Source organism: Oncorhynchus mykiss, chromosome 8, assembly GCF_013265735.2.
Source record: "Oncorhynchus mykiss isolate Arlee chromosome 8, USDA_OmykA_1.1, whole genome shotgun sequence".
NCBI classification, from domain to species: Eukaryota; Metazoa; Chordata; class Actinopteri; order Salmoniformes; family Salmonidae; genus Oncorhynchus; species Oncorhynchus mykiss.
Window position 1 is genome coordinate 57,183,922 of NC_048572.1, and position 201,993 is coordinate 57,385,914.

At 44.0% G+C, this 201,993-nt stretch overlaps 3 protein-coding genes across 12 annotated transcripts; 1 reads left to right on the top strand and 2 right to left on the bottom strand.

Moving 5' to 3' along the window:
• Positions 1–40,136: 40,136 nt before the first annotated feature.
• chd7 (chromodomain helicase DNA binding protein 7) lies at positions 40,137–121,655 on the bottom strand. Of its 3 annotated transcripts, none has more exons than XM_036985767.1 (38): positions 121,513–121,655; positions 101,491–103,497; positions 83,944–84,416; positions 77,697–77,841; positions 76,756–76,884; positions 76,526–76,591; positions 75,425–75,480; positions 74,996–75,110; positions 74,678–74,761; positions 74,323–74,460; positions 74,040–74,161; positions 71,362–71,605; positions 70,243–70,419; positions 69,677–69,919; positions 69,315–69,501; positions 68,917–69,127; positions 68,439–68,634; positions 67,908–68,075; positions 67,494–67,673; positions 67,054–67,164; positions 64,963–65,171; positions 63,239–63,438; positions 62,443–62,605; positions 59,973–60,062; positions 59,215–59,318; positions 57,480–57,609; positions 57,033–57,151; positions 56,390–56,738; positions 55,843–56,051; positions 54,786–55,679; positions 54,278–54,429; positions 50,714–50,947; positions 47,563–47,730; positions 46,221–46,466; positions 43,578–43,793; positions 43,135–43,278; positions 42,885–42,989; positions 40,137–42,718 (listed from the first exon to the last, which is right to left on the bottom strand). In XM_036985767.1, the coding sequence occupies exons 2-38, from the start codon at positions 103,318–103,320 to the stop codon at positions 41,693–41,695; spliced, it is 9,633 nt and encodes a 3,210-aa protein (XP_036841662.1). In that variant the 5' UTR covers positions 103,321–103,497; positions 121,513–121,655; the 3' UTR covers positions 40,137–41,692. The 3 variants fall into 3 exon arrangements, with proteins under 3 accessions (XP_036841662.1, XP_036841663.1, XP_036841661.1); XM_036985768.1 differs by having other exon boundaries at positions 46,233–46,466; positions 121,376–121,643; XM_036985766.1 differs by having other exon boundaries at positions 121,376–121,643.
• Positions 121,656–123,493: 1,838 nt separating this feature from the next.
• Positions 123,494–141,403, bottom strand: LOC110530212 (ras-related protein Rab-2A). The gene is made up of 8 exons (XM_021613096.2): positions 141,114–141,403; positions 134,454–134,525; positions 133,840–133,907; positions 130,131–130,213; positions 129,581–129,673; positions 129,025–129,136; positions 126,497–126,565; positions 123,494–125,306 (listed from the first exon to the last, which is right to left on the bottom strand). The coding sequence occupies exons 1-8, from the start codon at positions 141,157–141,159 to the stop codon at positions 125,211–125,213; spliced, it is 639 nt and encodes a 212-aa protein (XP_021468771.1). The 5' UTR covers positions 141,160–141,403; the 3' UTR covers positions 123,494–125,210.
• Positions 141,404–155,663: 14,260 nt separating this feature from the next.
• car8 (carbonic anhydrase-related protein) lies at positions 155,664–177,892 on the top strand. Of its 8 annotated transcripts, none has more exons than XR_005052755.1 (11): positions 155,664–156,116; positions 156,331–156,351; positions 161,147–161,338; positions 161,634–161,758; positions 164,596–164,691; positions 166,223–166,285; positions 166,765–166,813; positions 166,911–167,023; positions 171,592–171,772; positions 175,557–176,041; positions 176,920–177,892. XR_005052755.1 is itself a non-coding variant. In XM_036984511.1 (10 exons), the coding sequence occupies exons 1-9, from the start codon at positions 156,044–156,046 to the stop codon at positions 171,724–171,726; spliced, it is 867 nt and encodes a 288-aa protein (XP_036840406.1). In that variant the 5' UTR covers positions 155,664–156,043; the 3' UTR covers positions 171,727–171,772; positions 175,557–177,892.
• Positions 177,893–201,993: the final 24,101 nt, after the last annotated feature.

The following is a 201,993-nucleotide window of genomic DNA, read 5'->3' on the forward strand; positions in this document are numbered from 1 at the left end:
ATTGCGACCTGTACGCTCTCGTTGGCTGGCCCTCGCTTCATACTCGTCGCCAAACCCACTGGCTCCATGTCATCTACAAGACCCTGCTAGGTAAAGTCCCCCCTTATCTCAGCTCGCTGGTCACCATAGCATCACCCACCTGTAGCACGCGCTCCAGCAGGTATATCTCTCTGGTCACCCCCAAAACCAATTCTTTCTTTGGCCGCCTCTCCTTCCAGTTCTCTGCTGCCAATGACTGGAACGAACTACAAAAATCTCTGAAACTGGAAACACTTATCTCCCTCACTAGCTTTAAGCACCAACTGTCAGAGCAGCTCACAGATTACTGCACCTGTACATAGCCCACCTATAATTTAGCCCAAACAACTACCTCTTTCCCTACTGTATTTATTTTATTTATTTATTTATTTTGCTCCTTTGCAACCCATATATTTCTACTTTGCACATTCTTCCACTGCAAATCTACCATTCCAGTGTTTTACTTGCTCTATTGTATTTACTTTGCCACCATGGCATTTTATTTGCCTTTACCTCCCTTATCTCACCTCATTTGCTCACATCGTACAGTGGGGCAAAAAAGTATTTAGTCAGCCACCAATTGTGCAAGTTCTCCAACTTAAAAAGATGAGAGAGGCCTGTCATTTTCATCATAGGTACACTTCAACTATGACAGACAAAATGGGAAAAAAAAATCCAGAAAATCACATTGTAGGATTTTTAATTAATTAATTTGCAAATTATGGTGGAAAATAAGTATTTGGTCAATAACAAAAGTTTATCTCAATACTTTGTTATATACCCTTTGTTGGCAATGACAGAGGTCAAACATTTTCTGTAATTCTTCACAAGGTTTTCACACACTGTTGCTGGTATTTTGGCCCATTCCTCCATGCAGATCTCCTCTAGAGCAGTGATGTTTTGGGGCTGTTGCTGGGCAACACAGACTTTCAACTCCCTCCAAAGATTTTCTATGGGGTTGAGATCTGGAGACTGGCTAGGCCACTCCAGGACCTTGAAATGCTTCTTACGAAGCCACTCCTTCGTTGCCCGGGCGGTGTGTTTGGGATCATTGTCATGCTGAAAGACCCAGCCACGTTTCATCTTCAATGCCCTTGCTGATGGAAGGAGGTTTTCACTCAAAATCTCACGATACATGGCCCCATTCATTCTTTCCTTTACACGGATCAGTCGTCCTGGTCCCTTTGCAGAAAAACAGCCCCAAAGCATGATGTTTCCACCCCCATGCTTCACAGTAGGTATGGTGTTCTTTGGATGCAACTCAGCATTCTTTGTCCTCCAAACACGACGAGTTGAGTTTTTACCAAAAACTTATATTTTGGTTTCATCAGACCATATGACATTCTCCCAATCTTCTTCTGGATCATCCAAATGCTCTCTAGCAAACTTCAGACGGGCCTGGACATGTACTGGCTTAAGCAGGGGGACACGTCTGGCACTGCAGGATTTGAGTCCCTGGCGGCGTAGTGTGTTACTGATGGTAGGCTTTGTTACTTTGGTCCCAGCTCTCTGCAGGTCATTCACACTTTTTGCTCACCGTTCTTGTGATCATTTTGACCCCACGGGGTGAGATCTTGCGTGGAGCCCCAGATCAAGGGAGATTATCAGTGGTCTTGTATGTCTTCCATTTCCTAATAATTGCTCCCACAGTTGATTTCTTCAAACCAAGCTGCTTACCTATTGCAGATTCAGTCTTCCCAGCCTGGTGCAGGTCTACAAGTTTGTTTCTGGTGTCCTTTGACAGCTCTTTGGTCTTGGCCATAGTGGAGTTTGGAGTGTGACTGTTTGAGGTTGAGGACAGGTGTCTTTTAAACTGATAACAAGTTCAAACAGGTGCCATTAATACAGGTAACGAGTGGAGGACAGAGGAGCCTCTTAAAGAAGAAGTTACAGATCTGTAAGAGCCAGAAATCTAGCTTGTTTGTAGGTGACCAAATACTTATTTTCCACCATAATTTGCAAATAAATTCAGTAAAAATCCTACAATGTGATTTTCTGGATTTTTTTTGTCTCATTTTGTCTGTCATAGTTGAAGTGTACCTGTGATGAAAATTACAGGCTTCTCTCATCTTTTTAAGTGGGAGAACTTGCACAATTGGTGGCTGACTAAATACGTTTTTGCCCCACTGTATATAGACTTGTTTATACTGTATTATTGACTGTATGTTTGTTTTACTCCATGTGTAACTCTGTGTCGTTGTATGTGTCGAACTGCTTTGCTTTATCTTGGCCAGGTCGCAATTGTAAATGAGAACTTGCCTACCTGGTTAAATAAAGGTGAAATCAAATAAATAAAAACTCTGAGTGCCCTCACCTTCTCCCTGTAGGCTGTCTCGTCGTTGTTGGTAATCAAGCCCACTACTGTTGTGTCGTTTGCAAACTTAATGGTTGAGTTACCACGCAGTCGTTGGCCACGCAGTCGTTGGTGAACAGGGAGTACAGTTGGGGGCTGTGCACGCACCAGTGTGGGGCCCCAGTGTTCAGCGAGGTAGAGATGCTGTTTCTTACGTTCACCACCTGGGGGCAGCCCGTCAGAAAATTCCAGTAATCAATTGCACAGGACGGGGTTGAGGCCCAGGGCCTCCAGCTTGACGATGAGCTTGGAGGGTACAATGGTGTTGAATGCTGAGCTGTAGTCAATGAACAGCATTCTTACATAGGTATTCCTCTTGTCCAGATGGGATAGGGCAGTGTGCAGTGTGATGGCGATTGCATCGTCTGTGGACCTGTTTGGGCGGTATGCAAACTGAAGTGGGTCTAGGGTTGCTGGAAGGTGGAAATGATATGATCCTTGACTAGTCTCTTAAAGCACTTCAGGATGACAGAAGTGAGTGTGTTCATTTAGTTCAGTTATCTTTGCCTTCCTGGGTACAGGAACCATGGAGGCCATCGTGAAGCATGTGGGGACAGCAGACTGGGATAGGGAATGATTGAATATGTCTGTAAACACACCAGCCTGCTGGTCTGCGCATGCTCTGAGGACGCGGCTAGGTATTCCGTCTGGGCCAGCAGGCCTGTGAGGGTTAACACGTTTAAATGTTTTACTCACGTCGGCCACGGAGAAGAAGAGGGGCGCCTCAGTTCTTGTTAGCGGCTCGCGGTGGTGGCACTATATTATCCTCAAAGCGGGCAAAGAAGGTGTTTAGTTTGTCTGGAAGCGTGACGTCGTTGTCCGTGATGTGGCTGGTTTTCTTTTTGTAGTTCGTGATTTCGGCAGGGTAGCCTAGTGGTTAGAGCGTTGGACTAGTAACCGGAAGGTTGCGAGTTCAAACCCCCGAGCTGACAAGGTACAAATCTGTCGTTCTGCCCTTGAACAGGCAGTTAACCCACTGTTCCCAGGCCGTCATTGAAAATAAGAATTTGTTCTTAACTGACTTGCCTGGTTAAATAAAGGTAAAATAAAAAAAATAAAAATAAAAATTTCCTGTAGACCCTGCCACATACGTGTCATGTCTGAGCCGTTGAATTGGGCCTCCACTTTGTCCCTGTACCGGCATTTCGCTTGTCTGATTGCCTTAAGGAGGGAATAACTACACTGTTTATATTCAGCCAAATTCCCAGACCTTTTTCCATGGTTAAATGCTTTCAGTTTTACGCGAATGCCGCCATCCATCCACGGTTTCTGTTTAGGGTAGTTTTTTAGTATTATTATTATTTTTTTCTCCCTTTTTCTCCCCAATTTCATGGTATCCAATTGTTGTAGTAGCTACTATCTTGTCTCATCGCTACAACTCCCGTACGGGCTCGGGAGAGACGAAGGTTGAAAGTCATGCGTCCTCCGATACACAACCCAACCAGCCGCACTGCTTCTTAACACAGCGCGCATCCAACCCGGAAGCCAGCCACACTAATGTGTCGGAGGCTACACCGTGCACCTGGCAACCTTGGTTAGCGTGCACTGCGCCCGGCCCGCCACAGGAGTCGCTGGTGCGCGATGAGACAAGGACATCCCCACTGACCAAGCCCTCCCTAACCCGAACGACGCTAGGCCAATTGTGCGTCGCCCCACGGACCTCCCGGTCGTGGCCGGTTACGACAGAGCCTGGGCGCAAACCCAGGGACTCTGATGGCACAGCTGGCGCTGCAGTACAGCGCCCTTAACCACTGTGCCACCCGGGAGGCCAGGGTAGGTTTTAATAGTCACAGTTGGTCCAACATCTCCAATGCACTTCCTTATAAATTCACTCACCGAGTCAACGTATAGGTTGATGTTATTCTCTGAAGCTGACCGGAACATATCCCAGTCCGCGTGATCAAAACAATCTTGAAGCGTGGATTTCGATGAGTCAGACCAGCGTTGAATAGTTCTAGTCACTGGTACATCCTGTTTGAGTTTCTGCCTATAAGACGGTAGGAGCAAGATGGCGTCGTGGTTGGATTTGCCTGAAAGGAGGGCTTTGTATGCATCGCAGAAGTTAGAGTAGCAGTGGTCGAGTGTATTACCCCTGCGAAAAGTGCAATCAATATGCTGATAGAATTTAGGTAGCCTTGTTCTCAAATTTGCTTTGTTAAAATCCCCAGCTACAATAAATGCAGCCTCAGGATATAAGGTTTCCAGTTTACATAGAGTCCAGTGAATGTCCTTTAGGGCCATCTTGGTGTGTGCTTGTGGGGAATGTACACAGCTGTGAAGATAACTGACGAGAATTCTCTTGGAGGGTAATATGGCCGGCATTTCATTGTGAGGAATTCTAGGTTGGGTGAGCAGAAGGACTTGAGTTGCTGTATGTTGTTATGATTACACCATGAGTCGTTAATCATGAAGCATACACCCCCGCCCTTCCTCTTCCCAGAGAGGTGTTAATGCAACCGCTGTGTCAGATTTCAAAAAAACTTTACAAAAAAAAGCACACCATGTAATAATCTGAGTACGGCGCTCAGACACAAAAACAAGCCATACAGATACCCACCATGTTGTGGAGTCAACAGAAGTCAGAAATAGCATTATATATATTCTCTTACCTTTGATGATCTTCATCAGAATGCACTCCCAGGAATCCCAGTTCCACAATAAATGTTTGTTATGTTCGCTAAAGTCCATCATTTATGTCCAAATACCTCCTTTTTGTTAGTGCGTTTAGTTCACAAATACAAACTCACGAGGCGTGGGAAAGTCCAGGCGAAAGTTCAGACCAAGTCCAAAAAGTTATATTACAGGTCGTAGAAACATGTCAAACGATGTATAGAATCAATCTTTAGGATGTTTTTTGTTTAAATATTTTATTTTTGCATTTTCCAATTAAGAACATTCAAAACAAAAGTGAAAAGATATTAGACAACGATAGGACAAAGTGACAGTAACAGACGAGCATAACAAAAATAAATATTAATAATAATTATATAAACAAACATACAATAAGAAAATAAAAAAAGAAAAAATAACGAGACATTGGATCACCTGCCGTAGGCTACATATTATACATTACGTGTGAAACATTATGTGATGATTATATATAGATTCAATCAATGAGATGTGGGGGGAGATTCTCCATATAGTCAATAAAAGGTTGCCAAATTCTGTAAAATGTCTTTAACTTATTCCTCAAGCAGTAAGTGATTTTCTCCAAAGGGATACAACTATTAACTTCCGATAGCCACATTGCAACTGGCAGGGAGGAATCCAATTTCCATTTCAAGGCAATACATTTCTTGGCGATCGCTAGCAATATTTCTGTTAGCTTTATAGGATGGCTTTGCCTAAGATTGGTGTTAGTAAAGTTACCCAGTAGACAGACCTCCGGGTCTAAAGGGAATGCAACCCCGTGAATTGAGGATATGGTATCGCATACCCCCTGCCAGAAACCGTGTAGTTTTGAACACTGCCAAGTGGAATGGAGGAATGTTCCTTCATCTGAGCCACATCTAAAACATAGGGAGGAGATATCTGGGTTGAACCTGTGCAGTCTAGATGGGGTGATATAGAGCTGATGGAGGAAATTAAACTGGATCAGTCTGTATCTAGAGTTCAATGTGGATGTAACACCATCCCTGCATAGGTCACGCCATAGATCCTCATCAAGATCAATACCCATATCTTTTTCCCATCTAAGTCGGGGTTTATCTAGCCCAGGCAGTGTTAGTCCTGACATAAGAGCATCGTATACACGGGAAATGGTCTTGAACAGTGGTTGGTCTGCGTGGCAGAGTTGTTCAATATGTGACATCTTAGGTAGGTTCCATTGTCCCTTGAGAGTCACCCTAATAATGTTTCGTAGTTGTAGGTAGCTAAAGAAGTCCCTGTTAGGCAAGTGGTTTCAGCTGATCAAAAGACATAAGAACTCCCTCCTCGTAACAATGTTCCAGAAGAATGATCTCCTTATCAGACCATGGTCTAAAGTTACTATTCTGGAAAAACATAGGGATCAATCTATTGTTCCATAAAGGGGTTTTAGGGGAAAGGAATCCCCCTCCTCCGAACAGCTCATGCAGTTTGCACCATGCCAGGACAGAATGTAAGATTAAAGGGTTGTCTGTGATGGTTCTAATATAGATTTACTGTCCCATTTGTAAAACAATTCTGCCCCAGTGTCATCATTTTCCTCAAGCTTTTCAATGTTCAACCATGAGGGAGAGGGACCATTGTCAAACCTCTGAGCCAGAAACCTAGACTGTGCAGCCCAGTAGTACATTCTAAAATTGGGGAGGTTTAAGCCCCCTTGACTGTAATCAAGGGTCAGTTCATCCAGGCCAACCCTAGGGGTTTTGCCGTGCCAGATAAACCGTCTGGTCAGCTTGTCGAGAGAGGAAGAAAATGCTGCGGGAACAGGGACAGGGAGAGATTGAAACAGATATAGAAATCTGGGCAGGACATTCATTTTAATTACATTGATTCTACCCAGTAGAGTGAGAGGTAAGTCCATCCATTTACAAAGGTCAACCTCCACCTTTTGCAACAAACTGGCCAGATTGAGTTTATAGAGGTTGTTCAGATTACCATCCACCATTATGCCCAAATATGTGAAGCCCATAGGCGACCATCTAAAAGGAAACTTGTGCTTGATGGTATGTATGATGGTCAAAGACAGACAACGGTAAGATTTAGCTTTTATCAAAATTGAGCTTATATCCAGAGAAAGAACTATAACACTTTAGTAGGATCTGCAAGTGAGAGATGGAGTGTTCTGGGTTTGTTAGAAATAAGATAAGGTCGTCCGCAAAGAGTGATAATTTATGGGTATGGGGGCCCACCTCAAAGCCATGTATGTCGGGGCACGTTCTAACAGTCTCAGATGGCGAGGGCAAAGAGGTGGGGGCTAATTGGGCAACCTTGTCTGTTCCCCCTATAAAGAGGGAAAGAGGAGGAAGTAATCCCATTGGTAGCAATCCTAGCTTTAGGAGATTTGTAGAGTGATTTTATCAAATTTACAAATACGGTACCTAAACCGAACTTTTCCAAGACGCGAAAGAGGTATGGCCATTCAACCCTATCAAAGGCCTTTTCAGCGTCGAGGGAGACTGCGACACTAGGTATTTTGTTTTTGTTAGCAAGGTGAATTATATCAAAGAACCTTCTGAGATTATTGGAGGACAATCTATTAATTATGAAGCCAGTCTGATCTGGGTTGACCAACAGGGGAAGACGACTCCAGTCTCTTAGATGACATCTTGGTGACCAGTTTACAATCTGTGTTAAGGAGAGAGATTGGTCTATAGGAGGCGCACTTTAGCGGGTTTTTCCCTTTCTTGTGGATTACAGTAATCACTGCTTGAGAGAAGGACTCTGGAAAGCAGTTGTCTTCTCTGGCTTTTTTAAGTACCTCCATAAGGTAGGGGACCAACAGCTCCCTAAATTCTATAGAACTCTGGAGGGAAGCCATCCTCCCCAGGAGATGTATTAAAAGGTAAGGATTTAATGGCCTCCAACAATTCAGGAACTGAGAAGTGTTCACTCAGGCGCTCGCTGTCTTCCCCTGACAGGCATGGGAGGTTGAGAGAGGAGAGAAAGGAGTCGATCTCTGATAGATCATCGCTTGATTGGGAAGTGTAGAGGTCTTCATAGTATTTCTTAAAAGTATTATTAATTTCAGTAGGGTCGAAAGATATCTCATTAGTAAGAGTTTCTATGGCATTAATTGTCCTCTTACTTTCCTCTGCTTTCAGTTGCCATGCCAATACTTTGTGAGCTTTCTCTCCAAGCTTGTAATAACACTGTTTTGATTTAGTGATGGCCCTCTCCGCTTGATATGTGTTCAGAATATTATATTTAAGTTTTTTATTTACCAAAAGCCTGTATAGATCTTTAGTCGGGCCTCTTTGGTAGGTTTTCTCTAGCTTGGAGATTTCAGATTCAAGGGCACTCAGTTCCGCGCCGTATTTTTTCTTCAGCCCTTTAGTATAGGGAATAATCTGTCCCCTTAGATAGGCCTTCAATGTGTCCCAAATAATGAAACTGTCAGGAGCAGAGGGTTTGTTTGTCAAAGTAAAAATATTGATCTGCTCTTTGATGAATGCACAAAATTCAGGTTGCTTTAGGAGTGTAGAATTTAGTCTCCATCTATATGCTCCATTTACCTTGGTAGGAATGGAGATTGATAATACCAGAGGAGAATGGTCACTAAGCAATCTGGGGAGATACTCGACATCTAACACTCTATGAAACAGTTGTGTCGAAAGTAAAAAGTTATCTATGCGTGTGTGTGCCTTGTGTGGGTGTGAATAAAAAGAGTAGTCCCTATCCTGTGGGTGCAACTGTCTCCAGATTTCTAGTAAATTGAGATCTTTCGTGAATGACATGGTGAGCTTGCCGGCTTTGGTAAGAAGTGAGGGTTTATCAGAAGACCTATCAAGAACTGTATCTAAGCAAAAAAAGTTATCTCCTCCAACCAGTAGCCATCCTGGTGGTGCTTGAGCGACCTGAAGGAAGACATTCTGAATAAACATATGGTCATCGAAGTTAGGAGCATAAATATTCAACAGGGTCCAAGACTCTGAAAACATATGCCCCTGCACCAAAACAAACCTGCCAGAGGGATCAGAGATGGTGTTGTTGATGCAGAATTGGATGTGTCTACTGCAGTTCCTCTTGCTTTGGAGTTAAAAGAGGATGCAAAAACTTGTCCTACCCATTCCCTCTTCAATTTCTTGTGTTCACTGACTGTAAGATGTGTTTCTTGTAAAAAGACAATGTCAGACTTTAACTTCTTAAGGTATGTTTAGACTCTTTTCCTTTTAATCGGGCTGTTAAGACCTTTTACGTTGAATGTGACATATTTTAGTGGATTAAGCATAGGTTGGGTTTCAAATATGTAACTGAATAGAAATCTTTCATATGCAGAAAATTAGGAAGTGTTTCAACTTTGGTTTGAGCACAAAAGTGACCTGTGTGTCTCTTTAGGAAGGAAACAATAAACATAGGAAAAAGGAAGAAAAAAATAATAAAAATCCCACCCACCCCAATTGTCAGACTAAAACAACAACCCCAACAATCAAACATGAATACACTTGTAGAGATGCGTTGCTGCTCGCTTTCCATCTTGCTCTTACTAGCTAAAACTTGGCTTAAACTAAAACCTGTGAGCTCTCTAAATTGAAAACAAACGTTGTGAATAGATATTTATGGCTGAATATTTACTGCCCACGGTAAGGGATGCTTGAGTCTCTTTTCGAAAGATTAACATAAATGAGGGGGAAAGCAGTGGGCCTGAGCCCACTTATTGCTTCGCCCAGTAGATATGGACTAAACCAAAATATGCTCTCCTGTAAATGTAATAGAACTCACCCCGGGAAGATACGGTTAGTTGAAAATGTACAAATCAATTATAGTGACCGGGAGATACCAGCAGTTCAATCCGGATAAGAGAAAACAAACTAAAGGCATTTTATCCCCCAGAGAGACCGTCCTGGCTCAGACATTGCTCAGTTCTTTGAGAAAAGTGTGCACTTCTCCCGGTGTGTTGAAGAGATGGCTTCGGCCTTTGTACTGAACTTTCATCCGCGCAGGGTGGATGAGGTAGCCGGTGATGTTCTTCTCCTTCAGTGCTTTGGCGGCAGGTCTGAACTGCTTGCGACGTCTGGCGAGATCCGCGCTCATATCTGGGAAAAGGCTGACCCTCTTTCCATCGATGGTGATGTCCCCTTTGGCTCTTGCGAGTTGCAGTATCTTCTCTCTGTCTTGGAAACGGAGGAACTTGATCAGGACGGCTCGTGGGGGCTCATCTGGCCGGGGTTTCGGCGCTGATGTTCTGTGGGCGCGTTTGATTTCCAGCGGCTTGGTGAAGTTGATTATGCCTAGGACCTCCGGGATCCATTGAGTGAAGAAACGGACCGGGTCACGGCCCTCGCTGTCCTCTTTCAATCCCACCACACGGATATTACTACGTCTACTCTGGTTCTTCATCTGATCTACCTTGTTTTTGAGGTGGCCATTGTCCTTTTGCAGTTGTATCAATACCTGGTCATGTCTAGCGATGGTATCTTCTACTGTGCTAATGCGCAACTCTGCCTCAGTCGTTCTCAAAAGGAGATCATTCATGGAGGATTTCAGGTCGTCAATGGAAGAATGGAGTTCAGCCAATTTCTTATAAATTTTCAGAGAAAGACCTCTATTACCATCCTGAATTTCCCGGAGGAGAGTAGCCAGCATGTCGGCAGGCTCGCAAGAGGCTGCTGAGAGCAACAGTCTGGAACTGTCGTCTGAGTTATGAGGGCTAATGCTAATCTTGCTAGCTGTAGCGTTATCGTTATCTTGGGAATCAACAACGTTTTCGTCGTCCTTCTTGCTTCTCGGTCGGAGGTCCATGGCTCTTTGGGAAGGTAAGTACTTGACAGTTTAACAGCCGATGTTAGAATATTGTTTCAACGTTGTTATTTAGGTAAAAATAGAATAACTTTGAAGAGCTCGGTTTGTCAACGTCTGCTCAGCTCCGCAGCATCACGTGCTTCTCCTTTAGGATGTTTTTAACATAAATCTTCAATAATGTCTCAACCGGAGAATTCCTTTGTCTTTAGAAAGGAAAAGGAACGCAGCTACCTCTCACGGGCACGCGTGAGACTGAGCTCATGGCACTCTGCCAGACCTCTTACTCAATCAGCTCTTATTCTCTTCTCCTTCACAGTAGAAGCCTGAAACAAGGTTCTAAAGACTGTTGACATCTAGTGGAAGCCTTGGGAAGTGCAATATGACCCCATTTACACTGTATATTAGAAAGGCAATGAGTTGAAAAACTACAAACCTCAGATTTCCCACTTTCTGGTTGGATTTTTCTCAGGTTTTCTCCTGCCATATGAGTTCTGTTATACTCACAGACATAATTCAAACAGTTTTAGAAACTTCCGAGTGTTTCCTATCCAATACTACTAATAATATGCATATATTACCTTCTGGGCCTGAGTAGCTGGAAGTTTACTCTGGGCACGCTTTTCATCCGAATGTGAAAATGCTGCCCCCTATCCCAAACAGGTTAATTTGCACCCTGTAACTGAATCTGTCAACAACAAAAAATATCCTCATGGTTAGGGAGGGATTTAAGTCTTCAAGAAAGGGTGCTTTTATCCAAAGCTGAGGGGCTATCTCGTGCATCCTATCTTTTTTTCATCTATTGACATTCCCAAATCCACTTGCTGTAACTTAGATAGGGTTTTGTACAACTTCATATGGAAAGGCAAGCCACATAAGATAAAAAGAGATGTCATCACCAACAGGGTTTGTGATGGCGGTCTAAATGTCTTAGACTTCACTCTCTTTAATCAGATATCAAAGGTCAACTGGATTAAAAGGTACATAAAAAATCTTCATAGTTTCTGGAATATTATACCTCATTTTGTTTTTCAGAAGTTTGAAGGGCTTAACTTTTTACTACAATGTCCATATATTGTGGGTAAACTTCCTGTGAAGCTGGAGGCTTTTCACAAGTAGGCTTTAATGTGCTGGGCTTTGTTGTATAAACACAACTTTTCACCTCATAAATGTTTTATATGGAACAATGGGTCAATATCACAAAGAAACAAGATGTTATTTAACCATAAATGGTTCTCGATAAACATTGTCCTTCTCAGCCAATTAGTTAATATTAGTGGGAATCTATTTACACTGAGATCATTTATGGAAAGATACAACTTAGAGGTTTCAAGCAAAGAATATGACACTGTTATTAAAGTTATACCTAGTGGAATAAAAACTTTACTTCAGAATAATGCAAATTTTGGAATATCTCCGATTGTAAGTGATATCCAGGTGAATGGCATTGGTCTACAAGATACGAAATTCAACAATCGATTATTAAGGGATATTTTCTACAGGAAGTCTATTCCCTCTGCAATATTTTGTTGGGCTTCATTGTTTGATGTAACTGGCACCATGCTTGTCTCACTCCACACAAATGTATTGTGACCAATAAAGTAAAGGAGATCTCCTTTATGATTATTCTGTCACGCCCTGACCTTAGAAAGCCTTTTTATTTCTCTATTTGGTTAGGTCGGGGTGTGATTAGGGTGGGCATTCTAGTTTTCTATTTCTTTGTTGGCCGGGTATGGTTCCCAATCAGAGGCAGCTGTCTATCGTTGTCTCTGATTGGGAATCATACTTAGGCAGCCTTTTTCCCACCCGTGTTTGTGGGTAATTATTTATTTTCTGTGAGTGTTTGTGTGCGCCACGGTTGCGTCACGTTCTGATTCTGTTTTACTTGGGTTTTTTTTGTGAAAGGTTTCGATTAAAGATGTGGAATTACATGCACGCTGCGCCTGGGCTCATTTATGATAGGGAGTTTGAAGATACCTGATGTTACCAGTGAATGCAGTTTTTGTGAACTAGAAACTGAATCTATTGAACACTTATTCTGTCATTGTTTATATAGTGAAGTGTTCTGGACTAATGTAAAACTATATCTTGGCCTCATTGCATACAACCATTGAAATTTCTAAGTTTGAAACATTATTTTACTACACTGATTCCACAACTGATTGTGAGTATGTCATAAATCTATTTTATTAGGAAAAATGTTAATACACAAATCAAAATTTATGAAGAAAAAGACCCCTTTTCTTAATTTTATCTGATTTGGAAAAATATTTTGTCTTTAAAACAAAATGTCCAAAAAATGTATTCACTATATGTTTGTATTTGAATTGATATAATGTGGTTTCGTTTTATTTTTGTAAAAAAATAATCTAATTTCTTTGTGGAATCCCTCTGGCTGTTATGTTAATGTTTTGCATGTTACTGTAAATAAAAATGGAAAAAAAGAACAAATCTGACCACTTCCGTGTTGAGCGAGTCACTGGTACTTCCTGCTTTAGTTTTTGCTTGTAAGCAGGAATCAGGAGGATATAATTATGGTCAGATTTTCCAAATGGAGGGTAGGGAAGAGTTTTGTATGCATCTCTGTGTGTGGCGTAAAGGTGGTCTAGAGTTTTTTTCCTCTGGTTGCACATGTGACATGCTGGTAAACCTGATTTAAGTTTACCTGCATTAAAGTCCCCGGTCACTAGGAGCACCGCTTCTGGGTGAGCATTTTCTTCTTTGCTTATGGCCTCATAGAGTTGGTTGAGTGCGGTCTTACGAAAAATATAGATAGTGTGGTCTACAGCTTATCATAAGGTACTCTACCTCAGGCGAGCAATACCTTGAGACTTCTTTCATTTTAGAAATCGCGCAACAGCTGTTATTGACAAAAAGACACACACCCCCACCCCTCGTCTTACAAGGCGTAGCATCTCTGTTCTGCCGGTGTATGGAAAATCCAGCCAGCTCTATATTATCCGTGTCGTCGTTCACCCACGACTCGGTGAAACATAAGATATTATAGATATTTTTTTTTACCCCTTTTTTCTCCCCAATTTCGTGGTATCCAATTGGTAGTAGTTACAGTCTTGTCTCATCGCTGCAACTCCTGTACGGACTCGGGAGAGGCGAAGGTCGAGAGCCATGCGTCCTCCAAAACACAACCCAACCTAGCCGCACTACTTCTTGACACAATGCACATCCAACCCGGAAGCCAGCCACACCAATGTGTCGGAGGAAACACCGTAAACCTGGCGAGCTTGTCAGCGTGTACTGCGCCCAACACAGGAGTTGCTAGTGCGCAATGAGACAAGGATATCCCTGCCGGCCAAACCCTCCCTAACCCGGACTAATTGTGCGCTGCCCCATGGGCCTCCCGTTCGCAGCCAGGATCTCTATACCAGGCGGTGTCAGAACAAGGCCCTAAAAATTGTCAAAGACTAGCACCCTAGTCATAGACCGTTCTCCCTGCTACCGCACGGCAAGTAGTAACGAAGTGCTAAGTCTAGGTCCAAGAGGCTCCTAAATAGCTTCTACCCCTAAACCATAAGACTCCTGAACAGCTAATCAAAAGTCTACCCAGACTATTAGCATTCTCCCCCCCTCATCTCTGGAACGCTGCTGCTACTCTCTGTTATTATCTATGCATAGTCAGTTTAATAACTCTACCTACATTTACATATTACCTCAATTACCTTGACACCGGTGCCCCTGCACATTGACATTGACACCGGTGCACCCTGTATATAGCCCCGCTATTGTTATTTACTGCTGCTCTTGTATTTGTTATTCTTATCTCTTACTTTTTTTTTGGTATTTTCTTAAAACTGCATTGTTGATTAAGGGCTTGTAAGTAAGCATTTCACTGTAAGGTCTACACTTGTTGTATTCGGTGAATGTGACAAATACAATTTGATTTGAATAATGAGACCTCTGACAATTTTTATCAAAAGTTAAATCATCATGATCTACTTTTTCCTTTTACAGTCCCTACTACAATTCTGACATTTACATAGGCAGCTCAATTTGGATCTTTTGCCCAATTATTGGCAAAATATCTGTTCTGATTGGCTAAAATGCAAATAAGTGGCAAACGATCAGAATTGGGCTGCCTGTGTGAACGTACCCTATTGATCGAATAACATAGCATTATAAAGTATGGTACTCAGGTTCAAATGGGCAGAGACCTCCAAGTTGGATTGTGTGTAGGGTGGGACTCGCTGGTTGCATTTACACAGGCAGACCAATTATGATATTCTTTCTACTAATTGGTCTTTTGACCAATCGCATCAAATTGTTTCACATCAGATCTTTTTCAAAGCTGATCTGATTGGTCAAATGACCAATTAGTGAAAAATATATATCAGAATTGAGCTGCCTGTGGAAACACATGGCCTTTGCCCCCTATATTGTTTGTTTTACCATGATTCTTTTGAACTACCATGACTATAATGTTTTTCAACTGTAAATTGTAATTCAAAAAATTTGTTTTGTGATAAATCAATTACTGGTAGTTTACTAATGAATCTGAATATTAACCCCACATCATATACTTCCAAGTTATTCCATAAAATAAAACGAGGCTACTTACTAACCTACTCTCAAAATTATAGCCATTATAGTCTGTTCAGTGCGACGTGTTAATTCCCTCCTCATGGATACTAGGCCAGTAATGAATGTATAATTATGCCATTACCCTACCTCGTCACAGAGATAGTGGTTAATCAGGTTTTAATTGATTATTTGCTCTTAATTACCGCAGCCCCTTAATTACTCTGGAAATATGTTTTGCGTCTGATTCACACTGAAATAAGTAAAAAGCAAAGGCCAGATCTTTAATTTAGCATTTTTTGTCCGATTCATTTGAAGTGGTAAAATATCTTGCCTATGCTTCCCCACGTTGTTCCTCGTTCCACCACCAGATGGCAGTGCTATCCAAGACCTAGGCGCGTTCATTAGGACGCAACGTTTTGGAATGTTCAGAACTTCAGATAGAAATGTTCCTCTGACATGTACAATAAGGAATCACATCGTCTCTATTGATGGAATTTCCTGTCTGCAAAGTTCGACAACGTGGCCTTGAAATCCTCAACCGGATACATTTTAGTCCATTATTTGGTGCACGTGCTTCACTGTGGTGCAAATTATATTTGCAGTCCAAAAATTCAGGCAGGCCTAAAGCTTAGATAATAGCCTAACATTGATATCCTAACATTGATTATAGGTAATTATTCATGGTTATTGTGTGGTTTTTATTGTTCTTTTTAGAGTTAATTTTGAGCAAGTTCATTTAGAATAATTTAATTGTTGCATACCCCTTAGATCTACAGCATTTGTAATGGATTAATATCCACCGGTCAATTTAGTATTTTATGGGCTCTAGATATAAATCATAATTATGTCCAGACCCCATCAGATACAACACTGCAATACATAATAACAGAACTGTAATATTAAATATTCCAGGCGGCCTCAACTGAGTGGTTTTCTATGGCCTGTCAGCACGATCCATAATGGTGCTTAGTATCACATGACCTGGGGACAAAACCTGTTGTCGGAGCCAGAAGAGTACCCAGTGATGAGAACCCTGGCTGTGGCCAGGGATAATTGTCTTAACCATTGGGAAGTGTGCAGGTGCTTTTTGTAAAATGGCAGTGTGTACAGTCTAGTCTGGAGCAGGAGGATGAGATAACATGTAACCAACCATACCTTACAGTAGGCCTACTGTAAATGTATCATCTCATGATAAACTAAACATACTATCTGATGTAGATCAACAGCTTTGCTCAAGTCCCCCATAATTGCACATATAGATCACCCCGGGCAACACACATGAACTATGCAACACTTTAGGGAAAGCCAGGGAGTTTGGATCATGTAGTCTACTCCTTCCTCACCATCAGAGATCCCACCCCATTATCCTTTGTGCATGATTACTGACCACGACACATCTGGATGAAGGAGACGATCAGGTCGAAACCCCTCCCCTTAGACACCATTTCTGAAAAGATTGAATGGTTGGAAACAATATGGTGGAAAAACAGTTCACTAAGCTATCTGGAGATATAACCATGTTTCTTACACCCATCGGATCCTTTCAGATCCATGTGTCCAGGGGAAGGGGTAAGAGGTTGATTTGGGAGTGATAAGGTATCCCCCCTCACAATCACAAATAAAATAGTAGAGTCCTTTGGAGTGGAGAAAATAGATCCACGTATCTTTTAAATTAAAAGAGAGACGGAAAGGAACTGCCCTAAAAGATTGGTGGAAAATACTCTCTGGAGAATTAAGAGAGAGAAACAAGTCTTTATGAGGAAAGGAGAGGACCGGACACAACTATTTGATGCAACGACAGAAGGAAAGACAGACCATTTTTTATGGAGATGAAAAGAGGGCAGTAGGCCTATAGCACGAGAGGGGAGGAGGAGAAAATGAGAAGAAAAAGAAGACACTTTTCCAGCAGAGAGGAGAGCAACGTCTTCAAAGCGGACCGCATAGATGGGATCGTAACAGTCTGTCCAGTTGCATTCTGTCCCTGTGATATCACGTCTCCACCCCTTCATTACTCACTGGCTCACTAGCAGGGGGGAGAGGTGGGGGTTGAGAGAGGGGGAAGGGTTGTTGTGTGGGAGGGAGGCTCGGGCAGGGGGGCTCTTTTGTGTTATGCAGTGGTGCAGTTAATCTAAAGGCCTGTGATGGACGTCTTTCCTCCATCCCTCCTCCCTTGGAGTCCTGGGTGGTTGGGGGAGGGGATGGATGGCGTGAGGAGGGGGTAGGGTAGGAGATGGAGAGGGAGTAAGAGGGGGAGGGGGATAGGTTATTAGTCAGCACGGCGAAAAGGAGAGCAGCAGGAGATATTCTACTTGTTTTCCTACTTCTCTCTCAATTCAATCCAATGGGCTTTATTGTCATGCGAAAATGAGTGGAATAGGTAACAAACAAAAGTGAAATAAACAATCAAAAATGAACAGTAAACATTACACTCACAGAAGTTTCAAAAGAATAGAGACATTTCAAATGTTATATTATGGCTATGTACAGTGTTAAAACAACGTGCAAATAGTTTGTATTTCCAATGGTGTTTGTGCTTCGTTGGTTGCCCTTTTCTTGTGGCAACAGGTCACAAATCTTGCTACTGTGACAGCACACTGGTATTTCAACTAAAGGATATGGGAGTTTATCAAAATTGGATTTGTTTTTGAATTCTCTCTCTCACTCTCTCTCTCACACACACAGACAGGTTATATTCTTCTATCCTCGTAGGACCTAAAATTAATTTCCATTCAAAATCCTATTTTCCCTCACCCTTACCATAACCCTTACCATAACCATAACCTAACTCCTAATCCTAACCACTGACCCCTTACCCCAACCCTAAACCGAACCCTTAAACTTAAAATAGTCTTTGTCCTCATGGGGACATGGGAATAGACCCCACAGGGGAGAATTTTCCTTGTTTTACTATCCTTCTGGGGATTTTAGGTCCCCACAAGGATAGAAGAACCAACCCCGCCCCTACACACACAGACACAAACACACACATACTTATGTGTGCTCTCCAGCCCACTCAACTTTGCTGGCACTCACACATTCACCCTCTCCCCTTTCCTCCTCCTAATGACAGTGTGAGTGTGAGAGGAGTCTCAGTGTGAGGGCCCTAGCTGCTCTCTCCCTCAGGCCCTAGCTCTTTGTAGTATAATGTCGTGGCAGTTCTAAGCAGGGGGCTGGGCTTGTAAATATGTATGCTAAACAATCAGTAGCACCATCTCCTTAGCAACAATCTAAGATGGGGACTGGAGGGGTGGGGGTTGGAGTGATAAACTCACATCAATGCCCCAGTGTGTATGTGTTGTGTGTGTGTGTGTGTGTGTGTGTGGAGGGGGGGGGGGGGGGGGGGGGGGGGTCATTGTGTAGGTGTTTGTGTGTGTGTAGGCTATGTGTGTCACTACCAGAATGTGTTTGTGCATGTCTGTGCAGGCTTGCATGTTCTGCACAGCAGCGTTGTTGATGATATTATGGATGTAATCATTTTTCCCCTTACAGGAATAGTGTGCAACAGCACTAGTGGAAAGTTTTTCAGTGCACTACATTTGTCTGGGTGAACATTTGACTGCGACGGGATAAGCCAGTCATGTGGATTAATCCCTAGAAATCATCAAATTAGTACTGCATTATGAGTAAGGCACATACTGGATCCATTAGGTCAAACATAGTCCAACTTCACAAATTCAAATGCACGGAAACACATTTATCCCATAATACAAGCATGAACTCAAACAGAAAGTACCCAATACGGAAGTGGTTCGATGAAGCAGATGCTAAACTACAGCACTGTTTAGCTAGCACAGACTAGATTATTTTCCTGGATTCATCCGATGGCATTGAGGAGTTTACCAATTCAGTCACCAGCTTCAATTATAAGTGCATCAATGACGTCATCCCACAGTGACCAATACCACATATCCCAACCAGAAGCCATGGAATACAGGCAACATCCGCATTGAGCTAAAGGCTAGAGCTGCCGCTTTTAAAGACCGGGACACTAATCCGGACGTTTATAAGAAATCCCGCTATGCCCTCCAATGACCCATCAAACAGGCAAAGCATCAATACAGGACCAAGATTGAGTCCTACTATACCAGCTCTGACGCCCGTCGGATGTGGCAGGGCATGCAAACTATCACGGATTACAAAGGGAAACTCAGCCGCGAGCTGTCCAGTGATGCGAGCCTACCAGATGAGCTAAATACCTTCTATGCTCACTTCGAGGCTAGCAACACTGAACCATGCATGAGAGCACCAGCTGTTCCGGATGACTGTGAGATCACACTCTGCGTACCCAATGTGAGTAAGACCTTTAAATAGGTTAACATTCACAAGAACGCAGGGCGTGTGCTGATCAGCTGGCAAGTGTCTTCACTGACATTTTCAACCTCTCCCTGACCCAGTCTGTAATATCTACATGTTTCAAGCAGACCACCAAAGTCTGTGTGCCCAAGAACGCCAAGATAAACTTGTCTAAATGACTATCGCCACATAGCACTCACATCTGTAGCCATGAAATGCTTTGAAAGACTGGTCATGGCTCACATCAACACCATCATCCCAGACACCCTGGATCCACTCCAATTCTCATACCACCGCAACAGATCCACAGATGACGCAATCTCTATTGCACTCTACACTGCCCTTTCCCACCTGGACAAAAGGAACAACCTACGTGAGAATGCTGTTCATTGACTACAGCGCAGCTTGCAACACCATAGTGCCCTCTAAACTCATCACTAAGCTAAGGACCCTGGGATTAAACACCTGCCTCTGCAACCGGATTCTTGACTTCCTGACAGGCTGCTCCCAGGTGGTGAGAGTGGGCAACAACACATTGCCACAGTGTGGGGGCCCCTCAGGGGTGTGTGCTTAGTCCCCTCCTGTACTCCCTGTTCACCCATGACTGCATGGCTGTGCACGACTTCAACGCCATCATTAAGTTTGCAGACGACGCAACAGTGGTAGACCTGATCAGCGATGACAATGAGTGGTTTAGAGACCTGGCAGTGTTGTGCCAGGACAACAACCTGTCCCTCAACGTCAGCAAGATAAAGAAGCTGATCGTGGAATACAGAAAACGGAGGGCAGAGCACGTCCCTATCCACTTCGATGGGGCTGTTTTGGAGCAGGTTGAGAGCTTCAAGTTCTCGGTGTCCACATCACTAAGCAATTATCATAGTCCACTCACACCAATACAGTTGTGAAGAAGGCATGACAACGCCTCTTCTGAAAAGATTTGGCATGGGCCTCAGATCCTCAAAAAGTTATACAGCTGGACCATTGAAAGCATCTTGACCGGCTGCATCACCGCTTGGTATGGCAACTGCTTGGCATATCTACCTATCTGCATTGACTCTTTACCTCTACCTCTACCTCAATTCGGCACTGGTACCCCGTGTATATACAGTGCATTTGGAAAGTATTCAGACCCCTTGACTTTTTCCAGATTTTGTAACGTTTCAGCCTTATTCTAAAATGTATTAAATCGGTTTTTCCCTCATCAATCTACACACCATACCCCATAATGACAAAGCAAAAACCGTTTTTTAGGAATTTTTGCACAAAACAGAAATATCACATTTACATAGGTATTCAGACTCTTTACTCAGAACTTTGTTGAATCATCTTTGTCAGTAAGAACAGCCTCGAGTCTTCTCGACAACTTTGAAAATAACAACTATATTGCCATTTTGTACCCTTCCCCAGATCTGATGCTACAAGCTTGGCACACCTGTATTTGGGGAGTTTCTCTCATTCTTCTCTGCAGATCCTCTCAAGCTCTGTCAGGTTGGATGATGAGCGTTGCGGCACATTTATTTTCAGGTCTCGTCAGAGATGTTCGATCGGATTCAAGTCCAGGCTCTGGCTGGACCACTCAAGGACATTCAGAGACTTGTCCTGAAGCTACTCCTGCGTTGTCTTGGCTTTGTGCTTAGGGTCATTGTCCTGTTGGAAGGTGAACCTTCACCTGAGTTGGAGGTCCTGAGCACTCTGGAGCAGATTTGTATCAAGGACCTCTCAGTACTTTTCTCGGTTCATCTTTCCCTAGATCTTGACTTGTCTCCCAGTCCCTGCCGCTGAAAAACAAGTGGAGGAACTCTGGAGCTCTGTCAGAGTGACCATTGGGTTCTTGGTCACCTCCCTAACCAAGGCCCTTCCTCCCCGATTGGTTAGTTTGGTCGGGCTGTCAGCTCTAAGAAGAGCTGGTTCCAAACTTCTTCCATTTAAGAATGATGGAGGCCAATGTGTTCTTGGGGACCTTCAATGCTGCAGATTTTTTTTGTACCCTTCCCCAGATCTGTGCCTCGACACAATCCTGTCTCGGAGCTCTACGGACAATTTATTAAAAACCTGTTTTCGCTTTGTCATTATGGGGTATTTTGATGAGGGAAAAAATATTTTAATCCTTTTTAGAATAAGGCTGTGACGTAACATAATGTGGAAAAAGTCACGGGGTCTGAATGCACTGTAGCCAAGTTATAGTTAGTTACTCATTGTGTATTTATTCCTCTTATAATTTTTCAATTTTCAATGATTTTTCTAGTTTCTCCTCTGCGTTGTTGGAAAGGTCTTATAAGTAAGCATTTCACTGTTAGTCTACACCTGTTGTTTACGAAGCACGTGACAAATTCAAATTGTTTTGATTTATTCTATTGCTATTTAACAACACATTCTTTAGACACGCACATACGCAATCGCATATGCATAAACACACACAGAGAGAGAGAGAGAGGGAGGAATGGAGGAAGAGGACTCAATTAAGCCACAAAACAGGCAGGGGAGTGGGAACATCGGTCAACTCACAGCGGAGATCCATCTATCCCCATCTCTTCCCAATCGATACTCAGTGTCATGATGAGATAATTTATGGGGCCACAATCATTATAAAATATTATGGGTCAGAGAGGGATGTGATAAAACACTGTAGCAGTTGCCTGAAGACGGATGCCTCTAAAAACCTCCGCTCCTATTTCAGCGCTGCCACTCCTTTCATTTAACACCCGGGTCCCTAAATCCGAGCGATAGATATCGCCACGGTAAAGTATGTGTAATGAGTGCTCGATTTGACTGTGAAATACAGGTTGTCCAGATTAGGCCTTCACATTGAATTACTGCATATCCCAGTGGACTCTCACAGATGTGGGATGCTGAAATGTTTGAATTTATTGTGTATTGGTCATTTTTGAGAGATTGGAGTGTTTACATTGACTTGAGCCGATTGTGAAACGATTATCTTCAAATCAAATTTTATTTGTCACATGCACCAAATACAACAGTGAAATGCGTACTAACAAGCCTGTAACCAACAATGCAGTTTTAAGAAAATACAACAACAAAAAAGTAAGAGATAAGACTAACAAATAATTAAAGATCAGCAGTAAATAACAATAGTGAGGCTATATATAGGGGGGTACCGGTACAGAGTCAATGTGCGGGGGCAACGGTTTCGAGGTAATTGAGGTAATATGTGCATGTAGGTAGAGTTATTAAAGTGACTATGCATAGATAATAACAGAGAGTAGCAGTAGTGTAGAAGAGGGGGGGGGGGGGGGGGGGGGGCAATGCAAATAGACTGGGTAGCCATTTGATTAGATGTTCAGGAGTCTTATGGTTTGGGGGTAGAAGCTGTTTAGAAGCCTCTTAGACCTAGACTTGGCACTCCGGTACCGCTTGCCGTGTGGTAGCAGAGAGAACAGTCTATGACTAGGGTGCTGGAGTCTTTGACCATTTTTAGGGCCCTCCTCTGACACCGCCTGTCACGTTCTGACCTTAGTTCCTTTGTGATGTCTTTGTTTTAGTATGGTCAGGGCGTGAGTTGGGTGGGCAGTCTATGTTCTTTTTTCTATGATTTGGTATTTCTGTGTTTGGCCTGGTATGGTTCTCAATCAGAAGCAGCTGTCAATCGTTGTCCCTGATTGAGAACCATACTTAGGAAGCCTGTTTTTCACCCTTGAGTTGTGGGTGATTATTTTCTGTGTCTGGTGTTCCACACGGAACTGTTTCGGTTTTTGTTATTTCACGTTGTTATTTTGTATTTTTCAGTGTTCTATTAAAAGAATCATGAACACGTACGACGCTGCGCATTGGTCCTCCGATCCTTCCTACTACTCCTCGTCAGAGGAGGAAGAAGACCGTTACACCGCCTGGTATAGAGATCCTGGATGGCAGGAAGCTTGGCCCCGGTGATGTACTAGGCCGTACTCACTACTCTCTGTAGTGCCTTGCGGTTGGAGGTCGAGCAGTTGCCATACCACGCAGTGATGCAACCCGTAAAGGATGCTCTCGATGGTGCAGCTATAAAACCTTTTTGAGGATCTGAGGACCCGTGCCAAATCTTTTCAGTCTCCTGAGGGGGAACAGGTTTTGTTGTGCACTCTTCATGACTGTCTTGGTGTGCTTGACCATGTTAGTTTGTTGGTGATGTGGACGCCTTGGAACTTGAAGCTCTCAACCTGCTCCACTACAGCCCCGTCGATGAGAATGGGGGCGTGCTCGGTCCTCCTTTTCCTGTAGTCCACAATCATCTCCTTTTTCTTGGTCACGTTGAGGGAGAAGTTATTGTCCTTGAACCACACGGTCAGGTCTCTGACCTCCTATAGGCTGTCTCGTTGTTGTCGATGATCAGGCCTACCACTGTTGTGTCATCAGCAAACTTGATGATTCTGTTGGAGTCGTGCCTGGCCGTGCAGTCATGAGTGAACAGGTAGTACAGGAGGGGACTGAGCACGCACCCCTGAGGGGCCCCCGTGATGAGGATCAACGTGGCGGATGTGTTGTTGCCGACACTTACCACCTGGGGGCGGCCCGTCAGGAAGTCCAGGATCCAGTTGCAGAGGGAGGTGTTTAGTTCCAGGGTCCTTAGCTTAGTGATAAGCTTTGAAGGCACTACGGTGTTGAACGCTGAGCTGTAGTCAATGAATAGCATTCTCACATACAGTTGAAGTCAGAAGTTGACATACACTTAGGTTGGAGTCATTAAAACTAGTTTTCAACCACTCCACAAATTTCTTGTTAACAAAGTATAGTTTTGGCCAGTCTACTTTATGCATGACACAAGTAATTTTTCCAACAGATTATTTCACTTATATGTCACTGTATCACAATTCCAGTGGGTCAGAAGTTTACATACACTAAGTTGACTGTGCCTTTAACCAGCTTGGGAAATTCCAGAAAACTATGTCTTTAGAATCGTCTGATAGGCGATCGTCTGACATCATTTGAGTCAATTGGTCAATTGGAGGTGTACCAAGGCCTACCTTCAAACAGTGCCTCATTGCTTGACATCATGGGAAAATCTAAAAATCAGCCAAGACCTCAGAAAGACCTCAGAAAAAAATTGTAGACCTCTGCAAGTCTGGTTCATCCTTGGGATGGTACCACGTTCATCTGTACAAACAATAGTACACAAGTATAAACACCATGAGACCACGCAGCCGTCATACCATTCAGGAAGGAGAAGCGTTCTGTCTCCTAGAGATGAACGTACTTTGGTGCGAAAAGTGCAAATCAATCCCAGAACAACAGCAAAGGACCTTGTGAAGATGCTGCAGGAAACAGGTACAAAAGCATCTATATCCACAGTAAAACAAGTCCTATATCGACATAACCTGAAAGGCCGCTCAGCAAGGAAGAAGCCACTGCTCCAAAACAGCCATAAAAAAGCCAGACTACGGTTTGAAACTGCACATGGGGACAAAGATTGTACTTTGAAGAAATGTCCTCTGGTCTGATGAAACAAAAATAGAACTGTTTAGCCATAATGACCATCGTTATGATTGGAGGAAAAAGAGGAGGCTTGCAAGCCGAAGAACACCATCCACACAGTGAAGCACGGGGGTGGCAGCATCATGTTGTGGGGGTGCTTTGCTGCAGGAGGGACTGGTGCACTTCACAAAATAGATGGACTCATGAGGAAGGAAAATGATGTGGATATATTAAAGAAACATCTCAAGACATCAGTTAGGAACAAGGAGAGCAAGGAGGCCTACAAACCTGACTCAGTCACACCAGCTCTGTCAAGAGGAATGGGCCAAAATTCACCCAACTTATTGTGGGAAGCTTGTGGAAGGCTACCTGAAACGTTTGACCCAAGTTAAACAATTTAAAGGCAATGCTACCAAATACTAATTGAGTGTATGTAAACTTCTGACCCACTGGGAATGTGATGAAAGAAATAAAAGCTGAAATAAATAATTATCTCTACTATTATTCGGACATTTCACATTCTTAAAATAAAGTGGTGATCCTAACTGACCTACGACAGGGAAGTTTTACTAGGATTAAATGTCAGGAATTGTGAAGAACTGAGTTTAAATGTTTTTGGCTAAGGTGTATTTAATCTTCCGACTTAAGTAAGTTATAAGTTATTTAGCTCGTCTGGTAGGCTCGTGTCAGTGGACAGCTCTCGGCTGTGCTTCCCTTTGTAGTCTGTAAGTGTTTGCAAGCTCTGCCACATCCGACGAGTGTCGTATCTGGTGTAGAAGGACTTGATTTTGGTCCTGTATTGACGCTTTGCCTGTAAGATGGTTCATCAGAGGGCATAAGGGGATTTCTTATAAGCTTCCGGGTTTGAGTCCTGCTCCTTGAAAGTGGCAGCTCTACCCTTTAGCTCAGTGCGAATGTTGCCTGTAATCCATGGCTTCTGATTTGGGTATGTACAAGCAGTCACTGTGGGGACGACATCCTCAATGCATTGATAAAGCCAGTGACTGATGTGGTGTACTCCTCAATGCCATCGGAAGAATCCCGGAACATATTCCAGTCTGTTTTAGCAAAGCAATCCTGTAGTTTAGCATTTGCTTCACCTGACCACTTTTTTATAGACCGTCACTGGTGCTTCCTGCTTTAATTTTTGCTTGTAAGCAGGAATCAATCAAATTCTGTTTCCAGGTTTCATGGGTGAATCAAAAGCATCTAAACGTTGTTATGATGAGAGAATCATTCTTAAGAATGTGTGCAACTAAATTTAACTCAGTACATGTATTCAAACACTTTCTCACCTCATGGGAAGAATGTAATTTATTGACTTTCTCTATAAATACAGTTTACAGTTTTGATTGATTTGGACCCTGAGTCTCTATTGGGCCTTCAAGCTATAGGGAATCCCTACTTTTAAATACAGTTTATTTCTCCGATTTCACAGCCGTATATCTCCCAGGGCCCTAAGGCTAATAGGGGTTAATTTCTATGAAAAATACTGTTTCTCACTCTGGCCCTCACATTATAGAGATGTTTTAACTGAGAAATACATTATCTCTTGGGCCTTGGAGCTACAGGGAAGCTTTGCTGTGAAATACGGTTTCTTTCTGATTTCACAGCTACAGGAGAGAGGGACACTTTCTCTAAAACATCACATCAATCTAGGGAACCAAGACATTAAGAGGGGTTCATTTCCCTGAGATAGGCTGTTTTCTCACTCTGGCCCTAAAACTACAGGCATGCTGAATTTCACTGCTATAAATTCCCTCAGGGACTGTGTAGTGAAAGGCCCCTGGTTGTTTTTTCTCTGTGTTTTCACAGTTACAGGGGCTACTAAACTTCACAGTAAAATCTGGTGTCACTGTGAAGGCTTGAAGCGACAGTACTGGAGGACTACTTACTGTGTGTCTCTCTCTCTTTCAATTCAATTAAATTTAAAGGGCTTTATTGGCATGGGAAACATAGGTATACATTGCCAAAGGAAGTGAAATAGATAATAAACAAAAGTGAAATTAACAATAAAAAGTGAACAGTAAACATTACACTCACTAAAGTTCCAAAGGAATAGAGAAATTTCAAATGTCATATCATGGCTATATACAGTGCCGTGCAAAAGTATTCATCCCCCTTGGCGTTTTTCCTGTTGTTGCATTACAACCTGTAATTTAAATTTATTTTTATTTGGATTTTATGTAATGGACTTCCCCAAAATATTCCAAGTTGGTGAAGTGAAATATAAAAATAACTTGTTTCAAAAAATTCAAAAAATAAATAAATGGAAAAGTGGTGCGTGCATATGTTTTCACCCCCTTTGCTATGAAACCCCTAAATAAGATCTGGGGCCTTCAGAAGTCACATAATTAGTTAGATTTCAAACAGGTGTACTTCATTTAAGTGTCACATGATCTCAGTATACAGTTGAAGTCGGAAGTTTACATACACCTTAGCCAAATACATTTAAACTCAGTTTTTCACAATTCCTGACATTTAATCCACGTAACAATTCCCTGTCATAGGTCAGTTAGGATCATCACTTTATTTTAAGAATGTGAAATGTCAGAATATTAGAAGAGAGAATGATTTATTTCAGCTTTTACCTCTTTCATCACATTCCCAGTGGGTCAGAAGTTTACGTACACTCAATTAGTATTTGGTAGCATTGCCTTTAAATTGTTTAACTTGAGTCAAATGTTTCGGGTAGCCTTCCACAAGCTTCCCACAATAAGTTGGGTGAATGTTGGGCCATTCCTCCTGACAGAGCTGATGTGACTGAGTCTGGTTTGTAGGCCTCCTTGCTCACACACACTTTTTCAGTTCTGCCCACAAATCTTCTATAGGATTGAGGTCAGGACTTTGTGATGGCCACTCCAATACCTTGCCTTTGTTGTCCTTAAGCCATTTTGCCAAAACTTTGGAAGTATGCTTCAGGTCCTTGTCCATTTGGGATGCTTCAATATATCCACATCATTTTCCTCCTTATGATGCCATCTATTTTGTGAAGTGCACCAGTCCCTCCTGCAGCAAAGCACGCCCACAACATGATTCTGCCACCCCCGTGCTTCACGGTTGGGATGGTGTCCTTCGGCTTGTAAGCCTCCCCCCTTTTCCTCCAAACATAACGATGGTCATTATGGCCAAACAGTTCTATTTTTGTTTCATCAGACCAGAGGACATTTCTCCAAAGTACAATTTTTGTCCCCATGTGCAGTTTCAAACCATAGTCTGGCTTTTTTATGGTGGTTTTGGAGCAGTGGCTTCTTCCTTGCTGAGCGGCCTTTCAGGTTATGTCGATATAGGACATGTTTTACTGTGGATATAGATACTTTTGTACCCGTTTCCTCCAGCATCTTCTCAAGGTTCTTTGCTGTTGTTCTGGGATTGATTTGCACTTTTCCCCCCAAAGTACTTTCATCTCTAGGAGACAGAATGCGTGACATCATAATTTTCTGGAATTTTACAAGCTGTTTAAAGGCACAGTTAACTTAGTGTATGTAAACTTCTGACCCACTGGAATTGTGATACAGTGAACTATAAGTGAAATAATCTGTCTGTAAACAATTGTTGGAAGAATTACTTGTGTAATGCACATAGTAGATTTCCTAACCTACTTGACAAAACTATACTTTGTTAACAAGACATTTGTGGAGTGGTTGAAAAACAAGTTTTAATGACTCCAACCTAAGTGTATGTAAACTTCTGACTTCAAGTGTATATACATACACCTGTTCTGAAAGGCCCCAGAGTCTGCAACACCACTAAGCAAGGGGCACCACCAAGCAAGCAGCACCATGAAGACCAAGGAGATCTCCAAACAGGTCAGGTACAAAGCTGTGTAAAGTACAGATCAGGGTTGGGTTATAAGAAAATATCCAAAAATGTGAACATCCCAGGGAGCACCATTAAAGCCATTATTAAAAAAGGAAAAGAATATGGCACCACAACAAACCTACCAAGTGAGGGCCCCCACCAAAACTCACAGACAAGGCAAGGAGGGCATTAATCAGAGGCAACAAAGAGACCAAAGATAACCCTAAAGGAGCTGCAAAGCTCAACAGCGGAGATTGGAGCATCTGTCCATAGGACCACTTTAAGCCGTACACTCCACAGAGCTGGGCTTTACGGAAGAGTGGCCAGAGAAAAGCCATTGCTTCAAGAAAAAAATAGGCAAACAGGTTTGGTGCTCACCAAAATGCATATGGGAGAAAACATATTTAAGAATGTACTCTGGTCAGATGAGACTTAAATTGAGCTTTTTGGCCATCTAGGAAAACGGTAAGTCTGGCACAAACCCAACACCTTTCATCACCCAGAGAACATCATCCCAACAGTGAAGCATGGTGGTGGCAGCATCATGCTGTGGGGTTGTTTTTCATCGGCATGTACTCAGGAACTGGTCAGAATCGAAGGAATGATGGATGGTACTAAACACAAGGAAATTCTTGAGGGAAACCTGTTTGTCTTCTAGAGATTTGAGACTGGGACAGAGGTTCACCTTCCAGCATGACAATGACCCTAAGCATACTGCTAAAGCAACACTCGAGTGGTTTAAGGGGAAATAATACAATTTCTTGGAATGTCCTAGTCAAAGCCCAGACCTCAATCCAATTGAGAATCTGTGGTATGACTTAAAGATTATTGTACACCAGTGGAACCTATCCAACTTGAAGGAGCTGGAGCAGTTTTGCCTTGAAGAATGGGCAAAAATCCCAGTGGCAAGATGTGCCAAGCTTATAGAGACATTCCCCAAGAGACTTGCAGCTGTAATTGCTGCAAAAGGTGGCTCTACAATGTATTGACGTTGGGGGGTGAATAGTTATGCACGCTCAAGTTTTCTGTTTTTTTGTCTTATTTCTTGTTTGTTTAACAATAAAAAATATTTTGAGTCTTCAAAGTGGTAGGCATGTTGTGTAAATCAAATGATACAAATCCCCCAAAAATCTATTTTAATTCCAGGTTGTAAGGCAAAAAAATAGGAAAAATGCCAAGTGGAGTGAATACTTTCGCAAGCCACTGTACATTGTTGTAACAATGTGCAAATATTTAAAGTACAACAGGGAAAATAAATGATCATAAATATGGGTTGTATTTACAATGGTGTTTGTTCTTCACTGGTTGCCGTTTTCTTGTAACAACAGATCACATATCTTGCTGCTGTGATGTCACACTGGTATTTCACCCAATACATATGGAGAAACTTCCATATGTCTCTCTCTCTCTCTCTCTAGGACAGATGAGCAAACACCCATCAACGTGACCAGGATGAGTCGCCACCTTAGGCCGGATTCTAATGACAGTGTGGTGTCGTGGCATATCTTAAACCATAGCTTCGATTAGACAGCAGTAGTAAATTGTGTTGTTGTCGGGGATTGTATCATATCCCGAAGTGGGTTTGTACCCCTTGTGTATGATACTTTACCTTAACCTTCCCATAATGCTAGCTACATGAATGACACAGGAGAAGTCAAAGAGGGGTTTTCTATTGTGGTGTGAATACAGTATAGGAAAATATATACAGAGCATTCGGAAAGTATTCAGACCCCTTCACTTTTTCCAGATGTTGTTATTTTACAGCCTCATTCATAACGACAAAGCGTTATTTACATAACTATTCAGACCCTTTGCAATGAGACTCGAAACTGAGCTCAGGTGCATCCTGTTTCCATTGATCATCCTTGAGATGTTTCTACAACTTGATTGGAGTCCGCCTGTGGTATATTCAATTGATTGGACATGATTTGGAAAGGAATACACCTGTCTATATAAGGTCCCACAGTTCACAGTGCATGTCAGAGCAAAAACGAGGTCGAAGAAATTGTCTGTAGAGCTCTGAGACAGGATTGTTTCGAGGCTCTGGGGAAGGGTACCAAAAACATGTCTGCAAGATTGAAGGTCCCCTGGAAGACCACCAAGACACTTCCTAGAGCTGGTCGCCCGGCCAAACTGAGAAATCGGGGGAGAAGGGCCTTGGTCAGGGAGGTGACCAAGAACCCGATGGTCACTCTGACAGAGCTCCAGAGTTCCTCTGTGGAAATGGGAGAAACTTCCAGAAGGACAACCATCTCTGTAGCACTCCACCAATCAGGCCTTTATGGTAGAGTGGTCAGACAGAAGCCACTCCTCAGTAAAAGGCACATGACATCATGCTTGGAGTTTGCCAAAAGGCACCGAAAGGACTAAGACAATGAGAAACAAGATTCTCTGGTCTGATGAAACCAAGATTGAACTCTTTGGCCTGAATGCCAAGCGTCACGTCTGGGGGAAACCTGGCACTATCCCTACAGTGAAGCATGGGGGTGGCAGCATCATGCTGTGGGAATGTTTTTCAGCAGCAAGGACTGGGAAACTAGTCAAGATCGAGGGAAACATGAATGGAGCAAAGTACAGAGAGATCCTTGATGAGAACCTGCTCCAGAGTGCTCAGGACCTCAGACTGGGGCGAAGGTTCACCTTCCAACAGGACAACGACCCTAAGCACACAACCAAGACAATGCAGGAACGGCTTCGGGACAAGTCTCTGAATGTCCTTGAGTGGCCCAGCCAGAGCCTGGACTTGAACCCGATCTAACATCTCTGGAGACCTGAAAATAGCTGTACAGCAACACTCCCCATCCAACCTGAGAAACTCCCCAAATACAGGTTTTCCAAGCTTGTAGCATCCCCAAGAAGACTCAAGGTTGTAATCGCTGCCAAAGGTGCTTCAACCAAGTACTGAGTAAAGGGTCTGAATACTTAAGTAAATGTGATATTTCAATTGTTTATTGTTTAAAAAAAACGTGTTTTTGCTTTGTGATTAAGGGGTTTGTTTGTAAATTGGTGAGGGGGAAAAAACTATGTAATCCATTTTAGAATAAGGCTGTAAAATAAAAACATGTGGGAAAAGTCAAGAGGTCTGAATACTTTCTGAATGCACTGTAATGGTGGCTGTTGCGCTGTTGCTATCTCAGCAGGACCCATATAGAGCAGCCAGGTCCTGGTGGTGATGGTTGGTTCTCTGAGTGAGAGAGTGTGTGTATTATTGTTAATGTGTAAGTGTAGGGGGGGTCTTATGTGTGTGAGTGTTTAACTGCACACAAGTGGTGTGTGTGTTTGCACATCAGTGGGTTTATGAATGTATGTGTGTGGTGTGAGTTTAAATTAGTCTATGTGTGTGTCTCACTGCGTCTGAGTGTTAGTCCCAGAGTGTGTGTGTGTGTGTGTGTGTGTGTGTGTGTGTGTGTGTGTGTGTGTGTGTGTGTGTGTGTGTGTGTGTGTGTGTGTGTGTGTGTGTGTGTGTGTGTGTGTGTGTGCAGTGACAGGAGCAGGGCTCTCTCTGTGACACTCATCATGCAGCCCGCGATTGATGCTCTGCCTCTCGCCCTCAATGTCACGCTCCACACATCCGTCTCCCGGGGAACTGGGTGGTGTGAGAGCATGTGACACTTTTAAATCCCCTCAGGTGGAGAGAAGGACATCTGCCCCCCCTCCATTCCCCTCCTCTTTTCTCTCCTTCCCCCCTACCAACCGGTGTCTCCAGCACAGGTTACCGCGATCAATCACGCTGCCGTGACGGTCAGGCTCTGGGTCGTCACGGCGACCGCAGATGGCTCTTTATCTGCAAGGAGCAGAGCCCCCGCCACCATGGAGACCAAAGCAGGAAGTGACACATCCAGTGGGCTGAATGAGGGTTCATCCGGCAGGTCTGCACTGTCAACAAACAGCCGTCTGGACTGATTGGGACTGCAGCCTGCAGCAGTGTCTGGTGAGAGGTGGGCCTCTGGGCAGCTCTAGGCCTCGAATAGCTATTTAGCCTGCCAAAAGACTGGACTGAACAGATCAGTGTTGGGTAGTAGTGAACTACATGTATTTTAACTAGTACTTTAACTACATTTTGAAATAGCTTGGTGCTAGTTAAACTCAATTCAAATATTGGTAGTGTTTTCAGTAGTTAATTACTTGTTTGCCAAGTAGCGATGTAGCTAACTACTGGAATTAATGGAACACACTACTTTTTTGCTAAAATTAAGTATGGGTGAAGTAGGCAATAATTTATTTTTCACCATCCGACCTGCCTAATTCTCACTGCCTTTTTCTCACCCATTCTGACTCCAGAGTGATCTGTACTTGCAATTTTCCACAAAGTAGTTTTGATGTAGTGAATTACTTTTTCAAAGTAACTTTAGTTTAGTAAACTATATATTTTTTAAGTGTAGCATAACTTCTTCCAGTGTGAAGTAATTGGTAGCTTGGTAAACTATATATTCAGAGTAGCTTCCCCAACAGTGGCAGATCTAGTCCTGGGGTATCTATTTTATTTTGTCTAGATGGGCTGGCTGAATCTAGTCCTGGAATGTCTACAGGTCTATCAGGCAGAAAGGTATATACAGTGTCTTCATGAAGTACATTTTGTTGTGTTACAGGTTGAATTTAAAATGGATAAAAATTACATTGTGTGCCACTGATCTACATACAATTCCATACAATGTAAAAGTGGAATAATTGTTTTAGAAATGTTTACAAATTAATACAAACCAAAAAGTTGAAATTTCTTGAGTCTAAGTATTCAACCCTTTTGTTATGACAAGCCTAAATACGTTCAGGAGTAAAAATGTGCTTAGTAAGTCACATAAGTTGTATGGACTCACTCTGTGTGCAATAATAGTGTTTAAAATGATTTTTAAATGACTACCTCATCTCTGTACCCCACACATACAATTAACTGTAAGGTTCCTCAGTCGAGCAGTGCATTTCAAGCACAGATTCAACCACAAAGACCAGGGAGGTTTTCCAATGGTTTGCAAAGGGAGGCATCTGGGTAAAAATTAAAGAAGCAGACATTGAATATCCCTTTGAGCGTGGTGCAGTTATTAATAACATTTTGGATGGTGTATCAATTCACCTAGTCACTAGAAAAATACAGGTGCCCTTCCTCTCAGTTGTGGGAGAGGAAGGAAACCACTCAGGGATTTCACCATGAGGTCAATGGTGATTTTAAAGCAGTTACAGAGTTTCATTAAGCACACCTTCCTAATATTGAGTTGCACCCTCCCCTTTTCCTTCAGAACAGCCTCAATTCATCGGTGCAAGTACTCTACAAGGTGTCAAAAGTGTTCCACAGGGATGCTGGCCCATGTTGACTCCAATGCTTCCCACAGTTGTGTCAAGCTGGCTGGAGGTCCTTTGGGTGTTGGACCATTCTTGATACACACGGGAAATTGTTGAGCATGAAGAAGTTCTTGACACAAACCGGTGTGCCTACTACCATACCCTGTTCAAAGGCATTTAATTTTTTTCTCTTGCCCATTCACCCTCTGACTGGCGCACACACACAATCCATGTCTCAATTGTTTCAATGCTTGAAAATCCTACTTTATTTAATTTTTTACCTCGTTTTCTCCACAATTTCGTGATATCCAATTGGTAGTTACAGTCTTGTCCCATCACTGCAATGATGGAACAACTCCAAAACACAATCCTGCCAAGCCCCACTTCTTCTTGACACACTGCTCACTAAACCTGGAAGCCAGCCGCACAATTGTGTCGGAGGAAACACCATACAGCTTGCAACCAAAGTCAGCTTGCAGGCGCCCGGCCCGCCACAAGGAAATTTCTTGAGTCTAACTATTCAACCCTTTTGTTATGACAAGCCTAAATATGTTCAGGAGTAAAGGGTGATGGGACAAGGAAATCCTGGCCAACCAAACCCTCTCCTAACATGGGCGACGCTGGGCCAATTGTGCGTCGCCTCATGGGTCTCCCTGTCCGGCTGTGCAGTGCAGTGCCTTAGACCACTGCACCACTCGGGAGGCTAAAAAGCCTACTTTAACCTGTCTTCTCCCCTTCATCTACACTGATCGAAGTGAATTTAACAAGAGACATCAATAAGGGATCATAGCTTTCACCTGGAGTCACCTGGTCAGTCTGTCATGGAAAGAGCAAGTATTATTTTTATACTGAGTATAGTTACTCCACAATACTAACATAAAGGACAGAGTGAAAAGAAGGAATTCTGCACAGAATAAAAAATATTCCAAAACATGCATCATGTTTGCAATAAGGCACTAAAGTAATACTGCATAAAATGTGACAAAAAAAACAACCTTTTGTCCTGCATGAAAAGCGTTATGTTTGGGGCAAATCCAACACATCACTGAGTACCACTCTTCATACACTGCTCAAAAAAATTAAGGGAACACTAAAATAACACATCCTAGATCTGAATGAATGAAATATTCTTATTAAATACTTTTTTCTTTACATAGTTGAATGCGCTGACAACAAAATCACACAAAAATTATCAATGGAAATCAAATTTATCAACCCATGGAGGTCTGGATTTGGAGTCACACTCAAAATCAAAGTGGAAAACCACACTACAGGCTGATCCAACTTTGATGTAATGTCCTTAAAACAAGTCAAAATTAGGCTCAGTAGTGTGTGTGGCTTCCATGTGCCTGTATGACCTCCCTACAACGCCTGGGCATGCTCCTGATGAGGTGGAGGATGGTCTCCTGAGGGATCTCCTCCCAGGCCTGGACTAAAGCATCCGCCAACTCCTGGACAGTCTGTGGTGGCGTTGTTGGATGGAGCGAGACATGATGTCCCAATTGTGCTCAATTGGATTCAGGTCTGGGGAACGGGCGGGCCAGTCCATAGCATCAATGCCTTCCTCTTGCAGGAACTGCTGACACACTCCAGCCACATGAGGCCTAGCATTGCCTTGCAGTAGGAGGAACCCAGGGCCAACCACACCAGCATATGGTCTCACAAGGGGCCTGTGGATCTCATCTCGGTACCTAATGGCAGTCAGGCTACCTCTGGCGAGCACATGGAGGGCTGTGCGGCCCCCCAAAGAAATGCCACCCCACACCATGACTGACCCACCGCCAAACCGGTTATGCTGGAGGATGTTGCAGGCAGCAGAACGTTCTCCACGGCGTCTCCAGACTGTCACATCTGTCACATGTGCTCAGTGTGAACCTGCTTTCATCTGTGAAGAGCACAGGGCGCCAGTGGCGAATTTGCCAATCTTGGTGTTCTCTGGCAAATGCCAAACGTCCTGCACGGTGTTGGGCTGTAAGCACAACCCCCACCTGTGGATGTCGGACCCTCATACCACCCTCATGGAGTCTGTTTCTGACCGTTTGAGCAGACACATGCACATTTGTGGCCTGCTGGAGGTAATTTTGCAGGGCTCTGGCAGTGCTCCTCCTTGCACAAAGGCGGAGGTAGCGGTCCTGCTGCTGGGTTGTTGCCCTCCTACGGCCTCCTCCACGTCTCCTGATGTACTGGCCTGTCTCCTGGTAGCGCCTCCATGCTCTGGACACTACGCTGACAGACACAGCTAACCTTCTTGCCACATCTCGCATTGATGTGCCATCCTGGATGAGCTGCACTACCTGAGCCACTTGCGTGGGTTGTAGACTCCATCTCATGCTACCACTAGAGTGAAAGCACCGCCAGCATTCAAAAGTGACCAAAACATCAGCCAGGAAGCATAGGAACTGAGAAGTGGTCTGTGGTCCCCACCTGCAGAACCACTCCTTTATTGGGGGTGTCTTGCTAAATGCCTGTAATTTCCACCTGTTGTCTATTCCATTTGCACAACAGCATGTGAAATGTATTGTCAATCAGTGTTGCTTCCTAAGTGGACAGTTTGATTTCACTGAAGTGTGATTGACTTGGAGTTACATTGTGTTGTTTAAGTGTTCCCTTTATTTTTTTGAGCAGTGTATTTTCAAGCATAGTGGTGGCTGCATCATGTTATGGGTAAGCACAGGCTAAGCACAGGCTAAGCACAGGCTAAGCACAGGCAAAATCCTAGAGGAAAAACTTGGTTCGGTCTGCTTTCCAACAGACACTGGGAGACAAATTCACCTCTTAGCAGGGCAATTACCTAACACACAAGGCCAAATATACGCTGGAGTTGCTTACCAAGAAGACATTGAATGTTCCTGAGTTGCTTACTTAAAGTTTTACTTAAATCGTCTTGAAAATCTATGGTAAGTCTTAAAAATGGCTGTCTAGCAATGATCAACCAACTTGACAGAGCTAGACATTTTTGTTGTTGTTGAATAATGGGCACATATTGTATAATCCAGGTGTGCAAAGCTCTTAAAGACTTACCAGAAATTCACTACCAAATGTGATTCTAACATGTTGATTCAGGGGTTTGAATACTTATCTAATCAAGATATAGTGTTTTGTTTTCCATTAGAATTTTAACAAATTGTTCTTCCATTTTGACATTACAGAGTATTTGGTGTAGATTGTTTACAAAACAATGACTATTAAAATCAAGTTGAATCCCACCTTGCAGCACAACAAAATGTGGAAAAAGTCAAGGGGTGTAAATACTCTGTGAAGGCACTGTTATACTGGTATCTTACCTAGGCTAGGGACAAGGCTAATGCCCTAGTACATTCTCCAGTCATTTGAAATAGTCTGAAAAACATGCAGACCGATGGAAAGGTGCAGATGTAGGCCCTCATGGTATCCAGACGTGTAGCAGTCAGACCTGTTGAGGCGACTGACGATATCGCCTCTTTAAGGATGCAAGCATACCCAAATGAACTCACAATTAGGATTAGTCTCAGACCAGCAAGCCACCCTTCAAATCAAATCAAAGTTGGTTTGTCGCATAGAGAGATTGGCAATGTTAAACTGACCCTGTATTTAGCTTACTTACTTCGTGTTCTTATTTTTATTTATTGTGTTTTTGTTCTACCTTGTTATTTTTAGTACTACATTGATATTGATGACTGCATTGTTGTGTTTAGAGTTTGCAAGAAAAGCACTGCACTTGTACACGTGACATTAAAACTTAAAATACCTGAAATAAGGCACGTGCAGCGAATTGCTTGAATCTTGCTCCAGCATTGCAGTAAACGTCTAACAGTATAGACATTTCAGAACGAGCAATATTGGAAAGTTTGGGGTCACTTAGAAATGTCCTTGTTTTTTAAAGAAATGTACCTTTTTTGTCCATTAAAATAACATCAAATTGATCCGAAATACAGTGTAGACTTTGTTAATGTTGCAAATGACTATTGTAGCTGGAAACGGCTGATTTTTAATGAAATATCTACATAGGCGTACAGAGGCCCATTATCAGCAACCATCACTCCTGTGTCCCAATGGCATGTTGTGTTAGCTAATCCAAGTTTAACATTTTAAACGGCTAATTGATCATTAGAAAGCCCTTTTGCAACTGTTGTGATTAAAGAAGCAATAAATCTGGCCGCCTTTAGACTAGTTGAGTATCTGGAGCATCAGCATTTGATTACAGGCTCAAAATGGCCAGAAACAAAGAACTTTCTTCTGAAACTCATCAGTCTATTCTTGTTCTGAGAAATGAAGGCTATTCCATGCGAGAAATTGTCAAGAAACTGAAGATCTCGTACAACGCTGTGTACTACACAGAACAGCAAAAACTGTCTCTAACCAGAACAGAAAGAGTGGGAAGCCCCGATGCACAACTGAGCAAGAGGACAAGTCCATTAGTGTCTAGTTTGAGAAACAGACACCTCACAAATCTCAACAGTGAAGAGGTGACTCCGGGATGCTGGCCTTCTAAGCAGTGTTCCTCTGTCCAGTGTCGGTGTTCTTTTGCCCATCTTAATCTTTTATTTTTATTGGCCAATCTGAGATTTGGATTTGTTCTTAACTGACTTGCGTAGTTAAATTAAAAAAATGGAGGGTAATATTGAATGATATGAGAAGTATTGTATGCTGTTATGATTGTTTTTATCTCAATATCAAATAATTTCCAGGTAACAATTAGGTACCTTACTGTAATAGTTTTCCATAAAAAAGGACAAAAGTAACAAAAATAGCTTTTTAGCAAAATACTATTTCTCTCTGGGAGTGGTCTGAGTGGGTAGGGTAAGGGCACCAAAGCGATGGAGGGGCTAATGGGAAGGATATGTTTTCTTAAAACTAGCTGTTATTATTATTGGAACTCTTAGTTATTGGTCTATTAACATATCGCTTGGTGATGTCACCAGGCAAGCCAAAACTCCATACATCCGAAACCTGTTGAGGTCCTGTGTAGTTTGTATGTTCAACCAGCAACTATCAGGAAATAACCCTGATCACACTTTTTCACCCTTCTACAGTGTTAGTTTCATCAGCTGTGCAATATATTAAATACAGAGGAAACTTAATTTTGACTGCACTGGGCTAAAATGAAATAACAGATTTGATTTTACAACACTACCTGCACTAATTAATCTGTCATTATTTCTCAATATCTTTATATAAAAACATCTAAGTACTGAATAATTACACATTTTTTCCTGGTCAAGTGTCCCTGTCTAACACTGAATGCTTCCCCGACACAATACATGCTGGGAAATCACGGGAGACCTATGGATTTCACGACCCACTTCATCGAGAGCGCACGATTATGAGAGACGTCTATCAGGGGAAAACCAGTCACCCATCCATCCGCTTGAGTAAACACACAGGGTCTCCAACTCCCCACCATACAGGCTGCTCTCCGCCACACACACACAGCTAGTCTTCCACAGCCACACACACACAGTCTGCCCCTCCTGTCAGTTTGGGTCACATCAGCAGGTCCATTGGGAGAGCTGCCATTTATGACTGCCCGAGTTAGCAGACTGACAGCCCCCAGTCTCTGGAAGCGCTGTAGTGTCTCCCACTAGCCCTACCCCTCCTCTCTCCTGTGCCTCCACCCCACTGGCCCTAGACCCCACCAGCCAACATATGCTTCCAATGGCCCAGTTGGTTGGGGCAGTGTTTTGTGCACAAATCATAGATTTGATTCCTGCATGAGCCACACATACGGAATAAATAGGTTGAAAGCATCATCGGAACGACCATTTTATATAAGGCATGAGTTCGAACACTCCAGTAAGAATCCAAGTTGGTTACCCTTAGGACTCTCAATGACTGGTCAAATTCTCAAATGGCCTAACCACATCCGTTGGCTTCTTCACGGCCATAAAGATACACCTAATTAGGGTTGTATCAGATTGCTTTCACCTATAAATACCTTTCTGATCACAGTCAGAGGTGAGCTGGCATGCAGCCAAGATAGACATCTCAGCAGGGGCCCCTCTTCTTCCCTCCTGTAGGGTAGGTTGATGGTGTGATTGCTCTAGTGTTCAGCCAAATTATGCTTATTGCGCAATGAAATATTTCTAAAATGTGATTAATTGTAGTGGATTTTATTGAATTGTTAGTAGATATCACATTTGGCAAAAATATGTCCATCTGCACTTAAAAAGCCTTTATTTTCCTATTCTGGGGGTAATAACTTCACCACCATGAATCAACCAAGGTCATTTAACACTCAAAATAGACATGTACATTTAACATCCACTTAAAAAAAAACACAAAAAAAACTGGTCAACAAGCACTCCGGGTTTGGTTTCCTAGGCGAATATCATGATTCACTTTTATTAAAAGCATCATAACTACAGTTCATCATACATGATGTAAAAAAGAAAAAAAAAAAGAAAAAAAAAGACAAAAAAGAAAACATTTACAACTTATGTCTGTAAACTTCAAGGCTAGTTAGAATTGAGGTAATGCATTTCAGCTTGGTGGCTAAAAGTAACAAAAAGCCCATTCAATAGTTCTAATAAAGGTACCTGATTATTTTACTCTTACACCAGTGCATCAACAGGGATAGTGTGAGACAAATTGATTGCAGTACTTTTTCATGTCATCGTTTATATGCGATTTAGTTTCTCTTTTTCACCGACACTTGTGGTTGTGTTTTAATGGGAGAGCGATGTTTGAGACATTCAAAAGCTGCCTTAGGTTATTGCTGTCTCCTTCCGCATTGTGGAAGAGAGGTCTCTCCCCTGCTTGGCTTTGTCAGTGTGTCAGACTAAAAACAGTCAGGAGAGTCAGGGCCATCAGTGTGTGAGACTGGAAAACAGTTTCTATAACGAGTGTGACTTGGAAGAGTCAGACAATATGGGTGTTAGTAGTAGTAGTACTAGGCGGCAGAAAACTGGAACTGGGAAGAGTTTGACTGAGAAGGGTAACGGGGTCGTTTCATAGACTGGGAGAGGAACGGTGGGTGAGGGTAAGACCGTCCGATTGAGACGGGGAAGAGTCAGAGATTGGATTGTTAGTGTGTAAGATTACAGGAAGAAACAGTCAGGGGTGTGTAGACTTGTGTGGGAGATCATCAGTGTGAGAGACTGGGAACAGTCAGATTATTAGGCCATCTGATATGTGAGGACTTCATCCTGCTCTTCAAGGCAGAACAGTAAAACAGCAAAAAAAACAAGATCCTTTTCATCAGCAGCATATAGACGCTTAATGCCGTTAAATTGTACGCCAATGGAGAGTTACGAGATGCTACTTAATTTCACAATATCAAGAGAGTAAAAAAAAATCAAAAAAATACAGAAACAGAAAAGCAGCATAGCACTATTGGAACGATTCATTCCTATAATAATATTTCGGAGGAAATGTTCCATCTCATCTAGTATGCACTGTTCAGAGAGCACAAAGACCAAAAATAACACCCTTTTGACATCTGCAAAACTCTAGTTCAGTTTGCTTTTTCCCTGACTACGCTATTAACGCTACAGTGAGAGCCTTTTAGTTACGTATACTCTCCCTGATTTTCATTTTTACCTGTAAAAGAAACAAAGACAAATAAAACTAATTTGGATATCAAGTTGGTGTGTAAACGTGTCATGAGAGCACTGGGGGGGGGGGGGGGGTGTGTTAAAGGCCAGTTTAGTTTCAGTCACTCTTCTCAGGGGCATCCTCTCCTTCCTCCTCATCCTCGGCCGCTACGTCTTGCGGCGAGTCAGCTTCCTCAGCCAATGCGGAGGCCTCGTCTTCTAGGGCAGACGACTCGGCCGTCTTCTCCAGGCTCTCTGCTGAGTCACTGTCGTCGGCTGTCTCTGGGTCTGCGGTAGATGCGGCAGGGCGGTCCGGGGCGGGGCCAGCCTGGCTGGGCTCCTTCTCCTGGCCCTGCGCTCCAGAAGCAGCCCCCATGGCTCCAGCCATGGCGCTCTGCAGGTCAGCCAGGGTGGTGGGGGGAAAGCCAGGCATAGTGAGACCTCCCAGGCCAGGGGGCAGGAACATGTAGGGGGAAAAGAGCCCAGGGGCCATGGTGGACAGCAGGAAGGGGTTGAAGGCAAGGGAGCTGGCCGACATTCCGGAGGCGGCCATTGCGGCAGCGGCTGCGTTCAGAGCCGCGGCGTCCCTGTTAGCCTCACTCGACTCCGCCTCCAACCCAGTGTCCTTCTCCTTGTCCTCATCCCCCTCTTCTCCGCCCTCCCCGTCGTCTCTCTTTGACGTCTCGTCCGAATCGCCCTCGTCATTGGTGCCGTTGGAGGCTGTAGCGGGCGTGGCTGCAGCCGAGGCAGCTGCAGCGGCCAGGTTATTTCCGAACAGGCCTCCCAGGCCAAACATGTTTGGCAGGCCGCCCATACCAGCCATACCTGGCAGCATGAGAGGCAGCATGGCTGAGGCGTGTTTAGAGTCAGACCCCCCCATGCCGGGGAAGCCCATGAGCTGTAGCTGAAGACTCTGGAAGCTCTGTAGGCCCTGCAAGCTGGTGAGGTCCATGCCTCCAAACAGGCCATTCATCAGCAGAGGGTTTAGGCCCCCGGATGATGCAGCCTGGGCCTGAGCTGCCGCAGCAGCCGCCGTCGCTTTGGCGATCTCCGATTTGGGGCGTCTCCCCCGACGACGGACGCCCTCCTCGCGAACCACGGGCCCAGTCAGGAGACGGTCAAACATGGCCTCAGGGAGGAAGCCCTGTGGAATAGGGGAAGAGACCGTGGTTAGTTAATCAAACGGCAATTTTGCAATTCGGCATTCATTTCTCCTCAAACATCAGTTTCCAACTGATAAGGTTAAAATCTAAAACAAGTGCTGATTGGAATCATTTGAGGGCTAACCGGGAGAATGACAAGAGACTCACCGATTGCTTGACAATGTCGGTCCAGTCAGGAGCGATGGCAAACTCTGGGTTCTCCAGGAGCCATCGGGGCAGTTCCTTCATGGGCGGCGCCATGGCTCCACCCATCTGGAAAAAAAAGAGGAACAAATTGTTTGACAAGATAGCAATACCTTCAGTTTTGCTATGAAAGGCCAAATTGAAACTGTTGCCAAATGGCGACCAATGCATTTGTGACAAAGCTAATTTGTACTGTACTGAAAAGAACCCCTACCTTTCTGCCGTTTCTCCGGTTGACCACGGGAACCCTCTCTTCTCCGGTGAGAGTGTTGATGTCGATCTTGTTGGGGTTGCGGCAGCGGTGCCGCTTCTGCTTGGGTTTGGGGAACTGGGAGGAGAGGAGCAATTCCTCACTCTTCTACAGAGAGACAGACAGTAGTGTGGACAGGGATTAGGAATCACGACAGGACCAGACATGAAATTCTTGAATACTTCATGATAGACACTATAACCGTTACGAATTAGAATAGCTAAATGTTATATTCTGTAACCATATTTTAAATCACTGAAGGGGATGGTGTAAGATCTGATTTAGGAAAGGGAACAGGGGTTTGAAGGTAGGGGATATGCTCATATTCCACACTGATGGGATAGTTCTACTGTATAGGGACATCTGGTAAACAACTAGACTGTATTCCAGTTTATTGAAGTACATACTGGTGTGTATGCAGTAGGCATGTCCATTGTGTACGTGGGGTGCTGTCTGAGCCAGTCCCTCAGGTCCTTGTCAGAGGGGGTACCAGGGTCCCCGTCCTCCATAGCGCTGACAGAGGGGACGCGGGCGGAGGCGCTGGGACTGGGAATGTTGTGGCGGTAGGAGCGCGGGGGCATCTGCACCCCCTCCACTGACGCTTTGGTCCCCTCGGAATCCTCCTATAGAGGGGGACGGGGGATGGGGGGTGAAGACCGGGAAAGGTTAACTCAACATTCATTACCATGTAAAGTTGAGCTATTCAAATTGTATCTAAAATGTTTGATTTTGTATGAAATTTGATCAAAGTCCTGTCAAACTTGTATTTAAATGTACGTTAGTCTAATTGAGATATCCCAGTCAAACTCGTGTTCATTTGACAATTTCTAAAACTGAATTCAGACTTTTTCCTGTTGAACCTGTTTTCTATCAGGTTCTTAATAACCATTTATTAAAAAAGGTCCAATGCTGTCCGAAACATGATTTCCTGTGTTTTATATACATTTTCGCACTAAGGTTGGAATGATACTGTAATTGTTGAAAATTATGATAATGCCCTTTAAGTGTAAGACAACGTTTCCCAAACGTGGTCCTGGGGACCACAAAGGGTGCACATTTTGGTTTTTGTTCTAGCACTACACAACAGATTCAAAAGAATCAAAGCTTGATGATTAGTCGAGTCAGCTGTGTAGTTCTAAAAAAAAGGGGGGATCCCGAGAACAGAGTTTGGGAAGCTCAGTAAGAGCTGCTTGAGTGGAGCTGAAGGGAGGGACTAAAAATAAAATCACTAACGTAAAATATACTGTGTCCGTAAAATGTATATAGGTTCAGAACGTTTGTGAAACGCAACAGTTGAAAAATATGGCAAATAGAAATCAAAACTGGATGGTCTTCAGATAGATGGGAGGGGTTGAGGGTAACTGAAGGTGGGACTAAAAACAAACAAAAAGATGACCATTGTAAAATGTATATAAGCTGGAAGTAGAAGCCTCAGTGTTGCTGTCCATTAGTTTACTGCAATTAACACATATGGAATCATGCATTAACCAAAAACATGTTAAACATATTTGAGATTCCTCTAAGTAAACCACCCTTTGACTTGATGACAGCTTTGCATACTCTTGGCATTCTCTCAACCAGCTTCATGAGGTCGTCATCTGGAACGCATTTCAATTAACAGGTGTGCCTTGTTAAAAGTTGATTTGTGGAATTTTTCCTTCTTAATGCCTTTGGAGACAATCAGTTGTGTTGTGACAAGGTACGGGTGGTATACAGACGATAACCCTATTTGGTAAAATACCAATTCCATAGTATGGCAAGAACAGCTCAAACAAGGAAAGAGAAACAGTCCATTACTTTAAGACATGGTCAGCCAATCAGGAAAATATCAAGAACGATGAAAGTTTCTTCAAGTGCAGTCTCAAAAACCATCAAGTGCTATGATGAAACTGGCTCGCATGAGTACCGCCACAGGAAAGGAAGCCCCAGAGTAAACTGAGGAAATCAGCAATTAACTGCACTTCAGATAACTGCTTCACAGAGTTCAAGTAACAGACATTTCAACATCAAATTGGTCAAATTGCTGCAAAGAAACGACTAAAGGACACCAATAAGAAGACTTGCTTGGGCCAAGAAACACAAGCAATGGACATTAGACCGGTGGACATCTGTAATTTGGTCTGATGAGTCCAAATTTGAGATTATTGGTTCCAAACTCAGTGTCTTTGAGACAGTAGTTGAACAGGTGATCGCCGCATGTGTGGTTCCGACCGTTAAGCATGGAGGAGGTGGTGTGATGGTACTTTACTGGTGACACTTATTTAGAATTCAAGGCACACTTAACCAGCAAGGCTACCACAGCATTCTGCAGCAATATGCCATCTTATCTGGTTTTCACTTAGTGGGACTATAATTTGTTTTTCAACAGGACAATGAACCAACACAATGCCAGGCTGTGTAAGAGCTATTTGACCAAGAAGGAGAGTGATGGAGTGCTGCATCAGATGACCTGGCCTCCACAATCACCCGACCTCAAGCCAATTGAGATGGTTTGGGATGATTTGGACTGCAAAGTGAAGGAAAAGCAGCCAACAAGTGCTCAGCATATGTGGGAACTCCTTCAAGACTGTTGGAAAAGCATTCCAGGTGAAGCTGGTTGAGAGAATGCCAAGAGTGTGAAAAGCTGTCAAGGCAAAGGGTGACTACTTTGAAGAATCTCAAATATAAAATACAACCAAACACTTTTTTGGTTACTACATGATTCCATGTGTTATTTCATAGTTTTGACATCTTCACTATTATTCTACAATGTAGAAAATAGTCAAAATAAAGAAAAACCCTTGAATGAGTACTGCATATATACATACACATCTCAATTTTTTTTTAAATAACAGTTCAAAACCGCTCTGCCAATAAGAGCTAGTTTTCAGTTCCCCCTTCCAACTCAGAACTCTCTCAGACAGTCCTAGCAAAATTGCTCTTTGCTAAGAAGCGGTTTGTTTCTTTTTGACCATTTTAATTTAACACAATCACAGAACCCATTTGATATTGCAATTTAAAAAACGCTGCATGGACCTTTAATAAATTAATAAAATGTGACTGTTAGTGACCATGCTGTGTACCGTGGCTCCTCTCTTGTTGTTGATAAACAGCAGCTCTAGCCCCTCCACATTTTTCCTGCGGCCTCGTCTCCTCCGGGTGGGCAGGTCAGCATCGGCCAATGAGCCATTGGCCCTATGTCTGGAAGGCGTGGCCGCCTGTAGCAGCTCCATCTGAGCCTTGAGGGTAGCAGAAGGCACCATGCTGCTACTGGAGTAGCCCGCCAGGGACGACGCTGCCTTGTGGTGATGCATGCCCTGGAGCAGAATAAGTCCCAATGATAAGCAATATGGAAACTTAAAGTCAATGTATAGACTAAAATGCAATGCCTGTAACAAAGAGGTTCATTTACATGGCAACTAATATGACCATAGTGCTTTACATACTTGATTCCTTTATATAAATAGATGTGATAAATATTAAAATGCTTTATTTCAGTGGGATCAATTTTACTTATACATATCAGGGAGCGGGGTATCCTACGAAGCAAGCTAGATCTGCTCAGGGTTCTCTAAAGCGAACCAGCTTCAGTTCCCTTCACATTCCAGCTCAAGCTTCATCCGTACTACAATGGTGGGTATTGCTTGTCCGCCTGCCGATAATTCGAGCAGTCTCGTAACTGTGACGCATTTAGATTTGTCAATCATAATCAAGGAAAAGTTCTCTTGCAGTATGATGAGAAATATGCTTTTAGAAGTGAGGTCTTTATTTTATTACGTATCATTAACACCCCTAACACCCTAATCCTAATTATCATTAACACGCTTATCAATGAATGAGCAACCCCCACCACCCACTGCTATCAATAAAATGATTTTACCGAAATAACACTTGTCATATAAAAGTCACTGTCCCTGTAAAATACCAAATGCCTTTTGTCATTACTAAATAATGTGATAAATACTTTTTGATTTTTTTACAATACCAACAAAACATTTGATAATAAATAAAATAAAAAAAAAATCAGTCTTCTTCCTCAAATGAAGAGGATGGCACAATCTTTGTGAGAGGGAGGGAATCCGTATTTAATTGGTCCTCAACTCACTGCTCAGACACTTCATTCAGGATAAATGAGTTAGTCATGAGTTACCCAGCCCTGGAATAGGTTAGTTCTGTAGGATTCATTGCCATAGAGATTTACCTGACTGAAAGGTGAGCCACATACATTGGTACGACTGGTTATCCTGAGTTGAACTCAAGAGTTGACCAGGGTTACCTAGCTAACTCGTCAAACCTGATCCGTAGGACACCACTCTGACCAAAAAGTGTAATTCAAAAAAATACAATGCAGTTGTAAAAAGTGATAGATATTTCTAAATTTAGAATTAATTCATAAAATTCTAAAGACCCTACCTTGGTGAGGTCCATGGCCTGGCTCTGGGACTCAGGTTGGTGAGACTCTCTGAGCTGAGCCACCATATCCATCAGGTTCCTTCGTTTGGCGGCGCGCTCCGCCTCAATCTCCACCTTCCTCCGCCTGCGACGACGCTGCTTTGGCAACGACATGCTCAGAGCATCCTCCTTTACAGAGTGAGAGGGAAATATAGGGTTGAGAATTCAAGGTTTTACTGCTATCCTACAAAGCGTCACATGGGTTTGCACCTTCCCATCTCTCCGATTTGGTTCTGCCGTACATACCTACACGTACGGTCACAAAACGCAGGCCTCCTAATTGTCCCTTGAATTTCTAAGCAAACAGCAGGAGACAGGGCTTTCTCCTATAGCGCTCCATTTTTATGGAATGGTCTGCCTATCCATGTGAGAGACGCAGACTCGGTCTCAACCTTTAAGTCTTTATTGAAGACTCATCTCTTCAGTAGGTCCTATGATTGAGTGTAGTCTGGCCCAGGGGTGACAAGGTGAAAGACAAGGCACTGGAGCGACGAACCGCCCTTGATGTCTCTACCTGACCGGCTTCCCCTCCACTGGGATTCTCTGCTTCAGACCCTATTACAGGGGCTGAGTCACTGGCTTACTAGTGCTCTTCCATGCCGTCCTTAGGAGGGGAGCGACACTTGAGTGGGTTGAGTTAGACGTGATCTTCCTGTCCGGTTTTGCGCCCCCTCGGGCTTGTGTGGAGGAGATATGTGGTTTATACTCAGCCTTGTCTCAGTGTAGTAAATGGGTAGTCTGTTGATATCCCTCTAGTGGTGTAGGGGCTGTGCTTTGGAAAAGTGGGTGGGGTTATATCTTGCCTGGTTGGCCCCGTCTCAGTCACCAGTAGCTATGCTGCATTAGTCTATGTGCCCGGCGGGAGGGCTAGTGTCAGTTTTATATCTGATGTAATTCTCCTGTCTTATCTGGTGTCCTGTGTTAATTTAAGTAGGGTCCCTCTAATTCTCTCTACCCCCTCCTGGAGAACCTGAGTCCTAAGATCATGCCTCCAGACCACCTTGTCTGATGACTCTTTGCTGTCCCCAGTCCACTTGGTCGTGCTGCTGCAACATTTTCAACTGTTCTGCCTGCGGCTAGGACCTGACCTGTTCACCGGCTATGAAAAGTCAACTGACATTTACTCCTGAGGTACTGACCTGTTGCACCCTCTACAACCACTGATTATTATTTGACCCCGCGGGTCATCTATGAACATCTTGAAGAACAACCTGGCCTTAATGGCCATGTACTCTTATAAATCTCCACCTGGCACAGCCAGAAGAGGACTGGCCACCCCTTGGAACCTGGTTCCTCCAGGTTCCTTCCTAGGGAGTTATTCCTAGCCACTGTGCTTCTACATCTGCATTGCTTGCTGTTTGGGGTTTTAGGCTGGGTTTCTGTTTAGCACTTTACATCTTCTGATGTAAAAAGGGCTTTATAAATACACTGCTCAAAAAAACAAATGGAACACTTAAACACAATGTAACTCCAAGTCAATCACACTTCTGTGAAATCAAACTGTCCACTTAGGAAGCAACACTGATTGACAATACATTTCACATGCTGTTGTGCTAATGGAATAGACAACAGGTGGAAATTATAGGCAATTAGCAAGACACCCCCAATAAAGGAGTGGTTCTGCAGGTGGTGACCACTTCTCAGTTCCTATGCTTCCTGGCTGATGATTTGGTCACTTTTGAATGCCGGCGGTGCTTTCACTCTAGTGGTAGCATGAGACGGAGTCTACAACCCACACAAGTGGCTCAGGTAGTGCAGCTCATCCAGGATGGCACATAAATGCGAGCTGTGGCAAGACGGTTTGCTGCGTCTGTCACCGTAGTGTCCAGAGCATGGAGGCACTACCAGGAGACAGGCCAGTACATCAGGAGACGTGGAGGAGGCCGTAGGAGGTTAACAACCCAGCAGCAGGACCGCTACCTCCACCTTTGTGCAAGGAGGAGCACTGCCAGAGCCCTGCAAAATTACCTCCAGCAGGCCACAAATGTGCATGTGTCTGCTCAAACGGTCAGAAACAGACTCCATGAGGGTGGTATGAGGGTCCGACATCCACAGGTGGGGGTTGTGCTTACAGCCCAACACCGTGCAGGACGTTTGGCATTAGCCAGAGAACACCAAGATTGGCAAATTCGCCACTGGCGCCCTGTGCTCTTCACAGATGAAAGCAGGTTCACACTGAGCACATGTGACAGATGTGACAGTCTGGAGACGCCGTGGAGAACGTTCTGCTGCCTGCAACATCCTCCAGCATAACCGGTTTGGCGGTGGGTCAGTCATGGTGTGGGGTGGCATGTCTTTGGGGGGCCGCACAGCCCTCCATGTGCTCGCCAGAGGTAGCCTGACTGCCATTAGGTAAATATATGAGATCCTCAGACCCCTTGTGAGACCATATGCTGGTGTGGTTGGCCCTGGGTTCCTCCTACTGCAAGACAATGCTAGACCTCATGTGGCTGGAGTGTGTTAGCAGTTCCTGCAAGAGGAAGGCATTGATGCTATGGACTGGCCCGCCCGTTCCCCAGACCCGAATCCAATTGAGCACATCTGGGACGTCATGTCTCGCTCCATCCACCAACGCCACGTTGCACCACAGACTGTCCAGGAGTTGGCGGCTGCTTTAGTCCAGGCCTGGGAGGAGATCCCTCAGGAGACCATCCGCCACCTCATCAGGAGCATGCCCAGGCGTTGTAGGGAGTGTGACTCCAAATCCAGACCTCCATGGGTTGATAAATTTGATTTCCATTGACAATATGTGATTTTGTTGTCAGCACATTCAACTATGTAAAGATAAAAGTATTTAATAAGAATATTTCATTCATTCATTCAGATCTAGGATGTGTTATTTTAGTTCCCTTTATTTTTTTGAGCAGTGTACATTAGATTGAAAATCAATGTAGAAAATTGGGACACCGGTTTGAAAGTAAAATTAAGTTATTGAAGTAAACTATGTAGTAATAAGGGAATATTCATTTTCAGACCTCACCCTATATATCTGTATGAATACATTTCATTTTCCAAGACCAATCATCTGAGATGCATGTTATGTTAACCAGTATGTACAAACTAAATCTGTTGAGTGGGCGTTTTTAAATAATAATTTTTTTTTACTACTTACGTTAACCTGTGGCGAGAGGGTGAGGTCCTCGCTGCCGCTGAAGCTCGTCTGAGCAGCCGCCACCATTGACAGCTCGGCCAGGCCCCGCCTCTGCAGGGGGCTTTCTGACGCCACGGGGCCAGGGTATCCAGGCAACAGGCCCGGGATGTCGAAGAACTGACGACGGTTGGCGGGCCACTTGCCCTTGATGACCGCCTCGCAGATGTTGTCCATGCGGTTGATCATTACGCGATCCTGGAAAGTAAAAATGGCGCACAGAGGAATGGGTTAATACAACTAGAGAAGTACTTTGATGATAGAGTGGGGTCCAACTTGAACAGGGCTTATCACTCCAGTTGTTCTTCATTTTATTTCTTTACATAAACTGATGTGTTATTTCTTTAATACTGAACTGTTCAAGTACCTTATGTTTATAGTGTGTGCCTAGCAAAAGTATTCATCCCCCTCTGCGTTTTTCATATTTTGTTGCAACCTGTAATTTAAATGTATTTTCATGTAATGGACACACAAAATAGTCCAATTTGGTGAAGTGAAAAAAAAAAATTGTTTAAAAATATAAAATAAAAAAACAGAAAAGTGGTGCGTGCATATGTATTCACCCCCTTTGCTATGAAGCCCCTAAATAAGATATGGTGCAATCAATTACCTTCAGAAGTCCCATAATTTGTTAAATATAGTCCACATGTGCAATCTAAGTTTCACATGATCCGTCACATGATCTGAGTATGTATATATATACACACACACGTTCTGAAAGGCCCCAGAGTCTGCAACACCACTAAGCGAGGGGCACCACCAAGCAAGTGGCACCATGAAGACCAAGGAGCTCTCCAAACAGGTCAGGGACAAAGTTGTGGAGAAGTACAGATCAGAGTTGGGTCATAGAAAAATATCTGAAACTGAACATCCCACAGAGCACTATTAAATCCATTATTAAAAAAAATTGAAAGAATATGGCACCACAACAAACCTGTCAAAGGAGGGCCACCCACCAAAACTCACAGACCAGGCAAGGAGGGCAGTAATCAGAGAGGCACCAAAGATAACCCTGAAAGAGCTGCAAAACTCCACAGAGGAGATAGGAGTATCTGTCCATAGGACCACTAAGCCGTACACTCCACAGAGCTGGGCTTTATGGAAGAGTGGTCAGAAAAAAGCTGTCTGGCACACAGCCAACACCTCACATCACCCCAAGAACACCATCCACACAGTGAAGTATGGTGGTGGCAGCATCATGCTGTGGGGATAATTTTCATCAGCAGGGACTGGGAAACTACAGGAATGATGGATAGTGCTAAATACTTGGAAATTCTTGAAGGGTTAAACTATTTTAGTCTTCCAGAGAATTGAGACAGGGACAGAGGTTCACCTTTCAGCAAGGCAATGCATACTGCTAAAGCAACACTTGAGTGGTTTAAGGTGAAACATTTAAATGTCTTGGAATGGCCTAGTCAAAGCCCAGACCTCAATCCAATTGAGAATCTGTGGTATGACTTAAAGATTATTGTACACCAGCAGAACCTATCCAACTTGAAAGAGCTGGAGCAGTTTTGCCCTGAAGAATGGGCAAAAATACCAGTAGCAAGATGTGCCAACATACCCCAAGAGACTTACAGCTGTAATTTCTGCATTTCTTATGTTTCACAATAAAAATATTTTGCATCTTCAAAGTGGTAGGCATGTTGTGTAAATCAAATGATAGAACCCCCCCAAAATCCATTTTAATTCCAGGGCGTAAGGCAATAAAATAGGAAAAATGCCAAGTGGAGTGAATACTCGCACAAACCACTGTATAGTGTGTGCCTATTATGGGGTATTGTGTGTCGATTGCGGAGAAAAAATATTTATTTAATCCATTTTAGAATAAGGCTGTAACGTAACAAAATGTGGAAAAAGTCAAGGGGTCAGAATGAATACTTTCCAAATGCACTCTACCTTTCGTAATATTTCCCTTAAAGTTATTTGCCTACCTAATCTATTGTTGCTTCATTCTTACCTCATTTTCAACATTTGAATGAATTAAGTTTTGTTGTCCTTATCTTCATAATTCTAATATTATCCTTGAATTATATATGACTAGATTCAGAAGGCTTTCACTTCTCTTCGCGAAGATTGAATGTTACGGGTCTGAATAATTGCAACAACAAAAAAGTCAAGCAAGCTATTCTAGATGAGCTTTTCCTGGGATTCCAAGAGCTAAGGATTGTTTTTTTAAGTAGATGCCAGTGGCGCACAGGTGCTTGCGTGTTGCGCAAGAATCAGAAGATTTTTATGCATAACCCAACATTAATTAGCTAAGGCTAATACGGCATTGAATTTATTACCTGAAAGAGGTTGGCTATGACATCTAGATTGATATATAGCCCTACATATACATAGCACAAATTTCTATTTTGGATGCAATTTGAATGGAGTCAAAGCAACAATATTTGAGTGATAAACTGTTTTAACTCTTAAAATAAAATAAAAATTGTAATCTTTACAATTAAAAAACAAGCCAGATGGAGATGGGTAACTTCGACGCACATTCAGTCTTTATATCACTGTGGCAAAAAAAGTTACCATGAGATGAAAGGTCTACATGCATTTTGAACTGCCGCTCCATACTGAGATGAGTCATCATGCAGAGATGCCAGATTTGGACAACACAATTTAACAGTTCCAATTAATGCCATGCTGTTCATATAAATAATTTATTACAATTTACCAGTTTCACAGTTATTTATACCAGTGAAAGGGAGTGGTAACTGGGTTCTTGGTAACCGGGTTCTTGGTAACCGGGTTCTTGTCATTCAACCCTAATCAGGTGTGACCGCTAAATTAAGTTATGACGCCGAAATGGAGTCAAGTCAAGACACTGGTGAGGATGACGAGCACACAGATGAGATTCCCCGAGACTGTTTGACAGTTTGTGCAGAAATTCTTTGGTTGAGCAAACCCAGTTTCATCAGCTGTCAGGGTGGCTTGTCTCAGACGATCCCGCAAGTGAAGAAGCCGGATGTGGAAGTCCTGGGCTGGCATGGTTACACGTGGTCTTGGGTTGAGAGGCCAGGTGTACGTACTGCCAAATTCTCTAAAATGACGTTGGAGGCAGCTTATGGTAGAGAAAGGAACATTAATTTCTCTGGCAACAGTGCTGGTTGAGATTCCTGCAGCCAGCAGGCCAATTACACACTCCCTCTTAACTTCCGACATCTGTGACAGTGTGTTTAGTTACAAAACTGCACATTTTATAGTGGCCTTTTGTCCCCAGAACAAGGTGCACCTGTGTATTGGTCATGCTTTTTGATATGCTACACCTGTCAGGTGGATGGATTATCTTAGCAAAGGAGAAAATGCTCACTAACAGGAATGTAAACAAATTTGTGCACAACTTTTTAGAGGAATAAGCTTTTTGTGAGTATAGAACATTTCTGGGATATTTTATTTCAGCTCGTGAAACATGGGACCAACACTTTACATGTTGCATTTATATAATTATTTGTTCAGTATATATATATATTTCACCACTAAATGAATATGAGCATGTATCTGTGAATTAATGTACATCTTTGTTCTACAAACCTTTGGCCAGAAAGAGAAGGAGAAGGTTCTCTGGATGGCTGAGGGTTCTCCATCCTCGGGGCAGAACCCATCACGGGTCTCGTCTCTGGCCGTGGTGCTCAGTGAGGCATTGCTCTCCTCGTCAAAGTTCTTCTGCTCAGAGGTGGCACCAACTGAAAAATGACGACAACGCTTGGTCAATTGCAGCCACAAGAGAATCTAGAAATGGCTTCATGTAGTGCTTTCTCAAAATTAGCAACAGCAGTATACGAGAAGGGTCATACAGTGAATCTTCAATTCAACATGAAGCAGCAAGCTTAAATAGACTACATACAGACATATGGTAGTTTCTAAATGCCAGCTAAAGCATTTACTGTGTTGGGGCTGGCTTCAACAGAGTAGTTATGAGTCATGCACTTGCATGGCCCAACGGTCTATAGTATAGACCTCTACACAGACCCACGGTTGAAAGTTTGCATGAATTCACACCCTAAAATTGAATTTATCCTGGGTTGGGAGTAAGACATACCTTCAGCTTGAGACGACTTCTCAGACTTGTCGTCTTCCTCCATCTTCTCCTCATCCTCCTCTTCGAGGCCTTTCTCAGCCACTGGATTGGGAGATTTGGGAGACTTGGCTGGACTCCCTTCTTTCTCCTTCTTGGTTTCCTGTTCTTCCGATGCTTTGGAAGACTCCGGTTTTTCCTGAAATTCTGGATTCTTGTCCTGGTCCCCGACGTCCTCATTGGGAGTGTCTTCTTTCTCAGGTCCGGCCTCCTTGGAAGACTCTCCGTCAGAATCACCGTTGACCTCCATTTTCTCCTCCTTCAGTTCTTGGTCTTCCTCGTCTTTTAGGTCATTTCCCTCCTCCTTAGCCTTCTCGTCCTTCAACTCCTTCTTGGGAGACGCAGCCTTCTCTTCCTTCTCTCCCTCCATCTCGTCTTCCTTGCCTTCCTGCTCGTCTGGTTTATCAGCTTTAGTACATGGAAGGTCGTTGTCACCTTCCTCTTTCACCTCCTTGCTTTCCACATCCTCTTTGACATGAGAGGGTTTCTCAGCAGCAGCCTGCTCAGAGGCAGTAGAGGGAGCTCCATCGCGGGGCGGCTGAGGCGCCCCAGCCGATCCCCCCTTGGTGAACTTCCTGTGGGCCTCAAGGAAGCCCAAGGCTGGGTCGTTGAGGATGTGGTAGTCGGTACGGCTCACGCCGTGCTTGGAGGCGCCCAGGAGGAGGTCGCGGTCGTGCCTGCCGCAGTCCCACCACTCCGGCAGGTCAGAGCTGGGCTGGCAGAGGCGCAAGCGCTCGCCCAGCAGGGGGTGGGGCAACACCTGCTCGCGGATGCGGCGCAGCAGCTCGATGCGGTAAAGGGTGCGTGATGCCCGTTCCTCCGTGATGGGGTCAATGATCAGGGTGGGGTCTGGGAGCTCTGCCAGAGAGACAGAGGGAGGGGGGGTGAGGAGAGAGGAAAATAGTTGTTAATCTAGTCAGTCTTTCAGGGGGATGATCCTTTGCTTTAGCTTAAGTAAATGTAGGTATGGCTGAAGTTGTGTTCAAGAGCTCTCTGTAATTAAATGTGTGAGGGAATTTACCTGTGTCGGTCTTGACCTGCATGCGACACACCCGTTTGCACATGGCCACGAAGGAGAAGTAGTATTTCTCTAGGCTCTCGTCAGTCTTCTTGTCCAGACGGGCGAAGGCCCTGAACTGGGTCCAGTCAAAGCGCTGACGGGCCGTGTCATAGATCACGCCAAACGTGGACACCACGCGGTAAAAGTCGGCTTCCTCACGCCTGGTCCACCTGACGACGAGACACGGAAGGGTTAATCCAACAACCAATGGGATGGAAAGCAATGTATGAGTAGTGTATTGATTAGGAGACTGGAGCATTATGGGTACTGTAGTACATACATCATGTTACAAGTAGCGCTTCTCAAACAAGCACCAAACAATAATACAGGAAGTTGATAGATCTTCAAGAAACTCTTGACTGTACTGCCTTCCATACAGCCGGGTAAGAAACTGAAACGTTTAATATATACATATTGTTTATGGTGTATAATATATCCTAAGAAATCTGAATGGAAGTGTGCCTCGAAAACATCTAATCAACCAATCAAACTATTAACGTTTCTATACCTTTGACGCCTCTCTTTGAAGAAGGCCCCTCCTTCCGCCAGGAGAGCCGTCGCCTCGGGAATGAATGCTCCGCCCTTGGCCATATAAGGACTGCCCTCTGCCATGAAGGCTCCGCCCTCATGCACGTAGGCCCCTCCACCATCTGTGACCATGGAGAGTAGCTGTTCTCGGGGCCGGCGGCGGCGGCGGCCGTCGGGCCGGGCCATGGCCTCCTGGCGGAGCTGCTCACGTTTGTGCGTCCGCTGGTAGGCAGTGATGAGGCGGCGGAGTCTAGCGGTGAGGGCCGAAGCTGCCGGCCAGTACAGACGACCCGCCCCTCTGCTGCCTGCTCCATTCTCACCTGGTTTAGCTGTGAGGGGGAGGAGAAAAGGGTGGAATATTATGACTAGGACAAATAAATGTGACTGCATACTGTTGAGATGGTTCTGAAAAGCAACTTTGGTTTCTTTGGGTGCGTACATTGGTGGTTTGATATAAAAATAAATATATACATATTTTGAACTAAGGATTGATGGATGGTGAATCATCGTCAGACAGATTGCTAGTAAATAATACACTGTCAAGCTTTTTATTGAATTTATCCCAAAATTGTGGTCAACATAGTGCTACATCATGTGAAAGCAGAGATGGCCGCTCCACTTACATTCACCACTCTCAACGTCCATAGCTTCCTCTTTGTCATCAAGGGGAGAGTTAGTGAAGTCATCCATCTCATCTTTAAAGGGCATGCGGAGAGGCTTGTACTCTGGGTCCTCATCCTCTCTGTACACACAAAGAACCAGGGATGGAGGGATGAAGAGAGAAGAGAAATGAGTTTTAAACTTAAACAGAATCAAACAAAGGAGCAAGGGAAAAAGTGGTAGACAGCCAGGAAGAGAATATTGAGGGAAATTGGAGATGGGAGGTCAGGGAGTGAAAGGAAGATAGAGTGGAGAGAGGGAGACCAAGACAGGTCGAAAAACAAACAAATAGGAGGGAGAGACAGGAAGGAAGATGAGTTGGAGGGTGACGGGGACAGGAGGTTGATAAGAAAAAGAGGAGGAGGAAGAGGGGAAAAGAGGTGGTGGTGAATTTTGGCTGAGTGTCTTACCCCTCCGGACCATCTGCCATCATGTCCGCCCCCCTCTGCTCTGCAGCGATGGCCTTGGCGTCAGGCATGCCCACCCGCTCCAAGAAACACAGTGCAGGGTCGGCGCGCACCGAGTTATACTTCTCATAGCCTGGGATGGAGAGAGGGAGCGAGAGAGCACGATTGAGAAAGAAGGAGAGAGAGGTTGAATTACAGAGTTCTACTTTCCACATCCGGTGAAGAGAGAGGGAGCGGGTGAGAGATGATTTCATTGTGACTGGGAAACGACACGCACCAGGCCTAGAACATAGCAGACGTTGACTGACAATTTACAGTGGAAATACATATACACCTAGGCATTAATCATGATACACAGTAGCATCAATCCTGAAAGACTGAACAAAAAGCAAGAGAAGCAAAATTAAGTTTAAAACAAAAACCATCATTAAGTTCAGAATCACATCCTAAAAACGAACTGCCATCCGTATATAGAGATGAAAAAAACAAAAACAGAAGGACAGACCCCAGGGTCCAGATGCAGACAGGGGGCAGTGCCTGTTGGAGCGTGTGTGAGCGAGCGTCTGACTGTGTGTGTGTGTGTGTGTGTTAATGTGTATAAGAAAATCTGTGTGTCTAAGTGTGTGTGTGCCTATTTCAGAATGTGTGTGTATTTGCCCAAGTGTGTGTAGCAGAGAGAGAAAAGTGCCCGTTGGAGCTTTCCAAGCAGAACAGATTAGAGCCTGCAGATCCCACTGAGCACGGCGGGTGGGAGGAGGGGGAGACAGAGGGGGGCGGGGGGGAAGAGGCACAGGCTGGAGCCCCCTCAACCGTGCCAGTTTGCAGACCAGACTATCCCCCCTTCTCCTCCACCCCTCAGCCCCCCCCTCCTCCACTCCCCAAAGCCCCCACCAGAACATCACATTTCAATTAGGATTTATGCGGTGACACATTGTTCCTAACCGCTGTTGCGCCCCGAGCCAAGCGCTAATCATGAGGGGGTTTATAGGCCATCACTCTTCCTTCTCACAGCCCTGGAGAGTGTGTGTGCCTGTACAGTGTGTGTACGGTGTGTGTACCAGACATGTGTGAGGGTTTGGTGTGTGTGCGCATGCGGGTGTATGTGCGTGTGTGTGTGACAGAGGCAGAGAGTAGCTTCCTCCCCTGGCCTCCCAAGTGAATGAGGATTATGATAAACTATAGGCTAGCTCTATTGTTTCCATGTGTGTTTGAGAGAGCACCCGTGTGTGAGTGTGCGCGCGCGCGTCAGGGCTGAGGCAAAGCTCGGATCCATAATTGAATCAGAGAGGGTGGCAATTATGGAGAATAATGACAATTATCCCAAATTAATATGAATATTTATCACCATCAATACAATTGACACTTAAAATCGTTACAATTCTGGCTTGTTATCTTGTTTTGCACTGTAACACAAAAAAGGTGGTTAAATCTAAACCAGCTAGCCCATAGCTAAAAGAGAACTAACCTCATGATAAAGTGCATCAACCAACTGTGGTTGATAGAACACTGGATAACCAGGGACTAGATGGAAGCTGCAACAAGTCTGTGCTCACACACACACACCTACCTACACAGCCCATCTTCTCGGGCTGCTGGACATAGCCATCAATCAATCTCCTGACGTCTCACTGAGCCAGCTGTGCTCCGCGGTCGCTATGGGAACACCAATCAAGCCGAAGCAGCCAGAACTCGGGCGGTGTGCGTATGTGTGTGCGAGTACCGGACGGGTGGGGCTTACCGTGTTTGAAGACGCCGATGAGGAGCGATTTGTCCGACTCGCTGTCCCACCAATCGGCAGGGACCTCGGCGTGGAAAGGCTGAGGGATCCAGATATCCATTTCACTGTGGGCCCAGACCAAGGGGAGAGGAAGAGAGAACGAGGGGAAAATGAATTAACAGGGTCTAAAAATCGGCGCGTGTCTGTATTAGGCCCCATCTCCAGGCATCTGGGAGGAAATATGGTCATTAGCCACGCTGCTGGAACATCTCCACTGTGGCTCAAATGGAACCGTATTTCCTACATCGTGCCTCGACCAGAGCCAAAAGTAGGGCACTATATAGGAAATAGGGTGCCGTTTAGAAAGCAGCCCTCATCACTAAGGAGACCTAGGCAGAGCAGGCCTAACCTTATCACCACTAGCAGCCTGCCCTGATGCCTGCAACGCTATCACCACTAGCAGCCTGCCTGGCCTAATCCAATACAGACACACACACAGGCAAGCTGGCACTTATACACAGGCACACACATACACAATAACTGGCACATATATGCGCACACACACACAATAACAGCATTGTAGCTATTCAGCGAAGAGCCTCAGACGCCATTGACATGTTGTGCACGTTTTCGGCATTATATATGCATGCACATCTGGGTGATGGGGTGAAACGAGGGGAGAGGGAGGGAGTGTGAAGATAAAGCAGGCAGGGGCTTGGGAGTGTTGGAGTGAGAGATAAAGGGATGGAGGGAGGAGACGGAAGGGAGTGGATGCCAACCTTGAGTCTGTTCCCTCTAGGATCCGGTCGGCTTGGTCACCGATGACTTCCTGTCGCAGATAGTAGAGCATACGGACCCTCAGGAGAACTCTGTGTGTGGGGGGAGACAGAAATAGGAAAGAAAGAAAAGGGAAGAGAGGGGGAGGGTAATAAAAGTGAAACTCTGGTCCCGTGCGCCAGCAGCAGTAGCTGGCTAGAGCGGCTAGCTGCGGCGGCGGATCTTTGGCACTGGCCGTTACCCATCCATCACGCTGCCAGGCCTGATTAGCCACACCGCGCGCCAGCCCCTGCGCCTGACAGATGGCACCACATAATCGCCCCTGTGTGTGCCGCCTTTCACCCGCTTCCAACAGGTCTGCCTGGCACCTGGCCTGGCGCGGCGCCAGCCTCAACCCCAAAAAACCTGGCCGCCACAAAATCTCCCCGACAACAACAGAGTAGAAAGAAGAGTTGCGGCCAAGGAAGGAGGGGGGAAAGTAAATAGGACACTGGCTAGAACTAAACAAAAGGAGTGTGTGTGTTGTGTGCGGGGCTAGTTGGAGTGGAGCTATGGAACTCATGTGAAATAGGATTACCGAGGACTAATGGGTGTTCGATTTTTGGGAATTATAAAGAAACCACCAACTATCAACGGTGTGTTGGCCTGCTTATCTATGACAATATGGTGGTGTGTGAGTAGGGGTTGTGTCTCCGTTAGGGGTTAAAGGTCAGAGGTTAGGGTAGACCAGTGTGTTCGAGACCACGTAAAGTGAGACCGGTTAAGAACACATTTTTATTTACAATGACTGCCTACCCCGGCCAAACCGGACGACGCTGGGCCAATTGTGTGCCGCCCTATGGAACTCCCAATCATAGCCAGATGTGATACAGCCTGGAATCGAACCAGGGACTGTAGCGACGCCTCTTGCACTGAGATGCAGCGTCTTAGTCCGCGGAGCCACAGAAATTGAGAATGGTGAAAAATGCATGCCGAGGGAAAATAGTCACTCTACAAGTTGTTACTAACCCAAACACAGTAGGGAACAATGACGGCCTTCAGAGAATTTGTAAAATAATAAAATGTTCTGATTTTCTCTCTTCAGTTGTTGTTGGAAAGGAAAGCGTGAACACTGAAGATGAGAAAAAGATCCAATAATGATTTTTCTTTGGTGGTTTTTGGGGAGATAAATCTAGCTGGCTAAACTCTATTAGGGAATCGTTTTGGAGTGACAGTGGACATTCAACCAATCACATGTTGATTTTTAATGGGTTGGACGTTTAACCAAAACTTACGGAAACGACTTCCTTCAAAGGCCAACAGGTAGACAATAGCGAGCAGTAGTTTTCCCACAATCTAGCTAGCTTTCGTTGTAGACTAGTTTGCAGCAGGTGCTATTGAAGAGGATGGTAATTTGTTGGTGAGTGGAACTGTGTTTTTATTTATTGCAGCTCGCAGCCATTTCTTTGAAAATAACTTCAGCGTGAAACGTTGTTGCATCTAAACTTAAGTTCACCGGTCACTTTGTGTGCTGTTTGTGAAAAAGACATTTGCAACGGGAAGTAATAGTTAACGCTTAATGGTTGTGTTTTTGTATTCTTATGATTGGGACCTACTGGCGTATTATGTCACTGAATGTGCGCCATGTCCTTTAACATCATGCTGTGTGTGACTGCTGTCTATCGGCCCTATGTGTTTAACATAAACTGCACTCTCCTACATAGTGCGCTCTGGTATTACAGTCGCTGTCCATCCGGCATCACGAGCTTGTCTCGCACATCCTTTGACGTGTCACTGTTCTTGCTTTTGGTGATGTGTGATCGTGATGGCGTAAGGCTGTTTAAGCAGTGTGGTTGTGGGTAGCATTATCCGTGTGGGTGCTATCTGTGTGAGTGGCAGCCAGAAGCTTGACTCAGTTCTGTTTTATTTAGTTGGGTGCATTAAGTGATGGTATGATTTTTGAGTTCAGTACATGTTGGAAGTTGCCACGTTTCACCACTGAGCAAACATGTCTATAATAGATATTAAGACTGTTACAATTCCCCCCCTCCCCATCACTAATAGTGAGCACGCAACTTGCAAATAATTCCCCTAACTCTTCCCTACTAGTGAATCAAGGAAATTCTGACGAGCGCAACAAGGTTTGAGGATATTTGTCAATGAAAGTAAAGAAGAGTAATGTTACGAGTCAAGTAGGAGGCCCAGGTTTTAATAGGTGATAAGATCGTTTAATGAAAGGTGGGTATATATATTTCACCTGGCGAAGCAGTTTAAGGCGCTGACTAAATGGAAGCTGATAACTACTGAGTTTCTTACGCCACTAGGAAGAAATGACGAGTCCTCACTGTCCGACACAGTCAAAATGTATCAGACAAACATGGGGTCTCGAGACCGGACTCGAGCACAACGACACTGAGCTTGATCAATGGCTAATTTGTTCCTTTGGTGTTTGAAAAACGACAGCGTTGAGGTTAGGATTTAGGGGTGACTTACTTATTACAGTGGTGTTTGAGGTGTCTTTTGTAGCTGTCCTCCTGCAGTAGCAGGTCAGGGTTACAGCTGGCCAGCCACTCTGCCCTGGGGAGCTGGGGAGGGGCAGGTGGGGCTGGTTTCCCTTTCTTGCCCTTACGACCCCGTGGTACTGGAGTAGACAGACCTGCAGGAGATAGGGGGGGGGGAATCACAACAAGTGTCAAAAACATTACAATTTAGGGTAATAGATTAATTAGTTCTCATTGAGATCCCTTTATAAAGAGACCTGGGTTTGACAAGTCTAGTACCAGCAAGGATTTTATCAATTATGACAATTATTTATTTGAAATGGCCATCTGCAAACTAATGGATAACATTGAAATAGCAAGGAATTGGGCTAACTCTACGGTTCGTGTAACCAAATCAGATTCCAGTTTGCTTATGCGGGAAACCAATGAGGATCAAGGTCAAATAAGTTATGTAAAGTCAGACTGAACCAGTTTGAGCCGGTTCTAGTCCAGCGCTAAACCAGACAGAGCATAAGGTTAAAGCAAGGTCATGTCAGGAGTTGTTGTGGAGGGAATAAGTGGGGGAGGGGTTGAGTGAGCGAGCGAGGGACGTTGGTGGTGGTACTGTGAAAAATCCTATGGAATTCAACGTATGTTTATTCACTACTCCTACTGGGGGCTATTGGGCAGGTCTTAAAGAGCAGCTGGTGAGGTTGCTACTGTGAGACAGTGGAAAGGTGGTGGTGTGTTTGTTACGTTTTTGGTTAAGCTACGGTAATGCTGCAGTAAGGGTGTGTAGGGATACGTACCGGAATGGTTAGTGAGCGTGCGGCTCTGTCCGTCCTCGGTGGGCGTGATGAGGTCCCAGATGAAGCTCTTGATGTTCTCGTCGCCACGGTAGTGCAGCAGGCAGTAGGCCAGCAGGGCGCGGCAGATGGTCTCCACATCTTGCTCCCGCAGGGGCCGCTTGAAACGCCCGTGGGACAGGATGTCTCCCCAGCGACCCCACCTAGCAGGGAGGGGGAGATCATCACAGGGAGAGGGGGAGAAAAAGGGAGGGGAGAGACGGAGGGATAGAAAGTGATAACGGGAGAGGGGGGGAAAGAAAAAAGGAGAGCGGGAAAGAGAAAACAAGATGAAGGAAATTATAAGAAAAGAAGAATAGACGAACGAAGCAAGGAGAGAGAGAGGAGAAAGAGATGAGAATGATTTAGTCAGTGTCTCAAGTATTATCATTTATCCCGATGACTCACATTTACAATCTGGAGCTGGAAGGTTTTTTATTTCCATATTCCTCCCCCCACCCAAACTACTACAGTAAAGTTGAGGGGCGGGTATGAATGGGGCGGTGTTATGTCTGGCTCTCTGCCTTTCAACCAGGTTCCAATGTCACACCACGATCTGATTCCGTGACCCCGTTCGCTCATGACCGCACATGCAACCGACAGCACATCTCATTACCGCGGGTGACCCAGAGTAGATTTCTACTTGTGACAACCGAGCGAAGACTCTTGTCTCGCCCTAAAACGTTTCTACATGGCAGTGAGATAACCCCACTGACACCCAGACGATAGGAGTGCGTTTGTGGGTCGAGGGAGGCTGGGGCTGGTCTATGGAGGGAGAGAGGGAGGGAGTCAATGGCAGCAGCGTCAGTTGAAATGAGTCCTCTCAGACGTGATGGCTCTAATTTGCCCTACAGCCCTGGGGTCTAGACAGTACAGTTGACTCGGTCGCATGTGAAAAACAAACCCCACTGCTGGTCAGACATGGTGAGTGCATGCAGCCAGCCGTGATCTCTCCCTGCGGAGGGCAGCCGGGCACAGCGACTAATGAGTGTGTGTGTTTATACGTAAGTGCTGGGCCATTGTGTGTGATGTAGGTGCTGGTTGGTTGGTTCACTGTGTGGTTGTGTGTTGGGTCATTATAGGAGTGCACGCAAGATCGATCTGGGCTCGTGTGTGTGTGTGTAAGTATACAGGCATGTTTAATGGCCCCTTGCGTGTGGGAGCCTCAGATGGCTAAGTGTTAAATTACTCTACATGGGAGTGTGCAAGCAATAGCGCTCCGTGGGCATCATTTCCCCCCAGACCACCGCAGCATGACCAGACCAGTCGCTTGTGACTGGTGTTTAGGCAAGCACACATCCTCAACCTCCTGAGCCTACAAAGGAGGGAAAGGAAAGATGAGATCGGTACCCTGGAAGCCAGACAAGATATGACATCTCTCAGGAATCAGGTGGACTTCCTGACCGAGAAGATGTAGAGGTGAAAGGATTGGATGAGTGATAATCAAGGGCTGTGGTAATATCCCTCTGGTGTGTTTGATTAATTTCTTACATCCATCTAACAGTCTGTAGTGTCTAGCTGTAGATATTGACCACTATGGTGAAAATCTTTCACCGAATTCCCCCCAGAAAAAAAAACGATTACATTTTTTCAGATCTATCAGGGTTAGCCTTCCAAAGGGACTTGGGGCTTGGAGAACAGTCATCCCTTCCCTAACAAATGTCTAAGTCTTTCAGATGTCCACTCACCCATAAACCAGGAGGTTCTTCTCCACCCTAAAGCACTCGCTGCGGGGGTACCCTTGGGCTCGGTCCTGTGGCCGCCTGGGTTTAGTCAAGGGCTTCTCGTTCTCGCCGTCACTCTCCAGCTCGGAGAACTCTGCCAACTCGTCCTCCTTCATTGAGCTGTAGTGGCGTGTCTGCTTCCGTACCCTCGGCGTATCAATCACCAGGGTGTTCTAAGAAAATTGTTATTTAAATCACACAAAATTAAATTCTGTCAAACCCCCCCCAACCACATTTCCCTCCCTGTTAAAACGCTCAAAACAGGTAACATGGTATTATTGACCTTATTACCAGTTTCCCTGCGGATAGAGATCGATAAATTAGGTACAGTACACGTCAAAGGTTTGGACACCTACTCATTCAAGGGGTTTTCCTTATTCTTACTATGATAACAGAAGACATCAAAACTATGAAACACATGGAATCATGTATTATCCCCCATTTTTTTTTATTTTTATCAAAATATATTTGAGATTCTTCAAAGTAGCCACTCTTTGCCTTGACAGCTTTGCACAATCTTGGCATTCTCTCAACCAGCTTCACCTGGAATGCTTATCCAACAGTCTTGAAGGAGTTTCCACATATGCTGAGCACTTGTTAGCCAAGCGGGCTGTCGTGCCTTTTACTGAGGAGTGGCTTCCGTCTGGACACACTACCATAAAGGCCTGATTGGTGGAGTGCTGCAGAGATGGTTGTCCGACTGGAAGGTTCTCCCATCTCCACAGAGGAACTCTGTCAAAGTGACCATCGGGTTCTTGGTCAGGGAGGTGACCAAGGCCCATCTCCCCCGATTCCCCAGTTTGGCCGAGGGGCCAGCTCTAGAAAGAGTCTTGGTGGTTCCAAATTTCTTTATTTGAGAATAATGGAGGCCACTGTGTCTTGGGGACATTTTTTGTTTCCCCGCCGCAGATTTGTGCCTCGACACAATCCTGTCTCGGAGCTCTACAGACAATTCCTTCGACCTCATGGCTTGGATTTTGCTCTGACATAATTGGATTTTGCTCTGACATGCCCGGTCAACTATGGGACATTATATACAGGTGTGCACCTTTCCAAATAATGTTCAATTAATTGAATTTACCACAGGTGGACTCTAATCAATCATCTCACGGATGATACATGGAAATGGGATGCACCTGAGCTCCATTTTGAGTCTCATAGCAACGCATCTGAATACTTAAGTAAATAAGGTATGTTTGACATTTTTTATAAATTTGCAACAATTTCTAAAAACCTGTTTTCGCTTTGTCATTATGGGGTATTGCGTGTAGATTGATGAGGATTTTTATTTATTTAATTCATTCAAGAACAAGGCTGTAATGTAACATTTGGAGTCAAGGGGTCTGAATAGTTTCCGAAAGCATTGTATACACACACACACATATATAAAAACTCATCCAGGGTGACTTGCAGAGATGACACGTCTGTTTATGCGGCTGGATTAAGTGCTATACTCTAGGGCCCTTGAAAGGGAGGAAAGAGCAAGAGCGGTGTGGGGTAGAGGCGACGAGGAGAGGAAAAGGACTTGCTCTCTAGACTGACTAAGTGATGTCTCTGTTCCCCTCCGGCAGCAGCATAAGCTGCTTACTGCCTCTGGGTCCACCGAAGAGGGGAATGCGGGGTAATTAAGGAATAGAAAGAGATTCCCACAGCCACCGTTTTAAATGAGCTTGACTTAGCCCAGTTATGACTGGGGTGCCACGCATGGCTAGCCTGGGGGTAATAAGCCATATTAATTAACGCTTTAGATTAGTGTATGTATGAGGGAGATAATACTATTGAGCGCCGATACTTTAGCATGTGGTGTCTAAAGGGAGGGGAAACGCTGGTGTGACCACCCCGGGCTGGGTTTCTCCCATTCCCATAGTAAATACTGCAACTGAGAATTCAGCACCAGAAGCCAAACTGTCAACACAAATCGGTAGCCTCACTGTCCTCAAGTAGCCAGTTACTGTACAGTCCTTGAGACTGAAATACTGACCAAGCCAAGTCTCTGCCCTCCTAGGTCACCCCTGTCACACTACATTTCCCACAATTCAATTTCCTGAGGCTCACCCGTCCATTGATAGCATCCATGTCGAGCTCCGCCTTCTTGGCCCACTTCTGCCAGAAGTCTGGGTCCTCCAGGGAAATGTCCGTCCTGTTCCCAGCGGCCACGAAGCTCGCCTGGGGAGAAAGGGAGAAGGAGAAACGGTACCAACAGCGAATCTCCTGAATGCGTTTTCTCCACCTTCTTTTAATCAAATGACACTTTTGATCTCAAAGAAGTGCTGCTGGGTTAGCTCCCACTGACACTGCACAGCTTGGTTCTGAACGAGCCTGGCTCTCTAGTGTTAATGACCATAGAAATAGAATTAATAGAATGGGGCGACGGTCCACCCAGGCCCATAGACTTGAAAAGGTAAATCTGTTCTAGTAATTCAATTCCTATGGTAATGACTACTGGATTGAATGAGGGAGCTAAGAATACATAGGAAACAGCGTATTGAAGCTACCTTGGCGAAGGTGGACCCCTTGCCCTCGGACTCAATGGTGATGGTCTGGGTTCGTCTCTGGAGGATCTGGTCAATGTCTTCCTCGCAAAACTTCGAGCCCTCGTCCTCCTCGTCCATCAGAGCTCCGTAAGCTCCTTTGCGGAGGAGGTCCTCCACTTCCTTCTTAGACAGCTGCTGCACCTGAGGTGGTAGAGTACATTTGAGGGTTTAGATCACGGAGCTCGGCACATCAGAAGTTTACCTTTATTAAGGTAATGAAGTACGGTTGAGAAGACCATCTTTCAAAAAAGACAGATGAGCAACCTTCACAGGTGACCAACCTTCTATTGCTGCATATATAATTTAGACTATAACAAGATGTCCTCAAGCCTGGTCTTGCTATTTGACGGTGTGAGAACTGTGTGAGTGTCGTACCCCGTTGGCTGCGTTCTCTCGGCCACTCATGGATTGCAGCACAGCCTTGTCAAGGCCCAGCTTGAGGCTGGCCTTGTCAAACATCTCCCTCTCATAGGAGTTCCTAGTGATCAGTCTGTAGATCTTCACTGCCTTGCTCTGGCCAATCCTGTGGCATCTGGCTTGGGCCTGAGAGAGAGGAAAAGAGAAAGAGGTATGGAGAGAAAAAAAAACCCACACGCTTAGATTCCAAAAAGCATAGATCAACTGATAATAAACGAAGTCATGGAGCTGTGTACCAGTGTGATAACATCTTGTCTGCCCTGTTTTGGAATGTTCACTCTTGTCTGTGCCCTGTGTTTTGTTTAATTTGCAAACCTGTGTACTGCATTTTGACTAGTGTCTGTCTACTGTATTTAACAGCACTGTATTGACCTGTGCAGTTATTTGAGTTGTGACCACAGTATTCTCAAAGATAAAAAAAAAAAATTGCATCTTCAACTATCAAACTTAGTAGTGAGACTATTTCCAAGTCCAGCCCAGTCTTCATACCTGTAAGTCATTCTGGGGGTTCCAGTCCGAGTCAAAGATGATGCAGGTGTCTGCAGCAGTCAGGTTGATGCCCAGGCCCCCGGCCCGGGTACACAGCAGGAAGACAAAGCGGTCGGAGTCCGGTCGAGAGAAGCGGTCGATCGCAGCCTGCCGGAGGTTACCCCTCACGCGGCCATCGATACGCTCGTACGGGTACCTAGTCGGATGGAGACGGTCATGGTGAGCGTCAACACAGTCATACTAAAACAACCCACGTTTCTGACTGTCATCGATGTGCTCCTACAGACTACTAGTAGTGTGTGTATCTATATACACACACAGCATGAATTATGATGTTCAAATGCATCAACTATTCGAAGATAAAACACGGCCAACATTTAAAAAAATAAAAGCGGGCTGCATCTGGCACATGGGCAACCAGTTTCAGACCCCTGGGTTAGGGGACTGAAGAGAACATCTAAAACAGTCAGATTCGCACCGTTTCTGGATGAGGTAGTCCTCCAAGATGTCCAGGCAGCGCACCATCTGGGAGAAGACGAGGACCCTGTGTCCCCCGGCCTTCAGCTTGGGCAGCAGCTTGTCGATCAGCACCAGCTTGCCCGCCGCCTGGATCATGGCCTGCAGGTGGAACTGGGCCATCTCGGCGTGGTGGTTCTCGCGGAAGTCCTCCAGGATCTTCTCCTCTGCACCTAGAACATAAGAGGCATCAGAATCATTCAAAGCAGCATGACTAAACCCAGTCAGTTCACAAACAAACCCAAGCCAAGTAGGTGGGGCACAGGACACCAAATTAACATCCAGAGGGTCCAAAATATACACATTCTAAGCCAAACGATTTTAGAATGAGTGTGATCTGCGTTAGTGTGTGTTCAGTACCATTGATGAGGTAGGGGTGGTTGCAGCACTTCCTCAGCTCCATCATGGTGTTGAGCAGGTTGGGGACCTGAGCCCCTCCGCCTCCCCATGCACCACCACCACCTCCCGGTCCCCCTTTAGACAGAAAGGAGAAGTTCTTCTCCAGAATGGCCCGGTAGTACTTCTTCTGGATGTTGGTCAGCTCCACCTGAGAACAGGGGATAGGAACGAAATCAGTCAGCAAGACCTCATAATACGGCAGTAGTAATCTAACAGAGAAGGTAAGATGGCTTGCACGTTGAAAGAATTGACGTTAAGATAATTCCATTCAAGTACAAGGAAATCTCACTATTTGACCATGAAAAACGCACTCAAACACACACCTCGATGATGGTCTCCTCCTTGGGGGCCAGGTTCTTCTCCACATCCTCCTTGAGACGTCGCAGCATCATGGGCTTCAGGATGGCCTGCAGCTTCTGGACCTGCTCCTCAGTCTTGAGGTCGCCAAACTCCTGCATGAAGGTGTTCTCTGAGGGGAAGCGTTCAGGCTCCAGGAAGTTGAGCAGACTGAAGAGCTCCTCCACAGTGTTCTGCAAGGGCGTTCCGGTCAGCAGCACCTTGTGCTCCTTCCCAGGGGGAGAGGGGGGAGTATTTAGTCATTACTGTACTTAGTTCCTTCCAGTAGTTTTTTTAATATATATATATATATATATATATATATATATATATATTTTTTTTTTTTTATTACTCCTGTGATAGGAGAGGAGGAAAGCGGAAACATATTGTCCCATTAATATCCATGAAATATTAGCATTTCATCAATAAATTGCTTATTTTCCAACAGGTCCAATGGCAAGTAGTCTTTGTATCCACATGTGGTTGTATTGTGCATTTTTTTTTTTGTCAAATCATACATCTCAACTAGACATTTCTCTCCGTTTCAACTCACCATGTCCATCATCTTGAGTCCCTCGAGCAGTTTGCAGTTCCTGTTTTTGAGGCGGTGAGCTTCGTCGATGACCACACAGCGCCACGGGACGCTGCGCAGCTCCGGGCAGTCCGTCAGGATCATCTCAAACGTGGTGATGACTGCATGAAATTTGTACGCTCCCTTTATCACACGACCCTGAGGACGGAGGGAGAAGAGAGCGAGGGAGAGGAAGGAGTGTTATGGTGAACATTAGATTTTCCTGCCCACGCGACTCAATCAGGGAAAACTCAGGACCCTGGTTATAGGATTACATGGTCTGCCGAGGTACTGGTGGTCTGGAGGTACTGGTGGTCTGTGGCGGTACTGCAGATGGTCCGCAAATTTTATTATGATTTAATCTTTTTTTTGTTGACAAAAATAAAAAGTTGGGAGTATTAAAGGTATTGTAATTAATTTTACATTACTTTTCACAATGCTAATTGTAATAGTAATAATAATAATAATAATAATAATAATAATAATAATAATAATAATAATAGGCCTTTAATCTGTTACATTTACAGATAAAATTGACTCAATTTGGCCGGCAAGATATTTTGGTACAAATTCCATAACTCTGAACTTTCGACGGTGATGTGGTGTTCACCGGACCAGAAAAGACGGTGAACCGCTGGGTTAACACATTTAAAATAGTTATTGGAGTAGATTACGGTCACATTTCGGTCACTGTAGTCTTTATTCGGTCTGGTAAGGTCAGTGTGGCTCTCTGGTTAATGAGGTCAAGTACCTGACCGTCTATCTAAAAGTACTTACTGTGGGATTATTCTTAGATTAGGGTGAAGAACCTAGTGTACCGTACTATAGTCTCACTTAGGCCTAAGCGTGTTGTGAGGTCATGTTTGTTATGCAATGCTAAAGTTGTGATAGAATAAGGTCATGTTGCGCTTGGGATTATCGTTACATTAAGGTCTCGTTACCTGTGCGTCTGGCCTTAATGGTCATGTTACGGTCAGGTTAAATTACGGTATGGTCACGCATATGCGCCGCAGGAGTTCATCTCGTAGGCCTGGATGGTCTTATAGTTGTGGTGTGGTTAGGTCATGGTTAAAGTACGGCAACGTTACGGTCAAGACGTACCTGCGCGTCACGGTAGTTCATCTCATAGGCCTGGATGGTCTTGCGGCTGGCCTGGCTGCCATGGTAGACGATGACGTTGAGTTCGGTCCAGGTGCGGAACTCCCTTTCCCAGTTTGGAATGGTGGAGAGGGGGGCGATGACCAGGAAGGGCCCGTGGATCCCCTTCAGGTAGATCTCATAGAGGAATGTGATGGACTGGATGGTCTTGCCCAGGCCCATTTCATCTGCTAGGATGCAGTTCCGTCTGGGAGGGGGAGAAACATTATGAACATGATGAAAGGGAGTCCTCAGTGACTACTAGCGGTAGCGAGTCCTCAGTGACTACTAGCGGTAGCGAGTCCTCAGTGGCTACTAGCGGTAGCGAGTCCTCAGTGACTACTAGCGGTAGCGAGTCCTCAGTGACTACTAGCGGTAGCGAGTCCTCAGTGACTACTAGCGGTAGCGAGTCCTCAGTGACTACTAGCGGTAGCGAGTCCTCAGTGACTACTAGCGGTAGCGAGTCCTCAGTGACTACTAGCGGTAGCGAGTCCTCAGTGACTACTAGCGGTAGCGAGTCCTCAGTGACTACTAGCGGTAGCGAGTCCTCAGTGACTACTAGCGGTAGCGAGTCCTCAGTGACTACTAGCGGTAGCGAGTTATCTAAATGTGCAGTTAAGAGGAAAGAAAGGAGAGAAAACAATGCAATAAATGAGATGTAACCGGGATAGCGTCTCAGCGAGTCCTCAGTGACTATTAGCGGTAGCGAGTCCTCAGTGACTATTAGCGGTAGCGAGTTCTCAGTGACTATTAGCGGTAGCGAGTTATCTAAATGTGCAGTTAAGAGGAAAGAAAGGAGAGAAAACAATGCAATAAATGAGATGTAACCGGGATAGCGTCTCAAATGCCACGCTATTGACTATATAGTGCCCTGCCTTTGGCCAAGTAGTCCCACTATATGGGCAATAGTGTGTCCTTCACTCTGTTCACTCCATTAGTGAGTGAGTAATCTAATGAACAGTTAAGCTAACCCGGTTAGGGCAGATCAATGACATTCAAATTAAGGAGTGAGTGTGTGTGGAAGCTTTTCTATAGTGTTATACTGATATATTGGGGTAGGCAGGCTACACTGGTGACGGGTTTGTGTGTGTGTGGTGAAGGGGTGTCAGTGTGTGCGTGCATTAGTGTGTCCTGTGCAGCAGCGGTAGATCACACATTAATGATTAGTGTGAGAAAAGCACAGCTTGGGTACACACATGTCCCTATAACACATGGGTTGGAGGACACCCTATGGGGAATGGATGTGTTGATTGTATTCACGCATGTTCGGTGACATGTTTAAGTATTATCCATGCGAATGTGTTGGATAAACATAGCATCTACACTACATGACCAAAAGTATGTGGACACCTATTCATCGAAAATCTCATTCCAATATGGAGTTGGTCCCCCCTTTGCTGCTATAACAGCCTTCACTCTTCTGGGAAGGCTTTCCACTAGATGTTGGAACATTGCTGTGGGGACTTGCTTCCATTCAGCCACAAGAGCATTAGTGAGGTCGGGCACTGATGTTGAGCACTGATGTTGAGCGATAAGGCCCTTGCACGCAGTCAGCATTTTAATTCATCCCAAAGGCATTTGATGGGGTTGAGGTCAGGGGTCTGTGCAGGCCAGTCAAGTTCTTCCACACCGATCTTGACAAACTATTTTTGTATGGACCTTGCTTTGTGCACGGGGGCATTGTCATGCTGAAACAGGAAAGGGCCTTCCCCAAACTGTTGCCACAAAGTTGGAAGCATAGAATTGTCTAGAAAGTCATTAAATGCTGTAGTGTATGTAGAACTGCAACTAAGGGGCCTAGCCTGAACCATGAAAAACAGCCCCAGACCATTATACCTCCTCCACCAAACTTTCCAGCTGGCACTATGCATTGCGGCAGGTAGTGTTCACCTGGCATCCACCAAACCCAGATTCATCCGTCGAATTGCCAGATGGGGAAGCGTGATTCATCATTCCAGAGAATGCGTGTCTGGTGCTCCTGAATCCAATGGCAGTGAGCTTTACACCACTCCAGCTGACGTTTGGCATTGCGCATGGTGATCTTAGGCTTGTGTGAGGCTGCTGAGCCATGGAAACTCTGTAGCGAGACTTGCAACCAAGGACAGACAATTTTTACGCTCTACGCGCTTCAGCACTCGCCAGTTCCGTTCTGTGAGCTTATGTGGCCTACCACTTCACGGCTGAGCCGATGTTGCTCCTAGATGTTTCCACTTCACAATAACATCACTTACAGTTGACTGGGGCAGCTCTAGCAGGGCAGAAATTTGACGAACTGCATTGTTGTAAAAGTGGCATCCTATGACGATGCCACATTGAAAGTCACTGAGCTCTTCAGTAAGGTAATTCTATTGCCAATGTTTATCTATGGAGATTGCATGGCTGTGTCTTCGATTTTATACACCTGTGAGCAACGGGTGTGGGTGAAATAGCAAAATCCACTAATTTGAAGGGATGTCCACATACTCAATTACATACAAAGTATTTGTTATTGAGTACCTGTGAGGTTTTTTAAAATCACATTTTAGACTCGATATCATGTATATTATACTACTGTTATATAATAAACGTTGTATAATAGGCGGTCATACAGATACATCATACAGCTTAGCACACACAGACAGCGTTATAGTACTTCTCCTTACGTATTGTACCAGTTGAAGAGCAGCCAGTTCACTCCCTCCAGCTGGTATTCCCTGAGTGCGTTGTCGTTTTTATAATCCCTGGAACTCTCGGATTTCTGCCAGCCGTCAGTGGGAGGTCGCTCCTGTTTCAAATAAAAGCCTGCCGTTAGTGGTTTCCGTGCGACTGCAGGAGCGTGGCCTTGCTGGCTCTGAGTTAAAGGGCCGGGACCATAAAAAAATGTAAGAAAAAGGTAGCAGGAGAGTCTGTAGAGTGGAAGTGTGTGTGGAGATTTTTAATACTCACCACGCGCTTTGTCTCGGGCTGGCGGGCCGAGACGGCCTCGTACTCCTCGATCTTGGCCAGGTCGATGTCGGCCTTCAGCTCCCACGTGCTGTCCTCATAGGGCAGGGAGCACCACTTCACCAGGTACAGGTTAACAGGCTGGGGAAAGAGGATAGTTAGAGAGAGGGTTAGTGTGTCTTTCTGTGACTCCAACATGAAAGGAAAGGGCAACCAACGTTTGGTCTGAACTTAAAAGGAACGTTCAGCCAATGAACTTCAAAACAAGGATAAGTCAAGGACATAACCAAACCTATCCAACTTTGGAGGCCATTTAAAGGCCATAGAGAAAGGTAGAAAAGAAAGAGAAGGAACAAACCTCGCCGTTCTCATCTGTGCTCTCCGACTCGTCCAGGACCCGGTCCACCTCAACATAGTCCGGGTTGAAAGGCTCATCATCCATCTGCAGGAGGGAGGGAATGAGAGAAGGTCAGCTTCTGACCATTATGATGGCAGATGAAGATGGCAGGAAGAGTGAAGCGCAGAGAAAGTCTAACATTCACCCAACCAAATAACCATATGTTATTGAATCCTCTGAAGTTGAAAGTAGGAGGAAAGAAACCGATTGTACAACGCGTGTTAAAACGGACACAAAATGGCAGCCAAACAGTGGGGAAGATAACGGTGCGGGACTGACCTCTGTTACGAAGGTGGCGAGGGCCTGCTTGGCCCTGAACCGCTTGACCTTCTGGTGGATCCTTTTGTCCTTCTCCAGCTCCTCCAGGTCTGCCCAGCGACAGTGCAGGTAGGAGCTACACAGAGAGGGAGAAATACAGTTACACACACGCCATAAACCATGACACAAACACCATAACAGACATGCCATGATATACACACCATATACCAGACACACACACTACCAAAAATTAGCTAATCTAGAGAATTAGAGCATTATATTATAATCTTAATCCAAACGGTAGTCCTGTGGTTTACAGAGCGTGTATTAGATATGTTTTATTACGATGCCATTTATCCTCCATTTCCTCCCCCAAAAGCTTGAAGTAATCAAATGACACGGTGAACTAAGGCCCCTGTATCGTAGTGTGTCGGTACTTTGGTCACTCACAAACTCTTGAACTTCACATAGAATTCTTCTACTTCCATTTCCTCTCCCGATTCCACCTGTGAAAAAACAACCCAGACGTAAATATCTGTGTCAGCGGTTGTGGATTACAGTTGGGAGATAGGAATGTGACTTTTGGGTTAAGATGCAAAGTTTGTCCTTGAGCGTAATTCGCTTTAGTAAAGTCTAACAATTGTATCTCGGTACAGAGTTCTCTGTACTGTAGTGGAGAAGAGAACTGACAATAGCCCACCACCCCCATTAAAGACCAACCATCTCTACTGTGTGGTGCTGAGGATGACTCATGAATCACTTCTATGCACACACAGCCACACTACACGCACACGGTTCCATTCACAGAGAGCTGACCCGAGGCCTGGCTTCCTGCCAAAACCACAGCGCTACGACAGACGCCAAACTAGCATTTCCTCAGGCAGAGTGTGTGCGTGCTTGCAAGGTGGGGGGGTAACCCATTCGCAGCTGCCTTACTTCGAGTCCCAGCCGCCAGCCAGCCTGCACGAGTGTTCGTATTGTTTTTGGCAGAGGTGAACTAAGCTTTGTTTTGGAGCAGCTTTTGAAATGGAATGAAGAAACACACACCCCGAAGACAGACAGACACACACAACTCCCTCACACACACACACCCTGTCTGGAGTGTAATGTACCACATAAAACCAGCCGGTCTTGGGGGAACACAAAGCGCTAGACAGCCTTATACTTCAATTCCCTACACTGCCACTACTGCAGGAGTACAGCGTAGCCCCTTCACTGCCAACAAGGGATACAGTCACAATGGAAGTATCTAGACTTTAATGCAAAAGAGACTCAAGGCTCATGTCAACTCCAGGGTTGCGAACGTCTGGTCTAATCAAATTACTAGTCCAACCCACAAGTCCAGAGACCCAAGTCCACACAACTCTAACCGGCTTCATTCCACACCCCCGCTAGACTGGTCTATGAAGCGGCTGTCTAGGAGGGAGGATGAGCGCGAGTATAATCTGTTTAGAGCTGGTCGAGCAGCGGTTGTTAAGATGACGCCTGTGCAGGGGTGCCGGTACCCATTTTCTCTCCAGAGACGCAGCTGTGAGTGCGCACGAGCCTCACCTCTTTCTTCCCCATGCGCATGGCCATGATCTTCTCCACCACAGGCCCCTCCGTCTCCACCACCTCCTACAGTCACACAGATGGAACAACGTTAGCAGGCCTAAGTAATGGAGGGCAGGGAGCACAAATCTATCCGCAGACGAAACAGAGAGATGATCTGACACACTTTGGCTCTCAGTCTGACATACACACGCCAGAGCACCTCGCTCTGCCTCTCCGTTGGTGCTGACCTGCTGTTCAGAGTTGTTGGAGGGGGACTTGGGAGCCGGGGAGTCTCCATCATGGTCTTCATCCGAGATCCTGAATTCCAGTTCCTCGGTGTAGCGCTTTCTCTTCACCTGACGACTGGAGCGACGCTTCTATAGAGATGGGAGAGGTCAGAGAGAAGGACGAGGGAGAGAGGAAGGTGATAAGTGAACAATTGTACTTTACAGTACTGCGCTAGCCCGACAATCCCAAAAACAGAATAACCATAATAGAAACGAGATTGACAAAATAAAACCAGGGTGGAAATTGTAGCTTCAACAATCCGCAAGCCCGGTCGAACCGAGGTACCCAGCCACACTGTAGCGCAGGGCAGGCCCTCTCTTCTGCGCTCCTAACGGGCTAAATCGTGCCGGCTGCAATCATGGTATTACATCTGTCAGGCCGTGCCTACTGTTTAAGAGTGGTGGAAATTGGACAATGCCTCAGTGTCAGACAGCTGGTCACCTGGATGTATGGGTTGGTGAAGTCCTTTGCAGCTAACAGCTCCCATTTGCCTGGCTCAGAGCAGGGTAGTGTGTTTATGTTTGAGTGAGCATCTCACATTAAGATATTTTTTATTGTATTCACTCCTGAAAAACACCGGGACCAGATGAAGTTAATAATTTAACACCAGGGCCTGTGGCTGAACGCCCGGTAGATCAGGGCCCATCTAGGATATAGGGTCCCACTTGGGATGCATACATAAGACTTAATCTGGCCCCTTTTGTTCAGCCATCATCCATACGGCTGTATTATTAAATCCATATTAAGACCAGAATGAAGTCAATAAATTAGCATGGGGGTTATTTGGTAGCTTCTAACAGGGTTGACATTGTTGGAAAGTGTGCGTTTGTCTGTCTGTACTGTACCACTGATGTTACTCTGTATGAACAACTGACGTTACTGTGTGTGTGTGTGTGTGTACCTGGACACCGTCGTCATCCTCCTCATCAGAGGGAGGTGGGGGTGACTTCTCCACATCGGAGTTGACCGACACTGACGGTTCTCTCTTCCTCTTGGTCTCCTTCACACTGCTGCCACTGCCCTCTGCTGCCTCCACCTTCTTAGTGCTGGAGGAAGAAGGGATGAAGAGGGATGAGGAGAAGGATGAAAGAGAGCGACAGGAGAGGAAGGGGGGATAATGAGAAGAATTAAATGAAGAGATGAGTGAGAGGAGATGGATAATAAAGACAAAGATGAGTGAGTCTGAACCCCATCTCCTGTCACCACCACTGTGTATTGCACATAAAAAGACATTGCCGCCAGCTTTCGGTCATCTGGGTCTCTGATAGTCTAAAGTCAACAATGGCAAAAGTATAATTACCTTCACAACATGAGGGACAACCTCTTATCATAATCTGCTCCCAATATCAAGGCTGTTACCATAGCATAAGAACCTTAGGATACCATTTTCATGACCGTTGGAACAATCAACAAATCACCCTGTACACAACAAGGAGAACTCAGCAGATGAACCGGTGGTTTCAAAGTTGATGTTCGATACACAAGAAGATGGCTGTCATCTGGGATTTCTAGTAAGTAACCATCTTGGAGAGGCCATGTTTTGAATTAACAGTTTGAGGTCCTTTCCTCGAGGCTGGAGGACAGAGGGTTAAAACATGAAAGAGAAGAGGGGGAGAGAAGGGAGGGAGGGAGAGAAGGGGTGTTGTCTCCTCTCTTTCCACTGTGTGTACTACACACACACACACACAGAGCTCCGCGGCTGCCACAGATTACACAAAGCCCAGGGGGTGGGCAGTCAACCCCCCTCTTGCCTTTCTCTCCCTCCCTCCCCTCTAGGGCCCCCCTCTCCTTTCATTTGCACGCCAAGAGCAATCACATCACCCTGGTAACCGGCGGTCACATGACCCGCACCTGTTCCTTTGGCTGGACGCCACCGGCTGGAGCCATCTGCTCTACTCAGTCAGTCTCCCTCTCTCTTCTCCTTTTCTTCTTTCCCTCGATCACGCCTCTCCTCTAAAGCTTCTCCTTGCTTTCTCTTCCCCTCCCCGGCCTCTCCATCTCCTACCTTGGCCTCCCCGGCCTCTCCTCCTCCGTGGCCTCCCCTCCACCGTGGCCTCCCCTCCACCGTGGCCTCCCCTCCACCGTGGCCTCCCCTCCCTTGCTTCTCCCCCTTTCTCTCATCTTGTTTAGAAGGGTAATTGTTTAGAAGGGTAATTATACTGAGACTCCAATTTTTCTATTTAAAATGTAAGCCAAACAAAACCATTTGATTTCAAAGTTGAACAAACCATCCAACTCTATGACGAAATACAACTTAAGAATTTACACAGAAAATGTAGCAAGAACACATTTACTTGACCGGCGCAGATGCAAAATTTGTTAACAGAATGCTGTCATTCTGTTACCAAATTTTGCATCTGCACTGTTCAAGTAAATGTGTTCCTGTGTAAATTGTTTAAGTAGTCCTTGTGCATAGAGTTTTATGCTTCGTTAAACTACATTTTAAAAGTGAAAAATCTGTGTCATACGTACATAACTGTTGAATTGCCCATAAGCTTCCCCATCTCTTTCCCCCTCCCAATCGTCCACAAATTTACTCTATTTTCCCTCTGTCCATTCTCCACTCATTCTTCTGGGCCAGCTCCTCCGAAGTCCATCATTTACCCTCAGACGCCATCTTCCTTTCTCATTCTACCGGGCCATCTTAGTGACCAGTTTCATCATCCCTTCTTTCAATCTCTCTTTTCCCCTTCCCTCTCTTCTCCCTTTGGTCGGCCTTTCAATCTCTTCTCCTGCTTCCGTCTTTCTACCCCTCCATCAAGTCTCCAGTCCTTCCCTCACCACTCATCGTCTCATTCACTCAATTTTCACGACCATCTCCCCATCTCCTTCACTCCCCCCCCCCCCCCCCCCCCCCCATCAGTCTCCTACTCCATCTCATCCTCCAGTCACAAGGTATTGTGGGCAGGGTTCAAGGAAGGGCTCTGGGGCTATGTGTGTATGCACCCAGGGGAGGAGGGAGGTAGTGAGGCAGAAACACAGAGGGCTAACACCGCTAACCAACGCTGTTATAGATACAGCACAAGGGCAACAAAACATGACGTTTCATAAGATGGCGTGTGTAGTACCAAAATACCAGTCTGCCATGATGGTGTTGTAACTGCATTAACAAGCAGGATTTGTTCCAACTGCACCACTGAAATGAATCTGGTCTCTGGGGTGTACTGAATGGCATTTAGGCATGTGGTCCTCCAGCAGTGGTGTGTGTGTGACTTTGCTCAGTGTGTGTGCGTGTGATGGTCCATGCTGACAGCGAGGAGACGGGAGGAGGAGAGGGAATAGAGTGAGGAGAAGGTCGGAGGAGGGAGGGAGGGAGAGTTATAGGACACCTGCCGTTCGCTGGTGAGATGAGTCATACACAGCTGGACCCCCTGACACTTTCTCCCCGGGCCCACACACACACACAGCTTTAGCATACTTGCAAAGGCCAATGAATGCACACAGGAGTACCCACACACGCACACGGCTTCAGCAGAGCGCCGGCAATAACTCTATGGAGACATTAATAAGGGAAGGTTCTCAGTCATGTGACTGGCTTGGAAGGGGAGGTGCCTCGATGCAGAGCGAGTAGGCAGCAGATTAAGATAAATGGTCCTGTGTGTTGAGAGAGTGAGGAAGGCCCTTCTGTCCTTTCAGTATGAAGGAGACGTTGTGGTATCACACGTTTCGAGGGTTAACACAGTCTGTTTGTATTAAGGGAGAGCCACAAACACGCTCAATGTGATGTGCTGCACGTGTGCTTCCCTCTTCCTGACGGCTGTGTGTACAGCAAACAAATCTGCCAGCACACACATCCCATGTTGCACACACACGGGTGTGGCAGCGAGAGGAGCAACGACGCAGGAGAGGGTGTAGCTATTAATAGCGCCGCTCTCTCCCAGGATGACCGAGCACAGAAACACAAGGTCAAAAGACAGCCTTCTGCCTGCCAGCCACTGGCTCACTCTCTCCTGAAGCCCCTCACTCCATCCATGTCAGTGATGATGGCTAGGGAAGCAGGGGACAGAAAATGAGCACATGGACTCGAGCCAAACTGAGTATCTCTACACAGTGCAAAAGGAGAGGTCTGCTCAGTTTCAGCTGTACCCATGACTTATTCAGATATGGCTTTCGCCTATCCTATCATGAAAGGTACTTAACCTAACCAGTGTATCAAAACACATAGGATTTTTAGGGTGTTTATCAAAAAGTGCAACTAAAGGTTGAGAAAGCCACTTTAGACCAGAGAAATTCAGACATGGAGGTTCCCTCTGTGTGCTCAGAGAGCAACCCTCTGTGGACAGATGAAATGGCCATTGGCCAAGACCAAGTTAGACAGTGTCGGTCTGGGCAGACAGATCTAGGATCAGTTCTATTGCTCCCACCTCATGGTTGAGGCCAGGGTTGGGGTGGAGGAGGTCTGATCTCTGATCTGGACAGAGTAGAAAACTTCTGCCTGAAGACTGGGAGAATGTTTAGTCCACCATTACAGGGTGGAGGTTGAGTGAATGAGCTGCCACCATTATCATGCTAAATTAACCCATTGGCCAAGCCATCACAAAATGGAGGAAGGTTATGAAGAATGGTGCTCTCACAATACCAGACTGACTGATACAAGGTTTAGTACCAAGATACTCAATAATAAAATGATAACACCAAAACCATACCACAGCAAAAAAAACTAATGAGTATTGGCTAAAGTTACTGAATAACCACTGGGCTTTATTTTATTTATTTTTAACAATGTTGATAACTAGTATAACAAAAATAACAAAATAACATTTCTATTCTATTTTCAATTTATTTAAAAAAATTAAACACCATATTAAATAAGAAACTTACCATACCATATGAGAATAATTGTACAATTACATCTAAAGTGTTTTAAAATGTAATTTGATATATCGCGGGGTTAATTTGCTCATCTATGACCATAATATTAGGTCAAATGACATTCATTACACTTAAGATTAAATGATTTAGCTGTCACAAATAATGTTATGTATTAAATGAACAGTTTAATTCCAAAACGACAAACACTTAAGTTAATTTCTGAAGCATCTATATTGTTGTAGTCTAGACGTCACACAAATACAATGGACTTTACACGGCACACTACGATTCCCAGAGTGTATTTCAACTCCCAGGGTGCAATGCCCCACCCAGTGCAGTTGGCTGTCTAATGGTAGAAAGCCCAGACAAACACGAAGTCGGACTAACGTTAACTATGACAGCAATATATGTAAGGTGTGAGTGCATTTCACATGACTTTTGGGATGTAATCATATTGTAATTTTTTTGTCGTTTTGCAACTAAACCTCCCTTGCACTGCACTGCTTTTAACACCTTTCGCAGTTGTTTCGGGAGGCTTGCCCTCATCGGTTGTGTAAGCAAAGTATTCCCATAGTTCACTTTTGGAGCCAGTTTTGTCAACAAGCTGCGGGTGTGGAGGTATGTTCGTTAGAAGCCAATGCTGTCGGCATTTGCCCTCTCCTCTCGTTTGCTTCTCAAAAGTGGCTTGCACTGTGTCGGCTGCATATGCAAGTAGCCTGGCTAGCTTGCTACTAGCGCCGTGAGAAGATCAACAAATTACTAGACATATGGCTTGACAGGATTGAGTCTATGACGTGAGACATTTGAAAGAAGTACCTTTGAAAGAACAAATTCTAGTACCAACCTGTTTTTCATGTTCTAGTATCGAAAACATCTGTACATTTAGGTATACCGTGCAACACTAGTGGAGAAGGGAGTTGGCCCCAATTGATTGGAGCTCATTTAGCTCCCAGAGACAAAAGCCTTTTTGCAGGGCTTCCTTCCGGTGCTGGAGTCAGGCTTGGTGGCTAAATGAGGCCGCATGGCCTTGATTACCATTAGCGGCCATTTTACGCCACAAGATTACCTCCTCCCCCTCTAGGAGCACACACACACAAACAGAAACACTCACTTCCCTCTACCACACAGCCAGACATGAATCTTTTTTCCTTCCCCCAACCGCTCGCTTCCTCTCACACACACACACACACACACACACCTCCCCCTCTGCTGACCCCTGCTCCGGTGCTGGGCCGCAGATGCGGGGGCTGACTGGCGGCTCTAGCCCCTCCCTCTTCCTCTGGATGAAAGGGGCCAAGCGGCAGGAGGAGTGACAGTACTGCGGAGTAGGGGAAGAGAGGGGGATAAGGGCAGCGGGATAGAGGAAGGAGGGGTGGGGGGGCTCTGCTGACACATTCCTCAGGCAGCTCATGTTACTACCTCCACAATGAAAAGGCCAGATCGCTCACTGGCTCTGCCCACCTGCTTTGCATTTCCACCCAAGGAGGCAGAGAGCGAGAGGAAAGAGAGAGAGAGAGGAGGTAGACCGAGACACGGGGTCTTTAGCATGCTAAGGGTTCCTGAAGCCGTGTGATAGACAGAGAGAAGAGAGAGGGAGAGAGAAGCCAACAGCGTCTGAGACATGGTGTTGAGATGGACAGACCAGGTAACATGAAGGAACTCCTCCATCCATCTCCAGCCCTAGTTGAATCACTCAGGTTCACGCAATTTCTACCTCATAGGTTAAGTTGACTGGAGATTTTGTTAGGTCATGACTGAATGCTAAAGGCCAACCAACATGTTCCCACTAAAGCATGAGGATGGAAGGTTCCCATCGCTGTGTAAGCCAACGCTCCAAAGCTCTCAGCTTGGTTTGGCAGCAACTTGGTGTGCTACTACTGCTGCCGCTAACGTCAATAGATGGCTGCTTCACAATTCACAATGTACACTCACAAACCCATGGACACTCCACCACACCAGCGGCATAGCTAGTTCACCGAGTCGAATGATCACATAACCAACCAGTGCCCCTTCCCGACATGTGCCAAGACACCGGACGTCACTCCTCGTCCACCTGGGTGTTCACAAAGGGTCGTGACCAGTGTTTCCCACTGACTGGTCACGTGATTGAAGAGCAAGGTTTATCCAACTAAGTACTAAAAGCATAAATACTGACCTGAACACAGACTGAAATCAGCAAGGCGTTCAATAACAGTAGTTAGAGAGCAGCTTATGTAGAGGTATGTGCCTTGCATAGATGTAGCCTATCATCTAAATGTAGTGCTGCTATTAATAGTTAAGCCTCTACTAGAGTGATGTAGCCTACATTCAGATCAGGTAATGCAGATGTAACCTACCTGTGCTTCTTGGGCATCTTGGCCTTAGGGGTGGTGCTCCTGGCCTTCTTCTCCTTGGGCTCTTTGGGGGTCTTGGGCATTTTCGGAGTCTTGGGTGGCTTGGGTTCTTTAGGCTCCTTGTCCTTTGGTTTCTTCTTGGTCTTCTTATCCGCCGCCGGCGATTCCTCCAGGGCGCCTGTCAGAGGGTCAACCTCAGCCCCGCAGCTGCCCCCGACGTCCGGCTTCCTCTCCTCGTCACCTTCCTCCATAACTCCTTTCTTCTTCTTCTTCTTCTTCTGCTTCTTCTCCCCCTCGCCACCCTTCTCCCCCTCTCCACCCTTCTCAATCACGTTGGCTTTCTTCTTCTTCTTCTTTTTTGGCTTCTGCTCTGTGTCCGTGGGCTGCTGGTCACGGTAGGCTGGCTGGAGGTTCGCCCCAGAGGCGGATGTCCTGTCGGAAGCTGTCGTCACGGATGATGGATCTGAAGGGGAATGCTGCCAGGAGAAGAGACGGAATAAGATCAGTAAATATTTTCAGCAGCAGCGGAAAACAAAAATGCTGATCACATAACGACTCTTTAGGGTTGAAACAGTTTTTGTAAAAGACGTGAACAAAAAGATGTCTTCCACAAGTTGCCCCAACCATTACACCTGCCGTTCCCCACCGTAGTCATTACCTCTATCCCAGTACGGCTATTGCTAGCTTAATACTTTTCTTAAAGCTTCTACCCCCAAGCCATAAGACTTCTAAATAGTTAGCCCAACAGCTAGCTACCTCTTTGTATACTAACATATGCTGCTGCTACTATTTATTATCTATCCTCTTGATCCCCACTAGTGCTGAGCGATTAGCTTTTTGAGGTTGGTTCAGTTAGATTATTTGGGTTGAATGCATTAACAGAATAAAACATGAATAAAAGTCCCATGATGCTAGTGACTGCTTACCAATTATTATTTCACATGACTTTAATAAAATATTCCAGTTGTGTATATTACATTTGTTTTATTTGATGACTATTATTTCATGCCAAGACAACTCATCGAGCTGCTGCCTATGTGGCCTGACACTACTTTCTAGTTCTTCAAAGGCAGGCAGGCATACTTTGACAGTTTAATACAAATTGATCGCAATACCCTCATGATCATGCATTCTTCTCTCTTCCGTAGGAGGCGTAAAATAAAAACAGACCGGACAAGTAGATGCGCAATGGATTATGGTCATTGTAGTTAATTACCACATTGAATGCACTAAACTAGGTAGAAAATTGGCTTGTTGGAAACTACGTCCCACAGTTCAGGCGGGATGTGATGCATCTCAAAAGAAATTGTGCAATGTGCACATTGAGATCACAGAAAGAAAAAAAAAGATATACTGAACAAAAATATAAATGCAACAATTTCAAGGATTTGACTGAGTTAGTTCATTTAAGGAAGCAGTCATTTGAAATAAGTTCATTAGGCCCTAATCAATGGATTTCACGACTGGGTATACAGATATACATCTGTTGGTCACCGATACTTAAAAAGGTAGTGCGACATCTGCATATAAGGCTGTTGATTGTGGACTGTTGAATGCTATCCCACCCATATTCAATGGCGGTGCGAAGTTGCTGGATATTGGCAAGAACTGGAACCCGCTGTCGTACATGTTGATCCAGAGCATACCAAACATGCACAATGGGTGACATTTCTGGTGAGTATGAAGGCTATGAAAACAATTGGGACAATTTCAGCTTCCTGGAACTGTACAGATCCATGCGACATGGGGCTAAGCATTATGCTGAAACATGAGGTGATGGCGACGGATGAATGGCATGACAATGGGCCTCAGGATCCCGTCACGGTATCTAAGTGCATTCAAATTGCCATTGATAAAACGCAATTGCGCTTGTTCATAGTTTATGCCTGCCCATACCATAACCGCACCATGGGGCCCTCGGTTCACAACGTTGACATCAGCAAATCGCTCGTCCACACGAGACCATACAAGTGGTCTGCGGGTGTGAGGCCGGTTGGACATACTGCCAAATTCCCTAAAATGACTTGAGGCGGCTTATGGTACATTCAATTCTCTGGCAACAGCTCTGGTGGACATTCCTGTAGTCAGAATGCCAATTGCACGCTCCCTCAAAACTTGAGACATCTGTGGCATTGTGTTGTATGACAAAACTGCACATGTTAGTGGCCTTTTATTGTCCACAGCACAAGGTGCACAAGGTGTATAATGATCATGCTGTTTAATCAGCTTCTTGATATAGGTGGATGGATTATCTTGGCAAAGGAGAAATGCTCATTAACAGGGATGTGAACAAATTTGTCCACAACATTTGAAAGAAACAAGCTATTTGTGCTTATGGAACATTTCTGGGAACTTTTTTCCAGCAACATTTTACATGTTGCGTTTATGCCTTTGTTCAGTGTAATTGAACCGACGTTGACCAATTAGTTTAATTCCGGCTAAATCGCTCAGCACTAACCCCCACTATATGTACACATCTATTTCAATTACCTCAAACCCCAGCACATCGACTCCGTACTGGTACCCTGTGTATGTATATAGCCTAGTTATCGTTACTCATTGTGTAAATTATTCCTTGTCTTATTTTCCAATTTTTACCCCTCTGCATTTTGGGAAGGGCCCGTAATAAAGAGTCGCACTGTTAGTTTACACCCGTTGCTTACGAACCATGTGACAAATACAAATTGTATTTATTCTTTAGTTCAGCATGGAGACAAATCAACTAAATCTAAATCTATAGGTCTATAGAGAAAGAGCACATCTACAACAACCTTAGAGACAATATATGCAATTTATCCAGGCTGTTGGCTCTAATCTGAATTCTATTGCTAAAGAGTCTGGGGCTAGGTCTAATCTAGCCTTTATTCCTAAAGAGAGAGGGACTTGGTAATTCTAGTCTAGCCTCTATTCCTGTAGAGACAGAAGTAGCTCTCCTCTCCCCTGCTCTCTATCCCCAGTAGAACTGGGCTGACAGGAAACACGTTGGCAGCTGTTTGGGGCTTCCAGCTGCCCGCAGTCCCAGTAGCAGATGGGGCGAAGGCATTATGACACGAATAAATTATATCCATACTTCAAAAAAATGGGGGGGGGGTGCATTTATGGACATAAGCAAATTTACTGCAATATGCCACAGCTCTTGCCGAAGGAGTCTTCGAAAACATCCCCCTTGTCTGAGCTGGTTGGAGTGTGCGCAAGTATTTTCACTAAAGAGAGTAGAGAAAGAAAGGAAATTCAGACGAATGAAAGATGAGGTCCCGTTTGTACCGTGCTCGTTTTATCTGGGAGGCCTGCAGATCGCTCAGAGACCAAATAAAAAAAAAACTTTAGGAAACCACAACTGCGGCTGTCAAATGCAAATTTCCTGTAAACAAGCGAAGAGACAGATTGGGTGCATGGTGCATGCCAAACATCACCAAGGTCACAGAGAATGCGTTTATGCCCATCCCCAAACAGAGGTGTGCAGAAGACAGGCTGGCCATAGAAATAGAGAGAGGCGAGAGAGGGCTTGGACTGCTGCTTTAATGGATAAACGTCTCCTCTTGCCCAGCTTCCTCGATAATCAATCACATGAATGACAATGGGCCTGGTGCACGCACACACTCACTGCATTGCTAATGTGACAGCAGCAGTGCAGAATACGATACGGACGGTATTGGGTTTCATCTCTCGGAGGGGAAGAGTGATGTGCCGGTTATTCTGGCAGCCAAAGTGCTCTCTCTCTGAGCTAAATACTCCCTGAAGGAGCAGAGCAGAGGGCGGCCACTGCTGCCGAGTGGCTGTGGTCCTTCACCACAACACCTCCAGGGTGAACGACGCCATCGCGATGCTACAAATATGGTCCTTAATTTTTCAGTATTCCTTGAAGGAAGCATAAAATATGGACAACAATGGCATTAGAAACAGTCAACTGTATTGTCACAGGTGATGGAGAACCACCATCTGGGGTTTGTCAATTCCTTGCAACTAGCAGACCACTGCTCACAGGCTACGGTTAGAAACCCCTGGGACCACCTGTCTTTCAGCCCTGTGCAAATCAGTGTTAGGGTCAGTTTAATTTCAATCCAGAATATTTCTTTACCATGTCGGTTGTTCAATTCTGATGCCAATTTGACACTTAAAACAGGCCTGTGGCCTAAGGGTGTAAAATACCCTAGATGTCAATCAACCAATGTTTTTTGTGGTTTTGAGAAAGGGTGGGAAGGAGGTAGCTTGAGTCTTTGAGTTCAAGCACTTGAGGGACAGGGCTGGATATCCTAAAATGGGCCTTACCATCACTGGGGGATAAGTTGGTGATCCAACAGCCCCAAAGAATAAGGCCTTTGACTAAGTTACTTTATTATTATTTTTTTTACAGTTTGTTGATGCCAACCAAAAATAACATCCACTGTGTTAGCCAGGAGGTAACCAGGTGCAGAATTCCTACAACAGCTGAAATTGAAAAGGCAGAATGACTCCAAGGACACCTTTTCTTATTCAAAAGTACTCTTGAATTCGTCTTTCAGTCTATCCCCTTGAAAACAAAACAGACTAGAGGGAGCTGAAGTGAAGTGATAAACGTGCCAGCTCCAGCAGTCATGGGAGAAGCCCACATTTGTAAACATTAACTCTGTCAAACAGGTCCAGTTAGCTAGCATCTGCTAATTAAATCTATGGGCTTTTTAAACTCGTCCATTCTCCAAATGGGATCATAATGGACGAAATGCTACTGAAGAATGGAATCCATACTTGTAGCCTTCAACTCGTGCAGGTGAAGCTTATGGCCTTCCTAATGCACTTTTATAACAAAATAAATATATCTGGCACCGCCAAAATGCAAAGCAATATTTTCCAACTCTGTAGGTACAAGGCAGGCAGATACATTCATAATATTCCAGGTAGCTTGGTAATCCAATGTTTCCCACATAATTTCTTTGGCAGAAGGGAAAATGATGAATCAGAGTCGTCTCCACAGACTTTGCTCTGCTGCCTCCTTGACTGATGAAAAAGGCATGGTGTCGTTCGGTTGGAAAAGTTGATGCCGCCTGCTCTGGATGTCGCTAGGAGCGGGAGACACAGAACACCGATACCGTCAGACCAAGCAGCAATAGTTTCCTCAGGCCTATAGTGATATTTACGTGGGTGACTCTTTAGAGCATGATTGGTTCTGCTTGCTATATAGAAGAAAGTTCATGGAGCCAGTATCCATCAGCTCAGCAACCGTGGCCGACTTAAAGAATAGATAACCCGCGTGGACTAGACATGGATTGGGCCGATATACGATTAAATCAAAATAGTGAAATTTGACAGTGACATGACTATCAATTTGAACTTTACAAATCCAAACTGCAGTTTTAGCAGTTAAGCTGTATCAATATGTTTAAAATTACTTAAATTAATCAACTAATACCCTGACTACACCGCTCGCAACGTTGCGAGCGTCGCAAAATAAATGTAGGAATACATGTTATTCAATTATTGTACCCACACTGCTGGCGCGCCCCAACGAGCATCTGCGTCGCAAAGGGCTAAATTAGAAGTTATTCCTATTTCTGACGCAGATAACGCTGCAAGTCCTGCCTCTCCCATCTCCTCGTTGGTTTACAGAAGCAGGTACCATCTCCTCATTGGTTATACCCAAATGGATGATTGAAAGCCTAACTTTTGCCAGTTGTTGTGGCAATACTATGAAAGTGTAGATGCCAATCACCATATAAGTTCAAAGATGAAAAAAAGGAGTCGGTTGACAATTTTATTTGTGGATTAATTGTCGGAGTAGAGGACCTTGTGCATCGCAGGTCAAAAAACAACTCAATGTTATATCCCAGGACAAATTAGCTAAAAACAGCAAGCTAGCTAAATAGGACAAATTAGCTAGCAAGTGCAAGCTAACTAGCTAAATTGCCATACGTGTTTAATGCTTTGACCTGTCCCCAAATTAATGGCATTGGTTCAGTTTGTTTTGATATTTTAAAATAAAAACTTATGCACGATAGCGCAGCCGGTTTGGGTTCCATATAAGCCTTATTTTTTCAACATACTAAGATTATTTCATGAGAATGCAACTATTTTAAATTAGGACAGCAACTTTACAGTCTGGAATTACCTAGTTATTAACAGTACAAAATAATTATCAGATTGAGGACTCCCCAAATATTTCCCACCCCTACTAGTGACCCATAAAAGGGTTCTACACTAACTTTTTCCCACTGGTGCTTTGAGTTGAACAGGAAGAAAACAGCACAACAATCCCAACCCCTTATTACTCCACCCACCAAGGCATCATACAAAGATATCACAGAAAAGTAAAAACAAAAAAATTTAAAATGGAGAAGAAAAAAACCTGTATCACAATACGGCCACTAGATCAGACATGACTTTTGTAGGGCGCCCAAGCAAAGTGCACCAAACCTTTTCTAGAGGCAGAGATGACATCACCTCCTTAACCCACTGCACAAAGGAAGTTGGCATTTCAGATTACCAGAAAAAGACGACAAGGCAGAGAGCTAGCAGTGAGGCAACTGCTGTTGCATTTGCCTGATGCGTGGTAACATTCTGATCTAGGGGAAGTACTCCAAAATTAGTTGAACAGGTTGGGGTTAATAGTTACACATACAGCAGCAGTCAAAAGTTTGGACACCTATTTTTTTATTTTTTTTATTTTTATTTTTTACCTTTATTTAACCAGGTAGGCTAGTTGAGAACAAGTTCTCATTTGCAACTGCGACCTGGCCAAGATAAGGCATAGCAGTGTGAACAGACAACACAGAGTTACACATGGAGTAAACAATTAACAAGTCAATAACACAGTAGAAAAAAGGGGAGTCTATATATACATTGTGTGCAAAAGGCATGAGAAGGTAGGCAAATAATTACAATTATGCAGATTAACACTGGAGTGATAAATGATCAGATGGTTATGTACAGGTAGAGATATTGGTGTGCAAAAGAGCAGAAAAATAAAAATAAATAAATAAAAACAGTATGGGGATGAGGTAGGTGAAAATGGGTGGGCTATTTACCAATAGACTATGTACAGCTGCAGCGATCGGTTAGCTGCTCAGATAGCAGATGTTTGAAGTTGGTGAGGGAGATAAAAGTCTCCAACTTCAGCGATTTTTGCAATTCGTTCCAGTCACAGGCAGCAGAGAACTGGAACGAAAGGCGGCCAAATGAGGTGTTGGCTTTAGGGATGATCAGTGAGATACACCTGCTGGAGCGCGTGCTACGGATGGGTGTTGCCATCGTAACCAGTGAACTGAGATAAGGTGGAGCTTTACCTAGCATGGACTTGTAGATGACCTGGAGCCAGTGGGTCTGGCGACGAATATGTAGCGAGGGCCAGCCGACTAGAGCATACAAGTCGCAGTGGTGGGTGGTATAAGGTGCTTTAGTGACAAAACGGATGGCACTGTGATAAACTGCATCCAGTTTGCTGAGTAGAGTGTTGGAAGCAATTTTGTAGATGACGTCGCCGAAGTCGAGGATCGGTAGGATAGTCAGTTTTACTAGGGTAAGTTTGGCGGCGTGAGTGAAGGAGGCTTTGTTGCGGAATAGAAAGCCGACTCTTGATTTGATTTTCGATTGGAGATGTTTGATATGGGTCTGGAAGGAGAGTTTAGAGTCTAGCCAGACACCTAGGTACTTATAGATGTCCACATATTCAAGGTCGGAACCATCCAGGGTGGTGATGCTGGTCAGGCGTGCGGGTGCAGGCAGCGAACGGTTGAAAAGCATGCATTTGGTTTTACTAGCGTTTAAGAGCAGTTGGAGGCCACGGAAGGAGTGCTGTATGGCATTGAAGCTCGTTTGGAGGTTAGATAGCACAGTGTCCAAGGACGGGCCGGAAGTATATAGAATGGTGTCGTCTGCGTAGAGGTGGATCAGGGAATCGCCCGCAGCATGAGAAACATCATTGATATATACAGAGAAAAGAGTCGGCCCGAGAATTGAACCCTGTGGCACCCCCATAGAGACTGCCAGAGGACCGGACAGCATGCCCTCCGATTTGACACACTGAACTCTGTCTGCAAAGTAATTGGTGAACCAGGCAAGGCAGTCATCCGAAAAACCGAGGCTACTGAGTCTGCCGATAAGAATACGGTGATTGACAGAGTCGAAAGCCTTGGCAAGGTCTATGAAGACGGCTGCACAGTACTGTCTTTTATCGATGGCGGTTATGATATCGTTTAGTACCTTGAGCGTGGCTGAGGTACACCCGTGACCGGCTCGGAAACCAGATTGCACAGCGGAGAAGGTACGGTGGGATTCAAGATGGTCAGTGACCTGTTTGTTGACTTGGCTTTCGAAGACCTTAGATAGGCAGGGCAGGATGGATATAGGTCTAACAGTTTGGGTCCAGGGTGTCGCCCCCTTTGAAGAGGGGGATGACTGCGGCAGCTTTCCAATCCTTGGGGATCTCAGACGATATGAAAGAGAGGTTGAACAGGCTGGTAATAGGGGTTGCGACAATGGCGGCGGATAGTTTCAGGAATAGAGGGTCCAGATTGTCCAGCCCAGCTGATTTGTACGGGTCCAGGTTTTGCAGCTCTTTCAGGACATCTGCTATCTGGATTTGGGTAAAGGAGAACCTGGAGAGGCTTGGGCGAGTAGCTGCGGGGGGGGGGGGGGGGGGGGGGAGCTGTTGTCCGAGGTTGGAGTAGCCAGGCGGAAGGCATGGCCAGCCGTTGAGAAATGCTTGTTGAAGTTTTCGATAATCATGGATTTATCGGTGGTGACCATGTTACCTAGTCTCAGTGCAGTGGGCAGCTGGGAGGAGGTGCTCTTGTTCTCCATGGACTTCACAGTGTCCCAGAACTTTTTGGAGTTGGAGCTACAGGATGCAAACTTCTGCCTGAAGAAGTTGGCTTTAGCTTTCCTGACTGACTGTGTGTATTGGTTCCTGACTTCCCTGAACAGTTGCATATCGCGGGGACTATTCGATGTTAGCGCAGTCCGCCACAGGATGTTTTTGTGCTGGTCGAGGGCAGTGAACCAGGGGCTATATCTGTTCTTAGTTCTGCATTTTTTGAACGGAGCATGCTTATCTAAAATGGTGAGGAAGTTACTTTTAAAGAAAGACCAGGCATCCTCAACTGACGGGATGAGGTCAATGTCCTTCCAGGATACCCGGGCCAGGTCGATTAGAAAGGCCTGCTCACAGAAGTGTTTTAGGGAGCGTTTGACAGTGATGAGGGGTGGTCGTTTGACTGCGGCTCCGTAGCGGATACAGGCAATGAGGCAGTGATCGCTGAGATCCTGGTTGTAGACAGCGGAGGTGTATTTGGAGGGCCAGTTGGTCAGGATGACGTCAATGAGGGTGCCCTTGTTTACAGAGTTAGGGTTGTACCTGGTGGGTTCCTTGATGATTTGAGTGAGATTGAGGGCATCTAGCTTAGATTGTAGGACTGCCGGGGTGTTAAGCATATCCCAGTTTAGGTCACCTAACAGAACAAACTCTGAAGCTAGATGGGGGGCGATCAATTCACAAATGGTGTCCAGGGCACAGCTGGGAGCTGAGGGGGGTCGGTAGCAGGCGGCAACAGTGAGAGACTTATTTCTGGAGAGAGTAATTTTCAAAATTAGTAGTTCGAACTGTTTGGGTATGGACCTGGAGAGTATGACATTACTTTGCAGGCTATCTCTGCAGTAGACTGCAACTCCTCCCCCTTTGGCAGTTCTATCTTGACGGAAGATGTTATAGTTGGGTATGGAAATCTCAGAATTTTTGGTGGCCTTCCTGAGCCAGGATTCAGACACGGCAAGGACATCAGGGTTAGCAGAGTGTGCTAGAGCAGTGAGTAAGACACACTTAGGGAGGAGGCTTCTGATGTTGACATGCATGAAACCAAGGCTTTTTCGATCACAGAAGTCAACAAATGAGGGTGCCTGGGGACATGCAGGGCCTGGGTTTACCTCCACATCACCCGCGGAACAGAGAAGGAGTAGTATGAGGGTGCGGCTGAAGGCTATCAAAACTGGTCGCCTAGGGCGTTGGGGACAGAGAATAAGAGGAGCAGGTTTCTGGGCATGGTAGAATATATTCAGGGCATAATGCGCAGACAGGGGTATGGTGGGGTGCGGGTACAGCGGAGGTAAGCCCAGGCACTGGGTGATGATGAGAGAGGTTGTATCTCTGGACATGCTGGTTGTAATGGGTGAGGTCACCGCATGTGTGGGGGGTGGGACAAAGGAGGTATCAGGGGTATAAAGAGTGGAACTAGGGGCTCCATTGTAAACTAAAACAATGATAACTAACCTGCACAACAGTATACAAGGCATATTGAAATTTGAGAGAGACATACAGCAAGGCATACAGTAATCACAGGTGTTGAATTGGGAGAGCTAGCTAAAACAGTAGGTGAGACAACAACAGCTAATCAGCTAGCACAACAACAGCAGGTAGAATGGCGATTGATTAGGCAGAGAGGGTCGGATTAACTACACACAGAGCCTAAGTGCGGCTGGGGCCGACAGATAAAACATAAACAAGCAGAATGGATTACCGTGAATTAATGGACAGTCCAGCATGCATCAGCTATGTAGCCAAGTGATCAGTGTCCAAGGGGCAGCGGTGGATGGGGCAGGGAAGCTGGACTGGCGAGTGTTATCCAGGTTAGAAAACTAACAATGACTAAATAGCTTGTAGCCAGTTAGCTGGTTAGCTTCTGAAGGTTCTTGAGTGTGTTCTAAAAATGTAAAGATAATAGCGGTTCCGTATCACATTGGGTGAGGCAGGTTACCGGAAGGTATAAACAAATTAAAAATCGAAAAGGGATAGAAAGTAAATATGGGTTCAGTGAGTGTTTGGGACGCGGCGATTCAGATGGTTAGCAGGCCTGTGCTAACAAGCTAACAGTTAGTAGACGATGCTAAACACGGTAGCAGTTAGCGGACCGGGCTAAACAAGCTAGCAGTTAGCAGGCCGAATTTGCAAGCAAGGAGATAGCAAGGGCTAGAGAGTTAGCCTTTGGGGACGTCGCGATGGGGGGAGTCTGTTTATTCCTCTTCATGCGGTGACATCAATGGACCGGTCGTGGGTCTGGATATTGTAGCCCAGGAGCTCAAAATGTTCCGTTTGCGATGGGAATCCGGGGGTGAAAAATAAAAATAAAATAATAGATAGGTCCGTTATGCTCTGGTTAGAGTCGCGTTGTTCGAACTGGCGAGAGCTTTCCGAGCTAAAGGTTAGCTGATGACCGGTTAGCTGACCGGTTAGCTGAAGACCGCTAGCAATGTTTTGCTGAAGCTGGTAGTTAGTTGGCTAGTTGGCTAGCTTCAGTTGAGGGGTTCCAGATCCGAAGTAAATATAAATACTTTAGGAAAAAAAGCTACGTTGGGTGAGGCGGGTTGCAGGAGAGTATTTAGAAGAAGTTGAGGTTCAGCAAAAAGTTTTAAAGATATGTGAAGAAAAAAAAACGAAAACGAAACGAAAACAAACGATATATACAAGGGACACGACAACACGTCCTACTGCTACGCCATCTTGGATCGCTCCTACACAAGGGTTTCTCCTTATTTTTACTATATTGTAGAATAGTGAAGACATCAAAACCATGAAATAACCCATGGAATAACCAAAAAAGGGTTCAACAAATCAAAATATATTTTATATTTGAGATTCGAAGTAGCCACCCTTGGCCTTGATGGAAGCTATGCACATTCTTGGCATTCTCTCAACCAGCTTTATGAGGAATACTTTTCCAACAGTCTTGAAGTTCCCACATATGCTGAGCACTGGTTGGCTGCTTTTCCTTCACTCTGCGGTCCAAATCATTCCAAACCATCTTAACTCACTCTCCTATGGCGGTCCTCATGAGAGCCAGTTTCATCATAGCACTTGATGGTTTTTGCGACTGTACTTGAAGTTCTTGAAATTTTCCGTATTGACTGACCTTCATGTCTTAAAGTAACGGACTGTCGTTTCTCTTTGCTTATTTGAGCTGTTCTTGCCATAATATGGACTTGTGGTTTAACAAATAGGGCTACCTTCGGTATACCACCACTACCTTTTCACAACTGAATGCCTCAAAAACGAAGGAAAGAAATTCCACAAATGAATGCACACCTGTTAATTGAAATGCATTCCAGGTGACTACCTCATTAAGCTGGTTGAGAGAATGCCAAGAGTGTGCAAACCTGTCATCAAGGCAAAGGGTGGCTATTTGAAGAATCTAATATAAAATATATATTTTTAATTGTTTAACCTTTTTGGGATAGGGGGCAGCATTTTCACATTTGGATGAATAGCATGCCCAGAGTGAACTGCCTCCTACTCTGTCCCAGATGCTAATATATGCATATTATTATTAGTATTGGATAGAAAACACTGAAGTTTCTAAAACTGTTTGAATAATGTCTGTGCGTATAACAGAACTCATGTGGCAGGCGAAAATCTGAGAAAATCCAACCAGGAAGTGGGAAATCTGAGGTTTGCGGTCTTTCCAATTCAGCCCCCATTGAAGATACAGGGTGATATTAGTTATGTTTCACTTCCCAAGGCTTCCACTAGATGTCAACAGTATTTAGAACCTGTTTTGAAGATTCTACTCTAAAGGAGGGGCTCATAAGAGCTCTTTGAGTGAGTGGTCTGGCGCTCTCACGTGAAAGGTTGCTACTTTCCACTTCATTTGTACAGACAAAGGAATTGTCTGGTTGGAACATTAATGAAGTTATGTTAAATACATCCTAAAGATTGATTCCATACTTAGGTTGGCATGTTTCTACGGGCTGTAACGGAACTTTTTGAACGTTTTGTCCGACGTTCGGCGCGACCTGGGCGTGCTTTTGGATTTGTTTACCAAATGCCCTAACAAAAGAAGATATTTGGACATAACTGATGGACATTATCGAACAAATCAAACATTTATGGTGGAACTGGGATTCCTGGGAGTGCATTCTGATGAAGATCAAAGGTAAGTGAACATTTTAAATGTTATTTCTGAGTAATGTTGACTACCCAATATGGCGGGTATCTTTTGGGCTGCTTTGTTGTCTAAAGGCTGTACTCAGATTATCGCACGGTTTGATTTGTTCGATATCTCAGTAAAGTTTTTTTGAAATCTGACACAGCGGTTGCATTAACTTCTTATGGCTGGGGGGCAGTATTGAGTAGCTTGGATGAATAAGGTGCCTAAAGTAAACGGCCTGATCCTCAGTCTCAGTTGCTAATATATGCATTTTATTATTGGATAGAAAACACTAAAGTTTCTAAAACTGTTTGAATGATTTGAGTATAACAGAACTCATATGGCAGGCAAAATCCTGAGTTGAAATCAAAACAGGAAGTCAGAAATCTGAGCTTTGTGTGTATTCACCAGAGTCCCCAATGAAATCCCTTTGAGGTATTAATGATGTTGCACAATATAAATTATAATGAGACTTCTATGGTGTTGTGGGAGTGCATGATAGCAGAATCAGTCAGGTGTCTGGCAGTCAGCCATTTTCTGATCATGCTTATTCCTCATGGTAGTCACTTACGTTCCATTGCTCACGAAGACAAGGAGTACTCTGGTTGGAACTTTATTGAAGCTATAGGTTTAAAAACATCCTAACAATTTTTTTCTGTAATCAGTTTGAAATGTTTCTTCGACCGGTAATATAACTTTTTGTCCAATATAACGCTGACCAGAGAATGAGAGTTTGGATATGTATACCAAACGCGCTAACATAAATAAGACATTTTCGAACAAAAAGCTTGCCACCCATGTCTTGCTCCCATGGAGATTTTGTATTTGCCCAGGAAGGCAGATAAATGTTCTGTATTATGTCCTATAATCTGGAAATTGTGCCCTTCAGATACATGTTAAGATCTGAGCACCTCTCAACTGGACAATTAGAGGGCTCAAGTGGAAATGAAGGGAAATTATTTTTAGCAAAGTAGAAAGTAGTGGGAACATTATGGTCAACCCTCAGAATATCAAATGAGACAAATGTGTTATCAACAAATAGGTCACTAATAAACACCAGACCATTCCTATGCCAGAACTGAAAAACGGTGTCAATCTGCGATGAACAGACAATTAGAACATAAAATGGGGAGAAGCAAATTGCATGTTTTAGGCTAAAGTGATTTCGGAATTGGGACGAGATTTTAAGGGAGTTCTTGACAAAATAATTTAAAATATGGGGTGCCGAGGTTCATTGGCATTGGGGAGCACAGCAACAAGACAGGAGAAGTTGGAAGGCTTGACTATCTCCATGGTAGCCCAAGTTGGACCATCCTTGTTTTCAAATGTAGAAACCCAACAAACATTTAGACAGTGCATTCAGAAAATATTCAGACGCCTTGACTGTTTCCATATTTTGTAATGTTACAGCCTCATTCTAAAATGTATTAAATTGCTTTTCCACACATCTACATACAATTCCACATAATGACAAAGCAAAAAGAGGTTTAGAAATATTTGCTAATATACATAGAAAACTGAAATCTCACACTTACATAAGTATTTCAGACCCTTTACTCAATGCGTTGTTGAAGCAACTTTGGCAGTGATTACATCCTTGAATCTTCTTGGGTATGACGCTACAAGCTTGGCATACCTGTATTTGAAGAGTTTCTTCCATTCTTCTCTGCAGGTCCTCTCAAGTTCTGTTGGCTGGGGAGCTTCGCTGCACAGCTATTTTCAGGTCTCTTCAGAGATGTTCGATCGGTTTCAAGTCCGGGCTCTGGCTTGGCCACACAAGGACATTCAGAGACATCCCGAAGCCACTCCTACGTTGTCCTGTTCTGCCTGCGGCTATGGAACCCTGACCTGTTCGCCGGACGTGCTACCTGTCCCAGACCTGCTGTTTTCAACTCTCTAGAAACAGCAAGAGCAGTAGAGATGCTCTTAATGATCGGCTATGAAAAGCCAACTGACATTTACTCCCGAGGTGCTGACTTGCTGCACCCTCGAGAACTACTGTGATTATTATTATTATTTGACCATGCTGGTCATTTATGAACATTTGAACATCTTGGCCATGTTCTGTTATAATCTCCACCCGGCACAGCCAGAAGAGGACAGGAACCAGGCTATGAGGGATGGCCTCTAGGTTTCTCCCTAGGTTTTGAGATTTTCCTAGCCACCGTGCTTCTACACCTGCATTGCTTGCTGTTTGGGGTTTTGGGCTGGGTTTCTATAAGAAGGGCTATATAAATGCATTTGATTTGTTGGAAGGTGAACCTTCACCACATCCTGAGGTCCTGAGCGCTCTGGAGTAGGTTTTTAATCTAGGATCTCTGTACTTTGCAACATTCATCTTTCCCTTGATTCTGACGAGTCCCCCAGTCCCTGCCTCTGAAAAACATTCTGACAGCATGATGCCACCACGCTTCGCCTTAGGGATGGTGCCAGGTTCCCTCCAGACATGACGCTTGGCATTCAGGCCAAAGAGTTCAAACTTGGTTTTATCAGACCAGAGAATCTTGATTATCGCCACTACCATAAAGGCCTGATTGGTGGAGTGCTGCAGATGAAGGTTGTCCTTCTAGAAGTTTCTCCAATCTCGACAGAGGAACTCTGGAGCTCTGTTAGAGTAACCATCGGGTTCTTGGTCACCTCCCTGACCAAGGCCCTTCTCCCCCGATTGCTCAGTTTGGCCAGGCGGATGGGGTCTAGGAAGAGTCTTGGTGGTTCCAAATCATGTCCAATCAATTGAATTTACCACAGGTGGAGTCCAATAAAGTTGTAGAAACATCTCAAGGATGATAAATGGAAAGAGGATGCACCCGAGCTCAATTTCAAGTCTCACAGAAAAGGGTCTGAATACTTAAGTCTTTTTTATTTTTATTATTAGCCAAAATGACCAAAAAACAATTATCGTTGTGTCATTATGGGGTAGTGTGTAGTGTGAAGATCCATTTAATAATAAGACTAACGTAAGACAGAGGCGGAAAGGGTCTGAATACTTTCTGAATTAACTGTATACGAGTAGGCTAATTAGGCTATATCATTTTGACAATTTAATTACATTTACTTTAGGGGAACCTTAGCTTATGACGCATCGCCTTTGTCTGTAGCGCACTTGTGATTGAGTTTAAAACAAAATGGTCACTGGATTGCTTCTTTAAAAAAGTTTGTTTTTATTTTAAATTGCATTTCCATCCACACAAAGACTGTCAGCAATGCTAACGAATGCCTAACAGCTACACAAAGTGGTAGACCTACAGGACCATATGCGCACTTCAGAAAGTTGGTTTATGTTTGGTCAATTGCACATCACTGTTTGAATAAATCATAATTTAAAAAATCATGAAGGTACAAAAATATATTTAAAAAACAATGACCAATTAAAAATGTGTGTCGCACTGCCAAGTCAAACGGCCGCAAACACGACTGTTCTGGTCGCGATATCGGACCCTGCATAACCATATTACAGCAGCCAGGGCAGACACGGCTGGGAGCTAAAGGAGCGGGCTGACTGTCAGGAACCCTATTACCATATTAGAGAGTAGTGATGCAGAGTTGAGAGCTGAAGCGCCAGACACTGCTACCACGAACGGGGGGGGGGGGGAATCAGATCCACCACAGGAACAATAACGCCATCATGGTCTTGACGTCCTCGGGCGCATTTCCCTCAGCCAGCCTAACATAACGGGGTTACGTTCTTGTAGCCAGGGACTGAAGCAATGCTATGAGGCTTAACTGTGTGCCTAACATCTAGGTCATTCGCATTGGGCAAATTAACTCTGACATCTTAAATGTCAACCACAAAACTCCCTAATAGGAGTCCCCGGTACCAGGGGGATGGGGCCACTGCTGGTAAAGGGGAAGAGGAGGAGTGGAGAGTGGTGATGGTGTGAATGAGGAAGAGGACTAATAGAGATGCTAAGTGTTGGATGTGTGTGCTGCCACAGGGCGGCCATTGTATGTGAATGGGTTAGCAGGGAAAGAGGCTTTGAGCACAAAACAAGCTAATGGAAGCCAGGACACACACACAGCAAACTATTGAGAGCTGGTAACCTCCACTCCCCACTGGCTCCCCCCTATCCTCCCCTGCCCCCCTTTCCCCTCTTCTCTCTCTCCCGACAGGGCACATCCTGCTGTACACCATTAACTCACGCATGAGTCCTTCGAGACAGACAAGGCAAACACACACAGAGAGCAGAGAGAGAAAAGAGCGAGACATGGAAAACAACAGGATAGGGTGCAGGGATAGAGGGGGAAAGAGTAAAAGATAGAGGGGCAGACAACGAGAGAGAGAATTAAACAAACAAGAGAGGGAAGTGAGGATGGAATAGAGAGCAGAGCTGGCGGAAAGAGAGCAGACGGGGAGGAGAGAGATGCTTAGAGAGCAGGAAGGGAGTATTCCCCCTCAGAGAGAGGGGGTGGGGATGGGAGGGGGTTAGGAGATTAGTACTGTGGCGCCTGGGTCTTGGGGAGGGCCAGGATATGCAGTGGAGAGGAAACAAACCGCTGTAAAAATCCATTTCCCACACACACCTCAAAACTCCCATTCAACCTCCACCCAGAGCACCACTGAGTTTTTAAATGTCACAGACACCCCCCCCCCCCCCCCCCCCCCCCACACACACACACAAAAATACCCCACACACATGAAAACAAACCCACATCAAAGGGAACTCACCTGAATGTGAGGCACTTTCTGGGGGGTTGGAGGCGACTGGTGTGGCGGTGGCGCCCAGGGTGGCTGGTTGGGTGGAGAGTTCTGGTGGTGGGGGCCGGCCAGGTGCGTCTGGGCCTGCGACGGGGGCAAAGCAGCCTGGGCGGGGTGCACCTGCTGCAGCTGCTGGAAGGCTATGGGAGGAGGCTGCAGCTGCTGCCCAGGTCTGGGAGCCTGTTGCTGGAGAGGGAGCAGCCGCTGATCCTGGGGTCCGGTAGGCTCACCGTGGGCCATGGGACCTGGAGGTCTCACCTGGCCGAGTGGGACTCGCTGGTTAGGGGGCATGCCGGGGTAGAGCTGCTGGCCCGGGGGCATGTGGGGGTGCTGCTGCGGGTGGGAAGGGTGCTGAGTGTGGTGTTGCAGGTGGGGGTGTGGCTGCTGAGCACCCATGGGAGTGGGGTTTCTCTGAGGGGGGGCCATGGGGTTAGGGGGCTGGAGTGGGACTCCTGGGTAGCCCCCTACCTCTGGAGCCAGGCCGGCACTCGGGGGGCGGCCCTGTTGAGGCGGAGGTGTGCCCCCAGGGGTTCCCATGCCCCTCATTGGGGACATGGAGGGGGGAGAGCCGTAGGATCCCTGAGGTGGTGTGGGGAGGTGGGGCTGCTGTTGGGGGGTGGCCTGGGCCTGAGAGGGGTGCATGGGCTGGGAAGGGTGCATGGGCTGTCCAGTGATTTGGTTGGGGTGGACAGGCTGCTGGTGTACCTGGGGGCCCGTGTAGCGCTGTGGGGGTCCACCTACGTTGGGGTAGCGCTGGACCTGGGCTGGCCCCATGGCGTTACTGTTGTTGCTGGTGCTGCTGAGGCTCATGACGGGACTCATCCCTGCACTGCCGGCTAATCCCTGATTAAGGTTGCCGTACTGGGAGTAGGGGGGGTATTGCCCTGAGCTGGTTACAGCACCAGGGGGGGCTGCCTGGCCGTGCATGTTGAACCCCATGTTCTGGTGGGGCCTCCCGGCCAGGACCTGCTGCTGGCGAGAGGGGCTGTGGGGGAAGCGAGGGGTGTGGGAGGCCATGGGTTCCTGGCTGGGCCGGTGGAGGAACTGCTGGGCAGGCGGTTGCGGGTGCTGCTGTGGAGGCTGCTGTTGTTGGGCTGGGTGGCGCATGGGGGGACCTGTCATACTAGGGTTCTGCTGGAGCCCCACATGGCCCATGTAGTGGCTGGGCTCCTGGCCCATACCTTGGGGAAAGTGGTTGATCCTAGGGGGCGTCTGGGTCTGACCAGAGTGGCCCTGCATGGTCGCATAGTCGGCTCGGCCCATGTAGGGACCCATCTGGTGGCCGTGGCCCTGGGGCCCTGAGGGGCCGTGTTGTTGGTGGGAGGGGGCCTGGGTGGCGGCCTGTTGCTGCTGGAATGGAGGCAGTCCCTGCCCGGGGCCAGCCTGGGGGCCCCACACGGCTCCTCCATCAGGGAATGGCTGGCCGCGCCCGTCACCCTGCGTCCCGGAATAGACGTGGTGCCCCCCTCCAGGTTGTTGGGGATTGTTGTGGTAGCGCGAATGTGGGGACGCCATGCCGTTGACGGCGGGCCCGTTGCCCAACATCCGGCCCTGCTGCTGCTCGTAGCCCGCGAAGGGGTCGTATGGGTGGCCCATCTTTGGCTGTCCGGGAACGGCCTGCGAGGGGTGGTGGAGGGAGTTGGAGGAGAGCGAACCGTAGCCCTGGTGCTCGTGGGACATCTGCTGCCCCATGGGGTTGGGCTGGCCCTGGGGGAAGCCACAGTCCCCCAGGCCCTCCAGCCCGTCCGAGAACAGGTTGGCGTCGTCCCCGAACAGGCTCAACATCCCTGGGTCAGCCATGGCTGCTGGGGACCTGGCGGCTGGGGGGAGCGGAGCTCCAGGGAATCTGCGCTCACACAGAGGTGGATGTCCTCAAAGCCGCTAATCCGCTAACTAATCTGCAGCATGTCACTCCATATTTCCCTAATTCTCTCAGAGAATGAGAACGCAGTGTCAGGCAAAGCCAGGTTATGGGACCTGGAGGGAGGGAGAGAGGAGAGCGGTAGGAAGAGGACAGAAGGGGAAGAGAGAGATAGGAACATTAGAATCAGATATATCAGGTCAATTGTGCAACGCCACTCCTGTTCTTTAACCTCCTAACTGAAATAGATTTCTTAAGTGGCACATGTTTAGCAGTTTAATCAGTTGTAAACCCCCCCCCCCCCACCCTTTCATCCCCATCCCCCACCTCTGCTTCCATTTACTTTCAAACAAAAGATTTTCTTCCAACACACACACCAAGCCTAAACTCATTCATTCTTTAGAATGGGTTGTTGGTTGGAAAAGAACAAAGGCCTGGGCAGAAGCAGGGGTGTTTAAACAGCAGCAGCTGCCAGATCAGCCCAGCAGATGTGAGAATACAAGGAGGGGAGCCACCTGCTCAAGCGTGTGTGTGTTTTGTTGGGCAGAGGAGAGAGAGGGGCAAAGTGTGAGTGTGTAAGAGTGAGTGCATACATGTATATTTTGTGTGTGTTTCTGGGTGCATCGCGAGTGAGTGGGGCTGCACAAATAAATAAAAAATGTTTAATACAAATCGCAATACTGACATGTGCAACATCCATACCGCCAGAAGCAGCGACATTTTGAAATTCCACAGCCGGCTCACGCCTTTTCTAAACTTTAGATTTATTGCTCAAGTTGACGGAGTTCTCGCTCAAAACTGCCCAATCCCATACACACAAGACCCGCCCCCGTCACTCCAGCAGGCAGTTCCTGGTGCTCGAGCTGCACTCTGCATGCACTGACTAAACAGTGAGCAGTCAACTGATTTTGAAACAATAACTCAGTTTTACACTTTGCTTCTTTATATAAATCCACGTTTCTATTTTATACTATTTGTTTGTGTAACTTTCTCTCTGCAAAACTCTAGTTGGTTGGTCTTAGCAAGCTGCAAATGTGCCTAGAAAACATGTTAGACCCTGAAGGTAATCACTAGCTAGCTGGCTAGCTAAATCCACTTATCTTGCTGGCAAACCTTTGCTCTTATACAGGCTGGTGCCAGTGATGAAATACATCAGCACTGCTTGTGCAGCTTGTTCTTAAATGAGAGGGGGAAAGGCAAGATAAATTTACATCTTTGAATGTACCCATCTATTTAATCCCAATTAGGGTCCCCTGGGAAACACTGAAAAACAATTTGGTTCCCTACTCCGTCACAACCATCTCCCTTACTTACATTGTCATGCCAAACAAAACTGTATTCCCACTGTATTCTAACCACAAAACTAGAATGATCATTCTAATTTTATGGTTCCAAAAGTTTAGCCAAGTATAAAATAGCAATATTTTGTAGTTATTATTATTCATTTTTTTAAACGCAATTAGATTTTACGCCTAATCATGCGTGTCCTCAACCTGCGCGTTCGCTGAGCTCTAATCAGATGAGCTGGCGGTATTATGAAGGTGTGAGATAAACCAGGCTGAAAGGAGAGCTAGCAAAGGGATTCGGTGTCCAACTCAACACGTGACGTGTGTTTATGTGTGGGCATGTGTGGGTTAGGCTTGAGGCGGAGTAGGGCCCTATGAAAGCAGCGTTACGGAGTCCAGACATTAAAACGGAATTCAACAATATTACATTTATTGATTTTAGTAGGAAATAAAGTGAATCTATTGGACTTATTAGAAAAAGCATTAATTTACCCAAGTAAATCACAAGAAAATTAGCCAGTGATTCGTATTTTCATGCAACTTTCTAAAAGTTTGTGATGATGGTAATAACCTTCTTCTGGTAGAGATGGAAAAGGCTTTCCCGAAAACCTCACTTAAATGTTAACGCCAAAGTAGCCTATGCCTACCTGGCAGAATGGCATCATGATTTGCGTCAATCCAGTGGGCATTTGTTTTGCAAACTCTGCAATCACATGAGCGTTACAGCAACACCGCTTAACCAAACAATGGCTCTTCCTGGTGTGCACTTGCATTATATTTCCCAGACCTCTGAAATAGTCTCCTGATGTGGTTTTAAAAATGTTGTGGACTTTAAAAAATAAATAAATAGAACATTCAAGGTTAATGTGATTTTGAGCCTTAAGAAAAAAAGTGGAAAACCGACCACTGGAAAAATTAAACAGAACTAAATCAGGCAAAAAAATTGGGTCCTAGTGTAAGCTTGAGTATGTGAAGAGGATCGTGTGTGTGTGTGTGTGTGTGTGTGTGTGAGACAGTACTTATTATGTAGCTTGGGTGCACGAGTGGGGAGGAGGAATGTGTCCCCGAAACTTCAACACTTCACTTCCCCCACTAGAGAATCCCCTCCTCCTCCCTCTGCCCCACCCCCAACTTTCCTCTTTCTTTCAAGCCTCTCCACATGGTTGCTAGCATCAGCCCCACGCACTACTACCACTGACCTTTCTAGTCAATGAGCAGAGGGGAAGCAATTTCCTGCTAAACAGCAACTCTTCAAAAAGGCTACATTAGCATACTGGTAAGCCTTCGCAAAGCAATTCAGAAACTGAATTTCCCCTTCTCAAACTCAAAAAGGAAAGACATCGCAAAGGGAAGGAAGAGAATGATACTCGCAAGTTGCAACACAACAAACTTGCTTTAGCAACAACCGCAAAGGGAATTCAAATAAAAACTTGCTGGGCGACTCACTAGATGAAGAAAGAACAAACTGTAACAGATCTCTAAGACAAACCACAACACAGCGGGGAGTGTTGACACAGAGAGAGCGCGTGCACACGCGAGAGAGAGAGAGAGAAAGAGTGAGTGACGAAACATGATTGAGTAGGAAGCGTGCGTAATGTCACATCCGTAGTTAGCCACCAATGTGGCGGAGAGTGGAGTGGCGTGACATGCCTGGAGCTGTCAGACTTCCTGTTTATTGTGGTGAATAGACTCACACTCCACGGCCGCCATGTAGGCCTATGCAGTAACAAAGATATAGTAACAGATATTAGGGCTGTGACGGTCATGGAATTTTGGATAACGATAATTGAGCAGACAAAATTACAGCAGGCACCATAATAACTGTTAGAATAGCAAAACTTTATTTTTTATTACGCATCGTTTCTCGTCTCCTGACTACACGTGCTGCCACAGTAGTAGAATGAATCAAACGGGAGTCCCATTTCAAGTCAATGATGGCATATTGCGAGTGTACCATAAGAGTAAAGCAGGAAGTAACATTTTCTAAAACGTGCTGTGATATACTGATTCAACTCAACTGACGTTACAAAAAACACATTACAGTGAATGAGCTATATCAGTTAACATAACCTGAATGACAAGTCTACATTACCATAGACATTGCTTCACAATACCAGGCAGCCATTGCGGGTGTCCTAAGCATGTGACAAATGGACAATGTTTCTTTATTACGCCATTTTGTTATTGGTTCTCTGTTAAAACGATAAAATGCACAAAATTCCATGTGAATTCACAATTCAGCTGCCAGCAACTGTTAGGTTGTCACATTGCGTCCCTTTCAGATGGTCAAGCATTGCACCTGTACTACCATTACTGTACCTCAATTCCACCTCGCAAAGTTTGCATTTCTTTCTCATTTAACTTCTCATAGTAATGCCATAAAGGACTTTGTGGCTGTTGCTTGTCTTGCTCTGCCATTTTTCCAACTGGTGGAGAGAAGACTCCAAAATAATTGATTACTCGACTCACATTTCTGGAGTCTCTAGAAATCAACTCCTAAGATTCAGTATTTTTGGAACGGAGGAGACTGATCAGTTGCCATACTTCCGAGAACACAAACACTTGCATCTTTCATAGACGAGGGACGGAGAAAGAGGGGAGAAGCACAGTATAGGCAGGCCGGCCAACTAGGCAGACAGAGTCGGAACCATGAACAAGGCCCATTTAACCTGTTTGGGGTAGGGGGCAGGATGAAAAGTGCGCCCAAAGTAAACTGCCTGCTACTCAGGCCCAGAAGATAGGATATGCATTTAATTTGGATAGAAAACTCTAAAGTTTCTAAAACTGTTAAAATGTATGTCTGAGTATAACAGAACTTATTTGGCAGGCGAAACACCGAGGACAAACCATCCAGGATTTTTATTTTTTTAGGTGACCATGTTTTCAATTGGTTTTCCATGGGAATCTAGATTTCTGAGGCATCTGGTTGCAGTTCCTAGGGCTTCCACTAGATGTAAACAGTCTTTAGGAATTGGTTGATGTTTTTCTTTTGAGTAATGAAGTATGCCTATTCAGAACTAGGATCGAGTGTAGTGTACTGTTGTGTTTGGGGCGCGACCTAGCGCTTGCGCCACTTTCATTTTATCCGCTATTGAACACAGTTTCTTCCTTCAGTTATTCCGTCTGAAATTTTATCGATAATTTACGTTATAAAATACCTAAAGTTGTATTAGGAAAGTTGTTTGAAATGTTTGGACCAAGATTGCAGGTAACTTATTAGATAATGTTTCGTCATGTTGGGCGAGTTGGAACCGTTGTTTTTCTGAATCAAACGCGCCAGTTAAATGGACATTCTGGAGATTTAATGACAGAAATAATCGAACAAAAGGAGCATTTGTGATGTTTATGGGACATATTGGAGTGCCAACAGAAGATCTTCAAAGTCATGAATTATATCGTTATTTCTGAGTTTTGTGTCGCGCCTGGCGGGTTGAAATATGATTGTCATGTGTTTGATGGGGCGTTGTCCTCAGATAATAGCATGGTTTGCTTTCGCAGTAAAGCCTTTTTGAAATCTGACACTGTGGCTGGATTAACAAGAAGTTAAGCTTTAATTTGGTGTATCGCACTTGTGATTGTATGAAAGTAAAAATAAAAGAATTGTGCTCTGCAATTTCACTGGATGTTCTCGAAACGTTCCGCTAGCGGAACCCCCAGCCGTAACAGGCTAACAGCAATCAAGAGATGTATATCACAATGAAATGCTGTATCTTGCAATGGTTCACAACATCAGTAAAGCAGGGCCTATCCTCAATGAATTGGCTACGATATTCTACACACAACAGACTGAACACACACCCGCATCATTAGCCAAAAGAAAGAGCAGGCGAGGCAGTGTGAGGGACAGCAAGGAGGGGGGGGGGGGGGGGGGGGCAAGTAGTAAGAAATGTGCACATAGGTCTGGGTAATCTGTATCTCGCAAGGTCTTGTATGCCTCGCAGATTCACCAAAATAGCCTAAAGTTAAGACATTTTTATTTAAATAATAGGAGAGGAATAGGCTAGGTTACAACACAGAAAATAATCTGTTTTGTGATAACTGCACTGTGATCTAAGCTGATATATATTTACGGTTATTTTCCAGTCTTCATGCATAACCGTCAGTTATAAGGTACTTGAGCCAGCCCTATGAGCTAAAATACAACAGACTAGTAATCTTACAACATTTGAATTATAGGCTACACATAGTTTTATCTTAAATCTACGCAAGTGATTGAACATTGCTTCTAAACCGTCATATAGGCCTACAGCAGACTACGACATATTACACCAGTCTTCATCTACAGAGTCAACTACAATTATACTCCCACCATCATGCTCTTTAACTTGCCCTGTGTTGTTTATTTCAGCCACACAGTAGAAGCACAGTGAACATGAAGCAGTAGGTAAATGGCCATAGCAATCAACTACACTCACAAATTCATTTAAAAAGTCACTTCGGCCCGCGAGGGAAACACTCAAAAACGAGAGAAAGAGGACGTTCTTCAAAATAAAATGATTGGGAAACTATTCCGTGCTTTGGCCTACATTTCACCAGATTGAGCCTTGTTATGGTTTAAACGTCCCAGAATGAGAGCTGAGGGCTCCAGTGTGGCGGGCCTGTGGGCCCTGTGTCGCCGTGACAGCACTAGCCACTTTTATCACCTCACAGCTACGGCTAAGAGCAGGAAGAGGAGTTGCCCTGCTTCCTCTCCTCCTGGCCCATAAATCACCTCTCCTCCCATTAAGCAGCTCAGCTCCTCCAGCACAGAGAGAGCTCCCACAGCCTCCCTATGACATTGCACCGTGGGGGAGGAGATGACAGTGTGTGTGCATGGGGAGGAGTGTGTGCGCCCATGTGCAGGGTGGTGAGAAGGGTTGGTGCGTGAGTGTGTAGGGAAGTAGGATAGTGGGGGGAGCGAGGTGCGCAGCGGGGCCATGCCAAAAGCTGCAAATTTGAATCCCTATGATCAGATTTGGCGTCTAAGCCGGAGGGCTGACCGTTCACCTAATTCCCTCTAGAGTGACAGATGTGGCTCGGTGCCAGGACCTTCTCTACGTCTCTCCCTTCCTCTCGCTCTCTCTGGTAGGAGGGATACGCCCAGGTGTGTGCGTGTCAGAGGGAGGGGCTTAGGTGTGTTAGTGAGCGGGAGAGAGAACAAGCTATAGGAAGAGTAGAAGACGGAGCAAGCGAGAGGTGGAGTGGGAGAGAGTTCAATCCGCAACTGGGTGCCGACCAATGTGTGTTTGGTGACGTGCGAGTGTGCAGTCAGGCATGCCCTGATGCAGGAGAGACGACGAGTTACCTGCCCGTACAAACACAGAGCCAGACCACCACAGCCATCCTTCAATATCAGACCTGCACATTCCCACCACCACTTGCTCTCTCTTGGGGTTAGACTACGTGTTGTCGACTCATCACTAGGGATGTGAAGAAAAAATGTCTTACCGTTAAAACACTTTTTTGCGGTTCTGTTAAACGATAAGAAAAATGCATAGATTTCCACATGAATTCACAATGCAGCTGCGCTAATGCCAGTGACAATTTGGGCCTCACAGTGTGTCCCTTTCAGATGGTTAACATGCAGACTAGACCGGGCACGTGCCTGCATGTTGATTTTGTCCATCCATACCAGACCAGCACACATTGGTTGAAATATCAAAACAATATTAAATTTGGGGGGGAGAGATATATACATTTTAATTGACATTAAGCTAGCTTGCTTTTGCTAGCTAATTTGTCCTGGGATATAAACATTGGGTTGTTTTACCTGAAATGCCAAATGTTATTTTCTCTGAATCTTTGTAGAATTTTGACCCATTTTGAGTCACAAAATCAGGTGTACTCTAATCCAACAATTAATACACAGATAAAAGGGGAAACCAAGTTAGTTTCTAGTAATCTCTCCTCCATAGAAAAATAGTAAAAATAAAGAAAAGCCCTGGAATGAGTAGGTGTCCAAACTTTTGATTGGTACTCATTTTTGGTTTTGCACATTCACAAGCAAATCTGAACGAGACACATTGTGCAAATGTACAAAGTTAAAACGCATGCTTGTCTGAAGGCAGAACAGTACAGGCTTTGGAGCAGCATGTGTACACGCTGTGTCTGTGTGGAGTCGAGTCGGTAGGGCAACGGTCTGCATGCATTGCGCGGAGAAGATGGGGAAGGAGCAGACGGGTCAAGAACTGAGAGGAGAAAAAACACAAGGAAATCAAAAGATCGCAATGGCAGCTGTACAGAAAACTCATCCAAAAGGGCTATGACTTTTGAAAACAAAGCAGGAAAAATAAAAAACCTCAACGAAGACCTAAAATGCTTCTTATTGTAATTTCTGCTCAGCTTCAGACGAATTCTGTGCTTCAGTTGCACTTCACTTGGAGGACAATTGACAAACAGGCATTCTGTCAGCAGTCAACACTCGGACTGGTGTGTACCTACTTTCTCCTCGGAGTAGCCAGTCCACTTTTCTCCAGTATGATGCAAGATTAACTTCAAGCAAAACATAAGGAAATGTAGCCAGTTACATTCTTTCTATGAAAAACATTACAAATGATGTCCATGCATCGTTATGCAAAAATACCTTGCTTTTTCATTGTAAGCTCTTTTACTTGTGTGGCTGCCAGACAAATAGCGTTGCACTTCTGTTGTCATCTGATGAAAATGAATCCATTTTCTGCACTAATGTATTGTCTGTGAATGGAAACTATTGTTGCATGTCCCTGATTACTACTGAAAAAAATATAATACTTGACTTTCAATAAACTGCACACCCCTTCTCAATACACATCTGGAATCACCTGCTCCCGCTTTGTCCTATTGTTCTAATTACAAACACAACTGGTTCAACTTTTTGGGGGATCTACAGTAAGCCTCAATGTAAAATAATGTGACAGGTGAAATGAAGAATGCAATCTGCTTTATCTTCTAACATATTTGACTGCTGTTATTTACTTAAGTAGCTACAAATACATTTTTTTAACTAGTTACCGGTACCCGTATACGGTATACCACCCAAGCCTTCAACAAAACACTTGCATCTTTCATAGCGAGCTAGTGAGAAACGAAAGGGATGGGCACAGTATAGGCGGTTGGCCACAAAGACATAAGCCTAGTGCACGGTTCTATCGGCAATCAAAAGCATTCACTCGCAATGGAATGATGTATCTCGCAATATTTTGGGCTTGCGAGGTCTCGCAAATTCAGTAATCATCAACGAATAGGCTAAGATAGAGATGAGCAAGATGCAACACTTTGCTCTCACACAGTGCAAGTGCACAAGTTCACTTCACGCTGTCCACAGCGTGGTGGTAGCCAGGGCACCAAAACAGTGGAGAATTTTTGCCTCGAGCTTCACTCTTAGGGTCTTCACAGTTAAACTTTTTTGTAAAAATAGCCTCGGCTACACATATACTTTAATGTAAACTTGTCGCAAATCGACCGCACACACTTGCCCGACAGTTGCTAGCCTCTAAACAAGGCAGTGTAAACAGAAGGGTCTCATTTAACCACACAAAGAAAAGTATGAAAAAGATAGAATTGAGTACCTTGAAATAGTAACCTCCTGTTACATTCTGAAAATATTGCCATACTTTTAAATCTCAAGGCAGGTTTTTTGCTTGACTGCACTGAGCACCAATTTTCTTTTACCTCATAATGACTTCGTTGATATAGATCAAACTAAGCCTGTTTTTTTCTAAGTTAAGCGCTCTAAGGCTACCGCATTAAAGTTATCTAGCTATGGTTCAACTAAAGATTCGAATTTGGCTATAGCCAGCACATATTTGATGCAGAAATTAAATTTTGTTAGCTAGCTAGTTAGCTTGCTAACGTTAAATAACTGTGTAGCCTATATTATAATAATGACACTGATAACATTACTGTACTTTTACATTTGTATATCATTAATGATATGCTAACGTTACTTGATCATGAAGCATGTTCGTTAACTAGCTGGAGTTAACTGTGTATTGTCAGCTCATTTAATTTGTACAGACGAAAAAATAAACTAATTGACTGCACATGGTTGTGGATTGTTGCATTATTGAAGAGTGTAATATGGTTTGGTTGCATTACTCCATATTGTAAGGTTGTAAGGAAGAAAGGCTGCTCAGATTGTTAAATCATTTGTGCTTACTTGCTAGTGTCTACTGTGATATTTAAGGTCAATTTGAGCGGTGGAAAAATAATTTAGTGTTACCCGCCGCAACGAAAGGTAAGGCAATGACGTAATGTGAATTGAAAAGTAGAAATCTTTGGCCACTCTGCTCCTCAGACGCCATCTCTCGTAGTGGGAATAGGGAGGAAATTGACCCACTATGCAGTTTACTTTGCACCTACTTCCTATGGCTGAGTCAATATTTAAATTACACTATTTTCCCAGGCCTTTATATCCTATCTTCTAGTAATGCTATAACACAGAAAAATGTATTGTGATAAATGAATCGCCATGCAGTTTATGGAAAAATAATTAGTTACCTTTTTATAAGATCCCAATTTCGTTTAATTGCTCACATCCATTCTCAGGCCTACTTTTTTTTTTTTTTACACTGCTAGTCGACAGCTCTGTGTCAGTAACTACCATTATACGCGAAACTAGTTACAAAATGGACTGTAGCAAGCTTAAAATGCAACAGAATAGAGGGACTAGTTATTTCTCCCTCTACTCTCTTGATGGTTGGAAATGACACTTTTTTTCAGGAAATCCCCAAAACGTAAACAGGAGGCATTTCCTGTGGGCCACATACTAGGCCTGGTTGGGAGGCCATGTCACATACAACAACAATACAATTTTTACTTTATCACCAACAGTCAATGCATCATAATAATTGCCTTTCATTAGAAATACTAATCAGAACATGGCCTGGCACGTGGATGGTAGGCAGACCGTGTGGGGGAGGGAAGTTGTAAAGTTGATTGCGTGACCATAGGTCTTTCATAAGAGGTACTCTACTGTTCTGGTTTGAAGGCTGGCTCTCCCAACTGCTCTGCTGCTATTGACAAGAGCACCAGAGTGAAACACACAGACAAGCTTATAGGGGGAGGACTTCAATTCAAATCAGAAAAAACAAAACACCACAAGTATCAATCTGCACCGTGTCATGGTTGGAAACTTCCTGAATTGTTTGTTTCATATGCAAAAGGTCTGATTAAAGTCGTCACAGATTTGTGAAGACAGAAGTTTCCAAAAATGATCTTGTCCACGCCGTTCAACCAAGCCAAAATAATTTCTTGAGAGTGCTCCGATAGTTTCTTTCGACACGGGAGCAAATTTCTGCCACTCAATTTCACAAGACTACAGAAGCACGGGAATACTTCACAAACATCCTAAATTAATAATGGCGTATGTTCTTTATCTTTAATGATAACACAAATTAGGTCAAATGTGAGAGTAGTTAGCAAGCTTAACTAAGAGAATAGTTTCACTTCAGGGTGTCTGAACTAGTTGTTAGAGGGGCTGTGTCCTCAAGAAATCACCATGCTACAAGAAGAAGGCCTGGTTTGTTGTTTGTTGGCTACTGGCTGGACCTCTGCTTGGCTAGACGTATGCTTATCGAATGACACTAAGTCATTTTCACTCGACATGTTGAAAAGAACAAAAACAATTTGAAGACAAGTGTAACCTCACAGATCAGTTAGAAGACAAATTACTTCTGAAGTGTCCTAACCAAACTGTAAACATTTCTAGATGAATTGTCGTAATCAACCGTCTGCGCTTTTCTTTGTAGATTCAAAGCAGAGTGAAGTTCAATTGAATAAACACTGCCAGTCTAACCACACTTACTCAAAAACCAAAAGTTATGGTCACAGAGGTCTTATAATATGAATAAAAGGCCCTAAAGAGCTCTTAATTTCTGGGTCCCACTAATCCAAGGCTATGTGATTCAGCAGTGGCCTTAAGAGCCTTGTGGATTGCCATGGTATGGTAAAACCACCTGTGGTGTCTCCCTCCCTGAACCCCAGAGTACAGGCAGTGCATCAGGTCCCAGCAAGGGGCTAGCTCTCCAGAGGCACACCACCAGCATTCCTTTTATCTACCCCACCCCCTCCCAGGGCCCCCTCCTTACCTAACCCACTGCAAACTCCCTCCCACCACCTACCCCACAAGAGGCTTGCGCCTGAGCATAATTTATACCTCTGCTCCACTGGGGGAGAGGGGGGGAGCATGCTGATGTGCAGATGGGGAAGAGGGTATGGGATGTGTCTGTTGTGGGTAGCTAACTGCACAAAGAGTGTTTGAATGTGACTGGATGTGAGCAGTGGGGCGATCGAGTAGGGAGGCAGGGGGGGGCTGAGGGGCAGGCAATATGCTTGGGCTGGGATTTGAGTGAGGGGGCAGGAGGGGCTACGGGAATCTGGTTGTTTTACGCACGGCTGCCTTGTTAATGGACTTTATTTTTTCTTTACAGTAGGGAGGGGGAAACAGGAAGGAGTTCTGTTTATGCAATCTGCTCTCTGCTTTAAATACGTGGGCTTAATATCTCCCCCCCAAAAAATGTCACTGTCCAAATCAGGGGCCTTTTGTGGTCAAACATGGGGCAAAGGAGGAGTAAGAGCGGTTGTATGCGTGTACACGTGAAAGGTAGAAACAGTCGGCATGGGGAATAGAAGAGGCTGTCAGTGATATATTCAGCAGAACTTTGACCTTGACTCCAAGGAAACAGCACCACAACGCCTTCCTCTTTGGCACTCCTCGTCTGACTGGCTACCCAACAGCTGAGGTACCTGCTGCAGGGTCAGCCGGGGTAAAAGCCCCTTTGTGTCAGCCTGTTGCAGGCCTGGGGCAGGAGGGGGAGAAAGAGGAGTTTTAACTTCCTGTCAAGGATGTCTGGCCCAGGAGAATAAAAACATATAAAGATGGGGAAGAGAAAAGTAAGGTTGGGCGGAATGCAGGTTCATATACAGTCATAACTTGACGTCAAAAAGTAACTTCTGCAGATGATATCCTTCTCCTTCCCGTGGTGTTGGAAGAGGCTGTACTGGGAGGAGGATGCATCAACACCCTGGAAAGATGGTGGTGCACTCCCTCATAACACTGAGTGATAAATAGCTGTACTTTAGCTGAGTTTTGTTTGCAAACCTAGGATCATGTGCAATTACAGGTTATTTGTATCTAAAAAATAGGCCAGATCATACTAAATTTGTTCCAATAAAAATGTTACAGTTATGTTGAGATGACATTTGAGCAATTAACTGGTGCCACAAATAACATGTGCAATGCTAGTCTTAATATGGTACATTTGACAGTTTACAAGACAAACAGTTAAAAAACCCAGAACCTCCATTTATCCCTCCGTTTTCCAAGAATCAATTGCAGGAATCCCGGGGCCTCCCAGAGGAGCTAAATCATTTCCCATGCTGAAAAGTATTCAGACAGTCAGCGGCTGGGTGGGAGGTGGTGGTCTAGACTTACCTATGCGCAGGAGAAAGCTGGAAGGCCGGAGCCTCCAGCCAGGGTTACTGGTTTTAAGACACTCCCTCGGGGAAGATGATTTCTGTCAGTGTCTGTCCTGATGCACTTCTGACTGAACGAAGGCCTACACATTGTTCCCAACACCCTGATCAACAGTCAGGTATTTTCATAATGTAAAATGGTTACGGTTGGGATCAGGGTTCAAGGTAAACTGACCCCAGATCTTCTGGTTAAGGGCGTGAGGGACAGGAAGAGGATTACCCTGGGTCAGGATGGGAGGGGGGCGGGGGACTGTGTGCCTCACTTCCTCTTCCACTGCTACTCTGTGTACACTGTAGAGGCTGCATTCACTTCCCACTCCAGTGGTGGGACTCAATTGTCATGAACTGTGCATCCTTTTCTGCTGCTGCACTGATATCACTGGACAGGTGAAAGCGATCCCTTGTTGGTCTTTGCTTCCGTATTGCTTTCACCCATCATTTCAAATTGATGAAGGAAGGACCTACTTAGACTAAGTCTATAAAAGGTCTGTAAATCTCCTCTAGGCTATATTGAGATTCATTATCTCTCAGATCTTAACACTTAACCACTATACTGAATCTCGGCTGTGACTGTGCCGTTGTTTGAATGAGAGGATAGTATTGTTGCCTGGCTACCCAAGCGCCTTGCTCTCCACAATTGGTCTGGATCCGAGTCCCTTCGACAATTTCTAGAACACAAATGCATTCTAACCATTCTGATTGGTCCCAGAGCCAGAACACAGGTGGGTAAAGCTGCGTTTGGAAAATGGGTCATTGGCTTTGATACTCTGGTTAAAGATTGTCCAATCACGTATGACTTTGTTTTGTACAACACCCCTAATTTTAACATCGCCACACAGATGACAACGATGGCAGTCTCTGACTGAAGTATGTTGTGAACAGAGCAGCGGAAGAATTCCAGTTGATTAGTCAGGCAAATAGCACTGAGGGAAATGGCAATTCAATGAATGAATGGGATAGACAGAGGGGAAAAAAGACTCTACTTCAGCCATAATAACTAGATGGAGCGACTGCTGTATGAAAATGAGCCATCTAGAAATACATGGTTGACAAAGCTTCCTCGCATGAGCCATACGATGATTAGAGTGAATAACAATGCATCTTATCAGCTGTGGCCAATCTATAATATGTTCTGTTTAGAAGAAAGGAACTGTGACACACAAACAAGGCTTAGGGGCTGGCTAGTCTACACTTCAGATAGAAGCAGCATCTCATATTCCCTTCAAGAAGAGTGGTCCATAAGGCCCGGACTATGGGAGGTAGAAAGGTAGTGCAAGAGAGGGGGGGACAGCGGGGGCTGCTTTTACAGGCACAACGGGCCACCACAACACTTCTGCAAACCCCGGACCTGGAGAGGAGTGGCAGAGAGGAGCAGAGCGGCGGGGCATGACAGAACTATGCTCAACTTCTTCCACAGAGGAGCAACTGCCGCCACATAACTTAACAAAATGGCAGCCATAACAATAAGTGGTCAGATCAGATCCACACAGACAGTGCCCATTGTATTCATACAAGGGCTCAGTTGGGATTGAGAGTACCTCTGACACTGGGGATCAGATGAGAATGCCGAGACATGATTAGGACTGCAGTTCCAGGTCAAGGTGTTAGCCAAATAGGAGCAAGGCAGGAAAGAAAGATGGGACTACACAGCAGGTGTGTTTCTGACACACATTACTGTAACTCAATACATCCTGGTTTGAAGTTTGAATTCGAATGAAACTACATTAGGTCTACATTTTGAGATTTGTGTGCCACTCAAACTGCTGTGGCATCAGACTGATTTAGTGGATATGGAGGAGAATGAAGTACCTTTCCCTTTACACATGGGCTTATATATGAAATGATAACCATTTATTCCCCTACAAATCTGCCAAAATATCGTTATTGACTCCTTTCAAGTGAGAACTTTTCTAAGGATAGTGTGCCAGCTAACTGCCTCTTCAAACGGTGCCTCTGAGCAACTTAAATTGTCATAACAGTACTTTACCAATTAAGTCCCGGTAGTAGTTTGAATAATATATAATAACATATGCCAGGGATCATCAACTAGATTTAGCAGTGGGTCCTTTTTTTCTTGACCGGATGGTCGGAAAATAATTACAAATAATTTGTTGACAGCAAACTAACCGCAAGAAGCTCAAACAGATATATTTGACTAAAACAATTTCTAACCTTGATTATATTTGTATAAGTTCACATGTGAATATATTATGCACTGGAAAACTTGGGAACAGATTTCCAAAATTAAAATACCTTGGAGCTGATTTTGGTGTTTACAGTCCAACAATGAAATTTAAAAACAACCGTGTTTTTTGGGGGCTCAGAAAACTTTGGCCCACGTGCCACCAGCTGAGGAACCCTGATCTATGCCATTTAACAAACGTTTATACAAAGTGAATTACAGTGCATACATCGATTCCCAGGTGGTTCTGGGAATCGAACCTACTAAACTGGCTTTACCAGCACCATGCTCTACCAACTGAGCAACAAAGTGACCACTGTGCAACTGAAACCAGAAGTTAATGTAACAGTATTGCTTCCATCCCTCTCCTTGTCCCCACCTGGGCTCGAACCAGTTACCCTCTGAACACAACTGCCTCCCATTAAGCATTGTTACCCATACCTCCACGGCCCTTGATTGAAAACGCAAACAGTGCGCATCGCTAATTAGCTAGCCTTTTCACACCGGTTACATAAAGACGCCTTGGACGGGCCACAGCTTCCCAGCGTGCATTGCTCTACTCATCAAAGTGGGTTGACGGAAACTAAGTTAATTTTTACAGCAGAAAAAAAAAAAATAGGTCACTGTACACAAGGCCACCCCAGTGTTCATTGTCAATGGGGCAACAGTCTTAAATGGTCAAAATGACTACATTGAATTTGTCTTTTTCTCAACTATCTCCCACCTTACATTTTAAGTTTAGTTTCTCAGGGCTGGTCTTTAGGGATCCACAGTGTATGCTGGTTAGGGTCCTGTAGTTACATATGCGGCTAAGATCGGTGACTGGGTTTTGCATCTTAAAATAACAAAAACATGATTGGGATTTAAGAGCATTGTTTATACGCAATGCACGACACTTCTAGGCTTCAAATCTGATCTTGAATACTTCTGGTCAAACCACAGGTTCCAGACAAAAGATAGAGATGAACCTGCATAATATCATTCAAATGTTCTCACAGGGAGAAGAGATACCTTTCGAAGTACACTTGTGGCAGGATGGAGCAGAAATTCCAAGTTCATCATCCTACGAATGAGCTTGAACTAATACATGGCCCTGAAAGAAAATTAACCATCTTGTTATCGGTATACATTTAAAATAAATGTTTAGAGCTAATAAACTGCTTTATGATAAAGATTTGTCAAAAACAGTTAACTAGTAGTGGGGTATAAAGAACTCCATAGCACTGGTGCCACTGCCAAAAACTTTTGTTCAACAGAACCCCACCGCACTACACCCGGCCCCTTCATAAAGTCAACGCAAGTCACAAGTCCGTCGGAAAGCAGTACCTCAACAACCACAAGAAAATGCAGACTATGGGAGAAGCTACAATACCGAATAACATCTGTCCCGCCCGCCATACCCGGGGCCTCTTATCTGTTGGCGGAGTGGGCCGACATACATTAGAAGCTGCCATCTTAGGTTAGAGACTCCGCAAAAGGTGGGGGTAGTACTTCGGTGATATTTCACGGGATTCTCGATTATCAATTAACGTAGCTTGTTCGTTCAACAAACCATCGTTATTTACTATGCGAATAGTTTTCGTTAAATATCTATTCGTTCTTGTTCTATTATAAAGGGTTGAAAGTAGACACTGGCAACACGCATTATGCGAACTCTGACTGATTACAACATAATGGAGAGGGAGAGCAACACGGTCGGGAAAATGTTGGAAAATAATGCCAGCTTGTATTTAGAAATTCAGCCACCCACAATAGAGCAGCAGGTGTTTTAAAATCGAAAAACGCTGGATGAACAGAGGGTAACAAGTTAAGAAAGTTATCCATAATACTGTAGCTACACATCTCTTGATAAACAAGCCCTCTTATCAAACTTTAAAACGCGGAAACGCATGAAACAAACTGCAACCGGTTTACTTGCTGTTGAACAAAGTGGCATTCGCCATCAAAGTAGCCCATTAGCACATGATTAGCCTCTGGGCTAGCAGCAAGACAATGAGGGCTATGATACAGTGGTCAAATGTTGGCTACAAGCACAACTTCACTATAAGCAATGGGCCACCTCCAACTAGCTAGCAGCAGGCTAATTAAGCTACATTATTAAGCACGTTTTGGACGGAAACGCACCGCTAACCTCGGGTTATTCCCTTCAAAATACGAAATTCTCTCTAACCATCGAAGCCGAAAATCAGTGTTTTGATTAAAGCCCATGTACTTTAACAATTATATGGATATATCAGGGCGAAAATGTAGAAGGCTAACTAAACAGGGATGACCGTCTGGCCTCAAGCAACCCCCTGTCCATCGTCCTATAAAACACTGCGGACAGGCTACTTTTCACCCCGTCGTTATCAAGTTAAATCCCATGTGAATACTCAATTTATGAAGTACAAGTTTAACTATAGTCAAAATCCGATTGTGTGGTTTACAATAACAAATTGCCTGTTTGTCACAGTGCATCCAGGGAATCTCCCCCGCGCTAGCAATCTATACTAAGGTTACTCACTCATTCATCTCGGCCACTGACTCACCTCTACGTTCGAGCCACCTCGTGTCTCACTAGCTAGCGCAACACACAATTAGCTAACCCAAGCTAACGAACACTCACTCTTGCCTATTGTATTACAAAGGAAAAAGTCACAATTCAACATTTCTAAACTCAAGTTGTTCACATTTGTCTGTGCTTACTGAGAGAGCTCACCGTGTTGGCGAATATTCTTCACTTGGTGAAAAAACTCAGGACTCACTCCGCTCAGTGCAGCGGGTTTCGAGCTAAACTTGCTAACTGTAGTTAGCATTTTAACATGGTAATTTACGGACGTTCAATGACTTGTTCTAAATGAGAGAGGGGGAACACAATTCCCTTTTACGAATAAGTTTTCCACAAAGTTGTTGACTAAATAGACGTCCCAACTACCAAACCAACTTCCATGGTATATTAAAAGTCGATTGTAAGTGGGATCTAGTTTTCAAACATTACTATAAAATGGTTATTTACAGGTAAGAGTAACACACAACTAGCTAATTTACCATGTGAACAAACTGAACTGAGGGAGTACGGAATCCAACCATTTAAAAAGAGCATTGCTCGCTTACCCAACTAGCTTGGTCAGTTCAGGGTTTCGCAAATTAACTCCCGTAGTAGCTATCTCCAGTAAATTCCTTTCTGGTCCGTTTATAAATAAATTCAAGTTATTTCATAAATTTTCGGCGTGTCGTTATCCCTTCCTCACCGACTCTGCCTCTCTCCTTTGTGTTAATTTCCCTCAAATCGAGTTTAATCCGATCGATCCCGGCGGTCGCGTTCTCGAGTCCTCTCCTCCAGACATTCGCTCACCTTCTACGGGTAGGGGGCGCGTTCATGGCTCCAATGGATAAACATGCGTGCGCGTGATGACCCTACTGGGCTGTGACGAATGTGCACTTTATTATTCATTTATTGTAGACGCTATTAAATATATACCTTTTCATTTCTTATTTCGGCGTAGGGTTGTAGGAGTTATTCATACATTTAGTGGTAATTTTGTAAATCATTTCCCGTGTACAGATGCTAATAAAAGCGTGGCAGAGCAGAGTTGTGTAACGAGTAAGAAAACATGTGTCGTGGATTCAAGTTGCTTCTCAAATGATAAACCCTATCACTTTTCAGGGGATAATAAAAAAAATATATGTATATTTTAAATCTGTTTCAACCTGAAATGATGGACCTTTAAAAGCTCACCACGAGTTTAAGACAAGCGTTCTCAAATGAAATGGATCTGTACCACCTGCAATGAGTGGATGATTTTTTTTATTTGTGCATGGTGCATCAGTTCGACCCCCGAGAATTGAGTTTCCTTATTCCATGTCAACTGCAGATTAATAATTATGATAATTCGAGATGGACATCATACACATTTACGATTCATATTTACATATTTGCTCTTCTACCGAGGGAGCATATTATTCTACTTGGTCCCTTGGGCAGCGCAAGGCCAACCCGAGGCCCTATGGTTTTCAGAGTAGTTTCAGACCTTTTACCACAGTAAAAAGATAAACATGTGCAACCAATTGCGATAGAAATATATCAAGGTGAAGAAATACGCCTTTCACACAATCACACTTTTGTGAAGGTCTCTTCCTTGATGCATTGCACACTACCTTACATACGAATCATCAGGCAAGTAACCCGGATGTCCCTTGCGCGGCCATTCATTTGCTTATCATAACAATCTGCCCCACAAGACTTGTGTATTTGAAGGCGCACGCACTCCCTTTCTGTATGCCCAATGTCCTTTCAAAACCACTGTTTACGCTTGTAAATAAGTTTTTTTGCACAGCATTTAATAGTTTGTCTTTAAAAATACATGTAGTTTGTGCTTGTGGGTATAATTTGCCTGTGAGAAGGCCATCTTGATTTCACATCTACTGTGAAGGTCACTACTCTAATTGCATTCACTAAAATCAAACTTTCATTTTCGAAATGGTTCATAAAATTAAATGCAGGCATACTACCTCTACCATTTCAGACAGTTCACTAATCTGTTCAACACAAGCTTTTCACATTTCATTCCTTTACTGCTTTGAAAAGTAGGTCATGAGATGTGTTCACCTTTAACATAAACTGTCACTGTGCATGACCACCAACAAAAGCCCATTTCAAGTTACATCCAAATGTTGGGCGATATAATGGGGATGAATAAAACAATTATCTCATGAACTGTCCACAATCCATTTCCACCTGAAACTAATTTGCTGTACTGTAAGCCTATTTGAGAAACGGCAGGGTAGCCTAGTGGTTAAAGCATTGGACTAGTAACCGGAAGGTTGCAAGGTCAAATCCCCGAGCTGACAAGGTACAAATCTGTTGTTCTGCCCCTGAACAGGCAGTTAACCCACTGTTCCTAAGTCGTCATTGAAAATAAGAATTTGTTCTTAACTGACTTGCCTAGTTAAAAAACAGCGCAGTGTTACTTTCAGATTGGTGGTGAAATAATTTATATTTTCAGTAATAACCACACAGGCCAAGAGGTGGAAATATTTGAATTGCACCCGATTGGTTGCCTATACCTGAGAAGCATGCAATGTAGAGCAGAGAAGTGTGTTGTAAAACCAGTTGAATTGGTACTGGCTGCATGTGGCCCCCCTTTAGTTCATGTTGATATTAGGGAGAGGGCGCGGTGATCATTTGGGAACGAAGCCTGCAATTCCAAAACTCCACACAGCTCTGAGGACTGCATTCTTTGTGTTTCACTTTATATATATTGAGAAATCAAAGCTACAATACAGTATGGATCCATATATAATTGTTTCATTCATATACCAACACAGACACAGAAAATAACTATAGGGGATCAGAGGCAAAATATCAATTCTAAAAAGGAAATTACAAAATGTACATTTTAAACATAGCAATTTTTTTTCCCCCACATGACAATCAAATGATATTTAAGCTTAGAATGTTTTATTATAGTTTATTGTGATAGCATTTTTTCATTTTTAAGAAGAACCAACACAGCAAATAAATGTAGAGGGGGTCACAGATACTCCAGGTTTGGCTTTTCCCGTGCCCCTCTGACGACAGACGAGATGTTCACCATAATATCTACTAATAGAACGCACAGTCAAAGAAAGCAAGGCTGTACACAGCCACTCACACACACCTACAGGAAAACGCTGCTCTGCACCGACGCTCCACAGCGGACTGCATGAAAAACAAATTCCCGAAGAGAAAAAATATATATATGCAGGCTTGTATGTATAGACATACGCAGGTTGTTTGTGTGTAAGGACACATGTATGCATTTAAGCATGCATGTACTGTCTAAATCTGTGTATGTATACATTTAGAGTATGCAATGTGTTTTAATGGAAGAATGTGTCTATGAGCAAAATGAAGTTACTGGAATGATTCCGCCGCAACCTGGTTATGTTTCTCATTTTCTTCTGCTTTCCCAATCTCTCCGTTAAGGCAAACAGCTGAGATCTCTAATCCGAGCAGAGGTGATCAAATTCTGGTATTTGTGGTTATTGAACACAGGTAAACACAAAATGTTGGCATTAAAATAGATGCAGAATATTGAGCCAAAGTTTCTATACACAGTCATAGCAGATCTAGGGCACAGAGATAGAGGGGGGGGGCAAGGCAGGTGGCAGGACAAAAAGTAAATTAAGTAAAATATGATCTTAAAATGGTGTCAAAGCAGGGTTTTTTTTTTTTTTTTGCAATACTGTTGCAGTTTCAAGCTCTATTCGTACAGTATAGATGTTCCCAGCAAATTCAAAGAATTCTAGCTTGGTCAACATACACTAAAGCAAGAAAGGATAACTGTAACTATATATACACACAGAATGTGACTGATAAATAGAGATTTAAAAAGAGTTTTTTCCTTTTCTTCTTTTAACTTCACTTTAGACATGGCCGCTACTTCCGACACAGCTGTTTCTTTTATTTCAAACTTCGAGTTCACCCCACTTCCCCAAAGCTTTCTTTCTCCCACATGAAACCGATTAAAATACTATCGATGACCAACATTGTAGTGTTAAATACAATTAAGCTTTTAAGTCAAAAGAGCACAAAAAAATCCTTACTTGGGAGTGAAAAAAAAGAGAGACATTATCCACAACTGTCTGACAGATGTACAGATAGATATGATGAGTCCCAATCCTAAAGCACCCTGCCTGTTTTAACACAACAGTAACAACCTATCAATCTACAACCAAGACAGGCTCCAATGCTCTTATACAGGGGCATGTTTTGCACCAGGACCAGGGTACTTTAATGTGTTTTGCTTGGTATTTTTGACTGACAGACACCTAGTACACGATTAGACTCTCCATTGGCAAGGCTGTGGGGAGGGGTTAAGAAAATGTTAGTGAGCCCGACCAGTCCAGTAGAAACACAAGGGGCGGGGCAAGGTGGGGTGGTATGGGACAGAGGGGCGAGGGGTGTTCAGCAGCATCCCCCTCCGGCCTGTTGACCCCCCTGGCTACCGGAGAGAGTGGAGTTGGTGGTAGCGTGCTGGGGCCCAATCTTAATACCGTTAGCCTGCCGAGACAAAACCACAACACAATGCAACCGGTTAGTGGATTCAGGCAGTCAGGAAAATGGATCGTGATGGTCAGGTGTGATTTTATGATTCAAGTTTGAGTGTTTGTATGGGGTGGATGAATTGGACATCATAACAAGCAATATCAATAGTGACAAATTCTCTTTGGCTCACAGTCACAGTCCTTTGTGTGGGAGAGGTGTACACACACACGGGCACACTCAGCAGCAGCCAGCGGCACTTTCATCCATCGCACTGCTTTCATCTCCCCAGCCCTTCAGTGGCTGAAGAGAGCGCAGAGCGGCAGAAAGGCAGCACTCCACTGTGAGCCTAGGCTGCTGTGGTTTTCAGCAGTAGTAGTAGTAGTAGTAGCTCTTAAGGAAACTCTGCATTGCTCTAAATCAGATTTATAGTGTTAAGGGAGGAGGAGGTGGTGGGGGTTTCTCACTACGTTTGCCAGTGAGCGTCAGGGATTCTAGCCAGGGCTTCCCCCTTCGTCAGTCAGCTGATGCGGTTTGGACCGTGTGCCTGGCCTCGTTTTTTCTCTCTTCCCCTCTTTCTTTTTTTACTCTTTCCTACTACTCTAATAAAAAGCATACCCAATGGCTGCTCAGGGGCTCGCCTCCTTCAGGCTGGCTGTAACCTTGTGGGATGTGAGGAATTTATGCGCTGGCCAGTAGCCAGGGCTAGCGGAGTGAGGCAAGGAGGGAGAGAGGGAGGGAGAAACGGAAGAACACACGGTGGAAGTTTTGCTTGGCAGACTGGAACCTGCTCTGCTTCATCTCTCTCTGAAGGAGGGAGAGAAGGAGTGTGGACTGCTGCAAATAAGCCTCTGCCTCGAAAATTTGAAGTGCCGAGAAGGACGCATCGTCTCGCAGAACTATGTGGCTACGTAATAGGTTTAGCTAGCTAACACAATGGCTTTCTGGCCTTCAAAATGACCTTTGTTAGATAGGACAATATCCAACGGCTGTTCTGTAAAGGTGTTCTCCTTATTTACGGCCTCTTCACTCGGTTTACGACGTGGACTTAGGGCACTGCAAAAGGAGCAAGGGTGTTTGACCACTTGCCCATACTTCAGTTGATGACTTATAATGGAAAAGATAAGCTATGTCAAGAAGATGGTATTTGTCAAAGTAGCAGTGTACAAAATGGACACTAAACGCATTTCTCTATCATGTCAAATTACCTCATTGTTGATGTCGAAGACACCCTCCTGAATCTTCTCGTATATCTCCTTCGCTGTGTTGATGAATGCCTGAAAAGGAGACATAGCCAAATTAGTACAGGATCAGAGCTTACATCCACACAACAAACTAGACGTGACACTTAGATTAAAGAAACCAAGCCTCGCCCCAATCAAACCATATAAACTCTGCAAAAAAAATACACTTTTTCAGGACACAGTCTTTGAAAGATTAATAAAAATCCAAATAACTTCACAGATCTTCATTGTAAAGGGTTTAAACACCGTTTCCCATGCTTGTTCAATGACTCAAACAATTAATGAACATGCACCTGTGGAACGGTCATTAAGACACTAACAGCTTACAGACCGTAGGCAATTAAGGTCAGAGTTATGGAAACTTAGGATACTAAACTGGCCTTTCTACTGACTCTGAAAAACACCAAAAGAAAGATGCCCAGGGTCCCTTGCTCATCTGCGTGAACGTGCCTTAGGCATGCTGCAAGGAGGCATAAGGACTACATGTGTGGCCAGGGCAATAAATTGCAATGTCCGTACTGTGAGACGCCAAAAGACAGCGCTACAGGGAAACAGGACGGACAGCTTGTAGGCCTGTTTCAAGGCAAATCCTCATCAGACATCACCGGCAACAACGTCACCTACGGGCAGAAACCCACCGTTGGTGGACCAGACAGGACTGGCAAAAAGTGCTCTTCACTGACGAGGTGCAGTTTTGTCTCACCAGGGGTGATGGTCGAATTCACATTTATCGTCGAAGGAATGAGAGTTACACCGAGGCCTGTACTCTGGAGCGGGATCGAGTTGGAGGTGGAGGGTCCGTCATGGTCTGGGGCGGTGTGTCACAGCATCATCGGACTGAGCTTGTTGTCATTGCAGGCAATCTCAACACTGTGCGTTACAGGGAAGACATCCTCCTCCCTCATGTGGTACCCTTCCTGCAGGTTCACCCTGACAGGACCCTCCAGCATGACAATGCCACCAGCCATACTGCTCGTTCTGTGCGTGATTTCCTGCAAGACAAGAATGTCAGTGTTCTGCCATGGCCAGAGAAGAGCCTGGATCTCAACCCCATTGAGCACGTCTGAGACCTGTTGGATCGGAGGGTGAGGGCTAGGGCCATTCCCCCCAGAAATGTCTGGGAACTTGCAGGTGCCTTGGTGGAAGAGCGGGGTGACATCTCTGGCAAATCTGGTAAAGTCCATGAGGAGATTCACTGCAGCACTTAATGCAGCTGGTGGCCACACCAGATTGACTGTTACCTTTGTTCAGGGACACATTACTCCATTTCTGTTAGTCACAGGTCTGTGGAAATTGTTCAGTTTGTGTCTCAGTTGTTGAATCTTATGTTCATATAAAACGCACTTGACAGTGAGAGGACTTTTCTTTTTTTGCTGAGATATATGGGCCTTGTTGACTGAATAAGCTCTAAAGAGTGGGATATACAGGAGTTTAGGATGAGAGGCATTAGCACGAGGCTCTGGCTTGTTGCCACAGAAAATCAATCTCCAGCACTCCACTGTAAGAACAACGCGAGCAGACGTATAAACAGAGAAATCATCAACTGTAATGACGGATTGGGCCTGTACGATCAGTTTCTTTCAGTTCAATCAAAGACCATTGCATTGGGAGTTCTAGCCTGAATTTACACCCTAGTTTAGGCCGTATAATCATAACCTTACGTACACCTCAAAAACGAGCCTAGGGCAGGGCCCCCCTCTACAGTACATTCTGACTGAAATTCATATTTTTAGCACGGAGTGAGTGAGGCCTGCTGCGGAATCTGAAAACAAATGTCCACCTTGGCTCAGGAGGCCCGGCCTGGTCCTGTCTCTACCTTCCCTGCCTCTTCATGCATTAACATATTAAACAGCAACAGATGTTTCCCTCCGCCTGAGGCAGAGCGCCCCCACCTGGCCATAGAGACCCAGGGCATAACCCAGGGACCCAGCATTAGCCTCAGCACAGGCAGAGAGCACATCGCTCTTCACATACTGCTTACCGTAGGGTCAATGGAATATAAAAGAACGTCCACCCACCCACCATGCCTTCTAAAAGATGAGGCATGATTGGCTTTCAGCTGTCGCGGCGGACAGGGGAGCGGAGGAGGGGGGAGGGGAGGTTATGAATATGGATGAGCTATAAGTGGGCGATGTACACGTCACGTCGCGGAGAGGGAGATGGAGGAGGAGAGGTATCGGGAGGATTCAGGGGACACTAATGAGACAAATTAATCATACCAGGGGTTTCTGCAGCAGGGAAGGGGGAAAGGCGGCAGAGGGGGAGGGGGGGGGGGGGGGGGGGGTTCTATAAACCAGTCTCTCCATTCCTTAACTCCTCAGAAAGAGAGTCTGGCTACCCAGCACACTGGAGAACAGACGTGCATGTGTGCGTTGGTGTGTGTGTATTTGTCTGAGCAAGAAAGGGGGGGTATATTAATGGGCAAACGTGTGAGTGTGAGAAAATGTTGACAACACACACACAATAAATAGCACAGTGTGAGCAGGAGGTACCTCTTCTACGTTGGATGCAGTCTTGGCGGAGGTCTCCATGAAGATGAGGCCGTGCTCTCTGGCGAAGGCCTCTCCCTCCTCCTTCTTCACCTCTCTCCTGGACTCCAGGTCACTATGGGGACAACAAAAACACTTGATATATACAGTACCATAGACCTGCGTTACGCTAGTACGGTCTTGTGTTTTGCACCAAATGATCTGCTAATTCATTCTGTCACTTTTGCCAGTTAAGAGATATGTCATCTAACTAGAGGAGACAAGAGCACACGCAGGGAGCAGGGGCTGTGAAACTGGGTGGGCGCATTTCAATTGTCAAAAACGACTACTTCTCCCTTTTTCCTTTCCTTCATCAGCAATTGTATCATAAAATTGACCCGGTGAAAGCAAATTACAGTCAAGCATCCACCATTTTGATTTGACATTGTCAATAGATCTGAAAGTGTAGGTTAAGAAGAGGAAATTAGTAAAGGGTGACATTTCAGACTTTTGAGGCGCACCCAGTTTAGCCATGACAGGGTTGTTCGGTAACCATGAGTGACAGGGAGATGAATCTGACCTCTTGTTCCCAATGAGCATGATGACCATGTTGGAGTTGGAATGTTGGCGAGCATCCTCTAACCAGGTTGTTAAGTGGTTGAAGGTGTCCCTTCTGTAATAAAAGGAACATTGGAGCAACACTGAGCATAAGAACACAATACATGGTCCTTTCCTAGTAAACTAATACATACAAATGTAATTCATTAGGTGAATGTAGGTCCCTTTTGGAACAACAAAAGTGGATCTACATGAGCAAAATAAAAGGACATTGGCGGGAGAAAATGCATTCAATTAAACCCCCAATGTATTATACAAACATCAATCTCAGTCGCTCTAACTACGGTTAAACTGAATTAGCTGGATAAGATATTACTTTTCCTTTCCTCCTAAACAAATACATTTAAAATACATAAATCTCCTTATTTATTTTTTTATCGGCCAAGAGCAACAGTCATGACCTGAATCCTAAGGGAGGACCTTGGGTGAGGAAAGTTGACTTAGTTACCACAGTGGTCCTAGTGTTTATATAGAATGATAAGGCCTGGGGAGAAAATGGCCGCAAGACTGACCTTGTGATGTCGTACACTAGCAGGGCGCCGGCTGCCCCTCTGTAGTAGGACCGAGTGATTGAGCGGAAGGATTCTTGGCCGGCCTGAGAAAAACATATATATATATTTTTTTTTTAAACATGCACACAAACAGATATAGTACACACACAGAGACGCTCAGTTAAAGTAAAGACAGAGCTCAGCACTGAAGCATAGTAACCTATAGTTAAAAGGGTACAAAGAAGAGCCAGCAGTAGCACCAAACAGTGGAAGCAGTAGTAGCAGGGTTAGGCTCTTTTACGTTTGCGTCGTCTAGCGACGATTGTTTGATAGCCATTGTCGATGGTGATAACATCGTGATGTCACAAACGATGGTTTAGCATATTTGAATTTGACTGCATCTCCGGAGTCCGCCAGCGCACAACAGCGCAGCGAACACACAGCAGGGCAAAACAGCAGTAGTAAGTATAAATATGAATATAGTATCAACTCTTAAAAAGGAGTCTTACTCCAAGTGCTCAAGGCTGTGTTAGGACAGACAAAATGCTACGGTGTCTGGTACCCTGTATTACTAGGGTCAGGGGCTCTTCTGAGCCAAGGTTCTGAAAAACTCCTAGCTCTAGCAATGTTTTACTCCTCCAGCCTAGTCCCTACCCCACTCCTCCACTCCAGGCTTCCTAGTCCCTACCCCACTCCAGGCTTCCTAGTCCCTACCCCACTCCAGGCTTCCTAGTCCCTACCCCACTCCAGGCTTCCTAGTCCCTACCCCACTCCAGGCTTCCTAGTCCCTACCCCACTCCAGGCTTCCTAGTCCCTACCCCACTCCAGGCTTCCTAGTCCCTACCCCACTCCAGGCTTCCTAGTCCCTACCCCACTCCAGGCTTCCTAGTCCCTACCCCACTCCAGGCTTCCTAGTCCCTACCCCACTCCAGGCTTCCTAGTCCCTACCCCACTCCTCCAGTCCAGGCTTCCCAGTGTCTTTCCCTAATCCATACACATTCCTAACACAATAGAAATTCTCAACTGGAGCGCCATTATTTCAAAACCAAGCTTCCTGGTTTTCCCTCTGCAGCTAGGCAGAGCACAGGCAAGCCCCTGTCACAGTGTACAAAAGGCTCCTGTCTTTCTCTACGTCCCATCCCTGACTGACTGACTCCTCACAAACAAGGGGCCCACTGTGTTCCACACAGCCCATAACATAACATGCTACAACTTTGGCCAATCACAACTCCCCGTTCTCTCACCACAGTCAGTGGTTGGTTTGTACAGCAGACCTGTCTGTAGATACCATTGTCAGTGTTTGATAAGGTGGCTTCCCTCTTCCCTGGATAGCTGCTGAAGACTGAATCTGGATCTTCTCTACCTCTTCTGTTCTGTTTTCTTCTGGCCTGGCAGCAGGTGAGTGCGAGCCAGGCAGCCAATGCCCCAGCACATTTGAATTCAATAAGGCCCAGTCAGTCCCTCCGTTCGTCCGTGGCAACAGTCCCCCGAGGCAGCTGCTAACATTGGAGCTAATGGAGGCCATTGTGAATAAATGATGAATGACACTTTTATGCCTGCCATCTGCCAGAGCTCAAAGGTTACAGGAAGGCCAGAAATGCAGATTTTGTCTATTACATCACCCCCAGGGCAGGCAGTGCCTCCCGGCTCCTCCTCCTGTGCACACACACACAGGGACACCCACACACTGATAAGGCTACACGGCCAGTACACACACCCTGTGTTTGATTGCGACTCTGTCTTGGCAGGGTGGACATGTGGTGGTCTGGGATGTAGGCTAAACCACAAAGAATTCTAATGGAAGGGATAGTCATAGGGGTGTGTTGAAAATACCCATAAGTCTTTTATGTTCGAACCCGGGTCTCCAGATATTACATTTACGTCATTTAGCAGACGCTCTTATCCTGTGCGACTTACAAGAGCAATTAGGTTTACATGCCTTGCTCAAGGGCATATCGGCAGATTTTTCACCTGGTCGGCTCGGGGATTCGAACCAGCGACCTTTTGGTTAGTGACTGGTCCAAAGCTCTTGAATTTCTGCTGAATTACAGCCTTACCCTTTTCATCAACCAAAAAGTTACCATGTGGCCTAGAAAGTACACAGCAGCAGCAGGCACTACATCGGTGGCCCAGAAGGCCTCTAGGGCCTAGGCCTCTACTACCACCACCCCCACCATCCATCAGCATTACTGCTGTGGGATTCTATTCTTATTAGTAGGGCTGTGTCTCCCCCTACAGGCCAACATACATACTACACCAGATCATCTCCTGCAGCGTTCATATTTTCTCAGCACTGCACAGGGACTCACCAGAAGGGCACAATGAGAAACCTTAATTATCACTTCACACGTCAACCTTCACATCTAAAACACCATTCAAAAACTCTAAATAGTAAATGTCACAAGGACATAGCTGAGAGTCTATTTGAAAAGAGGGTGAAACGTGTCAACAGCCAACTGACATAACGCTGTTGTGTAGGCGCAATCATCCTTTCCTTTGCAACATGTCCATGCTGACACATGCATATCAGAGGGGACGGGGGGGGGGGGGGGAAGAGCTAGTCCTGCTGTACAAGAGTCCATTGGGGATATACCCCATATTGGATCTAATATTTAAGACTATTTTAATGCTGTATGTGTTGAAGAGTTCAGAGAAAAAAAAACAGACATGTCTTGTTAGACTTGGTGGGTTATATTGGGTGAATTACACACTGAGTGGGTGCCACTCATCATATGACATGGATGTGATCGTCACTAGGTGGAAAACCTTCACTTTGATAAGATACATTAGCACAAAAACAGTATTCATACATTAATGATTACAGTTTACTCCATAAGTTCAATTCAGATAAAGTTCAAATTCCATTTAATTGAAACAGGACAGTATAATACTGGCTACATTTAGGGAGTCAAATAAATAATAATAAAACACTGACCAATTTGTAAAATACTAATAATCCATTCAACATTTTTTTTCAACAGGGTGACATAAAAAAGTTAAAATAAAAGGAAAATTGCGTTGCGTCATCTAGGCGGGACACGGTGCGAGAATTAAGGCTAACTGACAGGCTCACCGTTGAACTCGTCATCGTTCTTGACATAAAACAATAGAGTTAAGGCTGATATCGATTGAGACATTACATATTTTACTATACGCTTTTCATTAATGTGAAATTCCTGTTATTTTTCGAAAATGTCACACAAAAACAAGAGTATGTCTGAAATGTCAACGGAACACTGAGCGTAGTTTTTCTATTTTCAAAGCCTTTTACAATTAATTCCACTCATGTCATGTTATTTTTGCGACCCGCGGAAACAACTTTGCAGACGACCACCACATGTAAAAAATCCTCAAAAGTTGCTGCGAGAAAGCGGCACCGCTCTGTCAACAGACCTTGTACTTATTATCGGACGCATTAGGTTACAAAATCCGACTTTTTGGATATAATGTTAGTGAATCATATTTGTCTTGGTAAATGTGTTTATAACATACGTGAAATGACCAAAGCGTTTGTTAAGCCACTCTGGGCAGACATCAATACATTCTTCTTAATCGTTCCTGACAACTGGATGCTATCACAAACAGTCCCAAGGCGTCACATAACGTTAATTTCAGTTGCACAACGTTTTGAAATATAGTGCTACACTGTGCCCTAATGAATACCACTAATGAGTCAACTGTATTCAGGTAAAATCACATCTGTTAATGTGGTACGGGGCAGGTATCTTACCGTGTCCCAGATCTGCAGCTTGATCTGTTTACCGTCTATAGTGATCATCCGCGCCCCAAACTCCACACCTGGGAAAGACAACCACCAGGTTACACAGTCAGTCTACAACTCTGTTGGTCCTGGAGTTTTTCCACAGCCAAGTGACCGGAGCAGAAAAAAAATTCATGAACGGGCCCCTAGTTCTAGGCTAGTATTTTATGGTCAGAAAAAAGTCCTGGTCTTAACCATAAGCTAGATATCAGCTTCCACCACAAATACACCCTGGCTAAAAGCCTATGGTATATCGAGGTTACAGCAGAGATTGTCTGATCTACTACACTAGCAGACACTGGTCAAACTAGTACACATTAAATCATATTAAAATGCTAATACATCTCGCTCTCTCCTAATGCCAACACATCTCCCTCATCTTTACAGGTTAGACCAGAGGCGAGGGATGAAAATCCTTAAGAAATGAATGAATACGCTGAGGGGATCTGAGCGGAATGCTGAGATGATTTAATTGAGGTCCCTCCAGTGCATCTAGGCAGTGCAGAAGCAGGATACATTTTAAAATCGCAGTCGGTCATTAAACGTTATAATGAATAATGACGTGTGATATAAAGGAGTCTTACCGATAGTGAGGTCATGCACCGGCTGAAACCGCTTGTCTGTGAACTGTAATAATAGGCATGATTTCCCAACACCTGCAAAACAAACATGCACGGTTAAACAGAGGCACACATACATGAACAAATAGGGGCTCTGTCTGCATAGGGGGAATTCTACAGTAAGGAAATTACGCAGACTCATGTTTTTCACCTAAAAATGTCCAAGTTTAACAAAAACCATACAACTCTAAGCACAATTATTTGTTTTTTGCACTTAACCCCTATTTCTCCTTAATATCCAACTGGTAGTTACCATCTTGTCCCATCGCTGCAACTCCCCTACCGACTCGGGAGAGGTGAAGGTCGAGAGCCTTGCGTCCTCAGAAACACGACCCAGCCATGCCCCACTGCTTCCTGACACACTGCTTGCTCAATCCGGGAGCCAGCCGCACCAATGTGTCGGAGGAAACACCATACAACTGGAGACCGGATGCGCATGCATGTACCCGGCCCGCTACAAGGACTCGCTAGAGCGCGATGGGACAAGGACATCCTGGCCAGTGAAAGGCCAGTGAAAGAGGTGTCGGCTTTGGGGATGACCAGTGAAATATACCTGCTGGAGCACGTGCTACTGTTGGGTGTTGCTATGGTGACCGGTGAGATGAGATAAGGCGGAGTTTTACCTAGCAAAGACTTAGATGACCTGAAGCCAGTGGGTTTGGTGACAAATATGTAGCGAGGACCAGCCAACGAGAGCATACAGGTCGCAGTGGTGGGTAGTATATGGGGCTTTGGTGACAAAACGGATGGCACTGTGATTGACTGCATCCAATTTGCTGAGTAGAGAGTTGGGAGGCTAATTTGTAAATGACATCGTGGAAGTCAAGGATTGGTAGGATAGTTAGTTTTACGAGGGTATGTTTGGCAGCATGAGCGAAGGAGGCTTTGTTGCGAAATAGAAAGCTGATTCTAGATTTAATGTTGGATTGGAGATGCTTAGTGTGAGTCTGGAAGGAGAGTTTATAGTCTAGCCAGACACCTAGGTATTTATAGTTATCCACATATTCTAAGTCAGAACTGTCCAGAGTAGTGACGCTAGTCGGGCGAGCAGCGATTGGTTGAAGAGCACGCATTTCTTTTTACTAGCATTTAAGAGCAGTAGGAGGCCACAGGAGTGTTGTATGGCGTTCATGCTCTTTTGGAGGTTTGTTAGCACAGTGTCCAAAGAAGGGCCAGATGTATACGGAATGGTGCCGTCTGCGTAGGCAGGGTAGGATGGATATAGGTCTAACAGTTTGGTCTAGAGTGTCAACCCCTTTGAAGAGGGGGATGACCGCGGCCGCTTTCCAATCAATTGCAATACATATCGTATCGGCACCTAAGTATCGTGATTTCGTATTGTGAAGTCCCTGAATCTCTTTAATTTGACGTTAGACATCAGAGTAAATGCCCTACAGCCCTCTGACTACACCCACACAACAGTAGAGAAGCTCAGTCAGCCTGGCTGGAGCCTCGCTCTAGTTAGCATATCAAGAGGCTTCTGGCACGTGGCTGGTCAAACAAGTAGAATTCTGTCATGCGTTTCTGGAGTTGATAGATTCAGGGTCAGATATTATTTCATGCCCTCAATGGTTCAGTTTGGGAGTGGGATAGTGTTATCTGATCTTAGATCTGGGGTTAAGAAGAGCGATCTATTCCAAGATTTCTTCAGAAGGATCTATATCAGAGGCCATGTCAACATGATGAGGACGCTCTTGATATGGATAAAATGGCCGGCCCTAATGTCAACCCACAAAATGTCAAATGCCACGACTCATGAGGTTGTTTGGTGTGACGAAACCAAGATATTCCTAAGTAGCAATGACCATAATGAAATCAAAAATGTGGCTAAATCAACTTTTCACAAATTAGACTCAAGGCCTAAATATAACGTGCTCTCACGTGCTCCTGTGAGAGAAAATAATCAAACGTGACCGTGAAACACACCGCCACACAGTGGAGGGGGGACCTGTGAAAACCTGTGTGCTGCACCACATGGTTACAACGCAGACAGGTAGGGCCGGGACGATACCAGTATCGTGATACTCGTTAGTATTGTGGATTTAACTTCTTTAGGAAAACATACCTAATGTTGGAAACAAACGTCATTATGTTGTCATCCAGATTCACATTCATTTATTTTCCAAGCTATAGCACACAATATTTTACATACAGCAGGTTCGAGACCAAAGAGTTGTCTGGTACGTATTTTCATTTTTTGCAGTGGAAAACATATTACGATGATACTGGACACCAGAGAAGGCTTTCATTAGTGTTTCTATGGGTTACCACTGCCATTGCTAAGCAGGGGAGCCAGGGTGATGGAAGACACCATGAGAATGATGTACAGAAACAACAAAGCAAAGTCACCACAACATTACCATGCACTTGCTAGCCAATCAGCCTCTAGCTCTGAATAGATGTGTTTCAACGTGGTTCTTTAGTGGTCAGGTCATCATTAAAAACAAACAGTGGTACTGCAAGTTCAATTAGACCGGCCTGCCAAATCAAAGATTAGCCTAAGCAAGCTGTAGGCTAATTACTATGTTGGAAATAATGAGATGAGCGTATCATACTTTGAGGTGTGATTCTATCTAGTGTTCTGTGGTGCATATGGTTCTTTGAAAACAGCTGTTGCTTTTTCATGATAGGCCTATATTTTATTTAACCTTTAACTAGTCATTGTAAACAAATTATTATTTACAATGACGGCCTACCCTGGCCAAACCCTAACGACGCTGGACCAATTGTGCACCGCCCTATGGGACTCCCAATCACGGCTGGTTGTGATACAGCCTGGAATCGAACCAGGGTGTATAGTGACCCCTCTAGCACTGAGATGCAGTGCCTTATACCGCTGCGCCACTTGGGAGCCCCCTATATGCTAAGAAGCATTTAATTGTACTGTGTACCATGTGTATTCTGTGCATATGACAAATAAAATGTCACTCATTGAAATACAGCAATTGATTTGGCACTGATGTGAAAATAAACTGTTTCCATTTCATCCAGGTGAAAATACTAGGTTATGCAGGCTGAGAAAAACAGTCATCTTTTTGGACAGAAGGGGATTCTCCACCGTCACCTCATCAAGCCTAGTAAACAACAGGATATATCTAACAGCTCCAACAGCTGGGATGGCCATCCCTAAACTGCAGTCATGTAGAATGGGAATGAGCAATATGATAGCTTGGGATGGCCCACAGTGAAGCTAGCAGATGACAGGTCTGTGGTGTTGCAACTGGACTGTTTACTGCTAGGCTAGGTATCAGAGGCAGAGAGGACAGCAGGAGCGATATCTGCTCCCAGCATGCTGTCTTTCAGAGAGGGAAAACTCCCATTTATAGATGCTTAGTGATTGAGCGGTGTAATTTGGAGTTTGACTGAGAAAAAAGTTGTCTAAGGTCTAGGCGTAAAATGACTTTTGCACAGAAAGGGACATGGGCCTAGGCTATTTCAAGTGGACAGAACATAAAGCTGGGACCCCCAAAAAATTGGCACCATCCATACCCATCACTTATCGCAGACATTTTAGACATTTTCATACTAGAGAAATGTGAAGTTTGAAATGAAATAAGTTCGCTAATATGGATGATTGTTAATGGGACAATTGACAGCTACAACCACCAAACCAATAGTAATAGTTTAAAGGATGTGGTGCACATTGTTATAAAAGTATCGTTCTATTTATGGTTATCGTATTAATCCAGGCAATTTACACATGTCCAAAAGTATGTGGACACCTGCTCGTCAAACATCTCATTCCAAAATCATGGGCATTAATATGGAGTTGGTCCCCCCTTTGCTGGTATAACAACCTCCACTCTTCTTCAAAGGCTTTCCACTAGATGTTGAAACATTGCTGCGCGCGACTTGCTTCCATTCAGCCACAAGCATTAGTGAGGTCAGGCACTGATGTTGGGTGATTAGGCCTGGCTTGCAGTCGACTGCAGTCGACGTTCCAATTCATCTCAATAGGGTTTATAGTCAGGGGTCTGTGCAGGCAAGTTCTTCCACACCGACTGTATGGACCTCGCTTTGTTCACAGGGGCATTGTTGGAAGCACAGAATAATCTAGAATGTCATTGTGGCGTTATGATTTCCCTTTACTGGAACTAAGCGGCCAAGCCGAACCATGAAAAACAGCCCCAGACCATTATTCCTCCTCCACCAAACTTTACAGCTGCACTATGCAATCGGGCAGGTAGCATTCTCTTGGCATCCAGCAAACCCAGATTAATCCGTTGTACTGCCAGATGGTGAAGCATGATTCATCACTCCAGAGAACACATTTCCACTGCTCCAAAGAGCAATGGCGCCGAGCTTTACACCACTCCAGCTGATGGCATTACGCATGTCAATCTTAAGCTTGAGTGTGACTGCTCGGCCATGGAAATCCATTTCACGAAGCTCCCGACGAACAGTTACTGCCCTGCCGTTGCTTCCAGGGGTAGTTTGGAATCCTGTAGTGAGTGTTGCAACCCGAGGACATACAATTTCTACGTGCTTTAGTACTCGGCGGGCCAATTCTGTGAGCTTGTGAGGCCTACCACTTTGCGGCTAAACTGTTGTTGCTCCTAGATATTTCCACTTCACAATAACACTTACAGTTGACCGGGCAGCTCTAGCAGGGTAGACATTTGACAACAGGATTTATTGGAAAGGTGGCATCCTATGACATTACCACGTTGAAAGTCACTGTGCTCTTCAGTAAGGCCATTCTACTGCCAATGTTTGTCTACGGAAATTGCATGGCTGTGTGCTATATTTTATACACCTGTCAGCATAAGGTGTGGCTGAAATAGAAGAATCCACGAATTTGAAGGTGTGTCCACATACTTTTGTATATATAGCATATCGCAATATGGATTTTTGTCCATATCGCCCAGCTCTTACAGAACATTCTTATATAGTCTTCCCCAATAGTAAACACACGTGCCTAAATTATAACTATACCACCCAACTAATCTCACGTTACATGACAGGCATTACTGATTCTGATCAACATCTTCATTACACAAATGGGGAATGTGAATTCTTAGTCCATGACAGCAATAGTATTTCGAAGTTGGGCTTGGAGTTTTTTTTCTGTGAACTAAAAACTCATGGCCCTAGTTTCTGGTCAGGAAATTCTAGTAATGAGTAATTACACTAATAAACGTAAGGAGTTGGCCTAACTCTCCTAGATGTAGTCGAGTCTGGAAAATAAACGGAAAGATTTGTACTACCCCTAAATGCTAACTGCTGAGTTGTGTGTTGGTAATGGCATCTCATGTTTTGAAACAACTATCATATGATATGCTGTCAGCAAATACTTAGTCAAATTCTGCCCTTTCATCTTAGAGAAATGCAGGGGCTCAAGCTGGTAAATCTGTTATTGGCTTCCCTGGGTGCAGGATACACTTTCCTGATACTTTTAAACCGAGTAAAACAGTAGGTTGTTACTTTTAAAGACCTCATACACCCTTGAATGTACAGGCCTTAGTGATCAATCAGTAAAGAGATGGAAGTCATAGCATCACTCCCTGTGGACTTGAGACACCAAAATGGTTACAGGTACACTTAACGTCAGGTGGACCAGCTACATGTGTTTATTTCTCAGCATCATCATAGACTGGCATTCTCTCTAGCCAGAGGTTACCTTTAACTATCTCAGTATATCTTCTGCCCTGGGCAAAATGCTGAGCTATTAGGCTATTTCAGCAAGGATCAGGGTTGAGCTGTTAAGCAACATATTTAAAATAACACTGATCTAACCAAATAAGACGAAGACGCACATAGCGAAAGTTAGTAGCACTGTTATTGATAAACGTTGCCTGCTAAGTCAACCTACGGGAAGATTATATATGCTTGCTTTGGCAGCTTCCACGATATTCCTTCGGTTACCGTTCTAGACCTCGTCTAGCAACAACAAATGACAACAAACTGTGTAACATTATTGACACAATACCCGTGTAGGAGTACATTATGTCAGTTAAACACGACCATGAAAGCCTAGACCGCTACTGTAAAACCCTAGCCATGGAGGCGGCCGTAGGAAACCGTACCAAAACTCTTGTAAAACGCCATTTCGAGGGAGAGAGGACTTGTGGCCTTGTTTTGTGGCTCAGAGATATACGTTACAAGCTCGCAAAAAAAACAACAGAAAGCCCAAACCATTGATGTGAATGAGTCCAAAGGGGCTGACATGGTCTGTGCAAGCACCCATGTCGTTTAAGTGCTGTCAAATTAGATAACGTTAACTATTGTTGATGTCGCTGTAAAGAGCTAACGTTAGATACAACTAGCTAACCAACGACATTAGCCTAGGCTAGTTAGCATTGCTAGCTTAGCACCCCACTCTCACAATGCACAGCGGAAAGACAATAGGCCGTCAGCTTGTTGGTGTTTTCAACAGTTGCTAAATTAGCACACTAGCTGACCACAAATTGTGAGATGTGGTGGAAAATAATGTTTTCTATTTCACGTTAAAGACAAGTTAATGACATACTATTAACGCTGTTAGCAAGCGAGAAATAGATATGTCATCCCACCCCTTGCGTCTCCGCTTTTACCACGTCACTGGACTCTCCACCACTGCGGAAATAAAAGATAGCGGTTAACGTTAGCTGTCGTTAGCAATCTTTGCTACCAGTGAATACTTACCCGTGTCTCCGATAATGATGTATTTGAAGAGGTACGCATATGCCATGGCCACTGGGTCCTGTGTCAACCTGCCTCGGCCGTTTACTGTGGCTTCGCTACTTGAAACTATGAAAATTGTCTATGTAACCGTCTCGGTAATCGTTATTGCTTTGCCTTGCTAGCCTTCTTTCTCTCTTCAAAGGGAAGGAACAATAAACACTTCCAAGCTTCTGCTGACGACGTCATATGTTCCGCCCTCGCCACGCACGCAAGAAAAAAAAAGAAAAAAAGATTATTTTGCCACCGGAAGTCCGTCATCTTGCCCTCACCACCCAGTTCTTCTTTTTCTTCTTCTTCTTTGGTATAATGGGGTTACCATAACCATTTGCCACTAACAGTTTTTTATTAAATATTATGTCACTTAGAAGACTCTTCTTTTTATCACATTTTAAAATGTGTATCTTCAAAGTGGTAGGCATGTTGTGTAAATCAAATGATACAAACCCCCCAAAAATCTATTTTAATTCCAGGTTGTAAGGCAATAAAATAGGAAAAATGCCAAGTGGGGTGAATACTTTCGCAAGCCACTGTATTACCTCAATTACCTAGATTAACGCACATTGACTCTGTACCGGTGCCCCCTGTATAAAGCCTTGTAACTTCATTTTATTGTTGCTCTTTAGTTATTTGCTATTGTAACGGATGTGAAACGGCTAGCTTAGTTAGCGTGGGCGCTAAATAGCGTTTCAATCAGTGACGTCACTTGCTCTGAGACCTTGAAGTAGTAGTTCCCCTTGCTCTGCAAGGGCCGCGGCTTTTGTGGAGCGATGGGTAACGATGCTTCGAGGGTGACTGTTGATGTGTGCAGAAGGTCCCTGGTTCGCGCCCGGGTATGGGCGAGGGACGGTCTAAATTTGTACTGTTACATTGGTGCCGTGACCCGGATTTTTTCAATGTAACAGTACAAATTTAGACCGTCCCTCGCCCATACCCGGGCGCGAACCAGGGACCTTCTGCACACATCAACAGTCACCCTCGAAGCATCGTTACCCATCGCTCCACAAAAGCCGCGGCCCTTGCAGAGCAAGGGGAACTACTACTTCAAGGTCTCAGAGCAAGTGACGTCACTGATTGAAACGCTATTTAGCGCCCACGCTAACTAAGCTAGCCGTTTCACATCCGTTACACTATTTTCTTTTTTTAATGTGTATTTATTATTTATTTCTTGTTTACTTCAGTTTATTTAGTAAATACTTTCTGAACACTTATTTTGATGATGATGAAGTCCAGGTGTGCGTAATGATGGGCAGCAGGTGTGCATAATGATGGGGAGCTGGTGTGCGTAATGAAGATTACCAGAGCCGGTGGTTAGTAGACTGGTGACTTCGAGCGCCGGAGCGGGAGTAGGCGTGACAATGGGAAATTGATGGAATATTCTCCTAATCCACAGAAAACTGGACAAATGAATGTTCTTGCAACGTTCTCATTTAACGTGACTTGAACATGGCAACCATGTTCTCTGTATTTTTGGTGGATGTTGATGGAATCTTCTTCTAACCCACAGAAAACTGGACAGAGTCAGAACGTCACCTGATGGTCCCAAAGAAACGTTCTCCCCCAAAAAACTATTGTTTCATCATTACACATCACCCCTTGTTACTCTGGTCGAGCCAATCAAGGCTCTAATTGGTGAACCACGGATCCATTCACAGTTCTTTATTTGTTGGCAAGGTTGTGGACACTCCTACACACACAAACAATGCTTTAACATACAATGTGCACAATACCTTGTGCATGTTCATTTTTACAGTAATTATTATTCAACATGTCCTCTTCTGGGACTTTAACTCACAACTTCTTGGTTCATGGCATTCCGATCTTCCTGCTATGCCACATAGTACATCAAGGACAGTTTAAATCACAGAGTAAAATATTTTTGGGGCTAAATTGACTACTGAGAGTTGTCTTATCCCTAAAGAGAGTGATACGCTACCTGGAGTTAGCGTTGATAACTGGAGTTCATTGGGACTGTAAAAAAGGCATTTCTGCTCCTCTCCTCTCTACACTTTCAAAATCCTAAAATTGCTGAGCCTTTCACATTAAACAACCATCATTCCTGTAGTTTTTTTTTGTCTTGCCAAACGTAGTGTTGCTCACACTGAACGATGTGGCATAGACAGGGGTCACACTGCAATATTCTTCACTTGGTCGTGAGGACTGTCAATACCACACTGTCTCGCAAAAAAAATAGGATGTGATTACATTTAATGTAGCTAAAACAAGCTGTGGCACAAAGCAGCCTCGTAAAAGTTTTCAGTCAGACATGCGCATTTGCCATACAGAGTTGAAATATCTAGCAAACGTTTTGAATTGAATAACATTGCTTGTGAATGTCAGAGCTGTAATGATTTCACGCTTTGGCTTAGGTAGGTAGAAACACAAAGTAGTAGTTGTCATCCCTCCTGTTCGAGTCTACACATTCTGGGTGATGCAAAATCACTTAATCATCTCACTGGCTTCTGTTTGGCTATTGCTGATCACAGTTCTCAAAACTTGTCGTTGCACATCTCACACCTCAAGAGCATTGCAGATTTTGTGCCGATAAAATCAAAAATGTGAAATTATCGGGACGCCAGGGACTGCTCAAAGAAGGGTAGGCAACAACATTGGGATTTTGGGTACGATCTCAAAAACTTGTCGGGGACTGCTAAATCGGGGCAAAAATCGTGTAGTGTACAACTGAGAATTAAAGGCGCAGTGCACAAATTTTGTGTAATAGATTTTTTAAATAATAATAAAGACCTGATATATCAGGGGGTGCTGCAACACCCTCAGCACCCCTACTTCCCATGTCTATACTAAGTGCCGTTATTGTATTGGTTTCACAAGTGCTTATGCAGAAGTTGTTATTTGCTCCTATTTTATAAACAGTCTGTTGTATGAGCACGCTAGAGTGTCTTTTTGCGCTGCCATAGATGCAGTAAAGAAGTCGAACTCGACCAAAACAATGGATTTGCCACGGAAACGCATGGGGAAAGGGCGGTGGGGGAAAGATCCAGTCTCCTCATTGCCTCCCAGCAAAATTTGTATAATTTAGTATAATGTATAGTATAGTATAATGCTTGTATGGATGTCAACCCCAATACGTTTACAGTGCATTCGGAAAGTATTCAGACCCCTTGACTTTTTCCACATTTTGTTACTTTACAGCCTTATTCTACAATGGATTAAAAAATCATTTCCCCTCATCAATCTACACACAATACCCCATAATGACAAAGGGAAAAAGGTTTTTTTCCTGTTTCCATTGATCATCCTTGAGATGTTTCTACAACTTGAATGGAGTCCACCGGTGGTAAATTCAATTGATTGGACATGATTTGGAAAGGCACACACCTGTCTATATAAGGTCCCACAGTTGACAGTATATTCAGAGCAAAAACCAAGACATGACGTCGAAGGAATTGTCCGTAGACCTCCGAGGCAGGATTGTGTCGAGGCACAGATCTGGAGAAGGGTACCAAAACATTTCTGCAGCATTGAAGGTCCCCAAGAACACAGTGGCCTCCAACATTCGTAAATGGAAGAAGTATGGAACCACCAAGACGCTTCCTAGAGCTGGCCGCCTGGCCAAACTGAGCAATAGGGGAAGAAGGGCCTTGGTCAGGGAGGTGACCAAGAACCCGATGTTCACTCTGACAGAGCTCCAAAGTTTTTCTGTGGAGAAGGGAAAACCTTCCAGAAGGACAACTATCTCTGGAGCACTTCACCTATCAGGCCTTTATCATAAAGTGGCCAGACAGAAGCCACTACTCAGTAAAAGGCACATGACAGGTTCAGCTTTCAAAAGGATAACGACCCTAAGCCAATACAACGCAGGAGTATTCTTCGCAGGATTGGCTTCGGGACAAGTAGCCCAGCCAGAGCCCGGACTTGAACCCGATCAAACATCTATTGATGCGCCGGTCTCCATCCAACTTGACAGAGCTTGAGAGGATCTGCAGAGAAGAATAGGAGAAACTCCCCAAATACAGGTATGTCAAGTTGTAGTGTCATACCCAAGAAGACTCGAGGCTGTAATTGCTGCCAAAGGTGCTTCAACAAAGTACTGACTAAAGGGTCTGAGTACTTATGTAAATATGATATTTAAGCTTAGTTTTAATACATTTGCAAAATAATTTATGAACCGGTGTTTGCTTTGTCATTATGTGGTATTGTGTGTTGATTGATGATAATTTTAAAAAACAATACATTTTAGGATAAGGCTGTAATGTAACAAAATGTGGAAAAAGTCAAGGGGCTTGAATACTTTCCCAAATGTACTGTATGTCATCATTACCAATCAACTGAATTACAGTAAAAAATCACTTTGGCTACCACTACTGATTTCTGTGTGCTAGCTATGCTTGCCAGCTTATAATAAAATAGTTTTTCATGTGTACTTTTAACAGACCTTAGATTTATTTCAAAGTGCATTCACCCTATCGTTTAGACCTATCCAGTTGTTTCAAATCTACAGAAGTGCCTAGGCAGAAGGGGTTAGGGGTTGCTTCTCGACAGAGCCTATATAGTATTATAACATTTTGTAACGTTTTGGTGTTCGGCTGTTTGACATTGCACCTTGCATCATAAATAACTTCTCATGATTATTTTTAAGTCAGTCAGTCACCCATAAGTCACCCATAAGTCAATCAGTCACCCAGTTACCCATAATACATCATGGATTTGATGCTCTGGAACACAGCCTTTTTCTTGAGGCAAGCCAAAGTTCGGTAGCCGAAGTCCACGTCACTTCATTGGTGATTGGTCAACAGTAGGGATTCTACAACGAAGTGTTTGTCATCCAACAATAGACGACTAATTTTCACTGAAATACTGCTCCAAACATCTTAGCGAGATGCAAAATTGTGCAACTAAGACCTCGGCAAAAACATTCAAATTAATAACAGATTCCTTCAGTTATCTTAGATTAATTCTCACTATTCTGAGGAAGTGTACTGGCTACGGCATCTCAAGAGGAACAAACAGTAATATTGTCAATTTTTTCTTGTTTTTCAATCTAAGGTATTTGTATATTTTAAGGGAGTATGCAAGCACAGACGTTCACTTTGCCTAGCCGAGTTCTGGTAGGAGCAAACCAAACCTATGTATGTGTACAGCTTTAATGGGCAGGGCGGACTGGCCATCTGGCAATTCAGGCAAATGCCAGATTGGCTGTACCATTTTATTTGTTGGGTGGGGTGGTTGAAAATTAAACATTTTTTGGGTTTTTAAACATAAAAAAAGAAAACAATGAAAAATATGACATAGCCTGCATCCCATGAGCCTGTTAATATAGTGGCCCAGTTTTCTGATTGGCTCAGCTAAGGTCATACAAACTCACATTCATCCTCTGTTATCAGTTAGACAGCCAAGATCATGGATTGTAAAAAAAAGTGCCTATAAACTTAGAAAGAGCACATTCTACGTTGTCACCTCACTCAACTTCCTATGATTCGGTCAAACAGTAAAGTGCATTATCCTCATAATTCCTGTAAATAAAGTGTCTTCCCTGCCGTTGCGCATGTGCCCTCGCTGAGGCCTGTTACTGTGATGAATGAATTTTATGAATGAATTTTAATAAAGCCCTATGAAATACTTTCCAAGATGATAACTCATGATTTGGGTCTGACCAAATCACAGGCTGCTGCCACCACGGGAAACTGTTAGCCTGCAGCCCTGTTAAAAGTAATTAACACTTAGGCTAAGTGTTGATTCAGGGGAACACAAATGACAGGAATTCATTTGCAATATAGCATAAGTGGTAATCTTGGTGTTTATAACGCAGCCAGACAGAACAAGAAGAAGCACAGAGTGACCGCAGAGAAGATAGACAGCACAAGAGGTCGGCAATCAAAATTACTAGAGCAGAAGCACCATTATAGTGGTGAGTTTTATCTCCAGTGGTGTTTTTACGTATTGTATTTGTTTTAAACAGCTGGTTAAAAGGAGGACCATGTTTTGCCAGTCACTAGTATAGAACTGGTTGAGAAACGCTGTACCGACAATGTTATGTGTCAGCATTATTGCATGTGTGTAAGTATGGTGTGTAGGGTCAGGGTGTGTGTTTGGGAATGGGGTGTGTGTGTGTGTATGACTGGGGGTGAGTTGGTGGCGGGTGCAGTGATGTGGGATGGTGTGGATTAAATGCTAGGGCCGAATTATTGTCCCAGTCCACCCCTGTTAATGGGACAGTGGTTAGGGCATTTGTAATCGGTGCTGGTGGCCTACGTTCGAGACCCACTATGGGATTGTGATGAGGAGGCTTTGCGCCGACATCGCACTGTGACTAGTTCCCTGTTTTGTTCAAGTTTATAGCCAAAGTATTTCCGTATAACAAACACCTGTGCTTACACTTCTGGGTAGCCTCCACTGCGAATAGTTTCTGTGCTCAAAACAACTGGGAACTCGGAAAAATACGAGCTCCGACTTGGATAATCGATTTGAACTGTCATCCAACTCGGAATTTCAACTCAAGAACTCTGACCTCTTTCTAGAGCTCCGACCTGAAGATCACTGACGTCATGATTTGACCTTGTATTTTTCAGAGTTCTCAGTTCTTTTGAACGCGGCAAGTAAATGCAGTGGTTATAGGAAAGGTGAAGTCAGCACATTCTGTGTAAACGTCATCACGTTTACACATCTTACTCTGATATTTAAGAAGTCTGTTGCAGACCTTGAGGAGGAAGGGGCTGTCCCAACAATGGTTGTTTTGAGCTAGAGTTGTACATACTGAGTGACCTTTGAAATAATGATATTTTTTTGGAGGATATTTTCACTGTAAATAGTTGTTATTGGAGATGGACTCCTTCGCTTGGTGCAAAAAAATGTAAATATAAAACTAATGTGATGGAAAATGTTATGTTGTAGCTTTTCTTCTTACCAATTTCTGTGTTCTGTGTTTGTGCTTTTCTGATAATCATTTTCTGTGTTTATGCAAGTGACTGATTGAACGAACCCTCACCATCAGTATCTGCAATTTGGCCAGACCCTTGTTTTGAGAATGAAAGATATCTCAGTTTCAAGGTCTCAGCTTAGAGAGAAGATGCCTCATGAGGTGTTGGTCTGGCACATGCGTGACCCAGTATTGGGTGAAGCAAACGTTAATGATTAATTAATTATGAATGAATAAGCTAAATAATGCAAATATAAGTTGTCTGTATATAAGGGATCTAACGGGACTGCCCCGGGGGGAGCTCATGACAGACGTTCACTATGGTGCATCAGGTTTGTTGGAACCGCTCCAGTTTACTATGAATAAATTATGATTCATTTCAGATTGACTTTGAGTGTCCCATGCATGGAATTTCCATGACACTAAGAACTCTGTTGTCCTGCGCTTACCTGACATCTCCCCAGGCCCTCAACATTCTACTTTTCTACATTTGGTGGCAGCAGTGGTCCCAGGCCAGCAGGGGGCCACCTAGAATGAGAAGAAGGTTAGCACCAGGAGCACGCTGACGGAGTCGGCTGAATCAGGAGAACAGCCGGAGCAGGAGTTCCGTGAGGATGAAGAAGAGTATGGGAATCCAGAGGGAGAAAAGGAGAATGATGGTGGCGCCAGGAACGGGGCAGGGCCAGGCATGGAGCCTAGGCCACCAGAAATTGCGGAGCTGGGTCAGTCTCTACGGGCGTTCATGTGGAACCAGCATGAGAGGAAGCACCAAGTGAAGGAGTCCATTTCCAAAAACAACTATTTACAGTTGTTTGTAACTTTTTTGTACATATTGTTTCTGCCACCATGTCTTATGAACGAAAATTGCTTTTTTGACAGCAGAACAGCGAATGCTCACCTCCGACTGGACAAAGATTTTTTTCTTTAATGATTTGGAGGTGAAAGATTTACACCTCCTCCCGGACCAGGCCCAAATCCCCATCATTCGCATGAAGAGGAGATGCCGATACAGAGGCCGCAGGTTTGGGTGCTTGGTGAGAATTTGTTGGTGAGTGGATAATCCGCCGTTACTATCCGTCCTACTAGTGAACGTGCGATCATTGGAGAATAAACTGAATGAGCTCCATTCGAGACTATCCTACCAATGGGACATTAAAACTGTAATATCTTATGTTTCACCGAGTTGTGGCTGAACGAGGACTTGGAAAATATAGAGTTGGCTGAGTTTCCGTGCATCAGCAAGACAGAACAGCAACCACCGGTAAGACAGGGGGTGGTGGTCTGTGTCTATTTGTCAATAACAGCTGGTGCGCTAAGGAAGTCTTGAGGTTTTGCTCGCCTGAGGTAGAGTACCTCATGATAAGCTGTAGACCACACTATTTACCAAGAGAGTTTTCATCTATATTTCTCGTATCTGTCTATTTACCATCACAAACCGATGCAGGCACTAAGACCTCACTCAACGAGCTGTAAGGCCATAAGAAAACAAGCGAATGCTCACCCAGAAGCGGATTCATCTGATGGCATTGAGGAGAATATGACATCAGTCACCGGCTTAATCAATAATCGCATTGACGACATCGTCCCCACAGTGACACTACGCACGTACGTACACATCCTAACCAGAAGCCATGGATTACAGGCAACATCTGCACTGAGCTAAAGGCTAGAGCTGCTGCTTTCCAGGAGCGGGACACTAATCCAGACGCTCTATGAGAAATCCCGCTATGCCCTCTGACAAACCATCAGGCAAGCGTCCAAACAGGACTAAGATTGAATCCTACTACACCGTCTCTGCTCATCGGATGTAGCAGGGCTTTCAAACTATTACGGATTACAAAGGGAAACCCAGCCGCAAACTGCCCAGTGACACAAGCCTACCAGACAGAAGAAAGCTAAATGCCTTCTATGCTCGCTTCGAGCCAAATAAGACTGAACCATGCATGAGAGCACCAGCTGTTCTGGACGACTGTTTGATAACGCTCTCCGTAGCTTATGTGGGTAAGACCTTTAAACAGGTCAATATTCACAAGTCCGCAGGGCCAAACAGATTACCAGGACGCTTGCGCAGAGCATGCGCTGATCAACTGGCAAGTGTCTTCACTGGTATTTTCAACCTGTCCCTGGTACATCATCACTAACAAAGTATCATGGTCCAAACACACCAAGACAGTTGTGAAGAGGGCATCACAATGCCTATTCCCCCTCAGGAGACTGAAACGATATGGCATGGGTCCTCAGATCCTCAAAAGGTTCTGCTGTTGGAATCAAGAGCATCCTTACTGGTTGCATTACCGCTTCGTATGGCAACTTCTCGGCATCCGACCACAAGGCACTATAGAGGGTAGTGCACACGGCCCTATACATCACTGGGGCCAAGCTTCCTGCCATCCAGGACCTCTATACAAGGCGGTGTCAGAGGAAGGCCTTACAAATTGTCTAAGACTCCAGCCACCCTAGTCATAGACTGTTCACTCAGCTACCGCACGGCAAGCGGTACCTTCAGCAGCCTCCTCTGCTACTCCAGATATTTCGCTCTTATTCTACACCTGTTGTCTACAAAACATGTGACAAATAAAATTGGATTTGATATGATTTGATGTCACTGTACAGAACAATCCCTAGCTGATGGTAGGAGCATCTCGCTCTGATACTCTGTAACAACTCAAACTACCCCAAAAGGTATAAAAGCCTTACACTCACATTCACGCTATCACAACTCATTCTATCAACATAGTAATGTTTATTTTGACATCATGTATTGTTACCACTACCATTTAGCATAAGGTTGAAACTTTATTTTAATTTTATACTCATTCTCCTAAAACATAGGCCGTCTGAAATGCATTTCCCAGAATGCACTGCATCAAACACTACAGTATGGAAGAGAACAATATAACAATCTCATGACAAAGAAAAATAATGTTTGAGTTATCTTTGAGTTATAATCAAACACATTAAACGGTCTGTGTATTCTATGCATACATGGTCTGTGTATTCCTTTCATATTTCACTTCTCAGTTGAAAAGATTTGAAATGGTTTTAATTAAATTACACTTCCTTTCATTCAAATTCAATTCAAATTAAGCTTCCTTTGAGATGTGGCCAATTCAAATTCATTTTTTGGGTCAATTCCGAATTAATAAAATTCAAACAATCAATTTTAATTGAATCTGAGTTGGCCTCACCCACAGGTGTGTCAATTGGCCCCCGATGATATCAAAGCAGGACAGAACTTATAGTGTGCATTGTCCCATGAAACGTCATAACCATATATAATCAGTGAACAGAGGCATAGAAAACATTGACCTAATGAAATACTGAGTGTGTGTATATTATAATATTTACTGTAACAAACTAAAATGACCAATTGAAAATGATTGAACTAATTTCATACAACATTACAAATAAAGAGATACAAAAGAGTTAAATATTTTTTCTAAAGAATGTAACTCAGGTTTTCCCGAACTCGGTCAGTCTCTACGGGCCTTCATGTGGAACCAGCATGAGAGGAAGCACCAAGTGAAGGAGTCCATTTCCAAAAACAACTATTTACAGTTGTTTGTAACTTTTTTGTACATATTGTTTCTGCCACCATGTCTTATGAACGAAAATTGCTTTTTTGACAGCAGAACAGCGAATGCTCACCTCCGACTGGACAAAGATTTTTTTCTTTAATGATTTGGAGGTGAAAGATTTACACCTCCTCCCGGACCAGGCCCAAATCCCCATCATTCGCATGAAGAGGAGATGCCGATACAGAGGCCGCAGGTTTGGGTGCTTGGTGAGAATTTGTTGGTGAGTGGATAATCCGCCGTTACTATCCGTCCTACTAGTGAACGTGCGATCATTGGAGAATAAACTGAATGAGCTCCATTCGAGACTATCCTACCAATGGGACATTAAAACTGTAATATCTTATGTTTCACCGAGTTGTGGCTGAACGAGGACTTGGAAAATATAGAGTTGGCTGAGTTTCCGTGCATCAGCAAGACAGAACAGCAACCACCGGTAAGACAGGGGGTGGTGGTCTGTGTCTATTTGTCAATAACAGCTGGTGCGCTAAGGAAGTCTTGAGGTTTTGCTCGCCTGAGGTAGAGTACCTCATGATAAGCTGTAGACCACACTATTTACCAAGAGAGTTTTCATCTATATTTCTCGTATCTGTCTATTTACCATCACAAACCGATGCAGGCACTAAGACCTCACTCAACGAGCTGTAAGGCCATAAGAAAACAAGCGAATGCTCACCCAGAAGCGGATTCATCTGATGGCATTGAGGAGAATATGACATCAGTCACCGGCTTAATCAATAATCGCATTGACGACATCGTCCCCACAGTGACACTACGCACGTACGTACACATCCTAACCAGAAGCCATGGATTACAGGCAACATCTGCACTGAGCTAAAGGCTAGAGCTGCTGCTTTCCAGGAGCGGGACACTAATCCAGACGCTCTATGAGAAATCCCGCTATGCCCTCTGACAAAACATCAGGCAAGCGTCCAAACAGGACTAAGATTGAATCCTACTACACCGTCTCTGCTCATCGGATGTAGCAGGGCTTTCAAACTATTACGGATTACAAAGGGAAACCCAGCCGCAAACTGCCCAGTGACACAAGCCTACCAGACAGAAGAAAGCTAAATGCCTTCTATGCTCGCTTCGAGCCAAATAAGACTGAACCATGCATGAGAGCACCAGCTGTTCTGGACGACTGTTTGATAACGCTCTCCGTAGCTTATGTGGGTAAGACCTTTAAACAGGTCAATATTCACAAGTCCGCAGGGCCAAACAGATTACCAGGACGCTTGCGCAGAGCATGCGCTGATCAACTGGCAAGTGTCTTCACTGGTATTTTCAACCTGTCCCTGGTACATCATCACTAACAAAGTATCATGGTCCAAACACACCAAGACAGTTGTGAAGAGGGCATCACAATGCCTATTCCCCCTCAGGAGACTGAAACGATATGGCATGGGTCCTCAGATCCTCAAAAGGTTCTGCTGTTGGAATCAAGAGCATCCTTACTGGTTGCATTACCGCTTCGTATGGCAACTTCTCGGCATCCGACCACAAGGCACTATAGAGGGTAGTGCACACGGCCCTATACATCACTGGGGCCAAGCTTCCTGCCATCCAGGACCTCTATACAAGGCGGTGTCAGAGGAAGGCCTTACAAATTGTCTAAGACTCCAGCCACCCTAGTCATAGACTGTTCACTCAGCTACCGCACGGCAAGCGGTACCTTCAGCAGCCTCCTCTGCTACTCCAGATATTTCGCTCTTATTCTACACCTGTTGTCTACAAAACATGTGACAAATAAAATTGGATTTGATATGATTTGATGTCACTGTACAGAACAATCCCTAGCTGATGGTAGGAGCATCTCGCTCTGATACTCTGTAACAACCCAAACTACCCCAAAAGGTATAAAAGCCTTACACTCACATTCACGCTATCACAACTCATTCTATCAACATAGTAATGTTTATTTTGAGATCATGTATTGTTACCACTACCATTTAGCATAAGGTTGAAACTTTATTTTAATTTTATACTCATTCTCCTAAAACATAGGCCGTCTGAAATGCATTTCCCAGAATGCACTGCATCAAACACTACAGTATGGAAGAGAACAATATAACAATCTCATGACAAAGAAAAATAATGTTTGAGTTATCTTTGAGTTATAATCAAACACATTAAACGGTCTGTGTATTCTATGCATACATGGTCTGTGTATTCCTTTCATATTTCACTTCTCAGTTGAAAAGATTTGAAATGGTTTTAATTAAATTACACTTCCTTTCATTCAAATTCAATTCAAATTAAGCTTCCTTTGAGATGTGGCCAATTCAAATTTATTTTTTGGGTCAATTCCGAATTAATAAAATTCAAACAATCAATTTTAATTGAATCTGAGTTGGCCTCACCCACAGGTGTGTCAATTGGCCCCCGATGATATCAAAGCAGGACAGAACTTATAGTGTGCATTGTCCCATGAAACGTCATAACCATATATAATCAGTGAACAGAGGCATAGAAAACATTGACCTAATGAAATACTGAGTGTGTGTATATTATAATATTTACTGTAACAAACTAAAATGACCAATTGAAAATGATTGAACTAATTTCATACAACATTACAAATAAAGAGATACAAAAGAGTTAAATATTTTTTCTAAAGAATGTAACTCAGGTTTTCCCGAACTCGGACCTGGGGACCCCAAGGTGAATCAGCTGAATCAAGCATCAATCTTCGATAATTTGAATCAGCTGTGTAGTGTTTGGTGAAAAACCTAACCGCTGGTGGAACTCATCATTTATAGTCAATCATACTCAGCAAGATAAGTGTTCTGCAAGATCCTTTAGTGTCCACTAGAGGGCAGTGTCGTTATTGATTTGCGATCCAAATTGAAAAAGGAGCCTTAGACAGGAGTTGGACCTGGCATATTCCACCGGCTGGAGAAGAATAAAAATACCTGCAGCAATAATGGAATTCTAACAGAATTCTTAGCTATAATAATACTATACTATAATACTAATAGACATAGTGAGTACATATGAATGACCAATAATGACTTAAGAAATTGTAGACAATTTAGGCCTGAATGGAAAAATGGTTCTTATAAATCAAAAAAGAATATGAGAAAAAATATGCAATAATATAAAACTTTATGAAAAAGTCAAGATTAGAAAAGAAAGAAAAGTAGACCAGTGTCAACTATGTTCATGATTTATTTGCTGCTGAACAGGGTTATTATGTTAAAAGTCATGCTATTTAAAACCCAATTGTTATAGCATCATATCTGGTCCTCTGGGATCAAAATGACCTCATTAGGAATATTCTGACAGAGTGCGTTATGCAATGTATTCAATTTAGGAAATGAGAAATGAGGGTCAAGGTGGTTTCCTTTTGCAGAATATAAAGCAATTAATCAGTCTTAAACCCTTTGGACAAATTCTACACTTTGGGACAGGAATAAGACACAGCGGGATATATTATATCGTGCCAGAACAGTACTGGTCAGTTCTACTCTGTAAGCTCTATTGAGAATGACAATATACTTTGTATCTATTGAGAAATACATTATTGGTTTACTATTTGCCGATAGAAAAAAAACAAAAAACCTAGCCAGTAAAGGACTTTCAAATTCCAAAGGGAGGTTCACATGAAATATTTGACACCAATATTACATAAACCTTATATTTTCCGAGGATATTGTCAATCTGTTGTCTTTGAAAAAAGAAATGCAAAAAATGAACCCGTAATCTCTGAGGTAAAACAAATCTGGAAAGCTAGATCACAGTCCAATAATGAAATGCTGACTGGCACTTTCTTCACCTCAAAAACATCAGGATCATAATATCTGTTCCTAACAGTAACCCCTCTGAAAAGCTCTCCGCCTCTCCCGCCTCTCACGGGGAGTAGTGTTTTCACTACCACTCCCCATTTCCTTCACCCTTCACCCCAGGCAGAAATATAATTCTGACCTTCCTGCCCCCCCCCCTCCCCTTTACACCATTGTGAAATTCTGTGCTGTAAAAGGTGCTCCAAATGAGATTTGCACAGGCACTTGACTCATCCAATCCAAGCTTACTCTGTATGTGTGGGGGTGGGGACCCTGTGGGCTGCTGGTGCTTAGAGAGAGTTGTGAAACTCTTAGCTGCTTGCACTGTGGGAGAGTCTACACTGCAGCCTGGATTCACACAGAGAGAGAGAGAGTTGGAACAATCACTCTCTCCTATGTGATGGACTGACCCCCCCCTTCATCAGTATTTGGCGCTGAACCGCTGTACCAGCCCGTACTGCAGCACCTCACTGAAGACAGGCTCTCAAAGTCACTGGCATCTGACAGAAAACCCTTCCTACCACACAAAGAAAGGAAGGAAGGAAGAAAACAATAAGAAGACAGATTAAAAAGACAGATAAGAACAAAAGCCAGAGTGTGACTTCAAATCAAAGCAAGTGTGTTAAGTGAGAAGACTTGTTCCATACTGCCACAGCCATGGCAGACAGTGTGATTGAGGAGTCAGACTACTACCCTGGGAAGGATGAATTGGACTGGGGATATCAAGAAGGTAAGAGATTTGGAGCTTTTAGTATACACTTTGTTTCCTTTCACTCTTTTTTCCTCGCGCAAAACAGAGCTCAGAAAAATAACATGTTCTTCTTGACATGGGAATGCAGTACTCTCTTCACAGATATAAACAGATACATACTCTTCTCCCTGTTTCTCTCTCTCTCTCTCTCTCTCTCTCTCTCTCTCTCTCTCTCTCGCTCTCTCACATACAGTAGGTAAAGAACTTAAAGAAGGTAGGGTCATTTGATCAATGCACTCCTTTTTGGGGTAACTTGATCATGCAAATTAGCTGTCTCGAACTGAACTTGAGATTCTGGAGTCACACCAATGATTTGGTATTCTAAGAGAGTAGTGGTCTAGCTACCATGCTTTCATGGTTTTGAGCTTTACCAGCTCCTGTCCAGGGCTCCATTGTGTGCTTTGTGTGTCTCAAATTTGCCTCTGGGCTCTTAGGGTAATAGTCAAGGTTTCCAGTAACTGGGAAAAGAACACGAGAGATTGTAACATCTAAGTCAAGAGCTGACCTTTTAGTGACTCTAATAGTCATATTGTCATTGGTGTTGACTTGAGAAAACATTTGTTTATCTTGTTGGTAGCGGATAAAGTCATCCGGGACTTGTCTGTAGCGGTAACACATTAGCCGCTTCATTTACTAACTCCTGGCCTGGCTTCAGAAAGCATGTCTTTTGTGCTATGTGCTCCCTCTGCGATTCAAAGCCATGGTTTCATCATCTTAATTACAAGGCTACGTACTTGTGTCGGAGGTCAGACAGTTCAGAGTGGGTCTGTATTTAGATTGGGTCAGTGATGTATGAAGGGAGAGCTTTGATCCCGTTTATGTCCCCCATCATGGGACTAGAGGGAGAGACACTGTAGAATCAAATCAAGTGTATTTGTCACATGCACCGAATACAACAGGACCTTACAGTGAAATGCTTACTTACAGGCTCTAACCAATAGTGCAAAAAAGGTATTAGGTGAACAATAGAAATAAAGAAATACAAGCAACAGTAAAAAAGACAGGCTATATACAGTAGTGAGGCTATAACAGTAGCGAGGCTACATACAGTAGTGAGGCTACATACAGTAGTGAGGCTATAACAGTAGCGCGGCTATATACAGCAGCGAGGCTATAAAAGTATCGAGGCTACATACAGACACCGGTTAGTCAGGCTGATTGAGGTAGTATGTACATGTAGATATGGTTAAAGTGACTATGCATATATGATGAACAGAGAGTAGGAGTAGTGTAAAAGAGGGGTTGGTGGGTGGTGGGACACAATGCAGATAGATAGCCCGGTTCGCCAATGTGCGGGAGCAGTGGTTGGTCAGCCCAATTGAGGTAGTATCTACATGAGTGTATACAGTGGGGCAAAAAAGTATTTAGTCAACCACCAATTGTGCAAGTTCTCCCACTTAAAAAGATGAGAGAGGCCTGTAATTTTCATCATAGGTACACTTCAACTAGGACAGACAAAATGAGAAAAAAAATCCAGAAAATCACATTGTAGGATTTTTAATGAATTTATTTGCAAATTACGGTGGAAAATAAGTATTTGGTCAATAACAAAAGTTTATCTCAATACTTTGTTAAATACCCTTTCTTGGCAATGACAGAGGTCAAACGTTTTCTGTAAGTCTTCACAAGGTTTTCACACACTGTTGCTGGTATTTTGGCCCATTCCTCCATGCAGATCTCCTCTAGAGCAGTGATGTTTTGGGGCTGTTGCTGGTCAACACGGACTTTCAACTCCCTCCAAAGATTTTCTATGGGGTTGAGATCTGGAGACTGGCTAGGCCACTCCAGGACCTTGAAATGCTTCTTACGAAGCCACTCCTTCATAGCCCGGGCGGTGTGTTTGGGATCATTGTCATGCTGAAAGACCCAGCCACGTTTCATCTTCAATGCCCTTGCTGATGGAAGGAGGTTTTCACTCAAAATCTCACAATAGAACCTTTTGAGGATCTGAGGACCCATGCCAAATCTTTTTAGTTTCCTGAGGCTTTGTCGTGCCCTCTTCACGTCTGTCTTGGTGTGTTTGGACCATTCTAGTTTGTTGTTGATGTGGACACTGTCGTGTCTTTGGCTATGCCGGATTAAGTGATTCGACATGCTATTCTACAAAATAATTTTTCCGTAATTAACATTACCTGATTGAGCTAATCATGTAAATGTAATTAACTAGAGAGTCGGGCACCACAAAATAATATTTATAGAGCTGTTCTCTTCCGAATAAACTCTTAAAGACCTAGTAATATTTTACATCAATAGCAGTCAATATTAATCGTCATCTTAATTCAGTCTCATCTGAAAGTTGTAAATTCTTAGCTATCTGCACGAACCCTGGCTGACAAGTTGAATCAGCAATACAAAATTGGGTTTAATTATTTATTTACTAAATACCTAACCAATCACACAGAATTACACATACACATATTTAAATCATAACTTGATTACAAATTACGTCATAAAGGAAAACATCCCTAGCGGGCAGAACAGATATGACTGCTGGTTACACAAAAGAAAAGGGCTGGGTTTGAGTGAAAGAGCGGGAAGACTGAGGAACAAAGGGCGAAGCTGTGCTATCGTAAATGTAGTATCTTATGCATTCTAAATTACCGCCCATTTGGAAAAGTAAAATGCAATAATATTTACTCTGAGCTGCGCTTCGGTTGGTAGGTGGTAGATGGAAGGCCGTGTTGCCCAACCGAGTTGTTTGTTCTTTGAAGAATGTCTCTGCTGGTAAATTGAATACGTTGTAGTAACGTTGTTGTGTGATAGACGGGATACTCTGTCTGTTCCTTCCTAACCCTCATTTGCATCTGCTGTTGCTAACTCAAAGGCTAGGAGGTATCACTTCTGTAGTGAATAAGAGTTCAAAGTTCATACCATTCGCAACCGAAGCTCACGCTGATGTTGGCTTCATTCTGTAGTTATTATTTGAACCATTCTGACATCGGACCGTCGTCCTCACGTCCTCGGAAGGAGGTTATATTGTCGTCAAGGCATTATATAGGAAGGGAGAGGAGGGCGTGTTTGAAAAGTTTTATAGCCCATGTCCCTTCACAGGGGCGGGCCACTGATTGAGCAGAGCCCTAGCTTATGAAAACCCAAATCTCACATTTTAGAAGCTAAAATCACATTTCAACCCATCACAAATATTTTCATATTCAAACATTTAAATTGAACAACAATTCCATGTGAATCCGATAACTCTTATGTGTAGACTTTCCACTGTAGAGTTTATGTCATCTTATCATTGATGAGAATGTCTCAGATGACCACCGAACTGACATCATATTCATTAAGTACCACCGCATATGTTCAATTGGTCGGATTACCAGAATATAATTCATTTCCCCCCACCTTCTGATGTTCCCAGAATCTCTATGTTAACCAAGGGTTTTACAAATGTAACATCAGTAGGGTAGAGAGAGGAAAAAGGGGGGAAGAGGTATTTATGACTGTCATAAACCTACCCCCAGGCCAACATCATGACAATACCAAGGAACTTGAAGCTCTTAACCTGCTCCACTACAGCCCCGTCGATGAGAATGGGGGCGTGCTCAGTCCTCCTTTTCCTGTAGTCCACAATCATCTCCTTAGTCTTGGTTACGTTGAGGGATAGGTTGTTATTCTGGCATCACCTGGCCAGGTCTCTGACCTCCTCCCTATAGGCTGTCTCGTCGTTGTTGGTGATCAGGCCTACCACTGTTGTGTCGTCTGCAAACTTAATGATGGTGTTGGAGTCATGCCTGGCCTTGCAGTCGTGGGTGAACAGGGAGTACAGGAGGGGACTGAGCACGCACCCCTGGGGAGCTCCAGTGTTGAGGATCAGCGTGGCAGATGTGTTGCTACTTACCCTCACCACCTGGGGGCAGGATCCAGTGTTGTCCAGGATCCATAATGGTGTTGATGTGAGCCATTACCAACCTTTCAAAGCACTTCATGGCTACGGATGGGAGTGCTACGGGTCTGTAGTCATTTAGGCAGGTTGCCTTTGTGTTCTTGGGCACAGGGACTATGGTGGTCTGCTTGAAACATGTTGGTATTACAGACTGAATCAGTTACATGTTGAAAATGTCAGTGAAGCCACCTGCCAGTTGGTCAGCACATGCCCGAAGCACACGTCTTGGTAATCCGTCTGGCCCTGCAGCCTTGTGAATGTTGACCTGTTTAAAGGTCTTACTCACGTCAGCTACGGAGAGCGTGAACACACAGTCATCCGGAACAGCTGATGCTCTCATGGATGCCTTAGTGTTGCTTGCCTAGAAGCGAGCATAGAAGTGATTTAGCTCGTATGGTAGGCTCGTGTCACTGGGCAGCTCTGCAAGAAGATTTGATCTCATCTGATTCGAATAATTGCATTTTGCACTCTCTCTGCACATACAGCAGTGATATGAAATAACTATGAAATAATTCAGGGCATGGCATGGAAAGACCAGAGACCAGAGACAGCTAGCTAACAGAGTGCTCTTACAGTGTGAAAAGATGTGAGAATATGATAATGAGGATTTTTTTCACAAACCATTTACACACAGAATGGAGAGATGTGGGACTAACAGTGTGTAATAAATAGAGGGGAAAAAGAGAGATATAAAAGTGAGAAAGAAAGTGTGAGAGGTGGGAAGAAGCACAAACTAGAGCGTCCTTGTGTCCCTCTGGTGACAGTTATTCTTGATACCGACTCCCCAACTGCTCAGCGCAGTGACACTGAGGAATTGGTGAACTCTTTAACTCCAGTGTGTGTGGTTGCGTGTGCATGCGTGTGTCTCTCTGTGTGTGTGTGAGTGTGCATGTGCACACATTAGTGTGTCCTCACTTATACACTTTGTTTATGCTGCTTGCGTATTCAAAGGCTGTATTCACACTACACTAGACATACTCCATCACCACTTTGTGACTTCACCACGCACTGCATGAAGGCCTCTGCATGGAGATCTCAGTGCATGCCAGAGCCCAGAAGTTGTAACTTTACGCAAGCATCAGTGACGTTGAGTGTAAGTCTAAGTTGTGCGTGTGTTCAGGTGTAGAGTGGGGTTTGCTGTTCCCTGATGCCAATGGGGAGTACCAGTCACCCATCAACCTGAACTCCCGGGAGGCGCGTTATGACCCTTTGCTCCTGGACGTGGGGCTAACACCCAACTACGTTGTGTGTCGGGACTGTGAGGTCATCAACGATGGACACACCGTACGCATCATGCTGAGGTCCAAATCAGGTGCAGAACACACATCCAAAAAGTTCATTTAACATTACCATGGTACACAAAAACAATTCATGGGTGGAATTTATGTCAACCCTCCACTATAGTAATGATCTTGAATGCACTTTTTCAACGATCTTAGCCGTGACCCCTGAAAGTTGAGTCAATGACTGTGTGCTGCAAGGGACATACACATACACTTCAGAGTTGAATCAGAATTCAAGCCTACGTTCAAAATGCAAGATCATCTGATGTGGTCTGCATTTCCTGTGTCTGCTCTCCCATGATGCTCTGGGTTTCCTGTCTGCAGTGGTAACTGGTGGACCGTTGCAAATTGATCATGAGTACGAGCTGCATGAGGTGCGCTTCCACTGGGGCAAAGAGAACCAGCGGGGCTCAGAACACACAGTCAACTTTAAGGCCTTCCCCATGGAGGTATGGGTCTCAGCCAAACATACACACACACACACACACTGTCCGCTTCAAGACCCTGACCATGTTTATTGAAGTTGGAGGCCACTGTTACAAATCAAATCAAATTTTATTTGTCACATACACATGTTTAGCAGATATTGTTGCGGGTGTAGCAAAATGCTTGTGCTTCTAGTTCTGACAGTTCAGCAATATCTAACAAGTAATATCTAACAATTTCACAACATATACCCAATACACACAAATCTAAGTAAAGGAATGGAATTAAGAATATATAAATATTTGGTCGAGCAATATCAGAGTGGCATAGACTAAGATACAGTAGAAAAGTACAGAATGCAGTATATACAGTTGAAGTCGGAGGTTTACATACACTTAGGATGGAGTCATTACAACTCGTTATTCAACCACTCCACAAATAGTTTTGGCAAGTCGGTTAGGACATCTACTTTGTGCATGACACAGGTCATTTTTCCAACAATTGTTTACAGACAGATTATTTCACTTATAATTCACTGTATCACATTTCCAGTGGGTCAGACGTTTACATGCACTAAGTTGACTGTATCTTTAAACATCTTGGAAAATTCCAGAAAATTATGTCATGGCTTTAAAAGCTTCCAATAGGCGAATTGACATCATTTGAGTCAATTGGAGATGTACCTGTGGATGTATTTTAAGGCCTTCGGTCTCAAAGTAGACTTTGATCTGAAGCCATTCTTGTAATTATTGTGACTTTTGCCATTGTAGTTGTTTGTAAGCTTGTGTAGTCTAAAATGAATCTATGATCGTATGCTATCCATTTGTTTTTTGTATGCTGTTCTTTGTATGCCATTTTAATATTTGAGAATTAACCAATGATATTAGACCACACTTGGCCATGATTACAGACACCTGTGTGTCTTTTGACACTATATAAACGAGTCATCCCGCAGTGTTTGTGATTATACCCTGATGAAGACAGCTTGGCTGTTGAAACGTTGGATATTACATTTTTGCATCTGAGCTCCTAAGAGTGTGCGGCTCTCCTTTATTTTCAAGTTTTCTACTCCGCTAGCCAGCACCTCGCCTAAATAGGTGTGCATTTATTTTTCTTCTAGATTGTATTTCAAGGCGTACCTTCAAACTCAGTGCCTCTTTGCTTGACATCATGGGAAAAATCAAAAGAAATCAGCCAAGACCTCATCTGCACAAACAATAGTACGCAAGTATAAACACCATGGTACCACGCAGCCGTCATACCGCTCAGTAAGGAGACGCGTTCTGTCTGCTAGAGATGAATGTACTTTGGTGTGAAAGTGCAAAAGTGCAAATCAACAACAGCAAATGACATTGTGAAGATACTGGAGGAAACAGTTACAAAAGTATCTATATCCACAGTAAAACGAGTCCTATATCGACATAACCTGAAAGACCGCTCAGCAAGGAAGAAGCCACTGCTCCAAAACCGCCATAAAATAGCCAGACTACGGTTTGCAACTGCACATGGGGACAAAGATCGTACTTTTTGGAGAAATGTCCTCTGGTCTGATGAAACAAAAATAGAACTGTTTGGCCATGATGACAATCGTTATGTTTGAAGGAAAAAGGAGGAGGCTTGCAAGCCATTGAACACCATCCCAACTGTGAAGCACGGGGGTGGCAGCATCATGTTGTGGGGGTGCTTTGCTGCAGGAGGGACTGGTGTGCTTCAAAAATTGATGGCATCATGAAGGAGGAAAATTATGTGGATATATTGGAGCATCTCAAGACACCAGTCAGGAAGTTAAAGCTTGTTTGCAAATGGGTCTTCCAAATGGACAATGACCCCAAGCATACTTCCAAAGTTGTGGCAAAATGGCTTAAGGACAACAAAGGCAAGGTATTGGAGTGGCCATCACAAAGCCCTGACCTCAATCCTATAGGAAATTTGTGGGCATAACTGAAAAAGCGTGTGCGAGCAAGGAGGCCTAGAAACCTGACTCAGTTACACCAGCTCTGTCAGGAGGAATGGACCAAAATTCACCCAACTTATTGCGGGAAGCTTGTGGAAGGCTACGCGAAATGTTGGACCCAAGTTAATCAATTTAAAGGCAATGCTACCAAATACCAATTGAGTGCATGTAAACTTCTGACCCACTGGGAATGTGATGAAAGAAATAAAAGCTGAAATAAATCATTCTCTCTACTACTATTCTGACATTTCACATTCTTAAAATAAAGTGGTGATCCTAACTGACCTAAACAGGGAATTGTTACGTGGATTAAAAGTCAGGAATTGTGAAAAACTGAGTTTAGGTGTATGTAAACTTCCGACTTCAATTGTACATATGAAATGAGTAACGCAAGATATGTAAACATTATTAAAGTGACCAATGATTTCAGTCTGTGTATGTAGGCATCAGCCTCTCTGTGCTAGTGATGGCTATTTAACAGTCTGATGGTCTTGAGAACGAGGGACTTGTTATGTTCACATAAAAACAGGTTACTTCGGGTCAGGGCTTTTAAAGCTCATTACTTTGTTTCATATATTTACACATCACTCAGGCCATTGACGCGTTTGAAAGGACCTGAAGAGGTTATGCCACTGGTGGTTTGGCTTTATAAGCTTTCCTCTCTATCAAAGGTGTTTTGTGCTCTATTTCAAACTGTAGAGTGCCCTTATGTCCCTTACACCTGCTCTGTCTCGGCCCTGTCTTCTGCAGCCTCCCTCTGCCCATCGTTCTTTCATTTACTTTCTTTCATTTTCTATCCTTACCTGAATATCTTTCTTTCTTTACTTTCTTTGGTTAATATTTTTTTGTGATCAGCTTCACTATATATAATATGGTACAATACAATACATGTGCTTCCCCCCCCAGCTCCATCTGATCCACTGGAACACAACCTTGTTCAGCAGTGTGGAGGAAGCCCTGGGTAAGACGAACGGAGTTCTCATCATCGCTCTGTTTGTGCAGGTATTGTTTGCTTTGGTCTCAGTCTATAGTCACATGAGAATCCCCTCTTGTCATGCTCTCTATGGTTTTGTTAGGCACTTGGTTTATTATTACTGTATTTTGTACCATATCATATTCATATCATTTTTGACACTAAATATACTTTTTTTTATTGTACTGAGAAAAACCACCACATTGAAATAACCATGATAACGTTTGACTGATATGAACTAGCTTCAGGCAATGACTGAAAATATGAATGGACAAACACTTAGTGGTGTAAAGTAACTAAGTAAAAATATTTTCGAAGTACTACTTACTACTACTTTAGTACTTACTACTATGAAGTACTACTACTTTACTGTTTATATTTTTGACAACTTTTACTTTTACTTCACTTCATTCTTTAAAAGGATCTGACCCCCCCCCCCCATTTTCATCTAAAATGACATACCCAAATCTAACTGTCTGTAGGTCCTGAGGCAAGGATATGCATATTCTTGATACCATTTGAAACACTTTGACGTTTGTGGAAATATGAAATTAGTGTAGGAGAATACACACATTAGATCTGGTAAAGCATAATACACTGATTCTGTAGAGGTTAAGATAATATGTACTTTTTACTCCCATACATTTTCTCTGACACCCAAAAGTCCTTGTTACACTTTGAATGCTTAGCAGGACAGGAAAATGGTTTAATTCACACACTTATCACACTTATCAAGAGAACACGTTGTCATCCCTACTGCCTCTGATCAGGCGGACTTACAAAACACAAATGCTTCGGTTATGAATGATGTCGTTGGAGTGTATCCGTAAATTTACTAATAAATACAATTGTGCAGTCTGGTTTGGGATACTTTGGGATTTTGGCAATAAAGCCCTTTATTTACTTCCCCAGAGTCAGATTAACTTGTGAATACCATCCGTATGTCTCTGCGAGCGATTTGAAGGAAGTTGCTGACTAGCACTAGCACAATTGCTTACTAGCGTTAGCGCATTGACTGGAAGTTAGCAGATACCCATAGACTTCCAGTCATTGAGCTAATGTTAGTTAGCACTGGCTCGTGAAACTAACTCTACCTTCCTTCATACAGGACACCGAGACATAAAAATGGTAACCACAAGTTCATCTGACTCTGGGGAAGTAGATAATGGGCCTAATTGCCCAAATCTCAAAGTATCCCTTTAATATAAGGAATTTGAAAGTATTTATTGCATTTACTTTTGACACTTAAGTATATTTTAGCATTGAGTTTTGCTTTTGATAAGTACATTTAAAGCCAGATACTTCTAGACTTTTACTGAAGTAGTATTTTACTGGGTGACTGTCACTTTTAGTTTAGTCATTTTTATTAAAGTATCTTTACTTTTACTCAAGTATGATAATTGAGTACTTTTCCACCATTTTCACATCCTTTCCTGATGCTCCAAACACGTCAACAGCACCCTGTTAAGATGTGCTAACATCATAACATTACATTGATCTGTTAGGACCATCTTTCATGACTTATTTTTGACTTGATGCCATTGACATTGTTTCCTTCAGATAGGGAAGGAGCATCTGGGGTTGAAGGCCATAACAGAAGTGCTGCAGGACCTACAATACAAGGTAAGATCTTGGCACCCACATGGTTGACCAAGTCATATTGTTATGGTGATGATGTTATGGTTATGAGTTGTCATGGTGATGAGAGGGCAGAGGTTATGAGAAATTACTGACATGACCTAAAGGGGTAGATACCCAATGCTTAACTGAGAGATCGAGGAAGACATACAGTACATAGACAATCAAACTTGGCAGTTAACAGAAAATCAGTAGAGGTGCAACGATTGGAGCAGGCAGCAATTGATTAATGTATTGATTTTTCAATTAAACCTGATGCAATCAATGCTCCAGATTGACTTGAAACCGTCTGAAACATTTCAGATTAGACAGGTGAAGTGTTGATGCAGAATGTGAAGAAGGAGCTCCAGTAGTAAAGACGATCTGCAATAATACAGTCATGACAAACATGGTGGTGAAATAAACAGTGCATTACAAACGAAGCAGGTCAACAAATATTTGAGTGTGTTGACCTATCTGTACAGGGGAAGACCAAGATCATACCGTGCTTCAATCCCAACACACTACTTCCTGGTGAGTCCTTCTTCTAATTGTGTATGATTCCTGCTTGCGTGTATGGTGTGACACAGTATTGGATGAGGACATGGTATGTGTTTGTTACCCCCTCCAGACCCTCTCCTGAGAGACTACTGGGTGTATGAGGGCTCCCTGACAACCCCTCCATGTAGTGAGAGCGTCACCTGGATCCTGTACCGCTACCCACTCACCATCTCACAGTTACAGGTAGGCCATCTGACACAATGGTCTGGCTCAATTAATCAATCAAATGTATTTTATACAGCCCATTTTACATCAGCAGTTTTCACAAAGTGATTTACAGATACCCATCCTAAAACCCCAAAGAGCAAGCATTGCAGATGCAGAAGCACAATTGCTAGGGAAAACTCCCTACTCTGTTGAAAACCCCAACTGTAGACCAGCAGAATTTTCAAGCTGGTCTGACCAGTATGGTCTAGCTGGCCGAACAGAATGGTCTAGCTGTCAAACTGGTCTGACCAGCATGGTCTAGCAAGCAAAACCACAACCATAAAGATCATATTTTCCAGCATGCTCTATTGCAGTTCCCTATGTTTTTTTTTTGTTTACCCCTTTTTCATGGTATCCAATTGGTAGTTATAGTCTTGTCTTGGAGAGGCGAAGGTCGAGATCTGTACGTCCTCCGAAACACGACCCATCTAAGCCACACTGCCCACTTAACCTGGAAGCCAGCCGTTACCAATATGTTGGAGGAAACACCGTACACCTGGCGACCGTGTCAGCGTGCGTGCGCCCGGCCCGCCACAGGAATCGCTTGAGCTCGATGGGACTAGCACATCCCAGCCGGCCAAACCCTCCCCTAACCCGGACGACGCTTGGCCAATTGTGGGCTGCCTCATGGGTCTCCCGGTCGCGGCCAGCTGCGACAGAGCCTGGACTCGAACTAGGATCTCTAGTGGCACAGCTTGTAACTGTGATGCAGTGTCTTAGACTACTGCACCACTCAGGACGCCCTGCAGTTCGATATTTTTAATTGTTTGTTTCAATATCTGCGTTTTTGCATGTACATTGACTGATTAATTCATCTTATGCAACACAAAGATAAATTCAATTTTTCTCAAGTAATCCAATCTGAATAAGTAGTTGGAATTAGTAGTCTGAATTCAGATTGTGGATGGATGAACATTCATAATGTGACTTCCAGTCCTGATGTGGCCACTTTATTAGGGAAGAACTAGGCCTTCATTTGTGATATATGTAATGTATTGTCTTAAGTGATTAATCCTGCAATATATAACTTTTTGGGTAACCTAAAATTTACATAGAAATGTGTGTGTTAGATCTGTCATTCTCATTGAAAGGAAGTAAGAAGTTCTATGTGGGTGCTATTTATATGCCTGCCGTCCTTCGGTTTTGTATACCAGCCTCAAACAACTGAAAATTCAATATTTTTGGTTATGAAAAATGTATTTCACAGTAGATGGTAAAATGATTCTTACTAGTTTTGTCACATAAACAGAAATGAGGGAAACTATTAGAATTTTAGCAACCAGGAAATGGTGGAGCGATTTCGTCATAGTGCATCTTTAAGCACTTTGATGCTTGTTTTGTTGGTAACCAGCATATGCTCGTACTTATGATGATATGCTCGTTGCCAGCATCACCAGCATACCAGTATAAGCTGGTCATCAGCTTATACTGGTATGAAGGCTGGTCACCAGCAAAACCAGCACTAGTCACCAGCATATGCTGGTCTATGCTGTTTTTTTCAGCAGGAACCTAGTAAGAAACTATCTAGAGAGATACCAGACCTTTTCTGTCTGTACTGGGTGATGCTTTTAGAGTACATGTGGCCATTAAGGCCAGATAATTTTTCAAGACCTTCAAACATTCATAGATGACCAGCAGGGGCAAATAATAAAGAATGTATTAATGTTGGCTTCTAGACCCTTGCCCCAGGTCTTACCCCTAGGTCTTATCCCTTCACATGTCAATGGTGATGGCACCTGCTAGCCCTCCAAGTGGCCGTATTGCTTTTATACCAAGTGTTATTCAAATCAGCTCTACTTCCATAGATCTTGAGGTTGCTCTAGCTACCTGCATTGAAGTGTGTGTTCTGCTAGAAGGTAAAATACAGTGTTGTGATTGATTTGGCACTTATAAGTCCATATTTATGAAGCAAGGTCCCAACCTCTGATTCAACAGCATTGCACAATACAGTTTGTCCTCCAAGTCAGCACACTTTCTACAGAGGCTTTGATTCTGAGCAAGCCTTTCATGTAAAGGCCAGACACCTCCCTTTGAGAGGACGGAAAGGTTATGGTGGAGAGCAAAGGCATGAATTGAAATATCAAAAAGTTAAAAAACAGAGTGATTAATGAATTGTTCATACGTATTGAGCGACCAATTATTCACATACAGTAAATGACACAGGGCAGCTCATAGAGATCCTGTAATTCAGTGTTCTATCAACTCTGGAGGGCAGTTCCCCAATATGCAGCCTGTTTAGGAACACCTTTAAACCTGTGCTGTGATGGTAGATCGTTGTTCAATGGAATGTTCTATATAGATTTTCCCATCTCCCAGCTGTAGCATTGCTTTATAACTGTTGACTATTGACTAAAAGCACCTTGAAAAGTACTATATGTTCCTTATGTGTACCATCTAAGGAAGCCAGAACAAAGAAAACGCCTTTCACTACATTTTATTGATAGTAAATGAGTCATCAGTATTGATCGATTAATCTGATAATGGTTGTTAATGGCTCTGTTTATGTAGACAGCTCTATGAAACTCTACTGTTGTCAAGGCTTAGTTGGCTGTGCCTCATAAAACCCTGTATTACTGAATCCATCTGTCTTGTTTGTTTCGGGCAAACATTATCCTCCTGCATTGGCAAAGTCTGACTGACATCCAACCAGATAACTATTAGCTTAGGGCTAGGTGTCCAGTCCAGTACCCAATGAAAATCTTAACGGAGAACGTCTGTCATTTTACTGCTACACACACAAGACCAGACTCGGCTGGAAAGAGGTCTGTAAAATAGACCAGGACAGGAAGAAATGAGCTCTTAGCCTAAGCATACAGTAGAATGCCAACATGTACAGAACACTGAAAACACTAAATAAGATCAGATATAAGATATCCAGTGCATTCGGAAAGCATTCAGACCCCTTGACTTTTTCTACAATTTGTAGAATACAGTCTTACTCTAAAATCGATTCAATTATTTTTTCCCCTCATCAATCTGCACACAATACCCCATAATGACAGTGAAAACAGGTTTATAGAAATGTTAGCAAATGTATACAAAAACAGAAATACCTTATTCACATAAGTATTCAGACCCTTTTTTATGAGACTCTAAATTGAGCTCACGTGCATCCTGTTTCTATTGATCATCCTTGAGATGTTTCTACAACTTGAATGGAGTCCACCTGTGGTGATTTGGAAAGGCACACACTTGTCTATATAAGGTCCCATAGTTGACAGTGCATGTCCGAGCAAAAACCAAGCCATAAGATGGACCAAGAACACAGTGGCCTCCAACATTCTTAAATGTAAGAAGTTAGGAACCACCAAGACGCTTCCTAGAGCTGGCCGCCCGGCCAAACTGAGCAATCGGGGGAGAAGGCCCTTGGTCAGGGAGGTGACCAGGAACCCGATGGTCACTCTGACAGAGCTCCAGAGTTCATCTGTGGAGATGGGCAAACCTTCCAGAAAGACAACTATCTCTGCAGCAATCCACCAATCAGGCTTTTATGGTAGTGGCCAGACAGAAGCCACTCCTCAGTAAAAGGCACATGAAGGCCCACTTGGAGTTTGCCAAAAGTCACCCTAAAGACACTCAGGCCATGAGAAACAAGATTCTCGGGTCTGATGAAACCAAGATTGAACTCTTAGGCCTGAATGCCAAGTGTCACATCTGGAGGAAACCTGGCACCATCCCTACGGTGAAGCATGGTGGTGGCAGCATCATGCTATGGGGATGTTTTTCAGTGGCAGGGACTGGGAGACTAGTCAGGATCGAGGACTAGATGAACAGAGCCAAGTACAGAGCGATCCTTGATGAAAACCTGCTCCAGAATTCTCAGGACCTCAGACTGTGGCCAAGGATCACCTTCCAACAGGACAATGATCCTAAGCACACAGCCAAAACAACGCAGGAGTGGCTTTGGGACAAGTCTCTTGAGTGGCCCAGCCAGAGCCTGGACTTGAACCGATCGAACATCTCTGGACAGACCTCAAAATATCTGTGCAGTGACGCTCCCCATCCAACCTGACAGAGCTTGAGAGGATCTGCAGAGAAGAATGGGAGAAACTCCCCAAATACAGGTGTGCCAAGCTTGTAGCGTCATACCCAACAAGACTCAAGGCTGTAATCGCTGCCAAAGGTTCTTCAACAAAGTACTGAGTAAAGGGTCTGAATACTAATGTAAATGTCATATTTCCTTTTTATTACATTTTTTATAAATTCACAAAAAAATCAAATCTATTTATGCTTTGTGGGTATTGTGTGAAGTTTGACGACGGATAAAAACAATTTAATCCATTTTAGAATTTATAGAATTAAAGTAACAAAATGTGAAAAAAGTGAAGGAGTCTGAATACTTTCTGAATGCACTCTACTTTATTAGTCCACACAAGATGGACATATGCATTATGTTTTTATCCTCATTAGGTTTGTAAAGGCTAGAGCAGAGGGCAACCGCAGTGCAGCTAGACAGAACATTGATCGAAACTAGACGGAATACTTATCTTAATTAATCCATCACCACTCTTTACCTTCGCCATTCTTTTCATCAACTCTCCCAGATAGAGGAGTTCAGGAGGCTCAGGTCCCATTTGAAAGGTGCTGATCTACCTGAGGGGAACGACGGGATGTTGGGAGACAACTTCCGCCCCTCTCAGCCCCTCAGCGACAGAACCGTCCGGGCTGCCTTCCAGTGACAAACCCCTTCCCTCCACGGGGGATCTTTAGCTCCACGTTTAACAGGTAAATGTCAACCATCTAAATACCAAGTACATTGTTTTTAAATACACTACATGACCAAAAGTATGTGGACACCTGCTTGTCGAACATCTCATTCCAAAATCATGGAGTTGGTCTCCCCTTTACTGCTATAACAGCCACCACTCTTCTGGGAAGGCTTTCCACTAGATGTTGGAACATTTCATGCGGGGACTTGCTTCCATTCATCCACAAGATAATTAGTGAGGTCGGGAACTGTCGGCGTTCCAATTTATCCAAAGGTATTCAATGGAGTTGAGATCAGAGTTCTGTGCAGACCAGTCAAGTTCTTCCACAACAAACTATTTCTGTATGGACCTCGCTTTGTGCACGGGGGCATTGTCCTGCTGAAACAGGAAAGTGTTGCCACAAAGTTGGAAGCACAGAATGGTCTAGAATATCATTGTAAGCTGTAGTGTTAAGATTTCCCTTCACTGGAACTAAGGGGCCTAGCCCGAACCATGACAAACAGCCCCATGACCATTATTCCTCTTCCACCAAACTTTACAGTTGGCACTATGCATTGGGGCAGGTAGCGTTCTCCTGTTATCCATCAAACCCATATTTGTCTGTTGCAGCGTTTCCACTGCTCCAGAGCTTTACTCCACTCCAGCTGACGCTTGGTATTGCGCATGGTGATCTTAGGCTTGTGTGTGGCTGCTTGGCCATGGAAACCCATTTTATGAAGCTCCCAATGAACAGTTATTGTGCTGACATTGCTTCCAGATGCAGTTTGGAACTCGGTAATGAGTGTTGCAACGGAGGGCAGACGATTTTTAAGCACTACGCACTTCAGCACTCTCCGGGCCCATTCTCTGTGCTTTTGTGGCCTACCACTTTGTGGCTGAGTTGTTGTTGCTGCTAGATGTTTCCACTCCACAATAACAGCACTTACAGTTGACCGGGGCAGCTCTAGCAGGGCAGCAATTTGATAAAATGACTTGTTAGAAATCCGGCATCCTATGACAGTGTCAAGTTGAATGTCACTAAGCTCTTCAGTAAAGCCATTCTACTGCCAATGTTTGTCTATGGAGATTGCATGGCTGTGTGCTCAATTTTATACACCTGTCAGCAACAGGTGTGGCTGATATAGCCAAGTCCACTAATTTGAAGGTGTCCACATACTTTTGTGTATATAGAGTGTACTTTATATATGTATAGATATTTTCAAAAGTGTTTTTGACATCTGTGGGACTACTAGATACCATCGCTCTTCACAACCACAAACCAGGTTCAAACCTGACGGGAAGTCATTTATACCACAACAACAAAAATAACCATGTTTCAAATGAAATCGGAGCTATATTGTCATGCCCTGGAAGTCATAGTTTAATGGAAATAGGCAAGGCATTTCCCAGAGGTAAAATAATAATGGCACCACTAAACACAGGAGCAGTGTCAGAGCTATAGTAATAATGAGCTAACCCAGTTCTTCTACTAATCTAGGACTAGCTGTGGCGTTGTGTGTGTGTGTGGAGCGGAGGGATATCTATTTTAGAGCTCGCATTGGGAACACCTGGGAAACAACTGGAAAAGTACTCATTTTGAGTGGCTGGATTTGGATGTGCTCAACCGAGGGCACAGGGACAAAGTGTGGCTTGGCCTCAACTGCATTGCGCAAATACTGTAAGTGAAAGAACATGACTGTATCAGAGAGCCAAGGGACACTTGTTTGGTAGTTTGACAGATGTTTTAGTAGCTACTGGCTAAGTATAACAAACTGTGTGGAAATGGTTGTACGATAGTTGAGTAAAAGTAAAGATACGTTAATAGAAAATTACTCAAGTAAAAAAGTCACATAGTAAAATACTACTTGAGTAAAAGTCTAAAAGTATCTGGTTTTAAATGTACTTATCACGCCCTGACCTTAGAGAGCTTTTTATGTCTCTATTTTGGTTTGGTCAGGGTGTGATTTAGGTGGGAATTCTATGTTCATTTTTCTATGTTTTGTATTTCTTTATTTTGGCCGGGTATGGTTCTCAATCAGGGACAGCTGTCTATCGTTGTCTCTGATTGGGAACCATACATGGGTAGCTTTTTCCCACCTGTGTTTGGTGGGTAGTTGTTTTCTGTTTAGTGTTCGGCACCTGACAGGACTGTTTCGGGTTTCGTTTCTCACTTTGTTATTTTGTTCTCGTGTTCAGTGTTAATAAAAATCATGAACACTTACCACGCTGCGCTTTGGTCCGATCCTTCTTCATCAGACGACCGTTACAGTACTTAACTACAGTAGTGGGAAAAAGTACTCATATCATACTTGAGAAAAAGTGAAAGTAAATGGAAAACTCAAATTCCTTATATTAAGCAAAGTAGATAGCACAATTTTCTTGTTTTTGTTAATTTACGGACAGACCGGGGCACACTCCAACACTCAGACATAAATGACAAACAGTATTTGTGTCTAGTGAGTCCGCCAGATCAGAGGCAGTAGGGATGACAACACGTTATATTGATGTGTGTGAATTGCATCATATTGCTGTCCTGGCTGATTTAAAGAAAAACACTTTTGGGTGCCAGGGAAAATGTAAGGGAGTAAAAAGTTTAAAATATATTTTCTTTAGGAATGTTTTGGAGTAAAATGTATAAATAATATAAAAAGTGAAATACAGATACTTCAAAAAAACTATTTAAGTAGTACTTTATTGTATTCATACTTAAGTACTTTACACCACTGTGAAACAGTGTAGCTACAGAGAGAAATGCAGGAGAGATAGTGGAGTATTGTCTCTTTGGTAAGGGATATTACCTGGCCATACCTGAGAGGGGTCTTGAAAAGGAGGAATAGAGGAAGAAGAAGGAAGGATAGAGAAAGGGGGTTCTGAAGGGATAGAGAAAGGGGGTTCTGAAGGGATAGAGAAAGGGGGTTCTGAAGGGATAGAGAAATTGCACAATTCAGCAATACCTTAAATTACATTACCAAACCATTACTTGTTAATCATAAGGTAATAATGCATGTAATTACATTGTAGCACATTTGTAAATGCAGGTAGTTAAATGGGTCTGCCAATTGTCAATACTGTTTACCATGGAAATACAAAAGGTTTGACAGTACTGCATAATTGCATGCACTAACTTAGCTTGATAAAATTACATCAAATAAATTGCATAAGTGATTTTATATATATATTTTGTATAGACCATTCATTACATTTTTTCCTATTTAACTCAAAACAACCACACAGTATACCAAACTATACATGCGCCCAATGGGCCACAACAAATAAAATACAAAAAAAAAAAAAAACAACTAGAAAAACCAGCATATCAAGCAAAAACACAAATACACTAACAAAATACATAGGTGGAGATTGTATCTTCTGATAAGTGATGTTTTATGTCCATGATATTCCTTTGTGCCTTTAAGAAAAAACAAGAACTGTTCCCATATCTTTTTGGAGTCTGTATTATTTTTGTCTTTGCTAACATTTACATTTGGGTCATTTAGCCGTTTTTAACCGTTTTTCCCCCCACCTAATCGGCTCGGTACTGGCCCAACGCTCTTAACCTCTAGGCTACCTGCCGCAATGTTGTTTTTATCAACAGATTCTAAATGTTATTGACCCAGTTGGTAATCTGGTATTGTCACATCTGCTCCTGCAACGCCCTCTACTGCTCATCCTGTGTCTCCTTGACCTGCCGCCACTCCCCCAGTACTCTTTCTCTCTCTCTCTCTCTCTCTCTCTCTTTCTCTCTCTCTCTCTCTCTCTCTCTCTCTCTCTCTCTCTCTCTCTCTCTCTCTCTGTGTGTGTGATTTTGTGGGCGGAGACAGGTGTGCTGGAGTCAGAGCAGATCCCCACCAGCTGCAACCTGTTCCATAATCAAGACCTCTACAAATAGCCCTGCCACTTCCACGCTGCCAGATCGTAATCTCTGCTCAGTCAGTCTACGTTTCTAGCCGTTTGTTACTATTCAGATCCTGTTGTGCCTGTTTTCCTTGCCTGCCGCTGTTTTCCTCTCCACTACAGTTCTGCCCGCTGTGACTCTCGTCCCTGTCTCCAGTCCCACGTCTTGTCATTCTACTACTCTGTCCTGGATTCCCCACTCTACTACCCCCTTGGAATCCCCTCCGGACCGGCTTACTCTGTCTCAACCCCTCTCGCTCCAGCCTCCGCACCCTCATCTGGTTTCCAGCAACCCGCCTGAGCTTCCCATGACCTGCACTCCATCTCCCCCCTGTGTTTCAATAAATACCTTGGTTATTTCATCCCAGTCTCCTCGTCGGAGTCTGCTACTGGGTTCCACTCCGCGTAACAGGTATAAGGATTCATAAGGATTATGTGACATAAAGTGTGCCTGAAAATGTCATTTCTAGCTCTGTAACCATCATAGCGCATATACAGGAAACAGGATAATAGTTTGTGGATTTAAGAGAGGAAAATATTAATATTGCACAATGTCAAACAACTCTAACCCAAAACATAGGACTTATAAAAATAACCCTTTGCTCCTCTACCCGCTACCTCTGTGGCCAAACCCAGTCGTAGCGGCGACATGATTGCTGGATTGTTCCATCTGCAAAATATTCCCTTTTTTTATTTTCATAGTGAGAAAGAGAGTGAAAGGAGAGGGAGAATGGCCTTGTTGAATCAGCTGGAAGTTATGTTACATTGAATCCCCTGGACTGGTAGCTACAGATTGTAACACCAGATTTGGACCACTATATTGGTAGTTACAGAAGTGGCTGTACAAAATGTTGCTGGACATTTTTCAACTAACCTGGTATTTGCGATACTATCTTCGTCCTCGAATCGTGGAAACAGGCGTTTCATAAAATGGCTGTGTCCAGTTTCAGGGAGTCCATTTGGAATCGATAAAACGCTCTGTTAAAATAAATTAATGTTTGTTTGGTCCATGAAGTAATCCAACAATGTGTACACCATCTTGTCTTTTTCAAATCTTCTCTCATTGATTGAGACAGGGTGGTCTACCCTAAAGGGCCGCATGCCAGGATGACAGAAGCCTGTCTCGATTAATGAGAGATTTGTAAAAAGAAGATGACGGCACACACATTGTCGCCAATACCAGGTTAGCTAAAAAAATGCCAGCGTTTTGTAGAGCCACACCTGTAACTACCAGTATAATGGTCCACATTTCTGTGGTTAAGTCACATTATCTGGTGTTACAATTTATAGCTACTGGACTTGGAGGGAGCTCACAAAGGCACGATTTTACTCTGTTGATGAAGGCAGCGCTGACAGACCAACCAGCTGGCTTCACCTGTGACCTGGAACATAGCCATTCGCTGTTGGCTGGTACAAGATGTATCCATGCTCTGGACGGAGAGACATGATTGGCTCTGATCCAATATCCTCACTAACAGTAGTATACTAGATGGAAGCGCTGCATTGGGCATGCATTCTTACTGGTGTGATAGTGGGGCTATTGGTGGAATGTAGTCCTTGTGATAGGATTTGTGCAGGCTTCATGCAGGTATGCATACTTAGCTTGGGGCATGTAATTGTACTGTCATGCAGGTTGTGTAATAAGTAGAAAAATGTGAATTAACACCTGTTCCTAGGGATTTTCAAAATATGGAAAATAAATGTACAGTACATTATTTAAAAAAAAGATGCTGTTAAAACCGCACTGTTTCTCAGAATAGGAAACACTCTTAACAAGCAGAAACGTATGTAGTTCTGTATAATATACATGGGCAGGTCAGGTTCAATGACCTCAGGTCAGGTTTAATGCCATATAATCTCAGATGTCTCATAGGCTGATTTTTGTTGAGATATTTCCGTCAGCTTCTGGCTCCTGTCCTCGCAGTATTAAACGCAGTGTTTTTGTGCTTTTCGATATCTGCTTATCTAGCAATAGGAAGCATGGCAATAGACGATTAGACCACAGTGTGCCCTTTCTTGTAAAAACAAAGGAGACATCCATCAAAGGTAAATGACCTTTTAAGGGCTATAGACAACACAGTACAGCCCAGGGTTATAGGCTATGAAAATGAAACAATGAAGACTTGAATTTTGTTGTGATTTTTTTTTGTTGACATTTTAATGTTCTGTAGTTCTTGTACTGACTAATGTGATAATGATGATGATGATGATAAAGATGACTCTTACTGTCACTTAACAATAAAGGTCAAACTGTTAGTAGTAATATATGTGTCACTGGTGTTATTTCAACTATCTAACCAGTTCAATTTACCATCACACCACTGAAAGAGATCACTACTATTTAATATGGGTAGGTATATGATTAACTTCATTTTAAATTGAATTTTCATTACATAGGACCAAAGTCGCAGACTTCTCCAGTCCCTGCCACACTATACCATGTATACATCAGGCCCTACTGTACTAGTGTCCGTCTCCAGCATTCCCTGACGAAGCAACCAAGGGTGTGTTCGTAAATTCCATCTGGAGCGCCAGAGTGCGCTCAGAGTGGCTCTGTGTGTTTGAAAATTCAGAGCATTGTGTTTCGCTTGCCACACGCTCAGAGCGCACACTGGACGCTCTGGCCGAGGAGTTGGGTTGATCCGAGCGTTCTGACCTCACAACAGAAGTCAAGTACCCAAGCTAACTGGCTAACATTGACTAACTTGCTAACTACTTCTAGACAGAACACCTCACTCTGATCATTTTACTCGCCCTAGCAGAGATGGCTAGGCTGTTTTTACGTTATTCAGAGCGTTGGTGACTGTAACAGTGCTGCTGGCAACAATTTAATTACGCTTTTTCGCTGACGTTTACTGACACCTTCCATATTCAAGGGGTGTTGAGTGTTCATAAATTCCTCAATTATTCTGCACTCTGTACACTCTGAAATCAAAGTAGATAGCCAGAGTAAATTTATGAACGCACCCCGAACTGGATCGGTGACATAACAGCCAGTTAATGACATCACACCTACAGCTGGAGGCCATGTTTACAGCAGGATGTGCCCGTTACACGGGCCATAATGAATAGAGTCACTTAAAACAACAACAGGCTTATCCAACCTACCACACCCACCTATCTAATACACCGCTAATCTGCCCATAGGGAGCTCTCTTCTCACAGTGCAACAGTACAACAGAGACCCACCCATATTATTAGTATAACCCATAAACATACTGGAATACAATACAGGAGAGCGCTTAGAAGGCCTATGCCAAAAGGTCTTGTTTAATTAAAAAGCATTGCAAGTCGGGCCAGGAGTTTTTCCTGACAATGTGACCTGGGCCAGGAGTTTTTCATGGCCAAGAATAACTATAAACATGACCAGCATGTTTTACTGTTTTGAGTAGACTGGAATCACTGCAAAGAAATACAAAACATTCATACAAATGTTGGGGTTTTTCATAAAAATAGATGCATTATAATTAATGACATAACTACTACATAGTTATAAGAGCAACTTAATATAAAGTCTGATGGTTTGAGCAGGAAACCATATACAGCTGCGCTATGCTGGAGCATCTATGGTAGGAATGTGAATGAGACCAAATAGGTCTTACAGCGCCCTCCTCTGTCTGAATGACTAATAGCAGCACCGTAACCTAGCCACTTACACCTCATACCATGTCTCATACACTGATAATGACTTACATAGCACTGGAGAAAACACGCCACCTGAAAGGTCATTGACAAAGGGGGTCACATGGCTGTAGCGAGACACACTGTAGTCACATACAGTAGGCTAGTTAGGTGAGTCGCAGTACAAAGACATGTAATTGACCCACATGTACTATCATGACTTTATCTCTTGCACAGTCCTGTGTTGTTGTGATGTTTCCTACCTATTGTTCCAACTATCTTAATATTTAAGCTTTCATTCTTTAGAAAGCGTGGAGTTAGTTGCGTGCATGCACCATTCACAGCAAATGCCTCCCTAGCAGTTTCCTTACAAATGAATCTGAGTTGCGGTTATTCAGTGAAACAGCAGGGGGCACTCTAATCCAATGCTGTGAGATCATGGCACGGAGAGGGAGAGGCAGGGAGAGAGAGAAGTAACCGGGGAATGTTCCAACGGGGGAATGTTCCGGGCCACAGGGCATCTAACTGTTTGATCAGGCGTGGCCTTTCACGGACCGAGAGAGAATATCAGCGATGACGGAACATCTCGTCTGACATTTCTATTATTTCGTTTCCATGACTCTCGCAGAGGAGGGAGGATAGAAAAAGCGACATTATTCTATGATCAAGAGCACCGAAAGAGAGTGAGAGAGGAGAAGGGACACAGAGGGAAAAGAGAGTGAACAGAAATTGAGCCTTACTGTTGTAAAATGTGCCTCATGCATCCTCAAGAGAGTGCAAATGTCTATTGTCCTCGTCCTTTGATTTTTTACCAAGTTGGAGTGGAGCAGCGTGAAATGGATCCTCTTCAGATAACATTGTATAGTACATTTCACTTTCCCATCAGTAGTTGCTCTCTCACGGCAGGGAAAAAAGTTATTCTGGCTAGTTGCATCCATATTTAAATTCCAACTACTCCCAAAGTCCTGTCCAGATTCATGGTAGAAAGAAACAGAAATGTACTGATGCAGTGCATCATAGTCAATATGAGAGATTAATCAAATCCAATCACATCAAACTTTATTTGTCACATGCACCGACTACAACAAGTGTAGACTTAACCGTGAAATGCTTACTTACAAGCCCTTAACCGACAGTGCAGTTCAAGAAGAGTTAAGAAAATATTTACCAAGTAGACTAAAATAAAAAGTAATAACTAAAAGTAACACAATAACAATAAGAATAACAAAGCTATATTCAGGGGGCACCGGTACCGAGTCAGGCTGTGGGGGTACAGGTTAGCTGAGGTAATTTGTACATGTAGGTAGGGGTGAAGTGACTATGCATAGATAATAAACAGCTAGGAGCAGCAGTATACCAAAGGATGTGGGGGTCAATGTACATTGTCCAGTGGTGATTTTATTAATTGTTCAGCAGTCTTATGGCTTGGGGGTAGAAGTTGTTGAGGAGCCTTTGGGTCTAGACTTGGCGCTACCAATACCGCTTGCCATGCGGTAGCAGAGAAAACAGTCTATAACTTCGGTGACTGGACTCTCTGACAATTTTATGGGCGTTCCTCTGATACTGCCTATTGAATATGTCCTGGATGGCAGGAAGCTTGGCCCCAGTGATGTACTGGGCCGTTCGCACTACCCTCTGTAGCGCCTTACGGTCAGATGCCGAGCAGTTGCCATACCAGGCATACCAGCCCCGTTGATGTTAATGGGGGCCTGGTTCAGCCCGTCTTTCCTGTAGTCCATGGTCAGCTCCTTTGTCTTGCTCACATTGAGGGAGAGGTTGTTGTCCTGGTACCACACTGCCAGTTCTCTGACCTCCTCCCTATTGGTCCATCTCATTGTTGTAGGTGATCAGGCCTACCACTGTTGTGTCATCAGCAAACTTAATGATGGTGTCGGAGTTGTGTTTGGCCACGCAGTCATGGGTGAACAGGGAATACAGGAGGGGATTAAGTACACACCCCTGAGGGGCCCCAGTGTTGAGGATCAGCGTGGCAGGCATGTTGTTGCCTACACTTACCACCTATAGGTGGCCCGTCAGGAAGTCCAGGGTCAGTTGCCGAGGGAGGTGTTTAGTCCCAGAGTCCTTAGCTTAGTGATGAGCTTAGTGGGCACCATGGTGTTGAACGCTGAGCTGTAGTCAATGAACAACATTCTCACATAGGTGTTCCTTTCATCCAGGTGAGAAAGTGCAGTGTGGAGTGCGATTGAGATTGCATCATCTGTGGATCTGTTAGGGCGGTATGCGAATTGGAGTGGGTCTAGGGTGTCCGGGAGGATGGTGTTGATGTGAGCCATGACCAGCCTTTCAAAGCACTTCATGGCTATTGACGTGAGTGCCATGGGGCGTTATTCATTTAGGCAGGTTACCTTCACTTCCGTGGGCACAAGGACTATGGTAGTCTGCTTGAAACATGTAGGTATTACAGACACGGTCAGGGAGAGGTTGAAAATGTCAATGAAGACACTTGACAGTTGGTCCGCGCATGCTTTGAGTACACGTCCTGGTAATCCGTCTGGCCCAACGGCTTTGTGAATGTTGACCTGTTTAAAGCTTTTGTTCACATCGGCTACTGAGAGCGTTATCACACAATCATCCAGAACAGCAGGTGCTCTCATGCATGCTTCAGTGTTGCTTGCCTCGAAGCGAGCATAAAAGGCATTTAGCTCATCTGGTAGGCTCGAAGTCACTGGGCAGCTCGCGTCTGGGTTTCCCTTTGTATTACGGAATAGTTTTCAAGCCCTGCCACATCCGACAAGCATCATAGCCAGTATAGTAGGATTCAATCTTAATCTTGTATTGACACTTTGCTTGTTTGATGGTTCGTCTGAAGGCATAGTGGGATTTCTTATAAGCGTCCGGATTAGTCTCCCGCTCCTTGAAAGCGGCAGCTCTAGCCATTAGCTCAATGCGGATGTTGCCTGTAATCCATGGCTTCTGGTTGCGATATGCATGTACATTCACTGTGTGGACGATGTCGTCGATGCACTTATTGATGAAGACGATGACTGAGGTGGTATACTGCTCAATGCCACTGGATGAGTCCTGGAACACTTTCCAGTCTGTGCTAGCAAAACAGTCCTGTAGTGTAGCATCCGCGTCATCTGACCACTTCCATATTGAGCGAGTCACTGGTACTTCCTGCTTTAGTTTTTGCTTGAAAACAGGACTCAGGAGGATATAATTGTGGTCAGATTTGCCAAATGGAGGGCGGGGGAGAGCTTTGTATGCATCTCTGCATGTGGAGTAAAGGTGGTCTAGGATTTTTTTCCCCCTGGTTGCACATGTGACATGCTGGCAAAGCTTTGGTAAAACTGATTTAAGTTTGCCTGCATGGTTGTCCTTGTCCACTAGGAGCACCACTTCTGGGTGAGCATTTTCTTCTTTGCTTATGGCCTTATAGAGTTGGTTGAGAGCGGTCTTAGTGCCAGCATTGGTCTGTGATGATAAATAGACGTCTACGAATAATATAGATGAGATCTCTCTTGGTAGATAGTGTGGTCTACAGCTTATCATAAGGTACTCTACCTCAGGCGAGCAATACCTCAAGACTTTTTTATATTAGACATCGCGCACAAGCTGTTATTGACAAATAGACACACACCCCCACCCCTCGTCTTACCAGAGGTAGCTTTTCCAGTGCATGGAAAATCCCACTAGCTCTATATTGTCGGTATCGTCATTCAGCCACGTCTAGGTGAAATATAAGATGTTACAGTTTTTGATGTCCCGTTGGTAGGATAATCTTAATCGTAGGTCATCAATCTTATTTTTCAATGATTGCACGTTAGCAAGAAGAACGGATGGCAGTGGGAGTTTACTCGCTAGCCTGCGGATTCTCAGAAGGCTGCCCGATCTGCTGCCTCTATTCTTGCGTCTTTTCTTCTAAAGAAGAAGCCCATTGTATTTTGACCTACAGATGTGGTATCTCAATTTGATCACTGTTTTGTTGCTGAGAATTTTCCTACACGGCAAGAAATGCGAACTTGTAGTGTATTTTAGTTTTTAAAAGCTTCTAAAGTTTGTAATTTCCACTTTGAAATTTCAGACCTGATTTGCCCTAACAAAAAATGCATCAACATCTAAAATAAAAATTCCATTAATTATAATACACATAATAATTCACATTTCCTGTTGCTGCGGGATTATTTTCCTGCTGTAGCATACTGGCTCAAATTAAGATCCTACATCTCTATAAATATCTCCCTTCCCTTTCAGACTAAAAGAGAAAGGCACAAACTAAAACCTTAAAGCTGAACCATAGAATCCTCCATATCCTCCCAGTTGTCCACCTCAGCATTCTCTCATGGCGTCTAATAGATTTATCTCATAGCAGGAGATGATGTTTGACACAGATGTACTGACCACAGCCCAGCAATGGGCTCTTCTATTGTTCTGTGTCCATTCAAAGGTTTATTGATGTCCCTCCTAACGTGACCCTTTGATTCGAGCCGTTCGGACAATAGAGCCAGAAGCCCAAACAGATGGGCAGGTTTCTACACACAGGGGAGGAGACACTGACCTTGGTAAGCTATAGCTGCCATAACGTTACTCTAACATTATTCTGTATCCAGCCACTCACATCACAGCAAACCTTAACATCATATGATGCAAAAATGCATAATACCAGCTGTATTTCTGTATATTGACGGTTATATCCTTGACAACTTGATTGCTGACATGTAAAACATGTTGGGAGTATATCAACAATGGACTAATGGAACAAATACCAAAATGTAGTTTTGGGTAGTAATGACAATGTAATGACAGGTACTCTGTGAGGGGGTGAATGAGTGTAGATATCTATAGGTATCTCAGAGACTGGTAATAGCTGCTAGACTGTGGGTGTGTTTTTCTGTGTTTGTGCTCTCAGTGGGTATTTACGACTGAATTGGTTCTCTGTGTGTGTGTCTGTTGTGTGTATGTGTGAGTGTGTGTGTCTCTGTGTACATGCGTGCGTGCCTTACCTGAGCACGTACCCCAGGTACCTTCCCCTGTACAACAGCGTTTCACTATACTGTATAGCAGAGTTTTACTGCAGCCACTGAGGTGTGAGTGGAGTGGGCCATTCCTGGGGTGCAGCGGAGCATCGTAAGGACAGATTGGAGCTGATGTGTGATTGTGTGAGGGCAGGGACCCAGAAAATGGACGGTTATTGAGCCCATGCTATGGGGAGGGTTCAGTGTCCCATTCAAACCCTGGCTTTTGCACAAGTATACCCATGGATACGGATGGTGGAACACAAAAATGGGAAGAGATTTGATAAAAATACAAAATTCACTTCCTGGTTGGTGTGAGACTGAGCCACCCATGGTTGAAATTAGTGTTTGGGTGTGAATGAGGGCACAGACCATTTCATCTTTAATAGTGTCATTATCCATTTGTGTAAAGACTAATCTCTCATGGAAAGAGACATAAGAGACCTTAGACTTGTGAGAAATTATGTCTATTCATGAGGCACTCTCAGTTAACAATGGTAAGATCACGGTAAAATCATCATTGATAAAAGAGGTTGGATTGTGGCAGAGCTGTGATCTTTTTTTGACCACACTTCAGAAATAGAAAGTCTCAAAACACCATGATTGTGTAATGAAATCATGAAAAGTATCGCACCTCAACTGAGATCGGTGTTTGGAGGGTGTTTGAATTTAAACCCAGTGGAAGTGTTTTAATACACCGAATGTGTTTTAAAACAGAAATGAAGTACTCTGAAACACCCAAAGTGGTTCTTCCACTGTGAAATCACTTTTTGGGGTTTCAGTGCATGTAAAAAGGCTGCATCAAAAACAAAAACAGAGTTTTTCTTTCTTCCTTAAAAAATTATTTTCACCCCCACCTTTTTTTTCCTCCCCAATTTCGTGGTATCCAATTGGTAGTAGTTACAGTTTTGTCTCATCGCTGTAACTCCCATATGGACTCAGGAGAGGCGAAGGTCGAGAGCCATGCCTCCTTCGAAACACAACACAACCTAGCCGCACTGCTTCTTGACTGCTTCTTGACACAATGCCCATCTAACCCGGAAGCCAACTGCACCAATGTGTCAGAGGAAACACCGTACACCTTGCGACCTGGTCAGCGTGCACTCCGCCCGGCCCTCCACAGGAGTCGCGAGTGCACGATGAGACAAGGATATCCCTGCTGGCCAAACCCTCCCGGACGAAGCTGGGCCAATTGCGCATCGCCCCATGGGTCTCCTGGTCGCGGCTGTGACAGAGTATCGACTCGAACACAGAATCTCTGGTGGCACAGCTAGCACTGCGATGCGGTGCCTTAGACCACTGCACCACCCAGGAGGCCCCAAAAACTGTGTTTTTCATACAATCAGCGACCCGTCACTGATGGCCTGTCATACAATCAGTGTATTGAGCCCCACATTTTTAGCAAAAAAAATCTATGTATACATATTTTTTGGGTGGGGGGCTTGCCTGTTTTGCATGTTATTTTGCCATTAATATATGTCACATATCAGTTTGCAAACAATGTCATTTTTTTATATATATAATTCAGTTAATAAATCTGCATACACACATGGTCTCTTTTTGTTTTCTTGAGTAAGGCAGCTCCAAAATGCAGATGTTTCAGCCTAGCTCAGTGCTTTCTGTGTTGGTGGGGCGAGACAGCAGAAAATAGGAGCATTGCGCCATGATTGGCTCAGTGTTCTGTCACTCATAGAGACAGTACGTCATCGTCAAGTTTATGTCCTAGTTAGGGTAGACATCCCAAATTTCAGCCCAAGCATTGCAAAGCAACCACTAACCATAGCCTGGTATTCAGTGGAGTGGCTGTGTGTTTCTTTTCCCCGAGTTCCCACCATAAATCCACAGAATGACAAACTTTGATGACAAAAATTTACCCACAAAGGACCGCTGCACCACCTTCACAAGGTGAGTCCAAAAATGTTTTGTATGCTGCTGCATAAATTATGCAATATGCAAGGAAGATATGTATACTGTAGCTAAGAAAGTAATACTAAGTGTATGTTGTGTAGCAAGCTGTTAGTAGCCCATGTGCCTCACCCTTATAATTTGGTCTATTTTCACCAACGCGATACTGTTAACACATTGTTCGTGGCCCGGTGTGTGCTTGTTTGTCAACTTTTTTGTACAGCTTTGACAGTGCTACTGATAGTAGTGGTGGCGCTTGGCTTGCACGTGCAAACTCAGCACACACAACATTCTATTATAGAATGTTATTTGACATGTCAAATTAAAAGCTTATTTAACGGGTCAAATAGTGTTATATGACGTGCATCTTTTTTGACACGCAGAGACCCAAACAGCGTTCAATGTACCTCACCCTAATAATTTAGTCTATTTTCACGTTTTAATTTTGTCTACGGTTCTAACTTGGTGGTGCACATGTAGCCTTTAACCTGTTTTAGAGAAATATAAGCACTGAATATCGTAAGAGCTTTCATTTGTCTGCTTATATGCCCCCTTTATTTATCCACGGTTCTAACTTGGTGTACAGGGAGAACACTGTAAGAATGGCCAAAGTTCTGAATTCTGCTGCTGTACATTTCAAAAGTGCTGAACAAATAGTTATATTGACTACGTCCATCGTCGCTCGCTCATTAATGTCTTAAACGAATTACGTATTGCCTCTTATCCGCTTGTCGTCCCCTTATGCCATCGGTTGTACATCATTTTTTTAAAGGCAGCAAATGAGGCTAAATGAAATGTTTTGCTGCCAGACAAGGCTCTGCTGAAAGCCAGTTGTAGAAGTGGTAAGTTATTGGGACTCTGCTGTTGGGACTCTGCTGTTGGGACAGCTTTATGTAGGCCCTAACAGCTTGTGCGCACCGTTTGTCACTGTTATAGTGCAATTAATGTATTGTTTAGTGTTGTGTTGTGTAGTGGCTTTGCTGTCATGCATTTTTTTTTTGCCCCACCAAGATTTACATGCTAAAATCGCTACTGCAGACAATCAATGGTTTATAAATGCAAATGTTTTTTATACTATTTATTGATTGATGATAAGACAGTAGGGAGAATGTTTGTTGTGGAATTCCACCTTAATAATTTCAATGATTTATTTAGACAAATTGGAAACAGGAGGGACAGTAAGATGGTATATTTCCTTGGAATTTGACCCACTCAACCACATAGCTGAACTGTAAGAAATTATTCTGGGGTGAATTGAAATTGACTACATGTAACGCAACCGGCTTTGTCACCCCTCTCCCTACCGAAGACTGGGGTTAAATTCCAGCTCCAACCCTTCAATCTGTTTCTCCCACCAATCTGTATCCCCTCTGTCATTTCAGAACTTAATAAAGTGTCAAAATACCCCCAAAATATATTTAAAAACATTTTATGTAAGTTGTTTCAATGATTTGTTCATTTCATTCTACCAAAAACAATGTAAGAATAAATCCTACTTCATTTGTTGCTCAAAATGTAAGTATCTTTCATGAGGATAACCAAAGAGAGAGAAACGTGAGTGATCAAACTCATTGGAAGTCTGGTTTTGATCAATTTGCATTTCCTATCTTGCCACTTCATTTTGACTTTGTGATTGTTTCGCACAATGTTGTATGCATTTTTGAAGAAAGAAAAGTATGTTTTTTTAAATTAGTATTAAGCTTGTTGTGCATTGAGGTGTAATGGATCATGATGAACGGATATCAAAACCGAGAATTGAGGTTCAACGGGGACAGAAACCATTCGCAAACTAATGATTGCCAATGGAAGAGGCAAAGGCAGATTCCTCAATTCTTGCAGTTCATCCTGGAGTTATTGCTGCTGGTTTGAACACTGTGTCTGACAGTGCCTGCAAAAATGGTATAAAATGGCAAATGATCAAATACATAAAACAATGTTAAACATCAACACATCAGGAAAACTGGTTCTAATTCTGCACTAGAGAGGATTCAAAATATCATAATGGTGTTTAGAAGCTATGAACAGAGGAAAGGACACCAAAAGAGAAGGTATCTAATTCTGCATGGAACAAGACTCAAACACCAACATAGTGTTTTCAATCTTTTCTGTTAGTGCTCTCAGTTCCTGGAAAGGTGTTGCACAACACTTGATTTAGTGATGTTACAACACACCATGTAATGTTTCAAAACTTCTCAGGATGATGTGTTTCAATACCAGAAAGGTTAGGGTTTCGTCTCCTTCAAGTTGGTGGCAGCTCAGTTGCCACTAGTTTTGGTTTTACAAAGCACTTCATTTTCACAGTGCAACAGCAGCTAGGCTAGAGCCTGTCTGTTTCTTCTTAAGCCAACTCATTTGTCTATGTCATGCCTAACAAAGGTAAACACAGCTGCCCCTTATAAAACATTCCTGTCGTTCCCAAACTCACAAGTCAAACATCATGCACTACATACAATCTATTACATGTATACACTAGATGATTGACAGACCAAACAAGAAAAGGCTCAACTGCTATTTCTCTTCTCCTTTGTGAGCCATTGGTGGCTTGTCATCAATGTATTGATTAGTAATCTATTATGCTTGGGGTATGGGATATGGTCTGGCCCTATCATGCAGAAGGCGAGGTCAGTACAGGTGCATCAAAGCTGGGGCCGAGAGACTGAAAAACAGCTTGCATCTCAAGGGCATCACTAGCATATTAGAGGCTGCTGCCCTATATACATATACTTGAAATCACTGACCACTATAATAATTGGAACACTGGTCACTATAATAATGTTTACATATTTTGCATTACTCATCGCATATATACTGTATTCTATCTTATTCTACTGTATTTAGTCTATGCCGCTCTGACATTGCTCATCCAAATATTTATATATTCTTACTTCCATTCCTTTACTTTAGATTGTGTGTATTGTTAGATATTACTTGTTAGGTATTACTGCACTGTGGGAGCTAGAAACACAAGCATTTCGCTACACCTGTAATAACATCTGCTAAACACGTGTGTGACCAATAAAAATAGATTTGATTCAGACCGTTTGCTATGAGACTGGAAGTTGAGTTGAGCTCAGGTGCATCCTGTTTCCATTGATCATCCTTGAGATGCTTCTACAACTTGATTGGAGTCCACCTGTGGTAAATTCAATTAATTGGACATGATTAGGAAAGGCACACATCTGTCTATTTAAGGTCCCACAGATCTGGGGAAGGGTAAAAAAAAATGTATTAGGCTACGAATGAAATAAGTTATGATGAACTTCACAGGGTGGTGAAATTGAGATGAGCTTGATGCTCCCTTCCAATAAATATTGAGGGTCTTGTTCTGGTGACATGGTGATCAAATCAAATCAAATCAAATGTTATTTGTCACATGCACAGAATACAGTGAAATGCTTACTTACAAGCCCTTAACCAACAATGGAGTTAAAAATTATAATTATATTCTGAATAAGAAATAAAGTAACAAATAATTAAAGAGCAGCAGTAAAATAACAATAGTGAGGCTATATACATGGAGTACCAGTACAGAGTCAATGTGCGGGAGGAACCGGTTAGTAGAGGTAATTGAGGTAATATGTACATGTAGGTAGAGTTACTAAAGTGACTATGCATAGATAATAACAGAGAGCACCAGCAGCGTAAAAGAGGTCAATGCAAATAGTCTGGTTAGTCATTTGACTAGTTGTGTAGGAGTCTTATGGCTTGGGGGTAGAAGCTGTTTAGAAGTGTCTTGGACTTAGACTTGGCGCACCGGTACCGCTTGTCATGCGGTAGCAGAGAGAGCAGTCTATGACTAGGGTGGCTGGAGTGTTTGACAACTTTTAGGGCCTTCCTCTGACACCGCCTGGTATAGAGGTCCTGGATGGCAGAAAGCTTGGCCCCAGTGATGTACTGGGCTGTACGCACTACCCTCTGTAGTGCCTTGCGATCGGAGGCCGAGCAGTTGCCATACCAGGCAGTGATGCAACCAGTACACGTCATGGTAATCCATCTGGCCCTGCGGCCTTGTGAATGTTGACCTGTTTAAAGGTCTTACTCACATCGGCTGCGGAGAGCATGATCACACAGTCGTCTGGAACAGCTGATGCTCTCATGCATGGTTCAGTGTTACTTGCCGCGAAGCGAGCATAGAAGTAATTTAGCTTGTCTGCTAGGCTTGTATCACTGTGCAGCTCTCGGCTGTGCTTCTCTTTGTAGTCTGTGATAGTTTGCAAGCCCTGCCTCATCCGACGAGTGTCGAAGCCGGTGTAGTATGATTTGATCTAAGTCCTGTATTGATGCTTTGCCTATTTGATGGTTGTTCCGAGGGCATAGCGAGATTTCTTATAAGCTTCCAGGTTGGAGTCCCGCTTCTTGAAAGCGGCAGCTCTACCCTTTAGCTCAGTGCGGATGTTGCCTGTAATCCATGGCTTCTGGTTGGGGTATGTCGTACAGTCACTGTCAGGGCGACGTCATTGATGCACTTATTGATGAAGCCAGTGACTGATGTGGTGTACTCCTCAATGCCATCAGAAGAATCACGGAACATATTCCAGTCTGTGCTAGCAAAACAGATCCTGTAGCTTAGCATCTGCTTCATCTGACCAATTTTTTATTGACCGAGTTATTGGTGCTTCCTGCTTTCATTTTAGCTTGTAAGCAGGAATCAGGTGGATAGAATTATTGCACATTTAACAGGCTGGTAGAAATTTGGTCAAACGGATTTATGTTTCCCTTCATTAAAGTCCCCGGCCTCTAGGAGTGCCGCCTCTGGTTGAGCGTTTTCCTGTTGCTTATGCCGGTATACAGCTCAGTGCGGTCTTAGTGCCAGCATCAGTCTGTGGTGGTATGTAGACAGCTATGAAAAATACAGATTAAAACTCTCTAGGTAGATAGTGTGGTCTACAGCTTATCATGAGGTACTCTACCTCAGGTGAGCAAAACCTTGAGACTTCCTTAGATATTGTGCACCAGCTGTTGTTTGCAAATATACATAGACCGCCACCCCTTGTCTTACCAGAGGCTGCTGTTCTATCCTGCCGATACAGTTAAAACCCGCCAGCTGTACGTTATTCATGTCGTCATCCAGCCACGACTCGATGAAACATAAGGTATTACAGTTTCTTACGTTCCGTTGGTAGTTTAATCTTGCTCGTAGGTCATCCATTGTATTTTCCAATGATTGCACGTTGGCCAATAGAACAGATGGCAGTGGGGGTTTACACGCTCGCCTACAAATTCTCAGAAGGCAGCGCGACCTCCTCCCCCTTTTTCTCCGTCTTCTCTTCACACAAATGACAGGGATTTGGGCCTGTTCCCGGGAAAACAGTATATCCTTCACGTCGGACTCGTTGGACTCGTTAAATGAAAAAGCTTCTACCAGTTCATGGTGAGTAATCGCTGTTCTGAGGTCCAAAAGTTACTTTCGGTCATAAGTGAAGGTAGCAGCAACATCTTGCACGAAATAAGTTACAAAAATATGTTACAAACAATGCAAAAAATGAACAAAATACCACATTTGGTTTGGAGCACGTAAAACGTCAGCCATCCTCCTTTCTGGCGCCATTCTACTACCGTTTGACAACTACATTTATTCTTGCGCTTTCTATAATAATTTCATCATGTAGACTAGCCTACCCGCACAACCTACCGCACTGTATCTGTGAGCTGTTGGCTAGAGCACACTTGCCAAGACCAGAGTAAAGTGCCTTCAGAAAGTATTCACACCCCTTGACTTTTTACACATTTAGAGCTTTACACACCTGGATTGTGCAACATTTGCCCATTATTCCAGTTCTATCAAATTGGTCGTTGATCATTGCTAGACCATTTTCAGGTCTTGCCATAGATTTTCAAGCAGATTTAAGTCAAAACTGTAATTCGGCCACTCTGGATCATTCAGTGTCTTCTTGGTAAGCAACTCCAGCGTAGATTTGGCCTTGTGTTTTGGGTTATTGTCCTGCTGAAAGGTCAATTAATCTCCAAATCTGGTGGAAAGCAGACTGAATCAGGTTTTCCTCTAAGATTTGCTGTGCTCGCTAAGATTCCGTAAAAAAAAATATCCTGAAAAGTCGTTAATGATGAAAAGCATACCCATAACATGATACAGCCACCACTATGCTTATAACATGGAGAGTGGTACTGTAATGTGTTGTATTGGATTTTCCCCAAACATTCTGCTTTGTATCCATGACAAAAAAGTGAATTGCTTTGCCACATTGTTTGCGATATTAATTTAGTGCCTTGTTGCAAACAGGATGCACACACACATTCCTTCGGCAAAAAAAAATGCAGCACCCCACCACAAAACATCTTCCCGCTGCTATGAAAATGCGCATATTTTCTTCATGCCGATTTTTTTTTTCACGCTGAAGATCAGTCACCAATTGGATGAAAACCTAGCTATTTAACTGTTACCCCGAAATTATTTGATATTGAGATAAAACTGTTGCATTGGACCTTTAAACACGGAACCCACATATTGATAACAGCAGTGTACTGTAGTAGTGTAACCTATAACCTCAGCTCTCATAGTTACAGTAGTGTGTTTTGTGTATTCTCAGAAGCATTGATAGTAACAGTTTATTATTTTTCATAGCAGCCAATGTTCTGTGCACTACTCCCCTGGTTCCCTGCAGTCTGGGCTCTACAGTTAGCCTGTACAGAGGGCTTTTTGTTCAAGTCCCGCAGGACCAATCTTATTCTATGCTATATCCTTTCCTGACTGCAAAAGTCTGTAGTACACCACCTCAGTGCAAACAAAATCTGCTTAACACAATATTATTACAGATGAACAAAATTAAATCAGATGACCTAAGGCAGTCTACTACACTGAGGTTTATTGCATCATAATCTTACATTTTTTTAAATTAAATCTTTCATTTTTCCCTGTCTCCTTCCTGCTTTTAAACGAAAGGTGATTTGATATCTCAACACATTCATTTCCCGGTTTATTGACTGTTGCACAGCTACAGAAACACATGCAGTGGAGCGTGGGATACGCTCTGGAGGACTGGGGGACTGTGGCGACAGTAAAGAACATACAAGCTACTGTTCTCTCAACAGAACACCAAGATTAGTTTTCTTGCAAGATTACAGCTGGAAACAGTGCCACACCTCGTGGGGTACACTGTAGTGACATGCGGGGAAGTCGGTGGCTAGGTAGGCAATTATCAAAGCCGGATTTACTCACAAATAAACCTTGATGAAGCCTAAGTTCACCATACAACAGATAGCTCCAACAACCAGAGTGATATTGTCTATTAACTAAACTTAAGAAACAAATTTCACTAAAATGTAAATACCAATGTAGCCAAGATACACAAATGATAGCTTTCCAAAAGTGGCATATTTCATATCATCCAACAAAATGACACACTGCAGTCAGCCATAGAGCCACAGTTACAACTAATAGGTGGCACTAAAATATATGGACACGTTTCATCATCATTTGCAACGCAAACTCCATAGCTTTTCACAATGGATTTACAATTCCTCCAATCCACTGTGAGCAGTGTGGGCAAACACAGACATATTCATATGTACAATATTATTGCACACACACATATATAATAAATACAGTTCTAGGGAAAGTCCATATCAACAATCAAAATTACTCAAAAATGCAGTACAAAATGTTTACAAAATGTTTTAAAAACTCATCAAAACGGAACCAGCAAATTGCAAAGGAAAATGCATTTAGGCCTACCTTTACTTGTAATTAAGTCCATTCGTCTGTCTTTTACGGCTTCAATCAAATCATTCTGTATTCTGTTTGATGTACCGAAACAAGGTTGAAGTGTCCATGTGTCTAGCTAACCTTTCGCCTTTTTCAGCAACTCCACATAGTTCAGTTGTCACGTTTACATGAGCTTGTTGCCGTCTTTGAGGTGCAGAACCATAAAATGGCCCCGATAGAGAGGGCAGCCGTGCTTCTAGCCCCTCTGCAACTTTGCAGTTTGTTTTTTATTTTTATGTGTTATTTCTTACGTTATCAGGACAGAATATTGTTTGTGTTATTACATACAGCCGGGAAGAACTTTTGGATATCAGAGTAGTGGTAACTCACCAGCATTACCAGCATTACGGCCAGGAATAAGACTTTCTCGAATCGGATCCTTTGTTCGTACCCCCCAGGGCAATTGAATTGATTCCAGAGGCTGACCCAAAACATCGCAGGCGGAAAAGAGGTACCCGGAGTGGACTTCTAGTCCGACTCAGGAGGCGCGCACACCACCCACCACTTCCGAGTATTTTACTCGCAAATGTTCAGTCTCTGGATAATAAAGTTGATGAGTTGAGGGCGAGGATTTCCTTCCAGGGAGACATCAGGAATTGTAACATACTCTGTTTCATGGAAACATGGCTCTCTCCTAGATGTACTGTCTGAGTCCGTACAGTCAGTTGGGATCTCAGTTCATTGCACAGACAGGAATAAATATCTCTCTGGGAAGAAGAAGGACTGTTGTGTATGTTTCATGATTAACTACTCATGGTGTGATTTTGATAACATACAAGAACTCAAGTCCTTTTCTTCACCCGACCTAGAATACCTCACAATCAAATGCCGACCATATCACCTCCCAAGAGAATTCTCTTCGGTTATAGTCACAGTCGTGTTTATTCCCCCTCAAGCCGATACCATGACAGCCCTCAAAGAACTTCACTGGACTTTATGCAAACTGGAAACCACATGTGCTGAGGCCGCATTTACTGTAGCTGGGGATTTTAACAAAGCAAATTTGAGGGAAACGCTACCAAAATTCTATCAATACATTGACTGTAGTACTCACGCTGCCTAAACACTCGATCACTGCTACTTCAACTTCCCGGGATGCCTACAAGGCCCTGCCCGCCCTCCCTTCGGCAAATCTGATCATGACTCCATTTTGCTCCTCCCTTCCTATAGGCTGAAACGCAAACAGGAAGTACCCGTACTAAGGACTATTCAACGCTGGTCTGACCAATCGGAATCCATGCTTCAAAAATGTTTTGACCATGTGGACTGGGACATGTTCTGGGTAGCCTCCGATAAAAAAATTGATGAATATAATGATATGGCGACTGAGTTCATCAGGAAGTGTATAGTGGCTGTTGTACCCACTGTGACTATTAAAACCTACCCTAACCAGAAACCATGGATAGATGGCAGCATTCGTGCAAAACTGAAAGCCTGAACTACCGCATTTAACCATGGCAAAGTGACTGGGGATATGGCAGAATACAAACAGAGCTGTTATTCCCTACGTAAGGCAATCAAACAGGCAAAATGTCAGTATAGAAACAAAGTGGAGTCGCAATTCAGAGGCTCAGACACGAGACGTATGCGGCAGGGTCTGCATACAATCACTGACTACAAAAGGAAAACCAGCGACGTCGCAGGCATCAACGTCTTGCTCTCGGACAAGCTAAAACACCTTCTTAGCCCACTTTGAGGATAACACAGTGCCACCGACGCGGCCAGCTACCAAGTACTGTGGGCTCTCCTTCTCCGTGGCTGACGTGAGTAAGACATTTAAGCCTGTTAACCCTCGCAAGGCTGCCGGCCCAGACGGCATCCCTAGCCGCGTCCTCAGAGCGTAACGTGTAGCAAGGATCGGACCAAAACGCAGCGTGGTAAGTATCCATATTGTTTATTATAAAACATAAACTGAACACTAAGAACTACAAAACAATAAATGTGAACATGAACAAAAACCAAACCGCAAACAGTCCCGTGTGGTGACAAACACAGACACGGAAACAAACATCCACCAACCAACAGTGAAACCCAGGCTACCTACAACTAATGACACCTGCCTCTGTTTGAGAACCATACTAGGCTGAAACAGAAACCTAAACATAGAAACACAAAACATAGACTGTCCACCCCAACTCATGCCCTGACCATACTAAATGAAGACAAAACAAAGGAAAATAAAGGTCAGAACGTGACACAGAGCATGCGCAGACCAGCTGGATGGTGTGTTAATGGACATATTCAATCAATCCTTATCCCACTCTGCTGTCCCACATGCTTCATGATGGCAACCATTGTTCCTGTACCCAAGAAAGCAAAGGTAACTGAACTTAATGACTAGCACTCACTTCTGTCATCATAAAGAGCTTTGAGAGACAGGTCCAGGATCATATCACCTCTACCCTACCTGACACCCTAGACCCAAATTGCTTACCGTCCCAATAGATCCACAGACAATGCAATCACCATCGCACTGCACACTGCCCTATCCCATCTGGACAAGAGGAATACCTATGTCAGAATGCTGTTCATTGACTATAGCTCAGCATTCAACACCATACCACCCTCCAAGCTCATCATTAAGCTTGAGGCCCTAGGTCTGCAACTGGGTCCTGGACTTCCTGACGGGCCACCCCCAGGTGGTGAAGGTAGGACACAACACTTCCACTTCGCTGATCCTCAACACTGGATTCCCACAAGGGTGCATGCTCAGCCACCTCCTGTACTCCCTGTTCACCCATGACTGCGTCGCCATGCACGCCTCCAACTCAATCTTTAAGTATGCAGACAACACAACAGTAGTGGGCTTGGTTACCAACAATGACGCTCTGGTAGTGTGGTGCCAGGAAAATAACCTCTCACTCAACATCTACAAAACAAAGGAGATGATCATAGACTTCAGGAAACAGCAGAGGGAGCACCCCCCTATCCACATCAAATTAACCGCAGTGGAAAAGGTGGAAAGCTTCAAGTTCCCTGGCGTACACATCACTGACAAACTGAAATGTACACATCACTGACAAACTGACAAACTGAAATGGTCCACCTACACAGACAGTGTGGTGAAGAAGGCGCAACAGCACCTCTTCAACCTCAGGAAGCTGAAGAAATTTGGCTTGGCACCTAAAACTCTCACAAACTTTTACAGATGCACATTTGAGAGCATCCTGTCAGGCTGTATCACCGCCTGATACGGCAACTGCACTGCCTGCACTAGCAGGGCTCTCCAGATGGTGGTGCAGTCTGCCCAACGCATCACCAGGGGCAAACTACTTGCCCTCCAGGACACCTACAGCACCCGATGTCACAGGAAGTCCAAAAAGATCATCAAGGACAACAACCAGCCGAGCCACTGCCTGTTCACCCCGCTATCATCCAGAAGGTGAGGTCAGTACTGGTACCTCAATGCTGGGACCAAGAGACTGAAAAACAGCTTCTATTTCAAGGCCATCAGACTGTTAAATATCCATTACCAGCCACTCTGACATTGCTCGTCCATGTATTTATATATTCTTTATTCCATTCCTTTACTTAGATTTGTGTATATTGTGTGTATTGTTGTGAAATTGTTAGATATTACTTGTTAGATATTACCGCACTGTTGGAACTAGAAACACAAGCATTTCGCTACACCTGCAATAACGTCTGCTAAACACGTGTATGTAAAATTCTATTTGATTTGATTTGAGTATAGCATACATTTTGTCAGGTTGTTTTTGCTAGCTAGCTTTGTTTCCTTAGTGCCAATTATAGTCTACATAAAGTGCCAATTATGTAGGCACGCCCCAAATGTGCAGAGCTTATCCCAGGCTTACCCACACAACATGCTTAGGCGATACGCATGCACAAAATATGAAATTGTCTCAATGCAACAAATTAAGCTGCACAAAGCAGCAAGGCCTATGATGACCCTGTCCATATTTCCTGAGGTGTCGCCCATCTTCCCCATTATCCGCAGTGTATTTATACCTGTGTTCTCTGTTTGTCTGTCGCCAGTTCGTTTTGTTCGTCAAGCCTACCAGCGTTTTCCCTTTGCTCCTGTCTGTTTCTAGTTCCTGTTTTCTAGTTTTCCCGGTTTTGACTATTCTGCCTGACCTGACCCTAAGCCTGCCTGCCGTTCTGTGCATTTTGGACTCTGATCTGGATTACTGACCTCTGCCTGCCCTTGACCTGTCGTTTTGCCTGCCCCCTGTTCTAGTAATAAACTTTTGTTACTTCAACGCTGTCTGCATCTGGGTCTTCCCTGAAACGTGATAATTAAACTAATAGCGGTGATGGCCACAGACGCATGGTTGTCTGTACTTGGAAATAGGAGGTTCTACTGTGGTCAATAGGTTTTATGATATCAATGCACATTGCACAAATGTGTGAAACACTATGACTCTGCAACCCATTATCATTCAGGCAGGAGATTCTCTCTGATCAAATGTGGTTGTGTTTAATCTTGCATCCTACTCATTTCAGTGTACTACATAGTCTGTGTCAAAAACCAATGTCTATGTGGCCAAAACAGGTTGTATTTTAAAGTCTATGTGGCCAAAACAGGTTGTATTTTTAAGTCTGTGTGTTTCTGCTTTTCTACACTTTAAAAAAAAGAGTTCCAAAAGGGTTCTTCATCTGTCCCCATAGGATAACCCTTTTTGGTTCCAGGTAGAACAATTTGTTGGTTCCAGGTAGAACTCTTTTAGGTTCCATGTAGAACCAAACTGGTTCTACCCGGAACCAACAATTGTTATTCAAAGGGTTATCCTATCAGGACAGCCAAATAACAATTTTAGGTTCTAATAGTGAATCAGCAGCCAGTGTGAGAGAAATAAACCTGATAAACCTGTACAGTGTTGCATGAAAACATCACAAGCGAATTAGGGCCAATTTGACCTGCCTACAACCAGCCTCTCCTCAGGGTCATTACCCAACAACCTCCACATCAACCTCAATCCATCCCCTGATTTGTCTCTGAAAAATTTCCCCCACGAAAAGAACAAAATTAAGTTTGTATTAGAGATGATGGATAGCAACAATTTGCCATTAATTACAGTGGAGGGGAAAGGAGAACGACAGAAATAAAAAAAATAAAAAAAGAAAGAAAGAAAAGAAAGAATAAAAGAAAGAAAGCTGAAAAATAAAGATAGCAGCTGATGATGGTGAGGTTTTGCTGAGAATGTTTTCCGGGGTAGTATTAGTGTAAGCTGGGGCCTGAATAATGCCTTTGAAGGATTGGGGGAACGGGAACTCTGTCTCTGGCAAAGGGTCCTAGAATCACAAAGGTAGAGGAGAGGCTGGTGAGGTCATGTGGTTGTCCACAGTAATTGCCCGGTTCACAGAGGTATGCAGCCAGGCCACATTTGGCCCTTTTATTTTGAGCTTTATGACAGATGGAAGCGGAGCCATGGCTTGCGGTGTTGCCAGTGCACTTTACCATCGAGAGTCCTGGAGCTGGAACTATTGAAATAGGCAATGATGTGGGGTATGCTTATACAATGTAGCCTATACATGGACGAATGCTAACTTGAGAGACTATCGTTAACTCAAGGCGTGCGATTCTTCCATGCAAATCTTCCATTGACATCAGTCCATCATTTCTTTGAAAGTTTGGGCTGCATACACGTCTTAAGACGGGATTTGAACTTATTGTACATTTGAATGTTGGAATCTCTGTTTGTCATTGTCTATTTGGCTCTTGTATGGATGAACTCCTTCCCCATGAAAGGAGACTGCCGAACCTCCTGAGAATCCCGTTTAGAGCCACTTGGCTGTCAATTATCTGAGCCACATTTGAGCGAAGTGTTTGAATTATGGGGAACTCTTTGGGGCCCTCCATAACAGCTACATAACACATTCATAACCAAATCAACATAACACATTCATAACCAAATCAACCAAATCAACATAACACATTCATAACCAAATCAACATAACACATTCATAACCAAATCAACATAACACATTCATAACCAAATCAACATAACGCATTCATAACCAAATCAACATAACACATTCATAACCAAATCAACATAACACATTCATAACCAAATCAACATAACACATTCATAACCAAATCAACATAACACATTCATAACCAAATCAACCAAATCAACATAACACATTCATAACCAAATCAACATAACACATTCATAACCAAATCAACATAACACATTCATAACCAAATCAACATAACACATTCATAACCAAATCAACATAACACATTCATAACCAAATCAAATAACACATTCATAACCAAATCAACCAAATCAACATAACACATTCATAATCCAATCAACATACCACGTTCATAATCCAATCAACATACCACGTTCATAAACAACACAGAGGACATTCACCTTCCACTTATCACCTTTGTGCCCCTCATAGTTTTTTTGTGTGCCCCTCACCATTAAAACTCTTTTTAACATGTATAGGAGGTTTCTCCCAGAGCCCACCGGCCAAAAATGCAGCCTTGTCTTCTCGCGGCTTGATAAAGCACTCAAGGTCAGAGTCAAACAGCAGTGGAGAATCCAAAGCCAAGAAGCTATCTTTGTTTATGGAGCTACAATAACTCATCCTGGAGCCAGATGTAAGCACCGTACAGAGAGTATAGAGAGTATATATAAAGAATAAAGAGATCTTGGTGGTTTTACCCTTTGGAGCCGGAATCATTATGGAAAAAAAGTAAGGCATTGTTATAGCACCAACCCCCCACCACCACACAAACCACTCCATTATTTATCGATGCAGATTCCCCTGCCATCGATGGTCTCTTCTGTTGAAGACTCTCATCACATTGACAGTTGAGCATTAATAAAACATAACTTCTTTGCATGATGTCGTCTTTACGCCAAACATCCTCCATCAAAATGGCTGAAAATGATTCTCTCCTTCCCCCCGGCCACGAGGTGACCTGAAGAGAGAGCGAGAGACACTGGGATTTCACTTCAGAAGACCTGCACAAGTCCTGTTTCAGCTAGCTACGGTATAAATAGTGCTGCTGGTGGAGGTGGGTAGGTCTAATGGTTCAATCGTATTAACGTTTGGAAAAAAAATGCAGTTGTGTGGTTTTGACCAATCAAAAAGAACTGTTAATTGTCTTGCTGTAATGAAATGACTGTATACACTTTGAGATGCCAAATGTGGGAAATCGTCACTGATGTTGAGGGTATGTTTTGTCTGCAGCTGTACATCAGTAAAGAGAACGTATACAGCGAGGGTATTACAGTGAAAAAAGCCTATTCCTTTAGCGGAATGATAAGTGGAAAAGCTTTCCTTTAGGTCAATGTTCAGACCACAGAAGTAAAATGACTGAATATAATTCATTTTCGTTGCAGTACTGTATGTGGATTCATGGTGTTTTCATGGCGCTTGATGAAAACAATAACATCACAGATGATTTTGCACAGCCGCAGTGAACACACACACACACAAAGCATTTCACCGAACCACTCACCATATACCATTATGGTTGACAGCCCATTCCATCTGAGATTGAAGAGGGGAAATGATTAAGAGTATTGTACTTGGTTGCCATGGCACTGTGGATTTGCTCATCTCGCGGAAGTGTAATCACTACAGTTTCAATGACGCCCAATCACAAAGCACAATAATAAGAAGCAGAGACATGGAGATAGAGGTGCTTGGGTGGAGGAGATGGAGGGAATGTTTCCATGGCAACAGCCATAATAATAATCCTGATGATTGATGTGCCATTCTGCTTTTTCCTGTTTTGGCTGTTGCATTCAAAAGGTTGTTTTCTCTCCCCCTCTCTCTCTCTCTCTCTCTCTCTCTCTCTCTCTCTCTCTCTCTCTCACTCTCGCTCTCTCACACACTCTCTCTCTCTCTCTCTACTCTCCATTCAGTTAGGTTTCATATAGTTTATTAGTCTGTCAGGCTAGTTTATGAAACACAGTTGAGAATGCAATAACCGTGTTCCCTGCCATAACGACATGCCACACTCAGTATTTACACAGTCCTTGGGTATAAAACAACCATCAACAAATTCATCAGTCTTAAACGCATTCTTCTATTGCATCTTGAGTAAACAAACTGTTCCTTATTGTAGTATAGGTCGGTTGTATGAAATGAGAGCAACAGGAGGTCGACGCTCACGCAGAAATAGTTATCCCACGATAGGTTTTTTGATAATTACTC

Coding starts and splice junctions, on each gene's coding strand:
- car8 (XM_036984511.1), top strand. CDS start 156,044: ATGGCAGACAGTGTGATTGAGGAGTCAGACTACTACCCTGGGAAGGAT. Junction 166,814..166,910: donor TCCCAACACACTACTTCCTG/GTGAGTCCTTCT, acceptor TACCCCCTCCAG/ACCCTCTCCTGAGAGACTAC. Junction 167,024..171,591: donor TCACCATCTCACAGTTACAG/GTAGGCCATCTG, acceptor CAACTCTCCCAG/ATAGAGGAGTTCAGGAGGCT.
- chd7 (XM_036985767.1), bottom strand. CDS start 103,320: ATGGCTGACCCAGGGATGTTGAGCCTGTTCGGGGACGACGCCAACCTG. Junction 76,885..77,696: donor AGGATGACGACGGTGTCCAG/GTACACACACAC, acceptor CCATCTCTATAG/AAGCGTCGCTCCAGTCGTCA. Junction 59,319..59,972: donor CTAGAGGGAACAGACTCAAG/GTTGGCATCCAC, acceptor CTGGGCCCACAG/TGAAATGGATATCTGGATCC.
- LOC110530212 (XM_021613096.2), bottom strand. CDS start 141,159: ATGGCATATGCGTACCTCTTCAAATACATCATTATCGGAGACACGG. Junction 134,526..141,113: donor CATCATTATCGGAGACACGG/GTAAGTATTCAC, acceptor TTTGTTTTGCAG/GTGTTGGGAAATCATGCCTA. Junction 130,214..133,839: donor AGCTGCAGATCTGGGACACG/GTAAGATACCTG, acceptor TGTTTTTCTCAG/GCCGGCCAAGAATCCTTCCG.